Here is a 273190-nt window from a genome sequence, read left to right as displayed (position 1 = left end):
TTAGAAAGCATCGCATTGCTGATTATTGGCGTTCACCATATTCGAATTAATCCGGATCGGCCAAAAGTAAAAACAGATAAATAAATCTAACGAGCAACTTTCACCGCTTGGCAGGTTTGCGAGGAGGAGAGTGAAAGTCGTCACCATTGCCCGCTGTTCCCAAAAACGAAGCAACGGTCTCCGACGACAGTCGGCGAAAAGTCAAGTTCAAGGTCATGCCTAGCTAACGAGAGCGGGATAGGGGGCGACAACACCTAGGCGAAGCATTAGTGCTACGTATATTTCGTAACGAAAAAAAATTGGCTTCTTAGCGATGTATTGGGGCCTTGGGCTCGTGCCATTTTCCTAGCTTACTCCGAGTGAGTGCATAATTGCTCTGTCGTGTGTGAGCCCACGTACCTTTTTCATTAGCTTACTAGCCAATGCTTTTATTGATTAATTTATGAGGCTGTCAAGGCTCGTGCACGCTGTAACATACTTACGTATGTGACATTATAGGACCGTAAGTTGCGTATCAAGTATTTTAAAACATAGCTCTTAAGATGATGTTTACGCGTTCATTACATCTAATTATAAAATGCTAAAATTGAAAAGCTTAACCCGTCATTTGAGGCGGCAGAAATTAATTATTTAAAAGTATTTGATATAATATTGACAAATACAATTAAATGACAAAACCTTCAAATTAAAAAAACAAAATAAAATAAAACTAAAAAGAAATGCAAGAGTTTATCAGATTTAATTAATTAAATAATTTATTGAAAATAAACATTTGATCAAAACCAATTTCTGTAGCTACAGTTTTCAATCGAGAAATCTATGAGCTTGCGCAGTAGGTTACAATTAGGTTATCTGAATTATTTTTAATACAAGTTAATTTGTAAATATTTTTTCGTTTAGCTAATTAAATTAATAGTTAGATAAAAATGTTAATGAAAGTAATCATGTCTTTAAATAAATTTTAAGTAAAAAGTAATTTAATTTTAAGTAAATAGCACAATAGATTAGCAATAAATTATCAAATTAAATTAAAAAATCCATTTTTTCATGTACAAAATTAAGTTACATGAAGTATATAGAATTATAATATTCTATTTTATAGTTGTATCAAACGTGAATATCATCAAAATAACATAAAAAATCGACAAAATACATATCGGTATTATATCGCCGTAGCCACTTTTCTCGTATAGTTATTTATACGCTTTCTAATAAATATTTACATATGTTTAAGTAAAAATTTAATATACAGAAAATTTCCAATATTTACTAGAAAATTCACAGCATGAAAAATATATAAAATGAAAACGAAATCCTTTGGAATCTGGTTCTGTCGTTAAAAAACTTTTTGCTATGATACACGTATGCTCATTTGCATGAATGTATTCGTCAAGCATGGCTTTCGTGATATTCAATTAAATAGATGTGTTAATATTCCCACTCGTACATTTCACAAAATTTGTATAATTAAAATAGTATTTTACTCGTACAATTTCTAATGCAAGATTATTAGAGCTATTGATAAATAATGTCTGTAGATTTTCTTCTACAGTTATACAATTAGTTAATTTTCTCATTATGTAGGAGCGTTTTAAATAAACTTTACAAGTCACTAATTTTATAACTAAAATTATAATATCAGTTCGAGACACGTAGTTCATACCTCACTCATTGGAAAACTTTACTCGAAGCAAATATTATTACAAATATACGCAACTGATTCGTTGGAAAATGATTTTTCTGATTTATAAGCTATTTAATTAAGCGCTTTAAATTAAAAACTATATGTATTTTATACGTATATTGAATAGGGTTTGATAAAAAATGCAATTCTAATTATAAAAGTGAAATATATTTCAATAAGTATAATTAGCCATATAAATAAATTACAAAAAACAATTGTTAGCATCGAAAAATGCAACATATTGTTATTTTGGCACAATACAATGTGCGATTTAAAATATAATTAACAGAATTATTGTTTGATTTTATAAGGGTATTTATTTGAAGTATCGCTGAATAATATATTTGTTGTGTATGATAGAAAGAGAATTAGTGAATTACAAATTCATTTAAGTCATTTAAATAAAAGTTATTTAATAATTTTTAAGTACGAATTATTCAGTTACTTCAGTCAAGACAATGGTTGACATTCTAAAAAATCTTTGAAAAATGCTGCAGGAACATCGTAATTACAAATAGTCTTTCAGTTAGTGAGGTAAGGGATGCACATGCGCGTGCGTGTACGTGTATGTAGAAGAGTGAAATATTCCAGCTGGAATGTAATAATGAAATTCCCAAGCATGTGACGTTCGATTTGATTATCCTATATATCAATCGTGGCGCTCTGCGAAGCAACACTCTTCAATGACATCGCGACTCACAACTCTAATCAAATAGCCAAAAATCCATGCGGTGATCAATCTAATCCGCGTCCATGTGCCATCGCGCAAGCAATAATTTGATTTCGTGTGCGGCGGTTGGCGACACCGTCACGCGAGTCACCGAAGCCAAACCCGCGTTGATGACCGCCGTCACTGTATTTCCTTCTAAATTGCCTACGCGGCAACAATTTTAAGATATTAATGACTGTTACAGATTTAATTGCTCATCCTTACGGTTCATTTTTATAATATGCGTTTTCTGCAACGTTCGCCTTTATTATTTTCTAATCTTAATGAACGATAAGGGGAAATTGGTTTTATGGTGCATCGATCGATTGTCCATATGAAATAATGTTATCGGACGGATCCATGAGTATTTTTGAGGATAGCTGATTAATAAAGTGCGACTCAGAGAAATCAATACTCGGGCACCATGTTTGATTTCAGTTATTTTTTAAATGTCCTTTAAATTACATATTGATTATCATAATAATGGTATTTCGTCTTGAGAATGTAATAATACATATATTTCTATGTATAAAAAAATAAAGTATACTGATTGTTATAATCTTTAAAAAGTACACGAAAGTAAATTATTTGCTTTATTTTGTGATAAAAATTTGTTTTACTATTGAAAACTGTAATTTTAATATTTATGTTATTTTATATCTAGCAGATTCTACAGATGACATTCTATTTTCAGTGTTGCATACAGCATTTTATTGTAATATAATTCTAACACATAAAATGTCCTCCTTACAATTATATAGAATATTTTTCTTTAGGAATATTATGAATATTCTTAAAAAAAAAAAAAAAAAAATTACTTTCAAAAGATATTAATGCTATTCATAATAGTAAAAGTACGTGCAAATTAATTATAATTAAACACTGTTTTTCCAATTTAACGACGAAATGAGTTTATTTTAATATAAAGATTGTTATTTTCTTACATTATACAGCAATTTAAAAATATTATATTCGTTTTAAATTATAACTTTCCATTATGTAAACACACCAATTTAATAATCGATACAAAACTTACGTAAGAGATATAAATACGTTGAATCTAATGCTGTCCTTATCTAAAATAAAAATTTTTTTCTTAATTATTAAGAACATAAATATCTACAATAAATATACAAAAAAATAAAGGTATATATAGAAAGTTTTAGGAAAAGCAATGAAAATAATCAAGTAATCAATTTATATTTTCTTTGCTTTTTGTTAAAAATGTAATTTACAGCATTTATTAAATTAAATTTTTGTATTAATTATCAGTTAGAATAAACACAGAAAACACATTTGGCCGGATTTATAATTTATATTTTTTGTAACATTTATTTTATTAAATAAGTCAAATATTTTACAACATCGATTTCAGATTTGAAATGTTACTTTGTTTAAAATTATAAAATTCGTAGTAAAGAACTTGGCATAAATAATTATAATTAATACACCTACAGATAGCATGTAGCAGACAGTACAATATTCTATAAAATTATTCCAACGAAATACTGAATTAAAAAATATAAAATTATTTAAATTAATATTATGTAACCATATTTTAGATATTTTACTTAATAATAGTTTCTAAAATATTTAATAATCTCATTATTTGACTTAGAGAATCGAATCTGATGTCCCAAGGTTTTTGACAAATGGCAAATTAGACAATCGGTGAACTCAAATTCAGTTGAAAAGTAATTTATTTTAATACGAAAAAATATAGGGATATTTATTAAAAATATGTATCAGAATATCCATTATTTAATAAAAACGTGGTATCACAATCTTGGGAATAATGAATATAAATCGTCAATGATATTATTTTTAACATTATACTGAAAATGATCTTGCCTTTTCTTATATAATATATTGAAGAATATTATTGAATATATAATTATTATTAATTTTAAAAATTAATTCTTATAAAAATCTTATGCTGGCATAAGCATATTGTCCTAGGTGAATGATTTATAATTAAATAGATATGTAATTTTATTATTTTCTATGAGCAATCCAAATAGATTTTTAAAATAGAAATATTTCAAAATGTATAACTTTAAATGAACAAATATTTAGATTTGCTTTCCACTTAGAATTTAAATAATTTTATAATTTTTTATTAATTGTCAAAATAAAATGAAATTCACTTGCATCTAAATTTCATTACATCATAAGTTGTATTTTATTCGTTTTAAACCATGAATATTCATTAAAAAAAAAAAAAAAAAAAAAAAAAAAAAAAAAAAAAAAAAAAAAAAAAAAATTAAAAAATTACTTTTAAAGGTTTATTAAAAGTAATGTAAAATCTCAGTTTTTAAATTCAAACGATAATTTTAATTAGAAGAAATATTTTGTCACATATTTAAATAGATATCCAAAACCCACATGACATGTAAAAAAAGTTTCGCCGAAGTACTTTAATTAATACATAACAGATTTAATTAAAAATTTTGAGGATATCGTTGAATGTTTTTTTAAGTGGTAAAAATCCCATATTCGATATAATAGAGATTATATTAATATTAACAAAGTATTGAAAATTTTGTTTGGAATAAAAAAGATGTTTTAGTTTATAACTTTATGTTATATGATTATTTTTTCTGAAGTTCCATTCTATGGAACGGTATAGTAGTATTGTGATAGTAGTATTTAAAGAATCGTAGTATCTCATAATTTACTTTACTTTCATAATGGATATTCTAATACATATCTGAATATTATTTGAATGATGGATAGAACGTTAAACGATTGTTGGCACCGTATGAAAATTCCAAGCTATAAGATATGAGCAAATTGTATTATCATAAATTAATATTAGTTTCTGATAAATAATTTTAATAATTAATTAATAATGTTCACAATATTTTGACTATTAATATACATTATATACAATACTAATATACATTTTTGAAAATAATGAAGGCATTCATATAGTCAAGACCACTTTTGATTGTAATCCAAATTTTAAGTTTTAATAAATTTGTATTAATTAAATGGCTCGACGTAAAAAGCAATATGAATGATATTAGATGTTGTTAAAGATATATATGCACGTGGAAAATCTTCAGTAAAAACTGTCAGTTATTATTGGATATATATACACTTTCCTTTATATTTTATAAAAGTTATTCACCTTTTTTATAATTTTTATTATTTTTGTCATTTGAGATAGGTAAGAAAGTTTACCAATTACATAAGTAGTAATTGTACATGATTAAAATGTTCCTTGTGCCGAATAATCAACATTTGATATTTAGATTTCAAAAGTATATTACAAAAAACAATCGATCTTTTACAGAAGATTTCTCCGAAATTTCGTAACGAACAAAATTTTATTGATCAAATTAGCCTATCATATCCATTCTACGAATAAAAGTAGTTTGTTCTTTGTTAAAAATATGATAAATTTATGGATTTTCAAACATGCAAGGAATCTGAAATGTATAAATATATTTTACTTAATACTTGAAATAAATATCATAAAATATAAATAATTGACGGTTCTATAATTCAAAAAATTGATATTTCTTATATGACATATAATAAATCATAATAAATCACTGGTAGAAATTCTTTATTAAATGAATTTATTATTAAAATTATTTTAATTTGAATAATTTTATTAATTGTTTAACTTATTATACTTTCAAAATTTTATAATGTTTATATAAGAACATTTAAAAATAAATAAAAACAATAATTTCTTAAAGAATTGAAATTATTAAATTGAAATTCTATGTTTAAATGTTTAAAAAATTATTTATTAAAATAGCTTATAGAAATTATTTATTACATTATACAGTTTATAAATTTCGTATAGTAAAAAATCAAATCGTCAATCAATGTTATCGCACGTACTCTCCAATACTTTCGAAAATCTTTTTCTAACTTTATTTTATTAAATAACTGTTGTTATTTTTAAAGCTATTGAGGCCGTGTGTTCCTGAGCACTAATGTAAACCACCAACGAAAAGCTTTTGAATGTGCACCAGTGTATAGTTCGACAAGTTTTTCTACATCAGCTGGACGTGCAAGCAGCACTCTACAGTTAGAGATTACATCCTTTTGATTACATTAAAATGTTACATAAACAGTCTTGTCCTATTCCCTTTGACAAATTTATTTCTGTTTAATATATGTTTGTTAACCATATTTTATAAATTACTCGTACTTAATATAGTTCTATAATTTATTTCGCAAAATGGAAAATTACAACTACAATCATTCATAAGTTTCATAATCGGGTATTAAAAGTGTTTGCAATTCAACAGATTCGAAACAGTAAATATTGGTTTAAACTATAAAGAATAATCAGAAACATGAAAAGAATTTTTAAATGGTAGAGAGAGAGAGAGAGAGAGAGAGAGAGAGAGAGAGAGAGAGAGAGAGAGAGAGAGATAGAGAGAGGGGGAGAGGGAGACAGAATAAAAAAGAATACCTTTGAAAACGTAAACGATCGCAAAGTACATCTCAACGAAGAATTCAATAATCGTTTAATGGGTGAGTTTCAGGCGATTGTTCTGCAGCATTTTTAATGACCTCAAATTTTAAGGATCAGTGTCATTAACGGTGCGTGAAGAGCTAAGTGACGACGTTCCTATTACACGAAGTAATTTACAACCCAGTTCGAGGTGGAACGTGCACACCTTCTCTAATTAATGCAGTGCGTCAAAAAATATTGTGCATTTAGATGCGACGCCAGATCTAATAGTTCTCTTGAACATTCCCACTCCTATATCTTTTCTTTCAGGATAAAAAAGCTGTCTTTCGTTGGACTTTAAGTGAATAAATCAAATTGAGTATTTCGTCAACAAGTAAACAAAATGTAACCGATAAAAGAAGTTAAGTTTTTCGAATTTGTAAAGTGAATTGGAAAGACTTTTATTGGTGTTTTATTGTTCGGTATCGTATTTTTTAATGATACGACATTAACCTGATGGTAAAAAGAATAGTTTACTAAGTGAAATGTAAGCAAACCAACTGTTTGTAAAACTTTTAATCATTCTGAAATAACTTCAACTTGCATTTTCACGGCATTTTCTTGTATTTTATTCTTTAATATTATTTAATCATCCACAAATATCAATTAACATAAAAAATATACACATTCAAACATTTAAAATTTTAAATTTTTTAAAAATTTTAATTACTATTTTCGATAAAAAATTAATATACTATATTACCGTATACATGTAAATATCAGTCATAATAACAAGTGTATTTAACAATATTTATTTGTGTATAATTTAAGATTTCAAATTTAAACAATAGCATATTTTTAAACTGTTGACAAAAGAAACAAATTGGTACTTAATAAGGAAATCTTTTACGTAGGGTGTAAAAATAAAGATCCAATAAATTTTTATGAAAGACAACGGGTTCGTAAGTTTTTGTATATTGTTGTTTAATTTATCTATTTTTCATTAATTTTCCTCATTACAATAAACTTTTATTCACATTTCAAATTACATTACGAAATCGGGTTTTCGATTATTACGAAGATAATGTTAAATGTTTATATAATTTAAATTCAATTTTAATTTCATTAGATACATTTATTTCTACCGTAATTTCTAATATGTACAAATATGTATAGTAACAAGTAGTGGTACAATATTTTAATTATAATTATATGATTTTTTGCTTATTACAATTTGATCGATTTTTTTTTACACTATATTATAATACAATCATATTCTTATACTTACGACATAGGTGTTATATCTTTTAAAAAGTATAATAAATATGTATAAAATAATATAATTTATAACATATTTTTAATATAACTATATAGTTAATATTAAAGTGAACTTAAAATAATTTAAAATTCTTTTATTTTTCATCTTTGAATCTAATAAATATTTATTTTGTAAAATTTAGTTTACATTATCAAAAAAGATATATATTTTTTAGATGACGAATATCACTTTATTTAAAAATTTCTGAAAATTGTTAAAAAAGGAAACAAAAAGAATATTAAAATACATGTCTAAAGTATAGAGAATTTATAAACGTTATTATGGTTCTCAAACTATACATTTTTGATTACCATTAATATTTTACGTTCTTACACAAGAAAGTTCGAAAAGGATTTTGTTTTGTTTGTTTTAATTAAATAATAAATATATTTTTTTTTCGCTAGAATTATATTAATAAGCAACATTTCAAATTATAAAAACTTTATCATTAAATCTAAATGCGAAAACATCATAAACTACGTTGAACAAGTATACATTAATACTTGGCATTAATTGTAACAATTAAGTTTTTAGCGAACAAAAGCAGCGTTTTCTAATAAGAAAATATGTATTACTTAAATCGATACCTATGTATATGGATATGTATATGGATATGATACAAATATTGTCACACTTGTGGATTAACGTTATGGAAAAGAACAAAATAGAAAGAGACGCACTTCAGTCAGATTTGATAAAATAATTGTTGTCCAGGTATACAAATGATACATATCCACAAGGTCATGCGTTACATCAAACCATTAATACGCGCACAATTACGCAAGGAAATTGCAACAGTCCCGGTTTTTATGCTTTAACACGTTTCAACATTTTACATGTATGTTTCACGTTTTAACATGTATCAACGGGCCTAAAATATTTATTTGACCATTCCCTTTAATTACTGATATTGATTTTAATTTTTTCAGTAGAAATTAAAATAAATAATAACTATTTCAAACAATAAAATGCGTATCATATTTTTTTGTTAAATTTCCTATTATTTTGTGTAGAATTAATTTAAAGTTGCACAAAAAATTAACCTGAATAACTTATTGATATATTGGATATTTAGATAATAGATATTTTTAACGGAAAGATCTAAAATTTGGTTAGTATTCAAAAATTATTTTTTAAACAAAAAATTAAGAATTGAAATTGATCCTGAAACAACAATTAAGCACATTATTTCAATTAAAACAGAGGATAAAAATAAGTAGTAACTTAAGTCTACCTTAAATTACATTTTTTTCTCTTAATTATAAATCTTAATCTTAATTTAAAGATTAATCTGAAAATATTGTACAATTAATTAAATCATACACTAAGCAACGATATATAAACAACTAAATTTGAAAACAATGATAGAAATGTGAAAAACACTTTGAAACGTTGTAACGTTGCTTAAAGCTTTTAGCATTACACAAAATTTGATTGAAGTCAAATACTAGTAATAAAGGACGTTGAAGCAAAACAATAAAGAACAGAGCATAGGTGAATTCGGTTATCTAGAAACGTCCGCTATTTTTCAGCATTGTATAATGCTTCACGCACACGTATTGTAACACGATATTTCTTTTCTTTTCCTTGTGACAGCGGTAATGCGACGCTTCTGTCGTCGATTCAACCATCCGCGCCCTCGCAAGAGAAAAAAACCTTCAAGTTTACGGCTTCCTAAGTGAATCCGGTGAGACGCAAAACTCGGACATCGACAAATTGCATAAGGCAAGCCCTCAGTCATTTTATAGATACGTGTAAAAATGCATTGAGAGGGGAGAAAAAACCACGTCTCGCACACTCCCTACAAGCAGGATTGGAATGTCATGATAAATGTTGAGAAATTCGAACGGTTGGAAAAATGGAAAAACAAGCGCTATCAAGTGACATTACGGCAGTTCTTATTTTACATTTATTCAGCAAAAAATCCATACTTATTTATCATTCCTCTTGCAACTATTTTATATTTTTATTATACATTTTGTATATTTGATCATATTTAATTGTATTTTATACTTCAATAATATATATACTATATAATGACAACTATACTATAATACATATAATATATATATATACTATAACAACCTCAACGTTACTATGGCGTGTATGTAGCAATTTCATTTGCAAAATAAATAATTTTTTTACAAATAAAAAAAATCATTTATAGTCATATTAATAGATGTAAGTTATCTGTTAAAGAATTCGTTACTTCTTAATCGTACAATTTCAATTGATAGAGGTATTTCTACCACGAATATATATTTATATATATATTCACAGTAAGTTATATAGAACTCCAAGTTTTGATAAAGGAAAAAAAGTTGCATGAAACTTTCTTTTCCAATATAGCGAGGCCATTTAATAAAAGCCATCTGCAATTTACTTCAATGTATTCAAGGTTGTATACATTTTAAATTTTTAATAGAAAACTTTACTGTGCTATTGACTAATTTATAAGGTTACGAAAATGTTTTAATGTAAAATTTGCATTCAAATAAGTGTTATTTATAGAATAATTATTCCATTCAATTTTCATTTTTACAACACTATTTAATATGTGTATAATATTAATAATGACATAATAAATACTTATAACAAAATTAGTAATCAATGGAAATTCAAATTAATTTTCTAAATTAAGCTTTTATTTGAATTAGTCCGTATATTTATATAAGAAATAAATATATAAAACGAGTTTTTTAAAATAGTAGAAAAGGATTTGTAGGATTTGTGTAAATTTTATATATTTCCTCGAAATATATAAAATATGAAACACTTTCGCTATATTATTAATGATTCAAACGACCTTTGGAGCTTACAATAAAGATCATTTTCATGACCTTTGTATTTTTTTTAATCAGTCAATGTTTGGAATCGACTATGAAAAACGAACGTTCAAACTCTTTATTTTTCATTAAATATATATTAATATTTTTCTAAAAACATTTAGTGATATATGGAAAGGAAGAAATAATTTTATAAAAATTACTTTGAATTACAACAGAAACAATGAAATTACCATATATTAGAATTATAATCTTTAGCATTTTAATTAATTAATTGACCAAAGCATTACGAATACTTTACATTATATGTAATTTGTAATTAATTGTACATGTATCTAGAGATTGACCATTTTATAATTTATATAATAATAATATTCAATCAATTAAAATATTTCAATTTTATTATACGAACTTGGTTTTGTAACTAAAATAAATTTGAATGAATAAAACACTTTTTCACGAAATTAAACTGAGTGAAAATTGAGAAATTTCAACCGAGTGTACATACTAAATACTCTAATTCATAAAACAAGTTGCTAATTAAAAAACATTAAAGAATTAATCAATTATTCTAAAAAAAATAAATATTTTTGCTTTATTTTATATCTATACTTGAATTATATAGTTCTCAAGTGTGTATCTACAGCTTGCAATATTACACTCTTATATATAAATAACATTTATTATTACAATTTTTTGTAGTACCGATAACCCTGTAATAAAAAATACAATTTCTAACCAAACACTTAACAAAAAATATCAAATAAAATTATATATTCCATTGGTCAGAATTAAATCTAATATCAATAAAATGATTATTGTTTTTTGTCTAAAATCATGCTTTTCTGCTATTCAAATATATAATTTTATTTGATATTTTTTGTTAAGTGTTTGGTTAGAAATTGTATTTTTGATTACAGGGTTTACAGTAATTTACTTATTTTATGCTTTCAACTTAGATCAGTATTCCATTGTAAAAAGTCCGAGATATTTTACTAAATAAATTACTTTGCTTTAAATTCAAATGTATGTATTATTGCATATTCATAAATTAATAAACTATTAAATAATTCAAAATTCTGTTTATTGTAATATAAGCATAAACTAACATGTAAAAAAAGTATTTTATTCTAAGTACATTTTTTATATTTCCGAATTATAAAATACTTTAGTGTCTCAGAATTACTTATTTAAATATCGTGTTTCGTTAAGCCATATAAATGCTAGTTATTTTTTAAATTAAATGCACTGCCAAAACATATTTATTAATAAACATTAAAATATATAATATTTGATATTGAAATTGAGATTTTCAGTTTTTATTTATAAATACCAATTTTACTTGTATTACTGATGAAATATGTTAATACTAAATAAAAGTTAAATCATATCAATTTTTCAATACTTTAAAAAGAATTTATTTTCAATATTGAATAAGAGAGACCGAAAAAATAACAAAGCAAGAAAATGAAGAATAAATGCATTAAATCCTAATCAAGATAAAAAGCTTCAAGATTCTCCTCTTCTCGTCTTACTTCACAGATCCTCATACAAACCCCAATAGGAACACAAATGTAAGAAAAAGGAAGGAAGCAAAAAAAGCAAAAAAGGAATTATGTTCGAAACTGAAAAGCAGACGAAGCACATCGCGGTGACCTTAAAATGTTGCTTAAGGTCACTCATTGTGATAGCCTAGAATAAAACTACCACGAAAAACACTTTTATTTATATTTATCGTATATTCTTAATTTCTTTTTTTTTTTAATTTAATATTATATTTGAAACGCTACTTCTTCCATATTATTTATATTATTTTCATCCATATTATCCATATTATCTTTACTGTTACAACGGAATTTTTAAAATTAAATCTTGTATTATCCAAAGATCGGTCTTTTCAAGTTAATAACGTTTTACATTTAAACATTTTTCCATTTTTACATTTAAACGGCTATAAACCGAACAAAAATTGTTAGACGACACCGATTTAATTCTTTCTACTCTATATACGAAACTATACAGGTTTATGTTATAAGGCTTCACGAAATCATAAATTTATAATTCACTTTTATCTTCACTTAAATGTGTTCAAATTAAATATAACATTTTGATCTTTACTCTTGAAATATGAATTAATTTGATGTGATACTCATGTGCGCACACACGTACATACATACCGGGATGAGGCGAGGGGATGTTTATTTAATGGATAATTTCAACGTCTCTTCAATAATAAATTATAAATGAAGTTTTGTATTTTAAAATGGAATTAAGGTGTTTTGATTTAATTTTGATTGAATCTGACTGCAAAATAGATTTTGGATCACTTTATAACTCTCTTTATAAAAGATCTCTATTTAGATTATTATACAACACACACATTATAATAAGATAAACGCATGCTGCATTATGAATTAATTATAAAAATAGTATAAAACAAGAGTATTAAAAAATGTTAATCTTTGTAAATTCGTAATGAATCAGCATTAACTATTAAGAAAAAAAACGTAAATTAATACATGAGTATCCAATTTTCTATTTCATACTTGTGCTATTATTTGTGTTGTTGAAACTATCACGAAAAAAATAAAGAATGATGAAAGGGTATGGGGTAATGGTGGTAGGTTCACTATATCTTTGTGATGGCAACGGAGTACCATTAGATTACCATAGCAACGTTTTGTTGTGCACATGAGTATTACATACGTAAATAAACGCATACTTGTATAGGGTACATTTACGCCTGTGTATTCGAGGTAAGAGTGCGAAATCCCACCCACGCCAGACAAGACGGAGTCGCCTGCCGTTGACCCAGGCTGCAAATCCCTCCCCCATCCTTCAATACATATGCTCGGCTATCCATGCACATGTCAAAGACGCCGGTTGATTATATTTTCTCAATTGCTCACTACTTTCGCTCATGACATTTTTATTTTATTGAATACTCACGTATTTGATACTCGAGGATAAAGGGGAGTTGGTTATTATTGTCTTTCAAGTTCGTGTGGATTGTTGATAATTTGTTTCTTTGCATTGCAATTGAGTAACTAATTCTGTATTATTGGATATTTATTTTTAAATGACACACTTTCAATTTGTTAATTATATATTTTTAGGTGAATGCAGTGTGTTGTGGATATATTTTGAAAATATTTTGTAAGGTTAATTCTATTTATCTATTATATATTAATTTCATTATATACTATTTTTAATTATGCTTTAAGTAACTTCAAAATAGCAATGAAACAATTAAGAATTACCGCGTTTTACGTTAATTAAAATAAAAAATTAATCTAACAAATATTGGGGAAAATAGTTCAATATTATAAAAGTACAATATAAATATTATATAAATTTACTACGGTTTTATTTTATAAGTTAAATGATGAATGATTTTTGGTTAAGTTGAAGAAAGTATTTTATTTGCTTGTCATTTGGATTGTATAAGTATTGTATGAGATGTTCCTAAGATTTCTAATTAGCACAAGTTGTATCTTAGTTTTATTTAGCACATTATACAATCATAATGTCTATAAAGTACGAAGACTTCAATAATTTATTAGAAAAAATAACTCACTTTTAAATAAAGTTTATTTGCGTATAAAAAGGCATTAGGAGAGTTTTCTGATTAATTTCGAATTCCTACTAAACTGTAACTAAATCATTAATTATTGATGGACAAAAACCATTTATATCATTATTTTTATAGGACAGTCCTTCTTGATCAGCTTATTGTCGATTACGTATGAAAGCGTAAGTTGCTTGACCTTACATTTATCCTAGGAAATACAATAAGCAGAACTCAACCTTTTCCTTCATTCGTCTGAGCCACAATAGTACAATCATCATATTATGAATAATGGCAATGTAACATCTACAGCAAATTATGCGAATGATAGTCTTCGATTATTCATCGGGCGTTAGACGCGACTTAGCTACGTATAACTTGCGGGTAAACTGTACGGTACATGCAGGGAAATAGAGTGGAGAGGTAATACAGCGTGACAGTGAACGGAAAAGACAAAACAAAAGCAGAAACTAATGAAGGCTATAAACAGCCTATATAGTACGAGATGTGTTACACTCTCAAATAGAATGATTTTTTTTATAAAATATATAATACAAATGATGTTTACAGTAATTTATTTAATTATTTTTTATTGCAATTTAATTAGTGGGATACTTATTGTAACATTGATAACCGACCTCACGATAATTATCTGAATACCAATTGAATTGGCCTTTAGATAGGTTTAAAAATTGTTTAGTAACATTTATTTCCTTAGACTTTTATAACTGCTAAAACGATGTTCCAACTATAAAAATATATTTTTATTTAGTTTAAATGTAAAATACTATATTTAATAGAAAAATAATGGAACGTGATACAATATAGTAAGAGCGGAAGAAATTAATAACTAATGAATTTTTTTGTTTCACCGTCGACAATATATTAAATGTAATAAGCTTTATACTCAGCTTTTGTATTTGAGTATATTAATGTAGCACGCAGTAACATACAAGAGTGACAAAATCGAGGATAGATTGATGGGTCACAGCATGAAAAATTCGGTGTGACAGGGAGACGAAATCACTTACTCAATAATAAATGCATAAAATTCGACACTTTCCACTGCTCGTTTTCGCTCTCACTTAGCAACCTCGGCTCTCTGCCGTTTCTTATGGAAATTAATTTTCAGAGATTCTTTCACGCTTAACGCTACCCCCCCCCTCCTCCTCCCTTTTCCATCTATTGTTTTTTTTTTTGACGCGTGACCATTGGAAATGGCTACGGATAAGAGCCGCTTATATTTAAAATAGTCGTTATTATTTTTCATTATAATTTGCAACTGTTGTTTTATAGTTTTGACAGTGGTACGCTCCAACACTGACAATAATGCTACAAATTGTAAAATCGAATCATTGTAAAGACTGATAAATCTATTTAAAGTATCCATTTATACGTACGTATGTCGATGAGCAATATTACATATATTATAAATTGTTTCAATAACAACAAATTTTTGTAAATATTTCAAATAACAAGATTTTAGTAAAAATATTAATCACTAATAAAATATTCAGAGTATTAAAATATTTCTATAATAAAAACTATAATCTAAAGCTTATCAATTGGGATATTCACTTTCATATTTCAATATACATATTTCACTCATTTCCTTTAAAATGTATGAAAAATAGTTATATCGGGAATGTAAACTGCTACGCTATTATTTTACAATGAAACTATAAATAAAACTTGTGCATCTAAAGTAATTTTATTGTAAATGCTTATACGTAATATATTCATGAGAACAATTTCTCTTCTAATAATGTACTTTTATCTAGCTAATATTACTATATTTTCAAAACTAGAAAAATTACAATAATTTTTAGTAAAGTTGTTTGAAGTTTTAAAATATTTAATGCTATATTTGATACATAATAATATCCATACCGAGCATTATTACATCACAAGTATCCAATACATTATATTACCAAATATTTATACACATGACAGATCATTCAGATATCAATATAAATGCTCATTGCAAAGCTACTAAAAAAATATACTCCATTAGGTAAGAAAAATTCTTTAGTTATTAAATGAAGATGGATAAAAAGACATAAAATATAAATCTTACTCCCATCTACGTATAAAACGTATCGTTAAATTGTAATGCATAATTGCCTGAAAAGTATATTTTACAAATGTAAAAAGGATACACTTCGAAAAAAGCTAATTAAAAAGAATAAGTTTTGTCTGTCAAACAAATATTATTTGTAACCAAATTAACACAATATAATATAAATGCAATTGTTAGAATATATTATATAGCTAACGCGAATTGTTTAATTATATTTATATTCTTTGTATCGAAGAAATTTTTTCATATAATCCTTTTTAAATCCTTGTTTATATTAGATTATTTACGATTTTTTTCTTTGTAACACAATATATACCTGTACCGTTAAGAATTGTGGAATATAAATACTTTTTTATTTAATGCTATTATGAAATACCTACTGATATTTAATAATAATTTATATATTTGTTTATATGCTGTTTTTCTATGTTAAACGTTAGAAATGTACAACTGAAAGTTTATTAGAATTTATTGATATACTTTAAACTGAATTCCTTTTTATGTATAAATCTGTATATTATCAACAAATTCTCGAAAATGAATAAACTATTATATATTTAGCAAATAATAATAGTTGTTAATAAAAAAAGGATATTATGGGATCTATGCATAAAAATTTAATCTCAGTTTAACTTCGTATTTAATACATACTTAAAACTTTAATTGCATTTTTTCCTTTATAAAGGCATTATATTTAAGAGTGTTATTAAGCTTCAAATTTATTATGTAGATTACTGTGAAGTGAGTATGTTATATTAGAATTTTGTTACATGAAATAATAAAACAGAGGCTCTAGCTTTTAATTTTTACACTTTAATGATTTATTAATCATTTAAAGCATTTCATTCATTTGTAAAAAAATCTGGTATTAATATTTTTGAAAAAAAATTCTACAAATGAGAATTCGTACATAGTCAAATACGTCTTTCTCTAGCTTATATCATTGCATTGGATTTAATTGATTAGAATAACATAATGAAACTGTCAAGAAAATCTAAAAAAATTATTTCATTTACGAAATTTGTAAGTGCAAAAGCAGTATTGTAAAAATAATGTCGTTCTGTTTATTATTAACAAATTGATGAATTATCTGTTGGTAAAAATGAATTCTCGCATCTACGCTTCCATATTATTGTTTTTTTACGATGAGTGTAATATTCGATCAACGTTAATTTTTCATCTAGTCCATTTCAATTGTAGCAGCAAATGGACTTGAGTCTGCACTGACAAAACTGAAGCTTGGATAAGAAAAGGCATGTTTGAATAACATGGGGGGGGGGTAATATAGGCATCTATATCACTTGATTTTGGCTAGCATACATTTGCAAAACGGAAACGCCAATTCTATCTTTCAATAGAATTCATTTCGTCTCCGCAAACATTGTGAGCTTGGACCGCACAAGTGTACAAGTGTAACGGAATAATTATGTCACTTGTCCCAAATAATTTCATAATTTATATGAACGTAGAAATATATAAAGCCTGAAAACTAGTTCTTACATAAGATAGACGCCGCGCGCGAGCTTCTTTTCTTTTAACACTAAGTACGTTTAGTAATTTTACACTAAATGAAATACACATTTCGTTTCTTCCTTTATATTTACATACTTATCTTATCAACGTTAATACAGATAAGGCTATGATTCTAAATTGAGTTTATCCTTTGTTATTGTTAACGACATTCTTCAAAATACAATAAGCAAAAAATATTTATTATTTATTTATTTATATATATATATATATATATATATATATATATATATATATATATATATATATTTATGTATTATAATTATTATATTATTTTATATTTATTATAATTATTCCATTATCTATTTAAATCAAATTTAATTAAAGCAAATGTTAATAATTAATTCGAATACAATAAATTTGAGAAATTTAAAAAGATAAATAGCAGGTGCTGAATTATTTTATAGAGAAAAAATTATTTATTTAACAATTAAATTATAAGTTCTATTCAAATAAAAACAATTTAAGTTATTTTGTATATAGTATCTATTTATAAAGGATGGGCATTGTATCTATATTTTCATACAATTATTTAAATTTTTGAAAAATAATGAATAGAATTTTCTTAAAAGAATTTTACGTTTAAGCAATATACCAAACTACTATCTAAAAATTATGAAGATATGGCGAATTGAAATTTTATTACTAATTATAAATATTAAAAATAACATTAATAATACATCATTTCAATTATTAAAATATGAGAATATTTTAAATATTTTATAATATCAAATAATTATTATGAAAGTAAATAATCAAAGTATTCACAATACCAGAATTATTCTATTAGTATTTGATGTTGAATGATAAAAATTGCAGGCTGTTACAAATCTATTTATTTTTCCTAGTGAAGTTCTTAAGCACTTAATAGGTATTAAAATTTCGCGTATTTACCTTTTCTTAACTATTGATTAGAAAATTAAAAAAAAAATTGACTTATGTTTCTTTACAATTGTATTCTATTGTATAATTGTATTCAATATATATATATATATATATATACAGTCATTATTTTGTTTAAAAGAAAATAAATTGACTTGTTTACTGTATTAAATTGTGCATAAATAATTATATTAAAAATCAATTGACCCACTTATATTTTTTTTAATTATAAAATTAATTTACAAGAATTTAAATAATTTGTTTAAAATTGATTTAAATAATTCAAGATAATAATTGCTTTTTCAATAAAAAAAAAGAATAAATAAGATATTGATTACTATTTATTATATGTAAATTAGATATTTAATATTAAAATATTAAATTTAATTTATTGATAAAGTAAATTTTTATATTACTTGTTTCTAACAGTCTTCAAAGAGTATTAGTGCAGTAAATTTCGAAATTAAAAGTACACGCCCGCGTGCGACACACAACAACGACACTCATACATATAACACGAAAAATTGATTTTAAATTAAAAAATAAATTTTATTAGTTTTCATTTAATTTTTTAAAATATTTTTTAATATTCATAGTGCTGTAGCCCTAAATAGTTTATTTCGAAATACTAAATTAAATTGACAATAAAGAATTTTTTTATACCTAAATAGTATTATTAACAATAATAGTATTATTAAAAGGTGATTGATAATTTCATTTATACGTAACATTAGCAGTCGATTAATTTTCGCTATTCTGAAAGATCTGAATTCAAAACAATCAACCCCACATTTCTAAGAAAAATAAGGAATTCTGCGAATCGGTCGCATAGGGAAAATGTATTTTTTATACTGTTTTTATACCATGTTGCATATGTTGGGTGTATTAAAATTGTTTGTTCCTCCTTGCATTTATATTTCACATTCTCCATCTACGTTTGCTCCGCTCTGCGTTCCTCTACTCAACTCCTGAGAACAGCAAATGCACAAAGCAAGCAAGCGTCATCGACGCTCACCTAACCTCAATGTCACCTCGAAATACGCAAGCGATAAGTACCAGTTATGCTTGAGGTGGTTTGCAAGGTGACGAAAAACCTATCTACCTCGAATCAAAGAAAAGAAAAGCTTCACAAACCTTGTATTGTTCAAAACAAGCAGTTGAGTATCTCGATGGGGCTTTCAAATCGTCGATTAATAACGCGCGGCACGTTTTGGAAAGTGATAGATAAGAACGACAGAGATGGAGATGCCACGCGATCGATACTAGCAGCTCCTTCGAGTCTCACAAACACATATAGGAACGAGCGCCTGTATGTATTTACGTTGCGCGGCTCGAGTCGCGACAATGAGACTCCTACACGTCGATAAAACAAAAAGGAAAAGAAGATTAGAACGCACTCACCTCCGTCGGGATATCCGGCGAGTCCGGTTCCTTTGCACGACTGGACGTCGCTCGATCCTCACGATCGGCGACAGGACTAGGGAAAATTTTCGAGTCTTTTCTAGCTCGGCTGCCCACAATAGCTGTCGAAAGTAGAAGATAGCGCAGAAATCCTGAAGTGTTGAAGGCGAGCCGAAATTTACGGTACACGGAATGGCGTGCGCGTGACGAGTGTGCGCAGTCAGTTGAGGCTTTTTCCACGTTTCGCGCTACGAAGCTGCGCGCCTCAACTGCAAATCACAAGTCCATCGACATCTAGCGTTTCTCGTTCAAAGCTTTCATTGATTCCAGAATGTAAGATTTAGCGAGATTGGCGAGTCGCACTTTTGCTTTTATTTTGTTGTTGCTATTATTTTCATTGTTATTGACCAATGACAAATCGAGATCGATTCCTCCAAACTATTCGCTGGCAGTTCGATGATAAGTTGACTCGACGGCGCGAACACTTCAAATTGTCACTACGGTGTATGATTCAATTTTGCAGATTTTACTTTATTTTACTTTATTAAGCAGGCTTGGAATTCATCATCAGAACTAAGATTATGTAAAACTGTTTCACCACCGTACACAGAGAATATTTAATTTTTCATAAATTAAATTTACTACAAAACTTAATTTAACTAGCAAATTTCATTTAACGATCGATTGCTTTATAAACGTCTTTATATTTTACAATATCAAGAATTCTATGTTTATAAAATTTATGCAAACAAATAAATTTATTTTGGAAACTTATTTGACTGTATTAAAGATTAGCTCTCTCCTATTTGCAATTAAATCCGTATGAATTAATTATCTCCTTTCGTTCTCTCTCTCTCTCTCTCTCTCTCTCTGTCTCTCTCTCAGTCTCCTTTTGTCCTCTACAATTTCTTGTACTCTTTCGACTTTATTTCCACTAATTAATTTTTATAAATCCCATATTTTTTTAGCTACCTTGTAGTTTCTACTAGTAGCTATACTATTTTAATTAAACTTGCGCATGCCCAAAGTATATCGCCTATGATGTAATAAAATGCATTATGGTACACGCTGTGAACTAACGACATCTGATGAGAATGTAAAAAGCGCGAATATGTAAAAAATTCTATTGCTTAAAGTGTAGTTTAACGTGTATTTCTTTGAAATTGTTACTACCACAAATCATGCACAGATCTATTAGAACTATAAATTGTCGATAATAGTCTTGAATGACATATTTTTATTTATAGTTATTTAATAATAAATATTTCACTTATAATAATGTGCTATTAAAATTTTAAGGATAAAATATTCACACTGTATTCGTTTATATCTCTCAAATTTATCAGTTTACTATTCTATTTAAAATATAAAATCGAAAACGCAGGAAACTATAAGTAAGGTCACAAAATCTAATATAAATAATACATTTCTTTTACAACAAAACCTTAATGTTCTATAATTTATATAGATATACTTAGTGTTCAAATGGAAAATATACCAATACTAGTTGGTTTAATAAAAATAAAAAACGGGTTTCTCTTTTTGAGCAATATTCCGAAAATAATTCAACAAATCCCACAGTAGAAATATATATATATATATATATACATATATACTACATTTACACTATCGTAGAAAAATTAGTAAAATTTCTATTGATGTACATTAATTTACTGAAATATTACTTTCTATATGTATATCTACTGTATCACAAAGTAATATATATAATGTAATTCCTAATCAATTTATCTAATATATTGTTTTCAAATTACATTTTTAATAGGTTCTTATTTAGACACTTAATCAATTACAATTTGAAGTATACATTAAATATATAAATATGTATTACATCCCTTTCTTTAATGTCACTAAATAAATAAGATACTACAAATTTATAAAATATTTAACAATTTTAATGTAATTAAATATTTAAATATTCATTAGATAAATACACCAATATTATTTATTTTTAAAGAATTAAAATTTTTATAATGATCACTAAATTTTAATTCTTATAATTTATTATAAAATATGTGTATATTAAAATTAATTTGACAAATATAGAATTCAATGTAACAATTTATAAAAATATTGTAATTTTATTTATAATTTTTTTAATTGTGGAATAAACAAATTTTAATTTTAAATATTAATTACGCAGTCATGTAGTTTATTAAGTATTTGAATGTTGAATGAAAAAATAAGAATAGTAATTTGAATAATCTAAACTTAATCTTTAAGTTTAAATTAAAATTAAAACGTCAAATACACACAATTAAAATCTCTGAAAATAAATGTGAAAAAAGCGGAAACGTAATATATAATGAATTTACTGAATTAAATCATGCAACAGGGATTATATGATGAATAGTACGATAAGAAATATATTGTAATGACGAAGAAAATGTTCTTAAAAGTTTCAATATTTTGAAAAACAAACAGATGCTTTATAACTGATATTGGTAAAAGTAACAACAGGAAATGAAGAAGTTACAAGAAAACATAAATAATATTAAACTTTTAAATAATATAGAATAGATAAAAGTCTACATTTAATATTATTTAATGTTTTTATATTTACAATTTTATATAAATATATATATGTATACATTTCTTCATAGAAGAAAAATGCAGGATATTGTAAAAATCTTAAAAATCTTGATAATCATTAGAGGAAGAATATGTCTCCTAGAAAAATTGTCGTAGCATATCACATCGATTCTTATTTAAATATTATTCATTATAATCTTGTAATTTTGTTCCATGGTATTATGTGTTGTTTAATTTTTCAATGCATTCTTGATTAAATTTATAAGTATTTTCCAATTCAGATATTTTAAATGGCATGTTTAATAATTGCTTCATATTTTGTTGAATAGATTGTATATTTCCTCTTCTTTCAGCAATTTTATTCATCAATTCCTCATTTTCCTTTTCTAGTTTATTGATATGTACTTCTAAACTTTCACATTCTTTTTTAATTTTATCTGCATCTAATGACCGTAAATGAAGATTAACATCTCCTGGTGGTCTCCTAATTTAAGTAATTATTAGTATCCCATAACAAAAATACAATCATAAAGTGATACAAGTATAAACAAATAAAAAAACTAGATTTAATAAGTACTGAAATTTTATATGCACTTACCACACTTTAACGTTTAGAGGTATTATTGTTTCTTCTATTAAATGACTCAATTTGTTCATCCCCTCTACCATACATTCTTCTTTTACTAATACTTCTAGATCCATTTGCAAAGTATTAAATAAATTATTTTCCATAACTTTGTGTAATCTTTTTACAACTCCTGGCTTTGATTCTAATATTGTTAAAATTTCCAAAAATTTCTCTTCACTATAAATAAAATAAATAATTGTTTTATATATTAACATAGGAAGAAGCAAAGAATTATGAAAAATAAATAACAATAATGAATACAATAAAACAATTTAACTTGCTACAAATTCATTCATTTAATTGATGTATTAGTTATATTGAAAAATTACAAATACCAATATTATTTATGAAATATTAATATAAATCAACTGGAGTTATATGGAACTATAATATGAATAATAAATTATATAATATTGAATTTTCAGAATAAGATTTATATTAATTCAAAATGAAAGAATCATTTATAAATGTAATATTGTAATAGACCATTAATTAAATTTCTTCTATCAGACTTCCTATGAACATTTTATTCATAATATAAAAATTATACATTTCCATAATTAGTTAATATGCTTTAAAGAACTTGAAACAAATTTTTATGAAAAAGAGCAAAATTGTGAATAATTGTAATGAATTTCATTACAATAAACTTTAAAAAATATATAATGAAGTCTGTTAATTTACATATGTTTTATTTAATTTAATTACTTGCTATAGTAGCTAGTATATTTTGTTATTTTAATAAAAATGATAAAATTCACATGAAAATAGTTAAAGGTAAGATAAAAATATATATTAACATTTCCATTAACTTGTCATAATTAATATATTTATGGTATGAAAGTTCAATAAAACTTCAGTATTTCCTATAAAGATGCAAAGTCATGTTTACTTTATTAAAGGAGAAGCAAATATGCAACTGTGCAATGAAATTCTATATGGGAGATAGAGTTTTTCTTTGTCCGAAATCCTAAACAACACATTTATGCTATAATAGTATTAAATTACTTCTTGTCTGGTTGTAAGGCAGTATCATTTAAATTTTTATTTGATCACAAATTAATGCAATATGCTATATTATCTTATTTATCGATTACCGTAATTAATTATTATATTATTATTTATATAAAAAATAGAATTTAAAATGTATGTGTACAAATAAATTTGAATACATTTATTTCTTCATTAAGTTTAATTCTAACATAAAATTATTAAACACTATCATAAATCATAATAATCAAGTACATAAAAACAGTAAGTTCTGTTTCAGCACTATATAAAAGCAATTATGTGTATTAATATTTTACATATCAAAAAAAGAAAGTAAATATTATAATATGATAAAAATATTGAAAATACACTAGTTAATACTACATAAGAGTTGCTGGTACACTGAAATACTTAATCAAAACTCAAAATAAATGAATAAAGAAATAAACTTTTTTATAATGTAAAAAGCATAAAACTGAATAAATTCAAGACACTAGATAAACAACTTCTCTAAAATAATTTTAAATTATCTTTATTTATTATATTTTTAATATACATAATATTAAAGATTTGATATCTTTCAAAAGTCTATTCCTGCACAACAATTACCGTTAGAAGTTTAAATTAGCTATTTTAGTTAGATCAAACAATAGCTTAAAACTTAAAAAATTGATTTGTAATAATAATATTTATATCTTCTTTGAAATTTGAATCGCTGAATAAAATGTACGTAATCAGACCGGGACGATGTGCAATTTGATTCAAATCTACAAGTTTGCATTCTTCCCAACCTCGTTAAATACATCTTTTTTTTATTTAATATATAAAATAAAAATTATTTTCTTCATTTAGTTAAATATATATTCTTATTTATTTAATTTATTAAAAGTAATTTAAAATTTTTAATTATAAATTGAAGACAAAGTTTATGCATAAAAAGATGTATTTTGTACAATAATAAAAATACAAGAGTATGTAATTATCTAATAATCTAAATAATATTTAGTAACATAAATAATAATAATCTAATAATATAAAATAATATTAAAAATTGAATAGAATAAGTAAAAATGTCAATTTTATCTTTATAGCTACGTTATTGAAAGAATTACTATTAAATAATATGAGAAAAAAAGATTAGTATTTGTTAAAACTTAATAATTATTATGCCACATCATATATTTATCACTTTTATAAATAGCCTTATAAACTTTTATAAGATCACTTTTATAAAATAGCTTTACTTAACTACTAACATATACTTTTTTAAATTCTAGATAAATTCTAAATAATTAGTTTCTACGAAGAAAATAAAAAGTATTTTATATGAAAATATCATCTCATAATACATTTATTTATATTTATTTAAAGAAAAATTTTTACAATATTTTTTCTGCCATAAACGTACCCGCATATTTAAATACCAAAGGTGATTTCTAACAGTTAACCGTCAAATAAAAATATAATAAAGCGAATATTGGAGATTCCAACATATACGCTTTTAAAAAAATTTTTATATCGAAAAAGAAGTAAAGGAGTTTGCATTGCAATTATTAATGTATTAGTACAAAAGGCAAACAAGAGAATGATTAAGAGATTAGATATAAATACAAAGTATAGTAGCAATTATATTGTTTTAGTTTGTATCGTGTTATTTTAACAAATATGTACAAGATTATGAATAATACATCATAAGTTGTATAAGCGTTTGAAAATACTACGTACGGTTTTCATAGGACCAATGCGCTAAACAAAATTAAAAATATTTCATGCAAACAATGAAATAGGTACAAATAAGCTTATACTTTCATTTCAATGACATGCGAAAAAACAAAGTATTTACAATTTTCAATGTATCCTTAAACATAAGTAATATGGAAATGCATTCTAAAATAAAATACGTCGAATTGTGCAAACAAAATAATAAAAATACTTACCTCACGCATTTGGAAATATCCTCAAAGCTCTTCGAAATCGCCGCCTTGAACATGAGTAAATTATTTGGCAAAAAATTACTTTCATAGACCTGCGACATTTTGTGCTTCTTTCCTTCGCTTATTATTGAATTATAATAAGAACAAATTTACAAAGCCAAAAACAAATAAAACCAACACGACCTCGCCGGCCCACGCGGCATCTTAACTGCTGCACAAAAATTAAGCCTGTCGCAAAGTGATCTTGCACACTTGCAATCAACGCAACGGCTTTGATTCTTCGGCCCTTCTCGGCAAATTAATTCCTCATTCGGATAGACTCGGCATTAGCGATCCTGGCGACCCCAACACTTATTGTAGGCCGATTTCAATTTTCAAATGTAGGCAACCACCCATACAGAGCACTTACTCAAAATAAATGTAAAACCAGCTGTGGCTGGTTTAGGAACTACAACCAGCTAATTATTATGTTAGCAACTCCCCAGAACTGTCTTTTTTTCGGCTTCTTCCCCATTATCTATCTTATCGAGATTTCATGAAAGTATATACATTCGAATATAGTAATGTGTCACTTACCTATCCTGTTAAGAAAAATTAGATAATCTCATGAGTGACTCGGATACAAATTAAGATAAAATTTATGTAACACAGAATGAAAGTACTGCTTGTGCTTAAACTATGTTAATAATATAATAACAAATTATCCGTATTTATATATAAAATTTGAAACAAATTGAATATATGACAATTTTTTATGAAAGTAAGCAATTTTATATTCGTTTATTAATGTATTTTTGTAAAGTTTTGACCTGTTTGAACCAATGTTATAAACTATATTCAGTTAAAAATACATTTATTTAACACAATATACATTTGCTTAACTTCTTTTAATATACCCATTCATTAGCCTTGTTTATTGTAGTTATTATATTGTTCTATAACATAGTATGTAGTAGTTTTATTATATATAGATAAATATACATTATGTATTCAAGAAAGAAAAGCACATATTTTTGAATATTTTAAGACACTTTATCTAAAATGTCTTATTTTAAAATATTGAATGAACATTTTTTATATTATTTTTTTTGAATTCGAAAAAAAATATTCAACGTTAAAAAAAATTTTATTTATTTTTCTTCGATGAATTAACATATCGTTAAAAAACTGAATATACATCATTTACACATACTTAAATTACATAATTATATTAATAATAATATAATGCATAAATTGTAACACAATCAAATTTATGTTGTCATTATAGAAATTTGATGAAAATATTTATTTATACACTTTCATTAACTTTTAACTTTGGCACAAAAGATAATATTCAAAATTTTTCATTATATGAAATTTTAATTTTAATTGAAATGATGCCCAAAGTTTACTTAAATTATTTGTAAAAAAATAATTAAAAATAGTTCAAACCGATTTATTAAATTCTATATATATAATTATTCTATAATATCTAATTATTCTCACAACTCGTATTTACAGAGAATCCGCATAATCGATGTAACAATAAAATAGCAACAATAAAATTACGTTAATTACATTAAAATATATATTATAAATTATAAATATAGAATACAAAAAAATTAAATAAGGGAATTACGATTAACTAGGTATATATATATATATATATATATATATATAAGCTTAATTTTCAAAGCATTGATTAAATCTGAAAATAATTATAAGCTATGAAAAGTTTAAATTATCAATAATACATATGTATACGAATTTAACTTGCGGATATACACTATACAGCGAATATTGTATGTCTCCTATATTATTTTTTTCTATAGTTTTTGTATCATAATAAATTTTTGATATTATTTATATTATGTTTCGATATTTAACTGTTATTGTCATATACAATTTGTTATTATTTTGAATTTTATAACTTCATTTTATACTATATTTATGTATTATATAAAAATTAAATAAACACTAGTTTTATGCCGATTTCAATGAAAAAAAATACTACATAATAAAATCAAATATGAATGGTAGGAAATATAATCCACAGAAAATGTGTATTATTGTTTTTTTCTTTTAATTGACTTCAATGTATTATTTAAGTAAATTTTTATTTTAATAGTAAATAATATTAATTATCTCTATTGTATAATGATATATAATTTTCAAACATTCTTTAAACAATTGATACTATCAATTAAATATTAAAAGATTTTATTCTAATAATTAAATACACTACATTAAAATCTGATTAATTAAAGAGAATTTTGTGAAATTACTAGATAATAATTTAAAAACCTGTTTGCATGTTAAGTCTACTTTTATATATTAATTAATATAAAATTATTATCTAAATTAAAAAGCAGAATGAAAATATTTTTATTTATAATGTAAGTATTTACTTTTTAAAAGTAATATGATTTTTTTAATTCCATAATGAATGTATTATATGAATATAATGAATCTCGACTTTAATCTAAATTGTAAAATAGATTAAAATTACTTTTACGCTTAATTTTGTTTCAATTTTAATCTAATTTATATATTTTTATTTGTAATTATTTTTAATTAATTATTTTTATTAAAAATTAATAATTACTAATAAACCTTATAATATAGAAATTAATTATAAATAGTTAAGCTATAGTTTAAATATCCATAAAAGAGTTAATTATATTCATTGTATATATTGTTATATACAATAATAATGGTATTAATTTTTTAATTTTATATTTATATATGCATTCAGAAGAAATTTTCTAATGAATATAATTAAATGTATTTATGAAAAATATATATAAAAATATATCAATAGATAGATATTTACGGAAAAAATTAAGGCTGAATAGAATTTATTAATTTCCTGAATATTTAATAAAAAATTTGTTCAAAAACATAAAAAATGTAACATTTGTTTATTACTTTTTTTTTAAAAAAACTGTCACACTCTTACATTTTAAAATATTATTTTCATTTCTCTTATCCCTTTATATTAACAAATTGTTAAAAATAACTATATGGAATAATAGATAATAATATTAGAAGGCATTAGGAAGTTTTAAAAATAATAATATACTATTATTATTATTATTAATTAAGTAGCGAAATTTATATAATTCAAAAATATTTCATACAACTGTTGGGAATAATTAGAAAAATTATTTATTTATAGTAATTGCATTCTACGAAATTTATGAATATTTCTTTAAATCAGAAAAATGGTTATTAAATTCTTATTTTTAAAATATTTCAATAAGATAACACTAAAAAATAGAAAAGTACGTAATGTATAGAGCATTGTGAACGATTATTTGTAGCTATAGAGGGCTTAAATCTCGTGTAATTTTGCAAACGTAAGAAAATAAACAACGTTTTCACACCATATTCAACAATAACATATCCTTTTATTGATGATGAACGAAATGAATAACAAGCACAGTATTTATTCAGTATTCCTTGAATTTTTCGACTATTTTAAAGCAATTCAAATTGAAAAAGTATTTGAAAAAGTAGTTATTTAAGTAAGGAAGCATATAATCACTCAGGCTTCTAACTTTGTCTGAAAAAGTGATGAAAAAGAACCCGAGAAAACATCAAACGTCACGAAGGTCTTTATTACTCAGAGCGCATATCAGCCAGTACTCCTCTTATAGGATTTCGCAGCGCTAACTTGTAAATATCTTTCGCTTGAGCCTCTTGTTATTATTACTTTCACTTCGGGTATATCTTGTTCGTGAGAACGCGTGCAGAAAAACAGCCGAACTTTGCCGTATATTTTCCTTATAGTTATGTGCTGTGTTCGCGGCATTGCCAGATCGCTATCCAACTCTACCAGGATGCACACTTTTACAATAACGCACTGTCAGAATCAATCATTACCAATGATGAATCATCTCCAATTTCGTTCTCGCATATCCACGTTTCAACTGAACTAATGATATGTACATTTTAAAACATTTCCTTCGTTCTTACAAATTTCGCGACTACATAACTTACTACCTTCTTATAACTTATATAATCTGATATTCAAATATTTAGTCAATTGAATTAATGTTTCATCCTCGGGTCTTGTAATTTTTATGAAGCAATGTTATCTACATCGAGATATTTCTTATAAAATATATTTTTGCTATAGTACTAATATTGTTATCATTATTTATAATATATTTACATTTTATTGTGTAGATTACAAATTTTGTTCTTTAATATAAATATTTTCTATTTTTAATGTTTCTGAGTCCTATAATTGTTATATTTTTATTTTCCTATAGCTAAACATATCTTTTATAATTTATCTGTGTATATAAATAATTAAATATAATAGCAAAAACTAAATTGTTGTTTAATAATTTGTTAAAGCTAAAGGATAATACGGATTAACTAATATAGATTTCTGTTGACACTTGCATAAAAACTCACAATAAGCTATAAGTTGTTTTTTATTTTTTTTTTATAGTAAGTTTATAAAATAATTTATATAAAGGAATATTCTAACATATTATCGATAATTAATTATTCTATGTAATTGAAAAATCTGGTATTTAATTGTATTTTATCCTTATTTAAATAATCAATTTTTTATTAAAGTCACTTATTTCAAATTATAAGAATTAAAATATAAATTATTAGTGTAAGCCTCATAATAGTATATAATATAATATAATAGTAAATAATATAAAGTATGTCAATATGAAATATAAAGTTTGTATAGTTTCGTTATATAATATTGGAATTGTTCCACATTAATTAGTTTCATTTTTATATGTGATGTTCATGAAATATTATTTCAATCTTTAAATTAAAATTCTTGAAAAATAATATTAATTTAATTGAAAGTATAAAAAATACTGCTTTATATTATTATAATAAATTAGCAAATTTCTATATAAATACTATAAACACTTTTGTATTTCTATAATAATCAAGCAAACTTTACATATAAATAACGTAAACAGTTTGGTTCCTTATGCAAGTATCAAACAAAATTATATATATATTATCTATAGAAGCTATGAACAGTCTTTAAAGTATTATTTTTTAATTTACATAATTTTTCAATAAATTATAATTTCTAAAACTTATAAGAATATGATTCAAGAGTAATTCTATTGTATAATTTATATATTGTATAATTTTTTCAATTGTGTGGAATTTAATTTTACGTAGGAAAATCAGTGTACAAACTTAAAGCGGTCAGTTTTAAGCGTCATATTTTGTGTTAATTCATGAAGTAACTGGTTATAAAGTGATGATTAGAATTAAAATTATGCAAGTCTGCGAAAATTTTGTTTTATAAATAATTCCTTTGTAATAATCTTGAGATTTATATTGGAAAACTTTTATTCCAATAATTGTTTCTTCACCAATATTATAATCATCATTATTTCTGTACTTTAATACAAAATATTAAATTACTAATACAATTAATGGATGATTAAAAATAAATGGAACTAGTATTTATTTATTAATCTTATTATATTAATTTAAGATCATTTTGTATATAGTCACGATTACAATTTAATATTAACTTATGAAAATAAAAATCTGATAAAAAGCTCAAATGAAAGATTACAAATTGTGTACATTTAATACAGCAATAGATTGTTTTTAAATAAACAAATTTAACATTCAATATAAAAATAATATATTATGTATATTTTTTTTTTAACTCATACAAAATGTTATTGTATTATTGATAATGTAAAAAACATAAACATTTATATAATATTAATTTAAAATTATAAGATTTAAAATGTAAATTAAAATAATTTATTTACATTAAATCTCTCAGATTACAAGTAAAGTAGTATTTTGTGATCAATCATAGTTCTTAGTCTAAATTCAGTAACAATTAACAACAATAAAAATAATTTTTATTCTAAAAATAATGCAATTATTACAGTAATTAAATAATGATTATGTTTCTTGTATCTAATAATTTAAAATAATTGGATAAAGAAAAATATCAGAAAAATTTATTTTTAAACTACGTATTGACTTATCTAAATATATTTTAAACTAATGAACGGAATTAGAATTTCACTGTGAAATATTTAAGAAGCAATATTTGGAATACGTGAAATATTGAAAGTAATGAAGTATATAATTATCAAACTATTGATGGATAATTTATATTACATATTTTATATTCTAATCTATATCACTAAGTTTTTAAATTGATATTGTTCTATTAACTGGATCATCTTTATGTGACAGATGTACAGTATAAACTGAGGAAAATACAAATTTGAGGATTTCCATGGTGACCTAAAATAAATGTAATTCTGATTTCTTATACTCACTTTATGTTAGTATTTTACACTTAAAAATTATCAACTTTTTTTTATTAAAAATATTTATATATTTATGAAATATCAGTGTTTGATTTACACTAACAATTAATTGATATATGATTTTTTTTAAGTGCATAGAAATAATTCTGAATAATTTATTCAAAATATTAAAATTTTCATACATTAATATTTAATATTTTTATAAAAGAAGAAGTAAAATATATATTTTTTAATAAATTAGAAGATAATTAAAAAAAATATATTATTCTAATTTTAATCATAAATAAATAAACAATTGTAGATCTTTCTGTCTTGATTATATAGCTTAATATTTTTAATACATAAAAGTTTAACTTACGTAATGGTATCTGCAGAGTCAATATAATATTAATTTGCTGGTTCAATTTTAAGTTTAAGTAATTTAGTAATACGTAAAAATTATCATCAATGAATAGTATATGTTTTTTGTAGATGTTTAATAGTCATATTAATTTTTTTAATGTGTAAAAATTAATCATTAATTAATTCTTAAATTTATATAAAATTACAATTCCTTATAATTCCTTCACTTTCTACTAACGCGTCATTATGTATTATTATAATTTAATAAATCAATGAAACTTTTAAAAGTAATTGACTATAATTTACTAATTAATAATGCATTTTCTAAGCTAATACGTTATATATAAAATAAATAATAGTATGGGCAAATTTGATTTGATTAATACTATCATTAATAATTCAAAGTCAAATCAGTAATCACAAAATATTTTCAAAAGATAAAGTATATTTGATACTGATCTTATTATTTTCTATCAAGTTATTAGGGATTTATTGATTCTTGTAATCAACTAAATATATGATTTATTATCTGACAGTAATGTATTATAAATGATATTAATTTTAGAACCTTAGAGAAATCCAGAAATATGAAGTGAAAATGTTGCATAGAATAATATGAAATATCATATTGTTAAATATGGGTCAAAATTGATAGTTAATACATAATTAATTTCGTTTTCACTTAACGAATAACAGAAAATAATTAATTAACATTTTAAATTTTCAAAATGATCTTTTAAACGATAAATTATATTGCATAAATATATATTTTGAGTATTTTAGATAATATATATCTATGTATATATAATAAAATATAATATAACAATAATATTTGTAATTTAATATAACAATATTCTATAATATAATTTATTATAAATTTCTCAATTTTCGATATATTAGAATTTATAAATGCCGAAAAAAGTACATTTGAAATTTTATTGAAGTATCTTGTTGCAAAAATTAGATCTCGTTTTTTAAAATATAACTATAAATATTTTTTAAATGATTTACAAATTAATTCTGGATCAAAGATAAATGAAATAGTATATATATTTAAATAATAAATTTTTAATAATTTTATGAAAATTATCTTGATCAAAAATATTTTAAGTGATTATAATATTTCAATATTTCAGATTTTATGCAGTCTTTGAATATTTGATGAAAATACTTAATAATGTCAATTTATGAATTTTATAATTACAATTACAATTTATTCATATTTTCAATTATTCTCATTTTTATTTATAAATTTCGATACATTTCTAAAAATTTAAATAAAAGAGAGAAAGATGACTACCATTAAAGCTTAAAAAGTTATTATTTTTAATAAATTAAATAATATCTTTACATTTTTAAAATGATTTTAATATGATACTATTTATGTAAAAACATTTGTTAAATAAATTCCTTTCTTATTTATTATATTTAAATATAAGTATCTAAGCTTCAATGTATCAATAAATAATACGTTAAATTTTTAAGTAGAAATCCTGATAAAATATAATAAAATATTAAGTGTGTATGATCAGAGTATTTTTTAAATATTTAGAGAAGCTTCGACATTTTGCAAACATAATTAATTATTCACAATTAAAAGATGCAATTAATCTGTTACGAATATTGGAAATAGATTAATACATATTAATTGCAAGCGGTTGTTGATAAAGTGCATGTCTAATATTGAAAGGTACATATAAAATATATCTATAAAAGATCACTCGCCAGAAATCATCTCTGAATAAATATTACCGACAAAATAACTGATCGCTTCATCAGTGGACATTCAATGCGGCTTCGATCACGAAGGAAATTATAGCATTAGCGCCAAATGTTCCACTTACGCAATACTTAAAATAATTTCACTATCAATTATTCATATCGGCCGAATAGCGTGAATGCTTTCTCACCTTTGTTTTCCACGAACTCGTATTCTTCCTCCACTACAATCTTACATTTCTCCCATCTGCTCCCTTCTACCACCAGTATTTGGGAGTGCCACCCGTGAAGCTGATTGCCCGATGACGTCAACAACAGCTTCCAATCTTCGTCAGTGGATAAAAGAAGCGATTCATATTCGTTCTCCAGGAGATGATAGGCACCAGGCATCGAGAAATAATATGAATTAACGGCAGCACGACGCGGCAGTAACGAAATCGTTTATTGAAAAAAGTTGAAGCACCTGATAGGCTACGCAATACATTGAGGCTGTAAATTGGTGCGATTGTCTGGCACCAATAATAATGTTAATTAGAAGCACGTTTGATCCCATATTTTTTTTTACTTTACCATTTTTATGCAAATTTTCAATTAATTGTGAGTGAAAATATTGATATTATAATAAAAATATCTTATAATGTTTTTGTAATCTTTCACATTCATAATCATTAATAACTGCTCTAATGAAAAGTATGAGTAAAGGCTCAAATGATATATTGAGCAATTATGGATGTTCCTCTTAATCTCCGTTACATTCATCTCGGCTATGTTCTTTCTTTGCATAGTTTTGGTGGACATTGCGTCACATGTGAGGTAACGCCATAATAAAATTGAGTACTACTATCTATACCATTTATAAGTTTGCATCTTTTACAAGTTTATAATTATATTTTTGTCAATTGAAGCAAATACTGCAAAATATATAGATATATAAGGGAATTTTACTACTTAAGCGATACAACTCAGGCTTAGCATTACAACGAACTAGAATGCTAATTTTTTTATTCTGCAAGTCAGTAAATCTATATTGATCTCTGTCGAAAATAAATTGCCTTAATGAATATGAGAAAGTTGATCTGTAAATCATGAAATACATAATAGTAAAGTTATGTAGACTACATTTAATATATAATTATAACATATAGAAAAAAAAGATATTGAATTTCACAATCGTTTTAAGTTATAAAATAAGATTTGTGTCACAAATCTTACAAGAAATATATATATATATATATATAATACTATAAATATTTTCATACAGAATTAATAATAAAAATTAAATTTGAATAATTGAAATAATCCTCAAATTAATATAATTTACTTTTAGAAAATTTATAAGAAAGTTTTAAAGAATTTTGCTTGCAAAACATCTTAATTTCATGGTATCGAATATAAAAACTGCAAAGACAAATTTACATTTAATATTTTAATTGAAAATTAGTATTATTGCTAATATTGTATTTGGCCTTTTAATTTCTGAAAATTGTTATATTGATTTTACTTTTTTTTATATATTCTGCGTACCATATATCATGATATAATAAATCTGTTCTAATTTTGTACATTCTTTGGAATGGATGTTTTATTTTATTGGTTTTGAAAATTTATTAAGTAATTATTAATTCTCATAATTTTTTTTTATATATAGTATAATTTATATGTAAAAATAAATTAATGTAATCAAGTCATTAAGCAATAATATTTAAAATTAATTTATTAAAAGATAATTGAATTTATCTTTTAATTTTTAAATTAATTGTAAAATATTAATTTTAAATACAAATTAAAAATAAAAGATCAATTTAATAAAAATATTAATTAAGATAACTTAAAAATTAATATTCGAATTAGATATTAAGAAGAAAAATATAACGTATTTGTTATATTAAATAATGCAATATCTAATGAGACAAAACAAAAAGAAAAGTGATTATAAAACAATATCAGGGTTGATATTTTTTTATTACTTAATGTAAAGGGATAAATTTTTTTTAAAATATTGATAAAGTATTAAATACTAATGCTTCATTAATAAACATTCATTTTTAAATAACTAAATTCTTATCTGAAGAAACTAATATTTGTCTTATATTAAAACAATCTTCTCTTACATATCAATAGAATACATGCAAAATATGTAGTAAAACTAATTAGAGCTTATAAAGAATGAAATAAATATTATTATTTGTATATGTCATTTTATTAGTTGAAAACATTAATTAAATAAAATTAACGAATAATTGTTTTTACGATCGTAGTTATTATGAAACTATAATTCACATAGGTATTTTGAAGTAAATTAATATTATACAGGCTATTCCGTATGTCTGACATACCAAAAGCAAATTGCTTTCTATTTAAAAGATTCCAGTTTTGCATTAATTGTAAAAAATAAAAATAATTTTCAATATTAGTATTTTTATTTTAAAAATTATGAAAAAATTATCATAAAATTATTTGTTATATTTATAACATAATTCGATTTATATAAATTCACGTAGAATAAATAATACACATGTCCCAATATTTTCAATTCGTTCTTGTTTTTTCTTCTTCTTTTTTTTATTAACTCTGTTGATGCTACATTGTTTTAACACTTAATTACTATCTTATACTACACAAAGTGTGCCCGTAAATTTTATCTTATTTTCTAAATGAGAATTAATTAATCATGCTTAATTGGTCGGCTGTATTTATCAATTAATAAATTGATGCGAATATTAAATTACTTTGGAAATTTCTTTTACTTTTTTTTAAATGTTCAGTATTTATATATTGATTATTATATTGTGAATGTAATCAAAAAATAATAATTAATTAGCTATCTTAAGTGGAGAAAATACTATATTCTGATTAACGTATACTTATTAAAACGTATTAAATCCTATAATTATTATTAATTTAAATTTCACATTTTTTATAAAGTGTGTAGTAATACTAAATTATACAATTGAAAAATACAAAATTATTGTTTAAGAATTGCGCATTAGCTTATAAATATTATATAAAATAGACATGTCTACATATTTTCATACTTTTTATAAAAATACAAGTGGATCTTTGAGCGATCCTTCATATACATTTATTATATAGTTCTGAAAGTTACATCTAATCAATTCTCTTGATTTCATGGTTAACGTCCTTATCAACAGCTCTTGCGAACAATAAGAATAATTGCTCTAACGTTGATGATACCACAGAGAAATCATCTATACAATCGTATTTTATTTTCGCTATGTTCATAATGTCATGCATCTTTCGCCAACTAGTATTAGTAGTAGTTACATGATACAGAAGATATCCCTGTAATAAAATTGAATATAATTAATGGCATTTATAAAAGATTGAATTCTCTTGATGAGAAATGAATTTTGCGAAAAAATTGACCGAGTAATAAATTTGAGAATTCTTCCATCTTTATAAAATTAAAAGTCGTTTCAAATATTTAAATTTTTTGTTACAAAATATATGTTTTTATTACAAAATATATTCTGAAATATCAAATTTAATAATATAAAATTGTATTGAACGTAAATTTAATGTATCATAATTTTCATTATATTTTTTAGTATTGTCATTTCTACTATAAATTTAAATTTATAACAAAATAACACGTTGTAATTCTATATTTGCGTTCTTAACTTTCGTAATCTATTTGAGTAATAATTTTCTTTTATTTAATAACAATAGCAGGAACAGTGTCACCGAGAAAAATGAAATACTAAATACCCACTAATACATACTAAATTTTCATCAGCGAGCTCAATATCCAACTCACAATTGGTAATATATTGTTTTATATCGTTGATTTGATTTTTCGCTTTATCGGGATTCAATTTCATTTGAATATCGTATCCTGCGCCAAAACGCTGTTTCAGTTCTTGACATGGACCAATGCATGAGAATCTGCCGCCCACCATTATTGCTAATCTGTTACAAAGAGCCTCACATTCTTCCATACTGAAATGCCTCGGTTATTATTTGCGATGTTAAAGAGATAAGGTTCAGATTATTTCTTTAAATTATCTATGATATTCTAAACTAATTTTAAATTAAGTACTGAAATTTATTGGTATATACTAAAATAAAATAAAGAGAATGTTTAAAAAAAATTAAATATTTTTTAAAAAAAATCATTTAAAAGAATGTTGAAATAATATTTCTTGTTTATTATATGCATGTGCAAAATATTATTGAAACTTTATATGGGTTTATAACAATAAAATTTATATGGCTAAAAATGATAAAAGATTCATTTTTAATAATAATCTCTTGATAGCTTGTATATAACTAATTAAAATATATTTTAATTTATAATAGAAATTGAAAGTAATGAAGATTGATTAATGAGAATTAGAAAATAGAATTATAAATCAAACGTCGTTTAATCTAAGTCTTTCATATAAAATGACCAACCTGTGAGAAGTTAAAACGACAGCTTGTCCTATTGTCTGGCAAGATTGAATAACATTCCATAATGATCTCCTAGCAGCTGGATCAACGCCTGTTGTAGGCTCATCTAGTAAAACTAAATTTGGGTTACCAATGAGAGCCATAGCTATATTTAAACGTCTTTTGTTGCCGCCACTGTATGTACCGCTAGGTTTTAGTGCGCATGCATTTAAATCTGAAAATTTTTTATTGCACATCATTAAGTAAGAGATAATTATAGTTATCGACTTTAATAAATTTACTTAATCTTTGGATCCACGTTTTTACTTCTTCTTCAACATTACAATGGGGAATACCGCGAAGATTGGCAAATAATCGTAGATGATCGAATGCATTTATCGAACTTATTAGAGCATAAGTTTGAGGACAATATCCCATTTGCGATAGAAACTGAAAGTGATTTGTGAAATTTAAAAATTCATTTTCATTGAAATAAAGGTATTGTTTAGAAATCATATTTTTGTTGAAAATTTCCACTTTCCATGACATAACTTACAACCGTTCGATTTACATTAATACTATTGTTGCCTATGTACATAACGCCACTATTTGGTACATCTTGTCCAGTCATCATTCGGAAAGTAGTACTTTTTCCTGCTCCATTAACGCCAAGTAATCCAAAACATTCATGTTCATTAACTCCAAAACTTATATCTTTGACTGCCAATAAATTGCCATATTGCTTACGCAATTCATGTACAAAAAACAATTGATTATTACTATTGAAATTTGATGAATTATTAGGAAATATTTCTATATTATAATTGTAGGTTTTCAAATGTGTATCGCTTAAACTGCCTGAAATTTACAAAAAAAAAAAAAAAAAACAATATAATATGACAGAATGTCTATTCTATGTATTTATCCTTGCAATATTATATTCTTAAATTTTTAGAACAAAAAATAAACTTTATTCGCGATACATAAACAATTATTTTTATTTTAGAAGCTTTTTTAATTTTTATTTAAATTTTTCATTTAATATTTTAAATATCAGTTGAGTATATATTTTTGTATTGTATTAATTTATAATATAATTAATGCATACATTCTTTAAAAAGCTTTGGTGTGCTTTATTTTAGCAAAAAATATATTTACATTTCTTAAGTTCAGAAAGTTTATTGGCAATGGATAATTTCTCTTTTTTTACTTGTTCTTCTATTTCATATTCAAAGGAAATAGGTTTTGACATCTTAACTCTAAGCTTCTGAATAATTCTAAATTCTAGTAAAAGAAGAATCCCAATATATAGTATGGGCGTGACGCTCAGATACATTATACTCTCTTCCAAAGTGATCTCTTTTTCAAAATTAGTAAAGTATTTCAAATAGTTTTTGCATTCTCCATTATAACACTCCATCTCTGTATTATGGAATAAAATAAAATTACTGATAATGTATCGATCGTAATATATGATATCTTAAAAAGGAATTTATACCGCAACAGATGTCAGAGTTAGGATTCAGTGTATTACACATTGTGTTATAAAATTGATTAGGCATTTTTTTACACCTAGAATTTTGTTGTGCTGTTGTGTAAAATGAAATTTGACTGTGAAAGAAGCTCAAGTAAGGAATTAAGAGAAATATTTTTTTTTGAATTGGACGCAAAATTTTTACAACTTCATAATCATCTAATTGAGCTTTAACTGCACACATAATAAGTTCCATTAATACTAAAAGATTTAATAACTTATATTTTAGTCAATTTTATTTAATCTTTTTATATTATTTTAATTACTCAATATAGTGTTCTTAATCTTACCAAGGCTCATAGGTATATAAGTTAACAGTCGTATTACAGAACTCGTTAATGTATTTATGAAAGTAAATATGTAAACAAATAACAACGAGTTTATTGCAAATAGTACGAATAGAAGCAGCAATATCACTAAAATATAATTTAATAATCACAATTATTAGTATGATATTAATGTAATATTTACCTCTATTTGCTGTTAATAATTAAAATTTATCTTATAAATAATATTTTTATTTTATTGTCATTATAAATTCTACACAAATTTGTATATATTTTACTATATTTACCTAAATACATATAAAATATATGAATATATATATATATATATATATATATATATATATATATATATATATATAGATATATGTATAAATATAGTAATATTTGTATATGATTATATGTAATTCCAGTTAATTATGTAGTATATATATAATTATTTAGTGACTTTGTGAATTGATCATGTATATTAATTAGATAAAATTTTTACTTACAGATTTCAGTTTGTTCATACATTTGAAGATCAAGAAAAAAATCCATAGAAATGAAACCCATAATGGTAAGCGCTATTAGAAATAAAAATACAATAATATCAAATAAGAATAACGTTCCCCAATAAATAAAACCAGAAACGCCAGCCATCCTTTGTAGTTGCTTTATATTTGTTAAAGATTCGCGCAGAGGATGCACAGCAAATAATGCAATGGCAGGGTAAAAGAGAAAAACAAAAATTACAGCTGTTGTAAAGGCATTAATTGTAGTATTATCGGTATAAATTAGAGCATTAAGAGAAGGTAAATTTTGACTAGATAAACTTATGGAATAGTCATCATCTAAAACACTCTTGATAATAGTATTTGAAAGTAAATTAATTGAAATAGGAAAACTATATGTGGCTTTTTCAGAATAAAGAGCATTGAGTATCAGGCTTTTGCCCGTCTTGTTAAATTCTGCTGCAGCAATGAGGTGATTATCATAAAAGATAAGATCATTCTTTGCATAATTTATTAAAACTATAAAAGAACATAAAATATAAATGCAGCAATGCTTATTATATTGTAAAAAAATAAGAAAAGCGTATGAATAATTATTTACCATCGTTAAGATTCGATTCTACAGCTTCTGTTGCTTTACTAGTGAAATTTTCTGAAATAAGTTTATATTTTTGTCCAAAAATCGGATCATAACTTTTGTAGTAAGTTATTGGATTATTGTACAAATTAAGATTTAAATTTACTAACCGATCTGTCGGTTTAAAAATGTTTCTTTCTTTTAAAATAAGAGAAATACTTAGTAAATCTATAGAAATCTATAAAAATTAATTTTTAAAATGAAGTATAATTATTCAAAATACTAATATATATATACACATACACATATATTTACCAAAATCATCATTACTATAATCACGGATAAGTTATTTTTTGTATAAACCATTTTTTTATGTAATAATGATCGTATAAATTGTATACGAAGTGCTATGCCTGTTACTTTCTGTCCGATTCTATTTAAAGGTTTGAGTGGTGTTATTGGATCGTCATTTTCTTTCGTAACTCTTACATTAAATAAAAAAATTTTAATTTAACTATCGACGAAAAATTAAATTAAAACAGAAAAAATAGAGAAATGGAAGACTTACTTCAAAAATACTTGCTCTAAAGTAATTAGAGAAATACTTAAACCTGATATACCGTATTCATTTTTACAGTTTTCCAAGTTATCTAACCAATCTGGGAGATTCGGAGAATTTGGAATATTCATAATTATTCTGTTGCCATTTTTAATATTTTTATCTTTACAATTTAATTTATCACAAAGTTTTTCAATATCACACCACGATTCGACAGATAAACTTACTTGTATATTATCTTGTCCTGTAATTGAAAAATCGTGTTCCACGTTATTTAAAGTATTTAAAAAAAATAAAAGTAATATTTTTAAAACATATATATATATATATATATATATATATATATATATATATATATATAAATTTAAAAGTACCTAATAACTTTTTAAGATACATTGATGTTCCATAGGCTTTTAATTGTCCTGTATGCATTATTGCAATCCTGTCTCCAAGAATATCAGCCTCTTCCATATCGTGCGTACTTATTAAAATAGTTTTTTCTCCTCTCATTTTCTATTTAATCAATAATAAAAGATAATAGTATAATAATTTTAACAACATAAACATTTATTTACCAATAATATATCCCATATAATACGTCTACTTTCTGGATCTAAACCAGATGTTGGTTCATCTAAAATAAGTATCTTAAACATAATAAGTAAACGGCATTATTTTTATTTTTTGGTTAAAAGTATTAATTTTTATATTTATTTTAACTTACACTTGAATCACTTATCGATGCCAGACCAAGGCAAACTCGACGCGTTTGTCCACCCGACAATTCTTTGGGTAAAGAATTTCGTTTATCGTATAATTTCAATTTTTTTAGAAAAGTTTTTAAATTTTGTTCAATTTCTCCTTTTGATTTTTCGTTACTTTTTAGCTGAAATTGTAATTAATAGTTGCATATGATTTAAAAAATATAAGAAAAATGCATAGTTACCATAGCGAAAAATAGTAGTTGCTCTTTAACGGAAAGATTAGGAAAAAGTATATTTTCTTGCGGACATAGTCCTATATCATTCATTATTTCAGTAGCATATTCTCTCATATTTTTTGAATTTACAATTATTAAACCATCGGTAGGATTCGTCATACCTATATTATAAAATCTTTAAAAATAAATATTATATATACTTATTTTTTATTGAAAATTTGAACCTGTTAAAATAGACATCATAGTAGTTTTTCCAGCTCCATTGTGACCTAATAATGTTGTAATTTGTCCTTTATAAAAATCTATAGAAACGTCACATAATGCGTGAAATTGCTAATATACATTATAACAATAAACGAAACATAGTTATAAATTTTAGTACTAATTATTTATTATTTTATTGTTATATAATAACTTACCTTATTATTAAATAAACCGATATTATAGGATTTTTTTAAGTTTCGTATTTGAATTCCAGGCATGTAAGCCTGTCCAGATACTGCTTCAAAAGGTTTTTTATTCAGATTATTATATTCTAAATTTTCTACGTAATTCTCAACGGCTGTTTTTTTTCTATACTTTAAATAACATTATAAATAATTAAAATTATAAATATAAAGTTATATATTTAATATTTAATTTTTTACTTGTAAGAAAAATAGTGGATGCTTCTTAACACCATATTTTCCAGGATTAATTGCGTAAATATAAATTGCTAGTATAAAATGAATAATGCTTCCAACTACAGATAATAGTAATACCATTCCTGTGCTTCCCATAAATTCATATGCTGGATTTCCAACTAAATACAAATTATTCCATTGTATGCCTTCACCTAAAAATGATATATATATATGTGTGTGTCGGTATGCGTGCATGTTAAACTTATTGAAGAGTATGCATAATAATGCGGATCATGATACTAATATGGAAGAATAATTATAAAATCTTTACCAATATTATTAAGAAATATGTGATTCGTGTATAAACATACCCGTTGCTTCATAATAATTAAATTCTTCTATAATGCGATTTAATAACATATTTGGAAAAATTATTCCTAAATACGGTGCGTATACGTAAGTGTCTTCTGTTAAACCATGTAATTGCAATACTGCTGAGCAAATATTGCAAGCTAAAATACCAAATATAACATACAAAACTGCAAAAAATTTCTTATGTTAATTATTATCAATAAGTTTTTGACTGTTATTTTTGTTATTCATAAACTTACATTTAGAAAAGTATGCAGAGATATGTATGCCATATGAGAAAAGATGTGCAATATGTAATGTTAGTGCCAACCATATTAAAAATGGATTGCTGTAATTTATGAAAGGAAGTGCGTCACTTGTAGAGTATAGTAGTATAACGACTATAGGTGTTACACAAACTAACGTAATAAAAATGATTCCATTACTAAGCCAGCTAAATATATTCAAAGCATTAGAAACACCATTCATTGACATTAACACCTAAAATGTTTTACGTTATAATGTTATTTTTGCAAACTTAAATACACAGTATTATATATTTTACGTATTGAACTTGTCAATATAATTATAGTGTTAATAGAATAGTAACAAAAGCTTTAGTTGATAATACAGATTCATTAAAATTGAGTTGATGAAATCTAATAGATTACATAAAACCCTAGAAATTAATTTTATCATTTATTAAAAATTCTAAAATCTATATTCATTAATTCAGAAATATAGAAAATTCAAATTTTGTTATTTATTTTTTATTTATGTAAGTTATATAATTTATTTTTGTTTAAATATAATATATAAATATTAATATTATCAAATATTTATATATGACTTGTTTAGGAGTAATTTACTAAATATTTATTTAATAAGGTACAAAGTATAATTGTTTGGTACTAAATATAATTAAAATAAATAGGTTTTTTATGTCACTAAATTGTTTATATAATCAATTTTCTATAAAATATTAATCACTTTATATTTGAATTTTTCAAATACCTTGAATGAATAAAAAAGTGTAATCCGAAATGTATTTTGACCATGTACACTTACGTGAATACCAGCAAATTTTTCACTTGATGCATTTGAAGTTTCAATAAATAATGGAATCATGAAAATTGTTATCATAACAGCTGTAAATAACTGTCTAATAATTGAATCTGTCAAGCTTTGTTGTATATGTGGTGGATAGGGTATTCGTTGTACAAAAATCTGCAACATTTCATAGTTTAAAAATATATATACGATTATTTATAAAAATAAATTAATTAATTGCATGTACGCATTAGGAAAATATTAAACATTTTCTCAATAAAATATTATATTATAGATAAATATAATCTATTTTTCTATAAAAATATATTAAATTATATATATATATATATATATATGATTGTATTAATACTTGGGAATTAAATAATAGATCTTTTGTTTTCATCTTTATGAATGACTCATCTAAGCACATTTGTAAGGGCACAAACATATTTATGCTTGTATAATATTCGAACATATTTTTTAAAAAAAAGATGTTGTATTGTTCTGTTGGCATAAAATTACTTGTTCGTATTTTATAGTTTAAATGTTTTGTCGATCCATTAATATATTGGTCATTGAAAACTACTGCCGCATGTTTAGTTACTGATCCAACTTTGGTATTCTGATAATTTTCAACTAAATTTTCTTCTGTTTCATATCCATACACCGCTATTAAATAAACAGAATTTGAGAAATGAAAAATAACTTACAAAAGAATCGATTTATGTTAGAAAAATAGTATAAGCACATCACGTCTGTGTATCATATATCTATTTTTTCTCAGTTTATATTTAAAAATAAATCGATAGTAGAATTTAGAATTTAGAACTTTTTCTTGACATAATACTTACTTATATTATTTGGATCCAATCGTAGACAGTCTACTACGTTTCTAATCAGTGTTATCGTAAAACTATTATTTGGTGTAAAATGTAAATTAACTTGAGCATAATACAGCTTATTAACCATTTCTTCTTTAGACACGTTTTTGTAATAAGTATTATTTTCAAAACGGATTGAAGGTTTTGCAGATAAATTTCTCACTGCCCATACGCACATCATAAATCCGACAGGAATCAAAATTTCTCCAATTAAAATAATTTTCCATTGTCTTTTACGCGTGAGTAAATTTTTGTAATATAAGAGTTTTAATATTTTCAAAGATTCATTCATTTTGAAATTTTGTATACCAATCTTGGTACGAGAAAAAAGATATTTTAGGCGTATGCTGCAACCGATCTAAATTTATTGTTTTATATTGTTTATTTATCTTTTTTTATATGATATAAAAAATATTTGTTGTATTTGTTAGATATGATAATTCATAAAATCTTAAATAATATTATTGTTAATTCTGTAATTTACTATGCATCAAACTTCATTAATTTTATCGGATTAAATTTCCTTTCCTAAAAAAATAAAAAAATTTTCGATTAATACTAAATTTTTAAGTTAAATGCAATAATATTATTTACTATTTTTAATTAACTAACAAAAAATTGTTTATTTATGATATTATAATTGATTTTATTGTATATATAATTTTATAAAATATTTAACATTTAATGTTTAGTAAACACATAAAATAAATTTCATATTAAATGTATAAATACTATGTAGATAATAAACGTATTAAACATTCCTATAATATTATTGAAGTATATTTCTTTAGCGTTGGTTAATACAAGTAAAATAAAATTATTTTGGAAATCCATTAGCATATAATACTTATAAAATCGATAATATTTCATTATATGTGCATGTATCATAATTTTTTCAATTTTTCTAATAAAATTTAATATATTATAAATTTGCATTTGATATTTTAATAATAAAACTAATAGATTATAAAATACTAAAATAACTTACTAATGACACTTTATTCAAATTTTTAATTCCATGTTAAGACATTTATTCACTCGTATTGCAAACAAATAAAACGTGAGATACTACACCTTCCATGTGTACTTGAACGTTAATTTCTTTAAAGTTTCATCGATGAGTAAAGGCGCCCGTGTTGAGTATTGAAGATAAGATACCATTCACAGCGATAAAATATCTATTTTAAAATTTTTTAATTATGGATCACCAACTTTAAAAAAATATTATTCTTTACTTGAATATTTGAAAATTTTCTAGCTTATTATTGTGCGACGACTTCATCATAATAAATTAAAAGTAATTAATAAATAACACTAAGTTTTTCATTTTGAAAGAATTTTATAAATAAATAAAATATCAATGAAATATTTAATTCATTGTATTAATTAATTTATTTATAAAAACATTCATTTATATATATATATATATATATATATAAATGAATTCTATATCACTTGTGATTGAATTTATATAAATATAAATAAGTTTTATTTTCTGATACATAAATAATGCAAATTTTAATCGTAAAATTATAAACTAAATGTTTATAAATATTTCAGTAATTGTATTTATCTTTATATATATGTATGTTTATATTTTTAAATAGTTATATATTATTCAGACATAAAATATATTTTAAAATATGATATTTGTGAAAGCATATTTCTAACTATAATTAAAACAAAACTAAAAAACAATGTTATTTAAAGTAGAAATTATAATATACAAAATTAAAAAATTAACGTATAGTATATTATTACACATTCTATGTAACATATTATATCTATTTTAACAAATTATGACAAGTTGTTTAAAAGTTACATAAATAAATATGTTATAAATATATAAAATTTATTAAATATATTAAGTTTAATAAATATATAACAATTATAATTAATTTTTACATTATCATTATAAAACAGCTAAGATCTCTGAATTCCAAAAAAACTATCGAATATGATTGAAGAAAAGTATACATATAATAAAAGTTTTCTCATTATAAAAATTATATTCGAAAACATTGTATTTAAATATATCCATTGACTGATCAATATAGACTTCTTATTACCGGTAGTAATAAATACTTTGCATGTACAATAAATCTTAATGTAATTATGCAATAAATTCAAAGTAAACGGTTTTTTATAAAAATGATTTTATGATATGCATATAAAAAATTAGTGAAATTTAATAAATATTGCACAAGTCTGCTATATATTGTAATAATCAAGGTATCGCATACTTTACAATTTTGCAAATCGATCAGCATTATACATCAAATTGACCTTATAATACTTTAATATATCTATAAGATCTTTAATATATCTTACGTGATTCGTGTGCAAATTCTAAAATATTTCCTAATAAATAACAGATACTGGTTCGCGATGGAAAGCCAAAATTACGAAATAAGCGGAGCATTTGAACGAGAAAATAATGATGAACCATGTCAATTACTGTAATTTGAAAAATTCCAAAAACTGAAATGAACACAGATTGACCCTTACACGCGTTCACAAATGAGACACAGACGATCCGTTACGTCATTTCATAACACCTGCTGCTTTCTTGTGCAGACTAGTTCATTTCCTTCACTGCTCTTTATTCGAACAAACGCAGTCTTCCCACTCACTCTCTACTCCCTCTCCAGCAATTATTACTAATAGCGACTTTGCTTCCTTGAAAACACTCTTATCTATCTTGTTTCATTATTGTTTTAAATAATTAACAATTTTTTTCCTTCCTTATTCTTAAATTCCATACATATCATGATGGATCATACAAATCTTGAATCTGTATTCGTATGTGTTATTAGTAATCTCTATAAAAATATTTATATAATTTAATTTAATGTTACGAATGATGATTTTTTCTTCAATGAAAAATTTTTTATAGTATATACAATTTTGCCTTTACAAGAATAACATACATCTATAAATATATCCTATTGCTGATTGCAATTAAATAATAAATACTAAATTTAAATAAAATATTTAAATTTAAAAACTTCAAATTAACTTAAGAATTAAGATACATTCAATATACAGTAGCTTTAGTTTTCCAGTTTTGTATAGTATTTGAAGATTTTGAAAATTTAGTGTAAAAAGTAACTTGTAATAAGATCAATTTAGATAATCTTTATGTTGTAAAAGGTTAAGAAATAAAATTATTGTTAATTAATACTATGGAAAATTTAAAAACTTTTAAAGGGAAGGGATGAAACAAACTTTCTTTTAAAACGTGCAATATTTTTTGCTACATTTACAATAGTATTTCTTGTAAATTAGCTCGGAATAAAATATGAAGGATTATTTTATACTTGAACTGATTTGTTTATAGCGTAGAGTTTTACTATTGATATGAGTATCAATATTCACGATATTTATATATACATATATAAAAGTTATTTTGTTAGTTACGTGAAGGAAGATATCGCAATATTCAATGATCTAATAAATGCATAATCAAGTTATTTAAATTTTATATTCAATATCATCAATATAATATACTTAGAATTATTTTTACTACTTGTAATTTCATTTGAAACACTACTATACTAGCTTATTGCAGTCATCAATACTTAATTTATATTAAAATAATTCATTTTTTAAAAAGATTCAATGCAAACTTACAAGAATATTTATAATAATCATAATTTAGATCATTAACATTGCGATTTAAATGATAAATGTTTCAGATAGATTATGTGAGAAGGATTAATAAATCTTTTATGATAATATTTGTTAGATAATTTATTAATTAAAAAATTAATCTTATATTACTAAGTAAAACTATATTTTCAAGATAATAAAATTCATTAGGTTTTTTACTTTTATAAATAGTGTGATTTCATTTAGAAATTAAAAAAGTAGAAAAATGCAAATATTCTTTTGAGAATTGTCACACATTTAGTCACTCTTTAATTGGATTATTAAAGATTTTGATTTCATGTATGATGTTCTTTATATTTTATTGATTGTATTTAACTTTTCTTGTATGAAAATTGTATTAACTTTTCTTATTTACTATAAGACAACAGATAATCTCATTATATAATATCACGAGGTCGTACATATGTAATTTCTTTAAAAAATTCAATAAATATTTGTATATTCCATATTTACATTAAATTTGTAAAAATGTACGTATTGACAATTATATAGACATACAGACACACAAGGAATACCATATACAGTATTTAATGTACTAAATGTTAATACATTAAACTGAAATAATTTTTTGTTTTGAAGAAATTAAAATGCCTTTTTAAATGTATTATAATCGCAATTGTATGTCGATTAATTATGATGGATTGAAGAATAAACGTTTAAAATTAAAATCATATGAGTAGTTTATTAAATGAGTAGTTTTATATGATTACAATTCATAATAGATGATGATACACCGTAAGAAAAATATAAAATTAATTAAACCTCTAAAATTTGTAAGGGGGCATAAAAAATTTCTCTTGACTTGTAGGGTCGATTAGCTCATATGACTCCGCTTAAGAAATACGTGGAGAAGGATGGTTATAACGATGTCGATCCCCAATAATCAAAATCTATATACGGTTATGCATAAAGTATTCCTCGCAACATCTAATATTCAAACTATGCGATCATCATGTTACGTAACGTTGAAAAAGATTAGCGCATTCGAAGAGCATATTTGACCTGCACTTGTATGCATATTTTTTACCTTCTCTACCTTTCCCACTCTATTTATTTTAAGATTTATACGACCACGGATCACGGCGGTCGCTCTTGATTATTTTCTGAAGGGATAATCAACGGCTCCCTATTCTTTATTTAAGTTGCGTCCGCGATATGGAAAAGTTGTGCGAGCGCAATGGTTTGTATGTGGTATTTTATCGTTACAAGCCTTTTCATTAATGGACTGGAGTTCTATTGTTCAATCGTCTTTTACTATTTGATTAGCACTTGGCTCTTGCACATACGTGCACTCGACTTGTTTGCCAATAGTATCTAAACTAATTTCAATAAACTTTTTCGTTTCACAATTGAGAGTATTTCTACGAATGGGTGTGAAATATTATTTGGAGACTTATAATTGTCTTCGTAGGTATGTTAATTGAAACTAATCGATATTCTTATCCAATTATCCAATTATTGTATAATAAAACTTTCCATATCGTCTTATAGGAAGTAAAGTGCATATAGTCAAGGAAAACAAAGAACAAATAATTTATTTCATTTATTTATCAATCAGCGTGACTCATGAGTAAATCTATGATAATGCCAACGTACGTATCAGGACTACTTCATTGCTCCTTCAAACAAGTTGAATGAATTCCTGAAATTAGTAATTATCGACGTAGACAAAGACTTAAAGAAAGTTTAATTTAATTTAAAAATAACATAATGAATGTACTATATTATAAGAAAATAGTAATGTAAAAACACAAAGATAAGGAATACTTATGTAATTTTATTCAGATTAATATTTTTTCAAAATTTATATATGTGATATTTGTTTTATTCAAGGGCTTATCAAAAGAGAAATAAAAAATATTATAATTGGAATATTATTGAATAAACATTTATAAATTAATGTTTAGTTAAACTATTAAAATATCTAAACCTTTTCAATAATGTTTTACTATCAAATTTATTGGCAGTAGTATATCTTCGTGTAGGTAATTTATTTTCAATCTTATATTTGATGTCATTTTTAATAATGCATATAATATAGTAGATATCTTAAATTTTGTAATTGAAAATTAAAAAAAAAAACAGAACAATATTTGTTAAAAATTAAAAAAAACTCTAGTACGTAATAAAAACTGCATAAATGTATATTTAATAATACAGAATAATAAAGTGTAAATTTCTTTTTTCTTTAAATTAGGGATTTATACATTTTTTAGATGTATGCTTCTTTATTTATTATATATTATATTTAATTGTTATTACACTAGGGATATAAGATTAACAACTGTTGACTGTACATGTATTTTCCGAATTTGAAAAGACTGAACTACCTCTCATTACTAAAATTAGCGAATAATTACCAATATACAAGATAATTATTAATTCAAAATCGTGTGGCATATATAACATCTTGACGACTCCATTAATTGTATTTGTAACATTCCTCGCATAAATTAAATGATAATTATAATGATTGATGAAGACAAGTTTCACTTACAGAGCTAGAGTGATCCATTTTTCGAAAACGAGAGCCAAGTTGTATTCTTGTGATATTGCATCATTCAGAATGTCGGGAAAGCTTGCGGGATAATTTTCGGCGTGGAAAATCCCTCGCCTCAAGTGATTGCAAAAGTTTTCACGAACGTCAAATCCATTATTAATAAGCATTTTTATTTGCATTGGTGCTTTTTTCACTGTTTTCACGCAAAGGTGATATTCATAAAGGCGTATTTATTTCAAGCAATAAATGATGATGATCGCAGCTCATTAATACTTGGAAGTGATTCGAGAAAAATTCAATCCATTTGGAGACTGAATGATTCTTTTCACCAATATTTCACATTGTATGCATATTACATTACTTCATTTCTTGCAAAGAAGCTCTACGGACATTCCATAAAACTGTACATGATTTTAAATAATATTGAAAATACTTTTTGAACATGAATAATAATCTTATTATACCTCATTTTCAATGTTATTTAAAAGTATCAGATTCTCGAAAAAAATCGTAGTACAATTGTCTGTCCATTTCCCGAATTTATTTGACGTTCTATGCTTATAATCATTTTTTTTTTAAATTTACCTTTCTAAAATTGCTTATAAATTACAAAAAATTCTTATTAGTAAATAAAATTAATTAGAATACAACATAAGTATAACGTAAGTCTTACATTAAAATTTGAATATTACTTGATTCACAATACTAACACCAAATTGAATATTAATTATTGTTAATGATAGTATACTTGAAATAACCAAATGAAAAAAAAATGACAACAAATATTATAACATAAAATTAATTTTTGTTACAATTGCTATTTATCATCTCTTTATGACAAACTAAGTAGAGTAAACAATTTAAAATTCTTTACGTAAAAAAAATTCGTTTTTATATATTTTAATAATAGGCTAAAAGAAAATTGATGAACGTAATAAAATAAAAATTTATAGTTGAAAAATGATAATTGATATAAAAACCTATTTTTTATTAATTATTTCGCAAAACCAAATAAAATATGTATCAGTTATTGAATTAAAAATAACTTTGAATTGTAATTATAATACAAAAAAAGATGATAAGACATCGTTTAAAACTTCTATAATAATACAAGCACGTTATATCAATTAAATATTTTAATAATTTAGTTATTATTCAAGGAATTCCATAATTTTTTAATAAAAATCCTCTGTATTAAAAATATGTCGATTCCTTTCACCAGATAACAAGGTCCTATTGATATATTGGAAATCGACAACGGCAGTATTGAAAAGACCCTTGAGACCTTCACCCACTGCCCGGACACAAATCACCGGAAAGAAAGTCAAAGCCAGGCCTCATACATGCCTATTCCAACATCTCAATCGGATGGTCGCAGTAGGTTAGAGCTCGACAGCGATGGAGGATATCGCGTATTGTTCCCGATAAAGAAAGAGATTCGTACTGGCGCATCAGGTGTGTCTGGCGTATACGTGGCGCAATAAGTTTGCTAATCTTGATGGAATGCAGTCTCGAAGGGAAATAGCAAGGCATTGTCGATTCCTTATTTTTTCATGCGCCATGTCATCGTTCATTCCTGGCTTTTTCCTTGCACGCAATGTATTAGTGGTTTTTCTTACTATAAAGCCTTCGATATTTCAAATTATGGAATAATAATGAGCGTACATTCATATCTTTTTTTATTACCGTATACTTTCATCATTTTCAAAAACTGCAATACGAAGAAATTATAGCTCTTTATTTGAAAATTATAACCTTTGTGGTATATGTGTAATTAGCACGTGTTAAGACATTTTTAGTACATTATAATTAGTATGTGATTTTTATAGTTCATATAATTATATTTAAATTGTATAATAAAGAAATGATTAACGTACGGTTTAGAGTTTTCTAATGTCTAATGTATTGGTTCATCACATTAAAAAGTATTTTCTGAAATTGTAAAAATGATATTTTTAACCTTGTATCATAAAATAGGTAAACTGTTGTTGCAATAAAAGAATATTAATTGTTTCAATTTATATAAATAAACGTAGGCAAATATTTTTAATATATGTGATATATTATTAATTAATTGATAAATATATTTTTTATTTTTATATTAAAAATAACATTTCATTTTCACTCTTGAAGTAAACAGTAAGAATTTTATTTTCTTTTAAAATGTTTTCGATGTCTTAAATTTGTCTACTTATACCGGCATAACTTTGTTTAATAAAATTATGTTTGATTTAATAATATCTTTGTAACACTGCAGTTAGTTTAAATTAAAAATTTTATATATTTTTATTTGGAAAATGTGCTATATATATCATCAAAGGGAACAGAATGCAGTAAATCAGTATATATATATTATCCATAAAAATATTTTCTAATATTAGAAACATATTGTATATTTAATATAAAAAGTTTTTAAGACTTAAACTTAAACTTTAGAACTGATTCCAATACAGAGTAAAAACTCAATTAAAAGTTGCTAATATTTTAATAATTTTTCATTGATACGTATAATAATTATACAATTAACAATTATAAAATTATAAAATTATACAATTAACAAATATATAATAATGTTTATATTAAAAATTAATTATTTTTATTTACACCATTATAGTATTCATTTAGTTTGTAATTTTTTTCAATGTATTCTTAGATCATTAGTTGCAACACATAATTTTGGTATAAAGTACACTCTATGCTTATTTGTGCATGTATCGATAATTTTGTATTAAAAGTTTTATCTACACATATTTCATAAATATTTCATAGAATTGAATAAAATTGATTCAAATTTATATTCGATTGTTTAATAGAAATATTAAGAGGTAGTATAACTTGCAAGTTTTGTAATAAAATGGTTGTTATTTTGAGAACACACTATGTATATTAATTTTTGTACAGTAGATATAATTTAAATAGTTATTTTCTATTTAAGATCGGTAAATTAATTTCAACACGTGATAGATTGATTGATAAACTCGCGCAAACACCTATGAACATGCATTTAAGGATATCGAAATACGCATTAAATTTAAATTGGCTAATCCTCGTTATAATAAGCTACGAGAATCTAAAAATCTTAAAGATAATGATTTTATAAAACCAATGCTGTCCCTCGAGCACCATGATCCCGTCGCTCTTTTATGAAGTAAAAAGAAGGCAAATACACGCCGCACTCGCTACGGCATTCAGTCCCAGAAACAACCTACTCGACCAAAGTCAGCAGCAACTCATGCACCGCTAAGTTTAATGTATTAGTACTTCAGTTAATATCGATCCTCGAAAGGAGCTTTTATCACGATATCATTGCAAATGGCGATACAGCAGAATTTCGTATGATGTATATTTTTGCTGTGGGTAATAGCGGTCGTCGTAATAACTATCGTCCATCTAAATCATGGTAGACGTGTAATAAAATCTGTCGGCTTACTATTCTGTTTCATGGTCATCAGTTTCCAATTAGAACTTGCATTGGATGAAAGAGAGAAATTGATTATCCGAAATACATTCTTGAAAAATATATGGTAATATTATTTACATTATTTTATACTTGCTTGTAGCATAAATTTTATAATGAAAATTAGTGATGTAATAGAATAATAAATCTAGTTTTTAAAATTTATATTTTAATTTATTGGTGGAATTTATTCACGTGAATACTTTGTTTCTAGAGTATTTAATTTTTTTCATTTTAAGTAAAATAAAAATTTAAATACAAATCGCTGTAAATGTTTTTTAATTTTTATTGATGACATAATAATGTAAGAATTCAAATCATTACATGCACATTCTTACAAAGACTCCAATCAAAATCATTATTTTAGTATCCTCAAAGTCCTAATGAAATTATTTTCATTATTTAAGGCTTATCGTTTGTAAGTATGAAAGAGGCGAATATTAAAATTACGTATTATATTGCAGAATATACTTTGAACGCTAAAAATCTTCGTTAGCTCAAAATAATGATGAAACTAACTCTTACATGGGGAATGCAACCTTTTACTTTTTATTAACACAGAGTAGCCAATACCAGTCGTGCAATTTTCTTGATAAACATCTTGTAAAATTGATCCAGCATTAGAGAGCATTTGTCACGCGCGCATCTACATCTATATTATTATTAAATATAACATAAGATTATATAACAGAAATTTGGCAATTTCTTTAGTCAAAGTCAGTAATATTTACGTGCGCGACCTTACCTGACTGTAGGATTAGTATATGTTCTACTGAATCTTCTTACTATATACTATCCTTTCAATAATTTTAAGAGAATGCAATATGATGAAATTCATTGTGATGATGTTTACGCCCATCCATTTAAGCGGTCGCTGAATTATTTTTCTCATTTTACAAGCGCTATATGTATTGTAGCACCTAATATCTTATTTTGGAACAAAGAAAGCAATAATAATTGGTTTTCTCGGAATACAATGCCTATGGCCTTTTATGTCGGGGCAAAATACTGACATGCTGACGAATGCGTAATATCGAAACACGACAATGACAATTTATGTAGCAGAATCATTATTATTACTTGCAGGCAATATTTGCTTTTGCCAGGAAAAGCATAGGCTCCTTCCAGATGTGTATCAATTACCCGATCTTATTTTAGCTCTGACTGCTTTAGAATTAAGTAGTTCTCTTGTGGTTTTTAGTAGAGACACACGGATGATTATTTTACAATGCAACATTTACGCAATCGGCGAGCGTCTGTATTTTATTTTTTTTTCTCATGTTATATATTTGATCTTCGTGATTTCGGACCCGTGAGGGGTCTTTGCATACATCTTATCTATTGGATATACCACCCACTGTTTGATTACGTAAACCGTAGAAAGTACAGTTTAGATCTGGATTCAAAAACTGATTGCACATAATCATATTATTTACCAAAATTGAATATTTCGTAACAATCCAAAAAATTTCAATAGACATTTTCTTTTAAGAATTCTCTTCAATGAAAATAATTATATTTAATATTTTTGCCTATGAACATAATTGCTATCTGGATATAAAACACGATCTAACTAAATTATACAATACATCCTCTACTGGTATATAATGGAATTATATGTAATTTAAACATTTTTCGAAATATTTAAAGTAATTTTATTTCACTATAAAATAAATCCTAGTTTAAATCATAATATATTTTTTAAATTCAAATGAAAGTAGTAAATTCTATTCTTATTTGAATTCTTTTTCCAGTATATTTTTTCATAGTATATATTATATATATATATATTATATATATTATATTATATATAATATATATTATACTATTTAAATAATGATACCCTCATTTAAATAAATATTTTTCATAAACTTATTATTCCATACATTTAGTTCTAACATAACTTTTATCGTTTGCCTTGTAAGTTTATTTGTATTAAATTAAAAATAAAATAATAATTATAGAATAACAATTTCATCACATTTTTTATTTGGTTAAATTAATCAATATATCGAAGGCTTTCCGAATAATTCATATTATTAATAAATTGATTACATAACATATATCATATAAAATAAGTTTATGCAAAAAATAATTAAACGTTACAAAAGTTTTGTTAAATACATTGTGTACTTTACGATTGAGTCATTAAATCTAATAATGATAGATTATTTAAAATAAAACATTTGTCATGCTATAATATCATAAAAAATTATTGTTTAAAAATATTATGTTTATTTTATTTTTATTTAAATTTACACATTTTAATTTTTATAACTCTTTGTCAATGGAGATATTGATAGATTATTATATATATATATCAATGGACTGTATTGATAGATAAATGCTCCAATGAATAGTATATATGCAGCCGTGCACTTATAATATTACAAATGTGCAAAGATTAAATTATATCTGGTAAATTTAGCTGCGTGTCAATTAATTCGTTACAAAATTAAGAGCTGTCGTTTAAAATAGGAGATTTAAGTTGTCATTGATCAGTTAGACTCACCGTTGTATCAGATCGTATCAATATCTGGCGCAATGAGACATCTCCAGGCTATTCATAGTTTTTGAAAAGAGGTGATCTCCTCAAGGCGCAAATTAAGTACGATATTTCTCTCTCTCTCTCTCTCTCTCTCTCTCTCTCTCTCTCTCTCTCTCTCGAGCCCCTTGTATAATCCACTCTTTACTCGTCATTCTATCACTGGAAATTGATGTTAGATGCTTGGAGCATTCAGAATTCTGTGTCAGATAAATAGCTGCTACATAATTTGCTTTCATGCGCAGCTATTTGCATTTTACCATTAGATAATCGTCGCTGAATGCACACTTCGTTTATGTTGCTACCGTTGCACATTTTCGGGCCCCTCGGGCATAGGGACGGGAGGCAGGAGGGAAACAAGTCGGCGATCCTACAGCTAAGCCCATATAATAGGAACGTTTATTAACAGAATAAGAAACTATTTTTCTTTTTGCAAAGAACAATGCTCGTAAGAATGGAGATCGATTACTATAACTGTTGGACATATATAACTTGGAGATTCATAGAACTGAGTAGAATAGGGATGATGATACTGTTTATGTAACATTCGAATTCAATTATTTGGATCTCGATAGTTCTATATACAATCGAGAAAAGCCTAATATTTCATTTGCGAGTATAACTATAACTTGGATTGAAATATGTCAAAAATTCAATGGAAGTGCTCGCTTATGTTGAATGCGCTAATCCAAATTCACTTTTTACTTATTAAATTAATTTTTTTATTTTTTTGTAATATATTTTACTGATAAACATATTAACTGATTAGTCTATATTTTCATAAAATACCATTTCAAAAGAAAATATTTTTATTTTATTTCTTACTTTCATTTTTATAATAATCAATCGGATTTGATTGTATTATAAATATCATTTTTTGTAAAGTTTAAATGTGTATAATTTTTTAAATTGTGAATGTGAAGTTTGTATATTATATCATTAGTACAATACTCTAATAATAAAATTTATGACTACAGTGATATTTTTTATATGTAAAAATAGTCTATTAGAATGTAGATAGTACTACATTAGTATACTACATTAGTACATAAAATTTTATTCTTTGTAATCTTTCTTTATCAGAATTTTTTCTACAAAGATAATAATTACCTCTACTGTGAATTATCGATGATAATTTCTAATCTATGTTACGAATAAAAATAAAAATTAAAAAATCATTAATAGTTTTTAATAATTCTGTATTACGAGCTTTTATTATTGTATATAAATATAATCTAGGATATAAATATTATAGTAAGTGAAAATTAAGATATGAAATTATTATTTCATTTTAATATCACATTTTAAATAATATTCTGTAATTATAATATCTTCTTTATAATTAATATTTTGAAAATTTTATTATTTATAAAAATTATTTTTAATGCTATTATTTTTATAATTAGAGTTAAAATTAGTTATTTTGTGTGTAAAAATAAAAAATCCATTTTAATAAATAACTTGTGATTGATTTTATACTTTAATTAATTCATATCTTCTTCCATTTATATAATATATTCTATCATCTTCAAATTGCTATAAAATCAATCATTTGATTTTTAATATCCATAATATAAAAGGATATCTACGTACTGCAGATGTGTGTATCAATATATATTTATTGTTGAGTACGCACATTTTTGTACGTGTATCTATATCTATGTAAACTAAATCGTTGCTTAAAAATTTTTCAACGTATCAGTTTGTTTAAGATTATTCCCGATGTCTATCTATGATTATTTTATCAGATTTTTATATTAATAAGATAATAAAAAGAAAAAAGTGAAAAGGATACCAATATGTTGGAAAGAAAATAATGTGATAAACTGCATATTTTATTTTTTATATATGACCAGAAAATGTGCTAAGGATTTAAAAGACTATAAAAGATACAACAATTACAAATAATATTATTTTGAGTGTACCAAACGAGTTTTATTCATTTATGAGGATTCAAATTTTTTGTATGTAAAAGAGATTTGTCAAATAATTTGCAATGAAACATTATCTTATTACAATTGTTTTTAACTATTATTCATTTTAATAATTATAATTTCTATCATTTATATCTTTTAAAATTTGACTTAAATTGTAAATCGAAATTTAACAAAAAAGTTTTTAAATTAGACGTCTTTAAAGATAATAATTTCTATATATTTGTTTATAAAATTAAATATGTATGAAAACTATTTTATCATATACTTATTTTATCTTCACAAAGACGAACATACATTTATTTTTAATTTAATATTTATGAAATATATAATGGTAAATATAATTATTAAAAAAAATTTTTTCTTTTGTTATTATAATGCAATGAGACTAAATATTTTATTATATTTAATCCTTGAAATATAAAATTTCAAGAGTTTCAAATCTTTTGACATTGAATAAGCTAAGAATTAATTATATGATAGGTGTAGATGCTGTATATTTAATAATATTAATAATTCAATATAATAAGAGCAATAACGGGAACAATAATAAGCTGAAATCAAAGGATCCGTAAAACTTTTACTTTCAGAATTAATAAAATAAGGATAATTTGAATTTAAATTGCCAATATAATGTAATATAAGATTATCCCATTTTAATAAATTTATCTTGTAAGCTTTTGCACGTGCGATAAATTGAAAATAAAGCTATCAATTCATAGGGCTAGGTACTACTTACAGAAATATAAATGCGATTGTAGATGATGACTTTCCGTGTGTGCTTGTCAAAAAAAATCTTAAATCAAAACCGATCTTCTGACTCTATCTTAAAGGGTTTTTACCTTTTTATTAGAAAGTCTCGATTATCGGTGCTCCGAGCCAACGAGTTAATTTAAACCTCGATATAAGTCACGATGACCCTAAGGCTGGGTGCGCATTCTTTCAGCGAGTCGTGCTTCCTTCTAGCCGACCGGTTAATTTCTAGCTAAATAATGTTTTATTTATGCACTCCCCCCTTTCATATTTGGATTCTAGATACCGAAATTGTACACATTCTGCTTGATCTTATTAAATTAAAAATATACTTAAAATATCATTATTGTTATTAAATAGATATATTACAGTGTCGATATTTTACAAAAATAGTATAGGTTACTGTAAAAGCGATAGAAAATATCTATAAAAAATTTGGATAAAAAGACATAATTATATAATGAAAAAGTATTTTAATGTAATCTTCATATAAATGGTATAATATTTATTATTTTATAAGTATCGTATTAATAATTATTAATTTATTGTATACAAAACATTGCTTATGCTAGAAATTATAATTTAATTATCCCTTTTTTATTATTAAAGTGTTTTCATATTTATTTATGAAGCAAATAGTAATATAAAAACAAATTTAATTGACATTTTTATAATATTCTTTAGTCTAATTATTCTGGAATGAAAATTTCTCTCCGACGTGATTGTTTTCATGATATCATGAAAACATTTCAAATTATAATAAAAACTGTATTATGAATATTTGAATCTATACACATACATAATATAATGAATTTTATTTTTCAAAATTTTTTGAAAATAAATATATTTTCTGAATAGTTTACTTGTTAAATATTTTAAATAAATAATAAATAAGAAATTATTATATAGGGTCATTATAAATATTCATAGTTTATGATATTAAAAAGCTATAACTTACTTTTATGCTTTAGGCTGAAAAATATAAGCATAAAGGAATTAGAACTTTAATCAAACAAATATACGTAATGTTTGCAATGTTAATAAAATTTTTTTAATTATATTTATATTAATTTGTATATTTGTAATTGTGCAATTTAAAAAATATCTTTCGTACTTTGTTACGAGAAAAGGTAATACGAAAAAATAAATGTAATATATTATTCTACTATTGTCAAATATTAAATTAAGAATGAACACAATAAAGGTAGTAATATTGTTAATACAATTATTTATAACTATTATGAATAATTATTACAAATACTTTTTACAAAACATCATTGTTTTTGAAATAATGACCAACAAACTACCGCTCGAATCGAACGTGCTGCAATTTCTTTTATCTTAAAAGATTTCCATTACTCCATCTTAAGACATTTTCAGTAATTGCAGCATTCTTCATTCATAAATAATTTTTTGGACACTCTTAAGTAATTCTATATAAAATCAGTCAACCGTTACACATATGCGTTGTTAATTTAATTATATTTTTAACTGCGTGAATCTGTCATATATACAAAATTTATTTTAATTTATAGTTTACAGAAAATTCGATATTTTAAAATTCTTCTCGATTTATTACCATTTCTCGATTTCATAAATTTTATTATTTTTCACCTGTTTTTACTTTAAATTGTAAATCTAATATTTTTATGTAATATTGATTTAAAATATAAATTAAAAAGACGTTATATCTATTTTTTTTATTTTGTATATCTTTTAAAATAATATAAGCTATTTTAAGGTTATTCAGTAAACAAATTTATATTATTAGCCTTATTAATATAAACCGTATCGTTATTTATTAATATAAAAGTATTAAAAATCTTATATGGATTCCTTAAATTCATATAATCATTTTTAATGAAATTCCTAATCTACTCATGAAATATTTAGTTTATCTTATCTTTGTATTTTCAATATTGAAACTCGTATACGTAAGCACTTAATGATTTTCAAAATTTAATATAATATAACTTTTAACTTAGTAGTACATTATACTAAATAGCTTCGTAAGTAAACAATCTGACTAAGAAAATCGTATTAATATTTCATGTTGTGGAACAACGTAAATCATTCAATTAAACTCACTTTCTTCGTGAATAGTAATGAGGAGAGAACGATACAATGCCGTACATTAAATACCATGTATTGTCGACTCAGATTCTCTACAAAATCGTCAACTCACTCCTATGAATTTTAATATATGCAATTCTTATAACATCGTTACAAATGCTTTCTTTTTAATAATATAATATGGTCGCCTTCTCTTGCAACTTGAGAAACTGATTAAAGAAGGAAAGAGGCGGGGAGGCAGCAATAGGGCACAATATTTGTATAAATGTGATGCCTTGACGTCTTGCATAGTTTCACGCATTTGAAAATGCGAGTCACGCGACCGTGTTACATTACTTTCGGAGAGATCCTTTTTCTTTAATGTACCATAGTATTAAGATATATTGAGAAAAATGACATGTTATCTCACATTATATATTGGTGCAACATACAAAATATTGTCACTGAACCATGTTTGAAAAAATAAAACATTAATTCATTAGACAACAATGAGTAATTTTCTTATTGCATTTTATTTCGTTTAAATTCCCTCCGTAATGACAACTGTTTTTTATCGTACTTTGCGCGTAGTTTTTGATAATAAATTTTTATCTTTTTTAGAAGTTTCAGAATATTTTCACATAATATTCTATCACATTATATGTTTTTTCAATGTGTCGAGGTAAACATATAGAAGTAATACATTGTGATACTTAATTTTTATATAATTACTTCATTAAATTACAGGATCGTTACTATTTTGCATTACATAATCGTCTTTGAATTTATAACTTTAGTTTCTCTCTTATGCTTCGGTTCCATAAATTAAAATAGTCCGTAAGTGATTCTTTCGTGATTCTAATGGGAGGGTAGCATAAAGTCTATTATTATTGTTAGGCACAATTTTTTTTCGTAATGAAATCATTAAGATTATGCAACTGACATCTTTTATCTTAATTTTTTTTATTAATGAGATACTTTGTCAATAAGTATTATGATCGTTTTATACGAGTGCACTAGAAAATGATGAAAAATCCAAAGGGTGTATTTATTATTAATTTTCAAATAAGATAATTTTTATTTATGAAAATATTTATACATATTAATAGATTTATGTATAAACATTTTCTATTTTAGAATAATTTAATTTAATTTTGTATAGTTTGAGAATGTTTTAAAATACCACAATGCCTGTTAATGTATTTCAATAAATTTTTTCCTGTAGATAATGAGAATACATTTTTCTAATTTATAAGTGTAACTTTTATATGTATATTTAACACACAAATGCTTACATAGTTTTTCATTAAGATACATATTATTTTAAAACTCAAAGGAAACCATAATATATTATTCATTTAATTATAGGATGTAGTCATTCTGAAAAATAAGGTGATAAATTGACCCGTATAATTTATGTAATTATTCACAGTTTTACATGAGTAAATAAGACAATTAAATTATTAATAACTGAAGATTTAAATATTTTTACACAGCATATATTAATTCTATATGCATATGTATAGATTTATTTGTATACACCAATATATATGTATATATAAGTTAATTAATATATTTAATGTAATTTTTTATGTATTCAATATATAAATTTAATACAAAACTTATTGGTACTGTTAAAAATAAGTATCCTTATAGCAATATTATTAAGATATAATTGTATGAAAATATAGCATAGCATTTTATTAAATCTTGTAAAATTTTAAATATAGATATTGTAACATGATTTGCAATTCCTAAGTACAATAGAATTTTATGCAAGAACTTCGTCGTACTATATTCTTAAGTTATGAATAATCAGCACAAAATTCAAATATGAAGAATAGCTATGATTATGAGAATAAACAGTTGCAGACTGGTGATAGTTATTTGCTGTTAATATCATTATCCTACTCTGATAACTTAAGTTATCCTCAATTAAATGTTAGCTTTAACATTGCTTTCTCTAGGGCATAATAGTCTTTAATTAATATCTTTCTCAAAAGTTTATTAAATTTACACAGAATTTATACAGATAAATGTCGAAATACGATCTTAAAAAGTCGAATGCCGTCAGTTGCTTTACAGTGAGTGCATTTTACAAACTTACAAATAAAGCTCAAAAGGATTATAATAAGATATTCGTTTACAGTAAAATACATTATCTATCTACACAAATATATGATTTATGATTTCAAATACTCCATATTTTATATAGATAGGGTTATTTTTTTAATAATTTGTTTAAACATATCATTATATATTTATATAAGTAGTCATTTTAATTGATTATTTGATTATTTAGGTTTGCTGTTTGAAAAATAAATCTATAAATAAATTTTCAGTGCTGAAGACAAAATACAGTATTAGAAAATATACGCTACACAAAATAAACAATTTTATAATAGATATATATATATATATATATATATATATATATATATATATATATATGCTTTTCTATATTTTTATGTGTAATAACGAATTATTCATTTAAGTATTATACATTAACATAAGTTGTTATTTAAATTAATAGATATATTTGTACTCTTTGTAATAATTAATAAATGGTATAAACACATAATTTTTCTTTGAAGTTATATAGTAATAATAAGATAAACTTTTATATTGATTTTATAACTGTTTATGCAAAAATATTGATAATTATCATTACATAACCGAATCATTTAAAAAATTGAAAATAAATAAAGTAATGAGACAATTATAGGCAAGTTTAAGTGTTGCAAATGTATAATATGAATTTGTTAAAAATAAATTAGTTTTATAAACTTTACGTAGTAATTTAATCGATATAATTTTTTCATTATTACATTTTTACATATTGTTTTATGTAAGAATTATACATAATGTTTGAGTTGCTAATAACTTCAATACAAACACATACTGATAACCTAAATTAGTTAACCTAATAGATACATAATTAAAATTCATTAATCTTTTAAAAATATAATTAGTAGTAAATAAAGTAAAAATAACGTATATAATTACCAAATGTGTATCATGGATATATATTAAGAATATTATAGAGCTAATTTTCTATTTTTAATAACGCTTAATAATATTTTTAATTAATTGTGTATGAAAGAAATTTTGAATAAATGATTTTATCTAAAATGATGATTTTCTAGATATTATTGAATTATCGAGAAAAGTTTAGTAACTATTTAAATTAAAATATAGAAAAGTATAAAATATTAATGTCATATGGAAATTTGCTATATAGATATAGAATAAAATTGTATAAATGATAAATGGAAACTAAAAAGAAAATAAGATAAGTTTACAATATTCACAAGCAATATTTCTTTCGAATATATTAAAAAAAAAAATAATCGAAAAATATGAAGGATTACGCAATTATAAGATAAAGAAATGTAAATTATGATGTATACCCCTTCAAATAAATAAATCACGTAAATTAAAATAGGCGAAGTATAAAGTAAGAATAGAAAAGAAAATGATTTTGAGTAAGTAATGAATAATGGTAAATAAAATTTTTGAAATAATAATAAATTTGTTTTGGAAAATGTTGGGTGTAAAGAAATTTTGTAAAGAATTAGAATATCATCATTATAATTATCATCGTCGTGATAAGTGATAACTAATAATTACGATACAATTAAAAAACAATATCAACATTTTCATCCGAAAAAATATACTTGAATCTAATGAACTGTGAATCGCCAAGAAAGAATCTTTGACGCCCCTTAACTCCTACAGATTTCATGAAATTATAATGTGACGAACCAAAGTTAGAAATGTTGCCATTGACAAAAAACAATCGAACTATAGTCTTAACAACTTGGTACGGCGTCACCTCAATTGCCCGTGAAATAAAAAGCTCGACACCTAATGATCATTTTCTGACGAAAGAATGAAAGGAAGAAGCGCATTCCTCGACTCCACTCGTTTCTCGAGCTGCTGTCGGCCGTTCGCGGGCCCCGCACGCATTGTCTCAAAGGAAAAGCCATCGGCACGAGGCTTTCTCCACCTTCGCAATACTCGATTTCGCCAGCCTGGCGAAAAATAAAAAATAATGGCGAAAAATACAGGCCATCCCGCTGGATGATTCAGCCTCCTGCGCTCGCGAACAATATGCGCACGAGGAGGGCGAGGCCGGCTGCCCTAGCTTTCGACACGCCAACGGGGAGGTTGAACGGGTCGGTGTACATAGGAGCGCATTGCGCGATAATTGCCGTAATAAAATTACCTTTTTTTACAAATGGGCGCGCTCGTCTTATTTACGGTTACCAGCGAGGATTCCACCTCTATGCACCTTTTCTCTCTCTCTCTCTCTCTCTCTCTCTCTCTCTCTCTCTCTCTCTCTCTCTCTCTATATATATATATATATATATATATATATATATATATCACCTCACCTCCTCCATCTCTCATTATCTATTTATCTATCTATCTATCTGTCTCGCTCGCTCCTTGGCCGATACTTGAGTAAATGGCGCAGTGAAAAATGTTTGCGAAGGATCCTTTAACCGTTCGATATTCCCGAGGGCCGATTGGACGTAGTTATTGTTTTTTACCACCTCTCGCGTCCCTTCTCTTAGTGTACACGTCTGCTCGATCGGTGCAAATCCTCTCGTTGCAAAATATGAATAAAACGAGTACCGACGACTTTTTATATACGCTCAAGATGAGATGCATCTAAATCTATCGAGTATTATTACATGGGATATTAGAAAGAAATGCAGAGCGTGTCAATGAATTCAAGTGAAAATGGATGATAGGATTATGTATTTTATTGTCGTCGATGCAATAGGTTTCTTTGTTCTTTAATTTTCTTCTTTCTAACAATTTCGTGACGCATTTACTTTATTTTTATGAAATTCGATTATAGTGTCGTGAACGCTAGAATTTTGCAATTTAATTATTCAAAAATTATTTTATTGAGACCAAAGTCCATCGATGATAAAAAGTTAGAATATTCTGGAAGATTTGTAAAATGATCAGATGCAAATGTTTATAAAAAATTGTTGCCTGTAATATTTGTATCATAATTTTCTATAATACAAGTGCAGTTTATCTACATATATTATATTTTACAAATACGCAGAGAGAAAATTTTTCATGAATTAGCTACTTACAATATGAATTCGCATAACATATGTATTGACTTTAATTTTAAATTATAAAATTAATAAGTAATGTTTATTATTTCATGTACCGAATATTGTATTAAAACATAACTACAGACAACACTTAAAACATAACTACAAGCTTCATTATCAAGTTATAATAATTACTACCATATGCAAAAACCCTTAAAATTACTACAATTTAAAAATCTCCTAAAATACTAATAATTATATATTTTAGAATTATTAAAATTAAGGTGTATTATTTTTTTATATTCATAATGAGTGCTTATTTTTTATTAGTCTTTATTGATCCTATAATAATTATTAATTCTATAATAAGTATTAATCATCATATACTGTTTTTATATACGGAATGTTTCTTTTTCTACAAATATTTTTTTAACATTATCAAATTTATAAAAAATCAATATTTTTATTATAATTGATATTAATAATATAATAAAATAATTAATTATTTCAAAAGTAAATTTTATTACACGTGATATATTTTTCATTTTATATGATATTTAATTTTTATTTTCATTTCCAATGATGTAAAAAGTTATATAATATGAAAATATATACAAGTGTATGAATTTCGAAGTATACATAACTGAAAGTAGTGTAAATTAACGTTTCAAATTACTGCAACCACATTCAAGCTCAATTTCAGTATGGTAATAATTATAAGTGCATCACTTTAATTTTTATTTCTCACAAAACTGAGTTATTTTCATGTACCAATACCAGATTTTTTTAAATATGTGCAATAAGATGAAATATAAATATTACAATTTATACTTACTCATCTTTTAGATAAGGATGGAATTTCCCGATCTGAATTCCTATTCATACTTAGTAAATTCATAATCTTGTTTTAAATTTTAAATACTATAGTCATTTTATGAATCTTTACATTGCATCATGTGTAATAACTCAGAATAAATAAGTGCATGCAAAGTACTTGAAACATCGATAAATGTACATAAAATCGATTTTCTCTTAATAAGATAAAATTATATTGCATTTCTATTTATATTTAATGTATTTATATAAAATAAAAATATAATATAATTTTAATTTAATGTAGACATCATTTATGCAAAAATAACTTTTTATTTAGGATATCTATATAAAAGTGTTTTTACCTACATTTACAAGTCACGCAGTTAAGACAATAAACTGCTAATAAAATTTTTGCATTTTTATTGTCATTAATGTCACTTATGTATACATTTGACGAGTTTATCATACAACCAACTTTATAATTTATTTCTATGATATAATAATAAATGTGCATAAACAATAATTATTTTGAAAAGAAGTTAATATATATTTCATCAATCATAAAAGCTAAATGTCTTAATTACATATAAACATATAATTTAAGTCAAAATATATTAATGTACTGTACAAATATTCTTAGAAAGGGACTTCTAAAATATTCTCAAAATATGAATAATTAGATGATTAATAATTAATTGTACTCTCCGTTTTTTTGGCCTTTTTTATTAATATATATATATATATATATATAGTGTTATATATAGTAGTTGAGAGTTAAATATAGTGTTGAGAGTTTCAAGATGTTTGTCCTTAGAAATCTTCAATTATGCTGTTTGTAATTAAATGAAAGATACTTATTGATTGAGATAACTTTATTTAATTATATATAATCGTATTTTTTTGTTTTTCTGACTATCCAAGTATAAAATATATTAATAATATAGTAGTGTATATGAATTATATAGTAGAATTAATAGGGTTTATTGTAATATCAAAAATAGTTAATATTTAACAAGTAAGAGATAACAAGTCATTTTTAATAAACATTTTATATTACAATTATTATGTACTTTATTATAATTTGTTTTTATATAATACTCTTAATTCATTATTATATTAAACATGCACTTGAAAAATTTAAATAGAAAAATAAAAACTTATTAAAGATTTTAATAATAGAAGATGCACATAAATGAATTAATTTGATTTCATAAGTATCGTAAATACTAATAAATAGTAATTTAAACCACAAAAAGTATGTGCAGTATTAATATTCAATTTGCACAAATTAAAATGCGAATATCTTTCTTTATAACTACTTACAACTTAACAAAATATTCCAAAATGTTATTTTAGAAAATAACGATTTGGAACGACTTGAAAGGATAAATCTACAACATTACATAGATATTAATAATTATCATTAATTTAAAATACAATTTAGTAATATCCTAATATAATTTTAGTCTATTCAAAAGTGATCTATGCAATTGATGTAAAATATACATCGATCAAAAGATCATATTATAATTACTTTATAATTACCAACGTTTATAAATTCTATTTTATTACAACATGACTCGACGGTACCTCATAAATTATTTTAGTATTAAATGTCAATTTTCACTTGCGTGATATTTTTTACACACTTTATTTAATATTTACTCTGTTCTTTTTATTGTAATTAATAATTTTTATTGTAATTAATATTTATTAATTTTATGTAAACTTGGACTTTAAATGTCAACATTATACTGTGAAAGTATAAAAATTATTAACATTTTACTGATTTGCATAGAAATTGTTTTATATATCTATAACAAACAATGACTAATGCTACCATAATTCTGACAGTACTATCATATTATAAACAATTTCATTAAAAAACCCATCCTTATCAATATTATTTGAATTATTTGAGTAATCAATAATGAAGATAATAAGTAATAAGTATTACAATTAATAAAAATATTAGATATACATATAAATAAGCTTTTATTATTTATTAAACTAATATTTTTGGAAATTTCAATTTTTCATAAGCTTCTTGGTTGATTTATATTAGTTTTTTAAAGAATTGTTAAGAAAAAAAATTTTACTGGTCAAACTTTACTGGTTCAATTATGAATTACAAAGTAGTTTAATCAATCATTTCCCCCAATTCTATATTTTTATTCTTTCTAGATTGTAAATGAATAATTAACTGCAATGTAAGCAAACAAAATGCAATGTGACAAATAACTTGTAAATTAAAAATTAAATAAATTAATCACAATCTGCAAAATATGATGATAAAGTTTATTTTTATTTGCAGCTATTAATATTTACTTATATTAATTTTGGCTTAGAAAAAATATAATATTTGTAATAATGCAATAATGTTTTTGAATTATATATTGTTTATTCAATTTTTAAAATAAATAATATAATTATCTCATTATATTATATTATAAATATTAGTTTTTTTTATTTTATTTACCCTAAAATTCAATTTTTTTATTTAAACAATTTCTAAATTACATAAATATATTGTGTAGAAAAATTAATTAATTTTAATGTCAAATAGTTTTTATACACTAAATAATGTATAAACAATTTTTTTGTTTGACTTGATATAAAAAGATTTCTAAAATGTTCTCTAAAAAACATTTCAAACTCTTTTTGATAATCAGAAAAGATAAAGTTATAATGTTTTAAAATTGTGAAATTGTAATACTTTACAATGTTATTTTTACGTTTACTTCGATTATTTATTTATTTATTTTTATAAAAAAAATCAATCAGTTTAATTACATACAATAACTTAACTTGTTAAATATTTATTAAATTATTATTATACTTTTATTAAAAGCAGAATTTACTATAAAATTTATAAAATTTTCTGATGAAATGAAAATTTTCATATATAAATAATGTAAGTATTAACATATTTAAAATAATATGTTTATTTATCAATTATGTAGGAAAATATTAATACTAGTTATTTAAATTACTCTATGAAATTATTAAATTACTCAAACAATTGTATAATAATATTTCATTATTTTAATATACTATAAGCTCTTTATTATTATAGCTAAAAACTTTTAAAGATTGTTAAAAAAATTTCATGTCACTTTTATTGTACCAAAAGTAATCATAATATCACGTATACTGTGAGCACGCGTTTGTTAACAGATGTCAATATCATGTATATTGTAAAGATCAGAATATGATGTAAAATCAGTAATTAAAAAATTTTAATTAAAATTTATAAATGTAATTAGAATTACGTTAAATGCATTAACATTTATTACCTCTTTTAAAGTTTAAAGTAAAATTTGTTAAATTATATTAATCTTATAAAATAAATATTTCAATTTATTGAGTTAAGTATCAATGTTCGAATCTAAGATTCATTTATGTGGAAGTAAGAAAAGATATTAAACAATAAATAAATAGTAAAAATTCTAAAAACCTTACATGTGAACTTCAGTTATTAACTAATATAAAAATTCCTTTTTTAGTTAATAACAGATAAAGAAATTAATTTTCTGTTTTATAAACAATTACTATAATATGCATTGGAATTTTTTAAGTATTCATAAATATATAAAAAACACGCTTTTAAGCTAGTTTTATTCAAATAGAATTTATATTAAAATATCAAATAAATATATTTTTATTGCATTATCTAAATAGATGTAACTATTAATTTAAGGAAATATTGTACTTGATGAATAATTGCACATTTATTATTGCACATTTATTATTGCACATGTATCTATAATGCAAGTAAATAATTTTTTATGTATACTGACATAAATTATTATTTATCCTGTCCATAAGCACTATATCGAGGTTCTGAGGAGACACTAAAAGATTTTAATGCAAGTTCAAATATTTAAAAAATATTACTAATGCTTTTTTGTGGATAGACTTAACTGTACAATGTACTTAATTTCATTAAGTCTCTATAAACATTTCAGCAATAAAATTTGGTTTAAAAACACACGATTAAATTTCATTTCTATGTTTCACTCCGACAAAGAAACCGTATTTATAATTTTTTGAATGGTATATATATATTTTATACTTTATTTATATATTTTTTATTTAGTCTATTTATATTATATCTTATTTATATGTATTATTATATATTATACATTTTCTCAATATGCTTTATTTGATTTACACATTTATTTCTAAATATGTAGTCTTCCATATATTCCATATTTTATTTATGTACTTTATATGATTTATATGTCTTATTTCTTAATAAGTACTCTTCCATAATATAGATAAAGGTATGATTGAAACTGCTGATTGCATTAGTTTCTGTTCTAGAACTGGCAGAATAAAACTTGCTTGCATTGACATTTGAATGAAAGATATATTAGTAAGTATTAGCCAGATCTGTAATATAAAATTTATGTTTCATAGAATAATCATAAAATAGAAATTATGAAATCTCATTTAAAAAGTTAACATTATGTATCGAAATAAACTCGATTGGTGTATAATTCTAATTTACTTAGCAGTTATAAAGATTTTACAATTCATCATTGTACAAAGTTATAAGAGAATATTTACTTGATGAGATGCTTTTAAAAGTTATTTATAGAAAGTTTCATAACAGTTCATAAATTTACTTCGAAGAACTATTTAATATATCATTAAAATATTAATAAGAGCACATTAATTTTTCTCTTTAATTAAACTATATTTAGCAATTTTATTAAATTATTTACTACTTAAATAAGTTTACAATAAAGGTAGAAAACCACAAATATCTTTAATTAGTACATGACCATTTGTTATTTGGAATATATTATTTTTAGTTATAAAAATGTAATTGACTAGTTTATTAAGTATATATATTTATGATTTAAAAGTAAACGATGTATATATTTTTTATGAAATTATTAAGATTTTATATTTTTGTTAGAACATAACGAAATGGTAATGATATTGCATCGTTGCTTGATTAAAATCCAGATATCATTTATCTTGACTTAATATATTGTCATTTACAATTTAACCATTTATAAATTTTGTTTAATATTATAGTAAATGGCGTATCAAATAATTAAGTCTAATCAACTGAAGAATTCATTTTGTAAAATGATTTCAGTATTACTATAGATTAAATTATACTATTTGCATTTATAATAATTTGTTATTATTGTGCAGGAATTTAACGATAAATTTATTTATATAAAAAATACTTAAGTTCATTAAACAAATGAAACTCTATAAAAATTGTCTAGTTACAACGTGTAAAAGCCAGTTGTGTATAATTTCAATATCGTGTCACGAAAGTCTAAGAAGAATTTTGCAAGGGATCTAAGATTTGGTGCTGTGCTATCATACGAAATCATTTAAATCAGTTTTTAAAGAAACCAAACCATAATTTTCAAAAAGTATTCAAACTAGTAGAATACCAATGACTATCAATATATACAAATAAGTTAAGTTTTCTTATAATAAATACAAATCTTGGTAAATAAACTATGATTTTCATAGCCCCTTACATAAAACTATAATATTATGTCCGACATAACGCATGAATGTAGGATGAAATTATGTTTCCCCAAATGCATTACTGTATATATGTATACGCACATGTATTACTCTGTATATATGCATACGCACAGACGCACACATATGCACACACAAGCACGCACACATACTTTTACGCTTGCATGCTTTTTTATATATACACGTACTGCAATTGGAGAATACTGTATATGTTTGACTTTATGCACACACCTTAAATACCGCCATTTTGAATTATTCTTATTATCGATTAGGATGATGCGCGTACGTGCTATGGCTCATAAATTATTAACCGTAACGCATGTTTCTCGCTAATTAAAGATCTGTGAATTGGAAGTCGGCGAGGGACGCTTGATTCTTCATCCCCTCCACTCAAATCCCACCTGTCCAAAGCTATCATAACTGCATTCTGACTCTAATATCATCGTATTCGAACATTCTTTTAACATATCATTTCGATAGCACAAACGCGCATCAGCTTCTCTCACATCTTTTTCATCTTCATTTTTTCATGATGCATGCAAGATTATACTCATGCCGAGGCTGAAATTATTGCAACAGTGACTCTGATATCGTTTCTAATTGCATTATGCGTGTGTAAAGACTGTTTTACACAACGGCGTAACCTCCTTTCCGTGCGATTTTTAAAACTATGCGCTCTACACTTCGCTGCGAATGAATTTCGATGAAATCGCTATTTTTTCTTCTTTTTTTTTGTTTGAGAGAGAAAGTTCGCTGCCAATTGTGGACAAGGGATTTGAGATCTTTTTATTAGACGCTTTAATTAAGATAAATACTTGTCGCAACTTTGCCACACTCGACCAACACTGATTTTTATACAATAGAATTCTTAATAATGGAATACATCTACGCTTCAGAAAATAATAGTTACTGTTATTAAATCATATTAGAAGTCTCTTGATTCATTTTAAAATATACAAAATATTATAAGAGAATCAGTTTTCTCGGTTATTTTTTGGCATTTTAAAGTTTGTCGAACAATAATTAAAATTTATTAATATTAATTAAATATTTTTATGCAAATAATATATCAATTTTCAGTTATACATATTTCAATTTTAATTATATAACAATATTAATATAATTTATAAAGCTAATAAATATTTAATAATATAACAAATGTAAATAAATAGTAATTTGTATTTATTTTACATTTAATATGTTGAATATATTTAATACATTAAATATATTTTATTTTAATAACTATAAATATAGATTATAAATATATAAATAAACATAATAAATATAAATAAGTATTAGTTTAAAAGTGTTATACATTACAAATTTTTAAATCCTTTCATCAATACAAATATATATGTTTATTATAGATTTATAAGTGTAGTTATACTATACTATAAACTATAGTATACTATTATATAATTAGTAGAATGTCAACTTAGTAAATATTGTTTATCATAGCGAATTAAAAAATAATACTTTTTTTTAATTGTATGTATAAATCTGTTTTTAAAATAATAAGTTAAACAGAATAATTTATGATCTTTGTTACTACAAAATATTGTATTTCATGTACAATATTCATATTATGATTGTCCTATATATAAAAATATGTATATCTATAATTTACTGCTATTTAGTAAAAGAGAAAAATTAATCAATAAATTATACTATTAAACCTATATTTTAAATATATTAATTTTAGATGTAATAAATATATGTATGATACTGAAACATAATTAAATTATCTATTCTTCAATTTATTAGGATTAATTATATGTAGTAAACTAATATATTCTTGATTATAGAAAAATATAGATGTTCAAATATATTCGATTTAATTTCGTTATTTTTTATTCAATTAGTACGTATTGTGGTTTTCGAAATGTAAATTATTCATTGTTTTTTCAATGGTATCTTTTTGTATATAAATTTTTTAGAGAATTTTCGTAATTGAACAAGAAATTACTGAATTTGTAGATATATAGTTAATTTGCCGAATTATTTACAAAGACATTATTGAAATATTTATTAAGAATTGTGCACGGTGATAGACATTTGTATTAAATTTTGCATTACAAAATAGTTTAGTTTTATGTAATTCTAAATTTTTATTATATTTCTATTAAATTAAAATATATTTTTTTAATTCAATGTAAAATTTTATGATGCGATATATACCACTCTTTTCTATAATAAATTACTTATAATTTTTAAACTAATTTCAATTAATATTAATAAAATTACAAAAATATGAACAATAAAATATATTATAAGCGCCTCGATTGATAAAAATAAACTTATGTATACATGTCTTTTATATATTTATAATAATATTTTAATATTATACTTGTACTGTTAAACGAAACACTAAAAATTATTACTAAATTTAATATTATTAAGGGTTTATATGTTGTTAAATTAACTGATTGAAGGAATGGTTTAAAAATTATTAGATTGATTATTTTTGTTTACTTTATCATATGTTCTTAATACATACTAAATTTCATTTTAAAACTTTTCTTAAATATTCAATTCTTATAAAAAGTATAAAATTTCCTTTTTAATATTAACTAAAGTTAAATGTACATATGAGAAATAGTGTTTATCTACAATTTTTATTGATGTAATTATATTAAAATATTATTAATTCATTGATTTGTTATTTTATAATACGATAAATTTTGTACTTAACTCCTGGAAAATATATTTATATAGTTATTTTCAAGAAATCTGTACCTGATGTTATTTTACCATTACAATAATTATAAATAACATTATACATATAAAAAAAGTATGTATACAAATACAATTATTTGAGTCATTATTAATTCTCGTGTGATTCCCCTCACGTAGAGATACGTAATTCGAGTAAATAAAATATTTATGTTGCAATCTAAATACATAACTATTGCAGATAAGCCCACAAATCATATTAAACATTATCTTATTATCCATTTAATGGCAATCATAAAAATCCTATAAAAAATAGAATCAACAAGAACACTTTATTTCGGCCAATTAATAATAAATAATTTGAAAACTATTTATTTATATAGGACTATTGAAGATGATTTTGAAGAATTTTTATTTGAGTTTTGTTTGAACACAAATTAATATTCGTAATAATTAAAATTTTTTAAGTTATAATTTTAATTACGTAGTTCTTAAATATGTAAACTTTCCATTAACTAATATTTAACTACTAATATGACATTTACGCTTATAAATATTAATGTTCTATCTATCGAGCATCATATTCGAATTTTAAGATAAAAACTGAGTTCCATATTCATAACAAATTTTTTATAATAATTAATATTCTTTAGGAAATAAGAAATGTTTGTAAAATTTATAAAAAAAAAATATATATTGGCAAATATATATGCATGTCATATAAAAGTAATTACATGTAAACTCATCAAAATAATTTCATATATCTTTAATGTTTTTAATTTAATTAAATGTACTTTTTCAATGAAATACACAGTATGAAACTTTCACATGATTATAAGTACATTAATTATTAATAAATTTATATAAATAATAACAACATGTAAAATTAATCATTAAAAAAATTCTAATCTTGTTAATTTAGTAATTATACAATAAGAATAATTATATAATATATATTCAATCTTTTAAATAAATTCGATCGCTTATCTGATTAATGAAAGCATTAGTTAAATTAAAAAAAAAATTTCCACTTTTGTTGTGTCAATAACGATGATTTTATAATGCAAATTGTATTAAAATTATTATAATTAATAATGAAGCTCACCCATTTGTAGCAGATAATTTAAACAATTATTGTAGTTTCCAAAAAATTTAATTGTCAATATTATATTTAATGATAATATATTTATATGAGCAATGATAAAAATTATGACCTGAGTATTAAAAGTAATAAATAAGATTTTTTATATTTTACAGTACTTAATTGGATAAAAAATAAATTTAAAAGTAATTTTGCAAAATTAATGTTTATATGTTGTAAAGTGTAATTAGCACAAAACCATTTTGACTCATTTGAATAATTGATATTGAAAAAATTATAACTTAATTTATTTTTTATATTTGACATTTTCTCTAGTTAAGAGTTTATTTTTATTTGAAGTATTTACAATTTCAAATCAATATTAAATTTTCAAATAATTTTTAAAAGAGGAATTTCATATGAAAAAATTTTAGTACCATATATTCGAATCAATAGTCTAGTAGATATATAGAATTTTTGTTTTACCGACGATTAGGTTTACGAAAAAAGTATCTTATTTTTAATGAAAAAAATTAATAAATTTTTTATTAATTTTTTAATTTATAAAAAATAATAGTGAATATAATAATATTAATATTACTATATATAATATTAATATAAAATATAGTAAATATAGTTATATAGTTACTAATGACATTGTATAAATCGAATAAATTTTGAAATAATATAAATTGGGATCCTTCTGTTATTGGTCAATAATAAAATATCTTTTGTAAATTAGATATTAATATAAATAAGGTCTTCTTTATCGCATTTTAAAACGAAGTGTATTACTATACTAATTGAAAAATTATTGACAAACTATAAAATGTTCTTTATTTTAAAAGATCGAACGTATGAATTTTACTTTTATTTTAATGTATTACATTTTTTAACGAAAATTATCATATTCTTGTGAATAGTTTACATTTATTTAAATTATTTAATTAGAAGGAAAGCTATACAAAATTAATCGTTTTATCATTAGAATTTTCTTTTAATTAACAAATAAATGCACGTATTATAATTTATCACAATTAATATATACAGCAATATTTATATTTTAAATAAGAATATTAAGATTGAAACAGGAATTTCAATTGGACACACAGCATTATATATATAATGGAGAGCGGCTTAAGACATCAGCTTTTAACTACCTTTTATATGTGTAATTAAAAAAGGTGTCTATTAATTGAAATGTAACGAAATATCTGATTTATGGACGAACAAATTAAAGGCTGATAACTTATTCATATCTTTTCAAGTTTGTCGTAAAAATCATAGGGAGACTTTTATTACAATCATATTAACTGTCTTGATGAGAATTATTAGCGATAGTCGTGCAAAATAAACAAGAAATGAGCGAAAATGATAGATAAATCGATTTCACAACTCGTTATTGAATTGCATGTTTCAATATGTAACGATTGTCTCAACTATAAGGATACTAACTCTAAGGATTGGCCAAAACTAAGGATACCTTATCTAATTATAATATTTTGATGACTGTTCCACCGCTATTCCTATATCTTGCATTCCGTATTGCATGGTGTACCTAAACATTTTCTTTTTTTAAATTACAACGCAATACTTATAAGAGTGTAAAATATAAGATAAGAGTTGGGCTACGATTATCTAAATGGTCAAAGTAAAAATCAAGTTGCACTCGCGAATATCGATTTCTAAAATATTTAACGTTCAATACTTTATATTCGCGAACGGTCAACCCCCAGCACTAACAAAAGCCGAGATATTGCGCGATTGCCAGCCCCGAAAACGCCCTTCGTCCGCGAGGCCGCGGATGATGATCTCGGCGGAGAGGGGGACCCACAAAGGAGTCGAGCTCGTGGTGAGAGGACGCGTTTGGTATAAAAGTTGATGGTAAACCGGCGAATAAGCGACAATAGCGCGGGAGTCCTCAGCTCGCATACGGTTTTTCCTCGTCGGGTGTTACAGCTAAGGAGTTCACCTTAGCTTCCGGAGTAGCCGCAATCTTTCTCAACGACATGAAGCTGGTACGAGCGGATCTGCCCTGTTGAATTTGCACGCACTTGCAAAATCAAGATTAACGAAACCGTCTTTGTTCGCTACGCGAGATCGGCACTTTATTTGAAAATGAGCGCTACAGCTTGGCACGAATATTCTTTGGCAACGGCAAAACCCTTATTATCAAATAATCTTTTACGACGGAAGCTGTTTTATTCATTTTTGCACGAAGCCATCCTTTATTATGAATATTCATTTTTATATTTGAATTAACCAGATACGGAAGTATTATTTTTATTTTATCGTTTCGTTTATTAAGAATATACGGCATTAAAAGATCTCGAATAATTAGAGTTACCAATGATATGGTTAACAATTTTTTCTTGTCTTTTCTACCGAGTGCACGTGCTTTTTCCTGTCCCGTTCTTTTTACATTCTTATTATAATTTCTGTCTTGAAGTGGAATAATAATATTTATTTCAATATCATAATAATTATATTTATTATATTATAATGTAAACAGACGTTTCAAATAATGTAAGACAATTCATATTATAAATTTCTAATAAATTCAATAAATTTAAAAATTATAAATACTTATCACGAATTATTGGCAATTAATTATTTAATAATATTTTTCGTAGTATTTTTTATTCATAATGGCTTGCAATTAAAAAATATTATTGTTCCTTTTGCATTTAAAATTAATTATTCCTTATTATTATTTAGTAATTGATTTTTATTTATTGTTATTTCATTATGTGCCAATAAAATTATTATGTTTGATCAATATTTTATTTTTAATATTTTCATAAACTTTTTTTAACTCGTATCTAATCATTAAACTGTAATTGACAACGTAAACTTAGACGCAAGTATAAAATTTCAGAATTAAATGTCCACCATTGAAAGTTAATAAAAGGCTTATTTATTTATATTGATAATGTGAAGTGACTGTAAATAATTTTAAAAAGTGTAAATAAATTTGTAAAAAAAAAGTTTGTGTATCAACAAGCCAAGCTGTTTAAAGTGCATAGAGGTGTTTAAATTGTGCATACGGATGCAATTGTGCTATTTTCGAAATAAGAGCGAGAGAGTGTATGTGTGTGTGAAAGAGAGAGAGAGAGAGAGAGAGAGAGCGAGAGAGAGAGAGAGAGAAAGAGCTCGCGCGTGTGTGTGTGTGTGTGTGTGTGTGAAAGAGAAGGAGAAAAATTTGTGCAGTAGGGTCATCCTTAAAAACATATTCCTCGTAATAAGTAGACATTGCTCGATTAAGCAGTAATGGCAAATTATTTTCGAATGTTTTCCTGCGCCTCCGTTTGCTTTTCTAAGTACAGTGCTAATCTAACGAAAGTCGGTTTAGCAATTGAATTAAGTACATTTGCCGCGCTTTTTTCAGCAGCTCACGTCAATACTCCTGGTCGTTTTCACGACGTGTCTCGCCGCGCGACTGGAGAACACGTACCTGCCACCCGGTAGCGCAAGTACAGCTGGCGGCTCTGGACTCCAAGCCCCCAGCCAGGGTTTTAGTCGCGGTGCTGGTGGAATTGTACCTGGTAAATTGTTTTTTATCCAATTTTTTATCTACTATTTTCATTGTTTGGTTGAATTTGTACCGTGTATAGATCAAGTTGAAGAACGAGCTGAGAATGTCATATAATGATTCTAATTTGAAATTTTAAAATAATATGGACTTAATATTTTAGTCTATTAAATAATATTCAATTATATGGAATTATTTTAAATTGCGGTTGGACAGCAAAGTGACTTGCATATATATATATAATATGTAATATGTACAATTTTTTACATATTACATATTACACAAGTTCGTGGGATTGAAATGTTTATATGTCTTTGTATTGAACTTTCATTTTCAGTGAATTCAACGGCATTAAAATGTTGAAGAATTTCTTTCTCTGTTATCAAAAAGCAAAGTGTTTATGTTTGGGTAGTATGAATATTCTAGCAGACATAACAAATAGATAATTTAAACTTTTCTGAATTTATTAATATTAATTAATTTATTGTATTGTATTACTACGTATCGAATTTTTAAACAATGCAACAATCTTATTATACATTACATCATTTATAAAACTGATGTACTCTATACATTTCCTTTTATTATTGTATGTTTTCAAATGCTTGCAAAAATAATATTTCCTTTTTGATAAAAGACAAGTGCATTTTGAAAAAGGTATGCATGAAAACATCTTAATAAAAAACATATAATTTAAATTGTAAATCATACGCTGGTTAGATGAAAGTTGAAAATAATCGTGTCTTATTATATTGCTCTTTCTTTTAACGGAATTACGTAAAATATTGAATAATTACTTATTATGCAATTACAAACGTCAGGATATGATGATATAAATCGTGAATTGTTTATAAGAAAGAAAAAGCATATTTCTAACATTTTCTAATAGTCATGTGTTTACACATTGATTATTGCAAAATTAAAAATTTATCAGTTTAGTATTTGTATAAATAAATAACGATTTTATTTATATTTGACTCGTGGAATTAGGATTTTCACGTTTAATTATCATTAAGCTATTATTTATATTTAAATAAAATCTATTAGCCTAAACATTTATATAAATCATTAAAGTAGCTGAAGTGTAGAAGTTGTAGTTCAAAGTAAGAAGTTGTATTTTAAAAACTACAATTTAATATAAACATTACTAAATATTATATGATTATAAACGATTAGTATGACTCAATTTATTATGATATATGAAAAAGACATATTTTATAAAACATATCTCTATATTTTCATATCCTTATTTTTACATTATAACGAAAAATTACTTTTATATAGTACAAGCTGGATATAATTTAGAAGTTTATCTATCAAGAAAGTTCAAGCTAATCTTATACATTCTAATTATTGAAAATGATAAATGATATTATTGTACCATTATGTAATAGAAATGTATCTATTATAATTCATAAATAACATTATGAGATATGAATAGATAGCATCAATAAAGCATAAAACTAAAATTGTAAAAGTCATGGTTTGATTTATCTACCAGCAAATGAATATAACTTGTATCATCTCATTATTAGAAAGCTTAATTATGATTAAAGGTGGTACTGGTGCATTTAATGGACGAGGATCGGGTTCTTTCGGCCCTGGTACTGGTGGACCTAGCGGATTCGGACCACGACCCGGAGGTGGACCTGGAGTCGGTGGTAGTAGTGGCTTTGGTTTGAGCAGTGGATCTCAAATTCCGATTGTTTCTTTTGACACACAAAATGGCGGTGACGGTAACTACCGATACAGTTATGAGACCGGAAATGGTATTCAAGTCCAGGAGCAAGGCCAAACACAAGGTAAGTTTAGGAAACTCTGGCGTTAAATTTTTTCTCACAAACTTTTTAAGAATGGATAGGTCACGCACACTGTTTCATTTTGAATGTAACACAATTTGCTTGCATTTGTTTGTACGAAACTGTTTATGTACATTCTCAATGTTTTAATCAATGATCAAAACATAATTATTTATTAATTTTTGTATATAAATTTTTATTTAAACAAAGATTTATTTACCCATATAACTATTTCTGATAAAAAATCTATATATAATATGTGGAATAACTTAAAGATAATATTTAAATTATTGTTCATTTATACATAGAATATTTAATGGAATTATTATTCTGAAAAAATACTTTTCAAAATCTAATTTGAAACGATTATCAATCTTTATCAGAATTTATTACTTCAAAAAGCTTTTGTTTAAAACAATTATCTTAGATTTCTTGTATTAATAATTAAAATATATCTCATCAATACTGAATCAATACTATCATTAACTACATTCATGTGAAAATAAATTCAATTTTAAATATTCTGAAAAAAATAATATATTTATACCTGTCACTTACTTTTTATTTTAGTTTTCTTACAATTATTTTCAATTAAAATCTTATATGTTTTCTCCATTATTTCAAATAATGAAAAAAATATATACACTAATAAATTGATTATTTTTAATTATAAAAGGTTTTGAATTTTTTGTCGTTATCAATTTAAATTTAAATGCAAAATTTTTAATCAATATTTTTATTAGAAATGTAAAATTATAATAAATTCCAAAAAAATTCCATGCTACTGTTAATATACCAAATGAGAGTTTGAAAAATGAATTAAAAAATTTAATTTTTATAATAATACTAATATCTGGAAACACCATTGGCAAAAATATAGTACATTTACAATATATAAAAGTAAATGTTAATTATATTCCCATTTATAACCTCACTTGAATGTGAAAATAAAACGCACGCGACGTATAGAGTTAGTATAAAAGACTCATTCAATTCATCGCAAATAAATCGAGGAAATGAAATAGAAAATATTGCGAGTGACCGTTGTATATTTCGGCAGATAGTGCTAAATTAAATACGAGATTAATGCCAAATGAAAAAATATAGGAGGGCATTAGGGGATTCGCATAATGCAAGCATTTAATATGTAATGGTAATTGTATCCGCCACTTTCCTAATGGGGTGTTCATCTAGACAGGTGCATAGGTGTACTGTACTATATTTTGGTAGACTTGAGCATGTAATGTTTGAAAAATGGACGAACTCGAATGCGGGAATAACGTCGACATTCTCAGATAAGATTTTGCCTTGAAAAATTTGAAAAGAAAAGAAACATTTGCTAATGCTGATGCTCCCCTCAGGTAACACGGAAGCGGTGAGTGGCTCGTACAGTTATACCGGCCCTGACGGTCAACTCTATAGTATCAGCTACACGGCCGACGAGTCTGGATTCCATGCCCAGGGTGCCCATATCCCTACTCCGCCTCCCATACCTCCAGAGATCCAGCGCGGTATCCAGGAGGCTTTGGCCGCAGAGGCACGTGGAGAGAATCAAGATGGTAGCTATAAGGGTGAAGGCTCCAGAGGAGGTAAAAGAGAAATATCTTACAAGATACTGGCTTTTAAAACTTTATTTTCTTAACACTTTTTATAATTTTTACATAATGCTTAAGTTGAACTTTTACTATGGTAGATACCGTTCATAAACGAGGCAAATTAAAAAGTTCTATTTAATTTATGAATAAAACCATTTTTAAATAACAGTCCTTACGCAATATTTAGATGTATAAACATATTTATATTTACATTTATATTAATATTTGCGTAAAGACTGGTATTTAAAAATTGTTGGATTCATCAATCAAATGAAACTTTTAAATTTATTTATAGATATTATTAATGATGGTTTTACCGATTTTATTTCATCCAGTTTATTTATAAATTTAATGAAAAAAATATTCTTTGCAAAATACATATTTTTTTACTATTCAACTATTTATAGTATATAGAAATATATTATTTATATTATAATATATTATACAATATACAATACATTAATTATCTTGTAATTAGATGTTTTTAAAATACATTTAACAATAAAAATAAAAAATCGACATTTTTAGAAAATTGTTTCAAATGTATAATATTAAATGCTTCAAATCATTGGTTTCAATTATTTTTATTTACTTTCATTTCATTATAACGAATTAAGTATTTATATTAAAAGATTTAAGAAATAATTAAGTTAATATTATTAATACGTTCAATAAATAATAAGGTTTTCAATTATTGAAATTTTGTAATAGATATAAAAAGTTTGTGTGTTGATATTTAAGAAGCATTTGAAATTAAATTTGTATTAATATGTATTCCGATCTTTGAAATGGTGTAGGTGGCGGGTACCAGAATGGAGCTGGCTTCCAAAGTGGAAGCGGGTATCGAGGTGTAAATTCATATCAAAGTTCTCAAGGTGGATACAAGTATTAATAAATATTCACGTACAATTGCAATTAAGCTTTACTAAACCGCGAGTAGAGTCACGCATCTCATTATGTTCGTCGAGCTGCCACTGAACTGCCACCGCTAATTACCAGTTTTATTATTGTAAATACTCAATCATCATTATTGCTTAAAAGACACAAAATTTTCCGTTTATCGAATGATAAACAAGCCATAACAATAAATAAATAAAAGTTGTGCTGTTTAACGAACCTTGTTAAGCAACTTAATTGTAAACACACGAGAAATATGCATTTGGTTATTGGAAAATGATGTGATAATATATAAGTATGTTTTGTATGAAATAAATAAATAAATATTATTTTATCATTACTTATTAGAATATTCCTTAACCTGTGAAAATTCGGCAATGAATATGAATTAAATTATTTTTTAATATATTTTTATTACAATAAGCATTTTCTTTAATTACAAATTAATTTTATAAGATACCTTGGCTGAAAATACGTTATTAGTTAAAGAAAAATAATATAATTTATAGGAATATAATACTTGTAGGTCATGTAAAAATTATGTTACATGTTACAAGTAATTCATAAATAAAATATTGGCCAGGCTAAATACTAATTCAAAAATTCATGTATATAAATATTTCTTGTGTATATTCAATTTACTAATGAAATTAAAAATCTTTATTGATGTGAGTAATTAAAATTAGAAAAAATTTTATTTTGCAAATATAATGTGCTTTTAAAATAAATATATACAATTTCTATATTCGTTGTTTATTTGTACTGCACATGATAATTGTCTTCTACAAATTAGAGACAATACAAAATACACAAAATTTAAAAAAGTATAAATATATTGTTTACAAGATATAATACTTTTTTGTTTTCTTTTTACAATTTCGTAGTATAGTACTTAGCTTAATATAGATAAGGTATGAATAAAGGAACAAATCAAATTATTTAAAAAGACATTGAAATACATAAGAGTTAATATTATAATCAGATTTTTCTAACAAATCGCTTATATTTAATATATGTAGATTCATTATAAATACTTACACAAACAACAAATATTATCTATTTAAAATATTAATTTATAAACATATTTTATTTATCATATTTTATAATACTTGTATTTTAGAAAACAATATAAATATATAAAACAAAGAGAACTAATTTTCAAAATTAAAATCTACAAAACTCCTATACAATTTAATTAAATATAAAGTAAGTTTGAACACTTATAATATTTATATATCTATATTTTGCATTAATCATAAGTATATACGATATTTCAATTCTTTTTACAACTTTTAGTTAATAGTACCATTTATAATTAAAAAGAAAGAAATAAATTTAGATATTGCAGCCTTATTCAATTTTTCAAGCTTTACTTGAGTTATCTTTGAGGTTCATCTTAAAGTACTAACAGACCTTTTGTATCTATTTTATAAATACTGCTGAATAAAAGATCATTTTCACGTTTTAATAATCCAATGTAATATGAAATATTTATAATAAGTATTTTAAGATAATTTTTTGTAATTAAAATTGTACATTTCTTTAAAATTTTTCATTGAATTCTGAACACATAGCATTCTTTTCTATATGAACTCTTCGTTTTTCTAGTTTAATACTTTTAAATTATTAATAACGATATAAGTTAAAGCTTATCGTAATTAATACGAAGAGTAAATTATTTAAATTATAATAATCGTTTTGGTAATTTTATAATTACGAGTTAATGAAAATGTTTATATTATATTAACTATATTGCAACAACTATATTATAATATTTTCAAACGATATTAGAATGATTATATTTTAACGACGTCAAGTACGCGCATAAACATTGAATTATAAAAAGTATGGTGTTAAGTTTCTGTTATTATACTTGTTAATTAACTTGTAAATAGGTAAACTGCGTTGTTTGTAATTTTATTATTAGTGTATTATTATTCTCTCTCTCTTTCATTCTCTGTTCTGGCAATATTATACTTCTACTCAAGTACACATTTGTCTTTACATTTGTATAATTCACCATGAAATAAAATTTACTTATCAGTATGGAACCAGATCTACAATTTGTATTTTGTGCAGTCAATATATAACGAAATAGTAATCAAAGGAAATATTAGAAATAAATAAATATTTTTAAATTAGAACTCTGTGTTCTGGATATAGTATAGATTTAGTATGGTTGTAATTATTATATTTTCCCCGTCATGTTTAAGTGAAAATTTCAAAACTATTTATGCTAAACAAGCTATTATTATTAGGAATATTCTAAAAAATAGTGTGTTTCACATGTTTTTAGATACAAAAATAAATCAAGTATCACTAAATGACGGCCCAATTGAAATATGAGTTTAAACATCATTATCGCGAACGTTGTTTAGAAAAAATTAAAGCTGCTAAATAAATAAAATAACTCAAATTTTGTTAATAAAAATGATATAAATTATATGTTATATGAAAACGGTTATCCATTGAAATCTAAAAACTGGTAAATTCAGTTTCCATAATCTTATAATATAATCTTATCTTTCTGTGAAATCCTCAAACATCTATAATACTACCTACAGGTATATTTATTGTATATCAATAATTTTTTAACATCATGTAAATTTGTAGCTCAATTTGTTAGCTATAAACTTTACCTTTATAACAAATAATAAGGACGAAATGAATCTGTAAAATTCCATTATAAAAATTTCTATTACCGTATGTCGTTTATATATAGTATATTTTAGTTTGGGTTGAAAACCCTAATGCCTGTTATCCTTATTGAAAGATTTTTATATGCATTCGCATCTTATTTTTCGTATTAACTTCTACAAATTAGTTTGTTAAAAGACTTTTAAAGTAAATTAAATACTCAATTTCAATATTTTCTTCATTAACTTGGGTATCAAAAAAACGACCACTATACCCAATCAATATTATTGACACACCTTTACAGACATATATTATTCTTATTTCAGGATAATCTACTGATTTTTTCCAAGATCGTGGAATAAACAATATCTTTCATAAATATATACTCAATCACTGATGAATACCACTATTCATATATCCTTTCTGACTTTTTAAACATTTTGTCATCAGAACTGACTGAACTAACACAATATGATGTACTATACTTGGCAATTTTTGGTAAACTATAGGAAATCTATTATTCAACGATACTCATTATCTACAATATATTCATCACGTATATTTAATACGATAATAGTATTATTGGCTGAAATTAATTAATACGCGAATTAAAATGTTTATGTTTCCCAACTATATATCTTTTCTGAAAGTATATTTCTTAGGATTTGTAATTAAGGGAACACCGGAAGATACATTTTTCAAATGTAAATTAAGAAGATAATGAACAATGTTAGTAATTTCACATCAATTGAAGAATACAACTTCATATCGGTATACATGCAAAGTACTTTATATGAAATGGATAAAGATCTGTTCCGGAAAGATGCAATATATATGGCACTAGTGCTTGTTATAAATCTGTCTAATATCAGTCACATCAGTCTGAATTTTAAAACTATATCCTAACAGACCACTGAATATGAAAATAATCTGACATGAATTTGGTTATTCAACAATTTCTTCAAAGTATTGTTTTTATGACTTGGATATAACATATTTCTGTATTCTCCATGTGCTCGGAATTAAATGCGCGAAGCTAAAATGTTATTGATATCGAATCAACACTCTTATTGGCTCATTATAATCTCAACATCACGAAGTAACGACATACCACAAATGACAATTTAAATATTTATAACAGTAATTCACAATTCTGTCAGTAGAACTTCTCATTCTGTTATAGGAGAGATATATAAAAAAATTTATTCAAAAACAAATTTGATGTAAATATAATGTCATAAATAAATTTTAGTAGAGTAGAACAAAAAAGTTCATAATACTTTGAGCATATATCCATATAAGATAAGTATATTGTGCCATCGGTAATATTAAATTTAAAATACTGTTATACATTTTAAAAGCATAATTCGATAAATAAAATACTTTTTGAATAATTTTTATTATTACTTCTCTCCTTAAAAAAATCTTATATTTATTAACTATTATTTCTTTTAACATTGCTTCGTTGAGTTTAATTTTCATACGTCACAGACGTAATTTGACTAATGTAAATATCGAAATAATATGAAATTATAATCTTTTTACCTGATTTACATAGATTTGAACAATATTTTTAAATATCGCATGTAAAAATGTGTTCTGTCTTTGAGACTTTAGTTGTTAGTAATATTGTTGTCAGATTTGATTATTTTCGTTTTATATTTTATTTCTATCCCTTATGATTGGATCGCTTAGCTGCCCTGGCAAACAGTAGAAACAGCTGCTCAAGGGTAGACGATAGAATAGAAAAATCGTCGATAGAGTTATATTTACTCTTTAATTCGTTCATAACGTTATACATTTTCCTCCATGTAGTTTGAGAAGTCACAACATGATACATAAGAAATCCCTAAAATTAAATTATGTTTCATTAACATTGTTATATTTTATTAGTATTTAACATATTATTATTATCATTATTATTATTATTATTATTATTATTATTTCTGATATTTTTATTAATTAGAATTATATGTAATTAACCAATTTTTAAAACATTTTTAATACTACAAAGGAACATGTAAATCAAATTAAATTATTTGATAAAAATTATGAAATGAGAATAAATTTCAATTACTTTAAACTTTGTATCCAAACATTAAACAACATCCTATATTAGATTTTCATATTTATATAAAAAAACATATAAATAAACCAATCAATAGTTATTCATATTAATTACAAAAATTGTTATTGATATTTTTATTTTTACATTAATAAATGTTAACATATTAAATTTGTTTGATATTTTCAATAAAATTTTCACAAAATTTGTATGTTGCTTACTGAATTTTCATCTACGAGTTCGCAATTTAATGCTTCTTGTATATCCTTCTTAATATTTTCTATTTCGCTGTTCGATTTCTCGGGATTCAATTTCATTTGAATATCGTATCCTGCGCCAAAACGCTGTTTCAGTTCTTGACATGGACCAATGCACACCAATTGTCCATCCACCATAATAACTAATCTATTACAAAGAGCCTCACATTCTTCCATACTGAACCAAATTGCATTTTAAATTAATATTTTTCTGATAATGTTACTGATGGTTATTACTTATAATAATTAATTTATTAAATTTGAAACTGTTATTTATAATATCTAGCAAATATTTCAGAATTTATTGTATTTTATCAATTATTTTATAAAGTTTAACCCAATGTTAGGATAATTTAGATAACTGACTGGCATAGTTAATTCTTTAAAATAAATTAATACATAAAATATTTTCCAATAAGTATTTGAAAACATGTTTACCAGTCGTCGTTTATTAGTTGGTTAGCAGTTTTAAAAATATAAATTTATTTATTTTTTGAATTTGTCATTAAGGATTTATTATTTGATTATGAACATTCAATTAATTTAGAATTTCTATGACGTAAACTATTATTATTTAATAAAATTAATTATCAATAATAAAATAATGCTTAATTTGTAGAAGTGCCGATTGTTTGCAGTTAAAAGTATACCTATGTGATGTTAAAATAATGGCCTGTCCAGTTGTTTTGCAGAAATCGATAACATTCCATAATGATCTTCTAGCAGCTGGATCAACACCTGTTGTGGGTTCGTCAAGTAGAATCAAATTGGGACTTCCAATAAGGGCCATCGCTATGTTAAGTCTTCTCTTATTTCCTCCACTATATGTTCCACTTGGCTGTGAAGCACAGACATTTAAATCTGAAAATGTTTATCAATTTTTTTAATAGCACTCAGAAATCTAAACCATGCAATTTTTATAAAGCAATAGATTTATACTGACTTAATCTGTTGATCCATTTTCTTACTTCTGCACCAACCTGCAGTTCTGGAATACCTCGTAAACGAGCGAATAATGTCAAATGATCGGTAGCGTTCAAACATCTTATTAAAGCATCATTTTGTGGACAATATCCCATCTGTGAGAGATACTATAATAGAAAGTAATAATACCCTTTGCTTTATATTGTTTTTAAATGATAGAGCATTAATTTTTCTTATAACAATATTATAAACGCTTTATTTAATCATATACTGTTATATATTTTAGCATTTTATTCTCTTTTCATTAAAGTAACATATTTTATTTTAAATATTTTTAGCATTACCACATTTGATATCAATTAACAGTTTCTTCATTATGAAATAATATATCAATACTAAATTGAAAACGTAATTCTTCTTTTTTTTTTTAATAAATATATTATTAATGTATAGTTTAGATAATCATATTTATAAAATATTTTTTTTTATTAAATTTTCAATTATAACAATGCTCAAATAAAATAACTTAAAAATATATTCAGTTAGAGAACTTACGTATTTCTCGTTGCTTTTATAGTCCTTATTGCCTAAATACATAACACCGCTATTAGGTACCGATTGTCCAGTCATTATTTTAAAGGTTGTACTCTTGCCAGCCCCATTGACTCCAAGTAAACCAAAACATTCATGCTGTTTAACTCCGAAGCTGACCTCTTCAACCGCCAAGAATTTTCCATAGCGCTTGCTTAGCTGATAAACCAGAAATAGGTAGTTGTTGGAGGTGTCATTGTTGGAAAGGGCGTTACTCTCTTCACTCGTCGCATTACCATTAGATTCTGCTTTTTTATTTTTTACGGCTTTTTTGTTCGTTTTCTTTGTATCTAAAAATCAAATGAAAACAGATTATGTTTACTTAAAACTGATTAAAATTATTATTATTTGTTTACGTATAATGCAAGGAATTAAAAATTTTCTTATTTAATTCAACTAAAATTTTATTTTAACAATTAACATTTTAAAAGTTTTTATTGCTTTATTACATTATTGCTAAATTACATTATTGCTCGATATAAAATATTTAAGATTATAGTTATATTTTTTATATTTTATATTCTAAATAGATTTATTTTGAAAAATATCAATTTACATACGGTTACAGTTGTATGAAACAAGTTAAGCGTAATAATAGCTTAAAAATAAATATTTAAAATAAATGTAAATATATAGGTGTAACATTAAATAATTTAAATATTTTTCATAATAAATTATTGTTTTAAAAAATAAATCAAGCAAATTCAAAACTTTGCATGTACAAATTATATAAAATCAAATGATTATGATCAATCATATAAATACTCACAATGATTTCTGGCTTTAGTTATTTCGAAAGAAACCGAATGTTTCTCTTTTTTTACTTGTTCGTCATATGGATCATCTAAAATTTCATACTTGCCATTGCGCATCTTTGCAAGCATTAGAGGTATAAATTTATATTCTAACAAAGCAAGAATTCCAAAATAAAGTATTGGTGTGAAGCACATGTATGTTATACTTTCTTCTAACGACATGTCATCTTTGAAATTATTGAAATAACTTAAACTTTTTTTACATTTTCCATCAAAGCATTCAAGATCTGTATAATAATTACAAATAAATATTAAAATCAATATTTTTGGCATTTTAATAATCGAGAAATATTTAAAAAACAATTTTGAAATTACTGTTTTTTTTATAAGCAATAATAATTACAATAAATTTGCTTAACGTTTACTATATAAAATGGTTTATTCGTACCACAACAGGTATCTTTCATAAGACACGCAACATCATGAAGTACATTTGGTAGCCTTCGACATCTAGCATTTTGAGTGGCAGTGGTAAAAAAGGAAAGTTCACCATGAAAGAAACTTAAATATGGTATTAAAAGAAATAGCTTCTTTTGAATTGATCGTAATACTCTTGCAGTCTTTAAGTGACTTAAACTTAGGGCGATAACGTGCATTATAAGTTCCAAGGAAACTAAAGTAAAATATTGTTAAACTTAATAAATGAAGACAAAATTATAATGCAAGTGTATACAGTAAATAAATTTTAAAGTATACTCTACATTTTTATAAACTTACCGAGGCCAAATGGTATAAGACTGAGTAATGTTATAACAGTGCTTGTAGATTTTTTCAAGAAACTAAATATATAAATCAATGGCAAAACATTGATTGCAAATAAAACTAATATGAGTATTGTTATGCCTGTAAAAAATTATTTTTTTTATATTCAATAACATATATACATTTAAATGCTTATGTACTAATCTTATTTTTGACAATTATTTTTTTAATGTTATATAATTTATAAACATATGTCACATACAATCTTTATCATTTCAAATTATATAATTGATACCAGTTATAATAAATAGTTGACTCTTTAAAATATTTTATATAATACATTTATGATTTTAATATGAATCTGATATTTGAAACTTTATTTTGTTCTTCATAAATTAATTTTCCAAAAAATGTTGATTTAATACAAGAATTACATCGAGCAATTTATGAAACATTTTCGTCATTAATTATTCGTAATTATTAAAAATAAGTATTTAAACTTTTAATTTAAAGTACAATCATAATATTCCTTATTATTTGTTAATAATTATTTGTTAAGCAGTGTAATGACTTATAAAAATACAAATTCCAGTTTAATTAATGACATTTTTCCTCCTATTGTTACAATCATGTAATCATTAATTTAGATTAATTGACTTACTAAATGTCATTTTAAAGAGCAGTTTAAAAGCACTCTTGAATCGTGCAAACTTACCAATTTCTGTCTCTTCATACATTCGAAGATCAATGGCATTATCCATACATAAGAATCCAACAACAACAAAGATAATTAGTATTAGAAAAACAAGAAAATCAAATATAAACATCGTGCCCCAGTAAGTAAAGCAAGAAACTCCAGCCATCCTTTGTAATTGTTTGACATTCGTGACTGATTCCCTAAGAGGATGAATGATGAAGAGAGCGATTGCCGGAAATAAGAAGAAGACAAATAGAAGTACGGTTCCATACACAGTTTCGTCGGGTATGAAATTAGATTGCAAAGAGTTTGGTAGCTGATGACTGAATATACTAATGGAGTGATCGTCTCCAGCCAGGGTCTTGATGATTGCATTTGACAGAAGATTAATGGATATAGGAATGCTGAACATAGCGTTATCTGAATAGAAAGCATTCGCCAAAGTATCGTTACCAGTTTCATTGAATTCAGCTGCAGCGATTAAACTACTGCTGTATGATGCTATGTCTTGATGCCCCAGATCCAGCATCGCTATTACGTAGAAATAGATTATTATTGTTTAATTTTTATACATTATTTTATCAACTAAAAGTATTTGTATTTGTAATAATTACCATCGGTGATACTAGGATAATTTAGAGTTTCAGTTGCTATGCCATTATATTCTTCTGTAGCCATTTTATATTTTTGTCCAAATAATTTGTTGTTGCTCTTATAGTAAGTTTGTGGTTTACTGTACATGTTTAGTCGCATTGATATTAAAGGTGTAGTATCACTAGACATATTATAGTCCATAGTCATAAACATAATGCAAATTATAGGCAGTAAAATCTATTGCAAGAAAAAATGTTTATCAAATTAAAAAATAATTTTATACAAGTACACTAACTTTTTTTTAAACAAATTAATTTCAATATAAATTCTATTTTTTATTTTATATTATATCACGCATGTTGATTCTACTTACTATAATACTAATTGTTGCCTTATTTTTAATAGAATATGTAACTTTTTTTTTTAATAATGCAAGTAAAGATTGAACAAAAAGAGCGTGTCCTTTTAATTTTTGAGTAGCATCTATAAATGGCTGACAAGAATCTGTGACATCATCATTATCTCGAGTAACCCTATTAACATTATAACTTTTATTAGTAAATCACTGAGAAATGCAAAATGACTACAATTATAATTGTAACAAGTAGTTTTATGACAATGATTGTAATAAAAATGATTTCATTACTAAATTTTATCCCCTGATATTTATAAAGAAGCTTCTTATATTAAAATGAATCGTTATCTTAAAAATTATTTTATTTTAAATGAAGATCAACTCAATTATAATATTAATATATTTTAGTTAATATATTTTACAATATAATATTTATAATTCAATTACATATAGAAAGTCATATATGTTGTTAAACATGTTTCAATAAAAAAGTCATTTTTTTTTACCAAATACCTATAAATAATTTTTTGAAGACATATTAATAAATAGTTGAACGTACTTTAAAAACACTTGCTCTAACGTAATTAAAGAAACGCTCATTCCTGTAACGCCAAATTCCTTTTTCTTTAATTCCATTTTATCCAAAGAATCTGGTAACTCGTGGGAATACGGAATGCTTAAGACTATCTTTCCACCATCAATATTAACAATTTGACCTCTTGCATCTAACTCTTTACACACTTTCTGTGATTCACACCATGGTTCAGTAGATAATGTTATTTCTATATTTCCTTGACCTTAAAGTATAATATTCTATATGTTAATAATAAATAATTGAATATTTAAAATATGATTAGATATTAATTTTTACCTAATAATTTTTTTAAAAACATAGATGTTCCATAGCTCTTTAAATGACCCATATGCATTATCGCAATTCTATCTCCAAGGATATCGGCTTCTTCCATATCGTGTGTACTAATTAAAATTGTTTTTTGTCCCCTCATTTTCTATTTATAAACAAATATTTTTTAAAAATAAAATAAAAATTAATTATTTATAAATAATAGAGTCGAATGATATGAATGAATATAAATATAATAATAATAATAAACAATCTATTATTAATAGTAATTTTTTTTATGTCAAAAAATAAACATTCGAAACAATTATAGATATAATAATTGAAAATATCTTACTAATATAATGTCCCAAGTATCACGTTTACTCTCTGGATCCATGCCAGATGTTGGTTCATCCAGTATTAAGGTCTGCAATACAAAATTATTTTAATTTTAATTTATTAAATAAAATAATAAATATTCAACTAATCAAAAATAAAATTAAAATATTTATTATTTAAATATATATTATATTTAAATATATATTAGATATATATTAAACTTACACTTGAATCTCCAATAACTGCCATTGCAAGACATAATCGTCTTTTTTGGCCACCAGATAATTGTTTAGGCAAAGCATTCCTTTTATCAAATAATTTGAGTTTTACAAGTAGAGCATTTACATTTTTCTTAATTATTACTTTTTCTTCATTTTTTCCTTTTAACTAATAAAAATATAAATTTTATTGTTGTTAATTAACATAACATAAAATACAAATAACTTTAATTTAATAAAATATAAAATTACTACCATGCCAAAAAACTCGATTTGTTCAGTAACCGAGAGATTTGGAAATAACATATTTTCTTGAGGGCAAAAACCCAAGTCATTTATTATTACATTTGACTCCTCTTTTACATTCTTTCCATTTATAAGTACTGTGCCAACTGTAGGACTAATCATACCTTATAAATAAAAATTAATTGAAGTTAATTATTATATTAAAGAGATTTATAACATGAATTATATATTTATTGTATAAATCGATCAAATTTAATGAAAATATTTTTAAAGTACTATAATTTTAATTGTTTTTAAATATAAACTATGATTCAATAAAACTATTAAAAAAGATAAGTACCTGTCAAAATGGACATCATTGTAGTTTTTCCAGCTCCATTATGCCCAAGTAGGGCAGTAATTTGTCCTTTATAAAAATCAACGGATACACCTCTGAGAGCTTGTACTTTCTAATAAACAAAATAATTGAAAAGGTAAATATATGTAATCTATAATTAATTTATAAAAACCAAAGTTTTTAATTTTACCGATTTACTAAATAAGTGTGTGGAATAATCTTTTTTTAAATTTCGTATTTGAATACCAGGTGTATAAGAATTTTTTGATACAGTTTCAAATGGTTTTCCATCTACATTGACAAATTCATAATCTTCAGTTTCATCATCAGAAGTTACTCTATTTTGACCCTTTCCAAACTAGTAACATAAAATGTAGAAAAATATAACTATGTAGATTAATTTATTTTATTTAATTATTTATATTATATATTATTCAATGTTATTATATATGTATTATTTCAAACTAAATGAAAAAAATTAAATAAAAATATTACCTTGAAAAAGTATAATGGATGTTTTTTAACGCCATATTTTCCGGGACGTACAGTATGAATGTAAATTGTCATGACAAAATGATACATCATTCCAATTATTGAAAAAACCATTATCATTCCCAAACTTCCTGCAGTTTTATACATTGGATCCGCGACCAAAAATAAATTATCCCATTGAATTCCTCTTACTGAAAATAATTACTATTTCATAAATATTGACACATAAAAAAATAACAAAATTAATTTGTTAAAAAAAACTTACACATGGTTTCATAATTATTTACTTCTTGGAATGCTCGAAATAGTAAAATATTAGGAAAAAATATTCCCAGATAAGGTACTACTGAATAAAAATCTCCTTTAATACTGTACTTTTGCATCATACTAGAGCCACCATAAAGTGCCAAAATTCCAGATATCATGAATAAAGCTATAAATAATTTAATGGCAAAATATAAAAATTATAGAAATAAATAAATGAAATATAATTGTATTATTTGATTTATCAAATGTTTTATTTTTATGCAATTGCTTTCAATATGAAAATTAGATGTGAATGCTTACGTTTCGAAAAATAAGCTGAAATATGCATGCCAAATGTTATTAAATGTCCAACGTGAAAAATGAGGACTATCCAAAAAATAAAACTATTTCCATAGTATAAATAAGGATGGACATTATTAGTAAAAGCAAAGTTAAATAAAATTATAAGAGCAGATATATAAGATATGCTGAAAATTAAGCCACTGACTAGCCAACTCAGCAAATTTAAATAAGTTGGGACACCATTCATTGCCATTAGAACCTGAAATTCAATATATAAATCATTAGAAATATAGGATTAAAAATATTCTTCAAAAATTATATTAATATAAGTCTAATTAATACTGCATAATTTTGTTAATAAAAACATTTGTGAATTATTCCTTAAATGATATATACTTAAAAGAAATGTTTTATGAAAATTTTGTTTAATAATTATAATTTTGCCATCCAACTTAATAGATTTTTAATTTTGATATTTTATATAATTTGTATAAGATGTATTAAAATTATCTGTATCTTTGATTAAATAACTTTTTTGTTAAATGATAACTTACATTGATTCCAATAAATTTTTCATCTGCTGCATAAGTTGCTTCTACACATAATGGAATTAAAAAAGCAATAACAGCAAATCCACAAAACAGTATCCTTGATATCATATCATTTTCATTCAATTTTATGTAAGGTGGATATGGCATCTTCTGTATCGATATCTAATAAATTTTAAAATAATAATTAATAAAATTTTTTCTCTAATTATTGCAAATAAATAATCACAAATTATATTTATACTATATAACATCTAAAAGTTTTTTAATACATAACAGTTTACACAAAAATAGCTATATATGTTACAATATTGTAATTAGTTTTAAAAGTAGAACTCAAGTATAATTATTAACTAGTTTAATATACAAGATACTATCAATGGAAATTCAAGGCTACATTCAAACATCTCCATGAATACTAATAACACTTTGAATTTAATTATTGCATTTGGAATGTATGATTAAATAATTGATTAATTTATTGAATTTAAACAATTGATTGACACAAATTAAATATTTAAAATAATTTTCAATAGAAATGTTTCTAGTACGATAATTATTTAATACAAACTTTTGATTTAAAGGCTGCATTTGGAGCTTTCATTTTTATAAATGATTCATCTAGGCACAACTGTAGTTGTATAAATGGTATCACATCAATGAAAGCATGCTCCAACGCTATTTTTATTGGCCCTTGATTTTCTATTTTATATAAAACATTTGGGATTGCATAGGAAGTTCGTATTGTATATTCTAAATGTTTTGTTGAAACATTGATATACTTGTCATCAAATACTACAGCTATAATATTATTTATTGGAGATTGACTTTGATACAATGCATACATTTTAAGCATTTCCTCTTTTGAATAAAATCCAGTTATTTCTGTTGGAAAAAAATATATTAATATTTTTGTTATGAAACAAAATTATTTATATTTTATAATAATAAAATACATAATTTAAGAATTTAAATATATGTAAATAATGTAAAGTATATTAGATTTTTCCTTTTCTGTCATATTATTAATTCATATGAATTATTAAATCAATCTATTATTATTACTTTTCTTAAACATTATTATTATTATTGCTTTATCAAAAATAATCTTAATTACAAGTTTTATTATAATTGTCATTAAAATTTATTATTCTAAAACTTAATAAAAACATATTAATTTATAATTAATAGACAATTTTATTATGTCTAAATTTATTTATTAATATAATTTTGTATTTTAAAATATGGTGACGTTGGTTATGTGTAGAGTCGACTTACTATCATTGGGAAATTTGAGACAACCCCTTGTTTTTTCCATAAGTGTTCTTGTAAATCTATTTTCAGGCACAAAATATATAATGTTCATATAATTAACCTTTGTTATTAATTCGGCTTTGGTCTTAATATCATAATAAGTATTGTTTTCATATTTTTCTGGTAGATTTGCAGAAAAATCTCTACATGCTTGAATGAGAATAAACAATAAGAAGGGTATTAAAATTTCAACAAATAATCCCATCTTCCAATGCCTCTTTCTAATAAGAAAGTTCTTGTAGAGCAAAAGCCTAAATATTCTCAACTTTTCCTTCATTTTTTCTTTGATCAATTAAACACTAAATAACAGACAGAGACGATAACACTTTTCTTATGTCTTACAAAAGTTGTCTACATACAGTGCTATTGAAACTTAGATTCATACCACCAAAGTGATCAATAATACCTTCATAATAGTCATATCCTGAACTTTTGACATGCACAGTAATCGCCTTTAAGAAGAAATGAAAGGCGAAAACAAAAGTTTAATTATAAAAAATTAGTTTCTTAATATTGTGATCATTTTTTTATTTTGGAATTAATGATATAAAAGATACTTAATATTTAAAAGTATACAAACGTACGTAAACAAATTATCATTCTAATATAATATAAATCAGCAAGCAAATATTTTTCAGAGCGCGCACAAACAAATGTCTTGAGATTATTCAATGAATCCTTCAACAGCCTCCAATAATCTTTGGTTTTTATTCGTGGGTTGTGCACTCAAACGATAAAAAAAAAACGCGCGTGCGAATACCCGTACACCTGGACACGCGACACACTTCGGTATTTACACTCCACCATACTTGGCCTTGTGATCACGAGAACAACGATGTTCCCCTTTTGCTTTTCAATTATGAATTGATGATAAACAGGAAAAATCGAAGAATTTTTCCTTACGAACTCGGCTACACTCCGTGGGAAAACAAGATACACTCAGTCATATGCTACGAAGGCGACTGCCTAGTTAACAACTGAAGAGGCAATAGGCATTAGCAGTCTGCCTCCCGTGGCTTAGGGTATAAACAAAACGTCGATCAGAAATCAGAATACATCGGATGTTCGGTGCACGTCATCGCGTGCCAGCCAATCCGAAGCTGATTTTCCCCTGTACCGTTACGGAATTTTCCAATGACGAAACCATGGCACGATTGCGCGCCAGGCCCTCCTGGTCGAGTTCTTCCTATACCTGTGTGCATGCATACATATACGCCCCCGCGCTTTTTGGCTGTCGCGTTTAATTCAATGATCGAGCCACCAGTAAAGAACGCAGCTCAATACCATAGCTTGCGTTGTGAAAAAGTCAAATTTTTAAAAAAAGTGCAGGCTTTTTTTTATTGTTATTGTTGCAGTTGTTGCTTTGAACGGAAGAGTTTTATCGAATCAGTGCTGCAATGTTCATAAAGCTTATTTATATGGATACGTACTTTTTTAATGCTAGGGAATCAAGTATTCGTCCTTAATTGTCTTAAATTTAATGCATTAATTAGTCGTGAGCAATCAAAAATATCTATATGCTTTCATTGTCATCTGAAATAAATTTTAAATCAAACAACGCATTAAAGTTGCTTTTATGTATAGTAAGAACATTCAGAATGTTGAAATGAGATCAAGGTTAAATTAAAATATCGAATATTTTGTACTACTTGCATTAATTTATGAACGTAAAGTTTTTTTATAGTTATACTATTTTTTTATTTAATATATTGACGGGAGATGAATTTCTTTAAAATTGATTTTGATTAATTTTATGCATTTTATTTGTTACTTTTAAACAAATTGAAAATATTTATTTCTACTTTATTGTTCAGATAATTAATAAATAAATAAAATTTTACAATCTACAGTAATTATTAGGTCACCGGTTAAAATGTAGCAATCAGGGTCACTAAGTAAACATTCCCGAATATTTAATAATGAAATATCTGTGTATAATAATATACGTAAAATGTAAAAGCAGTTACAATCATAACAACATTATAATATCACTACGAAAAATTATAGAAATATTGATTATGAAAATATAAATTATACAAAAATACAGCGGTAATTGTGTTATGAACGCATGGGTGTTGATGTATAGGCATACGCATGTATAACATCCCCTATATAAAATTATCAAAATTCTTTTTTTATATATACTTTTTACTATTTTTCTATGTTTACTGTTTTTACAGATACAAGTTTCTATTTTTATATAAATTAAAAAAAAAAATTAATTTATACTTGTTTGCGATGCACACAATAAAATTATAATTTATTTACAATTCATTCTATTCTATGAATACGCAAAAGTGATAATTTTATGATAATAAAATCCTATTAGAACATTATATTATAAATTTAGAAGTGGAAATTGAATGAAGCGATTTAGAGTCGATTTTTAACCAAACCGTTGAAAAATTTGTTTATATTTATTTACCCTTTTTTCATGTTTTGTCAAGATTTGAACTGATTTGCACTAAAACTTGCAATGATATACTAAAATAATTGAACTACAATTTATAATGTTTTTTTTATTAATTATAAATATATATTAGAAATTAATTAAAATTTAAAAATATATTATATTGAAACATAAGAAAATAACCATATTTTTTTCATTATTCATTAATGCCAATCAATTATAACGTCGATTACAGTATTAATACTTTAATTAGATTATTTTACAATAATTAAAAATAATTAAAAATTATGTAAGCTAAATATGATTTATAAAAAAAGTGTTACTTTATAGTTTACAGTATTGATTCAATAGGCTGATTAAAACATGTTTGTTCGTAAAATAATTGTAATAAGTCGTATCGTATCTAGCTCACAATACGAAATTTTAAAGTATAAATCTTCAGAATGTGAGAATTTTGATACAAATTTATGATAATTCAAGTTAGTTAATAAAAGTGGCAAAAAGCTATAGCAAAAAAATTATTTAAATGATGCCTTATGAACGAATACCAAGAGTATTATAACTTTTAAAAATATTTCTTAGATATATTCGAAATATTTTTTAATAATATAACGAATATCATATACACTTTTTATCAAAAGATAAATGAAAGGCTGTATTAAATATAATTTTTTTTTCATTTTTTGCCTTGGAAACTTATTTATGAGGCATGTAATGAATTAATTTATTAACATCCAATAAAATTTTACTTTTAACAATGTTTATATATTTAAAAATGTAACAATTAATCTTTTTAGATTTACAATTTCAATAAGTTAAGTTTAAATAATAATTTATGTTACAATCCACACAGAATAAATGCCCGAATATGTTTAATATAAGTTATATTTCAAATCTTCGTTCTATATATCATTTAATATCTAATATTCATTTTTAATTAATGATTATAAATCTTTTTACTTTGACAATATTTTTTGTATAGTGTTCTAATGAATCAAGCTCATTATTTTATATAAATTGAATCAAATTATGATTTTCCATGCATTTCTTTTCAGCGAAAAACTATAATAAAATTAGTGATATAACAAAAACCTGATTATGTAAAATATCTATATTAAAATATTTCTATTCTTTGAGTAATAAATTATTTTAATTCGTAATATTTTTTACTAAAAAAATTATGAGCTGTATTTAATGTAAATATTTAAGTTGATTTTATTACGATTTTAATTTCAATTATTAATTAAATTTCATAGATTCTTTACATGTATCTGATTAATTTACAGTCTACGTTCATAATGATATTTAATGATTATTATAGTGAATAACTGTCTTATGCAAAGTCGTAGTAAAGTCATAGACATGCATTTGAACAAATTTCATATTGGAAATTTTAATTAATAATACAGAAATACTCTACCATTGTTGTACTAGGTATTTATGAAATTTTGTAGAAAGAAATATACAAAATAATAATTATTTAAATATTTTTTTCAAGCATTTAGTAAGAAACTAGATTTTATCTCAGATAAATAATAATTTTCTTTAAATAAGGATAAAATTACTAACATTTACAAAACTATTATTATGTTAATGTAATGTTATTTGTTATTTGCTTTAGTATTATAGTTCATAGCTAAATTTTAGCGAAACTTTTCGAATTATTTTGTTGTTTAATTTTAAGTGTTTATAAAATTTTATAACTTTGAATAAAGTCTAAAATAAAAAGATTTTTTCATAGAATTTTTCTTCTAATTCATTGAATTCTAATATGTTAAATTTGTATATATTAAAAAAATACAATTACAGTGACTTAATATAAAGAGCAGATTTAATCATGATCTTTATAGAAAAATTCATAACTTAAATATACTACTATAATAATTGGAATAGTCTCATTACAACTGTAAAAATGAACGTTGTGCCCAGGGATTAAAATTTTGCTGTATAATAATATGCCGAAATTTAATTATAAAGCGGTCTTTAGTTATTTATTTTTTTTTTACATTATTTTTATAATATAATTTTAAATAAATAGATGCAGAATTACAAGAATAAGCACAGAGGTGTGCAAAATTAAGTTTGAATGCAAAAATCTGGTTAATGATATTGAAGTATATTAAAGTATGAACATGGACGAGTTACATATTATAGCAGTAACACTTGCTAATTGAAGGCTGTAAATCCAGCCAGTAAAATACTTGATGTATTTTACTTCACATACCCATAAAACTCGTGAATTACGAAGTTGAACAACAGTTATAACAGCAATAAACAGCGTATAATTTTTATCTGACACAGGTGCCTTTGCGAACTAAAGAATTAAACATATGAGAGTTCATTTTTTCAAGTCATCAGCTAATACTTGTTTTGGTATAAACAGAAAACAAAAATAATGACGAGCATTGAGAATTTGCAGCAACAAATAAAAATCTTAGAGCAGCAATTAGCAGAGGCAACACTGAATAATGTTGGAGTACCTGTAAGAGAGAAAATCAAACAGATGTCAAGCGAAGTTGTCGGAACAAACCCTTACAGGTGGTGACGACTATAATTAAATCAGAATTAATTTTTTTAAATTATTTTTGATAATTACTATTTTTACATTTATGCACATTTTGTGGCAATAATATTTTTAATACTTATGATTTATGACGTTTAAAATTATTAATTATTTTTAATTAAAAATGTTTAAATTATATAATAATTTGTATATATATTATATATACAAATATAATACATATTTATATATACAAATATATTATATATACGAATATAAATATTATAAATATTAATGTGTACGATTTATTTTACAATACAATTATATTTAGTTTAATTTTCTCCTATAAATTGTTAGAAGCATAAAAAATTATTTAAATTTCTTAAGTATACTTAAATTATGAAGATTACTTCATATGTTTTACATAATGAAAGAATGTTTATAAATTCATATTACCAACAATTTAAATAAAAATTTTTTATTTTAATCCGTTGAAGAACTGATAATTTCAATAATAAATATTTTTTCAGTCGCTTATTAGCTTTGCAACGAATGGGTATAGTTAAAAATTATCAGAATATACAAAGTATGACTGTAGCTGTTGTTGGTGTTGGCGGAGTTGGAAGTGTAACTGCTGAAATGCTTACAAGATGTGGCATTGGAAAGGTAAATAATAAAACAATCCTCTTGATTATTAATATTAAAAGAATTTGTTCAAACAAGATTCATATGATATATAATGATTAATAAATAAAAATATATAAAATAAATATAATCATTCTTAAATAAATATTTTATTTAGTTATTATGCTTGTTATTTATGACTGCATTCATTCTATCTTTATACTTATTCCACTGAATATATCTGGTTCAATTAATCATTGCTTTAATAGAACAGTTTACAAAAGATTATTTCTTTTTTTTCAGTTAGTGCTATTTGATTATGATAAAGTTGAATTGGCCAATATGAATAGGCTCTTCTTCCAGCCACATCAAGTGGGACAAAGTAAGGTCGAAGCTGCAGCAAAAACACTAAGGTTTATTAACCCAGATGTAGAAATAGAAATTTACAATTATAATATTACTACAGTAGATCATTTTGATGAATTTATTAATACAATTAAGTATGAACATTCAATATTTAAATATTTCAATTCTAAATATTTTAATTATTATTTTTTAATAATGTTTCAATATAAAATTTGACTTTAAATTATATTTCTATAAATGAACATTAATTAAACATACAATTCGAAATTAAATGAAATTTAATTAAAAATATTAAAGTATTAATATATATTTATTTATATTACTTAATATTATTTATAATTAAGTAAATATTTATTATTACGTTTGAACTTATCAAATTGGTTTCAGAACCTCTAGTATTAATAAAGGACCTGTGGATTTACTATTAAGTTGTGTTGACAACTTTGAAGCAAGAATGGCAATCAATACAGCTTGTAACGAATTAAATCAAATTTGGTTTGAAAGTGGAGTATCTGAAAATGCCATTTCTGGACATATACAATTTATTATTCCTGGAGTGACTGCATGTTTTGCAGTATGTTACATATAATTTAATGTTACTTGAAGTATTTTATTTTCAATTATACTTTTATTCATTTTTAATAAGCGTTTAAATATTTAACAATTCATATATATAATTTCTTATTAATATTTTTTATGTATATATTGAAAACAAAAAATAATTATATTTCATCTTGATTTTTGAAGATTTTCTTGAAAATTTAACTATCTGATATTTTCATATATAATTGTTAGATTCATAAAAGATACATATAAAAATTAAATAATTCCAACTTTATGCTTTGAACATATCAAAAGTAATGATTTATAATTTATAATTATTGATATAGTTATCCTTTTTAAAGAAATTGATTGATAATTAATAATCTTAAAATATTTAGTGTGCACCACCTTTAGTTGTCGCATCGAATATAGATGAAAAAACATTAAAGCGTGATGGTGTATGTGCTGCATCTTTACCTACAACAATGGGTATTGTTGCTGGATTCCTGGTACAAAACACTCTTAAGTATTTACTTGAATTTGGTACAGTATCTCATTATTTAGGCTACAATGCTATGCAAGATTTTTTTCCAACAATGAATCTGAAACCAAATACGAACTGCAATGATAGATTTTGTAGAAAACGACAAGAAGAATTTGCCAGTAAACCAAAACTTGAATATTGTGAAGAATGTATAGAAGAAAAACCTTTGCATGAAGATAATGAATGGGGTAAATATATATTTCAATCTTAAAATATTTATTTAATCTTTTATTTCATTTTATCCAATATACTTTAATTGAAAAAGATTATCAAATTTTTTGCGGGCATCTATCCACACATGCATATATAAATATAGATGTGTGCATATATGCATTAATTATAGTTTGTTAAAAATTGTAAATTTTACATTAAAATTGTAAAAATAATTTTCTTTTTATGCAAATATTTTAGATTATAGTTAAATGGGTACTATTCATTTTATTTAAAATTTATGAACAATATATTATTTCAGGAATATGTCTCATTGATGAATCAGTACCGGAAGATACTAACACAAAAAAATATGTTGCAGAAGGATTAGTGCAAGCTTATGACTTACCTAATAAAAATATTGATTTTGAATCTCATGCAATAGACACTTGTGATCAAAGTTTAGAAGAATTAATGTCAAAAATGAAATCTCTGTAATTTTATTTGTTCATAAAAACACATTACTTTCAAATAAGATTTTATATATAATCATAAGGACTTTATTATTAAAAAATTATTAAATATTTTACAAGTGCATGTATATTTTTCTATTTATTTTTTTATAAAAATATTCTATTGCAATTTAAATCTAAAATTAAAAAATTAAAACTATTTCTATATACAAATTTATAGGAAATCAACATTATCACTTAAACAAGTTGTTTCTCTGTTCAATATCTAATCTTAAAAAATTTAATTAAATAAAATATAATACTAATTTATATATCAAATTTGTCATAACATAAGGCATGGCCTTCCTCTTCATACTCTTCTCTTTTAACTATTAAATTAGAGTATCCTGGATCTTTAGATAATAATTTTCCACCTTCCCATGAATATGTTATTGGACTAATAAAAAAATAATATATAAATTTTCGAAAGTAAAAGATATTTGATAATTCTTAATACTACACTTTTATATTCTGTGATTTTAATACCAAATAATATTGTATATTATAATTTGATGTCAATATTTATCTATTGAAAAACATTAATTTAATTTGAATTTAGTTCTTATATAAAAGTGTAGTAAAATTCCTTTTAAATTGATATATTTTTAAAAACTTACTCTTCTGGTAAATGAACTTTAATGGTATAATCTATGGGAGCAAGACTTCTAACTTCATTTAGTACTCGATTTTGTAACCCTGGAAATTTACTACTTCCACCAATAAGAACAATGTTTGATAATAAATGTGGCCAGGTCTCTTCTTCGCAAGCTTTTAAACAGTCCATTATAGCTTCTGGAATACCCATTTGCCTAATACCAACATCAGAAGGATGAAAAAGTATTTCAGGTATTGAAAATCTCTCATTGTTCATACGTAAAACTTGCTGATCTAAAGTAGTTCCTGCATCTGTTAAATATCCTCTTCTTATTGTTGTAAAATCAGGTAATACATAGTCTTTAACAATAGTATTATCTTCTATTTTTAATTTTGCTGTTTCCATGTCATTATAAAAGTTTTGAGATACAAAACAAGAATCTTCCTTAACTTGATTAACAACATATGTTTCATCCATAACATGCAGTTGCCTATATGATAAAATTTCTTTTAAATGATTGGTCAACAATTTGCCACCAACATCTATTCGTCGAATTCCAGCTTTAATTTTCATGTCATTTACAAATGGTATAATATGACTAAAACTGTAACCAATATCTACTATTATACAACATTTAGAAGTAGGATTTTTATGTCTATAATTATAACAAGATAAAGTTGATGGATTAATTCTCAATAAGCTAGAAATTTCGTACTCTTCAAAAAATATTTCTGCCATTGCTTCTTGAACAGATGGAAAATTAAATGGTGGTTCTGTTATTATTAAAGAAGTATGACTTAAATTAATAGGACAACATTCTTTTGAAAAAATATAATCCCAAACTGTTTTTTGAACATCCCAATTAATTAAATAGCCTTTTTGTAATGGTAACATAAAATACAATCCAGATACATCTCTACATTCTTCAATTTGATTACCAATAAATGGTCTTCGTCGTTCACTCTTAGCTTTCATTATAGAATTTGGTACTGTACTGTAAAAACATTTGTATTTATATTATATTTATATAAGGTTACGTTACTTTGATTTTATTTACTTACATTGGAGAATCAGTTGATAATCCAACTTTTGCAGTCCAACCTCCATTATCTAAAACGAATACTGACGAGCTCATTCTCATTTTAAATTATTTAAAATTATATTTATTAAAATTTCGAACAGCTGTAATAAAAGTACATTGAGTGATAATTTTCTGAAAAGATATTTGGCTCTCTAGTATTCAAATTTCAAATTACACATCAAGCTTATTTAAACTATAAATTAAAATTATTAAGCATGTTTTGTACTGAAAACTTTATTATAGTGATTTGTCATTTTCATTATGAAAACAAGAATTAAAGAAAATAATTCTTAAAACTATATATTAAAATTATAAAACAACCCGTTTATACCATAATATATATATATATATATATGTATATATATATATATGCTCTATCCGTGAAGCAATAATTCTTTTACTTTATTTCAAGAAACTGAATATTTTTTAAAACAAAATATCAATGTATTCATATTAATTTTAAGCTTTTTGCTATAAATTAATTTTAATTTAGTTCTACATAATTATTATATATAAATGCAATATGCCATAGATGATATAAGAGTGGTAAGTTCAAAAATCATTAGTTTTCGTTATAAATTATTAGTTCATTCTAGTAATAATATTTCTTTTTCTATGTTAATAAAATATAATAATAACTAAAGAATTGTATAAATTATCCTTTATAATTTTATTTTTTCATAATTTATCCCTATTTTATATTTTATTTATTATTTTATTTAAATTTGTAATAATATAATGTATTTTTTTAAATTTTAAATAAGAATTTTTATACCACAAATTTAATTTAAACTTTTAATACACAAAAAACTTCTAAGAATTTTAATCAAATAATTTTTATAAATAATTATAAAGTAAAAATATATTAAGAAGCATTAATAAATGAATTTATCCATCAAGCAGAGTGAGTTTATTTTAACATTTTCACTACAACAAAACCCTCAAACCTTGTGTAATAAAAGGAAGATTCGTAACTAATTTTTTAATTATATATTTAAAAAAGTTAAAATGATTAAATAGTTTTATATTACAAATACTATTTTTTATTTATAATATTTATAAATGTTTTCGGAATTATTATTATGATTCTATTATTATTTATTTATTATTCTATTTATTATTTATTATTATTTATCATTTATTATTCAATCAAATGTAATTAAAAAATAAGGAATTTCCGTTAATAGATTTATCGATTAATAAATTATTAATTTTTTAAAGTCCAAGTAAACAAATAATGAAAACTAAATTTGTTGTCATCATTGAAAAATGATTTTTTATTTTTTATTATTAAGTAATATACAATCAATGACATTGTTTTTTTAATACTCTTTGAGAAAAGAGTAGATAATATTTAGCAACAATCATAGATTTACACAGATAAAGACTATATTATTAGACTATGTAAACTATTTTGCGGGATGAAATATTGAGAAAGACAGTGTACTTAGTTTTCTTTGAATTCTACTTTTCATTAAAGTCGATAAGTTAGTACATACATATATTAAATTGCGTTGTATTTATTATTTACAATTATTGTTTCTATTTAAGTATATTATTGAGAAAAAATAGTTTGAAACTAAAAATGAGCTAAAGTTTTTGAAAGGTCGTCAAATTTGACTAATTAATATTAGATATAAAAACTTTTTTACAATATTTTTATTTAAAACTAAAAGAATGATTAAGTGAATTGTTAATCATCATTATTAATTATAATCATTATTTAAAATAATCATTTAACATTTATTTAAGACAAAATGTAGATTGGGTTAAATTTATATTTCGATTGAACTGATATTAAACATTTTTCATTAAATTAAAAAATTTGCCTTATGTTTACAATCTTTATGTATAAATTAAAAATTCTGATTTATTAAAAAAAATATAATATAATTATTTTACAATATACCTGGAATTTTATAAAAAAAATCTAAATCATTTTCAATATTTCAAGAGCAAGAATTATAAAATATAGATGATTATTAAATGTATAATTACAAACTTTCAATCGTGGTTACACATTGTCTATTGTTAAATTAATTTTATTTAAAGAAAAAGAAAATTTTAATTTATTGAATTTCTTATCTAAATATTTATCGTTTAATTAAATATTGTTTTATTTAAATTCATAAAATGAATTATTTTTAATACACAAAATATTTTGTAAAGTTATCAATTGAAAAATTAATTTTACATGAGTTATTTTTATAGAAATTGATTCTTTTATTCAGTTGTTGAAGAAAAAATAAAAATTAACTTCTAGGTATCGGTTCAATTGAAGTATTATTTTTACATTATTTTTATATACCATAAAATTGATGTTTTATTCAAAATGTATGCTCTTAAATTAATTTATTTATTGATGTATATCGATGTAAGATTTTAATTTATTAAGTTAATTTCGAAAACATTTATACCTTACAACTTATCTTTTTTATTATATTAATATGTCAATATAATATTCACATATTAAAAATATAACTGAAATGATGGGTATATGTAGATTTGATTAAATGAATATTAAAGTTTGAAATTATATTTTTTTTTACCAATTTATGTTATTTTTTAACAATAATCTATTCATTTCATTAAAAAAAAAATATTAATAATTAAATTGAAATTTAATTAAACTGATTAAAATATTTCTATTGTTTTATAAATTCAGAAAAACATTGTAAGAGGTTATTCCATAAAAATATTATTTTTCGAAAATGTGTATAAATAATTTTGAATATATTTTATAATAGTCTTTTAATTTAAATTATAATAAAGGGTATCATATAAACAAAAGACAAACATAACAACTGAAAAATTGATTATATCTTTTTAAAGTTATTTTGCAATTCTCTCATTATTTTATGATTTTAACGATCATACTTTCATTTTCGTAATAAAATATTGATGCAGTTTTCATAAGTGCTTAACGATGGTGGTATATCTTCTAGCTGATTCAATAGTACTATTGCATGTGGTATATTTTTTTGTTTAACTAAATTTTCTATCAATAATTTTATATTATTTTCAATTTCCGGTAGACTACAATTTACAAAAACTTCTTCCAGTATTCTATAATACAAATCATGACTGACATTGAATAAACATGTGAGATTATTAAAAAAAATCTCTTGTAAAATTTCTGTATTTAAATCTAGTGTCTGAAAAAGAAATATTGTTCAAGTTAGTTAGAAATCAATTCATTTAATAAATATATTTTGGCACATGCCTTTTTTCTTACTTTATAATTTTTTTTAATATAATCAATTGCTTCCTGTTGTAATGATAATTCTTTAGAACACAGTTGCAAATAAATATATTGTTCACAAGAGAAAATATTCTTTTGCTCATGAAGAAGCTGGATAAAAATCTTTTAACAAAAGTACAATATAAGTTAATATAACAAACATAATATTCGTAATTTTCATAATAAACAATAATTTTCATACCTTCTGAGAAATTAATTTTTCTTGTAATAAATCCTTGATTATTTTTAATACTTTCTCATTATTATTATTATTATTTTTGCTTATATCAATTAATCTAATTATCATTTTTGAAGTTAAATTACTATATGTATTTTCAAAATCAACATTATTAATGTTTGACCACTGAATTAACATTTGTTTCATTTTTCTATAATCATCTATACTGTGTATTTTTGAAAGTTCTTCTTCAAAAGTTTCATAAAATTTTTCAATTGATAAATTGTCATTTGTAAAATGCAAAAAATTAGGGCAGTTATTAGTTTCAATAGTATTGCTCATTGAGTCACATGTTTCAATCCATTCATCACCCCAATTATTCCATTCATCTGCTTCTGCGGAAGCATGAATATATTCTAATGTTAATTTTTCTTTAATATTTAATTTATTATTACTAATATTCTCATTTATTGTAGTTATATTTTCATTGTTTTCATCTATTTCAGATTTCTTTTTATCGCTTGTGTCTTTTTTTATTTGAATTAAAGAATTTATTTGTTGTTTAAATTTGTGATTTGAATTATCAGTATCATTAATAATTTTAATAGTTGCCATTTGTTGAATTAATTCTATAGGATCATACAATAATGCTTTCTGAATTTCAGAATTTATTCGTGAATAAAGTTTGATTGAATAAAAATAGGCCAACATTTGATAATATAATTCAATTTGTGGAAAACTTTCAGAAATATTCTTATTGTTTATTAAAAAATCGTCATCTAAATTTAATAAATAACTAAGTCCCAACATACAATCTTCTGTAATGGTATATTCTACACATTCATGGAGTACTAGATAAATTATAAAATTATTATAAACGATTCTAATAAATGTAATTTCTTTAATAATATAAAATGTAATTTAATACATACAATGATTAATGTTACTAATTTCTGTACCATATGATGCAGTTTCACTTAATAATGAAATTCGTAATAAAATTTGACATAGTTTTAATTTAGAATTATCATCATTTTTAAAATATTTAGAATATTTTGTGTCAAGATTACTTATTCCACAATTTTCATGTAGAGTCTCATAAAAACAAGGAAATTTTTGTAATTGATTTTCTCTTTCCATTTCTATTATTTCATCTTCTGCAACGTTTTTTTGAAAATTGTCCATAAAAGTGAAATTTAATTTTGATTTCCAAAAATTTTTATTTCCAGCATTTTTTATTAAATCAAAAGTTGATTGCTTTACTATTTGTGCTGAACTTTTTACTAAATTTGTTGATGTTTGTACGATTTTTGGAACCAATTCGTTGTTTTCTACTTGGAGCTTTAAAAAAAAAGTATACATTAACACTACTAAACAATAGTCAATATTTTATAATGATAAATTTATATATCTTATACTAACTTCATCATTAAAATCTTTATTCAAATTGTGTACATCTGAATTTTCATTTTGAGTTGACAAACAGTTTTCTAAATCAGAATTTAAAATTTGAATCTGCAGTAAATTAGCGTACTTCATTAAATTTTCTATAATTTCACTTGGACCATTATTAATGGCAAACCATATACAATTATATCGAAATTTTAAATCGTCATATTCGTTACAGTAAGCCAAATCTAGAGCTATATTCCATGACAAATAGTAATTGCATACCATCATATTTTTAATTATTGAAGAACAGAAGTTATAATCTTTTATATCAAATGCTTTTTTTGCTATCAAGTTTAAAATTTTTCCTTCTCTTAAGTGAATATTTTTTGGTTCAATTCTCAAATACTTTGCTAAATTTATTAATTTTTGTATATTTTTATAACTATCATGTCGACTATTTAAACAATCTTCAATAAATTTCAGCCTTTCATGTGTCATTCTAACTTGCAATGGTAATACGTTGATTTGAAATTCATTTAAAATTTCTAATGCTTGTATTAAATCATATTCATCTTTAACTCGTTCATTATCTTCAGTTATTAAATCAAGACAGTCTCTGCAATTTATAAATTTAGTGCATTATAAAATTATTAATATTTAATTAATCTGTAAAATTAAATAACGTAAGATTGTAAGTACTTTGCTAAATTCATATATGGATCTCTAAGGCTTTTTGAATTATTAAAGTACTCGTTACTTGCTTGCAAAACTAATTCAGTTGCTTTTTCATAAGAGACTTTTAAATGGGTTCCTTCAGTTTTTTTCATTTCTATTAAACTAGTACATCCTTGAATAACAGTTTTTGATCCAGATTTTAATCTCATTATCATTGTTATTTCAAAACAAGTTTCAATATCTAAACACGAAAAAATTTGCTCTTTAAGATAAATCATGTCATTCAGTATTTGAGACCAATCTTTGTCATTTTGTAAAGAGGGTCTAAAAAAATGTGTTAGATATAAAATATATATGTTATAAACAATATTACAAATAATTCATAAAAACATACATCTTTATTAAATTATCTGCCATTTGAATAAAAAGTGCTTTAGCATCTGAAAAATTTTGTTTACTTTCTACAATGCGATATAAGGGAATTTTAATTTGATATTGATTTAATGTATGCAAACATTTTAATTCTTTCTCTAGTTCATCATATTTTTTACTACTGTCTTTCCTTCCATTTAGATGAATTACTGTATCATCAAAAATAACTTTCGCTTTTGTATACATTTCTACGTCAGTACATGCATAGATACAATCAATAGCTAATTCATTTATATTTTCTATTGAGTCAAGTATTTCGAAGTCATAAGAAGATTTTAAGTATTCAAAAAATTTAATTGGAAGTGTAAGATCGGTTGTACTTAGAAATACTAAATATTCACACAGTAAATCTTTTTTCAATGTATCATCCTGTTATAAATGAAAATATTATAATTATATTGTTCACTTACTACTTCTAAAAAAATGAAAATATTTACCAAATATCGTTTCCTTCTTCTTGAATATGGTAATAACATAGTTTTTATATTAAGAACAAAATTCTTTTCATTACATTTTGTCATCAACAACTTAACTTTTTCTAAATCATTTAATTTCTCTACCTCTGTTAGTGATAAATCTTCCAAATTAACTTTATACACAAGATCAGCTAACGTTTCCAACTCTAATAACAGATCTTCTAAACCAGTAATATTATGAGACTTGCCGATATTTATTAAAATTAACGCATTATCTACTAAACAACAATCACGTTCAATTTCATAAGCTCGAGTTTTATACCATTTTTGTAGCACTGCTTGAGTGAGTTCTTTATTTCTATATAAAATATAAAATACAAAACATTTAATTTTAAACTATCTATTATGTTATTAAAATATTAAAATAAGTAATACTCACGTTTTATGATTTTATTTAAAATTTTGAAAACTTTTAGTTTATAATTATATATAAATTACCTGTATATTGCTAAAGATCTTCTACTTTCATATATAAATTCTACATCATCATTGTTATCTAAAATAATATTGCAAAATGTACTTCTTTCAACCCAGTCTTTTTGACGTAATTCTTCTTGATATAGTAAAAATAAGCGTCCTTCAATATCACATTCAGGTAGAAGTTTTTGATATTTTTCAGGATTTAATGTTTCAGGAAAAAAACTAATTATTGCTAACCAATGAGGTATTAATTTGATTCCATAATATGTAAACATAATTTCTACTCCTTGACAATTATTTTTTTTAGCAAATCTGCAAAAATAATTTTAACTATTAATACAATGTTTTTGATAACTTTAAATGAATAAATTGTTCTACCTGATTGCATTTTCAACAGGTGATAGTTGTCGAAATTCTTCATAAAATTTCTTATCGAATTTGTTTGTTGATCCCAAAAGAATTTCATAAGTTTTTAATTTATCTAAATGATTGAGAAGTTGCATTCTATATTTAATTAGTTCTTTTTGCGATTCATTTAATTTATCCATAGTAATAGCATTAAGTGTTTCATTATTTTTTTGCATCTATAGAATATAAAATATTATATATAAAATATAATTATTAAAATAATAATTGTTAGGTAGTACATTAGTTTTACCTGATTTGATTCCAAATTACTTAAATGATTATCTACGTCATTATTTATCTCTGTAGAAACAAATTTTCCATCATCTTTTATACCTATTGAAATTAATGTTTCTAAATTAGCACCACGAAGTCCAAAGTTTATTAATTCCCTGGTGGCTTCTAAATTTTCAGGAACTCTTGATATACATTCATTTAGAACCCATGATCTTTTAGTAACTTTGCTTAAAAATTTTTGTATGGCATTAATAGAAAATTCAGATTTTCTCCATTGTGTTTGATAAACTAAATCTGGATCCAAATTATAATTTGTTGCTAAAGCTAATGCTTCTTCATATTCCTAAACATAATTAAAAAAATTGTTTTTATTTTAAATTCAATATAAGTAAACTATAAATATATTTTAATAATTTTAAATTTCACCTCTATTTCAATTTTACGAGAATAAAGTTCTTCTGGCGTTGTACTTTTCAACCCTAAAAGTCTATATGTTCGATGACATACTTTAGATTTTTTTCTTTTTGGTTGAAAATTTTCAATATCTGTTATTGAATATAAAACACTTTGCATTAAATTTGTAGTGTAACTTAAAATTGTAACAGGCTTAGATTCATCTTCATCTTTTTCACTATCAGATGATAATTCTATAATCATTAAACAATTTTAAGTATTATTTAAAATTATTTAATTATATACATTTAAAGCTAAATGTAACAAAAATAATAAATAGTTAATTATATAACTGTTATAATATAATATAATAATATATAAATATAAATATAAATATATAATTGTTTTAAATAATTACCTGATGCATACTCTTCATTATTTGATTCTCTGCTTCTTTTAGTACTAGTTACAAAAATTTCACAGTCTAAACATAAAAATCCTTTCTCTTGACTAAGTTCTGCTATTTGAGGATAATTATATAAAAATTCAGGACTAGTTCCTAGGAGATTTTGTAAGCTATTAATTGAGCATACAGAAACAGAACCTGAATATCTTGCAATTATTATAGTCTAAAGATAAATTAATAAACCAAGTTATTTAAATTAAAAAAATTTAATTATATTAATTTTAAAGAATGAACATAATAGACAGATATAAGCAGATACTTAAGATTGTATTTTAATAATTTTTAATAATTGTACACATATAGTTAGTTTATATATGTTAGATGACTTACATTGTCTGACCACCATCCAATATCTAAAGGTTGAAATTCTGTCACATCATTTAAGGACTTTTTACATTTAGTCATTTTTAAAGGGCTTTTTGCATTATAATTTGACTGTTCTAAAAGCTTCCATTGCTTTTGCAATTTTAATGTTGGTAAACTCCAAATAGAGATTGTACCATCCGTATGAAGGCATGATATAAGACAATTGTTTGGAGAAATACTAGTTTTAAATATTACTGATTGCGATCTATTTTTAATTATTGGAATAAAATTCCAAATCGAGAAAGGAGATTTATAAATTTCATAATCTTGCATGGAAATAGATAATTTGTAATATGGATGATCAATCAATGTTCTCCAACATGTCAAACCTATTTGTGAAGCTGTACACTAATTGAAAATTAATTATTAATAAAAAATAAATGAATGCATACTAAAATATTCATTTATACAATAATAAAATAAATATAAAATATTAAATCATTGACTAAATTACTATTAAAACAAATAAATTTGTTATAGTTTTTGAATTTTTCCACAAAAGTTTTTTAAGATATAATACATCAGCTTTTAAAGAGAATTTCAATTAAAAAAATTCTATAAACACATACATGATTAACTATAAATTTATATTTTTTTTTAAGATTTTTTTTATAAATACTTACAGTTAAATTCTGGCTAACACTGTTACCAGCAACAAAAAACATATTATGTTTATTACTATATGCTACACAATTTACACCATTTCTGTAAAAATTGCCAAATGAAAATTCATGATTTTCACTAAATTCATTACCGCAAATATAATATGATTTAAGTAAACCACTATAAGTAATTCTAATAAATTCATAATCACAATTTTCAATTTTAACATTTGGTTGTTTAAATATTATTGATGCTATAGCATCTCCTGCTTCTAATATTTGAGGATTTTGGGAGACTGATTTTGGGTTAATATTGAAAATGTTATTTCCAAATGAATTATAAAATGATAAATATCCATTACTAGAAGCTAAAACCAAAATCAAACCATCTGGGCTCCATGCAAGTTTTCGCCATTGTGGAAATGCATCTTTGGGCACTATAAAGATAATTAAAAAAATTATTAATATAGTTACTATTATAACTATAAGATATGTATAAAATAATAGCAAAATTGTTAATAAATATTACCAGATGCTTTTCCAAAAATAGATGAATATTCATCCTTTGATTTCCTAATTTCAATAATATTCTCTTGAACAATAGCAAGGATGTTCCCTTTATTTCCTATTGCAAATTTCCATGGTAATGTATAACTGATTTGTTGTGAAATACTTTCAGGTAAAGAATATCTGTTATTAAGATATCGCAATGCATTTTTTATATTTCCTGGTGTTGGTAAGATAACAGAGTCATTTTTATATTTCTAAAAATTTTAAATTAATATTAATTATAATAGCAATAAAAATAGCATTATAGTAAATAGCTTACTGTTATTTCTGGTTCTTGTTTTCGAATAAGGTACTCTATAACTTCATATAAAATTGAATCATTTGATGTATCATTATTTTCAATCATTTTTAAGCAATAAATATTTTATTTTTTTTTAAAAAATAATAATCATATTTGATTTTTCTATTATTTTAAGGTTAGAAAGGTGTTAACTTTTTTAACATTAAGATTTTATTACAAATTTTATTTGATTACAGAATATTATAATAAAATATTATCTTCAAGTATGACTGCAGAAATTATTTTCTAATTTGATGACGTTTGCAGAAATTACAGTCTTGTACAAATCATAGATTATCTTTACTTCATTATCATAAATTTAATACATGTAGTATGTTCCAAGTGGAAAATATATAAATTATTTAAAATCATTTATTTGATTACAAAAGATGTAAATATATATAAAAATTCATTAATCCATATCATACAAATTGATAAATAGAAAATAAAAAAAGGAAAAATTATGTATAATTAACGTACATAATTATTTTTACAATTAATTTAATTTTATTAAAAAATGAAATTCTTTAAATGTAACAATTTTCATTCCGATGTTATATCATTCCGGTCATATCGATACTGGTTTAATTTAAAAGTGGTAAATATTAGATTACAACAATTAATTTAATCTAATATTTTTGTTTTTAATTTTAATAATAAAACCCTTATAATTTGCAATAATCTTAAATGCCTACCGAATAATCTATTGTAGCATAGTGATTAATTTAATTGACGTTAAATGGAAACAAAATTCTGAAATTTCGAGAAATAAAAATAAGCAATTGGTCTATTAGTTTTATAGGTTTAATTGATTGACATTGTATCATAATTTTAATGCAAGTATATGATTGTAGTTATATACTAATTTAAAATATGTACTATATTAATTTTTAAAATTGGCATTCTTGTTAGCATAATTGTTAGACAATTGAAGATAAATAACATGTGTATAAAAAAAAAAAAATGAAAAAAATAGTTAATAAAAATTTGTTAGAAAAAAATTCATTATTTAATACTAATACGGTTATAAATTTAATGAATATGATTCTTTATATATATTAATTGTCATTTTAATTAATAATTATTTTTGATGAGTTGTAGACTGCGTTTATGCGCAAACGCACGTAGGAGATTGTGCGAAAGGAAATCATTATATCTTGCTTATTCATTGTACCTAGTTATACTGCTTATTTAAATAATATTTTTTATTTGATTTCAATTCAATAACACACTTTAATAGCTTCCAGTGAACAAATCAAATTCGACAAAAACGATAAAAAATTTTTCCTTTTTTCAAATTATTTTATTTGTTCTGTAGCATACAATGGTCACACTATCTTGCTCATTATCGGCTTGTTAATCATAACTTATTGTAATCTTACCATAATATATAATCAAATAGAGAAATAAAATTTTTACAACTACTTATCAATGTAAAATGTATTATTCATGTTGCTTCAAAATATTAGTGGCGAAAGAGACATTATAATACTGTATAACCTACATTTAAAAGTATTTTGGATTTAAGTTTCTTTAAAAAATACAATAGAATATAATGTAGGATAAAATAGAAAAAATCACAATATTGTAAGACAATAAAAAATAAGTAATGAGTTTTTACAAGTAGCTCAAAGAATTTGATACATATCACGGGAAATTGAAATGTTGTATTAAGTTTGAATTAAAGCATAAAAATTATTTCTAAAGATAACCAGTTTTTTTCATGATATATATTTTCATAATCGTAGTACATACTATATATACCATATAGTACATACTATAAATACAAGCGTTGTTTTAAAAAAGATAAGTATATAAAATAATATTTAAGTATTATTATAAATTTAAAGCTGTATTCGAACAATTTTAATTTTATTTTTATTCAATAATCTAAATATATTTTAAAATCTTATTAAATAGAAATATAATGAAAATTACCGATTCAACAAATGATATACTCGCACTATGTATTTTATCAGGGATTAAATATAAATATTTAATATAATATTAAATACTAGATTTATTATTAAATTTTATTAAAGATATAAAACAAATTTCCGTTGAAATTAAAAAATTATTGTTAAAAATTATGTATTTGTCTGCTATTATTTTGATTTACTTAATTGCGCTTCTAATATAACGCATAAATAAAAATTAAACAAATACCGATTAAATAGATATGAGTAATACAATATTAGTCAATAATTTTATGTGCAATAATAATTAATTGAATACAAATTTATAGATAAGTAAATAATAAGGATTAGTTCTTTTATAAACAACAATATAAAAAATAAATATGTCACTAAATAATATAGGTTAAAGTGATTTTGAATATGATTTGAAAATATTGGGAATACCTCAATTTGAATGTAATGATTTTTCATGTAAAATTCATATACATATTGCGCATAAAAAGAATTTAATTAATAAATATATTAATCGAATTGAGTCCTAATGGAACGGTCTTCAGTAATAGAAGATAAATATCATCAGTTAAATTACTATCATTTATTATAAAATTAAGAACAACATAATAAATAAATTTCACAACAATTTTTAATGTAATTGTATTATAAATGAAATAATTATTGGTATTTTCTCAATTAACTTTTTTAAATTTTTATTTTTTAGAATAATTAATATTATGATATTAGATTAAAATGTAATTAATTTATAGTTAATAAATTGGTTTATAGTTTTATATAAATATAAATTTATATAAATTTATAGTTAATGGCATTGGTTCATTACTTAATAGTATTCTATTACTGTTATAACCAAATAATTTATTTAAATTCTGCTTATATACTAGTCTTCAGGTTAGTACCTATGCATTTCTAAACGTTGTAAATAAATGTTTTTCGTATGTATATACATTATTTATATTTATATATCGATAACATTATTATTACTTTCGATAGTAATATTAAATTTTGCTGCATACATAAATAGATAATTGGGTTGTTATGTAGATTAACCTATCATTGCGCAAATAATCATTTCAATATAATCACCTAATTTAGTATGTCGGTTCTCACTTTCGTTCTTTCCCACTCTCCATTTTATTCTTTACGTATTATCTCAACCATTATATTCGTACGGACTCAATTTATCTTATTCGTTGGATTATTTCATCAGTAGTAGAATCACGTTGGCTGCAATAACTACACTGTGTTTTCTATTTTTAACGTGCTATTGAAATTATAATTCAATTACTGTTATTTCATTTAGAATAGTAGATCGGGAAATAGTTATATAAAAGTATTTCAAACAGTCATTTTTAATTTAATTGATAAATACATTATTAAACTAACTAAAAAGATTATGGCTTAATCTTTGATTTATCAAGTAATAGTAATACTGTATTACAAAGTCGTTTTTCATATCAGTTGCAACGCGATAAATATATTTGGTTAAAAATTAAAATGAGTCCAGCGAATAATACAATACTCGATCAATTGATCAAGCCCAATGTAAACGAAGAATATGCAAAATATCTTGTTGAGCAACGTTACGGATTGAAAGTGAAAAGCATTTCCAAGCTTAACGCTTATGATGACAGAAACTATCATGTACTCTGCGAGAATCGATTTCATAGCAGTAATCCTTACATAGCAATGATTGCTAAAGATGGGTACGTTTTGAAGATTATTAACAGTTTAGATTCTCGCAATACAGACTTCATTGAAGCACAGAACGAACTGTTGTTATTTCTTGATAAAATGGGCTTTATTTGCCCAGTTCCTGTAAGGCAAAAAGACGGTTCGTATTACTCAATGGAAATGTTTGATAAAGAAGGTGAGATTAATACGTATTTTTGTAACACATTATATCTATTTATATTATATTATTTATTATATTATAGATAAAAAAAAAAGGTATTACAATATAAAAGACTGATGAATAGAACATTTAATATATTAATATCAAAGAAATTTCTATGTTGAAATTTCTATTTTTAAAATTTATTCATTATAAAGTGAATGTTTTATAAATATTTCATGCGTTAATTAACTCCTTCTCAATTATATGAAATGTTGAGTCTTATTGAATTATCTTGTATAAGTTATGCAAAAACATATTGTATTATTGAAAATATAATTTTATTAATTGAACATTTAAAAATTGATTGCAATTTGTATTGGAATATAAATTTATTAAATGTTTATAAATGATAGTCTTCAAAATTTTAATTGGATCAAGTAAAACATATTCTACGTTATGTTTATGCCACTGAATGTGTAATAAAGTAGACATATTTATTTAAAATATATTTCTTATATAAAAGATATTAAAGTATGGAAAATAATATTATTAAGAACTTTAATTAATTTTTATCTAAAAGTTCTAGAAAGTATTAAATTATTTGTTTTTTTATGTATTTTTATTAGGGCCAATACATGCGTTGCGAGTTCTAGTTTTTCGTCAGGGTGTAATTTTAAACAACGTTTATGCTTCTGTTGAACTTTTAAAGCAAATTGGCTTATATGTTGCTCGTTTGGATAGAACAATGGAAAAGTTTTCACATCCGGCATATGAAAATCAAACATCTATATGGATTTTATCAGCTGTACCAAAGCTTAGAGACTTTTTATTTGTCTTAGATGATAAAAAAGACGTTAATCTAATCGAGAAGATTATAGTAGATTTTGAGACGAAAGTACTATCTATCATCAAAAATTTGGACGAAGGAATTGTACATGGTGATTTAAATGATGATAATATAATTGTAAATGCAGATGGAAATAATATAGAAGCTATCATAGACTTTGGAGATTCTCACAAAAGTTGTTTCATATTTGAATTGGCGATTTGTCTATGTTACATAATTATTTGGACTAATGATATCGATTTAGTTAAACACGTAATCGAGGGTTATCGAATAGTCAGACAGTTGGCACAGCAAGAAAGAGAAATATTAAAATTATGTATTTGTGCGAGATTTGCTCAAAGCTTAGTTCTTGGAATTTATTCGTGCCAGAGAGAGCCAAACAATAAATATTTGATACGATCTCATAAAGCTAAGTGGTTACTATTAAAAAAGCTTTGGGCAATGGATGATCTAGAAGTAATGAACATTTGGAGTATTAATAATTAATTGACAATATGCTATCCAATTAAAGGATAGACCAGTTAATCCTTGAAATTTTATAAGTATTAAATATTATTATTTTTATACATCAATTTATATCCACGATGCAATACTTAGAACTTATTGTAATATGATCTCAAATTCTTTAAGAAAGAGAGAAAAAGAAAAATAGTAAAAATATATCATTTCGTATAATAACTACTCAAATATAACAAATAATTTATAATTAAAAAGAAGTATAATAGTTAATTAAATAAATTTGGATAGTTTCAATTATTATAAAAATTTTGAATATGTAATAAATAAATTCCTTAATTTGAGTTAAAATTTCAAATTAAATAATTTTATTTTTAAAATTATTACTTAAAAGATGTTAATAATTTATGTTAGAAAATAAAAATATAGACCATTTTTTACATGTATGTAAACTTATAGATTACACACGATAATTAAGTTTTACTGAGTATAGTCTAAGCATAGCTTATTTAATTATTATTTAAAATCTATTTAATATAAAAGACTAGATTTATTTTAAAAAAATTCAACTTTATTATGAATTATACATAATTTAAGTTTGTATTTGATGTTTAGTATGAACTTATGAAGAAAATTGAATTGGAAACGTAAACAAAAGTTTCTTTAAATTTATAATAAAACATTTTATTTTTTCGAGGATAATGGGTTAGCATCAAGGAAAGATAAAAATAATTACTATTAGACATAATTTTTGGTTTTTATTTTTAAATAAATATACGTATATATACATCTTATATGTATGTATTCGTATATGAAGATGAGGCAGTTAGATATGTACATAGATGTAATTAACAGTAATAAGTACCCTTTTGTCTTAATTAATAATTATTCGCATATTATAATGCAAACATATGTAGTGGGCAAACACTTGTGAGTTATATTTGAGAAATTTATTTACTTTATTCTACCTAGCTTCAATATGTACAAAAGATAATTATTATTTTATGTAATGCATATAGGACTTTCAAATTTAGAAGCTTAAGAATTATAAAAATTTATAATATTTAAATTAATTTTAATTTAATTTTTCATTAATAAAAATTTTATGAAATAAAAATGTATTTTTATTAATTATGTACCCATATTGTAAATTTTGAATAAGAATATTTATTACTTTTTGCAATAATCTATTATAATTTTTAGAATTAAATAGAATATATCTTACGTAGTACTAAAATTAAATATTTTTTTTTTAATCAACTTTTTGTTATAGGCTAGAATTTTTTAAAAATATGTAAATAAATTATTTATAAAATTGTGCATCAGTTTGTGTGATTTTTGTTAAAATTTTAGAAATATTATTTACATCGTTTACTTTCTGTATTTTCAGCTTTTATTTCGATACAAGTATCGATGAAATATTATATTAATATTTATATTTTTCACCTATATTAAAATTCAATATTAATCATTTTATTTATTATTATTAAATTCGACTTTATTGAAAATCAGTTTATCGTCATATTTATTATAAATAATAAATAGTTAATTAATATAATAAAATATATACGAAATGTATCATTAAATGAATATTCGTATTTTAATACAAATATTTTCAATATAAAATTAACAAAATATAAGGTATTTTGAATAAAGTCAAATAGTTTATAAACAGTTTTTTAAAACTGTTTAGAACTGTTTAATAGAAATAGTCTTTCCAAATATTTTCATAAGATTATGAATTAATAATAATTTAATATTGAATATATATGTGTATTTGAATTTATAAGTAATGTTATTTTTTATTAATTATTTAAAATGAGAGTACAGAGAGCAATATATAGAGAGAAAAGAAAGCAAGTTGTTTGAAGAAAATCTTCCAAAATTGAATCAATAAATTATGCGTAATATTGTAAATCTCGGCTCTCTTTTTAAATATGTTTAAATTATAATAGTTATGATTTTTCTTGTTTCTTACTAGAGAAGCTCATTTAGCATATTTCTCTCTTTATTAATATATTTTGATGATTAATACTTTATCTTTTTTTCTTAATTTTTTAGTGATCATTTTACATTATTTCTTTGTTCAGCTTACTTTGGCAAATGTGACGCACGCATCTGTTTTATTGAGATAAATTTATAAGCTACTAATGTTCATTAATATAAAATTATTAATTTTAAAACTTTAGTTAGTTTAGTTATCAATCGATTTCTTTACTGTTTGTAAACATATTAATAATTCGATTATTAACGAACTTACGTCATACTTATTTTCATTTAATAAAATATCTTACAATTGTCTATATATATATATATATATATATATATATATATATGTATGCTTATTTATTGCTTAAAATCTACTGGCTTATGTTCGCATGTCGAAGATATTTTGTAGTAGGCATATTGTATGCGTGCGCATATATATGAGCATGACTACGATTACGTATATATATATTCGTATGCATGCATATTTTTTGCATAATCCACTTAGTGTGCTTGTTTAAAATTATTATATTTTGTTGTTATACTTAATTAATATCAGTTTAGTTATTAAGTTAAAAACGCATAGTTATAATACTGGATAATAATAATGCAATCTAATACAATAAAAATAAATATATCGCATATACAACAAAAAAGAAGTCTTATCTGCTATGTATAATTTAATAAGGATTTTTAAATGTATTGGGATTTTTTTTATTATTTACGCTGTAGACGTTTTCCATTTACAAGAGTATATACTTTATACAATACACTACCTTCTCAGTCTTGAAAAGTGATTTTTGTTTTCTATTGAATAAACTAGATATAAATAATGAAAAATACTGAAATTAGCTATTACGTGTTGTATTTTAATATTTTGTTCTATTATATTTTAATTATATATACATGTTAATTTAAATAATTTTTTTAGTTTATTCAAAATTTTAGCTTTATCCACGACTTCATTTGCTAAAATTCCATATTAAAAACATGTATTTTTTATTCTTTTAAATCTCGTCATTTATGAAACTAATTTAAATAAAAGATGAATAACTCATTTTTATAAACATATTTTATGATTATTATTATTTTTTAAAAAATTTTATTATAGAAATATTTTTGTAAAATATTAGATAGTCATAAATTTAAGAATATTTTATAGTTTATAATGTTAAACATAATTAATTTAACGAAACATCCATTTAATTTTTAAAGTATCTAATGTTTAGCTTCTATCTCTCATTTATAAAAATTTAAAAGCATTTGAAAGAATCATCAAACTATAAAATGTAATAAAATACAAAATATAATGCAATAAAATAAAAATCATAAAAGATACTTTCCAGTACTTTGAATTAAATATTTCAAAAATGTGATAAGCTTTGCCGTACATTTACTATTAGTGCATTAAGATTCGTGTCTTTATACCAGAATTCATAAAATTATCAGTAAACTTTTTAGACTCATTCTCTATACGATTAAATATTTCATAATATATTTACACTATCAGTTCCAAATTATAGAGAAAAGTAGATTAATTATTTAAACTTTTAATAACAAAGATGCGCATAAAATTAGTTTTGATGGCGGCAGATTATGTTTTTATTATATGTAAATAGACATATTCAAACTTCGTTTCATACAGAAAAATATTATAAAATTTCTTATTTTATTATTAATATAAACTATATTTTATTATGTAATTAAAAATTGATCTGTATTGGTAGAGGAATTTTTATAATTTTATTATTTTATGCACTACAGTTTATATTATACTGAAAATATTTTAATGGTAAAACTGAATTTTTATTTTATATATTATAATACTTTTCAGAAAAAATACTTTATATATATATTACATAAACATATATTAGTTTAAAACGAAAAATTAGTATTAATCAATATTACTCTATTAATTAATATTACTTTGGATTAACATTTTATAGGCGACTTGAGACACACAGTGCAAAATTGACCAACTTTAAAACTTAATAGAAGATAATATAATTTTAGCTTCTTTTCTATTTATATACGCAATCTATTAACAACTCCAATTTAATTATCATTCATAATTGAGAATACATTCAAAGCATATTTTAATGTTAAAGATGGTCATATTTTTTTTTTTAACTAAACGTAGAATATATTATAGTGTAGTCAATGGTATATATCAGAATGCCAAAAACTGTAAGTATTATTTCATATATAATGTTTTGATGAATTATATATATGTAGATGTATGATATTTTTTAACCATTTAATATATAATTCTTGTATATTCATCATAAAGTATTTTTCAATATTTTTATGAAGTTAAGAAAATTTTGGTTTGGTCAATTTTTACTATAGGATCTCCTTTTTCTTATATCGAATTGGATTTTTTTTAAGTTTATACATATCACTCTTGGTTACAAGATTTGCAGCATTGCTTTTTGTACAGAGACATGTGACACATTCCCAATAGTTTTACGCGTCCACATAACTGTGAATGGTCTTTGCAATCATCTAGAAAAATAAAATTAAAAATCGAAATTAATATAATCGTGAACATTATATTTTTCTTTTAATAGTATTTTAATTATTTTAACATATTATGTATAAGTTTATTATTTAATTAGAAAATTTAATTTTCTAATTCCAGTTGAACTTTTATATAATAAAGATCATTTATTAGTACATATTATTTTTTCTTATATAGAATTTGCAATCAAAATTATTCAAAAGTTTCTCGTACAAACAATTAAATTATCTTTGTTTTTACGCCCATGTAAATATACAATGTAAAATTCATGTAAAATTTGAAAAAAAAACAGTTGTCTATATATGAATGAAAAAAGCTTTGGAGATTTAATGTGCTATGAAGATGTCTGCATTATATAAAGATAAACATTGATAACTAAGTATTATTAAATATATTGATCTACTCTACCAGATGATTTGGAACATGGTGGTCCCCGACAAGTTTTCATAACAGGTGGTCGTGGTGTATCTCCACAAACATTACCAGCTGGTTTTTTAGTTCCGTACCAGACGCATTGTAAAATTCGATACTTAATTCCATCCTTTTCGCAAGAAGCTGTACACTGCGTAATATTTTATTGATTAAAAAATTATTTTGAAGTTTAAGGACATCATTGGTCATATTTTATATAAAATTAAGAAAAACTTAAATATAAATATTGAAATATATATATATATATATATATATATATATATATATACACATATATATAGTGTCTGGAATAATAAGTTTGGAAACAAGTGCATTGAAATATTTTATATTTATAATTGGAAAAAAATTTATATTTTTTAATTCTTCCATTCATATCTGAGTTTCTGCTTACTTCTGACCATTCTCCAACTCGCCAAACACCTTTGCATGCATCATTGTAACATTCTTGCCTTTGTGGTGGTCTCATTGCTTCGTTACATTTGTTTACATCTATGATGGTTGAATTTTCTATTTTGTCTTCTGACTCAATCAAGCGGCAACTAATTTCTCTTCTCTGCATTGCTATGAAAATATAATGATGTACGTAAATTAATCAAATGTATTATTTTTAAATAAGTTTTAATACGACATTTATTATAATTAATTATCCCTATTTATTCAGTATGTGATTTACGATTTACGTTCTTTTTAATTTTTTATTTTTTTTTATTTTCAAAGGCCAAAACGATATCCATATTTAATATATTTTAAAAAATATTAATTTATTTATATTTTCATTAAGTAAAATTGAATTTCAATTTATGTATTCTCATAATATATATATATATATATATATATATATATATATAATTATGTTATATAATTCTCATAATATAATATAATTATGGAAATTAAATATTATATGTACCTTTAATTAGGTAAATCAGTATAATGGATATAACATTAGATTTTATTTATTTAAAAACAATCATTTTATAAGTTTTATAATTGAAAATTTAATTGTATCGAATAATTTTGGTAATACTAATGATTTTTAAAACAACTATTTTTTCATTTTGAGATATACTTATTTCAGTTTTAACAGTTTTTATAATTATGACAGAAATATTATATAGAAATATAAGTCAATTGTACAATAGTTTTATTTTATTTAAACTATTATAGTTGAAGTTTCATTTAAATAGTAATTGTTTGGGTTGGAAATATGTAATGTTACCTGTTTTCCAGTCAAAGCAGCGAGAAGTTTCACAAGGGGTCCATGAGCCGCTATGCCATTGTGGACACTTACCCTCACCACAAGCTCGTACTTTTTCAGGCATGGGATAGTTTGCATCCTCGCACAATGACGTACCTATAATCGTTCGACGTGCAATTTGTGTCGTGTTTGAATCGCTTTTTGCCGCACGTACTGTACATTGAGCTCCACGCATCTAAAATAAAATATAATTTTATACGTTAAAAGTCTAATTACTAATATAGATATTACTAATATAGAGATACGTATAGGTATCGTGAAAAAGAAAATATATTAGTAATTAATATCTTGTAATATCTTTTTCTATTCGTTTATTATATTATAGAATTATACTTCACAATAAAATAGAACATACTTTACTTCTCCAATATAATAATTATTATTATATAAAAGAATATATAAGAAAATATTCGCTCATGTAAATGCATTTTGTAGTTTGTATCATGATGTATAAGAGTATTAGTTCACTTTTTTTGCCTCAATAATAAAATATTTACCAAGATAATAATAATAGGTATAATACTGAAAATCATTAGTACTAATAAGATATATATAATGACATTCAATATTTAATAAAGGTGGACTGTTAATCTCTAAACATGGCATCTTTGGATCTTTAATTCCGGTTATTAAACTTTAATTATATAAAAGATGCTCAATATCTATTTTAAGTTATGTTTTATGATTACGATTTAAAAACATATTTATCAGATTAATATGAATTTCTAAAGAGTTCAATATTTAATATAGCTTCTTTATATTAACAATTTATACAAAACTTCCAAGAATTTATATCGATATTCATTATATTCTAAATTTATATATTAATGAATCTTTTAATTAATAGTATTTTTCAGCATATATTTTAGAATTATTAAAATATCACGTGTACTTTTACCTGAAAGCCACCACCGCCACAAGTTTGTGAACATCCAGACCAGTCTGTTGTAACCCATTCAAATATCAAATCATCTTTAGCTATAAAAAAAATTCCCTCATATAGAAATTTTTCATTTTTTATCTATCATTTTTATTTGTAGAGGATTAATTCAACGTTACTATTGACTACTTAAAAATCAATATCTAACTTAATATAAATAAAAGTTTTTTCAATATAAATATCATTTTTGTTTAATATACTAGTTAAATTAAATATAAATTACATTAAATTAAGTAATAAGTAAATTAAATATTTAAGTCACAAATATAATTATTTTCTGTTAAGTATAAATTTATTTTAAATATTTTGTAAAAATATAAATAAAAATCTAATTGATTATGCAGATATTTTATTTATTGTATAAATAAGAATTATTTTTATATATATCTCGTACCTTTATTGAATACTGAAATTGAACCAATAGTAGGTGTGTGATCCTTCCTTTCATTACCGAGTATAATAGGTGTTACGTTCTGGTTGTCCATTTCAAAGATTCCAATAGTTCTTTCCATTTTTTTTCCTACACGAAAAATTTCTAAATCTATACGGTGTTTTTGTCTTTCTTTATTCTCTTCTATTCTTAATGAATCTGTATCATTTATTGTTGATATTGTTGTTATTATGCTCGTAGTCATCATTTCTTTGTTTAACGTATCATTTGATGTTTCATTTAATATTATTGCAATCGCTGTAGTTTCATATTCTTCTGAAATTGATTCCAATGAATGCGATGAATTATTCGTAATAAAGTAAATTGGTGTAACCGTAACGTCTTGATCTTCTATATCAAAATTCTCCAGAATCTTTTTATTCGTTGTCTCGGGTTGTAAGGTTGGGGAGTTTTTTCCCTTTGTTTTATTTAATTCTTCGGCTTCATACAATTTGTTTTGTATTTGTTCTTCATCTTGAGTGCCTCTCTGATTTCTGTCAAGATGAACCTCAATATTATTGTATTGTTGTTGAATATGTGTTGGCTGAGTTTTAAAATTTAGCATAGTGACACTAGGCATATGTTGTACTGGTATATCTTGGTGTTCAATCGAAAGAAATTTCTCCTCTACTTCGAAGGGATCATCGTCTATGAAAATGCGTTCTTCGTCCGGACCAAAAACATTATCCGGAATAGCTATATTGTCACTTTGGAATAAGTTATAACGTTCGCGGATAGATTTGAATGGACTAGCTTTTTCAAGATGATCGATATCAGATAAAGGAAGTCGGTTATCTATTGCCAACGTTGAGCTTAATTCGTGTTGCGCATAGTTTCCAGGATGAGTGATGATGTTTGCACGTTTGGAATTTAATAATGTAGGATCGTGGAATGACCAATAGTTCTAAAAATGATTTTTTTCCATTGAATATTTTAATACATAATTCATAAAATCACATCATAAAATTACACCAGAATATTCCAATAAATATTTGATTACTCATTTATATGTTAAAAATGTTAAGAGCATAATTTTGAAACAATTTTGAAACAATTTAAAAAATTTAAAGTATTAACTATTACTTATTATATTGTGATATTATACATTATTGTTATATTATACATTATTGTTATATTATACATTATTGTTATATTATATATTATTGTTATATTATACATTATTGTTATATTATAACTATATTTCAAAAGATCCTTTAAATTAATAATTCGTATTTATATGGAAAAATCTTTATGTAAATAGAGAATAATTAGATTGAACTTGGTATTTATATAAATATGCACCGAATAAAGAAATGTTATTTTATTATTTCTTTTCAAATTAGATTTAATAGAAACTGAAGATTTGAAAGTGTTTCGAATGGAAGATTGTATATATATATTTGCTTATAATATTTTTATACAAAACAACATATAGTAATATGAGAATAAGTCATAAAAACGTATTATATATAGGTATTAAATTGTATATTACAGATACCATACGTTTTATATTATAAACGTTAAATATTTATAAGTACTGAAATTAATATTTTGTAAATTTACTGAATATTAAATTATTTTTGAGACATACAAAGAAATTTTATCAAATAAAATTATTATATATTAAATTTCAATAAAATTACATTATATAAAATTATGAAAAGTATATTAAAAATTTAAAAATGCAAACTCCAAGATTGTATCTTTATACATTATTACACATCGAAATATATTTCAAATTATTCACAAAAATCAATGATTACTCCCACCTTAAAAGTTGTCATAATTTGACTGAAATGAGGCATCAATGTGGAGGCACCAGAAGAAGCTGTGGACGCTATCGGCTAGTAAATTTTTTTCATCCAAATCCATTTAATTTATTAATGTCCATCACCAGTTAGTAAAAAGTAAAGCAGACAAGATAGTGATAAAAAATAAATGTTAGTTTTTAACTAATTTGAGGAAAGAAGAATGCAAATAAAAGAAATTTAAAGAACGTGATAACAACAATTATTATTTAAATTAAAAAAACATTACTTGATGTAGTGGTGTGACAGAGTACTCGTATTTTTCAGTAGATTCAACAGGCAAAGGACTCCCTACTTGTTTCTGTTTTTTTCTTCGGGGTTTTTCTGTTGTTTTTGGTGATTTTTGACTTTCATGATGAGTTTCTTGATTGTCCTCGCCATATATACCATAGAATGGCTCTGCGATAAGAGATGTTCCTAGATTTATTCAAGTATTGCTTGTAATTTCAATATTTTTCGTTTTTTCAATATTTTTAGTGAGTTTGCAAATTATTTATAAAGAATTTAGTGTTTTATAAATTAAAAAATAATATTTCCAAAATATTATGAAAATAAATTACATAATAAAAAAAATCTGTATACATCGGTGATTATTTAAATTGTTTGAACTTATTTGTATATGATTAAATGTTGCATCGGATACAATACATTTTTTAAGTTAATTCCTCTATTTTTTGTAATAAAAATATTCAAACTTTTATTTTTAATTAATTCATTAATTTATTATTATATAACAGTAATTACTATATTCCGATTATAATAATATATTAGAATAATGGGAAAAATGTTATTTAATATTATTATTTAATTTTTGTTTCAAGTGGAATTCTTGTAAATCATTTTAAGTAGCTTAAAAATAAATCCCATAGTAAACAAATATAGTTTTAGATATATTAAGCACGTTACATTAGCCCAGAATAGTTATATTAATAAAATAAAATTTTTTTTTATTTCTTCCACAGAATTTCTTCCACATAAAATTATATATTATATATATAATTTATATTAAAATTATATATTATATATATTTTTTATATTAAAATTATATATCATTTGAAATTTTTTTAGAATTTTAAATAAAGTATATATTTTATTATACCACTGCAGTACGTGACGGTTTTTTTCTGCTTATGATTTGCATGGAAGTATGAGACATACTATGTACACATACATACATAGGCATAGAATAAAGGCACTTACATGTGAGATAAATAAATATATCAAAGATGTTTTTTTTTTGTTTAGTATTATAATTTTAGTCGTTTATAAATAATTTTTAGTACATTTGTAGCGTATAATAAATTTGTATATGTTATAATCCAATTGTTTTCATTTACAATTAAATTTTAAAAAATCATTGACAATGGAAGATAAAAAATATAAAAATAATTCGAAATCGTTTTTGCTTGTATTTGAATTTCATAAATTATGCATCTTCTATTGTATTTATACACGTTATACAGACTGTAGTTCTTATGCTCTGGAAACATATGTATATATAATTGAAAATGCGACAGGTTAGGGTCGACCTTAGGCAACTGAAACATTTATAAAGTTATAAGTTTCTTACCGGGATTAATTGGAGCAGAACTAAGATGAGTGCCTTGGCGTTGGTGTACCGCATTTCCCGAACGTAAAACTTCTTCGTTACTCATTAGATCACGAGACTTTAGTTTTACTGTGAGATGTATTGCAGCGTTTGTCTGCCCAGCTAGAAATTTATATTTTAGTAACTTTATGAAGAGTTTTTTTAAACAAAAACTAATGAGTCTACTGACATTTATATAAACATATAGTGGAGTATTACGGAAATATTGTTAATTACTTTTTCGGAACAATGAATTCGATGTAAATGTATTTGTTTATCCTTTTATTCTTATTCGTTATTCTTATTATACTAAGAACAATAATTACACGTCTTTTCGATTTTAGTTAATTTTTTTATTAAATGTATACGATACATTAACATAATTTTTTTATAATTTATTTATCTTTTAAATATCTATAACGTTAGTGAAAAAAAAAGAATAAATATCTTATTAGTTGAATTTTATAGAACTTTCACAAACTTAGTTTTCTATCTGTAAACTATCTTTTGCATGGCATTATAATTACTACAACTTTAGAATAATGTTATTATATAGTATATTTAAATTGAAAATTGTATAAATGAATCAATTTTCAGTTCTAGAGTTATATTTATGTTTTAAATTTAGGCACTACTATTATTGATTTTGTAAAATATAAATAATTTACAATTTACTATACGTACCCCAACATGAATATATACCACTATCAGAAAAATTGATGTTCACAATTTTTAAAGCTCCCTTTTTGTTGATCTTGTGCTTTCTTGATTTTCGTAGCTCTTCATCATCTTTTCTCCAAATAATGTGTGTTCTGTGTAAATAAAGAAAGTTTATTTACTTCACATTGACTATTGTGAAGTATATTCTAGTTGAAGCTTTTATATTATAGAACAATGAAATTTTATAAATGGTAATTGATACGAATATAATGATAATGTTCTATACCTTTTCTGTTTGATTATTATGAATTATAAAAACATTTAGTTTATGAGAAGTTTAATTACAGCTAATTTAGAATTAAGAAAGTACAAAGAAAACTTAAGATTTAACATTTAGCTGTAATTATAATAATAGTTACTTAACATTTTAAAATTTAATTAGAATCAAACTATCTACTTAACATTTAAAAATGTTAATTAGATATTGTTCAAATTATTGCTTATAAAATATTTTTATTTATAAATGCACTTATAAGAATTTATAAAAGAGATGAACTAAAAAAATCATTTTTATATCTATTTCTTATGTCGTATTAGATTCATCAGCATTTTCAAAAGTATTACAATAAAATTTAATAATAATTAATACAAACTTAATTCTTCACTTTTTTTTTCATGCATTTATTTATACAAGTTTAGAAAAGCTTACCGTTCCAAAGTACGAAAAATTTGAAAAATCTTACTTATCAAACTTTTTAACAGGACAGCGGATTTTGATGACGGGTGTGCCTTGAAAAATTGTTGCTTGACCCCCTATGTCGAGATTAACTTTCTTGTTAGGATCGTCTTGAATATACGTTGTATTTTTAATAGTTATAATTGGCTGAATGCCTGCATTCAATTGATCGCAAGGTCGATTATTGCATTCTTTTTCTGATCGGGGTTTTGGTGAAGGACAATCGCGTTCCGGACGCGACTGTTTACGGCCCTGTGCCATCACCTGTTCGCACGTAACTTTACGCTTCTTTATACCTCCACTACACGTCTTTGAACACTGAAATTTCATGAATATTTTTAAAATTAAAGATTGAATGCAAAGTTGGTAATTATTATTCACTTTGTCAATTGTTGAGATTTTAATACATGAATATATTATATCTCTCAGATGCTATTATAAGATAAATCACATGAAGAAGTTTTAAATTGAATGGAAAATGTATATGTTTTGAAAGCAAATAAATGCCGTAGGCCACTTCACTACTGATACCCGATGAAAGCCGCACCGCCTATCCCGTGCGATAACATATTACTGCAGAGCCATACGAGCAACGTATTAATTAAACTTTACCCTAATAGCCAAGATCGCACCCTCGAAGTCCTGTTACAGTTCAATTATACTTCCCTCTTGTTGTATAAATGCGTTTTATATAAATAATTATAGTAAACTGTATTTTTTGTCCAGTGTTAACGGAGTAAGTCCTTTACTAGAAGGGGACATATCATTTGACTGTTCAAGTATTTCCCGGGGCCTCCTTCAAGCAATACTCTCGTTATTTATCGAGGCAAGAACGGAATCTGTATGTGCTTGACATCAGAGACAAGATTATGCTGTTTGAGTGTTCAACCTTCAGACTGTTATTCCTCTTATTATTATATTTGTTATATTATATCTGTATATTTCCATCATACACTCATCTGCTTGCCAAAGTTGTTAATCCTTTTTTTCCATTTGACTACTTTTAGACGTCAGCATCACATTAGTTTACAAGGTGAACTTACCTATTTATCTTAAAATTTTTCTTTATCGACTATTTCATATTTAAGTCTCGACCGTTTCTTTTATTAATTAAGTCTTTTTCGCTAATTGATTGCTGTTGTTGCGGCAAATAGATATTATTTTTATTGTTGTTTTATAGTCTGTAACGCACTAGGCTAAATAAGTCCAACTTCATCTTAACGACTAAGTCGCAATATTTATAGAAATTTTAATATACTCCTAATAATTTCAAAAAAATTATTTTATTTTTTGTTTTTGCTAAATATTAAAAAACTGTATCCACATGCGCAATGTTTATCTTTCCGTAACGATTTTTATCATTGTCTGTCTCAATCATTTATGCCACCATACAGTGCGTATTTTATCATTTCTGGACTAACGGATGTATAAGAGAAAATCTCGGTAATCGGGAAATTGTGCGATGTCCCAAACAATGTCCCACAACGTATCACAATAACTTTATAATTACATTATTTTCTTCCAATCCATTTTAAATTCCATATATAATTTCGTTTGACAAATTCGTCATTCATACACACACACACACACACACACGCACACGCACACACGCACACACACACACACATATATATATATATATTTGTTTTTTAATCATTATATGATAAATCACAAAAAAGAGTACAATAATATTTTCAATAAAAGAAACTCTTAATGATCTTAAAATTTATGAATTCGAAATTTCCGTATCGACTCAACTACATTTAAGGATATCGATACTTATAAATACATACGACTTATACATTAAACTTAAGAATTATTTGTTATTTATCATTGTTGTTTAATAATAATAATCGCGCGCGCGCGCATGTTTAGATTAAAAAGTAGATATTCTATCTCATATACTTCTCAGAATTTTAACAAGTATATTTGTAAATAATTACACAAGTATTATATTTTCCTCATAATTTTTTAAATCTCTTAAATTTTAGAAAAAACTTATTGTAGTTTAGTGTGAAATAAGATATATTATAAGTGAAAACTCTTCAAATACGTTGATCATTTGCTTTGTATTTATAAGATAATTGTTAGGATTTAAGATTTGCAATAAATGTATTGTACTTAAAGTAGAGATCTATTATTGGTGTAAATAAACGGCAAAACAATTGCCAAGTATATTACATCTTTTCTAATTATTTACAGAAATGCATATTAAAAATAACAAAGTTTTTTTTGTCTTATTCATCACAATGTTACTATTAAATTAATTTTACCTTAATTATATAAAAATGTAAATTAACTTTAATCTTTATTATAATTATTATTTATTTTCCATTCAGCTAAATAAATTAGTTTATTAATTTCTTATTGACAAAAAGTTATCAATTTGGCATTTGAATGAAGTTGAACTTTCTCTAACATGCTTAAAATAGGAAATTTGTTTGTCACTCGAGTTTTAATTTTTTTTTACATTAATATTAAGCTTTTGCGTTAATATTAAGATAAAATGTCATTGGACATAAAAATCACAATTTTATAATCGATAATTAATAGGCAAGTTCTTACTTTACTCCACTCGGCTACGTGCCACTCAACTGGACAGTCCCAGACATTACAATATTGCCTGTCGACGGGCGGAGGCTGCGGGCACATGTGATTTGGCACGGCTACCGTATTTCCGGTACCGCGTGTTACCTCATGGATGCAGCTGACTTCCCGCGTTTGAATGCCAAGGCCGCACGGACTCATACACGATGAAAACTCACTAGTGTTCCATCTATAAAGATTTATGCATTTATTATGTTGCAACATCGATTCTTTTATACTTCCAAGAATTAAATGTCGATTAACTTTTTTTTAAATTTACAATCTTGAAGGAAAATTCAGATTATTTAACTGTTATATACTAAATAATCAAGTAGCAATCGCTTTGAAAATGTATGGCATGATAAATTATTAAAATATTTTATTTATGATGTTGAAATGTACTATATGTGTTATATAATTTCGTTTCATTTATCCATTTTCTCAAGCTGAGATAATTTTCTTTTCTTTGCAAAAGAATCTTCGGTATTTTTTGATGAATGTATATAATTTTTTTCTGTAATTCATTTATATTTTATAGAAAGAAATCAGATTATAGTTGATATAAATTTTTTAACAAAAGAAATATTTTTTAGCTTGTGTATATTGAAAATATTTTAGATAACGCGACAGAAATTATTTGATTCTACAAATTATTCGTAAGTATTTATTTCAGTTAAAAATAAATTTGATAGTTCAATAAATAATATTTAATACAAAGTTTCAATAATACAATCATACTTCGGCATTTATCCATTCAAAGTATTTTGTGTAACATGAAAAAATAATTATATTTTTAGATAAACTATGCGTAAGCACTTATTTACAATTTAATAACATTGTTTTATATTAAAATAAATGGTATTTTATATTTATAATTTAAAATATTATGTAACTGTAATAGATAAGATTTAGTTTGAATATAAAATATAAAACATTTAAAATTTTCTCGTCTTTTTCATTTAATATATTGGCGGATAGCAGTGTGAAATAACAGTGAATGTTAATTAGTCGAAAATATTGATAAATTTTTGTTAATTAAATGTTATGAAATTTAATTATAGAATTTGCTATAATTGAAAATATTTTATTTTAATATCATAAAGGAGGCAAGTGTAAAAACATTTAACAGTAATATGAAATTTTGCAATGATAGCGCTAATAATAATTTATTATATAAAATATTTAAAAGACCTTTTAATTATATATATATATATATATATATATATATTATAATAAACATTTATATATATATATATATATATATATATATATATATTATTGATATAAATGTTTAAATAGAGAGTATACACATATATGTTATTTTAAAGGATAATTAAAAAGTACTCTTTGAAATCAAATGTGTGAGAAGAAATTTAATATTTCTTATGATATTTATAAAATCGAAATTTCAATGAATAAACGATTACCTTGGTGGGCAGGGATGATCATTACAAACTCTTATTCTTGATTCGGGCTTGGTCTCTGCTGTGCATAGTAAAGGCATTACAGTTTTTCCAGTATCATCTTGAATGCAGGTTATTATTAGGTCTTGAACACCTAGAATATAAAAACGAAATGAAACCACTTATGTCAATATATTTATGTCAACTTATGTCAATATCAATTAGTATACAATTTAATATTTCTAAATATAAAATGAACTTAATCTATTGTTTGTTTAAATTTACTGTTAGTTAAATTTGATAATATTGTTTATAACTTTAAAACAAACTTTTTAAATCAATTATCAAGTTGAAAATATTAACTAAAATAATATTCTCATAATGTAAAATGTGATGAGAAATAATATTATTATTGTATTTTATGTACGAAAGGTTTACTTTTACAAAAGAGCAGAATGTATAATTTTGATAGAAACGTGAAGTAGTAATTAACTCTTAAATAGATTAAGATAACGATGGAAAGACAATATTAAATTGAAAATAAGTTTGAAAGAAGTTTGTTGTAACGATGTTTCTGAAGATGGATTTGGGACAAAATAAGACAGATCAGTATTTTGTACGCAGATGACAATCAGTTTTCCAATTTTTATAATTAACTAAGCAATAATAGTAAGCAAAACATTAGTATAAAAAAATTAAATATAAATAAAGTGATGTAAAATTTGATTATATAATTATTGAGAATTTAACAAATATCAACTTCCGACTTTTTACTTATTTTGAGATTTCATAGTCTCATATGTTCTTGCGTATATAGGAGAAGAATAAACTACATTAATGCATAAAATTATGTTTGAAATTCTCATACTCCTTCCGAAAATATATTTAATATTAAAACATAAACCGATGCATCAAACACGTGAGTATATTTCGATTACTTTTAATAATAATGAAGCATCGGTAAATGTCTTGACAGTATTTTCAATATTATTTTTTATCTAAATTTATATACTTATAATAATACTCTAAATATATATACTTTTAACTTTTTGTTCTTCAAAAAATATAGACTATATCAATCTAGTTTTAGCAGCGACGCTATAGTGTTTACGATTTACTAATTAGATTCTCAATATCTATTAGTCAGTGTTGCATTTGTACATATAGATCTTGAGGAGTTAATGATCTAACCTCCTAGACATGTGGCGCTGCAGGCGGTATACCCTAACTCCTTCCACGAGTAAGATGTTCTAACGGGACTGCCGGGAGCGACTTTGACGTTGCTTTCATAACCGCCACTAATCCCACCGCCTGAGACAGCCGAAGAGGATGATTTGAACGAGTCGGTTAAACTGGACTCGGCGTAGCTGCTGTCTCCGACTGTATCGATTCTATAGGCTAAGCTATTCTCTGCGAGTCCGCATGGCTCCATTAAACACCTCTCGGTTTCTATAGGCTTGGGACCCGTGCATTGATGGTCTGGCAGTTTAGCTATCGTGCGACTGAATTCGAGAAATATTTTGCAGTGCACTGCTCTGTGTCGAACTCCTTCACCACAAGTAACACTGCACGTAGACCATTCGTCTGCTACGAATCTGTTGACGCAAATGCAATAAAACATGTATATGTTATATATATTACAAGTATGAAAGCTTCCAATAGTATTCATAGAGCTTTAAGAAAATATGATTATACTTTTAATTTCTGTTTATATTATTTAACTGTAATTTGTATACGAGTTAATTAATTGTATACTTAGGTAATTTTTCCATATTCTTTTTATATTTCATAAAAAATTATATCTATATTATATAGAATATTTATTATATAGAAGCCAAAAGTATTTTTCTATATTTCTATATATCTATTTAATTTAAATAAACAAAGAAATTTGATTAAAGTTAAGAATTATACGTAGAGAATTTACTAATATAAAATAAATTTAACTTATAAAATTTTACGATATTATATTAGTAAGATGATGATTAAAGATAAAAGATGAAGATAACAATTTAATAAGCATAGTCTAAATGTTTGATTTTGTTTTTTTACTGATAACAAAGACTTTCATTTACATCCAATGAATGTTCTTTATGTTTAATAAAATAAATAATATATTATATCACATTATGTCCGCCTATAAACAGTACAAATTTATAGTTAAAAATTATTATTGCATATTGAATTGGTACAATTTCATTTTTATTTACTATTTTCAAATAATTTCTTTAAATTTTAATATTAATAAATAATTGCATCAAAGGTAATTATAAATAAAGTAGTATTCCATTATTTTTTTCCATTATCAATATTTTATTTCTAGTGGTTAATAAAATGAAATCCAAATATAAATATTATCAACTTTTCATGTATTGAAATTTCAATTACCGTTTTATCCTTCATCTTTATTAATAACATTTTTAATACTGCGATAAAATGATCAATACATAAATAGATTCGCCGCTATACTTTTAAACTTCTTGAAAGTTTCTTTGAAGAGGCGATATGATTGAACTGTACACAAGATATCCCAGAATAGCTAAGAATGAAAACGATTCGGCAGTTTGCTCTCATACGAGAAACGCTAGTTGAACGCTTCACACGCACGAGTTATTTGATTCATTCCATTTATACTTATTCAATGCCAGCCGGCGATCGATCTCATTGAAATTTATTCCTAGTAGACTGAAGTTTCCTTCGCTCCCCTTCTGTATATTTCTTTTTTTCGCCACCTTCTCTTATTGTGCTGCTTTTCGTTTATAGGCTCAACCATCTTTTTTTCTCAGAAACTTTATTCTATCTTTCGCAATTCTACAGACCATTATATCAATTTCCCAAAAAGCTATCAATTTTTTTTTTCGCGATAATTTCATATATATATTATTATGTATGAATAAGTTCGGAAATTTTAACCGTATATAGAGTATATAGTATAAGTGTATATGCAATTTATGAAATTTATTAATTGATTTATTATTAATTTATTAGTAATAATTGATGAAACTTTGATACACTTTTGATACACTTCGATAGAACATACATTTATTATATTTTTAAAAGCAAAATTTTCCATTTGTACTCATTGCTATGTACTGATATAAAATATTTGCAAAACAATTTCAAATTCATCATGTATTATATACTCAATTCGTTTCAGACATTATATATGTAATAATTTGCAGAATTTGATTATTGATAAATCAATAAGATAAAGTAATTGTAATATTTATTATGAAAACAAATATTATAAAAAGATATATTCATTTTTGATATTGCATAATGCAAAATTTTTCACAAAAAAATTATTAGTTTTGCAAATTATACTAATTATTTAAATACTTTTTCTTCATCCTGCACAATAAAAAATAAGAAAATCAATACCGAGCTATAAATAATAATAACTATAGGAATAAAGTTATTATTGTTGGTAATATACATTGTTAACTTATAATATCATAAACATTTTATTATTTAATTTTAAATTATTATATATAAATATTATTATATTATTATTATATATTGAATGGTTCGTATCAATTAAAAAATTAGAAATCAATTATTTGTACTATATTGAAAATTGTACGTACATATTAATATATTGTATTTCAATATAATTATTATAATATAAACAATATAAAATAATAATAGTACTATAGTTTCTATATTTACTATATATATGTATAGAGAAAGGGAGACACAGAGACACAGAGACACAGAGGTACAGAGAGAGAGAGAGAGAGAGAGAGAGAGAGAGAGAGAGAAAGAGAGAGATTGAGAATGACAAAACAGTAAAATCAGAAGGACTAAGGAATAACACTTTATATACTACGGACAAGTACATATAATAGGAATCTACTGTTTTAAGCTTACGTTGATTGAGATGGCACAGGTTGATCTATAAGTTTTTCAGGTATCGGTGCCGGTGGATATGGCTGCCTTAAAGATTCCTTTATTTCATCTATAATATGAAAAGTTGCTTACGCTTTATTTTTATATAATATAAATATTATACATCATGTTATACATCAAATGAGTTTATTAAAACTAGATCTGGCATAATAGATATCGATATTATTAAAAATTTAATGGAAAATGTTTTATTAATTTCCAGTACTATGACAAAATTATATATATAGAGTTTGTTTTTTTTTTTAAATACGTATTTCATCCATTGTGATTCCTATATTATATTTGATATTTAAAAACGATTACTGTTTAATTTTTTTTTGTTAATGTTTAAATACTTCCATATTTCGAATTAGCTATTTCAATTATAAATTCTCTCGTTATTTCATTCGTAGATTACTTTTTATAAATAAGAACTTGAATTATGTTTAATTATATTTACTTATTATATTATATTAACTCTAATGTTATATAATTATTTTTAGATAAAATAATATATAAAATATGATTAGAAATAAATCTTATCTTCGGAATTAATTAGATTTAACCTAATGTTCATTTTAACCTAATGTTACAATAGATCGAAATAGTTTCTAAATGATATATTTTCTTTTATTTGAAGAGGATTACACATTTAAATTGTAAAATATATAAGTATTAATGTGAATTATAATAAATAATTGTTGGATAAATAATTTTATTTTACTTTTTACTGTAAGTTTTTATTTATTATATAAGTTGATATTATTATATTAAGTTTATAGGTATTATAGGTATTACTATATGTAGTTATATATGTTAGTAAATACATTCATAAACTATTTTTCTGCAAATTTCCAATTTTATTAAATATTAATTTCAGTTAAATATTTAATCTTTTTATAAATATTTAATATATAGAAAAAGTAGAAATTTTATTAACAATTTTTATCTAAAAATACTTTAAATTTAACAAATCAATGTTAATTACATTAAATATTAAATATTATAAGATTTCTTTAAACATATTTAAATTATTAATATCAAAATCGTATTATATCTGAATATTAACATAATAGTGATCGGTACTTTAAAATATTTTATTATAAATTGATGCATCTGTTTAATTATTAAAAATGCTTAAAATGAAAATCATTATCTTTTTACAGTGCAATAAAGTAAGTAGAAACTGATGTTTGAAGAAAAATAGTTTTAATGACTTATAAGAAATAACGTATGTTCGATAAATGTAAATAGAATTAAATTATTTATAGAATTATATTTAATATGATTCAATCTATATTTTAATGCAATTTTTAAATTTTATTTCTAACTACGATACATAATTAATTATCTTTCTAAAATCATTCGAATTTTATTTTTTTCTGAATATACATGAACTATGCCGTAGAAAAATTGTAGATAATTGCCATAAATACGAAATTTTTTCATTTCAATTCGATAATATTTTCATTAAAAATGAGCTTACAATTTGAACAATCAATGTTTATTGTTCTACACTCTTGCTCAGCTTGAGGCATTTGGAGTGGATTGCAATCGTTAGAAAGCTGGCCATTGCCATGTCGACATTCAACTGTACGTCTTTTTGAGCCCAAACCACAGGACACGGAACACTGCAAAATTATTTGAATTATATTAAGTTTGTTTTATATACATATTGTATACTACAAGCTATATCATAACAAATATGAAGAATATTCAATTATCAATTAATGTATCTATTTCGATAATACAGAAATTCTTATTATTTTTTGTTTATATTCAGTTTCTCTTCTTTTTTCTCCTTTATTTAAAGTCAGATCATTTAGTCTAAGTAAAGGTTACTTTCAGAAATATTTATTTACAGTCAAATTATACAAAGTACACAGTATATGTACAAATTAATTAAATTCGAATTCAAATGAATTTTTTTATAGAGACATTTTATATATTTTTCAATTACTTCATTCACTGATAATTATTGATCAATGATAATTTATTCAGTCAAGATTTCGTTTATCAAAAAAGTTTAATAATATTAAAAAACTTTTATATAACAGTTTGGATAATATATTCATTTTAATGAAGTTTATTTTCTATTCCAATAATTTCTTTGATCTGTTGCTTCATAAAAACTTCTGAGATATATTTACAAGATGAGCAAGCGAATTATAGCATTTTTAGATAACTAAAAGCTCGTTTGCGAAGAACGTTCTCGAATTTTCACATTTTTTATATTGATATTGATATGTGTGATATTTCTGATTTAAATTTACACGCTATGCACGAGAAGCAGTTACTCGTCTAGAATAAGGAGTAGAAATAATATTTATTGATATAAATATATATCGTATGAGCAAGAAAAAAGTTTAGGTATAAAATAGAAAAGAATATTAGCCGTTGTATTCATAGAAGAATTGATAGTCAGTTTATAGAGCGTTTTTCAAACTTTCATGATCTAAATGATATATTAGTTTTATTCAGGATAAAAATCTATATAGAATCTGCGAGGTATTTGTATGCGATATATTGCAGTGAACGGTAATATATTTTCTAATAGACAGTTATTCAAGAATTATATTAATTTTTAATGAAAATTTATTTTAATTTTTTTCGATCATAAGTATTAATATTTTAAAATGAAAATTTTTTATTACATAAGATGTTTATAATAAATTGATAAAAATTGATAAAAAACTATGGGTTTTTTATTATTTTTTACTTATGTTTATAATTCATATATATATAAATACATATAATAAAATGTTTAAACATTGGTTAATATATTTTAATACTATAAAGTTTCAGCTAATTTAAAAATTGTTTAAAATTAAAATTAACCCAAACGTTTAACGTTCTTATTGAAAAATGATCTTTTATTATGTAGTAGATCTTTTATTATCAACTTTGAAACGCCGTACGTTTCAATACTATTGTGAAAAAAAATTAATATTTAAAATATAAAACAATGATATAGAATTTATAAAGATAAAAGCTATACTTTCGACTGAAGTATTACGAGGGATGAAATAGTAAGGGAAACACAAATAGAGTTCATAAAAAGTCAGTGAATGGGTAGGTGTAACAGAGTGAAAGCGAGAGGGTACGGGAAGAAAGAGAGAGAGAGAGAGAGAGAGAGAGAGAGAGAGAGAGAGAGAGAGAGAGAGAAAGGGATAGAGTGAGGGAAAAAGGGAAGAAGGTAGTAAGAATATAAGATCTGAAGTGTTTTTGAAAGAAAAGCGAAGCTTCTAGTTCAATATTTGCTCGAGGTCGAGAAGACAAAAGTCTATCAATTTCTGTCTTCTATGGCTTATGCAGTCTTTCGACCGTCGTAATCATTAACTTGTACTCCCTGTTTTTTCTTTAGCAATCTAAAGTTACATAATAAGATACTTTGTTTACGACATTAACAATTATGAAAATTAAATGTATTTTCAGTTTCTGTTCACGAGTATAAAAGAAAACATTTTTCATGAAATATTGATTTAAAGACGTATATGCATCAAGTAAATCGATACTCCTTATTATTTGAATGCTTCCAGGAGTTATTGTAATCATTGTAAGATATTTTATGAATTCATAAACGAATAATTAATTCTTTTCAGTTCACTTAAAATAAAAATAAATTAATTTAATTAATTAATATTTACTTGCATTAATACTAAAAATTTAACTACGACTATTATATATTTATTTGTTGATTTATAATTAGCTTATTTACTAACAAATTCTAGAAACAATTTTGGTTTATCATTATTATGCAATCCCAATAATTGATATTGCTTATTATACAGATTAGAAAAAGTTACTTAAAGCTCGTGATGGAAGCAACTGAACTGAATTGAAAATTATAACGCAATTTCTTATTAGAAGCATTGAGGCCTTAAACTTAAACTTTGTGTTCTTTATAATACCAATTTACATTATAAAATTTGATGAAAGTAAAAGATATAGAGTAGATCTTAGATGTTAATGACGTTTCTAGCGATATGGTTATCTTAAACTGACATATTATATCTATCTTTTTAGATGAAATGTCTGCGGATTAGAGATTTATACTTAAATGATTTGAGATTCCAGCATTGAACAGTAATAGGTATTTAACTGAGAAAACAAGGATAATTTTACTCAGTATATATAAAAATTGTTGTATATTTTATTTCTAAATAATCTTCTACAAGTAATAAACAGGTATAAAATAAACCATCAGGTATGAAGAATATTTGGAATTTTTTTATCAATTTTAGTAAGAATGAGTAATAATATATTATTGTGATTAGATATTATAATTGATTGATTTTTTGTTATAGTGTTTCAGTAAAAGTAAAGACTATCGTGAAAATATAAGATTGATTAGTCAAAGCAAAGTTTTGGCTATACTATTTTATGTTATGTCAGTTATGTTCTTCTTTGTTCACGGATAATGATAACTGCTATTAAGTATAATGATTCAAGATTAGAAGCTAGTTGTTATAATGGCGTGGTTTGGTATAGTTACTTTGCTAGAAATGTCAATATGTAAAGAGATATAAGATATCGAGAAGAATATGTTTAGGCTTACAAAACAGTATACACTCAGTGAAAAATTGTACCAGACTTGGTAAGACCATTTCAATAGGATTAAGTTGTCATAAAATGATTAATAATACGTCCTATTTTTTTACAATGCATAGATTTTAGAATTATAAAAATTTTCATTGGCTCTTTCTTTCACCAAAAGGGGAACTAACGCGTAGCTTAAAAGAATGATTTATTTTCATGATAGTTGATCAAGTATTGTTTTTTTTTTAAGTTTGATTTCTATAGCAATTGCAGGTTCAATATTTTTAAGACATAAACTGTGGATTATTCTATACTGTGTTATAAAATGTGTAATAAAGAACGTGGGTAAATCTTCGTTAACTATTCAAACAACTAATTAATACTATTTGAATAACGACAAATTTCAAAGTTTATGTCGATATGTACAGCGAATATAGGTAGTCAAATCTTAGTTGTATTCTATTTATCAAGAGACAATTATAGTAAAAATTTTTATTAAAGAAGATTAGTTCGAATATCATATTTTTAATAACATTTATTAAGCAATATAACATAATAATGTATAGAAATATATGTAAATATTATATATGTATTTTCCGATATTACATGTGTAATTTATTTTAAGAAATTTATATTTTATATATTTTTGATTTTATATATTTAGGATAAAATTAGTGCACTTTAGTCGGATATACAGTCAATTAATTTTAGAAGTATAATTTTTCTGTTCTTGTCTTTTTCAATATACAAAATAAATAACAATAATTTAAAAAGTTGATCGTGGCTTAATATGGATTAGATATTTATGTATATTAAGTATATAAACTTTTGTTTAATTGTACAAAAGTTCTTTTGAAATCACATCTGTCACTTAACAAGCTTATAATATATTTAAAATTGTTTGTAAAATTTCTTCTTACTTTTTTAAAATACTTTTTGCAAACAATCAATTATATAAAAGAAAATGCATTTCGTTTGACATTTAATATTATTATACTTTTATTATTCATATTGAACAAACAATATATTCTATCAAAAATGTTTAGATTTTAAGCAAATAATCACCTTTTTTATGAATTTATTTTTCAAGACTAGTAAACAGATTTAGAATGTATAAACCAATATTGTTATTGCTTAAATGAATACAAACATTTTTAAATATATGAAAGGAGTATATATAACATGTGGTATTATAGCAATAATCTTTTCACTATTTAAGGATAGTTTAGTACGATGAAGATTTCATAAATGTAAATCATTGAACCGTATTGAAAATATTTAAAAACTTAAAAGTAAATAAAAATTGAAAATTTTAAAAATCAGAATTTTTATGATCTTTAAAATAATCTTTTCGTACAAGAATTTATATTATTATTTAAGAAAATTAATACTAGAGAAATCTATTGTAAATACGAAATATATAAATAATAAATTTATGAACTTTTAGTCCTAATGAATTTTACACTTTATATTTTTGTAATATAAACATATATATCATATATTATAATTTGGTTTCTATAGGAAAAATAAAATAAATAAAATATAACAAAAAGACTTTTAAGATTCCAGAAATTTATTTGTTTTCGGATAATTTATCTCTAATCAATTCCATCTAGTGTAGTAAGCATAAGGAAGAAAAATATTATTTTATTCAAAATACGAATTGTGAGTATTTTATATGAGTGTTTTAGCACACAGTCATATTAAAAATTAAAATTTGTTAGTAAGAAACTAATGAATTTCATGTAGTCATCATTTGTTTCTAAAATTTATTATCCTACAAAAATATGTGTTCGTAATTTTTTATATTTTTATAAAACAATAGTACAGCTTTAAGAATATTAGAAAGACTCAAATACTTTATATTCTCGTGTATAATTTTGATTTTTATAGAATGGCATTACAAAATTAGAATAAAAATTCTTTTAATATAATTCGTATATAATAAGAGTTTAATATATGCATTAAAAATGCTCTTATTTTTGTTTAAAAAATTATAAATTTATATAAAATAAAATGTAGAATAACAATATCTCATTAAATGTAAAGTAATAAAATAGTATGCCTATTTTTATAATTTTAAAATTAATTTAAAATTTAAAACTAAATAAAGAAACTAATGGAAATTAAGGTAAACGATTTTCATATGGTATTAAAAGTTTTTAAATATTGAATTAAATTTTTTTCTACATTTTTTAAGATCCTGTAGTTAATTAAGTAGTACTTTATAAATATAAAGTTTTAAGAAAGTTTTAGAATATTAATAATTTTAAAATAAATACATTATAAATAATTTGATTTTAAACATAAAACTTTAAAAGCAAATAATTTGAAGAGAAAATAATACTGCATAAGTAGTTAAATTGTGAAAGAAGTATAAAAAGTAATTTTAAATAGTATCTTTTAAATTATCTTACAGTAAAATTAAACATACAAAAATTCTTTTATACTAAGAAATAACAAGTAAAAATAAGTATTAAAATTGCTATAATAGATTGTTTTTCTACTTTTAACATCTCAAACGAAAATCATACAGAATGTCCTATTTATAACGTTCTACTATCAGTTCGCAACTGTAAGCCCTACAAAATGTAGGTAAAAAAACAAGTAGAAATGGCAAATTAAATTTCTTATATAAGAAAATATCTGAAAAATAACATATATTTATTTTGACTTTACACCTCTCATTTTATTCTCAAACAAACAGCAAACTACATTCGTCTTCTATTTTGATGTCTGAATAATCTTTTTGCACGCAATATTTTTTATCACCAAGATTTCATTATTATTTCAATATTATTATTATTAAAGATTTACTTACATCACTCCATACTCCGGTTTCCCACATAGGACATGAAAATGTATTGCAGATTTCCTCATATTTTGGCTTATGATTAATACTGCACTTATAATCTGGAACCTATTTATAAAACAATATTTTTATTTAGATATACAATTAATTTAGATATACTATAGAATAAAAAATTCATTTTTTATGACATTCTAAATACTGTGGCCTATTAAATGAACATATGATAATTCTATTTAATCATGGATAAAATGTATTTTTTAAGTTTTTGTTAATATTCCTATAACGTATTTATTTTAGTAATTAATTTTATAATACGTTTTAAATACTAGAAATTTTTTTTGTAAAATTCAATACTTTAATAAATATTTATATAAAATTTTTAAAAGTATTAATTCTTTTATAAAATTAAAAACTGTATTAGTACGTTTATATATACGAATAATTTTTGTTAAATGAATTTTATACAATTTTGAAAGCTATTTGATTTATGTAACTTCAATGTAAAAAGGAAAATTTTTTAATAAAAACTCCTTATTTTTCTAAACATTTCTTTAAGTACTTCAATTTTTTCTTTAAAATACAATAAGAGAATGGGTTTCTAGTTGTATTGATTGATATAAATAAGATTTTTTCTTAAAGCAGGAAACACTTTTCAATAAGTATTGCTAAATGTTTACCTTCCTAGTGGCGTTTCCATTTTCCTCTATACAGAAAACTGCACGATTTCTCGAACCACTGCCACAAGAGATGCTGCATTCACTCCACTTGCCAGTCAACCATCTAAAATTATGTTAAATAAAAGAGAATTATATTTATGAGTATTGTAATAATATTGAGATATAATGAAATAGGAGTTTGAATATGTATATAAAGGCTACGTGAAGATTTTGTTCCTTGTCTTTTACCTAAATTTTGTAAGTGATAATTTTTATAATTAATTAAATGCAAGCTATATTAAATAAAATGTTTACATTTAATGTATTTAAATTTTTTTATTATATAACAATTTTATTATCAAGATTTATTTACGTGGCTTTTCTCATTACAAATATCATTAAATATAAATAAATATAGTCTTGGAACTTATAAAATTGTAAGTATATAAACATACAAAAAATATGTAATATTGTATTGCAAAATTAGTTTTTTTTTTATAATAATTAAAATTTAAATATATAACTTACAACCATAATGTTGAACCTACTATATTCATGGAATTTTAAGAATATATTTGTATTTTTATACACTACTTTTCATTATATTTATTCTTCCACTATTCGATTATTCGTTAGATATTAAAATATTCTTAGTGCATAATGAAACTTTTACTATTTAATATATGACATTTACTTTACATAAAAAAATTCTTTAGTAAATTTAAATGATTACATTCTACATAATTTGAAAATTTGTAAATAGTTTTATACACGCTAAATATTATATTTATGTTTGTTTAATTTATTTTAGAATGATAAAAATAACTGAAAGTACTTAAGACATTTAATTTTCAGACTTTACTTTTTCATAAATTATAATTAATACTAAAAGTAAGTATTTTATTTTTATACAAAATAAAATTATATCAATTAAAATAAAACTTTATTGCAATGTTAATAGAGAAGATTCGGTAAAAAAAATAAAATCTACGTAAAGGATATTGAAAATGACATAAATTAATAAAAATTTTGTAATTTTACAATAATGCAATTACTTAAAATTTATTCAATAAAAAATTGACATTTGTTCAAATTAATTGAAATTACGTATATTTTCGTTAAGCTTATAATTTTATATTAAGGTAAAGAATGGTATCCATAAAATAGTAATCCGTAGTAAAAATATATAAATATGGAAAATTCTGTTACTAAACGTTTTAAGTTCGGAATAAAACATTCATTTACATCAAGTGTTATTCAAAATTTTATATAGATTATTTTTAATTAATAGTTTTATTATATTATGTTATTAGTATCGTTTATCGTTAATTCACTAACTTAATAATTATTGATAAAGTATTAATTTTTGCATTCGATTACAATTGATTATATTACAATTGTACATTATATTATATATAATATTACATTATAAAAGAGGAAATAGATTTAAAATATATGTAATTCAGTATATTTTTTGTTTTTCTTATTCTATCATTAAAACATTTATAAATGTAACAAATAGGTTTCTATCTAAAGGCATAAAATATTTTTGTAGCTTACTTTATTGCTTATATATCAAATTATATATTTTTACTATATCACGAGAATATTAGAATGAATAAGAATATTTTTAAATTTTATAAATTTTTAATGGAATTTGAATCTAAATGTGTTACTAATATTGAAAATAAATAAAAATCTATTTTCCTTAGATGTTTTAATAGATAATTAGATTTTTTATAAATATTTAAAATTAAATTGTAAAACAAATTAGGTAAAAATAATTAATCAATTGTGTTAATTGTATTTTGATAATATGTCATTTCGTTGTAGTAATAGATTGAGTAAGTGAATTCGAATTGAAGATAAATAAAAAATTGACGTTTAAAAATGAAGAGGATACGGTGTTAATAAGTAATACGATAAAATTAAAAAAGTGAATATATTAATCATTTATGATTAATCAAATTTAGTGATCAAGTCATAATTGAAGTAATAATTGCAATTTACTTTTCTACTGTTCAATTTATCTCCACATCATTGTTCTTACTTTTTTTGAGTTACGTTTTTTTTTCATTAAAGTTTGATGATGAACTTGAATAAGTTTTATCATTTTCTTATTATGTTTTATCATTTAATTTTTGAATTTCTCTAAATTTTGAAATATTATACGAATGAGCTTACGATCTTTTTATGTTTTTTTCTATTAATATAATTATGATTTTACTTTTTAGTCCGTAATGTTAGAAATTCGTTTCTAATCTTATAAGAAAAATAATAATAAATGTTCATGTGTATCGGTATGTAATAAAGTGGCAAGGTACCATTTGATGTAGCAACTAACATTACACTTTAATGAAGATTTACGTAGTGTTAAAAGAATTATGAATGTTGTAGGCATTTATATTAGATTATGGTGCTGTGATTATTGCGTAAAGTCTGATGAATTGTAAATAAAGCTGTAGAGTGAGCCTTCATGTATATCAAGCAAGAATTGGTCCTGCTGTTTACATCGCTTTTAAAAGACAGAAAGGATGAATATAGCAAACCAGTATATTCATTTTTAAAAGTTGAAAAATTTATTATTAATTTCATTTATTACACGATTCTTAAAATTGTGATTTTTTTTTAGCCAAATTATGTTCTAATAAAATTTTTTTAAATATCATACATTTAAAGTGTAAGATATCTTAAATGAATTAAAGTTCATTCAATTTATAAAATTGTACAAGTTTTGAAACTAAAATATCATTTATATTATATCAGATTATTAATTATTTCACATAACAATTTCGTCAAAAAAAAAATGTCAAAGATTTTATACATTATGTTTCTTTACCGAAATACTAAACCAGTTAAATTAAAAATATTGTGTTGTAATAAACGCTTCATAAGGTATATTTGTGTAAAAAAAATGCTAACTAAAAATTATTACAACTGCATTTTTGGTCATTTATGATTACAAAAAAAAATTTAAAATTTTTTGAAATCTACTAAATCTGAAGAATGCATGATTTCATTTTCAAATTAATTATTATTTTATTAATATTAATATTTTGTAACTAATATGAATTTAAAATTAAATTTAATACACCGTTACTATTAATAAGATCCGAAAATTTATCAACATCGACTTTTGTTGTATGCTCAAATTGGTAGCTTATTATAAATAAGTATTTGCGAATAATGTAAACATATAAATTAACTGAATAGAATAAATATTTATTTATCTGAAACCAAGTTAAAATATAAGTAATAATTACCTAAATATGAAGATACATCAAAATTTTTATTATAATGTCGTTGTTATTATAAAATTTATCTTTAGGCTTTATAAATAATGAATTTAAAAATATATTTCTAATATTCTAATTTTTTATAAGGCTTTAAAATAGATGGATTATTTAATTACAAGTATGGGTGATAAAAAAGAAAGTATTTTTTTGAATTTAAAAATATTGGATTGCGTTGAAAGTGTTTTGATGTGAAATCTTCAATTAATGAAATTCGTAATAGTAAAACTTTCAATCAAATAGTTTACAAAGCTAACTTTCCAATATGAACAATAAATGTAAAAATATTCGTTTATTTAAATGATATTTTATGACGTTTATTTAAATATTTTCAATGATAGATTTGTACATTGCGGTTCGAACATTAAAAAGATTATCCTGAAAAAATTTGCTACATAGATAAATAGGAGTAATAAATCCATATAATAAACGGCCTGTTCGGAAAAGATAATTTTGTTAATAAAAATCATTAATTTTGATGATACCAATGCAAAATGCAAAGGTTTCCGAAATCATATGAGCCTAAAGTATAAGATTCACTGTAAAAAAAAGATTATGTTTTAATTAAATTTTCTATGATATTATTAACTTTTTTTAACTTCACATTTATAAATATCCTGCATTATTTTCAAAGATTATTTAATCAATCAATTGAAAATTTTATATATTTTTTTAAATATAAAACCATAGCTTGTTAATGAATATTTTATAATTTTTGTAATTTTATTTCAAAATATGGACCATTTTATTATTAAAATTACAAAACAAATTCTGAATACTAATAATTTGTTTTAAATAAATTTTTTCTTCCAACATTTATTAAAAGATAAGACAAACTTAGAAAAACTTAATAATGTTAGTATTATTTAGTTTTATCAACTTCAAATACTTTAATTGTTTATGAGAATGATTACTGTAAAAAATTTGTGTACATAGTATAATGAATTTTTACAACATTTAAGGTATTTATATAACATTAGATAAGAAATATTGTATTTATTGAAACATTGTAAGGTATAAAATCTAATTCAAATAAAAATGTCAATTATCATATAAAAATGTGTTCATGCTTGAATAAAAATTTTATACAAATTCAAAGTTATAATTATTATAAATAAAGCAATATTAAGTACTATACTTGTTATATATTGCTGTAATTTAAATATGTAAAAGAATTTTCAATGTATTAAAATTCAAGTAAAATGCAACATCAAAAATATATTTGCCTATAAAGTATTAGGAGGTAATAGATAATATTAAAATCTTTTTATATACAAATTTTATATATTTACCTATGTACCAGTGATATTTATATTTTATCATTTAGTTTATTATATTATTTGCCTATTTATATGCCTATTATATTCTATGATGGAATTTTTCAGTCTTAATTATAATTTATTTTGTTTTAAATATACATAAAATTGTGAAATTTTGTTTTGCTTTGCTATATGTATATACATTTATTTTATAATGTTAAAAATAATAGAATTAAGATGAAATAAAATTGTATCGTTTGTTTTACAATATTTTTATGTATTATAAAATATATTTTATAACAAGTTAATGATCTCAATATAATTTATGAATTTATACTTTATTCTATATGTGATTAATAGAAATATTCATTACTTGGGGTAAAATATGAAATTTTAAATTGAAGATAATTTTATACTTTATTTTATTAATATAATTAAATGATCATGATTTATTTTTTTAATAAATTTAATTGTCAATAGTATTATTCTATAATGTTTAATAATTTATTTCAATAAATAATTGAATGTATGAATTAAATTTTCATATATTAAAAACGGATTTAATTGCATTTCAATAATAATTAGCGTCAAATGTAATTTTTAATTTAAATACATTAATTTTAGATATTAAAGCATTAATATCTAAAACATTAATTGTAGATATTAATGCTTTAACGTAGTTTATAATTATTAATTAAGTAATATATTACATTATAAAAGTAAGACATAAATATAGTTTCTACTTTATTCATAAAACATTTAATAATTGGCATAGTATAATTTTTTTATTTTCATAATAGAAATGAATATAAAAAGATTAGATAGAAATAATCGATATTTTGTATTGAATAATTACACAAATAAATATTTACAATAAAAATTATAAATCAGAATTGAAAAATTGATATGTAGTTATTTACAATATATTTACTTTAATTAAAATTTTATTTTGCTATATAAGAAATTAAAAACATAAGCAACCTTAAAAAAATTAAACGATGGATGTCTAGTGTACATGGATATAGTATGAACTTTCCATGTAAAACGAGTTTAATGTATTTGTCGTATTTTATTTATTGATAAACAATCCTTTGTTAAAACAATCGTTTGATGAAAATTTATTACAAAATATTTTAGTTTGTTATATTAAATATTCTAATATACTAAACATTACAAATATTGTAATAAACATTGTTTTTTAATAAATATCATAAATATTTTATTATTATAATAAATATACAATATACTTAATTGGTTAAAAATGATTGATTGATTAATTAGTGTACTTTTTATTAGTGTACTAATGCAAAATATTAGGATATAATGGTGATAGTAGTATCAGATAAAAATTATTACTTACTTCGTCGAACATGGATGAGTATTACATGGTAAAAGAACTTTATCTGGTTTAAGGTCCAAGACACATTTCGAATTGTCTACAATTTTTTCTTCTACCCCACTGGATTTGCACACAGATGTTGCAATTTTAAATCCTTAATTATAAGAAAAATAGTGATAGGATTAATGAACAAGTGATTTTATCATTTACTTTTAAGTTTGGTTATAGTTTTATTTTTATACATAATTTATACTGAGAATTTTATTCATTTGTAACTTGAATTGAAATAATTTATTAGAAAAACTATTTATTTAATTGAAAAAACTTGAAAACATAAGTATAAAATATTTGTCATACTTACCTCCTCCACACGATTCAGAACAATCAGCTGTAGATTCTAGCGTCCAAGTATATTTAATGTTGCAAGTTGATCCGTCACCTCCACAAATGCCGCATACATCTTGATTTTTATTACTGCCGATTCTCATATCACAACCAACTCTCTGTAAATATTGAAATATTTTTATCCATTCTACATTCTTGTATTTACTTCGTATATAGCAATGTATTAAGTTAATTAATACAAGGTTAAAAATGATCATTTTCTGAAATATTTTTATTTGAATTTAAAACTCTTTTATTAGATTTTGTTCATTTTATATGTTTCTATTAAATAGATTAAATAAATAAATAAATAAATAAAAAAAAAATATATATATATATATATATATATACATTACTTGATTGAACCTATAATATATTATAGACAGTATGTACTAGAAACATTCTGTTATTACTAAAAAAAATTTATCACTTCTTAATAATTGAAAATATTCTTCCAAAATACTTTATAGTTTGTGTGCTATTGATTAAACAAGGATCGACTATTTTTATTTTTCATTCAATAATTAATTAAATATATATCAAAATAATATATTAATAGTTACGAACAATATAATCCATTAGATATATTTAAAAATTGTCATATATATAATTTGATATCATAATATGCATATTATACGATTATGAGTTGAATTCTCAAATTGAGAACTTAAACATATTTTACAATGAAACATAAGAAATTTATAGAAAATTTCTGTGAATACTGCATATTGTATATGAGTATCATATATGAATATTGCATTTGTATATTTGTATATGGGCAAAGGTAGTAAGATACAAGGTCCTTAAAAATAAATGGTATAAATAATATATTAATTATAAGTTTACATTACTACAATATCACATTATATTATTTTTTAATAAATGATTAATTATTAAAAAAATTAATTAATACAATTATATATACACATATAATATATTATATATATATATTCACTTTACAGAGTTTCGTTATTACGTATAGTAATAATATTTGTTGTCATCACATTATTAATTATATACATTTTCTTAAATTTTAAACAATATTTAAGATAAAAATATGAGGTAATATAATTGTTACAAAAATTAATTTAAAAGATTATTAATCTTTCAGAAAAAATAACCATGTTTATTATGAAATTATTTATATCATTGAGAGTACTCAATTTTTACAAATTTTGTATCATTTCTAGAAATGAAAAATTCATTAAGAGTTAACTTCAAAAGTCACTGAACATTTCGAAGTTTAGGCTATACTATTCCATGAGGTTTCTGATATATGTTTAATTTTAAGTCAACATTACAGATTCTCATCTTGAATAATTAGAGCGGATTTGCGTCGCTAGCAAAATGATTGACGTAACCATTGTGCATATACATTGAATATGACGTGCCCACTTTGATAAGGACGGATAGGAATGTGATTATGAAAGTAGACTCGTCTCGTGGTAATAAATGTCTATCAATATTACATTTAATATTGGCGTAAGTGTCAATAAATATTAAAACACTTTTCACTATTACAATTCAATACAATGGAACGAAAAGAAAATTATATTAATTATTTAATTAAATTTTAAAAATATTTCTGCATGAAAATTATGTTTGCTTTGTCTTTCCATAACACTTTTGATGCAATAGAATAGAAATATGTTCATTTTTCTTTTAATATATAAAGTTTTTATTTTTAAACAAAGTATAGTTATCTGTGATTTGTAAGAAGAAACTTAAGTTATTTATTTACAACTTGAAATAGTTTAATTATTTGTTGTAATTCTTATAATATGCATATTTATAATAAGTTTTTGAAGGGTTGATTTATGTTTGTAAATAGAAGACATATTTTTAGTTTTTATTATTACAGCTTATTATCATGCTTATTATTTTTCAATATTATTTTTATCATTATTCTTATCTGATCATTCGTCATTGCATGATATTTTATATGACGCTCGATAACAATTAAAAAAGAAATATTTTTAGAGAGTATTACTAAATAATAAATCCATTTTAATGTTAATATTTATTTTCATTTTGAACCTTTTCATTTTTATTATCAGATGTTTAGATGCTATATTTAACAATGCTTTTATAAACATTCAATTTTATTTCTCTAATAAAATTTGATATAATCATAAACTTAAGGTATTAATAAATTTATTGCTCGGTTTTACTCTGGATTGTTTTAATTTGATCGAATATATTAAGTTAATATCCAAATATTAATTATAATCACAAAGGTTGATTCACGTGATATTCAATAATTTCTGCTTACTGTTATGTCAATGACATGTTACCTTTATATAAACTAAACATATTTTTTAATCTTTTTATGTAAAGTATTAAAACGATATATAAAAAAAATAAAACCATTATATTATTCAATTATGTATATTAATATATATTCTTTGTAATTTAAGAATAATTTTAAAGTAGTATTTAGTTCTTTCGTAATCGAGAGTATTAAAATTTTTAATAAAAATTTGTGTAAAAAGAATATGATAAAAAAATTTAAATGGTTTTTAAAAATCATCAAATTTTTTAAAAATAAACATCTATATCTTATTAAATTTGCATAACTAAATTAATCAACTATTAATATTTATTAACATTATTATATAATGAAGTTTATTTTAATTAAGTGAAGGAGAATTTTTGTATACGAGACCTGGAGTGCATTGAAAAATGTATTTGAAGAAACGTTCTCTTATTAGCATTTATATATTATAGATAGATAAAAAAATTTAAAAATAAGAAACAAAATTGTACAGAAACAAATGAATAAAATTTAAAATATTATCTAACGTATTAGTTAATAAGAAGTACTTTCACTTACCATACACTCGCCATTAATACAAACGCCTTCGGCCTCGGGGTAGCAGTTTGTGCCATCATGCACTTTATCTGCTAACTGCACGATGATCGATGATTCATCCACATCATATTCCTGGACGTTTGTCAGCAGCTTTTCCTTCACCGTATATTTTCGTGCAGTCGCTGGATTGCTCAATGACGAGATGGCCATGTTATTGTTTCCAATGCTGCGGCTGTTGTTATCTTTATTATATTTGTTATTGTTAAATTGCTCACCCCGACATATAAGGGAACAAGGTCGCGAAGAATCGTAGTACGGATACCATTTAAGTAGTTGATCATTGTAGGGTACGTTGTCATAATTTGAGCATTGGTTCGACCGAAAATCGAAAGGCGTAGCGCAAGGCTGAAGCAAACAAGTACAAATTATTATATCATTTTATAAATAAGAAGTTATATATTCATAAAAAATAATGATCTAGTCATATTCATAACAAAAATATTGACGAGATCTTTGTAATTTACTTAATTACACAAGTGAAAAAAATGATAAAGAATCAGTTTCTTGTTCCTATTTTTCATAATTTTTTATCTATCATAAAGAGCTTGTTCAATTTTCAAAAACTAATAAATTTTATTAAATTATTTAAATTGAAGTAATGATATACTATTTGTTTTATGGTATAAATATTATTAAAAGTATTAAAATCTTAATTTACTTCATTAAAATATAATTAATAAGTCTTAATAATTCATTGTTTAAGTGTTGTTAATATTTACATATCGTTTACAATTTTCTACTGGTCTTTTATTCATTTATTTATATAATAATATATTGATGTATTGAATAATTAAAATAATTACAATAATAAATATCGAGATTATACATGCACTGAAAAATAAATACACGTTTTGATTAAAACTATTCCTTACGTATTGTTCTTGTATTTTAATACTCATATTGAAAGTCTATCATTGGGTAAGTGATGAAAAAATTTTAAATTTATGTATTAACTGCTTAGCTAATAAACAGAATTTCCTGTATGATACTCCTTAATTTATACAGTCAAAGTGATTGAAATATTTCATATTAGTATTTGTAAAAGTCAATTACAATATAACGAAGTTCATTTTTTAAGGATTTGAAATTCAAGAACTTATACACGTTATAAAACATAAAGAAAAAGTGTTTAAATTATGATTTTTTAAAATAATGACATTGCAATTACTGTTTCAAAGTAATTGGACTTATGACTTTACGTTCTAATTTAATTAAGAATAATAAAAGTAATTATATTTATCATTATATTTATCAGTACAAGATAATTATTTTCTGTATTTATATAACTTTCATAATGTCTAAAGCTTACAAATATAATCAATTATCTATGTTTTATGTTTTTTAAATTTTATTAACAATATTTTTTAATAAATGTTTAAAAAATTAAAACACACTTATATGATATTTATAATTATAATTTTATCTAGTTTGTTCGATGATGCTATCTTATTGTTATCTAGATATAATCAAATTATATTTAAGTTTTTTATGAATATGAATTTTGTCATCTTGAAGTTTAATTAAAATCAATAATTATAATATAGTTTTAAACAATTAGTAATAAAAATAAAGGATTAAACTAAATAGGAAACGCAATTACTGTTTTTTTATGTACAAAAGACATTTGCATGCTTGCGAATTAGTGGAAATAGAGAACTAGAGATAATTTTCATTATCAATTGTATAAAAAATAGATTTCCATTTGAGATAAAATTCATCTTAAAGTATTTGACTTTATTTAACTTCCGACTACACGTCAACTTTTCTTTTCGTGCTCGCGCACACAAATTTACAGCGGCCACGGGTCACGTTTCCTTCACTATTGGCGATTTGGCGATGCGACCTGGTGGTCAGACTTCCTTGTTCTCGTTCTTCTTTCACCGAAAATACGATAGCTACTTTATTTTTCTTACTCTCCTCTCTGTCTCCATGGTTTCTTTTTTATCCTATATTTAAAATGCGTTCAACGCGCGTATGCTTTCTGTTCGTTTCCACTTATTCGCTCACATTCTGTTCTCGGCTTTTCCAGGACAGCACGTTACATGGCAACACTTTACTCATTGAGAATGACATAACTTTCCCATTGCTCATAAGGATATTTTACTTCCATTTTATAAGTAAAGTTTTGAAATTCAATATTTTCAATAAAGAATTACAGAACCATAAAATCATAAGTGAAGTAAAATTTTCTTTATTTATAATAAAAAATAACAACACGTTTTAACAAGATATTACTATTTCAATTACATTGAAAGTACACACTTTACAAAATATTCAATCATCAGCTAAGTTCATATTTCTCTATAAATACTATAATTAATATACAAAAAAATAAATTATATCTTAATGGGTTCATAAATCTTACCAAAATTTCAAACGATTTTATTACGTAAGAAATACTCAGTATATACATACATATGAATATAATGTTTTTTAAATTCATTTTAAATTAAATCAAAATTTTATTTCACTAAAATAATTATTAATATGAATTTTTAATATGTTTCTTTTTCTTATTCAGACTTTTATTTAAAGCGCAAGATTATGGTCTAAACTTGTGGAGATCATTTAATCTTTCGAATTGTTTATGTATTTTTATATTAAATTTACTTTATTAATGTTAATATTTAATTAACTTTTATACATTAATTATCTATAAATTTAAGATTTGTCTTATATAAATTTATTTAAAATATTATTACAGTCAAGAATTAGTAGAACTATATATTGTGTAAACGTAAGCTTAAAAAGTTGTTGGACTGAATGTACAAACGCTGTAATAGTAGTATACACGACTTAACAGGAAAGTAGTGTGGGCATAACAACTAGGTGGATACATTTCCGAGTAGTATATTATTAGCCACTCCCGAAAATGGATAAAAAAGGGGTAGTTAGTATATAATGATAAATCTGTTCTCTTATTGCGTCTAAAAGCCCTATTGACGAGTTCCATATGGTAACCGGGAATGAAATAAGTTTGTACCTTTTTATGTAAAATCTCTTGTGCAAATTTCCTAATTAACATAACATTGTAAATATAAAATCGCATGAGCTTAGTATTAGAAATGTAATAAGTATTGAAATTATCATATACATATAAAGATGCGTTATAAGTTAAATTCGGTTACAAGAAATAATTTCTTTTAACTTATGAAAGATCTGTTTATGAAGGGAAAGCTTTATTAGTCAATAGCGAAAACAACAGCATTAGTACTATTTTAAAATTAAGAGAATTTTATCTCGAATATCGAAAATAAATGTATAAAACTTTTAGTTAGTTCTTATATATCAAAATTACTGTATGCTATTGTAAATGAAATTTTTATACGTTTCTAATTTAATAAGAATTAACAAGCAGCAACGTATCGTTTATATTACATCGAGTATGAAAAGTTTTAGATCCCATTTGTTGAGATTAGATATAAAAAAGGAATTGAAGAAAATATCTTCATAGTTGATTATAGCTAGAATTTTTTTATATAATTCTATCGAACTCAACCGCCTTATCAAGCGTAGCAATTAAGCCAAGGAATTCTTTATTAACATTAAAAATTATAACCAAATAACTTTAATCATATTGAAAAACCTTCTTTATATATAATATAATAAAAATTTGTAATTAATATATAGAAGCTAAATCGTTTTAAAAATGTAATTGATTTATCCAGTGTGTGTAAATATAGTATTGTAATGAGAAAAAATGATAAATTTTGTGAATGCTTTACTATTTATTTTGAATTTGATACTTTAGTCAGTCAATATGAAGTTTTAGTTTTCTATTATATTATTTTATTAGTTTTATTTTGTATATAAGTTTTGAACTTATATTTATATAACTTCATAGCTTAAAATTTTTTAGATTTGTTTTTTTATATTTTCGTAATATTTCATTAATCGAATAAATTATATAACTATAGGTTATTTTCTGAAATATTTAATTTTATTTGACATTTGTTAAAACCTTTAATTATATTTCATAATTAAGATAAAATGAATGTTATGGTCAAATTAAAGTTAACAATTACATAAAACTGATATAAATGAACTGAATATCCAATTGACAATATTTATAAAATAGTTTTAGGTTAATGTATTTAACATATTATTAATTGGTTCATTATTTATTAAAATAAAAATATTATTTTTTAGAGTACATGTGATATTAATATATTATTGGAAGAGAAAGATTTTAATTTTCCCTTTTGTCGATATACGAATTTCTATTTGTCTTCCGTATATTCAGTGTGTAAGGTACTAGATTCGTTTTATCATTCATTACGTGTACAGTACAAGAAAGACTGAAAAATATATTAGAAAAGAGAAAAACTGCTTGCGGCAAGTATTACTGGTCTGCGTGTAAGGTAAATCCTTTCCGGTTGGATTTTCACTTGGAAATTATCGTGCCAACTGCTAAATTATTGTTCTCGCGTGACTTCTGCACAGCTTAAAAATCGACTTTGCACCGATTTTATATATAACATAAGCTAGAATATTCTTCTTTAACTTTTATTTTTATTTTTTAAAGCTTCACTAATTGATAAAATTAGAATATTCTTTATTTAGTACTTTATTACAATACACAATTCGATAAAATAAGAATATAGATAAATCGAATAATATTATAAAATTATAAATACTGAATAAAAGTATTTATCTTCTTATTATTAAGAATCAGTTAAGTAAAATATTTACATACTTCATATAAATTAAAAATAAATGTGAATTTATTTTTCAGTTATTATTTAATACGAATATAAATTTATAAAATTAATTATATCATTATTGATTTTGATTATATTTCTATTGAAAAATATTATCTTTTAATTGAAAAATTAATATAATTTATGTTAGTTTTAAAAATTGAAATTTTGATACTAGTTGTTTATAATATTTTTGTATTCGAATTTCGAAAATTACATGTCAATATCTGTATTCGATATAACTTTATTATATATTATGAGTAATTACTTTTTATATATTTACTCATAATAGATTTTTTACATACACTATTCTAATAGTATTATAAATAAATAATAGCATTATTTTATTCTAATATAAAATAAAGTTGAAGTTACTTCAATTTAAATTATGAATTTTTAATTGTTGCGATGAAAATAAATTTTGTTACTTTTATCGTGTTATTACATTTCAACTATTTTAAGTTACAATTGGTAATATTTTAAGATGACAAAAAATGAAAAGAATTTATAAATTGCAATAAATTTAAATTAACACCAGATAGAGATGAATTGGACAATTCATAATAACTTTTCGTTTATGGTGTTATAAAATAGTAATTATATTTTTATAAAATATATATGCTTTATTAATTGATTATCTTTATGCTTAATTTAATAATATTTTAAATATACGAATATTATTTTAATATAAGAATTCTAAATCCAAAATATACCTGCGATTGAATTTTTAATAAGTTTGATAGAAATAGAGAATAAATGTTACAAAATACATAATGATAAAATGATATAATTTAGAAATAAGAAATTGATTAATATGCACTTTTTTATTTAATTCATCCTCATATCATGAATATAATTATTGAATTTTTGAATTAAGTTACGTATATAATATCAGTTTACTTTAAAATTAATTTATTATTAAATTAAATATACAGTTTATTATATATATATGAGAAATTTAGATGAGTGATTCACAGGAAAAAATTATTTAAAAATTGTAAAATTATGAATTAACATTATAGAATAAATGTAACATACATAAGTTATAAATAAATTTCTGTGTTTGAATAAATCTATAAATTAAAAATATGCATATTATATAAATATGTTTGTACTGTTTCAAGTTAAATATTCAAGTAAAATAACATTCATAATATTGGTTATTAATAAATACGCTATTTGATTAAGAATATGTAAAATACATTTAATTTACATAGATTTAATTTTCTTAGACTCTGAGCGAAATATTTTAATACAATACAATAAAAGATAAAACTACATATATACTGTTAATAGAGAGAGAAAGAGGGGAGTTGGTAATATTTTGATCCTGTAATAATTTTATAAAATTTTTAACATTTATTAAAAAGAATTAAATATACTATATGACAAAATTTTAGATTGATACTAAAAAATGAATTGATTCCCATATTTTCTTGCTTATAAAAAATTAATCAATAAGTCAAACAAATCTGAAGTAAATCCGATGATATATATTAGGATGAGTATATGATCTTGAAAGGCGTGGAATTATAGCTAATAATTATGTTACGCTTGATTTTTGTAAGATTTCGTTAATGGTAATAAGATATTAAGTATGAAATATTTTAATTAATTAGTCAAACGAATTAGTCAAGCTAAGTATTTTAATTTACATAATTTATCTAAAATTAATAATCGTTAATATTAAAATCTTCATTGTAATTGCTTCTGTAATCTATATTAATATATGTATTTCTTTTTTCAATTATATTTATTCATCTATTTGTTTATGTTTTTGTCTCTTAAATGTATATTTATTCATGAATTATAAATTCATATATTTTATGACAAGCAATATTTCTTTTTATTACCTTTATATTATTTCTCTTTCACTATCGAGCCATTACTGGGATTTTATAAATACTGTTCGTACAATTTATGTTCATTATACATAGATTGTTATTAAATCATAAATTTAATTTAATAATGAAAAATGGAATATTAATATAGATATTTGTGTTTGAACGGGTATGGTAAAGTACTATCGCAAAATATGCTCTGTATTTATCTATGTTATTTTTCTATTTTGTAATTAATATCAGAAATTTTGAAATTATACACAATTTGTAAAATCAATAGATGGATATTATTTATTTGAATTTGTAGATATTTTTATTAATATCTTGTAATTTAAGACTAAAGCAAACACATATATTTAAGTATAAATTATTTTTTAATTTAATTCCATTATATAATATTATTGTGCTACATATATTATACTATTATATCTAAAGTATATTATATATATTCATATATTTATTTTTGAACTGTCGTTCAATAAATAAGATTTGTTAATGAATTCAACCGGACAAGTCAAACAACATTTGACCACGATCTATATGAGATAATTGCTTATTCTACTTAGTGGTTGAAAACTATAGCAATTAGTATAAGCGTACAGATGTTGATGCTACATATATATTTCTAATACAAGTTCGACAAATTCAGTTGGCAGATATTCGAATGGGGTCAAAACACAGCTAGCTTACTCTCTTTCCCAAGTATACAGAGATGTTTTACGTACTCGAGAGTTACTTCAACTACTGTCAAAGAAATGAATGATCATCCTACGCGTTACGTCTATATACAGCCCAAATTTTCGACCCAAATGTATTATTGTACATACCATTACAGAGAGAGAGAGAGAGAGAGAGAGAGAGAGACAGACAGACAGACAGACAGACAAACATAAAGAGACAGATACAAAGAGGATATATCGACACATATTCATGTACATAAATACATATGGAGAAAGAGACATTACATATACGCACTGACATGTGCACATTGTCGCCGTGATGTGGGAGGATTCTGAGAAAATGAGGGTTGGGTTACCTGTATCGTACACTATATCCCAGTGGGTCGCCTCACCGATATTTAACTACAGGCTTGGATTTATTCGTTCTCATTGTAGGTAGTTCAAATATGTATATTTATACATGCTCATGTATACAAGGTATCTGCTTGATTGCAGTGCTTCAGGATAAGCCATCCAAAAAGCTTCGATAATAGCAGCCGGATTGCATACGAAATATATGGACTATTTGATTTATTAATAAATTGTTTGATATTTCGAATATTTAATATCTATAAAAAATTTTATTAGAAAATATAAATTTTGTAATTCAATATTTTTGTCAATGAAAGTTAGAATAAATTCAAAAAATTATTCATTAAAGAAAAGTATGTATATGTTGTAGAATTTAAAGTAATATGAAATAAAATAAAATTATATGATTTATATTTGCAGAATTACAAAAATGAGCAGTCGAACTTGAATTAGTATATAAAATTTTATAATTTATATTGATTTTTTTTTCGTAGATTCAAGTTTTGTTTAATTTGCAAACTTCATAATTAAATATTGTAAATTGTCAATACTCTTTGCATATAAGTAGATGGAATTTAATATTATAATCATTTTTTGGAACATTTTATATATTAATACTTATATTTTATACCTATATTAAATAATAATTGTAAAATATATTTTATAATTGAGAAAAAAAATATATTTACTGTTTTAATAATCATTAATTATTTATGTATAGCACGTATATTTTTAAACACAATAATAAAGGTAAATATTGATTTTACGTTTTATTAACTGTATGCATAAAAATGTTTATGATTATATCATTTATTATTTAATAAATCTTAATACGTGAATTTTAAACAACCGCAAATACATTGCAGATGATATTGTTAATTTTATTAGATTATTTATTTTATTGTATCGAAAACTTATAAATAAATATAAAAAATTATACACATATCGTAAATATGTTTGTAATTTGAAATTGATATAAATTATATAATTATACAATAACTCTTAAAAAATAATGTAGAAAATATTAATCCCAAATAAATAATATATATAATTATTACCGTACACTATTTGAACTATAATATGATTAAACTTTTATTTATAAATAATACTGATTTTAATTTTATATTGAAGATATTAAATTATAATTCTCACTTTATTTTAGATTATTTTACAATATTACTAAATAAATCTATTACATTATTATTAATATAATAGTAAATAGTAAATAACAGTTTTTGTAAATCTCTTTTAAGATTCTATTTTAGAAAATATATTTTTCATATTTTATTTATCATATTTGCTATATTATTTGCTATATGATTGTTATATATAAATGGCACATTTAAAATTGTCAAATATAATGCCATAATATTTCTTCATTATCTTTAATATAATGGCATATGTTATATTTAATTATAAAATAAATTTAAATGATTTTGTATACATATTAAATTACGTTTCGTATAATCTTAGATTTTTATATAGTTTTACTATCACATAATTTAGAATGAACCATTTTTATAATAGAAATACGTTCAACAATATTTTAAATTGGTATTTAGAATTAGTTGACTCTAAGAATCTTCAATAGTGTAACGATACGTGAACATATAAGTCAAATACGAAGTTGAAATTTATATAGCTGTTATAAACCGCAAGAAGTTGAATTTAGTTTGTTCACTGTAGAGCTACTATTTCTCCAGTACTGGGAAGTAGCACTTGTTAATAATTATTATCATGCGTAAATTCTAAAAATATAAGTCTTATTTGTACCTGTATATTACAAACTTTGTACTTGATGTTCCATGGTCTGCTTTTGCATGGCTTTCTACGACATCGTTTCTGTTGCCTTGAAATACCTCCTCCGCAACTTCTGTTTATTAAGAAATTATATCACTCGTTAGTAGTTTCAGTCACAATTGCATAATATCATAAAGTACTCCTTATTTATAATAACGATATTTATATATATACACAATTTTTTTAATTTCATAAGATTATTACATTTGTATATTTTTTAATACTTTTTCTCATTTTTTTGTTAATTTTTTAATAATTTGTTTATAAATTGAAATACTTTAAGAACGAAACATTATTAGTAATCGGAATTATTAATTTATATTTTTAGAATGCTTCATTTGATCTTTATTTATGACACAATTTAAGTCCGACAATAGTCTTTCAAATTATTTGCGACATTTATAAATCGCTTTACTTTTATTCAATTATTTGATTAAAATTTATTGAGTTTTCCAGCATTGAAAGACTGAATGAAATAAGTATATTTTCTTATTAAATTAATTTGTGATTATTGGTTGTGATGATTCTACAAATATTCTTATTTAATCATTAACAATATTTTCACATTTATTAATAATCTCATCAATTTTATTAACATTTTAATTGACTTTAGTTTTTTTTCTTCAAATTAATAACTACTATCTTCAATATTAATTTATGACGAACACGTTTTACTGTGTTGATAACTAAAAACTAATATTTAATAAGTATAAGAATCTCCTATTAGGTTCTAGGAGTATACGTTACACGTAAAGCGTAAAATTGATTAGTTTATCTAAGCTAATCCGTAAAAGACACATTAATTTCTGAATACTGTAATTTAAAAAATCAAGTAAAATTAAGTTTTATATTACAAAATGATAATAAAAGCATAAAATAAAATAGTAAGGATTAAAATCAGGAATACATAATTATTAAAAATAATTGATTTTATTTAAGTCTCTTCTAAGTATAAATCGAATTTATTTTTTCAAAAAATTTGTGTTCCAAATTATTTTCTAGATAGATATATCAATTTTTTATATTCTGTAAAAGAATCAACAAAATTTCAATTTTAATATGTAAGTATGAAATTCCGAAAGAATTTAACATAATTAATATGTTCTGTTATTGCTAGAAATATAATTTTATATATGTGAACAGATTTTTTAAAATGACTAAAATAAATTATAATAAATTTTATGTCTCTACAAAAAACTCATTACTTGTTTGTTATTGCATTAATTTTTATATTTTCTATATTTAATAAGAATTTGATGCTGATCATATATTCTATCTTTACTTAAATAAAATTAATATTTAATTAGTTAATAATAATTTTATTCATTCTTTTTAAAAAGAAATTCGAAAAATAGATTAGGATTGTTGAATATTATATCCTTCGATTGATATATTTATAATGAAAAGATATTTTTTCAAAATTATTCTTTTATATTATTGTTCTTTGTAATATTGCAATATATATATAACCCTCTATACACACACACACACACACACACACACATATATATATATATATATATATATCTATATATATATCTATATATATATCTATATATATATCTATATATATATCTATATATATATATCTATATAATCTATATATCTATATATATATATATATATATATCTATATATATATATCTATATAATCTATATATCTATATATATATATATATCTATATATATATATATATATATATATATATATATATAGAGGGTTATATATTAAAATATTATAAACTATAAAAATACGATTAATAGAAAAAAATAACTATGTTGTATATATTTATAATTTGCATTAGTATTATTTGCATTAGTAATGATTATTAATAATAGAATATATTCTTGTATAAAATCAGAAAATGAATAAAATTTTTAAAAAGTATGCAGATATGAGTACAGAGAACTGATGAAAAAGGTTATAGATGTAATTTTAAAGGATTTGTAGTGATTCACGCAAGTACGCTACGTAACATGTTCCCCGCTATCATGCAGAATCTACGAGGAATATATAACCCTCATGGATCTAAAAACTTGTAGAAAATAGAGCATTATGAGAAGATGAGTGGTACAAAGCGTAGAAGAGAAATAAGTGTTGGGTTACCATAGCTTGAGAGATCGATGGAGATATAAGGCGGCAGTAAGATCGTAAAATAGGCGTTTCCGACTTGCTAGGGTCCGAACTTATAAAACTCATAAATTATCCCCAGGCCTTGCTAGGAGGCAGAGTTAGAGTGAGCAGAAACGACAGACAGATAGATAGATAGATAGAAACACACAGAGAGAGAGAGAGAGAGAGAGAGAGAGAGAGAGAATTATATTCGCAACTTCTGAGGGAAAATGCGACTACAGACATTTCAGACGATGAAAGTTACGGCTGCCAAACTATTGTCAAATATTTTTGATCAAAAATTAGGTTTTCAAAGTAAGAAAAAGAGTATATGGCTAATATATTATAAAAATGATGGAAAGATAAGATGAAAAATTAAAAATAATTACATATAACTTAATATACTTATACGAATAGTTATTTGAATGATGGAAACAGGTAAATTAGTATTCACTCGGTGTGCACGGTTGTGAAGTGCAGGAAAAAAAATTTGGCCATTTCTCGTATAAAAATTAAAACTAATTGAGACAATAGTTTATACAAGAAAATTTGGTATTTACTATACTGTCTTTCTACATTTTTCATAGCTTTACTTTTTTCAATGGCAGTTATCATTTATTGTCATTTGTTGGTATCTTTTATTTTCTCGGCTTACTATTTGTTTCTCACTTTCATTGTACAACGGAACTGCAGAATTCAAAGTCGATGAATAATAATGAGAGGTACAATAGTCTAACAACATTCAATAGTTTGATGTATATATGTATATTATGGGAATCTGAATTAACGCTAATTAAGATTATCGCGAATGAATTTCATTAGTATCAAACTATTATTGACGTATATACAAATTAATGAATGTACGTAATAACATATATGTTCAGCATATTTTGTTTTAAAAATGTTTACATTGTTTATTGATTATTGTACAAATTTTGAATTCATTTTAATTTCATTGCTTATTAAAATAATTATTTATTCACATCAAATATGATTTATCACAGCTTCAACATGAATAGGTATTTTAAATAAATTATATAAATATTTTTTAGACTATATATGCTTTTTTTAACATCTATATTTTTATAAACTATATTTAAAATAAGCAGATATTTAAAAACTTTATTTATTTAAAAATTAATTCAGTAGAAATAAAATTTTATGCGATTGTTTTTTTGTTTTTGATAAAAATAAAATTTTTTAAATTTATGTTAACGTGTATTATAATACACATTACAAAATTTATAAATTTAAAAAAATAAATTGATTTATATATAAACAAAATGTAAACTCAGAAATATATATAATATAAATATATCAGATATATGAATTATTCACAAGTAAGTAGATATTTAATTATTAGTTTCTTTATTAATGGGATTAGATCAAAATTTGATTACTTACCTAGAACATGGTGACCAATCGCTCCAAGTGATTTCCTGTAAAAGACAAAAATAATATCTTGAAATTAAATTCACTCTATGTTTCTAAAATCCATTGGATTATAATAATAATGAAAAGATAATTTTATAAGCATTAATATATTTAGTATATTGTATTAAATATTAATTTAAAAAAAGCATATTCATCACATTTTTTCAAATATTTTTATTTTTAACTTTGTTTTTAACCATAATTGGATAGAATGATAATATGATTATTTGTTTTAAAATTACTGTGTTAAGTATTGATTATAAATTATATGCTTTGTGTTATTATTATATATAGAAAAAATATATTTATGTTTATTCTTTTTCATAAAACCTTGTTTTTAAATATTTCAAGTAAAGCATTAGATAATTTCATTTTCATAAAAAATAAGACTAAATTTCTTTTTCATTCGTAATTAGCAAAAATTTTTCTTAAAATTAATATCAATCATTAAAATTATAGAATAATTCTTTATAGGTTTTTATTAATTTGTTATAAAAATGTTTTTTTCAATGAAGCAACAATTATATTTTGCTAATGATAGCAAATTATGTCGGAAATTAAGCATTCAAATTTTTTTAATACTGGTTTCTAATGGACTTTAATAACATATTTTTATAAAATGTATAGTATTATTCATGTTGCTTTTAATAGATGCAAATAATGATGGTTCTATGATTGCCTAATATGTTGCTTGTATAATTTTGAGAAAACATCAACATTTCAGATATTGCATGTTAACACAGCTATAAAAACACGTATTCAAATATTTTTGCTTGCTTTATAAATATATACTGTAAATTCTAAAGTCTAAGACATATATATTATTATATTAAATTAGAGAATAAACTTTTATTTTGTTTAATACGTTCTATTTATTTCCAATTGTACTTGTGTAATTACTATAAATCTTTGTAAAACATATTATTGACTATATACTTATGTATTTCTAGTTATTGTTTAAAATATAAGACAGAATAGAGATTATAATTCTACCTTTTTTCTTTTATATTATTTTTAATTATACCATGTCTTATATTATATCAATAATAAAGACAATTCAGCAACTTAAATAACTTAAGTGTAATACTAATGATATTATGAGAATTAATTACAAATTATTAATACTTTTTCTTCAATTTATTTTAATTTATAGCATTTTTAATACTGGATATGTAAATATTTATTTAGTTGCTACATTGATATTTACAAAAAACAGTGCAATTGTAATCTCTTGTATTATATTTATTTATATTTTGTATTTGTAATAAAAATTATTTGTAAATTATAAATACTAGGAGATTGAGAGTATGTATATTTTGTATGTAATAATAAAAATAATCAGTGGATAATGATTATTTATTCTAATAAAGTACTTCAGCTATTGTGAAGGAATAATATGTTTCTTAAAATATTGTTTCGTAAGTACTTAATTAAAGATATGATAAATAAGCACAGTGATACAATTTTTTTAATCGAAATTTGATATCACACTCAATAAAATTTATACAATAGATTAATTCCAATTTTGTTCTATACTATATGCTTACGATTATGTTTATACATAAAACAATTTTGATAAATAAGTTTAATTACGCAGAAAACGTTTTCTCTTTTCAAGATGTTATGGTTGCATAAAATTTTTCTACTGTTAACTTATTATCTAGTGATAAATATGGAAAGGGCTAATCTTAATTTATTTACTGAGTTAAGTATTTCTCCTATTTTCACACTTAAACATTCAATTATAAATATCAATATCATGAAAGAAATTGTTCTTATATGTACATTCTTGTAATTCACTTTATTTTATTTGCTTGTACAGTAATAATAACTCAAATTATATATTTAGAAAATTATACTGTATCACAAATTTTTACTAAAATATTTATTTATTTGAGCAAATATATAGCCATTAGTAATTTTAGAATTATCTCAATTATTAAAGCAAAAAAGATATTTTCAATCGAAGTTTTAAATTGAAACCAATATTTAAAATTTTGTTTTAAAAATAATGTATTTATTTTGGGTCCAAAAAATAACACTTATTATAAATTTATATTTAAATGAACAGGCAAAATTCTTTTCATATAATTTAATCTTATGGATTTTTTCAATTTTTTATAATTATAAAATACTATGATAATAAAATTGTATTTGAAACTTTTATTAAATTCATAAACTATTTATTAGTATATTTATAAATATTGTTAAGCTTTAAGAAGTTTTAATTAAATAATAATAATTTTGATTTTTAGTATGAAAATAAAATACTACCTTTAATTAGATTTAACAATGTTTAATTAGTTATAAAAAATAATTAACATTAAAAATAATCAAATTTAATTATTGTTTTACATTGACATAGTTTTAACGAGATAGTATAGTTTACATTTATTATGAAAATTACTTATTATTAGTATAAAATATTATTGTAATCTGTAAGCAATGTACTTATTATCATATATTCGTATACATTTAATTGTTATTACTCGCATTATAACATAATTAAAATTAATTATATTATTAGTTATTTTTTAAAATAAATAAATTAATGAATTATAAATGGTGAATACAAATAATTAGCTTTAGTAATTAATTCGTTCGATTTTTTGAGACGCTTGGCATTTAATTTTTGTCTTTATATTCATCAATGTACTAAATGTATATACCAATATAAATAATAAAAATACTTAAAAAATTTAAACTTTTAAACAAAACTAATTTATTTAAATTTTAAATACTTTGTTTGTTATGATTTTTAAATTTTTGAATAATTTAAAATGAATTTAAAATGAACTTATGAAGAATGCTTCAAATTCTACAATATTATAGTGAAACAAATAGTGTAAGTTAATTAAAATTTTTAACTTTATCTTAAACGATATCTTAAACGGTTAATAAAAATCTTTGTATATAAAATTCCGAATTGACTTTAGAATTAAATTTTTAACATAATAAAGAAGACATCTCAAATATAATAGTGTTATAATATATAGAATTATTTTATATTTTATATTTTATATTTTATATTTTATAGATATTTGATATCCGTTTAAGCATATATTCTTTATATCAAAATTTTGTTATTTTCTATTATGAACCTGTATTAGATGAGGAGTTTTTATTTCAAACAATGTTTTAAAGTTTTTATATTATTCTCTGAAAAATTGGGAACCTTATAAAATATTGGAATACAATATTTCAACAATATCAAAATTGAGTTTTTGAAGAAAGTTTTAAGATGCTTCATCAGTTATTTTTAAAAAAGATTTAGTTTTCTCTCAGAGCTCGTATAAATACCTACATTTGTAAATTGATTTATTCTAAATTACGTTAAATCGATTTATAGTGATAGGATATATATACATCAAGATACAGAGCACGAGGCAGAAAGAGAAAAATGTTAAAGGTATTTTCAATTCTATCCAATCTAAAATCAATCTTAGTCCATTTCTAGTCTTCCTGAAGAAGAGAAAGTTCATGTTCGTGTGCGAAAGAGAGCTAATGTGCAACTTTCGGTAGAAAGAAGTGGAAAGGACTATTTGGAAAATGAGACGTAGTTCGAGCGACGAGAAACCAATGGATTTTAAGCAGACTTGTAAGCTTGCATTATTCAAAATCCAGGTGAAGAAATTCCTTTGCAGCGTCACTTGCAATTTTCCGTGGCTGCTCTTTCTCTGAAAATCTGCAATCGAATACATTATCTACCCTTTCATGCGTTTTCCCTTCCTTCTGCTTGTAATGAAACTTACTCTAAAATCATTTTATATTAACAGCCCTAAAGTACCAAACGTTGTCTTACCCCAAGCAATACGCTAGTAATTTTCTGAAACGTTTCATAAAATCTTTTGAAGATGCTAAGATTAAAGCTAATATGAGATTAAAAACATTGATGGGGAACAAATTTTTGTACTTTAAAAACATAAATTTATTGTGATTTTTACATCAATTAATTTTCATAAAAGTTTCAAAAACATTTTTTAAATTATTATTGTAATAAACTTAGTTATGAACTTACTTATTGCAATACAGTTTTTATATATAATTATGTCTTTTCTTACCTAAAGTACTTATCTTAAATTTGATGATCATTTTGGTTGATCTATTATATGAATACATGAAGGTTGATCTATTATATTGAAGTATAAATTATTCAATCATATTATAAAATCGTACATATGAAATAAATTTTGGACAGAAATTGAAATAAATATTTCTTTAAAATGTATAATCAACTTTTTTTTATTATTAATTTTTTTACTTCAATTTAATTCTATATTATGCATTGCATATATATTTATAACGAATATATTTTTACGATAATGCAATTCTTAAAAAGTCTAAAATATTAGGTATATAATAAATTGAATAAAAAATTATATTTTTAATTATATGAAAGCTTTATAATGTATTTCTCGAATTCATTTTAACATATATAAGTATAGAACATAATCTTTATAATTCAAAATATCTTTATAAATGTATTAACAATTATAGTCTTTGCCTTGTAACAAATTTTTCCTTAATTATGTTTAATAAATTAATAGAATATAATATAATTGTGCATTAAATTTGATGAGTTCTAGCGATTTATACTTTGTTCCTATAATATATTAACCGATAAATAATTTAATACCAATACAAATATGTATTTATATTAATAAATTGACCGTTTTGATAAATTTTCAATTATAAATTATATTTCCTCGAAATTTTTTACTAATATTTAAAATATATGATGAACAAAATATTATAATAATGTTTTCTGACTTCAGCAAATAATTTATTCTAATAATAAATTTTTCACTCGACCCAATCTAAATGAATGTATTTTATGAATCTATTACGTAAATAGGAAATTTTTTAGTTAAAATTTTAAGTGCTTAAAACTTCTTACTTTAAATTTTACATTAAATTTTATTTATCATTGTCTTTTATTTAAATTTGATATTTTTATCGCGAAGATGCATGTATTTAAATATTCGCGTATTTGACACATCACGCAGTTTCTCATTGAAAACGTCAGTGGCACGCACGTAAATTCCAGGATATTGAATTTTTACGCAGGAGAATGCACTTGATTTTGATGTTTGAGGTGAAAAAGCTCGACTCGACTACTACGACTACTTTCGAATTTTCTAGTGATTTTTATTGAATTTGTTCACGTTCTTTTATATATTTCTCTACTCGATGCTTTTATGAATTTGGATAGAATGATTGAAAGTGGATTTAGATATGCGATTGTCACTCTCGAATTGATAAGAAAATTTAAGCTTCATTATTTTTGTTTCAATCAATAAAAAATGGAAATTATTCATCTGTAAATGGTTGCATTTGTATGCTACATTCAGCCATAGTAATTGTATTTATAGAATTATTATTTATATATGGACTATTATAATGAATTATTATTTATAATAATATATTTATAATATTTTTCTAATTCATTTTCATATCTTTTTGAAGTTTAATTTGAATACTAGCAATAATTTTTAGACCTTTATATTTTATAAATTTTACATCACCTTTATGAAGTATATCCGATAATTTAGATCTATTCAACATGTTATACATATATCGAATTTGATTAAAATTTGTCAATGTTTATAGTTTAAAATTATTTAAATTAGTAATTATATCGTTTTAATATTGTAATAATTCGCATTTATTTAATATAATAGATTTATTTAATTATATATTAATATTATGCGAATATATATATATATATATATATATATATATATATTAGTAGAAAAGTATTTTTATAATTATTAGATCAATAAATATATACTAATTTTGTTCAAATTAGATCAGTTATTCCTCCTGAATATATTGTTCATTAATTTTTTATTATTACAATTCCGTGCCATTAAAATTATTTTATACATAAATTACATTATCACCATTTATATCTAAATAACTTTTTTAATAAAATTGTCAATTAATTGCACTGATTGATTTTTTTGCAATTTATGACAAATATTTATTGATTGATTGATATTATTTAACATAAGCCTTTGTACGTTAGTAAATATATATATATATATATATATGTAATATAATTTTCACATATCTAATTTTGAGAAATAATAATAAACAAATCATTTTAAATATCACCAATTTATAAGTTTTTTTTATATTATTAATGTTCTATCCTTTTATTTATGCATTTTATTAAAGAATTGATCGAATTCTTAAGCAATAACTTGGGTAAACTTGCATTATTCAAGACTTAAAAAGCTTGTCGATGTTTTCTATAAGATGTGTCTGTCTTTTCGTTTTTCTCAATTTTTCTTTGAGGTTACCTAAAATTCTTCCACGAGAGGCTGTCAGTTTATCTCTATCTTAAATTTCTTATTTGTAAGAAAGTGATCTCCAATCATTAAACTTTCAAATTATAGAAAATATTACGCTTCTTTTAATAGAAAATTCAATTCAACTTGAATTAACGATTCTTTTGGTTAAACAAAATTTACTCATTGTTTAATAGAGCAGATTCATATGTATATTTATATGGACTTATTTACGACGAACCCGAGTTCATTGAAAACATGAAAATGACAGTAAATTTTTTTTATAAATAACAATATTTTAACATTCATTTTTGGAATTTTCAATTGTATATTTTTAAATATAGGTAATAATACTGACTTTCATATTAAATTAATTATTAAATATGAACTATATTTATTTAATATTTTCAATTATTTATGATTCTTTATCTCTTCTGATAGTAAATAGAGTATTATTTAAATTATAAAGACATTAATAATCAATATTTGGCTGATAAGAATTTCAGTGCAAATAATTACCATAACCACATATAATTCTCTCTTTCGCTACATCATTTCGTGGGAAGATATATGGAGGCTATAGCCATTTCTCATCTCTCCGATGAAATCGTAACTTTTCTCAATAAAACAATTTGATGAAGTCATAACAAGTATGAAACCAAGGGCCTGTACAATGAAATAATCAAATGAAGATAAAATAAAAAATTTATTGTAGGAAATCGAATAAATAAAATATTTAATATCCGTAATAAGCTTATTTGAATCAATCGATTAATATATTGTATTAATGCCTAATAAAAGTTATTTAATTACAACCACAAATAATTAATCTCATAGTATTGTGTATTTTAAATATTATATGTTTAAATAAAATACTATTAATACCTACATTTTTGTATCTACTTTCTTAAAAATTAAATTGCATAAATATAAAGAAATTTTTTATTAAATATTAATTTTATAATCAAACAAAAATATAGGTGTTTATTATTACACTATTGTATACATTATTGTGTATATGATATGCGAAACCACTATTTATAATAATAGGTATATATAAATTTATTATTTAAATTGCAATATATTAACTTATATTTGAATGTTGATTGTACATGAATATTATATACGAATATTTATAATTTCCCTTATAAATAATTAACATATTGAAAGGACAATACAAGTATATTTAGCAAATCTTTACATATGCTTTTAAGACTAACATAATATAAAATAAATGGTTTTTATTCCACATAGTAAATAAAAGTGTGATTAATAATTATTAACTTCTGGTCATATTTGAAGTAATAAATGCACATATTTATAAAATAGATTTGCATGTAAACTCTAGTAAAGAAAATTCAGTCACTAAATCAGAACTATAATTTTCAGTCAAAATTTTGTATTTTGATAATTTTATAAAAATTAAATAAGAAAGAACGAGCCGATAAACCGATCGTGTGAAGTCAAGTACACCTCATCAAATATAAAATGATACCAGTATGAAAGTATCAAAACCTATACTTTATGAGTCAATAAAAGCCTGAAAAATGTAATCTATAGCGCGATTTCTGATATCTTCATTCGAGACATTCGTGCTATTCTTATATTTACGATTATCTTCAGCTTATATATGTGTCCACGTTCAAAATCTTTGTAATGTTATAATAAACTTAATTAAGTTTGAAAATAATTCATGGTATTGCTTTTTATTGTTACAATCATTATTATTATCTAACAATTATCCATTATTGTATAATCATTTGAAGAAAATATTTGTTGAGTAAGTTAAGTGACACTGATTTGCCATGTCATCAACAAAAATTGCTTCAACAAAAATTCTAATTCATACGCTTTAAAGTTTGTGGTTAAAAGGGTTGATTGGTGTTAAATAGGTCATAAATACATTTTTTTATCGGTAAAATTTAATGCCTTTGTATACGTAGAACTACGAAAATCTTCATATATTTCAATAAACATATGGTATTAAATTATCTTATGGTAATAAAAAAATAAACTGATTAAAAATAAAAGATATTTTAATTTATCATTTAGCATATATGCTTTAAAAAATCTTAATCTCATTTACAAATGTATATATAACATTAATTATATTTATGTGATTGAATTAATTTCAGCCAAATTTATATACAAAATTAAATAATTGTAGTAAATTTTAACGAAAATAGAATTTTAATTATAATAAATCATTATATAAAAGTATTCAATGTTTTCCAAAGAAATTATAGAAACAATTTATAAATGTAAATTATAGTTAGTTTTTTATATGTTGAATTTTTATTATTGATTCTATAATTTTTCACTAATGTGATAATAATGTAGACATAATATTTTTAAGAATTGAAGGCACATTTTGTTACGTTTCACTATGTTATGTAATCACAAGTCTATAGAGTTAATCCAAAATAAGAAGAAAATAATTTGTATTTTATATACTTTTATATTATATTTTGTTAACTTTAAAACAATGTATATACAATATATAGAATTAAGAAAATTTTACACTCATACAGCGAAATTTTTAATATTGTAATTTCGAAAGAAATGAAATTCGATTTAATAAGTATAACAAATTTTTCGTACATTTTATTAGAGAATTAAAATATCCCTGAATTTGAATAAATAACAGTAAAAACTCTTATAATATAAATAACCTTTTATAATTATTTTTATTTTTCGTTTTTTATTCTCATTTTAAACTAAATCGTGATATTTAAGGGGATGCCTATATAGTAACATAATTCACTTAAATTATTATTATAAAATTTGTTGTTCATAAATTATAAAATATATCATTTAGATATAAAATAAGTTCCCATGAAAGTTGAAATCAAAACTTTTCAATTTTTTGTGATTATTTTTTATCTGTAACTTGTATTATTTTCAAAATGCTATTTTATTGTATACACTATTTTTATTATTATCACTATTATTGTTGATTATTATTCTAGAATACTTGTAATGTAAAATATAAGATAGAAATCTTGTATCTTAAATTATCTTTTCATAATATGATAGGATGTAAAAATAAAGTTTTTTTATTTATAATAGTTTTTATTTTCCTTTTTTTATATTGTAAAGGAAAGAAATGCAATATTTTACTATGAAATATTACGACTACAAATCTGACAAATCATTAATATAATCATTAATTATATATTATTAATATATCATTAATAATATATTAATAATATCAATAATATAAACAATACAATAAGTTATTTATTATCTAGTACTATTTGTTTAAGGTATATATTTTGTATTATTCAATTAATAATGTTAATATGTTTTTTATTTAAATCTCACAATGTTCTTTATTTGATATTTCAAAGTCTGAAGAAATTTTGACTTCGTAAGGTGGTGTATTGCAAGAAAAATAAAAGTTTTTCGAAATAGTTCATATTGACTCTTATTAAAGAAAAGATTTATACATAATATTTTCTATTAGATTGATATCTTCGAAAAAAATTCAGAAAATTTAACGATATTTTATGATAAAAATAATTTTTTTTCGAAAATGTATTGTTAGAATTATATTTTCATTTATTAGAAAATGAATTAATTTTTATATTTTAATTTATTTTTGTTGCGTTGGAATTTGGTTTGAAAAAATTAGTTTTAATTATATTTAAACTGTACGACAATTTTTTTAAATAAGAAATTGTTTAAAGATTCGAACACTATATAATATGCAGATTTTATATTACACGAGATTGTTGAAATCATAATTATATTATCAGTAATGCCGCTATGCTACCGTTAAAGGAATTCCAAGAATGGTATCCTATATTTAAATTATTATCATTTTAATCCTTTTGGTGATCTATAATATACTGTATAGAAATATTGTTACTTAATTGTTCAATTTTAATCCGCAAAAATGTTATGTTGACTTAATCACAAAATGAGTTAGACTTAAACATTTTCTATTTATTTCTTTTTCTATCATAATAAATTATATATCCATATTAGAGATTACTAATTATGAATATTAATTAATAATAGATGAGATATATGTTTTGTATATATCTATAGAAGGTTTTATAATTCTTTTGAATACACATTGATAAAAAGGGTTATGTTATTTTATTTTACACATATAAGTAATAAAACTATCGAATAATTTTAATATAAATATTTTAATTATTAATAACTTTTAGCTTTTTATATATAATATTATGAGATGTAATACCATAACAAATGTTGTATATATGAACAAAAATTAACTATAAATATAAAATTTTATTTTATTTTAATTTTAATCAAAGACTTTTTAGATCTGATGCAGTTAAATATTAATAGATATTGTTTTATACATACTGTACGTACACTTTGACACAACAATGGAAATTTATTTATAAATGACTTAATATCGATCGACTCTAGTTACGTATGCACAACATAAATTTGGCAGTAAGAAAATAATTAGAATTTACGGATGCCTATAATATATTGATTTGATGTTTTATTTCACATAATAAATTATATATTTTCACTATTTTACCTATTAAATCGTAATGATTTAATAATTGAAATTATTATAATTAAGGAGAGATTTTACATATTATATATAATAAATGATTGATATTGAAAGATGGTTTGTAAGAACTTTATATCAACATATTAATTTCGACCTTACTGAAAAATTAAATTTTATTTTATCCTTCAAAATGGAGACATATAATTAGACGAAGTGCAAGTTTAAATCAATGGCAAATTTAACTGCAGTCTGCGTGAAAATTCTCAAGAGTGGCATGAAAGATTATTAGACGTCAATCAGAATTTATGTTCTCTTTCTTTCTCTCCATTTCTCTTTTTATTCCTCTGCGTCTTGCATTGCCGGTGTATAACATCAAAATTGCCAAAGTTTCATAAGACAACGATTCTCGTCATTATTAATTATACCATTTCCATGTTCTTGCCGTTTCCATAGATTTCGTTGATTTCTTTTTTCATGCTCGTTGTTTTCGGAAATATGTAAATTACTCTATCTTCTACTTTCTTGATATTTTGAAAGTTAATAAAACTTTTCAAAAAATTAATTTATTAATTTGATCATATTTAAAAATACGAAAAGTATATTTTTTCAATTTTATTTAAAAATATATCAAAGGCATTTTAAAATTAATCAATGTTTATTAATTAATAATTATTATAATTTAATATTTGATCACAAAAGCTACATAAATATCCAAGGAAACCTCAAATTCTTCTAAAATTGTATCTAGCATATTATAAAGAGATAATGAGAGTGAATATTATAAAATAAATATTTAGTTTCAATTTACTTATTGAAATTACGTAATTTATGTAACTTATGTAAATTATAATTTACAATAATAAATAAGGAATGAAATATAACGATTAGTTTAAGATAAGTTTTATTAGTTGAAAAATAAATAATTCAATATTTACTTATATTCCATTTTTTCCAAGTTAAATTATACTTGATATTTAAAATTATAATTGTATTTGGTACTTTGTCCTATTATTTATGATAACTGTGTTAAAGAAATACTAAGTTATTTTGTTTATTTGTTATTCAAATTTTTATTATAGTTTAAGAAAAATTATTATTTGCTTGTAATTAACACAAGACAATTAATTATTTAGATTAATTTTTTTATATTTAAATTATTTTAATTTCAGATCTATCTAAAAAATGAATTTAATTTATATTTTTTTATATATTAGAACCTTTTCTAGTTATCTTTATAATTTTACTTTTAATATAGTTATATTTAAATTGTAAAATATTATTATAAAAATTAATTTAACATTTCGTATTCCATGTATTTGGGATTCGAAGATAAGGGTTGAAAGTTTTTATGAAAGTTTCTTATTTTCAATAAAATTTGATTCCGTACTTAGTATAATTAACAAATCATTTCAGATATATTATTATTTTATCAAATAGAGCCTTACTTCCTATTATTAAAAGCAGTATTCTTATGTTATAGGTATTATTCCCTACATATTATCCCTCTAAATGGATAATATATATTCATAATTATGTAATAGTTTATTTGATTTCTCACTTTCGTTTGTATTTATCCATTTGAATTGAATTCTATATCTGAAAAATATTTGTACCTGTATCAAAACCTTATATATTACTGTATATATATTATTAAATATGAAATTTCTTCTATTTATTATATATTTCATTTCATCATCTTCATAATACCTTCGTGCTCACATAAATTTTAGATGATATCGTTCATAAAATCATGAGTTTTTTCCTTTCCCCAGTATTAAATTTTTTCTTTTATACTTTGTTACCAAAAAAATGTATCACAATTTTCTGCAACACACGAATCCTGAAAGTACTTTAATAAATGCAGTTCCTCAGTCGATTCATGTTGTTATTTGCTGTATTCATGTTCATTATCTAGAATTTTTAGTAAATAAGTAAATAATTAGCTTTTTATCTGTTATAACGTACGTGTTTATATAATTGATATAAAAAATAAGCATAAAATCTATTTTTTGATAGTAAAATTTTCAAGTTCATTGAGGGAGTAGATATGTACTATATTCTGTGAGTTTGATGTATTGCAACTTTTTAAATATAATATCTTTCAAAATTATCAGTTTTTCATGATACGGTGGCTGTTAGGATTTTTTTTATAAACGTTGCTGAAATAGTTTATAACTTTTGTCTATGCATTTATATTTAGCAAGATTATGCGACTAGTGCATTTTCAATTGTCAATACATGATCTCTGACTTCTGCATTTTACTAGGCACATTATTAAATTTATATTTGAAACATTTTATGAATATGGACGTAAATGCTATTTCTATCTTATGCGTTTATGTGTTTAATGTTTTTAAAAAATTCCATAATCTACGTCAACTTGTAATAGTATATAAAATAAAATTTGTTTACATTTTTCAAAGTTTTAATTAAGGTTGGAGTTTCAAATTGTATAGTCGATGATTTTTTGTTGATATTAAGTAGCCATTGAGCTTACAATATAAACTCAAAGGATTAAATAATTTTGCAAAAATTTCTACACTAAGTTTTCTGATTTTCCAGTATCAAATTTTGTCCCCATATTTTTGTCATTGTTAAAGTATAGATTAGTATAGATTAGTATAGATATTTCTTTTGATGTTCTTTTTAAAGACAAAATTATGTCATCATACTCTATCCTAAAACTTCGGAAATATTCTTATAAAATTTGTAAGAACATTTGGTAATTTTGTTCATTTTCTAATAAATTGTGAAACGGAGAATCGCGATCACTTTATTAAATAGTTAAACTTTTTTCACTATTTTGGAAGCTCTAATTTGTGTTAAAAATTTCATTTATTCATGAAGCATTGGTTTTCTTTTTTTCTAAGTGTTTAATGTTATGTGTTAAATCATATGTGTCTAATATTCTAGAATGCTTCAAAGCTGATGGAAAACAGATGTAATTCAATTATTTATGGAAGCTATTAATAATATGCTTCTTAATTAGAAGATTACTATTTTATCACAAGTTTTTTTAAAAATATTTACGTAATGTTTCAAATACTTTCTATGATTTGTTGAACTCTAAACCGCAAAAAGATTAAAATATGTTAGATTACTCAGTTGTATTGTTTTCCTTCCTTCTCTTTGTGATTTTTTTATTTTTACACTATTTGGTAAAATGAAATATTCTTCATCGATATATATCTATATATATATTGACTTTGAAAAGCTGATTTAGTTTTCAAATGTTCGAATATTCAATTGTTAATTTTTAAAAAATTTATATGTATGATCATTACTATTTATTGTCTTAGAAGAATTAAAGAGTATAAATGTATTAAGGAAAATACATTATATATTAGATACGAAAGTTTTTAAAGTATAATTAACATTATATATTTTTTAAATAAATGAGTTACATTATTAAATTTTATTTGGTTTACGAAATAGAATGTTGCATAAAAAATATGGAGCAATACATTTATTTTATCTTTCACTAACATATTCATTTATCTGTGTTTAGATAATTTATATAAGTAAAGTGAGAAAAGATGTCACAAAATTAAAGTACAAAATTGAAATACTTTAAATTAATAAAAAGTCAAGATTTTATAGGTGAAATATCACCGACAGAAGGTCGAAAATTCGCATTAGTATGGAAGGTAGTGACGTAACTGAACCGAATAGTATCAGTAATAATGACCGACGAAATAGCTAACAAAGCCGTTTACTTCTTTGTCTTATTATTGAAGAGGAAACATGGGTCTAATAAAATATATCACAATTATAATGCATTGTTAATATATATATATATACAAACATACGTACACGAAACTTTTATAATAATTTTCAAATGTAAAGAGAAACAAATGGTACTTTTATCGATTATAAATAATAACGTTGTGAAATAACTATATCAAAATGATAATAGTAAACTGCTACTGAATTTGTTATTTAATAATATGTATGTATTATTACACCATCCAAATTAATTACAACTAAGTTAATTACATAAAAATTTAAGTCTAAAAATTATAAATTTCATTTTATTCAAGAATATTGGTTTATAAGAAGTAAAATAAAGCAATTAAATGAATGTATCCAGAACAAATACGTTTCTAGTAGCAAAAGTAAATTAGTTTCATGATTTAACAAGAGCTAATATATTGGAAATATTTATTAATAAATTCTAAATATCTTTTAAAATAAATATCAGATGTCAGATTGACTAAACCGATAATATACAGGAACCGATAAAAACAGGAATTATAGGAACAACTATATTTCTATTTATTAATTCTTTATTTTTGCCACTAAATTTAATGAAAAAACACAGTTAACATAATTTGTATGGCATTTAATAGATTTTAAAATTATTAATATGCAATTTGATTAAAATTTTAATATTATAAACGAGCATTCATAATAATAGTTAAATATTGGACATGTATATTATTTTGTTATGAATATGTTAAAAAATACTGATATCATCAGTTATTACATCAACCATTAATATAAGTACAAAATTTAATTACAGCAATTTGTATTTTTTCATCACGTTCCAGTAATTTTTGTTTACCATAATATATGAGGAAAAATGGAAAATTATTTATTTTTATTTTTACAATGCAATAAATACAAAATAAAATTTCAATGGAGCTACTGTATATTATTTAAAATATAATTAAAAGACTATTATAAAAAAAAGTCGGATAAAAGTAGCGTTTGAAATAATTACTTATACTAAATAAAGCTTTACGCAATTTGAATTTTATTATTTTTGATTTTACAAAGAAATTCATCAATTGTTAGGTTTGAAACGATATCAAGTGATTATTAAAATAAAATATTCATAATAAAATAGAAATATTGAATGTTGCAGATTATGATTGTAATAATGATTTTTTTTTTAATTGCTTGTAATATAATACATGATTATAATTGAATATAATAGATTCATAAATATATCTGATAACGCAGAATATTGTATTTAATATATTTAAATAAATTTTCAAGTTAATACAATCGATTTTATTGTATTATATTTTAGTATTTTATTTGATATATAAATAAAATTTTTTCGATTTCAACGAAAAGAATTTATTTAATAAATATTTTTGAACACTTATTTTTAATTTGTGCAAGTAGTTTAATTACCATTGAAATTTTGTTTTTATATGTTAAAACTCTAATATATCGCGTTGTCTTACGAAATTCAAAACTTTTTCTCTATGTTATGACAGTATTTTATATCACTTAATACATGTACTAATACATTTAATTTGTTAGTACAGTTTTATTACATACTTTAATAATTTATAATGACGAATAAAGTTGCGCAACGAGTCAAGAGCTTATTAATTATTAATGAATATATATACTTATATATACTTATATATATATATATATATATATATATATATATATAAGCAAAAACAAAGAGGTTCTTACTAACAAATATAGATATATCTATTATCCATAAAATAACAAGATTATGAACTGATGCTGTATAATATTTTGCAATCAAGTTTAAATTCTAAAATCCTGTAAGTGATCACATGTATTTTATCATTAGTTAACCGTTGGACTGTTAAACAAGGCATCAATTTTTAACAACTACGGATTAGCTATGTCGCTATTCATTAAATAAATAAATAAATATATATATATATATAAATATTCCTTTTTGTACTTTCAGTTATTAAAAATACTTAAATGAATAAAATTTTATTCAATAACTATATTTTTATTTTATATATATTTTATTAAATAACATCTATGTGTGATTTATTATCGTGTAGAATATTTATTTTTAATAACAAAATTGTGTTTCATAACAAAATGGCTTTTACAATTTTTAATTATTCATGATCGTTTTCATAACAAAATTTTTCTTTAAATAAAAACATTTATGAATGTTTTTTTAATATTTAATATATGTTATCAAAAATAGATATTTCTCTTATTTAGAGTATTAAGTTTACATATAGTTATTCTCATTCATATTTGGAATAAGAACAAATACTAAATTATATTATATATATATATATAATTTTAATTTTAAATAAACTAAGAAGTTGTAGTAAATGTAATATTGACAAAATTTATAACACAATATTAAAATGAAATATTGGGAAACACAAATACAAAATAATATGTTTTAATCAAATATCATATATATATATATATATATATACAAGAAATATCACTTTTTATGAACTGATGAATTGCTTAATAAATTATATAACTATTCTAAGAAATGCTGTTAATCAAGGTATTTTAAATAATATATTATAATAATTGAATGTTGATCTAAAACGATAAAAAAGCATTAAACATTTTTATATTTACTTATATTTAATACGAATAAATATAATTTTTGTTCTAAGATATTTTATTTCAATTTTAATTAATAATTATAAAATGTACTAGAAATAATTATATATTTATAATTAATAACAAACACGTACGAAGATATTATGTAATATATAAAAATGAAATACGTAGGATCATAAAACTAAAAATTTAATATATATATATAGATATTGATAAATAATATGTATGGGGTCTTCCAAACTTTTTAAAAGAAATCGTAGATTATTTATCTTTAATGGTTATTTTTATTATTTTATCTTCTATAGTATTCATTTATAACTTTGTTTAAAAGTGGAATTTTTTAAAATATGAATTTTATAAATCTTTAAAAATCTTTCAAAATATTTCAAATAATATTACGTAAGTTAGGAAATAAATGAGCCTTACAGAAACTTTTTTTATCATATTTAATATTTTTATTAATATATTGTTTATCAATGTTAAGAATAACGATTTTAAAATATATAATAATAGTTGAATATAATTTGTCAAATTAGTATTGAGTTACAAAGTTTGTTGTAAAGTATTGTAAAGATTATTTGTTAACCATATCAAACAAATTGCTTTTAAATAAAATCAAAATAATAATATAATTAACAAAAATAAATAGAAGTTGAATAATAAAAAGAATACTATAATATTTTAATTAATATTCATGTAATTATTTTATTCGATTTAATATTCACTAATAATATATGTTTCATCAAATAAATTTCATCGAATATATATATATATATATATATATATATATATATATATATATATTAGTTTTATCTTATTAATGTTTATTACATCTCTTAGAGAATAATCAAAACTCTAAATTTATACCTATATTTTCACGATTTTATGGTCAACTTTATACATGTACTACTGTAGAATATACATTCTATTGTTAACTATACCTGTATAAGAAAAATTTTTTTTCACTATTAAATATTAATGTTTAAAAATATTTTGACTTTATTTAGATATATTAAGCCTATTTTTAATTTACTTAGATATATTATGTTAAATATAATAATTAATAATGCATTTAAAAATTTTTAAAAAACATTAAAATGTCATTTCTATTGTGATCATTTAAGCATTAAATAATTTTTAATACTAATAAATCTTTTTGCTAACAGAAATTTAACGATATATGATAGAAAAATTCAATATAATATATTAAAAAAACTACATTTTACAATCAAATATATTTATTATATAAATGTTTTTTTTAGAAAGATAGCTAATATGCAATTCTCATTTTTTCTATTTTTTTCGAGTTGTCATTTAATTTTGGTAGTAAAAATGTGACGCTTAGTAGACAATTCATCGATATCAAAGGGATTGAAACAACTTGCTGTCTCGGCGTAAAAGAACAATAGACTTTCTTATTATATCGATATACGTAAAATAAAGGATAATCTTGCCTCTATGTTTGTGTATTTGTTAAACATTATGTAAAAATCTATTCAATTAATTTCAATTAAAAAATTAAATGAAATACTCATATTTTTTCATTGTATATTTTGTTATCCCGAACGAATGCTAGAATAATTACAATATTATGCTATATAAAAGTTGTTAATGATTTTTGGAATATTATAAGATTAAATATTACTCAAGTGACATTTATTAAATTTATACAAGCACTTTATAGAGGCATTTTATATTAAATCAATGTAATTATTATTTAAGATTATCTATAGTTTTTAAACTATTGTGAAAATGTTAATTTGTCTATATAATAATTAATTATATGTAGTATTTAACAGCTCTGGTATCAACTTAATACAAATATTTTATATATGTATATTTAACAATAGCATATACAAATTAAATTTTTTATATAAAACTACTAAAATTTATATCTATTTGAAGTGTGAACACATAAGAAATTATTAAGAAAAAGTTCATTGTTAGTGAAGTTTTGTAAAATAATGTAAAAATTAATATATAAAATACCAATGTATATAACGACAAATTTGACTTAGATGTAATATAGATGTAATTAGATTGACTTAAATCTCATATAATTTAAAAAAGTACTTTTTTATTAAAATATTCTCTGTGCATTTGAATTTTCTTTTTTACTTTACTACAATTTAAATAATTGAAATAAATTTATTGCCACATTTACCATAATATAATGAATTATTTATAATATACTAAATGTACTTGAAAATTGTGTTCGAATGAATATACAATAATTATTATATAAATTTTATTTTATTACAAATTAGTATTAACAATAATTTCTCGAATTGTTTATAATTTATAATTAAATAATTAAATATTTTTTATTTCCGAAAAAATAAAGAAAAATAAAAGATATACAATTGATAAATCAGGAACTTTCTCTATTTATTTGAATTAAATATTTGTTAATTAAAATTAAAATAAAAAAAATAAATTCAACAATATTCATATATGATCAAAATTACAGCTTACATCATTAGTAGACAAAGAATGAACAAATTGTTTCTTGCAAATCTGTACAACATGAACAAAATATTTTTAAATTGTATCGTTTTTTATTATTCTATGTGACTAAGTATTTATATTTATTTATTTTAATGAACGCTTTTAAGTAAATATACTGTATTTCTTTCCAATCTAATTCCATGAATGAAATAATAAGAACATGGTATGGAAGATTATTGAAATATTCTGCAAATTTATAGCAGAAAAATAATTATCAGATGTGGATTCATTGAATTTGAAAAAAATGAAAATCGAATTGATGATAACAGTTGAAAGAGCTGATTTAAAAAAATATGGTATTTGTTAAAGAATAATTATTCTTTTTGTTCTTATTGCTACTTGTAATTATATTTACAGGTGTTATGGAGTAATTTATTATATCAAAAATAATTAATTTGCATTATTAATTAATAATCTTGTAAAAAGTAATAGTAACTTTAAGTAATTTTATGTTAATTATATTATTTACATCTTATTTCATTTGTTGTTAATTTAATTTATTTAAACAAATCACAAATTGTAATAAACAAAATTTAGTTTTCTGCTGTTGTTATCTATCTATTAAAATTAATTAGCTTATATAAAATACCATAATTTTTACTAGAACAATTTATTATAGTTCATATTACATATATTGAAATTATTCTTCTTAATAATGTTTTATTTGATAAAATAAAAAATAATGTAAATAAATGAATATATGTATATATAAATAAATAATTATTTATTTAATAATTTATATTATTGTGTATTAGAATACAATAAATCACTATATATATATATATATATATATATATATATATATGAAAATGTGTTTAAAAAAAATCAATTAAAATATTTTTGAAATTTTTATAATTTTCATTAAATTCTACATATTAAAATGAATTTTGATATTTTAATACCGTAATGTATTTTTAATATTGTAATAATTTTGATATTTTAATAGTGCAATATAAACTTATTATCATCATTAACCTATAATTTCTATTTATGAAATATTATTTTTTTGTATTTAATAGATAATGAGCTTTTTATATAATAGTGAAATTATTTTTGTAGTTATATAGTAACATACAACATAGTATCAGATATTAATTATTTATCTGATATGCTTTAGCCATGTGTTTAAAAAATAGAATTTTGTATGAATAAAACGACTATACTTATATGAATGAAATTATGAATAATAATTTTTTTCAAGATTTGTCATTATTTTTAATATATTATGTAATTAAAAAATATCTTACTATTACAGATAAATTAATAATAACTATATTCTGGCTAAAATTTTTTGGTAATGTACAAATTTAATTTATAAATGAATTTCCTGAAAAGAGATGTTCTAATGATTTGAATGGCAAAACGAAATAGTAATAATTATTAAATACATTAATTTGATAATTTTTACGACATATTCATTTATACTAATATTGAAGAAAATTTATATGATTTCAATAATAAAACATAAATAGTAATATTTTATGATATTTAGTTAGTAGTAGTTATGATTATGTTTTAAGTGATCCAAATCTTTAAACAGTCAGTCAGTAGTAACAAAATTCTGAAAATACTTTTATGCTATTATATTAAAACATATAGTTTAATGCTTATACTTTATTATTAATGCAATTTATATTTTAATAGATTCATTAGTTTTAATTTCTTAATTTTTTAAAAGTCTATCAAATTTTTTATATTATATTGTAATTTTAATGGAAAGCAATTACGGACAGTTATTTTAATATATAATAAAATTAAACAATATAATTAATTATCATAGTATACGTTTTAGATATTTATTATTAAATAAACTATTAGTTGATTATATATTATATTTACTCAGATTATTATTAGAATAAATAATTTATTTACTTTCAATAATGAGTGTATGAAATACTATATAATTTTTCAGCAAATTATGCTTTAGTTAGTTAAAATACCTTATAAGTACATGAGTAATTTCTGTAATTATTTTTTCAAAGATTTTCTACAAGAATATTTTTAGCTATTACTCCCTTTATTCGTTAATAAAATTTGTCAATTTAATAATTTCTCATAGTTTTTTTTAATAAATTTTATTATTTTTCTAATTGTATTATTAATTGGTTAATCATATATGACAATTTAGCTCAAATAAAATGTTGTTCTATTATATGTGTGGTTGTTTTTGCATTATGTACTATATGCATAAAGTATAGAATTTTATCTTAATATCCGTAAAACATATACAGTATTTTAAATATTTTTTTTATACAATAACATGTATAAAAATTAGCAGTAAACCCTTTAAAGAATAAAAGTATATATAATAATTTTCAATCATTTATTTATTAAGTAATTGAATTTATTATAGAATTTATTTGAAATTAATTCAGTTATTTATATTAATTTTATTTTACTATTATGGTTTCAATGTTTTCTTAATAACGCAGAAATATTAATATGATTTCATTAGAGCAGTATGATATGCAATAATTAAAAATTATTACCTACTACTACTTTTTATAGACGGATAGAAAAAACCGATTTTCGGGTATTTTCACAAACAAGATTTTTAGATTAAAAGTAATAATATTTAAGTTAATACAAATTTTTTAAAAATCTGTTCATATAATTATTGTAATAGATATTTTTGTAAAAGTTGAGAAAAAAACTTATTAAATTTTTTCATGAAACAATTAGATGTACACACTTTGTATAATACTGTTAAATTAAAGCATTATAAATAAAAATAGCTAGTCGAATCAGTTTTTTCCTTATTATATGAACTACTCATTATTATTACGCATTATTCATTCATTTGAATAGAAAATAATATTGAATAATTAGTATAAGATCTTCATTCATTAATTGGAAAGGTATCATCTTATTATGAGATCAACATTTTCTAATTATAAAACCCAAAACTAGGATTAAGTGGTATAAACTTTAATTTAAGACATAAATAATAATATTAAATGATATTTAGAGAAAAGTGCAAATTTGGTGTAATTCACAATGAGTGCTATGTTCCTTATTTATATAATATATTTTAAGTAACCTTATTTAATATTGTAGATATATTGTGTACTTTAATAAAATAATTTAAAATATTGTTTATATAGTTGCAAAAGTTTGGTTAATAACTATATTTTACATTCTAAATATTTTACTTAATGTATGAATAAAAAATTTATCAGTTTTGAATATATTTTAACTCTGATAAAATATATTTTGAATTTCGCAATACTGAGAACATTCAAATGCTATAAATAATAAAATAGTATCTATAACGAAATAACATTTAATATTGATATTACAATATTTATTTAGCTAATAATTTTAATTTGATAATATGTTTTAATAGAATTTTTATTTTTAAAAATGTTTAAATTGGTTTTTAAAAAGGCATTGTATTTTTATATTATAAAACTAAAGATATTATTATAATTATGTTATTCTGAAAATAATTATGTTATTTAATGAATTATATTAATACTTTTATGTTTTTATGTATTTCAATTTATTAATAAGCATTATCGACATGTTTTGTTTGCGAGAACATTTGCTTTTTTTTCTTGAATCAAAGAAAAATATTTGTATTAGCAAGTATGGAACGAGTTAGCACTAAGTGAATTCTAGAAGAAGTGATGTAATGGCAAAACTTCCAAAAGGGATTATCGATGGAAAGTCGATAACGGTAAAAAAGATAAAATTAATTGTGAAAAGATAAATAAAAAATAAGTAGACTAAACCAATATACAGCATTTGCTAATAATAATATTCACTACAAATTTATCAATAGTTACGATATATATAGTTAATATACATCAGTATATATATATATATAGTGTTAATAGTGTCACTTGATAAATTATTTATTTAAATATATTAATTTTAATTCTAATTTTTATCCACTTTTATTGCTTAAGATTAAAATACAGCTAATTATTATAAAATTAACAAACCATACATATGTTATATACTTAAAGAATTGAATCATATTACTAGAAAATAACATTTTAATTTCTAAACAATCAAATTATATATAAATTATTTTATATAATATATATTCTTTTAAACTTAATCAATTAGTACAGAAATAAATTTGATAAATCCATAGATATATTTTTTCAAGAATTCCTTATTTAACTTAAAATTTTGAAAATTTTATTTGATGTATTGTTATTATTGTAAACATTAATTTTTTCATTGCAATTCTCAATATATATATATATATATATATATATATATATATATATTTTTTTTTAAATACTTCCTATCGCTTATATGAAGCAATATATCCAATATTAATAAGTATCAGTTCATAAAATATTATATATTTTCATACAAAATATAATAAAAAATTTGAGTTTCGCATCGAATCATTTTCGAATAATATAATAATCGATTGTATCATATAAAATAAATAGAAAAGTATACCAAGAGAAAATTTGAAAGTTTAGATTTAGATATATTTTAAATTATCATATAAAATTTCAATATTTAGTAAAAGAATTAACTATGCCAAGAGTACATAATAAATGTAAAAATAAGTGTGCATATATAACATATGCAAAAAATATTTAAACATACATAGCTTATTATTTGAATTTTTTGTCGATTAAAAATATAGTCAAGTTATTAAAATCCATGAAATATATATAAAACATATAGATGGATGGAAAAAAGGAAAAATAATACTTTGCGATCTATTCATATCATATATTAATATAGCCATTGAAACTATGCTAAATAATTTCACCAAATAATAGCTCGGCGGAAATGACTCAGTCATTCAAGCTAATTTAAAAAAGGTAGATTTAATGTAGATATTTTTAATATAATGATTTAATATCCATATAGCTTCTATAAGTTCTTTATATAATACGTTATATTCTTTTAATATTTTTAAAATAAAATTGAAAATTGAAATTGTCGTATAATTGAAAATAATATGAAAAATTATTAATATTCATTTTTAATTATTTTTTGTTTATACAAATACATTTATACACGTATATATATATATATATATATATATATTTCTAGAATATAAAAAAAAATTATGCTAAAAATAATTGTGTAAATAATTATGCTAATTAACACATTTAATATATTGGAAAAGAATGATAGTATATTATACATCTTATCACATTTCATTTGATTTTTTTCTATTGCAAATCAATTTTTTTTTAAGTAACATAATTTAAATTTCACTAAAATTAAATTTTTATTGAAAATTTTTAACTAATAATATTTATATTTATATATAATTCAATTCTTTTTTGGAACATATTTTGATGTGATTTCAGATAAAACCGGAAAGTGTTTTAGTACTTTTTTAAACAACATAGCACGTATTTTTAGAAGCTATGGTTATAGACACGTTACTGGCAAATCTAGAGAGTTTTAGCTATCACTGGCAATAAATACAGGATATTCTTTTATTTGGTAAATCATACGTTTCAACTTTTATGTAACTTTATAAATTATAAATATAATATTTATAAATATTTATAAATAATACATTGCGACTTATTTGATTTCAGTAAAATTATGTGTTTATTCTTTCAATAAAAAATGCTAAGAATATATTAAAAAATTCATTATATTGTACCCATATAAACTGATTTGTTATTTAAATATATTATATCATTAATTTAAGTCTTAAAAAAAAACTTTTTTAAATCAAATAGTAATCATCTTAATTTTATTAATTCACAAATTCACTAATATTTTGATATTATAAGGTACAAATTTTTTGATTAACTCGATTTTCTTAAAATTTTTTAATAATGGTTTGTAATATTTTGAAACAGGAATATATAAGAAAATAAACATACAAAATAGTGTTAATTGTTCACAATTTTTTTTATGTACATATCAATAAATTTGTAAGAAATTTTATTTTATTTTATAAAATACTTTTTCTTGGAGGTATTACATTATTCTAAATACAAAATTACTATTTTCATAAAATATATATATATATATATATATATATATATATATGAAGTTGTATAAAAATTAAGTTTTAAGAATAATGCTATAATAATTTAAAACATTTATTTATGCTATTTCACAATTTATTGGTAATTTGTATAAAGTATGTAAGTAGTACACAAATTTATATTATTAATAATGTTACTTTAATTTATATATCAACAGTACATTTGAAATATTCCGATATTCATTGGTATTATATACATGAAATAACATTGTTATATGAATATATGAAAAACTTTGCATAACTATATTTACATATAAAAACATTATTTATTGAATAGTTGAACATTAATTTGAGATTATAACTATTTCAACTTTTATTATTATCGATAATTAGCATAGTATATGTATATTCTACAAGAATGTAATTGACTTTAAATATATGATTTTTCAATTTTCGAAAATTTTAAGTGCAAAATTTATGCCTATGCTTTTCAAATAATTTAATTAGATAAAAATATTTAGTATTTCAATATTTCAGAATAATCTAAAAATAAAGTCAATCTACGATAGTTTAAACATACTTAAAGTTGATTAATTTATATATTCAACGTTATTAAATTATATTAAATAAACATATTTTTATATGTTATAAATATACCAAAGGTATGCTACATTGAGAATAATTTATATTGCATCAAATTTTAATATAAAAAAAAAATAAAACACTTTTTTCATAATTTTAAATATTATATTACCTGATTAATTTGATTGTTTTCATGAATCTTTGCTAAATTACCGATCTCCAGACTTTCCTCTAAAGTACTATTATCACTGGCGGTGATTCCAGATAGAAATATCTGAAAATAAATAATTTTATTTAGTTATTTTAAGTATAAAAAGTCTGTATGTAATTTATTAGTAAGAATAAAAAAAACCATTACCGAAGACATTTGATTTAAGAATGAATTATTTTAAATTAATATATATGCTTAACAAATATTGATTTTGTTCAATTGTTTACTACAAAAAGAAATATTACAATATAAATATGAAAGCTTTTATCAAGTGTTGTAAGGAACGATTTTTTTGTTTACTTTCGAACTAAACACTAAATAAAATAGTTTTCTGAAAAATTAGTATAAATAAATATAATTAAATCAATATAATTAAAGAATTTAAAAATTGATTATTCTCTAATACTATACTTTTTCATACAATTCTATATAAAATGTATAATATATACTGTCTATCTACATATATAATATCTATCCACACAAACGCACACAAACAAACGCACACAAACACACACACACACGCGCGCGCGCGCACACACACACATATATACATTAGTAAAATCAATTAAATATATAATCAATAGTAAAAATTAACGAAATAATCTCTTATGTAATTATATTTTAACAGTTATATTCTAACAATGACGTTTTTAGGTATTCTAAGTATTTATAAGTATGATTGAAATGATATATACTTTTCAGAATTTGTATCGTTAATTAAATTAATATTATGCATTTATAATCAATAATTAATATTTTATTTGAAAAGTAACATAGAAGGATGAATTAAGACTTCTCATAATATTTAACACAACTTCTAGTTTTAATAAATGCCCGATATTTTCATTTAATAATAATTTGTTATATCAAAAAATTTATTATATAATATTTGCAAAAATCTTAAAGTATAGAAATTAATGTTATAACTTTTTAAATTTGAAATGTTAAAATCAATCTGTTCCTAAATAAATTATTAATAGATTAAGTATAAGTAATATATAAAATTTAAATTTGAATCATCAATCGTATACAATAACCAATGAACAAGATAATACTTGAATTTTATTTTAAACAAATTTTCTTTATTAAAAAATATATCATATATACTCTAATAAATTATAGTTGTTCTTGAATTGAATGAAAAAATAAAAAAGATCATGATGTTTTATTCAGTGTTAGATACAATGAATATCAAGATGAATGAATAGCAAGAATTTTTATGCTCACCCTACATAATTTCACACATAGTACAGATGTTTTATGGAATGTTAAAATTTTAAAGTATATTTATATAACATACAACTCAATTAAAATAATGTATGTAATGTAAATCATAAAAGAATATTATAATTACATTTTAAATAATACATTTTACGTTTAATAATTGTTCATATTTAGTTTTATATTTTTCCACCTTTGTTGTATTTTTTTTATTTCTTTGTGAAAGCATATGCAGATATTTTTAATACTCAGTAATATTTTGAATTCTTAGAATATAAATATTCCAATAGATATAATATGTCAACACAAAATATTATTTATATAATATATACTAATTACTTTATGGAATAATGCTAAATGCTTAATTATTTAAAAAATTTCACTTTAAATACATCAAATATATTAAATATCATTAATATAAATTGTATAATTAAATATAAATCTGAAAATTAAATAATGTTGTATACATTGATAAAAATCTATATTCATTTTTTTTATACTCAGAATATACATAATCATAAATGATTCGTCGCCAACATCATTAAAAATTTACATCTTAACTCAAAAATGAAATGAAACCTAATGCCAAAAACTAAAATGAAAAAGCAATTTCAAATTATTTATAAAGACAAGTGAGCCAGAAAAAAAGGTCCTCGATGTATGAGGTGTACATATTTGTCCATGCGGCAGTTGTTTAGCAACATGTTATCTATACATTGGTACTGCAAAAAAGGTATTTACCCTTCGTACTGCATCATATTCCACTATTACATCTTACTTGTATATTTATGGGATATTTATAATACTCGCGAACACGTAGAAATAGTGAATATCATTTAAATGGATAAATAAAGATTTTTATTATTTCAAGTAATATATTTAGTTTTTAAATACTAATAATATTTAAAGATAAATTTTATTAATGAGTAGTATTTAATATAAACAATAGTTTATTTTTTCTTCATTAATTGCAAAATTACAATATTAATTTTATATAAGCATTAAAAATGTTTTATTTATTACAAGATGATGATTTATAGTATTGCAAATGACGACTATTTTTAAAATAGCTATGATTGCATTTAAAATAAATAATTTGTTTTAAATTAAATTAACTTGTCGTGGATAATAGTATTTATTATTATATCAACCTTTAATTAATATTAAACACTTCAACATTTTTCAAATTGTTCAAAACACAATAATGTCACTTCATTTTATATCCTGTAAAATTAATCGAAGAACATTATTGTTATTTACGTTTTTAAACTGTTTTAACTTTTTATTAACTTTTTATTTTATTTACACAGATGTTATGCTTTTAAGCTATCTTACTAGAGCTATTAATATTATTCTTCAATTTCCTATAGATTTAATTACTTTATTTTGATTTGATGTTTTATATTTTATAGCTGTTATTTAATTAATAAATAAAATATCAAATTCTATTTTTAAAAATTTTTTTAATTTATAAAAATTTATTTTTTAATTTCTTAAATTATTTAATATTAAATCTATTAAAAATAATAAATCTATCATTAATATAAGAATAGTAACAATAGTTTTTATAATTACAAAGTATTATAAACTAACGAATATAATTAAAAATTACAATTTCTTACAGATTATTGTAGCTAAAATATTCATAGGCTACAGAATAATATTTTTAAAAACATTTATACAAAAAAATTTTAAACTGTTTAGGAAATAATATTGAATACATTTCTATTTTATACATTATTATTTTCTACTACTCAAAATGTCTTGAAAGAAAAAACTTTGAATTCAATTTTTTATACAACTTTAATAAAATCATTTTTATTATCAACCAAATCATTTTTTAAATACATAAATATTAAAAAACTAATTAGTAATATAATAATATTTTATTCACTATTTTATTCACCGACATCTTAAATATGTAAATTATTTCATATTTTGTATTAAATATCTAAATTGTATAATTTATTATTTATTTATTACATAATTTTTAAACAAACAATGATAATTGAAACTTTTTACAATTACCTGCGTGAGGTATATATAATAAATACGAGAAATTCAAACTAAATCAATATTCATTGACCTAGAAACTATGTAAATTAAGTGACCTTGCTTTTTTATTACGCACTAATGATAAATTGAAGTTGATAAAAATTGTTTTGGTTAACATTAAGTTCTGTAACTGTTTATTTTCTTTATTGACATACTCTTGTAGTTTGGAGAAAAGAAATTAAAAATTTCTCTAGTCTGAGATAATTTTGTATCCTTAATATATTGCAATAACTTCTACAATAAAATTTTTTTTTAAATAATTATACTATTTTACATTTGATTTTATGTATGTAGAATATACAAAAAAAACTAATAGCAAATATGTATTATTTAGGTAATCGTATAAGATATCTAAGAGAAACAGATACCAAATACAAAAGAATATATGTGAGATATGTTTTATTTTTTCATTTTTATTACCCGTTTTATTTTTTTCTTTGCCTCTCTTTTAATAGGATTAACTGCTTCCAAGTTCGAAGCGTATGCATATGTAAGAGAGCAAGAAGTTTGCCCTTAAATAGTCTCCCAGGAGCAAACGTTGGCCCGCCCAGTAGAATTTTCAAGATAGGATCTTTCTTTTTCTTATATGAACGACGTAGACCTCCTTGCAGGTCAAAGGTGTTTCTTTTCTCTCTCCTGATCTCTTACGTCCTAAAACATTCGACTACGTGTATCTCTATGTGTGCGCAGCAGACAGCGTTCAGGAAAGAGCGAAAGCCCCCTTGACCGTCTTTCTTTCTCTTTCTTACGCTACCTTAGCCTCCATGTTTTATCTTGACTGCAACATCTTTTATTTCAGTCTAGGGACAACGAAAGTGCACGAAGAGGAGAAAAGGGATATGAAAAAAGATTACTGGATAAAAGAGGATAAAATGGCGAAGTGAAATAAATGGACAGTCTTAAAATATTTTCAATTAGTTTGAAATAAATACCTACTTTTCGTTAAAAGAAAAGGGTCATTTCACCTTATTTAATATTATATAATACAATTTTCTATTTTTTGATGAATTCATTTTAATTCAACGAAATATTCGAAGATTTTTGTAGAATACACAATAAACTATGTACATCCTCTTAAAACTGATGATAAATTTTAAGAAATATTAGTAATATTATTATATAACAATTTCCTTAATAAAAATATCTTTTGTACAATAATATCCTGTCCGATATAAAACTACTATCGACACTGTGGATAATTGAACTAAATTTAAAACACAAATTTTTATTAACATGCAAACAAGACTTTTAATACTTTTGTTGAAAAAATTAACACCTTTAAATTGATGAGATTAAATTGCGAATGTTTATATATATATATATATATATATGCGTGCGTATGTGTGTGCGCGCGCGCGTATATATATATATATATATATATATATATATATTATCGATATACATATTTAGTTATATTCTCATTATTTAATATTAATAAATTAATTCAATGAACAATATTTTATGGGTCAATCTAAAATTCATTTTTTAATGTCAAATATGAAATTTATATCGAGCTATCTATTGGAAATTGCAATATGAGTTTTAAGGGAATTTAATATTACAATTCTTTATAATTTTTCAATAATTTTAATAATTCAATATGCTGAATATTTTTAAACGAAATTTAAATTTCTGTTATTTTATAAATATGTCATAAATTTTTTTCAATGATTATTTTAATTCGCATTAGTATTAATAAATAATAGTAATTAATAAATATTAATATATTTTTCATTGTTATATTTCAGTGGATTTATAAACATTGGATACTAAGCGCTCGATTTACTCGGTTAATGTGAAAGATAAATTTCATTGATTATTTTTATATTTTATAAAATAAAAATATATTTTTCATAGATTGTCTAATATAAAAGAATGTATTATATTAATATTATATTAATATAATTATATATTAATAACAAGAATATTAAATTGTATATATCCTGCATATAACAAAATATATATGTATATAATTACAAAATTAATTCATATTAGTTTTATAATGTATGGCATAAGAATATATAGATTGTTTCAAATAAGAAATGGACAAATAAAATTGTCTTTGCATTCTTGACGATTATTTGGCATTTATGGTTATAATTAAAAGGGTGAAAATGTGTATAAATAAAATTAGTTTTCGTGAACTATTCTAAATTCATGATCAAGTATTTTTATCTGAAACTTGAAATTAATTAATCTTATTTAACTATACAATAATACATAAGATAAATAGACATTTATACACACAGTTATACGCATGCGATTGCATGTCTGCTTGCTCGTATATGTTATATCTATTTAAAAAATATAATACTTTGATTTTATTCAGAATTGTAATGAGGTACGTATATTATTTATGGCTTATACTTGAATGTTTTTAAATTAGTCAATAGTTTAAATATATTAAATGTGAATTCTTCACGAATAAATAGTATTTTACCATAAAAGTATTATTATAATTATAATACAAATTATAATTAAAAAAGACAAGTATGCATACGTTTTATCTATTTTGAATATATTACTACATACTGATGAAAATATAAATATAAATGAAACAAAATAAAACACAAAAAAAAATATATTTTTTTCCTCATTATATATTTAATTTAATGTGATTTTATTCTAATAATGTAAAAAGTAAATGTTTGTATGTAGACTTCTACTACAAAAGGTAATGTTTTAAAAAATATATTATAATCTATATTATATATTACGAAAGAATCTTTTAGTTACGTTCCTGAAAATATATTGTCAATTTTAATAGAAAGAAATTTTCTATGTGATACACATTTTTAAATAAGTATGTAACAGAGGTAGAAATTTAAATAGGATAAATTAAAATTATATTCTAATGTACCATTATTTTTAAAATTACAAATATTGTATTAATGAATCTTTAATCATAATATAAAATACATAAATAAATTTTTTATACTTTAGTAATATATCCTTTTTAAATGTATTTTTAACACATTCATTTCATATACAAATTAAATTTAAAAACAAGTATATTATATTATTATATTTTTAATTTCTTGACTTCCACAACTATTAATATAAAAGTAAAGTTATTGATAGAATAGAAAAGGGTTATAGAATTAGAAGAAAAAACAGTAAAACATGATTGAATAAAAAATATTTTTTCATGGAGACTTTTTTTGCCATGAATACTAATATATAATTGTATAATCATTATATTTTCATTAATATATATACTGCATTTAAGAATATATTGAATTTATTCAAATATTTAATACATTTTTGTTAGGCTTAAAATTTCTCTCAAAATATATATATTCTTTTACTCAATTATAGATAATAAATAATATAATACGAACTTGGATTTTTATGGATGAATTTATTTATTTAGTCAAATTCGAATTCATCTTCTTTATTAGAATTAAATAGAATATTCTGATGACCATGAACTGAAGAATAATACTAGAAACTTTTCCATAAGAATTCCTTTTTAATTTTTAAAAATTAATCAATATACTTAATACTGTCATTTTTATAAATACTTGGACTATTTCATTATGGAATTGGTTATGAAAAATGTGAAATAAATTCTGATATAACTATAATTGTTATTAAAGATAATAAGAAAAGAAACACATTAAAAATTTGACAATTTTACACACTTGATCGAAACTCAATATGATGACCTCAATCAATAAATACATGAATGTACGATTAATTGAACTTTTCACGATTCATTATAAGTTGCTAGCAGTTAGGAGATTATTGATCAAGCGAATCATAGAAGTCTAATAAGAGATTGCATATATTATAATAAAAGCAATTTCATTAGGCTGGGCATTAAATAAAAGTAACAAACAGCGAAAAGTATATTACTTCTGAATAATGTTGATTGTAGTAATTGATTCGAATACTTCTTACTTAACATTTAAAATGGTTCCTATTATAGAACCTAATTTCATTTAATAGTAATTCTTTCATTTTCTAATGAATTTGAAACATTTATTCGTTATTTCTTTTTCTTAATTTATTTTTCTTTTGCTTATAATGCTTTAGGTATTTAATTTGAATTAATTTGTATAATGCTGGTAATTCAAGCTATACCGATCCATACTTCCATTTCGTTACAAAATATGAAATTACATTTTTTTTATACATAATTTCTGGTAAAAAATGCAGAGAGTGATAAAATGTAGAATTTCATATTTAGACATAAAATATATCACTTTTTTGAAAATACTATGTATCAGAAGTTTCTTATCATAACATTATTTTACAATATATATGTAATAAATATAAATATATACAGTAGATATAAAAGCATTTGCATTGCTTACATTTGTTGAGTTGTAGTTGGTAACATACTAATCTATATATATATAGTATTATTTATTATACATTTTATATGAATCTTATAAAATTTATCAGAATTTTTTTAATATATTACACCAACAGTCTATGCAATTATTTAAATTGCACGTCTGTTTTTTGGTGCATTCAAATTGTATCGATTAATATTTATTTAATTATTTATTTTGTATATTTATTTATATTATTATTATATATATATATATATATAATATATAATTTATATTTACGATATCTTTATATTTTATTTATTTAATTATATTAAACAAACAAATATAAAATTGGATAATTTATTTAAATAATCTTATTCAATACCAATCATAATATTGTTTCTATTGAAATGATATAATTTATTCTGTATACCACAATTTAACTAAATATTATACATATTTTTATTATTGCTAAATACTACATCATTTGATATTTAATATAAAATCAAATGTCTTATTATTATATTGATCTCCACCTTTAAATAATTTGTATATTTATATTTACGGAGGGTACGTACTAGAATATAAAAATCTTTACTTCTATTATTATTATTCGTGAAATAAGATTTAAGAATAAAATGCTTTATTATATAACAATTTCTGATAAAAAATAAAATTGTTGGATTCATTTATATCTATATATACATATTCAATGATTTTGAAACTTTTAAATTTTTAGAATTTGTAAATATTCTTCTCATAAAATATTAATAAATCAATTATCTTTCTTGATATTAATTTTTTTTTCTATTTCCTATATTTGAATATATGCAATTTTATTCTATATATATATATATATAGAAATATATATGAATAGGAATATATGAATAGGAATAGAAATTATGGAATTATGGGGTAAAATTATGGAAATTACATTCTCGATTCATTTATTACTTTAAGAGCTTTATCAAATAATCGTCAGAAATCATTACTCATCTAAAAGAAAAGCTCAATTATTGTAGATGAATATACAAATATATAATATGTAGTGAAATATTTTTTTTATTAATTTTATAATTATAATTTTCATAAAGTTTATTATAAACAATTTTATATTTTATATTTGTTAGTATAATGTTTATATCAAAGATTTATTTTGTTTCTTAACTTTCCTGTAATAGTACTGTGTTAGTGAGGAAGCAAGGGCCTGAGGGCAAAAGTTATATGACATGGTTGTGAGGTATATGGGGCACATATGATTGTAAAAGTACAAATAAATAATAGATATGGCTTTCGTCATAGTTATTTTAACTTTGTTTTTAGAGTTCAGTATTTTAATACATTATTCGAAGAAGCGATGTTTTATTCATTACTAGAATTCATTTTTATTAATTAGAATTATTTTTTATTAAGTTATAAAAAAATTTGGCGATACTTTTTATATACAATTGGTAATTTTTTAAATTTTCTTGAAATAGAGAAGAATGCAAAAGGAATATATTATGTAATAAATATCTTATAAAGAAAAAAGTGTATTAGAAATCTTGAGAAATTTCTTGAAATTAAATTTTTGGTTAATTAGTAATTAAAGTAGCACAAGTAGTTATTTTGGAATAATTAAAAAACGAATATTTAACTTTCAAATATTATTGTACATATTAATGGATAAACATCCGATTTTTATAAAATCTTATAATAAAATAGAACAAAATTAAATGCATAATATGTATGTGTACATAAGTAAATTAAAAGTAAATTATTAAAAATAAATTATTAGTGAATAAATCTTACATGTAAATTATAATAAAAAAATACATAGAATCAATGTTTATCCGATAAAAAAAGTTTATTTCTAGGAAACAGAATAATATCCGCTATGTTATCAGCATGTAAATAAAATAATTTCCAGACATTTTATGCCGTAATTTACTGTAATAATAATTACTGTAATTTAATATAACCTTATCGTCAAAGTTATAAAAAAATTTTTTTTTAATTGTTTAAAAACAGAATCTCTTTTAAATACATACTTTACACAAAATTAATTCTTAGTTTTCGTGAATATGGATGCCTGTATTATAAGAAGTCGGCTAATATATTATATTATCTTTGTTTTTCAATTTTTAAATTTAAGCGGAGCCGAGAGAAAAATTATTCAAAAATTTGTCTACTTATAAAAATAAATTAATTGAAAAAAAACTTTTATGTCGACATCAAAAATTAAATATTAAATATTAAATATTGAATAATATTTAATATTGATCGAAATATTAAATATTGATTGGATAAGAAAGAAATGCGTATATTCATAGCAACTTTGTTTGATAGAATATAATTTAGAATTATTAAAATTGCAGTACTTAAATATATATTTTAAATGATATAATTTATACAGTATTTCATCACAAAAGAATAATAAATTCGTATGTACAAGTATTATTAGTTTTGTGAAAGCATATCAACAGTGTCACAATGCAATGCCATACATAAGAATAAAATAATAAATAAAAATTTTTTAGAAAATATATTTAAGTAAAAGTCCTGAATGACATATCATGTCTTTAATCTTGGAGAAAATAAAGAAAATAAATTAAGTTGCATTGTTTGGTATATGAGATTTCTTCAATGATCTTATCATTGCGAAATTTGGATGTATATTAATTCGCCATAGGTAGTCTATGACTTAGCGAAAATAAGTAATATATCTTTAAAATAAATTGGTGTATGCAAGCATATGCGCGCGCATATATGTGTGTGTGTGTGCATGCATGTTTATGAATGTGCGTAATCGAATGGATATAGAAATGAAGGTCGATTTTCACTTTGTCATAAGTAAGATTGGCATTTCAAATATAGAGATATTATTTATAAAAGTAATAATTGTCAACAAAAGTAATTAATTAATTAATGATATTTAATAATAATAAAATATACTATAAATAGCAAAATACAAATTTTTATTTTATTTGAGTAATTAAATATATATTTTTAATATTTCTATATTTTTATTATAATATATCACTGTTTTTAAGACGAGATATAAATATATGTAATTATTTATATTAATGTTAACTAAGAAAATTAATTTAATTTCAAGTGTATCCAATTTAAACTTAAAAACTTCCATAATTCAGTTTTTAATTATATTAATTCTGTTTAATTATTTATCATAGTTTAAAAGTAATATATTTGGTTAATAAATGTAATATTAGGATCAAAGTATATATAATAATTTTTTAATCGTAATTAATTTAAATTTATAAATAAAGACTGTTTATTTTTTAAGAACATATAATCAATGTATTTTAATAAATTAGGTTGCTGAACTGTATAATTTGAATTGGTAATACATTAGTAAATTAAACATAAATGACAATTGTAATTATAAAAATTAAAGAAAATAGATATATTCAATCTGCAATATAGTTTTGTTTAATCATAGGAATTAAAATTTTTTTTTAATTTTGTAAATTCCATAAACATGACATTATATATTTGAGTTAAAATAGGTTGAAAATAGTCGATAAAAAAATTTTGTACACTAGTCTATAATAGTCAATTGACACATTCAAAGCTTTATTTTTTATTTACTCTTTAATTTCTAAGTGGAGTTGAAATATGTAACATATCCCATTGGTTAAATTCGATAATAAGGTTACAAGTAGTTTTAATCATTTACGTAACCGAGGTTAATCGGATATATCTGATATTCTTATCAAGTATCAGAAGTTTATCGTAATAGAAAGTGGATAAATGAAAATTTTCTCAATAATATAAAAATCAGAAATGCTACAATATAATTCAATTTGATCCTGATTTCTTTAATTCGAGAGATGATATTGCCGTAAGGAAAACACGTTTACAGTTGATTTCTGCTTACCGTTTGTGATTATGTGTTGAAGATATAATTTATTTTTCATACGAAGGGTGAAAAATTTAGATTTTAACGATTTATATATATATATTTATTGAGAAATTTACATATTTTTTCTTAAATCGATATAAATTGTAATAATTTCAAATTATTGTATTATTGAATTAAGAATTATATAATTTTTAAAATTAATATTAACTATTTTAACATAATATTTAATAACGCTTTTTCATTGTACAATTCTTCTTTAGAACATGTAAACATAAAAAATATTAAATTATGAAATTTCATAATACTCAATTCAATCTATCATTATTATTCTTAATTAATAGATAAATAATAAAATGATATAATTAGATGTTCACATGCTGTGAAATTGTTTAATCATGTTCATATGTTCCAATCCTTTGCACTTTAACTTGAAGAATTCGAAGATAAATAAAAAAATGATGAGAGATATTTCATAAATTACAGACAATATTATGATGTTTTAATTTGTAATATGAAATTGTCAATCGATATAATGCAAAAAAATGAGAATTGAAATGCTTTTTAAATGAATTTTACAATATATTGTAGTAAATAAAAATTCTGTACTTATTTTATATTAATTTAAAATAAATAACAACATTTGGATTCGATTTTTTATTAAATAAATTTATATATTTTATATATTGTTTATATATACATACACAGACATAAATATATATATATATATATATATATATATATTTTTTTTTTTTCTGTTTGTATATAGGTATATATATAATACATAACATTTCGTTATTATATTCAGATATAATGGTATTACTTAATAGAATACGATGGAAAAATAATAAAACTTTTAAAATTTAAGAATAGGTATTCATTTATGATGCTGTAATGAAAAATTAATAAATCACGATTTACTATACTTAAGATGTATTAGTAATAAATATCTAATTACTTAAACTATCAAGCATGATTGTTTCATTTGCAAATTTTAGAAATTGATGATAAAATATGCAGATGAACAAAATTATCAAAATTCATTATTGTTTATATGACTTATTACTTTTATTTAATTAATTTAAATTATAAAATTTACGATTTAATGATACATAAATATATAATGTATTATATTTTTTTTTATTCTTTTAATTATATCATGAATTTCAGATGTGATCGCAAATTATACAAAAAATATTTATGTTAAATTATAATTTATTAAACATACATCAATAATATCTTATTTTAAATGCTTCGAGTATATTTTGAAATAAACGAAGAACTTTATAAAATAAATTATTCTTATCCATTTCATACAATTGTAATATAAAGCATTGAAAAATAAGTGAAATAAATATATGTTCTAATATTATTTCTAGGTTCTGTATTTAAATATCAGCTGGATATTAAGATGAACTTAAAGAGCAATATTATATATATATATATATATATATATATATATATAATTTCTTTTTAATTTCCTAATAAATTTTCAAAATTTAATATCATTTATTTTTAAACAGCATAATACTTGAGCTCATATCATTCAAGTATTTAAATATAGATATAAGTCTATTGATATCTAAATTATATTAATATTTGACAATATTATTCGAATTATATAACATTAAATAAATACTACTACTTTACAGTAAATAATGCAAAAAATTCATATTTGTTACAATCCATATTTTAGTATTTGAATTTCTCATAGTATATGAAGTATAAAGAAATATAAGGAACTGTAAAATTTCTTTTTTTTAATAATAGATTATTTAAAAAATTTGTTTCATATTAGTAAGTAGTATGAAAGAACAATAGAAATATGTAATTTCAATGATATGTACTTTGTAGAGATGTATGCGCATGTATGTTTGTACGTATGAGCGTGAATAAGAAAGCTAGAAAATAAGAAAATTTTCAATATGAAGAAACGAAAATTTTCCAACGCGATGTCACCTATGCGTTGGTGTAAATAGAAGAGAGTAAGACATTAGGGAAATCTTGCGGAATGAGTTGGCTTGTGAATTCAAATGCTTTAATCCCTTGAGTATCTTCTGCCTTTTGACACTTTATTGTCAACCTCTCTGTTTCACTCTTTCTCCTCCCCTTACTTATTATCGCTTCTTTACATTTTGTTTATCGTTTTTACCTCTCTTTGGCATTTTTTAAAAATTCTTTTCTCGCTGTTTCTGTTTACTTTTATGCACTTATTTTTAATTTCCATTCTCTTTTGATATAATATAATCTGATATAATAAAAATATAATGTATTTATTATTATGGTGATTGTATAATTTGAAAATATTACTAAATTTATAAATTTGACATAAATATACATTAACAAATAATAATAATGAAAATTAATCAGTATGAACATACTGATGTTCATACTTTATATCTTATATTTTATAGCCATAGTTTTTTTAATTTTGTGTATTTATAATAAATTTAACGTTGAAAATATTTTAAGAATACAAAATAATATTACTTAATAAATTATATAACTTCTATTTAACAAATTCATAGAAATAAAATCCACTTATGTATATAAATAATATAAATATTTAAAAATACATATTCAAAATAAACAAATTTATTTATTAATTAGATTACTAACCAAAGTTTTCATAGGTATAGTTTTAGAATATAAAATGCATTATCAATGTATACTTAATAATTAAACGAGGAAAAAGAAATAATGTATATATCGTAAAAAAATAGATATGCCAATAAAGTTGCAATATATAAATTATATTGTATATCAAAATTTAACCGACAACATTTCGTAATAAATTCTGCTAAGAATATTATCAAATTCAATATGTAATCTCATGCAAATCGCATAAAAAATTTTTCTTAAATTCTTCAATTCATTTTCAATATAAATATTATTCTGAAAATACTAAAAATATTTTAAGGTATTGATTTAAATTTTATATTTCAAAGACTAGCTTAAAAAATTAACATTAAATTTATATTTAAAAATTTTAAGTAGATTTGCATTAATTTAGATTATGTTCTGTAATTATAAAGTTATAAAGTGGTGATGGAAGTTTGTACTCTGAAAACAAGTTTAATACGAAATCCTTTAAGTGTAATAGACCTTACATAATTATATTTTCATAAAAGTTGTAATACCAATTGATTTATCATAGAGTCACTTTAAAAAAAAGATTGTAATTAAAAATAGACAAGTGTCTATAATTATTATGAAGCCCTGTCATTTATTATAAATGAAATATAATCAATTCATTTTTAGTAAAAACCAATTGCCTATACTATTGCAAATAGTAATGAAAAAGAAAGTAAAAATCACTTTTATGTTATATAATTTATTGTGTAAATGTAGTAAAGAGAAATTACTTTAAAATATTTTCATGTAAAGAGTTGCCAAATATAATTTGGATTTGATAAATTAAAATTGTAAGGAAAGTCTATCATTAAAACTGGAAAAAACTGAATTATCAAATTATTTTGCCTCGTCCTTACATAGTCAATATTATATTCAAAGCAAAAAAGAAAATTAGTTATCTCAAGATTAGGCAACATGATTTGAAATGGTAAAACAAAATTGAAATAATATTTATATTTAATACAATAAAAAAATTTAATCCAAAATAAGCTTATATAATACTTATCTCTTTTGAATGGAAACTTATAATAGAACAATATACTTTTAATAATACAACGTATTTCTGATTAAAACTACATATTTATTACTATTAGTAAAATGTTCTTTTTTCATTACTGCTTTGTTTACTAATTGATACAACATTATTATTTATAAAGCAATATTTTGATTTCACTTATAAATAAACTAAATGAAATTTTGTTTAATCGAATACCAGTTGCTATAAGCAAAATTTCTCTTCGAAATACTTTAATTATTTTAATTATGATCACTATTAAATATATATTATTTTATACACATATTCTCAATATATTCTTCAAATAAAGAACAATATAATATGCATAATTATTAAAGTAAATACATTAGGATTTCTAATAAAAATCATTGAAACATTATTACAATTAATATATATAAATTTTACTAATCTTTAAATAAATCATTAACGAGGCTAATAAGTTTAATTCATATTTTATTTTATCATTTTTAGTCACTCATCTGGATCATCCTTGCATAATCAATGTTTTTTATTTTGTATGTTGTATTCATTGTTTCCTAATTTTTTTCATTTTATCTTTATAAAAGCTTATTTTCTATTTATAAAACATTTATATACATTTACATGAAATAATTTTTATTTCTAATTCTTATATATTTTATGATATATAGATGTGGTCTTTAATAAAAAAAAATAAATTTCTATGGCATAAATATCATAAAAGCAAAGATTTAGATATAAGAATCGTGAAAAAAGAATATTTTAAAAGCATGGAAGAATTAGATGTTTGGAGTAACCATTAACAAATTGAATACAAAATAAGATAAGTAAAGAATTCAACTAGTAACAAATATCTTAGTAGTTTTACAATATTATTCTACTGTTTAAGTTTATATTATAAATTTATTTATAAGACTACTGTATGAACTTTTATTCGGGAAATAATCATTATTCTTACAATTTACTTTTACAATTTACTTACAAAATACTTTTATTTACAATCATATTATCGACCAATATAAATTAATAAATATTAAAAATTTAAAAAGTTAATATTTATATTATTAAAAATAAATTAACACAATTATATTATTCGTTATCATTTACTTTATCTTACGATATAATTCACAAAATAAATCGTAAAACTCTTATTATTTCATTGCCATATATTCATTTTAATATTAGTATATATACTATTATATACTAATATTATTATATATTTTTAAAAAATTTAATGGATCGTTCAGAATTATATATTCTTATTTATAAAATATACTTTACAAAATTTATAAAATGCTTTGAATAGTTTTAAATGTTTAAATTATAAAAGATTTGTATATATTGTATACCTTGCTTTTTTAATGACTTTACTTTATGAAATAATCGATCATTATTTAAAATAATGAAAAAATCAGTGAATATAGATAAAAGTTTTAAAACTAAATTATAACTTAAATTAAACAGAATAGAAGACTCTTTTAAATTATCATAATTTTACTTAAAATACTATTTTTATTTAATGTATGTTTTAATGATGAAGGACGTTATTTAAATAATTTTGAATTTAAAATAATAAATAATTAATATTGAAATAATTTCAAAATTTACATTAATTATATTAAAATATTAAAATGATTAAAATTAATAAAATTGAACCATATTTATATAAATGTAAATATTTAGTAATTATTTCTTATTTAATAAATAGATTTAATATATTTATTATAAAAAAAATTTAATGCTAAAGGTACTAAATTTTCATTGATTTAAGTTACGTATTGATATTAAAAATTAGAGTTGTACTATCGCAGGTATTACCTACTAATTGGTTCACATATTCGACAATACAATATGATTTCATAATCAGAAATTTTCTCATGAATCATAAATTTTGATTCATCAAATCATTCTAAGCATTTGAAGTATTTTAGGTTTTACTTTCCTTTGCATACATTTATGAGTAACGTCTGCAACCTAAGAAACTTAAAACGAATCAGAAGCGCAGTTTGATCGAGTGTACACCCGCTAGTTACCAGAATTTAGAATCAGACTGTGAAGAGAGACTACTATTGTTTTTTTAATTATAATAACAATACCATGACAATTAGAATTTTTTTAATAAATATGATTTAAAAAATGAAATTATACTGCTCTATAAGTACGAAACAATTTATTTTTATTTCTTTACAAAACTCAGTTCTTGAAAATTATTTACTATTTATAATTATTACTACATATATAAAGTACAAAAATATGTAAAAATTTAATTAAAAAAATTTTTTATTTTATCAATTTTATTTTGATTATTTAAAGGATTATTATCATTGTTACACCTATTAAGTTATATTTATCAATGTATTATATTATAAATTATATAAATTATATTTTATAAATTATATATTATATTTATATTATGTACGTAAATGTGTGTAAATATAATATTCCCACTTATGAAATTCTTATTTTTGTATGAATTGGTTTTGAATCTGTTACTTATTTTTCATATATGTTTAGAATTTCACATTTATTAGTATTATGTATTATTCATTCTAAAATAGTATTAAATTTGTAGTACAAATTTTTTTTTTGTAAAAGAAAAGTTTGTTAAAATCATGCAAGGATTATTTTTATTAATCAATGCAATGTTTGTTAAATATATTAAATATTAAATAAGTATATAATATTATATATGTTTGTAATAATATATATATATATATATATATATATATATGTTGTGATTAAATAATTTAATTTAAATATTTTTATAATTATAAATATTTATTATTTAAGTATTATTGTTTATTAATTTAATATTGTATAGAACTATATTTTTTCAATTTTATACATTCGTATTTTAATAAATTAATTCTACAATAATAATTAAAAAATGTAACTATAATTTAAGTCGAGATAATTTAACTTGTATTCATGTTCGTTTCATTGTTTCATGCATTTAAATTAAAAGTTTAAATAATAATTATTTTAGTTGATTTAAATTCAAAATAATATTACTGAAGACAATCTAAGAAAATTCTAAAATCCTATAAGCATAGACAATGTTTTAAGCATTGTTAAATAACAAGTGTATTTATTTATTATTATTATTATTATTATTTAGTCAGATTATTATTTATAAATAGAAAAATTATTTGAAAAGTGCCTTATAAATATCATGTTTTGTAAATTTGGAAAATGGTATTACATATTAGAATAATTACTATTAACATGAATAATGAAACAATGTACAATATTAATATAGGAAGTACACGAATCTATAAAAACGTAGGTATATACAATGGACCATGTTCTAAACCAGAGACTTAAACCAACTAAAGTTTTTATAGATGCAAGATCAGCAGCTAATACAGAAGAAGGAATAAGAGAAGCATAAGTAATACTTGAGAGTCAAAATCGAAACTCAATTTCTGATTAAAAGCAAAATCAGCAGTTAATATTGGTAAAAATATCTTATCAGGGCTAAGCCACCGACTAGAGTTTCAGTCAATTCTAGGAAATTTCGGATTAACGATAATCATAGAATAAAAGTATATGCATTTACTTAAAAAGAAATCAATCTAAAACAAAAAATATTGAGGAAGCCAAAGGAATAATTAAGAAAACAAGAATAAAGAAAGAAAAAGAAAAACTCATTTGACTAAAAATTAATCACAATATTACAATATAATTATAATTAACCATAAAATTATAATTACAAATTAGTTCTCTGGTAAATAAAATAAGCGATAAACTTATTAATATTTTATGAAAGTGTTGGTTATTTTAAGTTAATTAATTTGTTAATTTTTACGATTTTTTATATCTTTGTTAATCTGTTTTAATTTCAAATATAAAACTAAATTATATGAATTTATTTATTTAATATATTCTAAAATGTATAAGTATATATGAGTTTATATAATACTAAAATAAATGCAATTGTTAACTTTATTCAAGATTAATAATTTTTTGTAATCATATTAATACTTATCGAAATGTTTTATTACTGTACAAATTTTATAGATTCGAATTAAAATATTTTTCTATATATTGATATTATCTATTTAATCTATTTAATTACATATATTTCTATTTTGTTTGTTGGGTTATTAATTTTTCAAAATTTTCTACGTGTTTAAATATTTGCAAAGTAAAACTGTAGAAAGTAGGAAAAATAGATAAAGAGATTGATTGATTAAATTGGAAGAAGGAATTTTGTGGAAGAAACTAGCAAGCAAAATAAAATTTCTTGTATATATGTACAGTATTATGCTCATGATCAATACAAAATAAATACAAAACAAAAAATTAAAATTGAAATGCCAATAAACTGACTAACAATAAACAATAAATAATTTTTCTCCGAATAAGAAATCAATAAACAAAATTGAGAATTTTGCTTTCTTATTGAAAAATAAATATGATACAATTGTTTGAAAAAATTTGTTTGTGTAAAAAATTATTCAACTATATTACCTATTAAACGTAATACAGAAAGTTTCGTAAAATATTGAATTATTGTAAAGATTTTCTTTTATACAACATAAATAAAAATAAACCACAGGTTATAAAGTCTTAATATCACTAAGATTTACAAATTTAATGTTATAAAAAGAGAAAGCTAAATATTGAATATAAAGTTAAATATGAAAAACTTCTACTGTACTGCCAATAAAAAATAGTTTTATTTGAAACTGTCCATAGAATTATGTAAACGAGGATAGTCTCATTTGAACTGTCCCTTGGAGGTGAAACTGTTATTTCGCATATTACATGGACTTATATCATCTTGAAGATATGTCTGTATTTCGATATCCTTGTTCTCCCTCTCCATCCTCGATCTTCACTTTCTCTACATATATATATTTAGCTATTTGTCTATTTATCCATCTACATATCTCTGGTTGATTTCTCCTCAGTAACTCTTTTTTTTTGCCTTTTTCTTTTCTTTCATTTTCCAAGCAATATATATTAACAGTATATTCTTATTCAGAATTTATGTATTTATTAATTTTATTATTATAAATAGAGATTTCACTTTACAAATTAATAGATATTAATATCCATTTATTTTTAAAACCACACTCAATGTAAATTTTTAAATTAATAATTTAAAATAACTTAATGATTATATCGTTTAAATTATACTGAATAACATACGTAATCAATTATTTAAAAATTTATCTAAAATATCGCGAATGTTTATAATTTTACTATATAGTTGATATGAAAATGTTTTATTTAATTATTTATTTCTTATTTTCTTATCTAAAAGTATTTGAATTGTAGATTCTTAATCAACATTAATACAATATACAAGCAGTAAAAATAATTGTTAATTAAATTTTACTTATAAACTTTTATGAGAAAATGTAATACTATTCATAAATATATATAGCTTAAAATAATAATCATATGTAAAGACTGTTCAATCCTCTTAAACTTTGGTATGGATGAACATCTTTCATTAGTATCGGAATAATTTTAGAGTAATTCTGATAATTCATAATATGAAATTAAAATAAACAACCATTCACCTAATTTATAAGATGTACGTTGTTATTAAAGTAATTATTTTATAAATAAAATACTAAACGTTAATTATAATAGCATCGTGGATCACTGTGGATAATACATAAAAATATATGCAGGAATGTACAATCCATGTTCTATCACTAAATCATAATCACTCTATTTAATATATTGATAATAATTACTGTTCTATTGAAAAATTTAAATAATCCTAAAGTTATTGACTGATATGAGTCTCATGTTATTAGTTGTAAATAGACAAATAATATTTTAGATTTCTTATACTGAAAAAATAACGTATTGTTTTATATATTTTTTATATTTTATTTTATAAGGTAAAGAATTATTGAATTAATTATTGTTTATAGTGTCAACAACCAAAAGTAAAAAATAGAAATAGTCTATTTTTATCTCTGGATTTTTTAATATTATAATAATTATAATCTTTGATAATCTGAAATTGCACTATTAATACGGAAATAAACATTAGAAGCAACCTTTTTTGCTTAATATTAAGAGTTTACAAAAAGGTACTAAGGTTCTTCGTATTATTTATATTAAACTGATAAGTATCTATAAGTCTATATCATAAAATAATAGATTATATAGAATTAGAAATAAATTTTTAATGATTATAAAAACTATTTTATATATTCGAAAATAATATTTAGTATAAACAAATTAATACTATTGGCACTAGTTTTTTAGAAAAACATTTTAAATACGAAATTATATGTACATACTTTATTTTTATATATCTACAAATATTTATATAAAAGATTTTATTCTCAATTTAGAAAATATTTGTATATATTCATTTGTGTATATTCTGCTAATATTACATGATCAGAAAAATTCCAGTACAAAAATTATACTCCACGTGAAAAATATGAGGTTTTAAAAAGACATACATAGTCAGAATTTTTATAAAATATTTCTTGTTTTTATATTTTGTACATTGTATTAGAGTAAATGACAAATAAAATTTAGTCAATACTGGAAAATATCGAGACGTGTCTCAAACCAAGCTAAAAAAGACAATGACAGGTAATCTGGCAGTGATCCAACTCACTTGGATTTTTCTTCAAAGATAACAAGAGAATGGTTACATTCAAACATAAACTAAGTTTTAGTATATATGATAAGGACATTTTTATTTTCATTGAGTTAATCAATTTCTTTTAAAATTAATGTTATGTTATAAAGTAAGATTATAATTTTACATATACTTAAAACTACTTTTTATTAATGATATGTAAAATATTTTAAAAACATATAAAACTTAAGTGAATAAGTAGTTTATTTTGATTAAAACTTAAGAATAACGTATTAAACCATTATTATCTATTAACTAAAAATATAATTGATATATAATTTATTATTGTAAATTATATTGTTACCAAATGTGCATAGTTTAAATAATTTTTTAATGAAATATTATGTTTTTAAATAAAAGTAAATTTTAGCATACTGTTCAGGATTGAACCACCCAGTAAAAAATAAGAATTAATTGTTTGTTAAAATACGATTCCGATATATTGTATTTAGATCAAGGCGCAATATTTGAATTATACGTTACAAAAATTCATTGGGAATTTAGCCGCGCACTTTGTCCGCATAGCAACAAAAGAAGCTTCTTGATCGTACTAAAGCTTGCTTCCAGAGAATTCAGTAGAACCTCCAAGAAATTATGACACTAATTGTACGCAATCGTATTGAAGAAGCAACGAAAGGAGAAGAAAATAGTCTTGTTGAATTACTCAAGTGAAACTAGTGTCAGTAATATCTGTAAAAGTCGAACTCGTTTGAAGGAATGCGTGCAAGGTATATTATTATTATTATTATTATTCGATTATTATTATTACTGGCTAGCTATCGATATTATTCACACTTGTCGTAAACTCTCGCCTATTTCTCGTGACCGTACCCCAGCCTACGGATCATATTTATTGATCGACCTATCATATTTATTGATAGAACCCGGCCCACATCTATCATATTTATTGATAGAGCCCGGCCTAATACTCGTTAGCAGGGCGAGAACTTACCGATCATACTACCCGGGATAAACGTTTCATGATCATTTGCGGCCCTCGTCTACCGTATTACTAATGCCCTCCGACTTGATTCTTATCAGACCGCAAAAGAGGGCGACAATTATTCGTGATAATCCCCACTACCGGCACGAGCCGAATATCACTCAGTAAATTCCAACGTCGAGTCAAGCGCCTAATCAGTCGCGAGCCGAAGCTCGCTTGGCATGATTCGAGCGTTGCCGTAAGCGTCAAACTCCGCAATCCGACTAATGCCCAATATAATTCAAGCGTGACTCACACGACACATGATTATCGAATAAGAAAGACTCCGTTGATTATAAGCTAAACCCGGAATTATTACCTTACGAAGCTTGCACTCCCAGACGATGTTTCGACTGAATAATCAGCTACCTAGTCACTACATTCAACAATTCTCACCACAATTAAGAACACCTACAATACTGTAACAACTACTAAAATAAAAGTCACTAAAACCAATTGTATTAACTCTGAGTTGATGCGTTAACCTCTCACCCCCTCATCTTTAAACCGGTGGTACGGTCTAATCAACCCGCTGTGATCTGCGATCATACTGGTGGCTGGAATTCCAAAAATTTGGTACTTCGAGCCGGATAGTAGAGCTAATGCATTACCTCGGTGTTAATACATTGAAGGACGTGTCATTTATCTAAGAAATCATCATTACAAAAAAAATTTTTTTTATTGTCTCAAAACTATTATTATCAATAGCTATAAATACTGACATCTGTTCCGCCTCGTCACCAACCGTCCACTCTTAAACAAATACATTAATTCAACATAAAAACTATGCCCGACACCCGCAGAACTCGCAGCATCACGCCAGCATTGCAAACTAACAAATTCATTAACAAATCCAAGACGCAATGGAGTCGCATTATTTCGATGAAGATAATCGAGGAAGGGTTTCCATTTCCTCCAGAGATAATGTCCGACAACGAAATTTAAGGTATAAGAAAAAGAGTTGACGAACTATACAAAGCGTTCATGAAGGAGCACGCGTATTTAGAAATAGCTTGGCCTGCATCCCTGCCTTCTTATGAATACTTTGAAAAAGATGCATCGGAAGAAGAATTTACAATTTACAACGAAATACATACATCACTAGATAGATTGCTCCGCTATATAAAGGAGACAACTCAAAACACATCCGGAGCATCGAAGCCACCCACTGAAAGCTTTCCCACGATGAGAGAACCAGCTTACTTGCCAGACTTCCCACTACCCAACTTTTCTGGCGACTACTCAGCATGGCCTACGTTCCGAGACTTGATTCAATCCATCAATTTAAACAACAACAGACTCAGTGAGGTAGAAAAATTACAATACATCAGAAATTCCTTTACAGGAAGGGCATTGAAAATTATAGAAAGAATCCCGATTAAACATGGCTCCCTCACAATAGCATGGAACAGCTTAACCACTCACCATACAAGGGAAAAATGGGAGGACTCAATAGGGAGATCAACCATTTACCCTAAATTTGAACAACTATATGGATTTATGATGACTAGAGTAAGAGTGTTTACAAATAAAAGTCATATTGCACCATGAGAAAACCATTCAGCAGTCCAACCAAGGAAAAGGGAACCAACCAAAATGTATCATTCATCAATCGGCACACCTAATCAACCTTCCCCTCAAAGAAAATACTGCTCATACTGCAAACAGCAACACATTATAACAGCATGTACCGACTTCGAAAATTTATCACCAAGCGAAACGCAACAAATAAGAAACACAAAACGACTATGCCCTATCTGCTTAAAATATCACCCGACTCGAATATGCAACAGCAAAGAAACATGCGATAAGTGCCATCAACGACATTATGCACTACTACATTCTAATGTTGACATAAATTCAACACCGGATGAGTCAATACCCCAAGTTGACAAAAAAATTCAATCGCCGAAACAATCGTCCCAAAGACCGCAAAAACTCTGCTTGCGACAGCGGTAGTTAGAATAACATCAAATAGCACAACGCTTCAAGCTTGAATTATCATCGAAACAGGATCCGAAATCACATTTGTTACGGCGGAGCTAATCAAGAAGTTAAATTTACCAATACAATATTCCATCATTAGCGTGCAAGGAATTGGAGGCAACCCTGCAACAAGAACAAACGGGATGGTGTCCCTCAACCTGCAATCCATTTACTCAAGCCATGCAGTAATTGTACAAGCTCACATCCTTAAAACATTGACAGTGATTTTACCATCATTCGAAACCTGCGGCCTAGAATGGCCACATTTAAAGGACCTAACGCTAGCCGACCCAGAATACCTCATATCAAGACCAGTAGATATTGTGCTCGGAGCAGACATTTATGGACAAGTCATCCAACCCAACATCATCTCTGTCTCTCCGTCAATTCCCATAGCACAACTGTCCATATTCGGGTGGATAATTGTCGGTCCAGTGAATTCAACCTCCAACAGAACGGCACTGGTATTGCATACAGCCATCAGCATCGACGAGCAATTGTTTGAACTATTGACCCGATTTTGGATACAGGAAGAGGTAATAACGATTTCAGATCGGTTATACACACCCGATGAGCAGTGGTGTGAGGACCAGTATCACATACCACTTAAAGAATCGACCGAAGCCCTTGGAAACTCCTTCGGCACTGCTCATCACTGTTTACGAAGCCTATTGACACGGTTGGCAAAAGACGAAAATCAACGCCAATTATATCAACAGTTTTTTGACGGAATACAAGGACCTCCATCATATGAAACGAGCTCCCCCATCATACCACTTCAACAAGGTCCACTACTATTTGTCACATCATGGTGTGGTAAAACCAGACAGCAGGACAACAAAATTAAGAGTAGTATTCAATGGATCCAGCAAAATCAGCTCAGGCGTATCGCTTAACGACATCATGCACACTGGACCCAACTTGAATCCTGAAATCTCCGACGTTTTGATCTGGATACGCACACACAAGCACTTATTCTCAACAGACATTACGAAGATGTACAGGCAAATCAAGGTTCATAAAGACTATTTGAACCTACAACGAATACTGTGGATGGATGACAGCAATAAAGAATTATCATTTCAACTAATCACCGTAACATATGGCACAAGAGCAGCCCCGTTCCTCGCAGTTAGAACACTACTCCAATTAATTAAGGACGAAGGAGACAAATTCCCACTGGCAGTGCCATCCATAACACATGGCCGATATGTGTTATGGATTTGTTATTGCGATACCAAAATACTAGAATTAAAATGGAGCCCACACGCCGACTCCTTCTCATTTACAACGACTCCTTATCACGACCCGGACATCATAACAAAGCGAACTATGCTATCTGAAATAGCAAAAATCTTTGATCAACTAGGATTTGCCTCTACAATTGTCATCAAGGCAAAGATGATTCTGCAAGAACTGTGGTTACTCAAACTCAGTTGGGTCGATTGACTACCGCACCATATAACTTCACAGTGGCGTGGCGTTAAAGAAAACTTGGTCGATCTCAACAAAATCAGAATTACACGATGGTTCAACACAGAAAGTACATCCACAATCAAATTGCATGGATTCTCTGATGCCTCGCAACTGGCAATGTCGGCAAACATATATCTCGTCGCCCTCAACTCGGATGGCCTATCAACCACACTAGTGAGCGCAAAAACGAAGGTAGCCCCACCAAAAAGAATCACCATTCCAAAATTGGAATTGGCAGCAGCACTATTATTGGCAAAATTAATGCGATACGTAAAAAAAAAACACTAAAAATCCAGACAAAAACAATCTATTTATGGACAGATTCTAATCCACCCACCGTGATCTGCGATCCTACTGGTGACTGGAATTCCATACACATACTAATTAATTAAAAATTAAATAAAAATAATTTATTCATTCTTTTACTTCTGATTTTTTTAACGAAGCTCAAATTTAAAAAAAAAAACAATAATTACTTATAAATATAGTGTGAATATACCTAATAAATGGAATGAATATAAAATATAGTTTTTTGTAATTGTAACTTTATATTTTTTTAAAAGTATCATATCTTGTTATAAATCAAATAATATGAAAATGAAATTAATAAACAGAAAAGCAGTTTCTATTCGTTTATTAATGAAATAAAACACTTATTAAATAATTTTACATGTATATAATCTTTTGTTACTACTTTATTTATTTTCAAATTCTTATTTATATAAATAAATTCAATTAAATCAAAGTGAATATGAAAATTAACTTTTTACAATTGACATTACACATTTCTATAATAATGGTAAGTTCTAATAAAAGCCAATTCCAATATAATAAATTTAATAAAAGAATTTTAAATTAATGCAAAAGTTGAATAAAAGAGTGTAAAAGAGCTTCGAATCCAAACATATTCCAAATCAATTTACTAAAAATTACTTATGATTATATGGTTATTATCTGTATTGTATTATTATATGATACATTGCATAGGCATTTTTTAGCGTTTTACAATAGTGTGTACCAGATAAAGCCTTCTTCTGTATTTAGTGTTGAAATGAAATAATAAACTAAATATTGTGATATAAATCATTCTTATTCCATTCCTATTTATTAGTGTAAACTATACAAAATATTGATTTACTTTTTTTTTTTAATAATATTTTCTACTACACTAGCTACTTGAGTCAAACTGTTTTTATAGCTAAGTGCATAAAATACTTATATAGTATATAAATAAGTGAAATCTAATATCTTGTATAATATTCGATTGAAATGAAAGTTTCAAGAGTATTTAACACATAGTATATTTAGAATGAAATTTTATTAAAAGAAATAAATGAAGTGTATTTAATAACATGTAAATATCACTAAATAAACAAATTTTTAGAATTACATTATTAATCAAATTTTTATTACTAGAAATTTATTGTAATTTTTTATACGTAATTATTTACTATTTGTAAACAAATTTAATCTGTATCGACAAAATTATATTCAAGGGAGTATTATGGGAAAGCTTGTCTTACAGCTGGTAGACTTTACATTCTGCATTTCATGAATATATAACAGACACCAAACTTTCAGTTTTAAAATATACATTGTTATAGATTTTTGGAAGTTCATCACTGGATTTTACAGATAAATTTGTTTTTTTTTTAAATAGAATAGAAATTTTTTTAACATAATTTTTTATGATAATAACAGATATTAAACCGAAATTAAATAAGCTGCCCATCAACATTATTTATTACTTTAATTCTGTTCATGAATGAACTATACATACACACATGCATACAGACGTTCGTGCAAATATACATATATATTGAGTTTGAATTATATTTCCTCGGAAGTTATTTACAGTTTTATCTGAATTATGATTGTAGATAAATTTTGAGGAGCAATAATTTTTGTATCTATATTTCTAAAATACAATAACTTATCAGAATAGAATTTAAAAATTGATACACTAAATTCATTATTTATTTTAAAAGTGAACCTTGAAAATAATGATAGTTTCTTTTAAAATAATTCGAAGTTAATTTTTAAAGAATGCTTGTTTTGTAATATTTTTCTTAATGTTGACTGAAATTGCAAATAGAGTAAAACAGTATGAAAAATACTGTTATTGTTTATTTATTCATAAGAATAATCAGTTTCCAAATAATTTATTTATGTAAAAAATTATTATCAAATATTTGGAATTATAATGAATCCACACACTATTGCACATAAACACGCGTAAACACATTGCACCCACGTATACACGGATGCATTCGCTTATTCACATTTTTACATACACAAACGTACATATTTAATAAAATTATATTAATTATCAATAAAATAACTAAATGACGAAGCATATAAAAAAATAGATATATTGAAATTCAATATTTCAACATTTAATTTTATAATTTAATTTAATTTTATTTTATAATTTAATTTTATAAATATATTATCTTTCACTTTAGTATCTCATTTTATCATGGGTTGAAATATACCAGAAAATAAGTAATTGCATATACCTAAAACTATGGATTATATATATTGAAGATTAATTCCTAACTTATTTAAACATTTTTTAAAATATAATATTATTCAAATTAAATATTGAAATATTCACTAATTTCATTTAATAAATATTACGAAGTTTCAAGCTTTAAAATAATAAATTTAATTACAATTGTATAGCAGTTATGTAGTACTCTACATACTACAGCTATATGACTATAAGTTCTGTAAGTTGTAAAACAGGAATAAAAAGTTATTGATTTTTTAAAAAGTATTTTTAGAACTTTAATGTAACCTTTTTTGCTTTTAAACAAAATTTATATTATTATTATTACCATTATTATTATTATTATTATTATTATCATTATTATTATCATTATTATTATCATTATCATTATTATTATTATTATTATTATCATTATTATTATTAATAAACGTAATTTTATTTTATACGCAGTAATTGAACGTGATTAATTTGGTTTGAGTACCTACAAAAGCTCATATCTCTACATTAAAATAATATGAAAAGACCATATTACTATTGATGGAATTAATATCTTCCAAGTCAAGATATTATATGTATTAATTGCTTATATTATCTATACTATATGTACAAAACTTAAGAATTATATTAAAGATAAAGATACTTTATAGTGATTTTGCAAGTAATATTTATATATATATATACATTCCTGTTTCAAATTTTAAAATTTTTATTACTAGATAATAATTATCGTTAAAACTATTAATACTTTGAAAGAGATTTTATACTAAAATATAGTTCAAAAAATGAATACTTGTTAAATGTCATAGATAATAATTTAATAATATTCTATGTCAGTTTTTATAAAATAAAAATATATAAAATGAGTAAGTGAAAAAATTTTATCCTTTCATTTATAATTTAATTAACAACTTTAGAGAATCAAAAATGTTTCTACTATATTTTCTACTTTCCATAAAATAGTTGCTGTTCATAAGATTTCATAATACATCATTATTCCACTTGACATCAAAGCCTTCATAAACGTAAGATCAATGAGTATCCATATATCTTCCTTCATCACCAGTAATTCGACGGGCACACGTGCAAAAATGAATGGCATATCAATTATGATACATACCGTATAACAGGAAAGATTAACTATAATGTAATCTTCATCCTTTATATTATGTTCAAGTACCATTATTTATTTAAATGTATTAAATTCATATAGTAACTAAGCAGACATTAATATATAGTAATAAATTATTTTTCATTCTGAGCATACTAGCCTGAGTGATTTCATTTTTTAAAAGGTATTGATATAAATTATATTGTAAAAGTCTGAAAATTTCTGATAAAGATATGTTTATACATATTAATGACCTAGCTTATAAGAAAAATCGAAAACTTTAATTTTCCACGAAAAGAGAATTATATAAATTATTTTCTGCTGAAAAAAATATTTAAGATAATTATAAATATAAAGATAAAGATTACAAGAAAATATAATGATAATATATTACTTTAAAAATATACAAATAAATTAATCGTTTTATAAATTAATTTGATTATTGAATATAATTTTACTTTTATTTACTATAGAAATATAATTGAATCGATAATATTGAAGATTTTATATTATGAAATATTATGATTGAAAAAAAGGAAAAAATTAAAAATTGTATTCGCCAAATTGACAATTTATTTGATACATATATTTATAAATTTGTTTAATAAAAGTAAGAGCAAACCATGTTATTTATAATAATAGTCGATCTATGAATGAAAAATTTTATTGATTTTGAATAACTTTTAGATTAGTATATTATTATTATTTACATACGTATTTGGTGGAAAGAACTATTTAAAATTAATGTAAATTAATTTTAAGATAAATTAAAACGATAATATATAAAATATTTATTATGATTTAATATGATAATAAGAATATGTATTATATTCTTATGCATACATTGATTTTATTAATAATTTAATTATAAATGTTAGTTATAATTGTGATTAATTAAAATTTGCTTTATTAATATGAAATATTCATTTGTCACAAATTTATCATTTATGAATAAAATTGTGCAATTTAAATTTAAAAATAAAATGTAAGAAACTAATATGCAATTTCGTTTAGAGGGTATTTCTTAAGGTACGATTTTATATCCAAAGGGGAACGTAAATTTTATGTCTACTCGGATATTTGATCACTTGCACGAAGAAACAACCTTGCCTTTCAAAGGTTTCAAGCGAAATGAATCTGTTAATCTTATTACTTGCTTATTACTATATTATGTTTATTAATTTATTTATAATGCCTTAATTTTCACTTACTTACATTTTATGAATGTTTTCAGCCTTGTATCAATAATGTTTAGTTAATTTTATATATTATTATCATCACTGTTCTTACATTAAATAATGTGATTTAAACATTTTGTTCTTTTCAGACGTTTACTAAAATCTGTATAAACAACATTGTTTATGTGTAATTGTAATTGCTAATTGACATATTTGAAATTAAAATATTCGTATTAATTGAAAAATTCCTATTATTTAAATACATCATATTTTCTTACTGTTATCTTATTTTAATAGTGATATTTAGTTTGCAATTTGAAGACTTTTTTATATTGATAATATAATCATAATTTTGTAAGCAAATTATGAAAGAAATTTTTAAAACATGTTATTTTTGAGTTATCAAATCGTATTATTCATTGAAAATACCATCAGTAGCTATATTTGGCTTTAGAGTATTGAGTATCATATACTATATGATATTATATGATACGATATAAAATAGTATATGAGTATCATATACTATTTTATCAAAACAAGAAATGATAACAAATTTTTCTTGAAAATATAAAAAAGAAAATATTGTATAAGAAGGTAACAAACAGCATTGACTGATATTATATTTATCATATCGATTAAATATAATCACTTCGAGTTTAAATAATCTATTAATAAATAGAGTTGTATGTTTCGTGAAAAATATTTGTTATATAACAAAAGTATTTTTAATATAAATTATGATTAAATTATAATAAAAATAATATTACAATGATATTACTATACTTGAAACTAGTTATATGAAGATTTTCTTTGTATGTTCATCGACAATTTATGAAACTTCAATCTTAACAATGTCGATATTTAAGGAGTTATTTTAAGTGCTTGTCATAAGTGTTTTTAATATTTTCAATAATAACTCAGCTATAAGTGCTACTAAATTTACCTCCACGTTTACTATCTTGAAAATAATATCTAAATTAAAATAAGAAAATACTTAAAGAATTTGGGATGTATTATTTAAATTTAAAGAACGTTAAACAAATTTACCCGAAGCACCAATCAGTACATTTAAATTTATAAGAATAAAATGAAAAATATCATTTATAATAAGAAAGTTAAGAGTGATTCAAAGTATTTAATAGATTTTTTATTATACAGTAAAAGATTGACAGAAAAATCAAATTACGGTACAGTTGAATTTGTATATAAATTGACGTGTATATTATCGTGAGTATACCTATACAAACATTCTTAACATTTTATGTATCATTTCTTTAATATATACTATATAGTTAATACACAAGCAATCCCTTGAGGCAATGTGAGCGAGCGACCGTATGCTATGTGTGCACGTACGGAACTAAATAACTAACTATTCCTCTGTTTTTTTGCTTCAATTCCGAACAGTTAACCGGTCCACTTAACCTAATCTACTATGTACGATAGTGCTCTTACCATTCACTGCATGAGCATAAAACAAAAAAATTAAAAAGATCAGTGTGAAAAAGAGAGTTAGAGCGAGCAACGGCAAGAGGGTATAAGCAGGACTAGATTACGGATGGTTGAGTGGAACGAGATAGATTCTTTAATTTCAACAAAGGTATTATATGTCGTTTTAATTAATACTATTTTATATAATTGAGCGATTTAGCAAACATTTTATACCTTGTACTTGTAATACAGGAGAAAGTTTAAACTTCACATTTTTATCTGCTCAATAGTTATACCTACAAGTATGAATAAATTTTTCTGTAAGATTTATATCAGTAATCATGGAGATTAGGAATTCTTTTATTTTTAAATACCATAAAATTTAAAAAAAAAAACAAAAAAAATACAAAATACGATTTGATTTATAAAATAAACTAAAAACAATAAGGCACTATTATGAAATATAAATCATAAGATAATTACTTGTACTTAAATGATACAAAATATTGGCTGAAGTACTTTTATCGAAAATAAGAACTATTAAGTCGCAGAGCTTTATCGTTGAATTAATTGTTATTTTCAAAATTTAATTATAAATATATGGAATTATGTGTGAAAAATTATTGGAAAATTGTATTTTTATTATGCCTTAATCATTAATATTATTAACAGGTTATGCTAAATATTGCGTAATTAACTAATTAATCGTTTTCAAATACTCAATAAGTAAAAATCATTGTTGTTGTTCTTTGATTTTCGGGTCTTTCAATTTTGCACTTCAATTCTATTATCTTTTTATATATATTCTCTCTTTCCGCTATCGTGACGCATTTTCTATACGTATTTTCCAACGAAAAGAATTGTCAAGCATTGAGTTTTTGTCTATTTTTCCAAAAGATTCGATAAATGCTATACATACTTTCTTTTTCTATTTCTACTTGGTTAGCAGTAAAAGAGAAATAGAGAGGGTGTGGAAAAAGCAAGTCAGGCCATTGGAGAGCAGCCACCTTGGCGCCAGGGTTCCGAATGTCTGCACGTACGTCTATAAGAAACATATATGGACAAACACTACTAGCAAGAAGATATCTGCGATTGCGCGCTGCTATCATTTATACGACGTAGAAAAAGTAAAAGAATAAGTAAACTACATAGAAACTAGAGACGACCAAAATATACATATAGAACCTTGCCTTCTCATTCAGTGAATAATATTTACTTTTATCTAAAAGGATTCTTCTATGTGCGTAAAATATCGTGACGGAATAGGCCTACATAATAACAAATATGTAGCTAATTAAATTAAATGATTAATTATTAAAATGCTTAAAAATGATGCTCATATTCCGTATCCATATTAAGTTAGTTTTTATAAATAGTAATATACTGAAAGTTTCTGAAGCATTTCGTAAATCACATTTCAAACATACAATTAAATTTTTTCTTTTTATTCTATGCACTATTCTGTGTATGCAAAATTGATTTTTATACCAACATATTTATAAACTACTAGTTTTTAAATTTAGAAAAAAAGATTCCATATAATTTTATTTTCAAATTATTACTATATGCTAAAAGATACAATTCAGATAAAAACTTTTTTAAAATTATTACTTAAAATACGTGTATTGCTTTCATGGTTCTAAAACCTGATAAAAATTTTTAGAGGAATTATATATTGTAAAAATGAAATGATTAATGTTTACAAACTTGATATATATAAAATAATAAAAAAATTATATAAACATTATATAAACTATTTTTGTATGCCTATCTATAATTATTTATTATACATATTTTTGCAATTATTAAACGGAATAAAATTTCATTGGAATAAAAACTTTCTGTTTCGTTGTTTTATATATATATATATATATATATATATATATATATCAAATAATGCTTCATGTATAATGCTAAAGCTAGGAATGACCTATCCAGTATTACAAATTAGTCATTTATTAGAATTTAAATAATACTTATAAATTGACATCTTTTATAGTAAAAGTTATATATTGAACTTATCGTTAAACGGTTACATATAACTTTGTTAGCAATAAACATCTAATCTTCCTAAAAATATTTATCAAATTGTTACTATATAAATATAAATATATATTTCAGCCAACATAGACCAATATATAATTAAACAAATTAAAAATAATTATTGCTTAATATAATTATAATTAATATGAGTTTAATATAAATAACCTGAATATATTTATATATTAAAATTTTCTAAAATTTAAATTTACAATTAAAAAAATATATCTTATAAATACGAAGATATTTTAATGTTAATGCATATTTTTTTATAAATGTATCCAATTACTTACTAAATTTAGAAGAGAATTATTTAACTTTTCAAATATATTTAAATTGTGCATAGAAAAAAATCTAGTTCATTATATTTTTCTATTTTGGATTCAAATATATATTCAATATGAATGTAGTTCTATAAATTGTCTTGCTTTAGAATTATATGCATTTATTTAAAATTTAAATATAGCTCTCTATTGATACAGCAATTGATTAAAAATATACTATGGAAACCATCTATAACTATGTATTAAACTATATATGAGTCATACAAATAGCAACTCTTTATAATTGAATAATAATTTAAAAGTATTTTAAAGAGAGTTCGAGCTCCTTTCTGTCTGCCACCCACTCATCAATTGGTTATTTATCTCTCTCTCTCTTTATCTTTCTTTCAACGACATATTGATTCTCTGCTTTTGAGCCCTTGAGGAATCAACTCAAACAGCTAATCCTTATGTTGGAAAAAATAGTCTATATCAATAAATATTTGCATGAACAGGGTATTCAAATTATTTAAAACTTTTTGTTTTTTGGGAAAAATAATTAAAATATTGAAATATCTTTACAGTTAAACGAAGCTTTATTTAAAAATATCTCCATATTCAATATGTTTTATAAAAATCTTGTAATAGAAATCTAATAAATAATTAATTAATAATAAGTAAAAAAATGCCGATAATTACAAAATAAAAATATAAAATTTTGTTTATTGTGTACAAAATGTAAAATTTTGTAACTTGTTTTATCTACTTGTATTGTTTATAAATGTTTTATATTTATGTTTTTCTTCTGTTTTACCGGTATTAAAAAAAAACCTAAAATAAATAACTTTTCATTTGGTTTGGTATTATTATTTATAACATAAATCTTGAATTTTATATTTAAGTGAATTTTATATTTAAGTGAATTTTATATTTAAGCTATTAAACTTAATTCAAGAAAAAATAATAATGTAGTGATATATATTATACCTATTAAAAATATATTTTTTAAAAATATAATATGAACATTTTTAAAATCCATGCACTGTAATTTGCCTATAAATAAACTTATAATACTTTCAATTTTTATTAGAAAAATTCAAATTCTTACATGCAAATTTGTATTTTATAATTTTTATATAACATTATCATAAAATAATAACAGATGCTTTATTTAAATAATGTATGCATTTGAAAGTAAAATTAAAATAAAAAATAAGTATATATAAATTCATATACATTTAAAAAATTGTTAAAAAAACAATACGTCATTAAAATATTTTATAATAGGAAATTCAAAATTCGATAATATATTGAATTAAAAACAATTATTTACAAGTAGAATTATAATAATTGATTAAATAATTAATCAAAGCAGAAATATATTTTACAATTAAATACACTATTTATGAACTATTTATATATTAGTTATATATTAAAGTATATTTGCTCTTATTTATTTATTATTTCAAAATTCTTACTCAAGTTGATTAGCTGTAATTATAGTTTTATTTATTAATATTGGGAATTTCATAATCGAGTTGAGGAGAATTTTATTTTCAAAAATTATATTAATTTAGATAATACATTTTTTGTCCTAATATAAATTTATGCTCTGATTGAAATATCAATAGAAAATTACAATTATAATTAAATAAAGAACTTTTCGTTTGTACAGTAAATGTTACTGAAAAAAGTTCAACTCAAAGTATTTCTTCAAAGTTCATATTTATATGGGTTCATTCTTAGACACTGAAATGCTATAAAAACAGTTTTTTATATTTTACTATTTTTATATCTTTGTTTATCAATATATATATATATATATATTTATTTATTTATTTCAAAAATTTTTATATGAAAATATTATATGAAAAATGAAGATATGCTAGTAAAATAGTAATTTTATTTTAAAAAATAAGTAGAACTTGCATATTCGAGAATTAAAAGAAATATTGAAACTGTAGATTGTTTTATAAATAACGTGCTTAATTACCATAAAATATATCAAAATTAAAATAATAATATTTCTAGTATGCATTACTGAAAAATTTAAATGAAAATGAATTTCTCTAATGAGTAGTATTATGTATAACTTTTCGTATATTACTTATATTTATAAATAAAAAATTTATCAATAATACGAGTTATAGTTATGAATTATATTTCATAAATTATTAAATAAACGTTAGAAATTTTTTGTAAATATCAATGTGAAACGAAGTAAAAATCACCGAGTAATTCAATGATTAGTTCTGATATACGAAACCCTCAAAAAGATGACATACTATGTTTATTATATGCATATGTATAATAAACATAGTATGTCATCTTTTTATATATATATATATATATATATATATATTACTTTTGTTAGAAGAAAAATTTGAATACGGACTGAAAAAAAATAAATTATAAATAGAAAATTAATTTACTGATACTAAAGAAATAAATCTAAAAGTATTCAAGCAGAAATTGCTCAATTAATAATGATAACAAAAATGACAGTAGTTCTCTATATTGTAACGTAGAAAACGTAACAATGAGTATAATTATAAAAAATATAATAAAATCAATATAATATGCAGATTCAATAAAGAAAATTTAATTAAGCTATTTGAAATTAGTCTATATTTTGAGAATTAGATTAGTGTATGATTGAACAAAACACTTTTTCAAAATAATATCAGTTAAAATAACTTCTATAATATACCTCACATATCTAGATTTACTGCAACTAATAAATGAACACATATTTAATAATATTGTATTTTCAAAAACTGAATCCAATAATTCAAATAACTGACAACTAAATTTCTAGCAGTTTTATAAATATATATTAAATATTCTACATAGTGATATTAATTTAATGATTTATGATAATAATTTTAATTAGATAAATCTTTATTCTTGAAGCTGAATTATATAATAATAAACGATATCAAATAAATCGTAAATAAATAAATGATAATATTATTCAATTAAAAATCATTTAATTAAAAACACCGGACCCATGTTTTTATATTATTTTTAATGATATTCTAAAAATCAACTTTTACTAATTTCACTTATAGTGGATTTTGAATGAAAATTGATGAATAAAAAAATTACAGAATTTTATATATAAAATCTAAACAAATCATTATTATTTATTAGACAGATATTATAAAAAAAAAAACGTTGAAACCAATAAATACAATTGTATAAGAGAACACTTTTTAAGACATTTGGAAATTGTTTTAATTTTGAATTTATGAAGAATTATATAATCTATCTCATATTTTTCTTTCTTGCAAAGATTATATTTCAATCTATATTTTACAAATAAAATATAAAGTATATAATAAGTTTCAAAATAATATTCTAAAAAAATATAAGAATAAATATAACAATTAAGAATGTCTAGCATAAGATATCATATGTAATGATATGCTAATGATATCAACTTTCTTTGTATTCTGAAAAATTATTTAATTATATATATATTTATTTTGGAAAACTAAGCTTAAAGTAATTTAATATTTATTGCAAAATTATAGTGATAAATTGGTATTAATACGAAGAAAACAAAATATATAAAGGAGTAAACTCAATGTTATGATAAATGACGAATTAATGGCAAAAAATATTTAAATATACGAAATCTAAAAATACGAAAGATATAAAATTACTTCATTTATATCTGAATTTTTCATATTGAATAATTTAATTTTATCTATTATAAATTGTAATTATTTAATTTATATAATGGCTCGTTATTTTAAAATCGTTCTTTTTTTAATTTTTAAATACTATTAACAAGCATTTAATTTATGTAATAGGTTGATAAATATTCACAAAAATAATGGTATAGAATAGAATCTAATTAAATAATATATGTTTCAATAACATATTGGAATATTCCATGAAAATAAACATTTTTCCATTCTTAACGTAGAAATTGTATAAAAAATTACACATAATTTACAAAAGTACATGAAATTAAACTAATTTAAAAAATTTGATGGCACCAGTATGTTTTCTTAATATTTATAATGAAAATAATAGAATAGGATATGGAGAAGAGGTCCAAATGATTTGGACATTTATAATACAAGTCAATATTTCTATAAATTAGAAGAATTAAATATTAATTGTTCATTTTTCTTATGCTCTATTATTAATTATTAATATTAGTAATTCAGAAAACTGCATGCGAATTCAGCATTGTTTAAAAATATTATCTATAGAGTATAATACCAAATTATATTCTAAATAATTTATAATAATAGACGTAGAATCAAACAAATATACTAAAGTTTCAGTTATTATTAATATTCAATCACAATATTCTGAAATTATTCAATAAAAATAAATTAAATAAAAATGCCTCGGTCATTAATAATAAGAATGGGAATTAAATATATACATGACTATATATATAAATATAGGAGTAATGAATGAAATTATAAATATAAAACTGAGAATCTGTAAATTTACATTCTAAAGTATAATGTAAATTAAATCTACATTTGGATAGTTTGTTTTAAGTAAATCGATACATTTTAAAAGTTACAAAAAATAAATACTACTCTTCATCAATAGTAGCTTAATATACAATGTGTTATATTCTGCTTCAGTGAATAATAATTAAATTTTTAAATAATGCATCAATATTTCTAGCAATATTAACAAAAATATATTATTTAGTGCATTGTACGAAAAAAATTATAATCTTTCGATTGTAATTTGATCATAGATATAAATATATGTATATCTTATTATTATATTAATATATTATCAATTTTTTTCTTTTTTTTTCAAAAAATGTAGCCACCTGAAATAAAATAAGCGAATTACATATAATCATTAGATTTTTTATAATAATTAATTTTTTAAAATTAAATTAAATTTATATTATTGCTTGGATTATATAATATAATCCATATAATAAAAAATTTATATAAAATAAAATAGTATGTTAAATGTTGAGTTAAGATTTTTATGATATAAGTAATTAGAATACAGTCTAAAAAAATTAAATTACATTAATGAAAATCGATAATTTTTATTGATAGTTAACATGTGTTTGAACATAGCAGATTAATGACAAATATTGTAGTTGGCAATAATACAGATTATTACTATTATAATTAATTATCAATAAAAAAATTTTTCACTGATGATATGATATAAATATTACAATATTTTCAATATGGTAAAATAGAATGATATATTAAAATTGATTAAGTTCTACTTTAAGATACTAGAGTTTCAAAGAGAATTGTTTCTATATTATGCATTTTCGTAATTATTCTAAGGCAAGAAAGGGTTGCTTTAATGCAATTTAATTATACTTCTGTTACATCTTTTCTTAATGAACGATTATCAGTGAAATTTTAAAATTGGAGAAAGCATTTATTACTTCTGCAGGATATCTAAGTAAAGTATCTAAGTAAAATGACAATTTAAATACAATTATTAATTAAATTTTTATTATTAAGTTATATTTAAACCTCGCTAACTTCTATTTAATATAAAAAAAAATACATTTAATATAATATTACAACATTATACCGTCTAATGATATCCACGCTAAGCAATATTTTATAATAAAGCAATATTGTATAATAAGCCAAAATTTTCATATAATATTAATGTATAGAAAATAATTTAGTTTAAAAATTATGCTACAGTTAAGAACATACAATATTGTACGCGCTTAAATATCATTTTTTAATTTACCGTGACTAGAATTGTAATACTAATAAATTAGTAGTGATTTACTGTGACAACTATAATAATACTAATAAATTAGTAGTGAAACAAATTCTGTATTTATAGAAGATCTATTTACATTATTATATATATTATCTATCTGTATTAATTATAGAGCTACTTCTAGTTATTCAAAATATAGGTGTTCAAAATGTAGGTGTGTAAAACTATTCTTATTATAGAGGATTGAAAATATCTAATAGAACATTATATTAAAATAGCAATGTAAATAAATACAATCTAGTCAGTCAATTCCTTTTGCGAATCACCTAAATACTATAATTAATTTTATATATGATTTTTCCATATAATTTTATTCTATATTGTTTTATTTCAAATTTTTAATATATTAAAAATTCAAAATCTAAGTAATTTTAAGCGTAATCTAAAAGTAATACAAAAATAGTATGTATGAATTATCATATATGTTAATATAATAAATTAAAAATATATTTCTATTGTACTTAGCATATTATAATTTTAATTTGATTTCTACGTTAATGTCGTATTTATTTGACCTATTTTTATTTATACTTTTGTATTTATTAATTTTTTTATTTTTATACGCTGATGATAAGAATATATGATTTATAACAATAATATTTTAATCAATTGCGTTACTCATGTTTGATTTTCAAATTTTTTATATATAAATTTATATAACTATATCATATGATTTCCATGCCATATAATTAATAAAATAGCATTTATTCTTATTTATAATATTTTATTTCATACTTGATTAATTAATTATGAATTTAGTTAGCCTCCTCTTATGTAAATTATTATAAAATTTTGTATTACCTTTATTTAATGTCGATGGTAATGCATTAATACACATACAAATTGTTCATAATAGTTATAAATTTTATTTATTTAGAAGTATTGAAAATTTTTAAAGAATAATAGGCAAAAATTTTTAACATTTATTTTAATATAATGATAAAATTAATTAATGAATATATTTTATTATATTTTTTAACGTTCATTTTATACAGATAATAAAAATTTAATTGTTGCTATATGTTTTACTTACCAGAAAAAGAAAATAATGCATCCTGTTATATCGAAAATTTCCACCGTCTTATCAGTTTATGGATAGAAATGATTCATTTCTGTAAATTATAAAATAATTAAAATTATTATAGTAATACTGCAAACGTAGAACAAAATCATTAATATTGTATTCATATTTTATCTTTATCCGAATACTCGCATTATTTGATGAACATCATATTTTTTGCACATATTATAAATTATTATAAAAATACAAGACATTTTTAATGTAATAGATCTCAAAATGAATATTATACATACTTATAACATGAAATCTTTAACCATATGATATCCGAGCTTATACGAACCATACATTTAGCTATTTTCATTTTTATATTATAATTATAATTCGATATATATATATTATATTATCGATATTCAATATATTATAATTCGAAAACTCGTCAATATATTAAAACGTTTTGAATAAAGTGTACAGATGAAGTCAAAAGAATGTTAAGAAAAGTGCTATATTATCATGGTAACATTAATACATTTTTAAATACACTTTGAGAAACATTCTATGTTTGTCAAAAATAAACTGTGCATATTTAGAATTGCTTTAGTTTAATATTTATGTTAAACTGCACCGTTATTTAATTTATATAAAAATTTTATAGTTTTTAAAAATATTTTATTCAATCAATTTTTGTTTCGAATCAATGTAATAAAAAAAATAATGAATTAATATTTTTTCAAAGTTTTTTATATTGTTACAAATATTTATTTTAAATTATTATTTGTATTTAAAACTTTACTTTTAATTATGCTTAATTTTTCAGTTTCTTAAGAAAGTCTAATAGAAAATAATGAAATATTTAAAATTATCCAAAAAATTAAAGTTTCATAATATTACATTTATGCAAAAGTTTTCATAACTGTAATTAAAAAACATTATTAACTTCATTATAATATCATATGAAATGAAAAAATTTTACTTTTTAAATCTTAAAAGAAGCAAGAGACATAAATCAATATTTATGTAATAAACAGATATTTTTAAAAACTAAATTTTTATTGAACTAACTATGTTAAATTTCCTATAATTTATAGAAAATTTTCATACGCAATAAATATAAATATTATTATTCGTTTCTATTATTGAGAATTTCAAAACTTCTCGCTAGTTTACATGTGATTACGATAAAATGATTTTACTCTGCAAAATGTAGATTCATATTGGTTTAGAAATTACAATTTCATTGGATAGCATAGTAGCAGACGAAGGAAAATGTATTTAGAGTATATAAACGTTGCTAGCATTAATTGTAAGCAGAGACATCAAACTTATTCGAGAACACGAAGTTGCTTAATTAGCGAATGTCCCCGTTTTACTTTTAATGCATCAGTAAGAACTACAGGAGCATCAGTCGCTGAGGTAAATGAAACGAAAAGCAACGTAGACAGTTAATCCAAACAAATTTTACACTCATCTGCTGTATGCATTATTTGTTTACCGCATATTTCTCTCTTTCAGCTTATAAAGATATTTATTAAACGAGGCAACAGACCCGACTGATGCAAGGACAGTAAAATAATTGAATCTAGCATTTTTCGCGTACTGACTTATATACAAAAGTTTCCATTTACTTCTTTCATTTATAGATTCAAAATATTGTTTATCGATAGTTTATATATCTTTTGCATTGAAAAATTAAAATCATTTGAAGTAATTAAAACAATTATTTCTTTATTATATGATCGTATAATAGATTACTCGGAATAACAAAAAAACTACTTAAAATTTTTTATGTTTTATTTTAATTTCAAGTTCATGTAAAATAATTCAAATAAATAAAATTAGTCGTCTTATAGTTAGGCTTGATAACACTTATACTTTCTATAAGATTAAATAAAATTTATTAATAAGAAAAATAAATTTATTAATAAATCTTACAAATTTAAATGTTTAAAATAGAAATTTTTTTTATATATAATTTCTACAAAACAATTAATAATATGATTGTTAACTGCACGTCCGTCTGCGTGCGTGTGTGTCTGTGTAATTAATTTAAAAACAAACATTTATATAACGTCAAAAATTGCGTTTATAACGTTTTCATTAAAAACTACCACAGCAAATATTGATTAATCTATTAAAGTCAGATTTAATAGGAAATATTTTAGTTTTTCTTCATATTAAAACAACTACTTTCAATATAATTCATTTGATAATATTGAATTGATACTATTTTTATTACTGTAATGAATTATAAATAAGCATGATTATATGAATAAAACAGAGAATAACTTATAAAATAGTAAAACAACAAATGAATATACTTGGAATAAAAAAACTTATTTTATAAAATTTTATTTTATAAAGAAGAATATGAATTAATAATGAATTCATTATTACTACAATACATATTTGAAATTATATGCTAAATATAATAAAAATAATATACCAAAACATTCGATAATTTTAATATTAATATATTCTCTACATTTATTTCACCTTTTATATTTTCTGTAATTAGCATCCCTCATAAAATACGTATTTAAACACGCATTATATTTGAAAATTTACACTTTGCAAAAGGATTTTCGAGTTTTCATTCATTACAACTGTAAAATACAGTGAGTTTTTTCAAATAAATTTTAATTACTAAACATCTATAAAATTAAATAATTTTATTCAAATATAATTTCTACCTATGCATTTATAATATAAATTATACTATATTATGCAATATATTTTATACTATAAACTCTAAATGTTAACACAATATTGCTTGCTATCATTAATATTGCAAGATATTTTCCAGTATTTGTAAAAATATGAAAGTATCGTTAATCAATAAACCAAGAAAAATCAGGTTAGAGTTTTAATTTAACGTAATTACCAAAATAAAATAATTCCTTCATTTCTGTCTATCCACTGAATATATTCTGTTTCAAAATCTATAGAATAATTACTGAAAAATGGCTCTAATTGTGATGTATTACAAAATGCTTTTGTAATAAACATTACTACGTACATAGTCAGAAACTACAATATCACGCACTTCAGTATTATGTAATCAATAATATTATTTATTATCTTGTAATTTAATTATGACTTGTTATTTATTCCACCTATCTTATCAAAATGTACTTACGAAGTAAAACTTATAATTACTATAATTGCATACCAAATATTTCACGAGTATACAACAATAAAATATTTTGTTCTTTAGTTAAAATATCACTTGCGTTTGTTATACATACTTATTCCACTATTAAATACATCTTTGGATTTTTCACATGACTGTTTTTTTATACATAAAGGGATAAACAAATGTGTATTCATGTATTCATAGTAAACTTTATTATTTGGAAAATTTTAATGATTTATCTAAATATAATAGGTAATAAATATATTATTATAATTTAATGTATATTACGATTGAATATATATACATATTATATATATATATATATATATACATATTAAAATATATACATAATATATATACATATGAATATGTATACATAAGAGCACTACGAATCTATACATTTGATGCAGATTTTGGAATTGAGATTTCACTTAACTTCATTTTGTAATTAGCCATTAATAATTAAAAACATTAAATTTTTTACATAATACGGTCATGATTATCATAGCATAGTAAAAATAATGTGTATTCGTGTATTTGTCACACTTTATTATCCAAAATATGGATGTGCTTTTCATTGAAATTTTTATTTTGCTGATGACTTTTAATTTTTTCAAATAGATATAGAAAATAATTTATTAGAGTTTTAGAATTACTATATAAATTTCTATTAAATATCATAGACATTTATTTAATGAAAATAATAATATTTTATTATAGTATACAATATTTCATAATAGTCGCATTAAATAAATTTATTATTAATGATAATTATCAGTTACTGAAAATGCTTTATGATTATAATGTATTCAATTATTATATAATTAATATTATATTTTCTTAAATAATACTAAATTTGGTTAATTATAATATTAAATAATAAATGTATAAAAGTGGCTTAAATATGAACAATTTGTATCAAAAATTCTGATATATCAATTTTCTAAGAATATAATATTTACTTAATATTAAATTATTGTAATATTTGAAATTTGAATTATGTTTTAATATTGTATTGGTTTGCAATCTTCATCTATAAATTATACAGTTTAATATTTGTTAATATTTCATTTTTAATAGCTTTTGTTGTATTTAATGTTCTTAAAAAAGTACATGTGCATAGACGCATCAATTTGGTCCAGTTTCGAACTATTTAAGAAAACTAGCATGAGTTTACATACTTGATTCTTTGGATAGTATTTACCATTCTGTCAAATTGCATCGGTTACAGTTACTCAAACGCGTAGGTACCTACACGTCCCACAAAATTCTAAGCGCCATTTGGCACGGAAAGTGATCCCCCATGTCTCATCCCCCATACGCTCATTCTCTCTTCTCACTCACTTCCTCTCTCAATTTCTCTCTCTCTCTCCCTCTGTCTGTCTCTCTAACTTTTTCTTGCTCTGTCTTCCTACCTGGATATTTTATTTGCGCCTCAGGGACAAGAGTAAGCGCACTTGGGAACTGCGGTTCTTTTCCGTGGTGCATTTCGCATTTACTACTCTGCCAATGTACTCTAGACCTGTAAATGCGAAGAGTGAGTAAAAATAGAAAAAAAGATAAAAAAAATTTGTCGCGTATGAAGCCTCACGTACTTGCAAGCTGATCGATCGTGATGCAGGTACGAACAGCGCTATCTTTTCTCTTTTTTTCCTGTTCAATGCGTTTTTCCCGTTCAATCCAATTCAATGAGTTTTTTTTTTTGAGATAGAAAAGACATATTTAATCATTTAATAATTTTATAAAACATATAACAATATATAGATTTTATTAAGATAATTATGTTTCGACGCTTTTAAATAAAAATATTTATACAAACCGTAATATGAAAATAAAATGTTCGTAGTTAAATTATTTAATTATGTTAAATAATTAAAATTCACAAAATTTTGAATATTTATTTTATTTTAATTTTCTTATAGATATTATAATGCATAGTTTTCAGTGTTCTTTTAAAAAATTTGAGAAAAAATATTGCATAAGATAATGTAATTATTTAAAATATACGTCGAAAAGTAACCCGAAATCTGGTTAAGATTTATTAATATTTTCGAGAGTTAATATATTATATATAATAAATTAAATAAGGAATAAAAATCTTGATAAATTTAGAAAAAATTTTTTTTTATGCTCGTTTGTTTTATTAATTTACTTCAAATATGTTAAAAAAGTTTCTCCGTAACTACTATTTTTTTAATAACACATTTTTAAATAGTAACCGTTATTATAATAAAATATTTAATTGAGTTCTGTACAATTTCTCTCGTTAAAAATTAACTTTTTGATGACAAAATTAAAATTATAATAAAATATAATGTGCAAAAATTAGAAATTCATCCTCTATTTGTATTCTTAATTTTATTAAAAATTAGAAATAACATTTTACCTCAATACATTTTCGTATTAATATTGATGCTATTTTTATTTTTAAGGAAATCGAAAAACTTGCTAGACAAACCATCTACTTTACGGTCACAAAACTAATCAATCGGACAAGAATATGGAATAGACATGCTACCTATCCATTTCACCTTAATAATTAAGCGTCAACGGTCTCAAGTGAAGAGAAAGGATAGCGCGAGTAATCGGTATACATATATACACAGAGAGGTCGCTTGATCTTAGAATAAAAGTTCCCTTATCGCTGCCCTACGCAAGCGCCGCTATCCCCAAGGAGAAATTTTACTGAAATGACCTTCTTCATTCGATGAGAAAAACAGTGTCCTGTACATATTTACACACCAAATTTTAACGATGCTTCAAGTCAATTGCTTACGAACTACTTTCACTTCGTTTGTTCGTCTCCATAGTCTTATATAAGTAGTTGACGAATGTCGGGACTTCATTCGAATATACGATTTTTTAAGAGATATTTATGAAAAATTTAATTACTAAAGCTTAGGACATGCTATGTGTACGACATATAAAAACTTTCATTATAAACACTTGGTCGGTTATCCTGCAAGCTCATGAACAAATTTATTGCATCGTCGATGCTCAACTACCATACTAAAATATAGCATCTTAGTCTTTTAACGTCTTTGTGGCTAAGTATGACTTAATATATTTTATTGAAATTTCATAAATAAATTTTATTTCTGAATAGATCACAGATCGATAATTACTAATGTTCATATTATTCTTTATGAGAGTGGAAGAATAAAAATTTAGTCCGTTTCAAAAACAAAAATTGCTCATGTTGTGTCGAAACAATATTCGTCTAAAATTCACATGCTTTATAAAATATTATCTATGCTTGGTATTATAAATAAATAATCATAAGAATTATAAAGTTATCTTTGTAAAAATATTTTTAAAAAATGAGGATAATCAATAATGTGAATTTAATGCCTATTTTACATTATTAAAATTATTTTAAAATTAATAAAAATTAAATATAAATATATGATAAAAATTATCATTATAAAAGAAGAAAAAATATTATTTCATGAATATTAAATTAATCTTTAGTCAATAGTAGTATAGATAATATACAATTTATTAAGAGTAGGACACGATTTTATTTATTATAAATTTTAAACAATCAATTTATTAAACGTTATAGTATATACATAAATATATATATATATATATATATATATATTATATATATTATATATAGTAGTTTTTATACAATTTATATAATTTATATATATATATATATATATATATATATTATATATATTATATATAGTAGTTTTTATACAATTTATATAATTTATATATATATATATATATATATATATATTATATATATTATATATAGTAGTTTTTATACAATTTATATAATTTATATATATATATATATATATATATATATAAACAATTAATTTATTAAGCGTTATATAATGGTAATATTTGAATTATTTAATTTAAGGAATTAACTTTTAGATTTTATTTTTAAATATCGTATCAAGCATTTTCTCAAATTAATCTGATTTATAAGTTCTTTCATCAAAGCTTATTCACATAAATGAAAGTATCCAACTTCGTGATTAATTTAATATTCAGTTTATTAGTTTTTACAAGAAGTGACTCATTAAATTTGATATGTGCTATTCATTTAATTTTCAATATGTATAATATCGTTAAATATTTTCAAATTTGTTTCATAGCTCAAGCTGTAATAGTGTATTTGTTATCCATTCAAATTGAAAAGATAAATGTAGTATAGATATGAATGTTTTTGTTAAAGCTAATCCTGAAGTCCTTGATTCTTTTTAACAGTAAATAAATATGCTTGTACGTAAACGCATCTAAATAAATACAGTTTCGCAATCTTATATGCAAGCATATATAGTTCTATAGTTATAGACAGATACACAATTGTGCAGCATACGCATGAGTACTAGCAGATTTTTCGGCTACCCTTTAAAAAAGTTATGAAAATAAAAAATCATAATAAAAACTACATTCAATATTTGTATGTTACAAACCATGTATTCGAAATAAATTTTAACATACAATATTTCTTTGTTTTTCAAGTTTTGTTACATCTATTATAAATATCGTTTATTAAATAAGAATAATTATAGTTAATATATTATCTTATAATAATGATATTAAATCTACTTAGATCTTCAAGATATATCATGTAATAAATATTAAATAATAATTATGATTAATAAGAATATGTATTTGTGAAATTCAATAATTTTTTCCAAATTAAAAATATAATTATTCTAAAATATGTACAAACTTTAAAAACAATTCTAAGAAAGATCATTAATTCATAAGATTCGATTTATAACGAAATGTAGTTATTACTTATATTTAAATTCTGAAATTACAAATAATGTTATGTAAATAGTATAATTATGTACAATTTATAAAATTAATATATTGAAAGAAAAAAAGATTTATTAAATTTTTATATTATATTCTGTTTGTATTATTTCAAAATTTATAATTCGGTAATGATTAACAAATATTAAATATTACTTCCAATAATAATGTAATTATTTTACTAATAATTTTATAACCTATTGATATTAAATTTTTTATGATTAATAATAGCTTTGAAAGTATTAATAGACTGTTTATAGAAACATATCCTTAATTAAATAATTACTATTATAATTTTTTATTTTTTAATTAAAGTTTTTAAATATATATATTAATTTCTTTATGAAAGAAAAGTTGTAGAAATAATTTATGAAAATTGTTTATCATCATTATTTAATCGTATACTAATAAATAATACTAGTATAGCATGTTACTTGCACGGACGTGCCCAAGTAAAAGAAGTTGATTGAGTAAGCGAGGTGTACAAAAAGAGACGAGGATGTTTCGCGTGAAAATACTCTGAAGTAAAACTTGTTTTTCACCCTCTCTAGGCAGTGTAAAGTTCACCTATACTAGTAGAAGTTTCCGGAAAAGTTTTAAGTTTAAAGAATACGAGAAAAAGAGAACAAGTAAAGAGAAAGAAACGTAAGTAAGCGCACGCGTGGTTCTTTGGTGATCATTTCGCTGTTAATGCGGGCCAAGAATTTAAAGATATATACAAAGAACGAAAAATAGTGAGTACCTTTTTTTCTTAAAATTTTTTGTTGACACAATCTTGGTGGGTATCATCACTCAAAACAAAGTGAAATAATCAGGTTTCATTATTCCCAAAGCTTTAGGTTCACATAGTATTGATAATTTTATAATATAATTAGGATACTACTTATTTTTCTTCCATCACACTTAATTGTTTTGTACAGAATATGAAAAATTAGTAAAAGTAAATTTAATGAAAGATTCATTTAAATTACTTTTAATATTATCAATTTTTATTAGTATATTAAAACGATTGTTTAATAAAATTGAAGTATTTTTTACTTGCATTATGATTAGTAACCAACTCATACCCAGATAATTCTATATAGAAAATATTTCATATATGAAAACAAAATATTATAATACATTTATAAGTATTAATAAATAATACATTTTATTTTACTAAATAATCACACTGCAAACACAATTAAGTTAATATGTTAATTAACCAACATTTAAAGCGATACAAATAATGTTAATTACACTTCATTATTGTAGATAATGTTTTAATCGGTAGTTATAGTAATAATTTATATCAAAAGTATGAAATTTTTTATTTCCATCAGTTGGATTATTTTCTAAAATTAGATAAATTATAACAAATTTTTTTAGAAATTAAAAAAATTTAATAAATCGTTAATATTTTCTTAGAAATATTATGTATTTAAAAATTGTAATTAATTCAATAATCACAGATTGTTAATAAAAACATTTAAAGTATTTATATTTGTATAAAAGTTAGTAAATTTATTGTATCACCCATTCATATTTTGAAATATAAATATTTATTCATAAGAAATTTAATTAGCATAGTTTATTGTATAATAATTTAAAATAAAAACATATTCTAAAACTTTTTAAATCAAAATTATTTTAATTTTATGCAAAATATCAACATTGATATCAATTTCATTTTATTCATTCATTTTTATTCAATTTACTTATCAATAAGCAGTTTATAATATTATTTTTAGGATTTTTTTGTAATTTAGATCGATAGAAATTTTCTTTTAATAGTTTCAGTATTTATTGAATATACTCGTGTAATAATTCTTTTATAAATTATATTGGTATTTAATTTATTTTAGTTCAGTGAAGATCTAGTTTGTAAGAAACTAAACTTTTTTTGTATTTAAGATTTCTCGTTTTGATAGCAAAATCAGTTTTTAACAGAAAATTAGATATTAGTAAAAACTATTTTACAGTATTATCAAAATTAAATTCCTCGTTTAAATCGATTAATTTAATTTTCTAATAGATGAACTAATATAATATTCAATAATATGTAGTAAACTAATAGTTATAATGGAAATTCTTATAATTGTTATGACAAGTACTTTACTTGCAAAATAATTTATTCTTTTCGGTCAGCTTATATACATAGATAATATTGAGGTATACATTTTTACTCTTAAAAATATGAATAATATTTCAATACTCATATGAACTTTTATAGGCATTGGTAAATTCTATTATGAACTTTGATAAATACAGTAAATATCTTGAAATATTTTATTTTTATATAAAATAGAATTTTATAAAACATTCACCAATTGAATTCTTAGATATTTAACAAACTTATGGAATTAAATAATTAATATTACAAATTGAAAAACATTTATAAAAAATATTATAAACAAATGAGGCTAACATAAATATGTATTATTATTATTAAATTTTATTTAATAATAATTACAATATATTTGATTTATGCATAATAATGATTCATATAATATGAATAATATAAAATATATAAATAATCCATGATTAATGTAGGTATTAAAAATAAAACTGCGATATAGTAAAAAAATTTAATGTATTCAATATAAAAAATTAGTACCTACAATTATTCATAATGATAATTTCTAATAAATGTCAATTATAAATATATGATACTATCTTTTCAGCGTTTGAATATGTAAGGGATAAAGTATAGTTCTTTTTTAATATTTTTTTTCATAAACTATTTTTTATAAACTACTCAATTATATGAAATTTATTAATGAAATAGAGTTCATAATTATATATATTTCAACTGTGTAAAATATTCAAAATCTTACCAGTTATAAAGCTACAAACAATATTTAGATTTTCAATAAAATTTATAAATCAAACTAATAAATATATTTTAATAGAAAAATATTATTAATATTTTAAATAATTTTTATTTCCAAATATTAACTTAATAATAAAAAAGTAACTGTATTAGAATTATTATTTATCCTTATTTAGATTTTAATTCGGTTTTGAAAATAAATGATTATAAGAATAGAATATAGGATTACGAATTATAAAATTTATTCTAGGGAGTACTTATTGGATTTATATAAAATTTATTACTAACAATCAAAAAAAATTTTGTAAAAATGAGCATAATTGAGTGTAATAAAATAAAGCAATTAAAATTTTTTAATGATTAGAATTTTTTAATTATATTACATTATATTTTATTTATTTTAAAATTATACTTAGTAGCATAATAATATATAATATTGTTTGTAACTCGAACGCCAGTTCTAATATTTAGAATATACTCACTGATATAATCAATAACGATAGAAATCAATTCCATTAATACAAATGTATAATGAATAATATTTTAAATATTGATAATTTTAATTCTTTATATATATATATATATATATATATATAATCAACAACACAAACAAAGGGTAAATAAATATTTTACTCAATTGGCAAAAAGACGAAGTAAAATGACAAGAATTATTATTGAAAATGAAATTTAAGTCAAATCGTGATAATATCTTACACAAAATATATCTATTTATTGCAATGGTGCAGAGAATATTTAGAATATGAAAACATCCCAGTTTTTTATTATAATCCAAATGAGTTTTTAAGATCCAGTATTTGATTAAAATTCTATGAATTCTTATAATATTATAATACTATAATATTATCTATACATTATATCTATACATTTTTAAAATTTCAGCATTTTCAGTAGAGAGATAATATCGTCATTAGAGTGTCGTAATGTAGTCGTAATTAACCGACCATTTAAATATAAAAACATTATAAATAAATAACTTCAATCACAAATAATACAGAATTATAAATCATTTCATATTATTTTTTAAATTACAGAACTTATAAATTTTGATAACAAAAATTTTCTTATAATTTATACGTAGAAATATTATTTTACATTCTAATTTTTTATTATTATACTATAAACAATCATTAAATTAATGCTAATTGTATATAGTAAATAAATTTTGAACACAAATAAAATATTAAATCCACCTACCATCAATTTTTGAGAATACTACGATAGAACACTGTATAATCTATTTCTGAATAATCAAAATAAAATATTTTAGATTTACCAAATATTTCAGAAAATAATTATATTAGCTTTTTAAGTATAACTATTTAATAAATAAATTAGGTTTATCAATAATAATATTCGTAATATTATTCATTTTAAATGAAGTTATTATAAAAAAGCTACTAAAAATAAATTGTTGAATAACTAGTTTCAATACTTATGTAAAAAATATAATGATAAATATATATAAACTAATTGTAGGAATGAAAAGCTAGAAAATCTTCTTATCCTGCATGAGAGAATAAATAAAAGTACGGGTGGTATGAAGAACCAACTAAGTAGAAAATTGTCTGAAAGATAATTGTCGTAGAAGCACCTCGATCTAAGGTATGGGTGTCATGAAGAGTAGACAAAATTGACAATACGGCAAAGTCAAAGGATAGATATACAAAGAAAATTATTGTGTGAAGAAAAGTGAAGTAAAAAGTGTGACAAATAAAAAGTAACCAAGATAAAAGGAAAAATAAAACTTGAAAAAGTGTGAAGCAGAAGAAAAGTGGAAAGAACGGAGGTCTTGTTTTATTTTCTTTCCATTTTTATTTTTTTTTATCTTGTTTTTTATGTGCAACTTTCATAAAGTAGGGCTAATTTTATTATCTACTTCAAGTCATTACTTATCGTACTCACTCATTTATTTTTCACGCAACCTCAATGTAAAATATAAATAAATTTAATTATATTATTAATTATTTTAATAATTAAATAGACTTACATCATATATTAAATTAGGCATCTAAAACAAATTATCAAATATACGAGTATTTGTTAAATGAATTTTTAAATATTTATAATAAAATTTTATAAAATAAAAATTGTTAAACAAAATTTTTTAGATAAATTATGAAAGTTTCATACAAACTTTATATATATAATATATTGTTATTTAAAAGTATATATATTATCCTATATCTCTATATAATACAAGTGAATATTTTACGTAATATCTGCTTTATATTTATTCTTTTACCATTTCATTTTATATCTAAACTATGAATGCGAAGCTATGATTAGGTATTTAAAAAATAAAAACTATTTTATAAATACGATCTTCTTTTAAGTTACTTTAAATTTTAGTGCAATTATTTTCTAGAGAATTTAACGGTGAAAATATTAATTTGTTTTAAAAAATGTTTAAGTATCTAATACTTTAAGTTCATAAGTTTCAAAAGTATTCAGAAATATATCTTTAATTAAACTTTAATAGATATAACAAATTGATTTTCATTTAGAAAAAATATAAAGGCCGGTAAAAAAATTTAAAACATATAAATTGATACATTTATAGGATTTACTGTAATTATTAAGAATATTATTATAACAAATATTATTATTTCTTAAAAACTGCGACACCTTATTTAACATATTCCATCTGAATTTATTAGTTAAAATTTTTGGTGAAATAATGTTAATATGATATAGAAAATATTTTTTAATCGTACATATTTTATACTACTAATTCATATTGAAGAATTTAATCTACAAAAATATCCCTAAGGTTATTTGAAAAATAGAAATATTATTAATTATACGATTATATTCCAATAAAAAATATATGTCTAATAAAATTAATTATATAAATTAATGTTCCTATACACTGTAGAAATTATCACATAATTATAATTATTTAATCTATTTGAAGTAAACCTGCTTTATAAATGAAGGATATGAAATAGTAGAAAAAACATCTTTGTTCTTTGTACTAGACGTATTTAAGAAATAAAAAGTAAAAATAATAATTTGTAATATATAAACTGAAAAAGATACAATAGCAAAATAATGTTTTGAGTCATATTTTATTAAAATAAATAGAATTTATCATTAATTTTTCATTTTTTTAAATACAAGAATAATAAGAGAAAATAGAGGAATATGATAAGAATGATGTAGAACTGTAATAGAGAGTGGAGAAATGACGGACTGCTTACTGTAAATGAGTAGCCCAAGAATAAATGAGAGAAGAATAAAAAACTTGATGTATGTAATAAACCAGGAATAGTTAATATATATTAATATTACAATATAGAATACAAATATAGCACAGAAAAATAAAAATACTGAAATAATAAATAAAATTAACATTTTATTAAGGAATAGATTCTTTATGTATGCATGTGTTATCTACATATGGTAATTAACATAAGTTTAAAATATATTGGCATAATATATAAATTTAACATACTATATTCTATTATATTGTTATAGTGTGTTTTCGCTAATTAATGTATGATTCATATAAATAAATTATATATATATATATATAATTTACATTGCTAGATTGCTAGATAAAAAGTTAAAAGTTGCATTATTTGTGCCCTGTAAAAAACTATTAACATTTGTCTCAATAAAATATACTCCCCAATTTAATGTTCCTCGATATATTAAACATTTATTTAAGTATTTACTATCAAATTTTTATTACATATACTTATTAAATATTGATTACAACGAGCATACATGAAACGATATATGTTTTTATTCTGTACAAGAGATATTAAATTAAAACGACTTACAACCTAATTTCATGTAGAGACAAAAATTATATACAAGCAGGATTGTACGTGAAATAACACACGTGAAATAACACAAATTCTGAAACCGTTGAAAAAGATTACTCTGGAAAACCTAATGTTGTGCGAGGTATGAGAAATGTATGTAGGCCGTTAGGTCAAATGGCACCTACACTTTTGTTTCCTTACTTAAGAACTTCAGAGAAGGAATGGAAGAAAATGGCGTCATCAGCATCGTACGAGCATTTTCAGAAGAATGGGCTCGTTTTAGTTTAATACTGTTTGCAATGCCGAGCGAAGCATCGCTTCTCATTCGCAACGCAAACATTGATGCCGTAGATACACGTACAGACGCTAGACAACATCCGCAAGACATTTTTATAAGAAAAAAAATAATAAAGCTGAGAACACAGATTTTTCAGTCCGTTTCGTTTCCTCTTACAATTCTTAGGGTTTGCTCATTTTTTACAGTTGCAAAGGTCTCGCAAACTGTTGTTTGTACATGCTTATGTGGTCTTGGATACATACATAATTCAAATTGAGCTCAGCAAAAACTTTTCACTTCGTTACTTCAATAAAAAGTGCTTATACAATTTACAAAACTAGAGAGGCAGGTTTTCTCAAGTTTTAACATGACGATGTTTTTTTACATAATTTTTTATTACAGTTTCTGGTACTATGGTTTTTAATAATTTGATTCATATATTTATAAATAAAAATTATGCTGCTTTAAAATAATTATTAATATACATATATTATTCATTTTACTTTACACTATCTCACCCTCTTGTTGTTTCTGTCGTAATTTATCTTTTTAATTTGATGTATTATATCTGTGTATACAATAAATATTAATATAAATTATATAATTATATAGATAATAATTTTAATATTTCCAAATTATATTGATATTAACGCAATTATTAATACACATGCATCTATATAACTGTATATTTTTTTTTTTATGAGTTAATTTAACTTCGAAAATTTCTTGAAATTCTTAAATATATTATTTTAATCAGTGATTTTTCGTAAAGATTTTTTTTTTACTAACTCTACAAATAATTCCATTGTTATCACCAAATTAATACGTGTAATGGATATAAATAGGAGATCTTACATATATAATTTATATAAAAAGCATAAGTTAATATATTATAATAAGAAAAACAATTTTGCAATTATTGAATGTAAATTTAATATTTGTTTAATATTTACAAGACGTTTTATAGTAATTTGACATTTTTAATAATAAGCACTACACGATCATGACTGTTTCCTTAACACACAATATCATTTCAATTTTGAAATCTGTAGTTATTTTTTCAATTCATTACCTATGAATATCATGTCATGTAAATGATTATAAATAGGAGTAAAAATAAAATCATCAGGACAAAAAATTCCAAAAATAATTAAAATATTCTCAGATTCTTAATTTTTCGAATTTATATCATTAAATGATTTATTCAGAAAACAGTAAATCATATTTCTAGTAATAGAAATGTTTGTCATTTCATCAAATATAGATAAAAAATAATGTAATTTGTACTTTTGATGTAACGTTTAAAAATGTATCGATTTATTATTTTATACCATAATGAATAAATGATTAAAATGATATTGCTAAATAAATAGTTAAACTTTTGATTTTATAAAAAACTTTATTTATGAAAGATAGAAAAGGGAATTGAAAGGGAATATTTTAATAAAATGAGGAAAAAGCATAAGTTATAAAATAAATAAACTGAAAACATAAAAGAAAAGAAAGGAAAATTTCAATTTTAAAAATAATCTTGTGAAAATGGTCGAGAGAATTTCAGAGCTTAATGCAATGTTTAAAATAATATCTTTACAAATATTAGCTTAATTTTTTTAAATAGTTTTTATTTTAAAAAATAATTATATATAGTCACTAAACTTAGTACTTTTAACTATTAATGGATTTTGATTATAAAACAGTTGAATAATGAAGTAGTAAATTATGTTATTAAAACAACTTAATTTTTTTAAATTAGATAATGCCTGTTAAAATGACTAATTCAACTTATAAAGAAATTATTTGAGATAAACAATAATGTAATTGATAATACTATTTACAAAACTAAAAAATTGTTTTTTTCATTATTGTTGATATATTCCAATAATATTAAATTTATTACTAGATGTTTGATGTAGGAAAAATGCTAATTTTCAATGAATTTTCATTGAATTAACAATTTTAATTTAGCGATTTTAATAAATATTGAATAAAAAGGTATTGTCCTTTATTGTACATAACTTAAGTAATTGTCGTTAATGTAAGTATATATATATATATATATATATATATATATATATATGAGATACCGAGGTCAGCATGATCAGCAGATCACATAAAAAAATACCTAAAAAGAAAATTATTAAGAGTCCAACAATCGATTTTCCAACTTGCGACGTCAAGATAATATCGGGTTGAGAATCTACGTGAGTCGCCTTCGCGCACGTCTTCATCTAATCTAGTGACATAACGATGCGCGATTGCGACTACTATCGTTATACCATTGTCGCGTTCGTGTGTCACTGTCTTCACCGATATCACGTGGGCCACTACATAATTTAGAATCAGTATGCATCCGCTAGTAAGAGAGGGGAGGAAGTGTGATTTCTCAGTGAGCCAATAACGAAGCGAATGAGATTATCATGCATATTACATCGGAAGGAATATTAGTTTAATATCACGCGTTTCGATCTTGAGTACCTGATTCGCTTTTTCATCTTGATTGTAAAGTTTGTTTCGAAGTTTTAGATGACAATGAATAAACCAAAGCTGATAATTTTTATTCAATATAATCCTTCACATCTTAATGCAACAATATCCGATGTAAAAAGATTACTTTAATTTATTAATTAATGTAGGTGGTTTAAAATATAAATTTTAATATTTTATATTACAAACACGAATTATTTGTAATTAAATGAATTATTAAAGGAAGTACTCATTTATTGAATAAATCTTACAAGTTTGATTGAAAAAAAAAATATATATATATATATATATTCTAAGATTCATGAATAGAAAATTATATGTAAATTTGTACTAGTTATAATTAGTACTCATAAATGCAAATTTAATTGTTCATATTCACTTGTGATAATTCTCGATGATAGTGCTAATTCTATTAATCATATTAATTGTTAAATGAAAAGCAATTAACTAGGATTTGATTAAATATATTCATAGAATATTAAATTTTCCATTTAGGTTAAGTTATATAACTTTTATCAATAAGTAAAAAAATTTAAGAATTTATTTACACAAAATCAGTATTTTACACATTCTTACTAAGCTTATATTAAATTACAAAAACTGGAATATTTAATTGAAAATTTTTAGTAAATTTTAATATCACTTATTAATTAAAAAAATATTTATTCAAATTTTGTTCACACATTTATTTTAAATTTTTATTTTAAATTTATTTAAATTTATTTTAAAATCTATATATTCTGTAAAATAATTAATTTGATTATTTTCATACTTATTCTACTAAATGTTCTACTAAAGAATATATTGAATTTTAATGGATTTATACATTCTTATATTCACTTATTCATATATATGTATGAATACAGACTAACTTTACTTTATTAGTAACTTTACAGTATTTGAAGATTGGAAGGCATATGAAAGTTAAAACATGGTTGTAACTACAAATGTATTTATGTATATAACATAAAATAAATTAATGTTATTATTAGATTAAAATATTTTGTAATTTATGTTCTTTGTCATCAATAAGGTATAACTCCAAACTGTTAGTAAAATCAACATCGAAATTTTATAGTTAGTAAATATGTTATCAATTATATTTACATGCAGCACCTGATGTACATAAAAAATGATATAATTAACTTTTCCACACACATATATATACATGAACATTGTTTAAAAATATATATTTATTTATTTATCTTTTCTGCAGTTGATATGATCCAATATTTTTATTTTTAGTTACTAAAACTTTAGAATCTTTCTAAAAACTTCCTGTCAAGTTTAACCCTTATTTTCCTTATTTACTATACATTATAATATATATATATATATATATATATATATATATATATTATGAAAAAAAAGTATTTTCTACGATTAGAAAATTTGTATATATATTAGTGAATCAATAAACACTAAAATTATCGTTAGATTATATATTATTCATTTCAATTAATTATTCATTGATATTAATCATTTATTAAACGAAATATTAATAAAATTAATTTTTTTTTTATTAATTTTTCATTAATTTTTTAGTGTTTATTATTGATATTTATTGAAATTTAATTTTACAGTAAGATTTGTTATGTTATGTTACAGTAACATAGTAATCTTTATGAGATTTTCAGAATACCGTGTAATAAAACTAATATTGAAAACACGTTAATTATAGATATATATTTTACGTGTTCTATTATTAGAATCTATAATTATATTGCATACATCAAACGTTATTAAATAATTGACAGTTTTATTAAATAACAACTAATTACTAATATTCAATCCTGAATGATACGATTTAAAATTTTATTTTCACAAAGTACTTAATATAAATATTTATTTATTATATTAGTGTGAGCAGTGATTAAATATTTTGATTTATTAATACACAAAAATGTAATAAATTAATATTTCATTTATTTGTTCGATTATTCATTTTTTATTAATATTATTATTTGTATTTTAAATATTTTTTCTTGTATACAAATAATACTAACTGAATTAATTAATTTGAAGATAATATTTAAATTCAACATATAGAAATTGAAAATAACAATTATTTATCAATGCACATCTGAACTGTTTTAATTGCATGTACGAACGAAATATTTATTAAGTATTTACTGAAAAAAATGTTTTGAAATATATAAAAACTAAGAATCAATTATTTATTTTCAATAATTCAATTTATTCGATGTCATTGTTTTAATTATTTAATTCATTTAATATATTCGATTTAAATTTATTCGATATTCTAATTATTTATTTCATTTTTCAAAAGTAAATATCGAATTTTAAAAAATTATAATTATACTAGTTAAAAATGGAGCTTGATGTTTAATTTATTTCGTACAATACGAAACTATTTTAGAAAATCAAAAAATTCATATTATTAAATATTTAATCTTATTTCAATTTTAATACGGAAATCTTAATTCCTATTTAATCTAATTATATTGATTTATACCTTAAATGCAAAATAATAATAACAGTTAAATTTGAAATACGTATCGTTTTATTATTTTTAATTCATTGTTTTAAAGTTGCCATTAATATTGTATTAGTTACTAAAAATTTCTTTTTATTTAATGATTAATGTATGTAAATTTCAATATTGAAAGATCAAATAAAAAAATATACAATATTTAATAATATATATATATATATAACTTCATTTGTCAATAGATGGATTAGCAGAACGGAAAAAATAAATATAAATTATTTATTATATTAATCTTTACTCATAATTTATTTACTTATTTTTTCATCGAAAATATAAAATTATTGTTAAGAGACATTTGAAATCCTACGATAATCTTGATTAATAGTCCAGTTTAAAATACATATTTGTTGATTCTCACACTATGTATACCATTATTTATGATATTAACATTAGAAAACTAATATTATTCTAGTATTATTATGAATTGAGTAATAATTAAAAATTTGAAAATATTTATAAATCTTACATTGTATAAATATTATTACATATAAAGCAATATTATTTTTCATAATATTAAAAGTTGTATACCAATTTTTCTTTATAGCTGGAATAATATCTAAAGATTATATGTATAATACATTATAGTAATCTATTGTTTTCAGTAGAATGTTTTATTTCCATGATAGGAAAGAGCGCCAGAAAGCATAGAGTACGAATATGAGGATGTAAGGAAAAAGAAAACTCATGCATGAAATCGATAAAGAGGCGCGCAAAAATGGACTACCGGCGTAAACTGTTTTAAGAGTTTTTGCCGCTTGCAGTTTAAGAGTAGCTCATTTTGAGAACATAGGACAGAATGTTCCTTAAATATATAGTTTGTAAGCTCTAATTAATTTATTTATCGGAATGAAATTTTTTCTTACTACAATATTGTTTAGTATTTAGTACATTAATTTTTGTATGACGGTTTCGATGATTATTTCAGTATTTCTGTATATTCTGGTTTCTTTTAATCAGTATTTGGCGTATTGAACCTGAGCATTAAATAAAAGACATACTTGAGGAAATATACAAGAGCAATTTTTGAAAATTCTGAGACTCAATTATTACTTAGAAATCGATCTAAAACTGTCTCGTCTACTTTAAACAATGTAAATACAATTTTTTAATCGGCATTTAAAATTTTATATACTTACGAATTAATCAAGAAAGCAATAGTTTTATGACAAATAGAGTTACTGTGTTTGCATGGAAAATGTAATTACTACTATTATTTTATATCACATTATATTGTATTAATACACATTATATGATAGTATATTGAAACATGTTACATTGAATGATATTATAATAACATATTACTGTAAACTAATTTATCACATTGTATTATATAAATAGTAAATTATGGGGTTGAATATTTCAATTATATATTATATTACATGTGTTCGTTAGATTTTATTTTCATCAGTAAAATTTCATAGCATTTAATATAGCAATTAATATTATAGTAATTAATATTATATATACTCATCATTAGTACTTATTAATTTTTCATTTTATACGTGATCTATTGATGATTTTCAAATATGTCATAAATATCTCAATAATATCATTTAAACAAACATCTACTTTTACTATTAATGAAAATCGATAATATATAACAAAATGAATATATAAGAATTATATACAAAATATGTGAATTTAAATATTTTCATATTGTATTCGTTATTTTCGTTCTTATTTTTGTTTGTTAATTTTTTATCATGAACCTACCAAATCTGTAAAATATTGCAATGTTTTTGATATTAAAAATACTGAGTCATTTAAAAACATATGGCACTACATACTAATTATTATGATATATGAAGAAAAACATGTAATGTAGAACAAGCAATAGAAATAAATACTTTAGCAGCAATATAAAATAAAATTATTGTCAATTTAGGAAAAAATTTCACATTAATAAAAACTTAGTGACAAATAAGTAAGTATAAAAAAGAATTATATAAATTAAAAAATCTAATATATGATCACACGCTCTTAATTAAAAGATTTTTTATTTAAATGCTTATACATTTTATTCTATCTTAACCTTTTGATATGTCAAAGATACATGAAAGCCCTATCTGTTGTTCAACGGTTTTGGCACAAGATTTGGAAATGCCGATAGAATTTGTCTGCGCATGTATTCCAATGCTTAAACAAAGATAATAGACTGTTGGAAATTCGTGCAGTTACGGATGAACGGAAGAGGCCACGTATAAAAGCTTCTACGGATGGTTCGGATGTCAATTTGTCTTTCTACAATGCCTTAATCAGAAGACAAACAACTACCCGCGTCCCACATGCCTGCATTTTACAAAGGCTGCTTACCAACCATTGCGCGTATTATATTCCAAGTCAACTACCGTAGTTGCATGTTGAGATGGACAAATGCGTACAGCTTGAAAATACATTTGGTGTATTTTCCTTGTTGTTAAGTAAAAGCTTATTTTCTTTGAATATTTCAATGAAGATAATCAAATCAATGTCAATAATTTCATATCCTAATCTTAATTCTCTATTATTATTACTCTTGTATTGATAGCATTTCTCATTATTATTTGGTTTCAACGGGAAGTAATACAATAAGTGAATGGTATTGTTGAAATAAATAAATAATGTAAAGGAAATGGTTATTTCAAGATTCTTTATCGTAAATTAAATGTTAAATATTCGATAAATTAGTAAAGTTTTTAGAATTAATAAAATTATAATTGATATTAATCTATTATATGATTATAATCAAGCTTAAGAAAATGACAGTCAAATGATCTATACTTTTTTAAATTTTTAAAGAGTTTCTTCTTAAGAATGAACATAATGATTTGTAGTTTTTAAATTATTTTAGTAATTAAATTCTAAAAGCTGAGAATCATAATTAAAATGCCTATTACTTTCTTTTCGTGATCGTGCTAAAATATATTATCATATTTACGATATAAAACTTAATATTATGCAGTAAATAAAATTCTTAATCAATACATATGGATATATATATAACGCTGAAATCCTGCAAAATTAGGTTCAAAATGCAGATGCATAATTTTCATGAAAATATAAAGATTGTAGTTTTAATTATTTTTGTCTTATCATTAATATATAATTTGGTAATATATCGTGTATTTACAAGTGCGATCATGAGTCTTTGATAATAAATAATAAAAATTTTAGATATATAAATTTAGTGACAAATAAAATGATTCTTCGAATAGTAGAATAATAAAATAATAGAATGAAAAAAATGATTCAAATAAAATTTAATAGCGATTTAAAGTAATGCTCTACTCATTCTATAATTTGCTTTTCCTTAAAACGTATACCATTTAATCTTTGCAAAGCTGTATATTCTTTATTCACTATCTATCCATATACATCAGCTTCTCTCTCTCTCTCTCTCTCTCTCTCTCTCTCTCTATCCTTTCTCTCTCCTTTCTCTCCCCCCCTCTCTTTTCTATTTTGCTCGCTAAGTTCTTCCATCAAATTACTCTATATCCTCTAAAACCACAATTAGGATAAGCTCATTTAATGAGTAGTCGAATTACAATGTATATCGGGTATTTTGGCTTTAATCAGCTTACATAAATTTCGTTGTTAGTACATTGTATACACATTATCGTTCAATTATATTTCTTAGTAGGATGAAACTTATGGTTTCCTCTGATGCTATTAAAAATGTTTGTTATTTAATCGTCAAATTTTCAGAAAATAAATAATTATACTTTGTTTATGTAATTGGTAATAGAAACAATTTATAATATCAAGTTATTTTTTAATAAATAAACGTTTTTTATCGTTGAAAATAAATATTAATAAAAAAAAAATCTGTAAAAGAAGTAATTTTTCATAACAAAAGTTTAAAATATACTTGGATTAAATATTATTTAAATGTTATTTTTAAAAAACTAAAGGTATTTTATTCTATTTCAACTTAAAACAAAGTTATTGTTTAATTTTTATGAACTTTATACATAAAATTGATATTTTTGAGATTCATTGTTATTTTTAATTATTATTTACAGAAAATGAAATAATACTTTAATGATTCGTATTTATAAATTCTTATAAATAGGTAAAGAATTTATAAGTATAATTTTATTTATAATTAGCTGCATTATTTAAAAACAATAATATAAGATATAGAGTTTTATATGATAAACAACGATAAATTATTTTTAACAGTTCTTAATGGTTAGAATGTACTTTAAATATAAACAGTTTATTAATTTTCAGAGATCGTTAAGTTATATAATGATAAAAAAATTTATTATTAACAATAATCAAAAATATTATTTTAATGGAATTTGTTACATAATAATTTCTTAATTTATTAGTTTGCAGTACTAATAATATTTATTTTCGAACAACATCAATACAAAGCATTGTAATATAATTGTAACTGAATGGTCATTGAATGTTTTGATTGTTCAATAAAACAATATAATACTATTAAACATTCTTTTAAAAGTACCCGTCATTTATTTTTGATAAGATGCCGCTGACCAAGCAATGACAATTAAACACTATTTCTACTTTTAACCGATATATAGTTTTAAGTAATTTTAAAACATTCTCTGTCATCCACTCTTAATTTTCTTATGCTTTTGCAGTATTTTCATAATAACATAATAATTAAATATATAAATATGTATAAATATAACTACTATGCACTATATGCATCATGATTTGTTAACTAATCTAGCAAAATAAAAGATTACATAGACTGATTTTTGCAAGACTAACTGATAATGTTAATGCTTTAGAATCAACGGATTATTTTATAAAACGCGATAACTTTAAAAAATCGATTTTCTTTTAAAATACTTATTTATGTTAATACTCTACTTACAATTTTATGTACTCCTATTTTATTTAAACAAATTCCTGTTTAAATATTACCTTATTCCAGCAGAAACTATTTGCCGTTCCTATAATTATTAAATGAATTTAACAACTGTAAATATTTAAGTATACTTTTCTCAATAATATATATTTTTCACTACATTAATCTGCGCAGAATAAGTACGTTGCATGTTATATTAAATTAGGTTTATAATATTACCAAATCGTAATAAATACTTTACGGGAATTATAATCCAAATATAATTTAACATAAGGTAATATTATGATCTACAAATAATAAGTTAATTCTAAAATTTTAATATCAAATAAGAAAATTTAAAAATATTGTAATGTAATAGACATGATTCACCCATTAAATTAAAACATAGTGAAAAACAGGAAAATATATTTCTAACCAATTTTTCCATCCTATTAGCCAATGATGAAAGTCGTCAAGGATATGCTTGCATTTCAGTCAATTTCAATTCAAAATGATTACAGACACATACACATAATGTTAATATATTTTCATAACAGATTTCATAGTATTTCTTACAAATATATTTTCTCTACAAGTATGAAATCCCTAATTGTAATTATATGATATTTTTCTAATTGTAATTTTATCTTTTTATTTCCATATATTAAATATACTTTAATATACTATTAATTGCATATTCTCAATATTTTCGACAAAATATTTTAAAATATATTCTTTAAAATAGTTATAGCTAATTAATTATTCCAAAATGAAAAATATTAAAATAAGTCAAAAATATTACAGAGGAGTTAGCTTAGTACACTAGAAAAGTGAATAACGGATAAAGATTCTTACAGCACTGGTTCAAGAATAATGTTCAAATGGAATTTAGTGAAAAATGATATTTATATAAAAGTCAGCCTATTAAAACAACAAAAACAGTAAAATACCAATAATTAAAAAGTAACGAGTTTTTCCATTTTTTCAAATAAAATATATTTAATTTATAATATTTAATATAAATTAATACAATAAAATAATTCAAAAATAATTTATAATTCGTAAATATAGCAAAATTAATGAATACATTTATAATTCATTCATGTAAAGCCAGAAGGATATATTTATACATTTCGAGCGGTACATAATTTTATATATTTAAAATAACATAAATAAAATAATATAATTTAATATGTTTATAAAAAATAAATATTATAAACATTAATTAGTAATATCTTAATATACATATATACAATGCAGATGCACATATATATTTACTGACGCACTGACTCACTCTTTAATTATAAATTATAAATTTATATTTATATATGTTTATTAAATGTTGTTTCGACATACAATTTAAAAAAATTTATATTTAATATTTACATTAAATTAAATAAAAATTTATTCTTTTTGTTAATTTTTAAAGTTTATATATATATATATATATATATATATATATACATATATAATCTTTTACTATTAAGTTACATGTTTAAACGACTTAAAAAAAAAAAGTATTAATTATTTTAAATAATTTCTAATGTAAATTTTTAAAAAAAATGTAATTTTGTGTACATACCTACAATTGTTTGAAAAGCGTCATAGTATAAACATTAAATAATATTTCTAATAATATTAACGTGCAGTATAGTATTTAATAAGTTACTCTATACTTAAGAATTAGAACTCGGAATAAAATACTAAATTGCACTTGATATAATAAATAAGTAACCATTAAGAAAAATTAAATAACTACAAAATATTAAATCAGTTATTACTTAATGTTTGTAAATTGTAAATTTATAGACATTAATTAGATCAAAGTATATGTAAAAATTAAAGTAAAACTAGTAACAAACTACAATGAATTGGTGAAACAAAAATAATAAAATTAATGATTAAAAATGTCCACTGAAATAATTATGAAATCAATAAAATATATATAGAAAAAGTGTGCATACGTAGTAGCTTAGTGTCTTGTCGTCAATGAAGTATCAGACAAATGCGTAACTACACCATTCGTACATGCGCCCTGAAGTGCTTCGTCAATATCACAAATCTGAAAAGATAGCTTACTCATGCTTTCTTTCCCCTGCTCCCTTACTACTCGATATCGCTTTATCCAATTCAACTCTCTATCTACCTCTCTATATTGCTTTTATAAATGAGGAAACAATAAATACTGTTCGAAATTAACATTCTACTTAGCACAGAAGAAAGTTCTTACATTCACTAAGAAATTCACTAAATATAGAGAAAAATAATAATCCTACAAAGAATAAACCTCGAATGAAACATATATTATTATTTATATTATTGTATTATATCTGTATTAATAACAATATTTCGCTGGTTAATTTATAATTATGATTATTGTAAAGACAAGTACAAGACGTAGTTTTATTGAAATGTATCTCCGAACGCAGTAAAACTTTTTAATTATAAATTATAACGAAATCGTAAAATTCTATAAACTAAACTTACATATAATTGTAAAATATATATAATATGCTCACAATAAAATATGAAAGAATTAAATTTATTATAATATAAAGTATATAATGTTAATAATATTTCATTAATTATTAATTTTAATTTACATTTAAAACAGTTAAAATTCTTAGTGTTTATCAAAAATTTCCTATTCTGATTTCATTATATAACCAAGTATTAATTAATACTAAATTTATTTATAAATATATATATATATAAATATATATATATAGATATATAGACATATAGAATATATATATATATATATATAGAATGTGTTAGTAATAGTGTTTTTATTAACTCAAATAACGTATAATTAAAATACAATTAAAATTATTGTAAATGATGAAAAAGAATTTAATGATGCAAAATCTCTTATAAAATGTTAGTAATGTGCACTCGATATTGTTCAGTTCTGATGCTACCTAAAATGACTAATCCTTTCATATTTGTATGATTGGATGCCATTATAGATTAGTTACACACCTATACATATCTATATATATATATATATATATAGGTATGTTTTGTACAAAAAATGCTTGCGGATTTGAGTACAGTGAAATAGGTAAAATGCAATCTAGAGAATTGCGCAAATTATATTTAGTGAAATTCTATTATCTTTTTTTGTTTGTTTATGCCGCTTCGTTCAAATATAGATATATAAAAGTAGAAAAATCTTTACAAAATTAGCAAAACAACAGCGCGCATACAGTCCTTATTCAATATGCTGATAGAAAGTTAGCATACATAGCTTCGTTATAAGCACTCGCACTTTGGTCTCTATTGTTTATATACCAACATTTCCACCGTACGAATATAACGTGCTGATAAACTTTTTGCGTGAAACAACATGAACGTAGCGACGTTGCTTGTTAAAATTCTATGCTTTATACTACTTCCTCACCTGCTCGTTGGTTTGTTTGCTCAGAATTCAAATTTTCAAATAGTTTGATTCACTTTACAACTCTCGTATTTCCTTTTTTATTTAGTAGAATTTCCGTAACTCTAGAGAGTAAACAATATCAACCTTACGCCAGTTTCTAGTTGTTAAAATATTTTATAGAATTTAGGACTTTTTATATATTTATATAATTTATATATCTATATAATTTTAGTTTTTCAATTAATTTTATATACAAGATAATTTTTGATTAATTTTATGCTTATTTTATAAACGAGAATCTGTTTTTTCTTTTAAAAATCATTTCCATTTTAATAAAATTTTTTTATTCAAAATTACCAATCTGAGAAATGATTTAATGTATGCAAATTATATGATAATGTAAATTAAATATATAATTGTGTGTGTGCTAAAAGGAGATTAATTCTCGAAAGTTATTAAAATTTACAATTTTTTTCTAAAATTTCTAAAACACTTTTTATAAATATAATAAATAGTATATTTTATATCATTTGTAAAACGAAAATATTTATTATCGAAGTCATTATTAATATGTATAATTCCCATTACTACACATATTTTTATTAAATAGCTAATATTAATTGATGCTATTTAAGGCGAAATTTGGCTAAACCTCTTGATTATAAGCGAGTTGATTACCCTATAAGTATTGCTCAAAAGAAGGTTCTATAGATCAAAACTTCAAATAAAAAGAGCATCAATTAATAAATAAAATGCTTCAAATTTGATATGCGAAACAATGAAATTATGTAAAATTCTTTTATACAGTAGTTCTCTATATATGATATTAACATACTTACCAAATTTAATAATTAGGTAGGTTTTGTTTTCCTAATATTTTAATAAGATCGTTAGATTTTTACACTTATGATGTTATCTGCAAAATGAAATATATTTTTTATTATTAATGATATTATTGATAAATAATAAAAAAAAACTTATGACTATTTATTTATTTTTAAAGATTTTATAATCATTTCTATACTATACTAATTATCTAATAATTTATTGATATATGCATGCGATTTATTCTGTAATATTAACTTAAATTATATTTAATAGTAAATTATATTAAAATACTCGTAATAATTTTAAAAAATGCATAAGACTTTATTTCGCATGTATTTATAACAATTCATTTCTTTATTGACGCACTGAAATATCTTGTTAGTAATTGTAAATTCAATAGAACTTGTTAAGTACTACACTACCTTATCGGTCTATAAGTATTGAAAGTTCACACAATACACATAAATCCAACAAAGAAAATAAAAAATAGAAGTCGCATAAGTTGTTTGCAAGGATTCAAATACTTGTTACGAATATCAAAGATAGTGAATTTCTGGTACAGCACACAGGTGTAGTTCTATGTATGCATGAAGACTGTTACCCCTTTTCAGGATCAGTGGAACAGAAAGTTTCGTTTCTCTCTCTCTCTCTCTCTCTCCCTCCCTGCCTGTCTCATCTATCTATCAGTAGTTGTATGTGTATATGTGTAAATTTCTGTATCTTTTTCTACGTCCCTACATCATTCGTACACCATTTTCATGCATCCTCTACTGCTCTTTCTCCCTTTTCACTTTGGCTATGTCTCTCTCTCTCTCTCTCTCTCTCTCTATATATATATATATATATAT

The 273190-nt window shown here is 22.7% G+C and overlaps 9 protein-coding genes across 11 annotated transcripts; 3 read left to right on the top strand and 6 right to left on the bottom strand.

Annotated features, from left to right (window-relative positions):
- Positions 1-23081: 23081 nt before the first annotated feature.
- LOC105361416 (uncharacterized) lies at positions 23082-26881 on the bottom strand. Its single transcript, XM_011498591.1, has 3 exons — positions 26484-26881; positions 23527-23733; positions 23082-23412 (listed from the first exon to the last, which is right to left on the bottom strand). Exons 1-3 carry the CDS (start codon positions 26579-26581, stop codon positions 23148-23150), a joined length of 570 nt encoding a protein of 189 aa, XP_011496893.1. The 5' UTR covers positions 26582-26881; the 3' UTR covers positions 23082-23147.
- A 10993-nt stretch (positions 26882-37874) lies between these two features.
- Positions 37875-46796, bottom strand: LOC105361666 (retinal-specific ATP-binding cassette transporter-like). Its single transcript, XM_011498917.1, is given in 24 exon segments — positions 37875-38122; positions 38563-38779; positions 39236-39446; positions 39514-39661; positions 39768-40024; positions 40370-40633; positions 40710-40946; positions 41036-41161; positions 41524-42042; positions 42125-42338; positions 42416-42584; positions 42669-42903; positions 43034-43172; positions 43235-43306; positions 43384-43545; positions 43606-43760; positions 43824-43932; positions 44019-44177; positions 44247-44434; positions 44594-44761; positions 44834-45074; positions 45642-45800; positions 45994-46292; positions 46475-46796. Coding segments are annotated over 24 exon segments (4965 nt in total). The 3' UTR covers positions 37875-37927.
- Positions 46797-80475: 33679 nt separating this feature from the next.
- LOC105361415 (pupal cuticle protein 20) lies at positions 80476-86693 on the top strand. Of its 2 annotated transcripts, none has more exons than XM_011498590.1 (5): positions 80476-80606; positions 81980-82133; positions 83677-83922; positions 85281-85508; positions 86312-86693. In XM_011498590.1, the coding sequence occupies exons 1-5, from the start codon at positions 80598-80600 to the stop codon at positions 86404-86406; spliced, it is 732 nt and encodes a 243-aa protein (XP_011496892.1). In that variant the 5' UTR covers positions 80476-80597; the 3' UTR covers positions 86407-86693. The 2 variants fall into 2 exon arrangements, with proteins under 2 accessions (XP_011496892.1, XP_011496890.1); XM_011498588.1 differs by having other exon boundaries at positions 81977-82133.
- A 3881-nt stretch (positions 86694-90574) lies between these two features.
- LOC105361414 (ATP-binding cassette sub-family A member 1) lies at positions 90575-101392 on the bottom strand. Its single transcript, XM_011498587.1, has 24 exons — positions 100900-101392; positions 100193-100506; positions 99628-99786; positions 99092-99332; positions 98790-98957; positions 98528-98715; positions 98223-98390; positions 98036-98144; positions 97705-97859; positions 97457-97618; positions 97248-97319; positions 96920-97058; positions 96608-96845; positions 96067-96226; positions 95714-95930; positions 95118-95630; positions 94418-94543; positions 94089-94313; positions 93655-93927; positions 92850-93175; positions 92314-92461; positions 92021-92231; positions 91335-91548; positions 90575-90897 (listed from the first exon to the last, which is right to left on the bottom strand). Exons 1-24 carry the CDS (start codon positions 101210-101212, stop codon positions 90718-90720), a joined length of 5019 nt encoding a protein of 1672 aa, XP_011496889.1. The 5' UTR covers positions 101213-101392; the 3' UTR covers positions 90575-90717.
- Positions 101393-105395: 4003 nt separating this feature from the next.
- Positions 105396-108625, top strand: Uba5 (Ubiquitin-like activating enzyme 5). Its single transcript, XM_011498586.1, has 6 exons — positions 105396-105883; positions 106376-106511; positions 106773-106969; positions 107223-107409; positions 107777-108110; positions 108395-108625. Exons 1-6 carry the CDS (start codon positions 105741-105743, stop codon positions 108568-108570), a joined length of 1173 nt encoding a protein of 390 aa, XP_011496888.1. The 5' UTR covers positions 105396-105740; the 3' UTR covers positions 108571-108625.
- Positions 108626-108736: 111 nt separating this feature from the next.
- On the bottom strand, positions 108737-110406 carry Arp6 (Actin-related protein 6). 2 transcript variants are annotated; one of them, XM_011498584.1, is made up of 3 exons: positions 110241-110406; positions 109202-110173; positions 108737-108981 (listed from the first exon to the last, which is right to left on the bottom strand). In XM_011498584.1, the coding sequence occupies exons 1-3, from the start codon at positions 110318-110320 to the stop codon at positions 108852-108854; spliced, it is 1182 nt and encodes a 393-aa protein (XP_011496886.1). In that variant the 5' UTR covers positions 110321-110406; the 3' UTR covers positions 108737-108851. The 2 variants fall into 2 exon arrangements, with proteins under 2 accessions (XP_011496886.1, XP_011496887.1); XM_011498585.1 differs by having other exon boundaries at positions 109202-110168.
- Positions 110407-113039: 2633 nt separating this feature from the next.
- Positions 113040-120459, bottom strand: LOC105361665 (neuroblastoma-amplified sequence). Its single transcript, XM_011498916.1, has 18 exons — positions 120373-120459; positions 120073-120307; positions 119565-119980; positions 118906-119289; positions 118528-118738; positions 118143-118363; positions 117733-118059; positions 117453-117658; positions 117093-117386; positions 116616-116952; positions 116141-116547; positions 115771-116070; positions 115102-115687; positions 114612-115020; positions 114232-114530; positions 113704-114141; positions 113496-113624; positions 113040-113415 (listed from the first exon to the last, which is right to left on the bottom strand). The coding sequence occupies exons 1-18, from the start codon at positions 120457-120459 to the stop codon at positions 113140-113142; spliced, it is 5562 nt and encodes a 1853-aa protein (XP_011497218.1). The 3' UTR covers positions 113040-113139.
- Positions 120460-123717: 3258 nt separating this feature from the next.
- Positions 123718-125563, top strand: LOC105361410 (hydroxylysine kinase). Its single transcript, XM_011498583.1, has 2 exons — positions 123718-124194; positions 124788-125563. The coding sequence occupies exons 1-2, from the start codon at positions 123822-123824 to the stop codon at positions 125492-125494; spliced, it is 1080 nt and encodes a 359-aa protein (XP_011496885.1). The 5' UTR covers positions 123718-123821; the 3' UTR covers positions 125495-125563.
- Positions 125564-129782: 4219 nt separating this feature from the next.
- On the bottom strand, positions 129783-243616 carry nolo (ADAMTS-like no long nerve cord). The gene is made up of 25 exons (XM_011498915.1): positions 243553-243616; positions 202077-202178; positions 175741-175775; positions 172197-172296; positions 162813-163196; positions 159957-160098; positions 159617-159749; positions 153726-153828; positions 153058-153156; positions 147184-147328; positions 145680-145767; positions 143001-143404; positions 141834-141963; positions 140386-140596; positions 137828-138138; positions 137109-137236; positions 136407-136547; positions 135066-135235; positions 134798-134872; positions 132993-133932; positions 132557-132636; positions 131620-131833; positions 130795-130964; positions 130380-130533; positions 129783-129955 (listed from the first exon to the last, which is right to left on the bottom strand). Exons 1-25 carry the CDS (start codon positions 243571-243573, stop codon positions 129849-129851), a joined length of 4587 nt encoding a protein of 1528 aa, XP_011497217.1. The 5' UTR covers positions 243574-243616; the 3' UTR covers positions 129783-129848.
- Positions 243617-273190: the final 29574 nt, after the last annotated feature.

Source organism: Ceratosolen solmsi, unplaced genomic scaffold, assembly GCF_000503995.2.
Source record: "Ceratosolen solmsi marchali unplaced genomic scaffold, CerSol_1.0 scaffold30, whole genome shotgun sequence".
NCBI classification, from domain to species: Eukaryota; Metazoa; Arthropoda; class Insecta; order Hymenoptera; family Agaonidae; genus Ceratosolen; species Ceratosolen solmsi.
This window is presented reverse-complemented; position numbering and strand designations above follow the sequence as displayed.

Coding starts and splice junctions, on each gene's coding strand:
- LOC105361416 (XM_011498591.1), bottom strand. CDS start 26,581: ATGTCGCAGGTCTATGAAAGTAATTTTTTGCCAAATAATTTACTCATG. Junction 23,734..26,483: donor GATATTTCCAAATGCGTGAG/GTAAGTATTTTT, acceptor TTTTATTTATAG/TGAAGAGAAATTTTTGGAAA. Junction 23,413..23,526: donor CCTCTAAACGTTAAAGTGTG/GTAAGTGCATAT, acceptor TACTTAAATTAG/GAGACCACCAGGAGATGTTA.
- LOC105361415 (XM_011498588.1), top strand. Junction 83,923..85,280: donor GGAGCAAGGCCAAACACAAG/GTAAGTTTAGGA, acceptor TGCTCCCCTCAG/GTAACACGGAAGCGGTGAGT. Junction 85,509..86,311: donor GGGTGAAGGCTCCAGAGGAG/GTAAAAGAGAAA, acceptor GAAATGGTGTAG/GTGGCGGGTACCAGAATGGA.
- LOC105361414 (XM_011498587.1), bottom strand. CDS start 101,212: ATGAAGGAAAAGTTGAGAATATTTAGGCTTTTGCTCTACAAGAACTTT. Junction 99,787..100,192: donor ATGCAGCCTTTAAATCAAAA/GTTTGTATTAAA, acceptor AAAATTTATTAG/ATATCGATACAGAAGATGCC. Junction 90,898..91,334: donor AACTCGTAGATGAAAATTCA/GTAAGCAACATA, acceptor ATTTAATTTTAG/GGATTTCTTATGTATCATGT.
- Uba5 (XM_011498586.1), top strand. CDS start 105,741: ATGACGAGCATTGAGAATTTGCAGCAACAAATAAAAATCTTAGAGCAG. Junction 106,512..106,772: donor CAAGATGTGGCATTGGAAAG/GTAAATAATAAA, acceptor CTTTTTTTTCAG/TTAGTGCTATTTGATTATGA. Junction 106,970..107,222: donor GAATTTATTAATACAATTAA/GTATGAACATTC, acceptor AATTGGTTTCAG/AACCTCTAGTATTAATAAAG.
- Arp6 (XM_011498584.1), bottom strand. CDS start 110,320: ATGAGAATGAGCTCGTCAGTATTCGTTTTAGATAATGGAGGTTGGACT. Junction 110,174..110,240: donor TTATCAACTGATTCTCCAAT/GTAAGTAAATAA, acceptor ATGTTTTTACAG/TACAGTACCAAATTCTATAA. Junction 108,982..109,201: donor AAAGTTCATTTACCAGAAGA/GTAAGTTTTTAA, acceptor TTTTTTTATTAG/TCCAATAACATATTCATGGG.
- LOC105361665 (XM_011498916.1), bottom strand. CDS start 120,459: ATGATTGAAAATAATGATACATCAAATGATTCAATTTTATATGAAGTT. Junction 116,953..117,092: donor AGATCTTTAGCAATATACAG/GTAATTTATATA, acceptor TATTTTATATAG/AAATAAAGAACTCACTCAAG. Junction 116,548..116,615: donor GAAGAAGGAAACGATATTTG/GTAAATATTTTC, acceptor CATTTATAACAG/GATGATACATTGAAAAAAGA.
- LOC105361410 (XM_011498583.1), top strand. CDS start 123,822: ATGAGTCCAGCGAATAATACAATACTCGATCAATTGATCAAGCCCAAT. Junction 124,195..124,787: donor GGAAATGTTTGATAAAGAAG/GTGAGATTAATA, acceptor TATTTTTATTAG/GGCCAATACATGCGTTGCGA.
- nolo (XM_011498915.1), bottom strand. CDS start 243,573: ATGCATTATTTTCTTTTTCTG. Junction 163,197..172,196: donor ACAAAGTTTGTAATATACAG/GTACAAATAAGA, acceptor TGTTTGCTTCAG/CCTTGCGCTACGCCTTTCGA. Junction 160,099..162,812: donor GTATTAATGGCGAGTGTATG/GTAAGTGAAAGT, acceptor CAATATTTACAG/AGAGTTGGTTGTGATATGAG.